Genomic DNA, 222097 nt, shown 5'->3' with positions numbered 1-222097 from the left:
AGGTTTGGATTTTGAAAATGTTAATATATCGTCAATTTTTCAGTTAACAACCAGTATATTATATATATATATATATATATATATATATATATATATATATATATATATATATATATATATATATATATATATATATTCTAAATTATAATTATTATTATTATTATTATTTTCAGCTTATCAGTATCAAAATTTTAATATTGGTGAATTCCTGCTAAGTATTGGATAATGTACAGTCAGTCGGCAGCCCTTTTTTTGTTAAATATTAGATCTTTAAATCTTTAATATTTCATAAGAACAGGGATCTAAAATGTAATCAGATGAGGACATTTAATGCTTGCATATGGCACAATAATCATAAATAATGATTGAATAAATGAGCATGCACATGCTGGGATTTTTCAGCTTCAGCTTTTAATATGAGAAGCTTTGCAGGATATCCCACAAGCCCTGCTGTGAATAAATACACACCCTGTACTCTAACTGACTGTTTTGCCTGAAACTGTTTATCAATTCACCTCTAAACTCCTAAGAGGGAGGGAGGGCCGAAAAGGAGGAGTCAGACGTTTCCTCTCTCTCTCTTTGGCCTTGTAGTCTCAACCCTCTTAAAATCTTTCGTCAGAAGCGGAGTTTAAAGGATGTGCTCCTCCACCCCCCTCTGTGGTTGTCACGGGTGATGGGTGACATGGGCGTCTTGGCGGCTGCCACCAGTTTACATAATTTCGACATGGCCGCAGGGAAAAAGAGACTACGGCTGCAACGATCTTCACTTCACACTCCTCCAATTAGAAGAAAGGCCCCTGCTCCGCTGCTTAGCACGGCTCTCGGGAAGCGGGAATATTCGAGCTTAACTTTTCAGCCCGCAGGGCAGTCACCAAAGAAAGATGCCGTGGTGGAGTTGAGAGGACGTTTAAGACAGACTAAAGATGCCCCAGTTTATCTGACAACATCTGAAATGGTGGACGTGATGTGGAATTTGGTGTCAGAAATGCTGAGAATGTTTTGTGAGCACTGAAATGTATGTCAAATTCAGAAAGTCAATTTTTGGTTTAAGTAGTACTGTATCCAAATTTAACATCTTGCTCTTCTCTAAAATTACTTTCTTTTTATAGTGACATCACCTAGACCACACGGGCCACTGGATAATGTTCACTGGTACACAGATGTAGTCCTGCCATTATTATTATTATTTTATTATTCTTGTTAAATACAGGGATGCATGATATATACAAGATATATACTTTTTAACTGTATCATCCATGTAATGGCCAATATTGCAATTATAGCAATTATAGCAATTAACTAAATTAATTCAAAATTTATTTAATTTTTCATATTGTGCATTTTAACAGTGATGCTTAAATAATAATTCAATTTAATTCATGTTTATTTTTATAGTGCTTTTTATGGTGCAAAGCAACTTCTCAGAAAATTAAGTTTCTACAATATTTAGTAGTAGCTTATCAATGTTGACTGTCAGTTTATGTACATATTGCAGAAATGTAAAATCAATTAAATCGTAGACGTAATCAAACAGATGATGAACACTATTAACCGCAATTATTATATGTTGCAATCAAACTTATAGCAAAATGTGGTAGTTTTGTATGTTGTTTCAGGGTTGGCATCATCTGAGGTCCTCTGAGGGGTTGGCATCATCTCTTCTCAGGTGTTCTGGATCCAGACTGGAGCTTGTGTAAATCCTAGTTACCACGGGATTTAAATCCCTTGGGAAAACAGAGAAACAAATAGAGACATAATTAGCGTAGCTGCTGTTCCGACCAAGTAAAATTAATTAGTTTAACCCAAGCTAAAGAATAATAATGTGCATTTGATCAGATATAACTGCAGTCCAAAATTATGAGATGCATTATTTGAATGCTTGGCCAAAGAGATGTGTTTTTAATCTAGATTTAGACAGAGAGAGTGTGTCTGAACCCCGAATGTTATCAGGAAGGCTGTTCCAGAGTTTGGGAGCCAAATGTGCAAAAGCTCTACCTCCTTTAGTGGACTTAGTTTGCTATCCTAGGTACTACCAAAAGTCCAGCGTTTTGTGACCTTAGGGAGCGTGATGGATTGTAGCGTGGTAGAAGACTAGTTAGGTACGCAGAAGCTAAGCCATTAAGGGCCTTAAGTAAGTAATAATATTTTGTAACTGATACGGAACTTTATAGGTAGCCAGTGCAAAGACTGTAGTATTGGGTTAATATGATCATATTTTCTTGACCTGGTAAGGACACTGTTAGTTTTGGGCTTTTTGTATTTGTTTATTTGTTTTTTGGGGATGAAGGACAAGCAGTGAGTTGTGGTTTACGGTAGTCCAGTCTAGAGGTCATGAATGCATGAACTAGTTTTTCTGCATCAGAAACAGGTAACATGTTTATGAAAAACAGGTAAAATATAAATAATAGTAGCCTTTTGTGTATATCATTTCTTCTTTTTTTATTTGAGCAATATATTATAGAATATATTTAACATCAACGCATAACATGAAAATAAACATTGGCTTATCTGTATTAGCCAAAATGTTATTTTTATTTCCATTTAATTTTCATTTTACATTATAGAAGTAAAATGGTCTAACACTGTCACTTTATTTCTTTTTTCTTCTTATATCTATTTCCTTTTTTGTCTGTATTTTTATTTTAAATACAATTGATCAAGCTTCTAGCATTAAATAAATGACTCTCATTACACCTAATGAATGCATATGATATTTAGTTTCATGGTTTTTGCCGTAATGCATATTTGATGGCTACATTAATTGCCTGCATACACCTGTGTAATGCTAATGCACTCCCTCCAAAACTTTTCAAGTTCCACTGCAATCAAAGTACAGAAAACTGTAGAGAATCGTATTCCCAATTGCGACGATACCACAGAGTCAAACTTTTTCTGAGAGCCTTCTCATTTGAAAGAGGCCTTTGATGTCTCTAGTCGCTGGAGTTCTGCTTAAGTGAACTGTAATCTCTGGCATTAAGACTCGCTCTATCTTTATCTCCATCCCTGAAACATGAAATGAATTACCACCAAATTTTCTCCTCTCTCAATTTGGCCCTCACCTTGCAATAGGGGTCATTTCCTTAATTGGGCCCTTGATTTGCCCAGCCATTTATAACCTTTTTGTGTCATAAGGGGAGAATAGCACAATAATCAATATTTAATTTTTTTTTCTGAACAGAGGTGAATGTAAAGTTTGACCCTGTGCACTTGTTTGTGTGACCCGGACTGAAGGAAGTACATTCTCATGTTTCTGTTTGGATTTAAGGATCCTCATCCTTACTGTGCTGCTAAAATAGCACAAAATCTGTTCCGGAGAAAGCAGAAATGCAGCACATTAGTGTAATTTTGTAGGCTGAATGGCTCTTTATTCCTTCTCAAAAAGAAAAGCTTTTTTTTTTCTTAAATGCATCTTAATGCGAGTAAAGTCGTCTTGCGTTGACAGTGCTTGTCCGACCTGCTTACCCTGACATGCCGAGATGGGTTTTCTCTTGCGCTTAAAGGGTGTATTTATAGAAACGTTGCATTAAGCCTGTGCCGTGTTTTGTTTATTTGTTGCTTTTTTAGGTACAAGCATTTCTTGAGGGACTTGACAGAGAACACCAGTCCAGACAACCCAGAGTTTCAGCAGCTTTCAAGTAAGAGGCACCGCCGTCTCGCAATTCGACAAACACTCTCTTATCCTGTTAGCGCTCTGTGACAAAAATGTTGATGGGTTTAGCCTGTCTAGATGTTTTTTTTATTATTATCTGTTTATTGTCAGGATCTGTATCAAGCTGTGGAATCACATTCACCCAAAGTCACACTTGTTATGCTTGTCAAATTTGCTTTCCACTCTAGTTTGTCACTTACAGAGCAACCTAAAAAGAGATCACTCAACGTGTTTGTGATGATGAGGTGCTTTGCGGAGATAAGCATTGCGGAGGATACCATGGCCTGTTGAAGAAGGTGCAAATGCTGAAATCGTTTCATACGGTGCCAAAACAAACCCGTGTCTTAAAGGGAAAAAAGTTTTTAAGTTGGCAGCCGAAAAGACAGCCTCCCTTGTCTTTGTTAGGGTGACAAAGAACAACTCTGGGCCCCTGTTGTAGCGCTCACGCGTTGTTATTGTCACCGGGTGGCTTTGCTCGCCGAGGATGAAAGTACGGCAAAGCTTAACGTGAGTCTAAAATCTCAATGTGGATTTTGACATAATTAATAGGGACCAGATCAGAGGATATCAACCATGCAAAATATAAATAAATAAAATCTCCGGCATCAACAGAAGCCCCGATAATGACTCATTTCTATCGTCAAATAAACAGCAAATCTGACTTAAGAGCCAGTGTACACAAGGAATTATTTATGTGTATCAATTAAAATCTCATTGGTTGCTTGCTGCTGTTGCTTACAAATTAAAACAGCCCCTGATTCTAAGATGAAGGTACATATCCAGATTTGCCCCTCCATTGCCTCTTCCTCTTCTCATTAGAGCTGCTTTTTAAGCTCACTAGCTTTTTTTTTTTTTTTTTTTTTTTTTTTTTTTGGAGAGGAAGAGAGAGAAATAGAAAAAGTTTCCTCAATCGGCCTAGGCATATTGTAAAGGGAATTATTTAAAAACAACCCCAGACAAATTATATTGTATCTGATTAAGCAAACTACTGTAGCAGTGAAACTCACAAGAGGCTTTGTTGTTGTTTTCCAGTTTTCTTTTTGTGTGTTGATTTCACCCCCCCATTTATTGCTCTTTTTATTTTTCTCATCACACGTGCTCATGTATGCAGCGAAACGCCGCTGTTTAAATTATCATAATTGCGGCATTCGTCAATCGTGTAAGATTTGGGGTGCTAACTTCTGCATTTCCCTACAGCCAAGTATCTCCTCAACTCGTTTGCGAAAATTGTCAAAGGTTAATTAAAAAAAGTTAACACTTGAGAACTCCTCGGACCGAGTTCTGTTTAAACATACTGAATGTCTGAAATAAAAAGACAGAGAGAAAGTGTTCGTAGAATGTGGAATGAGATGGTATTAATAATGCATCAGCCGTAGCTCTGTTGAAACACAATTATAGAGAGGGTTTTCTTAAAAGGGAAGGACTGAGAGACGTACAGAGAGGCCCAGGCATCTCTAAACAGTCACTTTGTTTGGTTTTGCTTGTAATTGTTCTAAAGATAAGTGACTCAATTAGGCTGTGATTATTTTACTATGAGGCAAACGCCCCGAGCGCTCTGTTCATTGTCTGAATTGTTAGAGTCAATAAGACCAAAGCTGGGTTTAAAATTAGTATCCATCTGCTTGTTTGTGTTTCTTTTTTCTTTTTAATGAGTTGATGATGTCTACATTAGTTAATCAATTCCAGGCATGGTAATTGGCAAAATGTTTTCTCTAAAATTTTAGTTGCAAACTAAAAAAGTACGATCTGAAACTCTGAGAACGAGTTCACTCTACATTATTTAGATCACGTTTTGACGCTTTTATGTTGCACAGCTTGCTTCCAATAAACCAATGAACCACAGAAATCTGGTTTGTACAGAAACCGTGTTTATCAAGCAGACAGAAATACAAAAGTTTCAGATGAAGTATGTAGGCCTTGTGCTTTTGATGGCTAGCACAACATCCTATGGCAAGGTCTTCACCCAGTCAGTGGTGTTTGGATGTGTTAATGCACCCTCATCTTCCTCCAGGGGGTTGATGGTGAAATCAAACATTGTGTGGAGGCCAAAAACAAACTGTTATTATCATATGCAATAATGCAGTCTGCATAATGCATGAACGCCTATGGGTGTGCACTTATTAGTGTGTCATGCTGTTGTATTACTCATTTGACGCCCGTAATAAGTTCAAAATTGCATAAATAGGTCACACTCTTGTTCATCTTACTGTATTGAACTCTGTGTTTTTTTTGTTTTTTTTAATGGAACCATCAAATTATACATTTATGGTAATGATTCAACAATCTACAAAGAAGTGCATATATTGTTATTATTTACAATAAATCATTAGATTAATGCCATTAGTACACACAAAAAATTATGCATTTGAACATGTTCGCTACTAAAGTGTATCTGTGAACAAATACTAGAAGTAATGCCAAACACACAATACTGAAGCTTGCCACTTTTTGATGTCAAAACATGGTTTGAAATCTGGTTTCAGGTGTCCCGACTAACCTGAGAGCTGCAGTAAGTGACAGCCAATTAATTAGCACCAAAAGAGCGAAAAAGGAGAGTGATGCATTGTGAACTGGAAGTTTTTATTTTTTCGAATGGCGCTTCCTCCAAGCACATAACAGTGATATCATAATTGATGCACCTAATCTGCAATTAGTCAAGTGAAGTGTTTGCCAACATGACAGAAAACTTAATAAACTGTATCTTTGAATGTACACAGTCTGACATGCTTCAGTCTTTCATTGTGTGCTTGGCATAAGGAGGAATTTTAGGGCCAGATTTACTAAACAGGACAAATTAGCGCTAGAGCGCAATTCCATAAAAGTGCCGATGGGAGGGGAAAATTCTGCGGGTGATTTACTGACAATGTGCACAGACACAACCTCTCATGTCCATAATGACCAGCACAATCTACCAAGAGCAGTGCAAATGAACGCCTGCTTTAATACATGCTTTTTTGGGGGCATTAAAATCATGCCGCAAATACCTGTGAATTGACAAACGCAAATCTTAGTAAACCACGTTGCATGATTCATTTAAATACTCTCCTCCCATAAATTTACTGATTGAAAGGGAAACTCCTGCAAATGCATATTTGATAAGGTGAGTTGCAAAAATAATGGTTCTAAGTGCTAATTTCCCACTGCATGTCTTTAGTAAATCCTGACAGTAGTTTTTTAATGCCAAATGAGGGTTTGCACTGGCACAAGCTGATAGTAAATCTGGCCCTTAGTGTTCTGTTTAGTTTTTTGTGCTCGTAGAGTTTGGTCATGTGTCCATTCAGTTCCTTCCACTGTTTCATGCCATGTGCCCTTTCGGTGCAGAGGCAGTGAAAACCATCTCAGAGGTCGCCCAGCGGATCCAGGACAACGCTCGCAGCCATGAGAACCACCTGCAGCTGCGCAGAGTCCAGAAACAGCTGAAGGGCCGAAAGACCAGAATCCTGACTCCAGGTTAGAGACTGTGATCTTCCATTCTTTTTATCTCCCAGAGCTCCATGGAGAGCCAGAGAGTTAAGCGGATGAAGGAGGTCAGGTGGAAGAGTGAGGAAAAGTAGTCTTGTTTAAAAGAGATCCAGCTGTTTGCCCATAATCAATAGAGGCGATAGCGGGTGGTTTTGTTTTCGCCAGCCACAATCGCAGTCTCCAATCTGAAAATTAACTGAATTTATCGACAAGTTCTCACCGCTAATTGGCAATGGAAGGGAAGTGTGCCTTATGTCAGTTCTTTCCATCTTTCTTCTCTTGTGCTACTTGTGGAGTGGAGGTCCTTTCTTCCTTCTTATTTATCCCAAGGGAGAATGCCCACGTGTGAAACAAAAGAGAAGGAGATGGAGAAGGAAGGGGGAGAGAGAGAAAAAGACAGAGAGGGCCTTGTCGTGAATGTCTTGGCCTGCCAATCTCCCCCAGGACCAATTAGCGCCTCTCCTCATCTTGTGGGCCGGCAGATAAAAAGGAAGCTGGAAGAAAGGGAGTGAGAGAGAGTGTGTGTGTGCACAAAGGTGGTTGGAAGGCTGGCGATGAATACCCAACGAGCACTGGGCTCATTTCACACAGCGCCGGATGTAGGAAGAGTGTAAAAAAAACCCTCTCATCCTGTTTTTCCAGGACTCTAGAATTCTACCGAGGTCCTTTCTCTTGTCCAATAAGGCTTCTTTTCTTCCACTTGCACTTTTTCTGACTTCAGAAGGCCGAACCAAACCAGGCCATCCCAGCTTATCTCACTCAACCCCTCCGTTTCCTCAGATGTGCCCTAACGAAAGTGATGCTTGACAGATGAGAGGCTTCGGAGCCCCTGAACAATATTAAGTGGCCGGCTTGGAGATAAGGGCAGTGTAATTCTCAGACGCAAAGCTTGAATCAATGGGACATTGATACAGCAGACAGACTGTCTGTTTCCTTGGAGTCCTCGGCAGGACGTTGCTGCCACCACAGCTTTCCAAGGGCCAAGCCGAAACTCTCTGGCCTCCAGAGCGTAATAGAAAGACGAAGAGAGAAAGATGAGACCATTCCATGCCCTTTGGATGACATACCCCCGCCCCATTGGTCAGTTAAGTGCAGATCTTTTATGCCAGAAACAAACCACCAATCAGTAAAATCATCAGCCAACATGATGAAAGGGTGCTACTCAAAGGGGGCAATAAAGTTACATTCAAATATCTGTGCCATTATAGGGATAAAAATGGTGCTATAGGGTGACGCAGAGGAGACAAATTGTTGAATAAAGTCATTATTTTTGTTTCCTTTGCGCACAAAAAGTATTCTCGTAGCTTCATAAAGTTACAGTTGAACCACTGATGTCACATTATTGTAACGATGTCCTTGCTACATTTCTGAGCCTTGATCGTGTAAGGATCCTTGCTGTCTAAGAAGGGTCAAAGAGCTCTCGGAATGCATCAAAAATATCTTAATTTGTGATGAACAAAGGTCTTACAGGTTTGGAATAACATGAGTAATTAATGACAGAATTTTAATTTTTGGGTGAACTAACCCTTTAATCCAGATGTGTTATTGTTCAGGTAACTTGTATTGCTCTGCCATACCAGTTGTTGGCCTAAAAGAGACAACTGATTTACCAATTACCATAATTACATGATTCTGACTTGAATAAAGGATTCAGATGTCAACATAAAAATTACAGCTTGTATACTCGGTATGTTCAGGCTTTACATCCCATAATTACGGTAATTCTGACATGACGTGAATGCACCGTGAATATAGAAGACTGATTATTCCTACTTGCGGCAATGAATCCAGCATTGTGTAATTGTATTGTATTGCATTGCCTGCATAGTAGAATATGTTTCAGCCTTAAAGTCACAATTTTTTTTATAATCGTGTAGTATGATTAATAAGAAAAAATCTTTAAAGAGGGCTCCTGGGCTTTGAATACTGTAGATGAACACCTCTGAATCCCCTTTTAACTGAAATGAAAGGGTAACCTATCCAACAAAGCCTTGTCAAAATTAACAATGATCTGACTTGCCATTCCATCACTTTCAAATCAAGAAATGCTTTTATGTGTCTCTGGGTCTTTGGCTTGGTCACATCAGGAGGACCCTAGCCGCTTTGTAGTGCAACCTTTAGCACCCTGCAAACCACTAGGTCCTTTGTAGCTGGGCAGAGGTGCTCTTTGACAGGGAAAGTTGAAAGCGTTCAACATGAAGAGGGGGATCTCCAAGTTCCTGCTCTTTGAACTCAGCCGATGAAGCCTTCCTTGGATATGTCAGTCCAAACCAGTGACGGGTATTTGAGGCATACAGATTCACATTAAACAGAAGCGGGGATTCTTTACTGCTATACCTGTGGACAACTCTATGTTTTTGGCACTGGGTGTCTTGTTATTGAGTTTGTACATTTGTTAACATTGTGGATGTGCAACCGAAATCGTCAGGCATGACTATCCTGCATGATCCAGATAGAACTTCACCATGTAAATGCATGTTACCAATTTAAAGAAGCCAAAGAGACCATTAAATCCAATCTGCACATGTCGCCCTAAAGTATCACAGAATGTGTCTTCGTTGTTGCCTCATATTAAACCTGTGGCACTTTTAAAAAGCAGTTTGACCCCTACTTGACCCCTCTGCTAATCATGAAGTGCTTGTCTGTCGCTCAGAGCATCCATTTTGAGCTCCACACTCTTCCTATCGCCAGAGCTGCAATCACAAGGTTCACTGGGGCAATTAAGGAATCAGTAGCAGGAATGAAATTTCATCTTATCTATCCAAATGTCAGCATCTAATTTAGTTTCCATCATGCAACTGCCAATCACTGAGAAGGGAGATTGGTTGTCTCTTTTCCTTCTAAAGTCTTGTAAACCTTCTACTTTTTATTGTCTGCTTGAAATTGATTTTTTTAGGTAGACAATAGGTAAGTCCTTCATCCATTTCCCTGTTATCTCTTCTCGTCGTAGGGAGGTGGTACATTCGGGAAGGCTGGCTAAAGACAGTGCCCCCTAAAGGCACGGAGGCAAAACCCAAGATGTTTTACCTGTTCTCTGACATCCTGCTCCAGGCCAAACCATGCAGTCCCATACATCCTACCAATCGGGATAAGTTTAACTGCCAGCGAATCTACCCATTAAAGGAGTGCACAGTGGATAAAGTCTTCGGCCACACCAAAAGCCAGGGAGGCCTTATTAGTGTAAGTTAAAACAGCTATATTTACAATTCAGAGGGATTTATTCTTGTTCATAATTCAGTTCACATATTTTGGTATGAGTCATTTTTATTTTCCTGGATATTCATAAATTTGAAGTGTGTTCCTGACCCACTAACTCCACTACAAGTCATGCTGCGCGAGTCAATGGCGTGTTGATGTTCACACTTTTCTTAGAAATCAGCTTACTATTGGCATGCTTATGATTGTTGCATTTTGAGGGATAATTGGCAAAAAATATGTTTTATTAAAAATACTAACATTTCATCTCCATTAAATGTGTCCACGCCAGAGGTAGACTGGGGATTTGGGTGAACTTAAAATGACTGAATGCACAGTACATTGGTTATTATTGTAGTAATTACAATTGATTTTTAGATTCTGTAATCGATGCGTTCAATTTTCATTGGTGGGCCAATGCATTTTTACAGCCCCAATTATTTTTTTGCCCATCTGTGGAGTATAACACACTTTTATCCATTAAAATTCCTCATAGGCAATCTTCAGGTCCATCAAATATATTTGAACCGTATGTCCCTCCCCACACTCATTGTTCTCAGAATGACTTGATCAGCAAGTTAGCAAAAATGATTTTTTTTTTAATTTATCATTCTCCTTCTAGCGCTAATTACTCGAGTTCCTCATAAGGCTTCAAGTTTTAATGTCTCCACATGGCTTGATCTCTTTCCAGGTCTCTGTGCTGCCGCTGTGTGACAAATTATGTCTAAACGATCTCCACACTCTCATGAAACATTCAGACGAATGTATCGTACACCACAAAGGCATTTATTCCACATGGTTTAGTTGGTTTTAAAATAGCATAAATCTGAGAACTAATATACAGTTATTGCATATGCATACTGAGATACATACTCATTAACTACATAAATACAACCTAAAGATGTCGTACATATTACTTTACAAGTTGTTGAGCATTTCGTAAGGTTTAAGGGAGCTAGTGGTCTCGGAACTACTAGACTATCATGTCGCAGGTATGCTTTTTAGGCACATGGAATAGACCTAAAAAGGCCACCTGCTCTAAAGATGTGTGGAAGGCGCTCGCATCACTCCATCAGATTAGATCACAGATCCATCTCTTCCGCTCAGCCGCTGAATGCATCTTCCCGAAACCCTGTCAGTGCTCCGCACTCCTCTCCTCTCCTCTCCTCCACCTGGGCCGTGGCCGAGGCTGCATATTATCTAATGGCTAGAAATGGCATTTCATTAGCCTGTTATCCCACAGAGGCCTCAAATGCATACTCAATAGCATTAGGTGTAATTTCTCATAAGGACACATTATTGATCCCGGTTCCACCCGCCTCCCACCTGGACCGAAGGGGAAAGAGGCTGTCAGCACTCTCTGGCCCCTCCCCGGCCGGGCCGTGAAGAATTAAAGTAAAATTAAATTTGACAGCTGGAAATGCCATGGCAATCTATATGCAAAGTTTGAAAATAGTAGTAGTAGAGGAAAATGCGCTATGAAAATTTTGGCTCCCTCTCCCCTGTCCATTTGTCTAGATGAGAGAGTGTTTGTATACGGATAATTTCTTCCCTCCTTTTCTCTTTCTCTCGCATTTCCCATCTTCGCATCCCCCTCCCTTTTCGTCTCTCCATCTTCCTCTCGCAGCTCCCCGTCTTTCTTCTTCCACCTCCTTGAATATTATTCTGCATCCATGACCGATTCCCTTTGATGTATAAATAATCAAGTGAAATTATGTGCGTCGAAGAGGCTCCGTGCTCCGCCGTTCGTATTATACAAAGTAATTTCTACCTAAGAGGGTCAGATTTCCTGACAAATCCCTAATTACCGCATCGCAATAGAAGTGGAATCTATTTGTGCATAAATCAGGCCACCCGTCCCCCCATGCGGCAGGCCCCTAATATCGCACTCTGCTTTGCCTCGCTCGCTGAACTTGGTAATTTGATAATACTTTTGATGATGGTACATTTGAAATCTTAATCTATTTAATACCTAATGAGAAACAAGTGCGCCAGACCCCCCCGCCTCCTTAAAATATAACTGGAGCGCCATTACTTTTTACCAGGTGTCCATTTAAGACCCAGCTCCACTCATTACTATTCCGTCCCAAGTCGTAATAAAGATTAGGGCTGATTATTGATATGCTGTTGGTAACTGCTGCTGTTTCCTCCACTCCAGCGGCCTCAGGTAAATGTGAAAGGTCATTTAATATTTTCAAGGCCCCAATTATAATCCACTCTAATGGGTCCCCGTTGTAATTATTCCAAGGATAAAGCCTCTGCCTTTGTTTGGGGTTGGATGGTTCCCGTTGTCTTGTTTGACATGTGTAATCTAGCAGTAAAGTCTCCTCAGTGTGGATGAGTGATGGTAATTGCTGTTGACTCAAGGATGAGCCATCTGACGGGAGGCGGAGAACGTGGGCCGAGCTCAGAAAACTTGTCCTCCAAGTGCAGATCATTGCCAAATTAGCAGCTGAGAGCATCAACTGGCACATCTGTGCACCTTTGGGCTCCAGTGGAGAAAGTGTTGCTTCCTCTGCAGCTCCTTCATGGTTATTTTCATGACCTATTTTGCATCAGATTGAAAATCAAATCATTAAATGCATTAAATTATCTACTTATGTTATTGACGATGTTCTTTAATGATTTGTGAGGTGGATTGTTGTCTCGCCTTCAATGCTGTGTGTTAAAATTCATCTCAAGACCAGTTAAACCTTTAAAATGTGGCTGTTCATCCTGTACATCTATAGGCTATATGCCTGAAGAACTGAAGTCAGTACTGTGAGTCATAAGATCACAAATGTTTGAGATTTTGAGACCCTGGTCCATGTAAACACTGGAGGCAATGCTAACAAACTAGTTCATGGACGCCCTCTAGTGATCCAAAGGAATTATGTGCACAACCACATATGTTGAAAGATGTTTTTACCATTTTCGAGAGACATTTCAGTAAAAGCCAATATAATTTCATTATACCTTAAATATGTGACTGTACATGGTTTAATAATTTTTTTTTTTTTTACACACACACACACACACACACACATAAATATATGTGTGTGTGTATATATATATATATATATATATATATATATATATATATATATATATATATATATATATATATATATATATATATACATATATACACTTACATACATACATACATACATACATACATAGATACATACGTATGACATATATACAAATGGTACCACCAAAATCACTGCTTTTCACACAAGTTCTATTATACATAAACTCTCAATCTCTTCCTCTAACTGAATATTTTCTCTCTTCTAGTTGACCTTCGCCAGGGCCAAACTGCTTCTAATGTCCGATGATCAGGGGGACATTAATGATTGGTACCGTAGCCTCTGTTTGGCTATTGGGTGAGTCTATCTGTCAACATGAGGATACTCAAAAATCAGCTCCTTAAAAAACCTAAACTTTTTAGGTTACCAGCCCTAAAATGTCACTCCACCCAGGTTTTGAAGTTAAAACATCAACACAGCTCATAATCATTACGCTGTAGTCAGTGTTAGCACAACATCAGTGCCCTTTACTCTCTCACAGGACCTGAGGGCAGGGCGATGGTTGACATGGGGCGAGTTTTTCACAGAGGACAGTTCCAACTCTCAAGGCTAGGTTAATTAGTTTAGCACTGTCTGAGTGATTGGGAGGGACAGATAGTCACCTCATGCCATCTTCATTTTATTAATATTCTGATGATTGTGTATTTTTGTGCAAGTCCTACCCTTTAATTATTATTATTATTATTATTATTTTAATATTAAAACATTTTAAAATGTTAAATGTTAAAAAAGTCTGTTTTCTTTGAATTCAGCTTTCTATATTATTAAGACAGCTGTATTACCTTGACATTTTTGACTGTTTGCCACCTTAAAAAAAAACTAAATTATTTTTAATTCATGTCAAATTACATAGCAGAGGTGTACTCAAGTCATTGCATCAGTAATGTGAATTGTTCTTTAAAATGCCTCATGCATTGACCGTTATGCCTAAGAGACAGATCTATGTTCAGTATACATATACAGTATACATTTTGTTTTTGTTTTATTTTTATTTTTTTCCTTGAGGTCCAGAAACCTAATTTAGGGTTTCCATAATTCTTAGGCTATTTTCCATCTTCTCTCTGACCCGTATAATTAAACAGGTAATTTTTTATTACTTTGCTGCACTCATTTATTACTTGCTTGCAGGTCCAATATAATTTTTAAGCATCCAGTACTTCAACCGGTTTAATAGAACAGGTTCACAAAACAATCTGCGCTGGCATACGGCGCATTAACTGTTAAGATTGGACTGAAAAACTCAGGGACCATCTTAAATGTAAATCTAAACTCGTGATATGCAGAGCTGTAGGTGCTACACAAGGCCTCGAACAGTCATTACTGCAGTTTAGTTTCAATAAATGCTCTTTTTGAGTTCTGAAAATTTAAACAGTATGTTTAAATAGTGTATGTTGACTCAACTGTTTAATTGAATGTTCAATAGAGTTTTATGGTATTGCTAAAATATCAAGCAAAATGTATCATTATTTGTCCCCTTTAAATTGTGGGATCCATTACTCTTGTGTCCTTTTTTAATTACCTTCATATTTGACACAAGCCATGTCACCGATCCGCATCACGTGACTTACAATTGCCTTTCTGATTCTATTCGTTCCCCTCCATGATTATCTGTAATGCAAATGTAATCGTTTCCTTTCATGAAACACTATCAGATTCCCGTTATTGATACAGTATTATGTTATTGCTATTGCTTGTGGTTGGGAAATATAATCCATGAGCTTATTTTCAGTTGTTGCATACCAGTAACCTTAATGCAACTGATTATTGACTTGAAGCAAGACCACAAACATACCGAGGCCCTTAAGGCCGTTTGAAACTTAAGAGCACATCATTCCTTTCAATTTCTTTGCCATATGCCTAGAAATCAACATCACTAAATCAGTGATTCAAGTAAGTTAGTATGATATATTTTCCATAAGTTAGTATGATATATTTTTGGTTTTAACTGTAATATTTGTGATGTTTTTTTTTTCTCACTTGAGGAAAATTGTTATACAAGATGAACATGGTTTAGGTTTCACCCACACATATGCAGATACACACCAATACTAGTTGTTGGCCAGGGGACTCAATCAGTTTGCAATCGATGGTTTCGATGACATGAGGTGAAGGCGGCTGGAGCCTTATGACAAAACTGAGCGTCTCCCATCGAGGCAGATCCGCTCAACTCTATGGTCAGATAGACGTCTCCTATACAAACCAAATACTTCCCTTTCATGTCACCAGACAAAAAAAAAACACACAAATATTCTGTGCTATAGACACAGTGTCTCCTGTGCTGGATCAAAAAGACGAAGGAAATGATCAATGAGTTTTAGAGGACTATAATTCAGAACGTTTTTGAGTTACTGTATATTCTCCTAGTTTCGATTTAGTTACTCTTTCCCGGATTCAAACACTTTGTCTCTTTCTTTCATTTTCTTTCTTTTTCTTTCTTTCTTTCTTTCTTACAATAATATTAAAAGAAAGACTAACTAATAATGATAATATGTAAATGGTGTGTTTTTTTATTCCTATTTTATATATTTCTTTCTTTTTAATAAAACATTGAACTGAATTTCCATTCTTCTTTTTTTATTCCTATTTTATATATTTCTTTCTTTTTAATAAAACATTGAACTGAATTTCCATTCTTCTACTGATTGAGTCATATTTTCACATGTTTTTTTTATGCCACTTTCTTAACCCTACAATTCATTTTGTGTCTAAATTATAATTTAAATGAAAAATTGTTTTTAGTATATTTTATATATATATAATATATATATATATATATATATATATATATATATATATATATATATATATAATATATATATAACAAGTAGTGTTATTTCGTCCTGTAATTTAACCCCCACATACTGTATACATTTTAAAAGGGGAAAATTGAGCTGCATTATATATTTTTTTTTTTTATTTGTGTTTAAAGATCATTTTAAAAAACATTTTCGGCTAAACTGTACTTCTAATGCAGCAAAGCTGCACACATTCCTACCAAAAAATAGCTAAAAATGCAAATAACATGTTCAAATTCAGTTGTCTCCATCGGTTCGTGAAAAATAGTTAATACTTTTTTGGATTTCATCTCAAAACCGCAGTCATGAGCTGGAACAATTTTTTTTTTTATACAAGGTACAATTATAACACGTCTCACAATTGTAACATGAGCTGGAGCTTGAAGAGGTGGTCTGAGTTTGTCATCTGTATTAAAATGTCAAGATTAGCATCAGGTATGACATGAAAGAGGAGCTAATGATGTAGTTTCATACTCCAGCTTCTTGATTCCTGTTTAAATGACTGATCTTAATTGTTTCCCTGGTTCAGTTGATGACTGATGGTCTTGTTTTCTATCCCAGGCAGCTGAAGTCAAAGAATACAGTGGTGCACAGGAGAGACAAGCTGCGTAGGAAGCCAATCAGATCGGATCCAGACAGTCAGAACACTCAAGAATTACAGCAAACACGTGGAATAAAAAGAACCATGGTCAGTTGTTGTTTCATGTTTAATTGCAATTAATGTTAAAAAATTATTAATAACTAATATTATTAGTTAATTAGATTATGCATAAGGTGTTTTAAAGGCTGAAGCTTTTCTTTGTTTTACCAAATTAGTAAGATGTATTTTTCTAATTTAATATGTACTGTATGTAATTTAATATTTATGTATGTTTGAAACATTTTATTTATTACCTGGTTTGAAGGGTTAAATCACCTAAAAATTTAAATTCTTTCATCATTTACTCACCCTCAAGTTGTTCCAAACCTGTAAGAGTTTCTTTGTTCTGTTGAGCACAAAGTAAGATATTTTGAAGAATGCTTGTAACCAATCAGTTGACGGTAGCCATTGACTTCCATAGTATTTTTTTCCATTCTATAGAAGTCAATGGCTGCCGTCAACTGGTTGGTTACAAGTATTCTTCAAAATATCTTATTTATTATCATTATTATTATTTTATTTTTATTTTTTGTGCTTAATAGAAGAAAGAAACTCTTACAGGTTTGAAACAACTTGAGGGTAATTAAATAATGACAGATTTTTCATTTTTGGTTGAACTATTCCTTTTAAATTAGATTTTTAAAAAAAACTGATTTTTAGCCTTTTGTACACCACTGTTCATAATTTAATTTAAATATTAAAAAAATATATTATTCTTTGGATTAGAAAAATAAACATGTTTATTAAGGAAGAAATATGTCATATTTATAAATATTGTGGGTTAAAAAGAATATTTAAATATATAACATAATACAAATGTAGAATTAATTATTTCTCAGCCACTAATCATTTTAACTAAATTGTGAAATTTTATAATGAATATAAATTCATTGCAAAAATCAGTTTTCATTGGTAATCTGATCATATAATTTATACTTTTTAAAATTGTATCATTTTTATTTGTATTAATTTATACTGTATGATTTTACTTTACATGCACTTGAACATCTGTAATCTCTAATGCAGATGTTGGATGAAGAGGTTCGGGAACACAAAGAGGGTCATAGCAGCAGTTCCATCCCTTCAACTGGGGAAAGCGGCTACAGCGCCACCAAGAGGCTGAAGCCCAGTGAAGCTCCTGCTGCAAGGTAGTTTTACAACATCACTTCATGTTATCAGACCCTGATAGAACAATACTGTTCCATCTCTGTTATCTTAACCAGTACATTATGTACCCAGCATTTGTAATACACGGCTTCTGTGACAATTCTCTTTGATGGTCTGAAGAAAAGGTCTTTTTATGCTGTGTGTATATAAAACATGTACCTGCAATAGAAATCTGAATAGCATAATAACGCTCACATTGTTAATGCAGACCACAGGAGTCTTCTGGATCGAGCTGCGTCATACTGTGAGGAGGTTCATGTTCTGAAAAGAGCTGAAAGATCTGCCCACAGATGGAAGGAGCAGAGGTGATTTAGGATGAATGCAATGCAATCTACATCTACTACACTGCTGCATTTTTTTCCATATGCCAAAAAAATATACTGCAATGCAGTCTTATTGCTTTTAAGCATGTTGACTGTTTACATTTTAAAGGTTTTTATACTGAGATGTCTTACTATTTAAAGTGTAATTCAATGCAGTATCACTCAGTTATCACCAATAATGGCCAAAATCTAACCATTCTATTAAAAATTACATAGACACAAAAACATCATGTATAGTAACAGACTATTTATCTAGTCACACCAACTCTGAATGTATATCACTATAGTGCAAAACAATGCTATTATTAGCACATTTTTAATATGAAATCATTTAGTGCAATAAGATTTTTTGGTTTGCATGAGATTTTGCTCCATTATACACTGGAACAAAAGGGCAAACTGCTTTTATATACACTGAATGTTGTTTTTATTATACTCTGCAATACTTAATGCAAATATATGTATTTTGTCTGCTTGTGTAAATTAAACTTTTACTATTAGATCCATTTAGTGGTATGATTGTTACTAACTCTGTTATTCTTGTCAATGTTATATTTTGCATGTGAATTAATAAAAACTTAGTGATTTGCTATAAAAATTGACAAGGTCTATTAAACCAGAGGTTTTAACTGTTCATGCTCTGGTCAACACTGCCCTCTTCTGGAACATTGCTGATCTCTCAAGTCTCACGTGCATTAAATCCCAATGCTAGACTCTAAGTCTGGAATTGAAATCTGTTAGAGTCCTTGTAACACCAGCCATAGGTTTTTATTGGAATACGGGTATATTTAAGTATTATTCGGTCTCTGTTTGTTAATTAACTTATTGTATTTGTTTATAGTTATTGCCTTGGTTCCCACATTCATGAAAAACCTGGAAATATAAATGAGTTTGTAAACTGATTTCCAGGTCATGGTAAAGTCAGAAATTTCTATAGGAAAGTATCTGTGTTCCTGTTGTCCTTTATGAAATATGAAAGCTCAGTTGGCCACATGGTGGCAGCACACTGCTTTTTTTATTTTTGTTGTTGTTATTATTTCATAAAGTAGGCCACCTAATGCAGGTGGTGATGAGAGCACCGACCCTGTCTGTTTAGACTAGTATGATATTACTTATATTGGATAAGAAATTCATGCATTGTTGTTTTCACCTTTATTTTGGCGTCTATCATCACTGCGTGCTAAACAGTGTCCATTTACGGTTTCAAAACAGACATTCAGATCACACAGTTGCAGCTGATGCAACAACATCTAATTTCTGAAACTGCCAGCAATTACCCAGTTGAATACTTGGCTCAATTTTCGTAATTTGCACCTCATCTTTTCACGTTTGCTCGAAGCTGATGCCAGATTCTCTGCTGATTGTTTTTTCTGCTTTATTATTTTTTTGTAGGGTGGTTGAGGATTCAGAATACCATTCATGGTCAATGTGTTTCAGTGTGTTTTTGATGGATTGTAGCAGGGTTACAGACTGAGACCATAGTGAAAAATCTGGGTTTCTTAACCTAATCTAAATTTGAAAATAATCTTAAAATAAAATTATATCAAAATAAAGTTTTTGGATTACAAAAATATGATTGTCATTAATTAACTCAGAAATATATATATATATACATGCACAGTGGGTACGGAAAGTATTCAGCCCCCCTTAAATTTTTCACTCTGTTATATTGCAGCCATTTGCTAAAATCATTTAAGTTCATTTTTTTCCTCAGTAATGTACACACAGCACCCCATATTGACAGAAAAACACAGAATTGTTGACATTTTTGCAGATTTATTAAAAAAGAAAACCTGAAATATCACATGGTCCTAAGTATTCAGACCCTTTGCTGTGACACTCATATATTTAACTCAGATGCTGTCCATTTCTTCTGATCATCCTTGAGATGGTTCTACACCTTTATTGAGTCCAGCTGTGTTTGATTATACTGATTGGACTTGATTAGGAAAGCCACACACCTGTCTATATATGACCTTACAGCTCACAGTGCCATGTCAGAGCAAATGAGAATCATGAGGTCAAAGGAACTACTGCCTGAAGAGCTCAGATGGCAAGGCACAGATCTGGCCAAGGTTACAAAAAAATTTCTGCTGCACTTAAGGTCCCTAAGAGCACAGTGGCTTCCATAAACCTTAAATGGAAGACGTTTTGGGGACACCAGAACCCTTCCTAGAGCTGGCCGTCCGGCCAAACTGAGCTATCGGGGGGAGAAGAGCCTTGGTGAGAGAGGTAAAGAAGAACCCAAAGATCACTGTGATGAGCTCCAGAGATGCAGTCAGGAGATGGGAGAAAGTTGTAGAAAGTCAGCCATAACTGCAGCCCTCCACCAGTCAGGGGCTTTATGGCAGAGTGGCCCGACGGAAGCCTCTCCTCAGTGCAAGACACATGAAAGCGTGCATGGAGTTTGCTAAAAATCAGAGAAATAAGATTCTCTGGTCTGATGAGACCAAGATAGGACATTTGGCCTTAATTCTAAGCGGTATGTGTGGAGAAAACCAGGCACTGCTCATCACCTGTCCAATACAGTCCCAACAGTTAAGCAAGGTGGTGGCAGCATCATGCTGTGGGGGTGTCTTTCAGCTGCAGGGACAATACGACTGGTTGCAATCGAGGGAAAGATGATTGCAACCAAGTACAGGGATATCCTGGACGAAAAACCTTCTCCAGAGTGCTCAGGACCTCAGACTGGGCCGAAGGTTCACCTTCCAACAAGACAATTACCCTAAGCACACAGATAAAAAAATGAAGGAGTGGCTTCACAACAACTCCGTGACTGTTCTTGAATGGCCCAGCCAGAGCCCTGACTTAAACCTAATTGAGCATCTCCTGGAGAGACCTGAAAATGGCTGTCCACCAATGTTTACCATCCAACCTGACGGACTGGAGAGGATCTGCAAGGAGGAATGGCAGAGGGTCCCCAAAAAGGTGTGAAAAACTTGTTGGACATCTTTCCCAAAAAGACTCATGGCTGTATTAGATCAAAAGGGTGCTTCTACTAAATACTGAGCAAAGGGTCTGAATACTGTACTTAGGACCATGTGATATTTCAGTTTTTCTTTTTTAATAAATGTGTAAAAATGTCAACAATTGTGTTTTTCTGTCTATATGGGGTGCTGTGTGTACTTTAATGAAAAATGAACTTAAATGATTTTAGCAAATGGATGCACTATAACAAAGAGTGAAAAATGTAATGGGGTCTGAATACTTTCCGTACCCACTATATGTGTGTGTGTATGTATATATATATATACGTTAAAATAATAATAATTAAATAATTTAAATTTTAATAAAAATGCAGAATTAAAATAATTTTATCCAATCACTAATAATAATCAAATCTGTGAAAATCTTTGCCCATTGTGCTGATCATATAATTTCTAAAGAAAACAATTGTATTAAATTATAAAAAAAAGTTCTATTTTTTGCTGTCATTACTAAGAAGGATATTTTTGTAAGTAATAAAATGTTACCCTGCACTTTTAAACCTTTTATTTTGTTGCTGATGATGGATTGTTCTTCCTCTACATGCCAGATCTCCAGGGCAAAGACGTCCATAAGCATAATGTATTTTTTTAATTCTTAAGGAGAACAGAAGCAGAAAGTGGGGGGGGAGGGGTGGCGATGAAATGCATAACATTTCCGTGTTCTCTGGCTTACCTTTTGACTGCTGAGCAGTAAATCAGGTCTTATCTGAGACTCTGGCACGCTTCCTCTGGAGGGCTGCCGTGTTTAATTGCTCTGTAACTGGAGTTAAAGGGGACGGGGGGGCTGATGCTAAGGCCAGCGAGGGCTCACTGACCTCAATGCTTTTGGTGACACAATTTGAGATCTGTCCCTGCAAGCCTGTGTGTTCGTATACGTTCATTAAATATCTTTTGTGTTTGGGGTTATGTTTTGTGCTGTCTTTTTTTGTTTGGTTTACTTTGATTTTTATTTTCTTTTGGAGTTTTTGTTTGGTTCAGTGTTTTGTTTTGAGCTGTCCTTTTTTTTATTCGTTTTTTTTGTTATGTTTTTGTTTTGTGTTTTGCTTTGCTTCTGTTTTGTTGCATGTCCCTGTTCATATAAGTGCGATAAATATCTTTTGTTTTGGGGTTTTTGGTTTCATGCTGTCCAGTTTGATTTGTTTTGCTTTGATTTTGTTTTTCTTGTGTTTTTGTTTTGTGCTGTTCTTTTTCATTTGAGCTTTTTTTTGTTTTGTTTTGTTTTTTTCTGATTCGATTTGCTTTGATTTTGTTTGCATGTGTCTGCTCAAATAAGCACAGTAAATATCATTTTTAACGTGCAGTAGGTGTTACTTCCATATGCATGGCATTAATTTAATGGCAAATGGATCACTGTTGTAAGTTTTATTGTGTGCTTTGAATATTTGATTTTTTACTTTGCTTTTAAATTGGACCAGTAAGAGTTTTGCACAGGAAAGAATCTCCAAAATCTAGTGAACAGGTTCTTGTTTAGACTTCAGCTCAGTCTGTAAGTCATTTTGCAGGAGTCTTGTCTGATATTATGTTGTGGTGACGTCACTATGATACACGATTCACACGGTTATTTGTGAAAGTCAAGAACAAGATCTGCCTGTGTCTTTTTTTTTTTTTTTTTTTGAATGAAGGAAGGTGTTTGTTACACAGTTGTGTGGTTTCTTATAATAAAGACCTTCTTTTAGCTTGTAATGTTGCTCTGGTTCATGAATCTGCACTTATGAAGGCGATTTAAGCATAAATGTTTAATACTCAAGCACTTAAGACCTTCCTTTTAGTGTCTAAGAAATGAAGGAAGCAAAATGTGTTTCAGTGACTGAATAAGTTTGAATTATGCTCAGAAATATACTGTGGCTCCATGCACGAGTAACACCTTGTGATTCTCCAGAATATCTACAAATCTGATGTCTTGCTCTTTCAGTTGATGTTGATTTAAGGTAAATTCCAACCAGACAGCATCCATTTGTGTGGTCATGCACTGTACAACCAGCATAAATGGCAAATAATTCACAAATAATATCAAGATTAAAGGCTGCATTTAAAGTGTGCGGTCCTTTTTTGTTTTGTTTTGTTTTTTGTGTTTGTTTGCAGATTTCTTACAATTTTCTTTTTTAAAAGTTTTTTTATAAAAAGTTTTTTTTTTTTTTTTTAACATAATATTTTTTGTACATTAACATGTTGCTGTGTATTTACATGCATGTCCACTTGAAATCTCAGCCTTTACTCTTTCCACTGGTGATTCACTTGTACTGTTTATGCTGTTTGTTCAGTGCACGAGCACATGTTGGATGTTGTTCGGTTGAAACTTGCATCTTACCTTAAATCAACACCAACTGAAAGAGTGGCTGAATGATTTCCTCCTTGTCAAACTCAGTCACCGGTCTCTTGTTTCTGTTTTGGAAATGGTGCGTTAACACGCTAAAACACAAGGCCCTGGCAGAACAACATGTGCTGTTGACTCTGACAATCCCTCTGCTTTTGGAACATTTCATGCGCGAGGACCGATGCATTAAACACTAGCGTGCTTACCATTCTTTTCTTGTGAAATGTGTCTGAAGAGCTCAGTGGTGATTTTGAGACTATTTAGTATAGTCTTGGAGACATGTTTGGCTTTTCAAACCGATCTTACATTACAGTTTTGGAGCTCACGTCAAAAAATGAGGGTCAGACTGTCTGGCGCTGTTTACTTGTTGAATACAAGCAGTCTTTTTTTTCTTGTCTTGAAATTGTTGTTTTAAATGTTTAAAGAGTCTTTTTGTTCTCAAAGTGATTCATTAGCATATAAATTAAGTTTTTTGTGTTGCTTTTGCTTTTCTTTACTTTGTTTTTGTTTTGTTTGTATGTCAAAGTATTATTTTTTGTTTTTGTCATTCTTTTGTTTTGCTTTGCTTTATTTTTGTCTTCCTTTTTGCTTTGTTTTTTTTTGTATTTCAAAGTATTTTGGGGGATGTAAGTTTTATACATTAAGGTTTTTTTGCTTTGCTTTGTTTTGTTTGTATGTTAAAGCATTATCTTTGTTGTTTGTGTCATTGTTTTGTTTTTTATTTAATTTATTGTTTATTTTAATTTTTTGCTTTGTTTTTGTTTTGTTTGTATGTCAAAGTATTATCTTTGTTGTTTTTGTCATTCTTTTCTTTTGTTTTGCTTTTTGTTTTTGCTTTTGCTTTTTGTTTGGATGTCAGAGTTTTATACATTAAGGTTTTTTTGTGGATTTCCTTTACTTTGACATGCAAACAAAACAAACATTACAAAGTAAAGTAAACTGTCTACATGGCAGGTGGAAAACATTTTGAGAGGTGTTATTTCTATATTTTTTTTTTTTTTCTTGTCTATGGGATGGTCTAAGTAAAAGTGGCACAGCTTACCCCTCTCTCCCATACATTGTTTGTACTGGAGAATACAAAAGCAGGACCTACTGTATCTATAACTCAACCCTTGTCTCCCCCTTTGTTCTTTGTCCTAGTTTTCAGCAAACAATATCTCCTCAAATCCAGATGTGTGATATTATTCCTGCTGGATTTTTTTCAACACTGTCATACGGTAAATCTGGTTTGTTACGTAATCTGCTTGGACGGGCCACTTCCTCGCCTGCCACAGGCTTCTCATTTAACCTTTTTTTTTTCATGTCAAAGGTACATCTTGTTTTTTTGTCACAGTTCCTCTCTATTAATAACCCAGTCCTAAGCAAAGCAACATCACTCAGATCTGCAGCCAACATCAATGCCATTTGTCTTAGTCTCAATGCATGGTCCTTTTTGTAAATGTAATATTGTAGTTATAAAACCAATGGCAGCAGCAAAATGAATTGATATTATGTATACCCACGTCAAGTAATTTCGGATTTGACCCAAGTACCCCTTTGGTCTGATGTTATTGCATGCATGACACTGCATAAAATACTTGCATCTCCCTGTAAACAAGAGCATGCTCTAAATCAATAGTGTTGAAGACAGAAATGAATTATTTTGCTTATAAAATAATATTTAGTACTATAAAGAGTGCTTAAATCTGATTGGTCATTCAGGAAATTCAGTGCTCAAATGCAACTGGTGCAACTTGCCTCCCAATTATCGATTTTATTGGAAATTAAATCAGACTTAAGTATTAATATTTCTGTAATGTTGGTTCATTTTTCATCTTGTTGCTTAACCAACTGATTTGTACATTATAATGATATTTTTTCTTAGTCGAAGCTTTAAGTTAATATGCAGGTAATATTGTAAAATAATTTTGAAATAATTTAATATTTACAAATAACTCGGATCAATATTTATTTTCCGTGTATTTATTTATTTGACTGTACATAAATGATCAAACCTATGTAACCATCCAGAGCTAACAGTTTTCTTCAGTCAGTCTTCATGTCAAAATCTAGTTCAATTTCTGTATTTATTGAATTCACATTGAATGTTTTTGTTGTATCTGATAATTTTATATGTATTTTTCCATTCATGCAAACACTTTCATATATCATGTCTAAATATTGAGGTCATGATAACTCTCAGCTTGAACCCAGTGTCTAGCCGTCTTACAGATGATCACAGTGGTTGACCTTTCCAGCATGTCTGTGATGACGTGTGCCAGTACTGCATGAACTCTGTGATCCAGATATCCCACAATGCATCGCTGGAGCATCAAAGAGTCAAAAGGTAGGTCAAGAGTCCCTTTTAGATCATAGCAAGTGTGAGTATATTGAGGTCACATCTTCAAAGTTAAATTCAAAGGTTTAAGGTTTTACTATGTTTATTTGTTCACCCAACAGCTAAACTTAAAATAGAATGTTATATACTGCAATTGTAGCATTCAGCCCTGGCCTATTCATAATTGCAACACTCAGTTGCATAATTTTGGCGTTAGACTTCAAAGTATTGATTCATGGCTGCTGGAAATACTTCATATGATAGTTTAAACATGACCAGTGTCTGTTAGTAATGTATATGTAGGCCTTGACCCATTTGATAAGGTAATCTAACATTTTCTTCTGTAATAGCAACATTTACATTTACCAGATTTTGTAGTTTAATATGGCCTACATTTTGCGTCACTGCACTGCTAAATGTATACAGAAACTATCAGTATCTGGAGCTCTTTTGCTCTGAATGCCACTGTTCTTATTCGTGCACAGTTACGCAATAATCAGTGTAAAAGTAATTGTAAATTGTTTTAATTGATTGTTTATTTATGTATTTACTTACTTTTTTAATGTTAATCCTGCACGATCTGACGTCAAATCAAATTTAATTACAATCAGTCTAAAAATGTGTGTGTTTTTGTAAATATACAAGTTATAAAACTGTAGATTATATGGTTAAAGATCGGCCTGGAGTTAATAAATGAAGCATTTTTCCCAAATGATAGCTGTAGGTTTAGCATGGCAAATTATTATTTTTCATTTAATTTAATTTTAGCTTAATTAATTTATTTATAATATTGGCAGAAAGCACAAAGAAGAAAAAATATAGTCATTGTATTATATCAAGAGGACTTTTTGTCATTTTAATACTCTTCGAAGGGACAATGAACTCACAGAAAAACTTTAAAATATATACTTTCCGAACTATCTTTTTCCCTTTTAAAATAGACACTGCCTTTCAATATGCCACATATCATCTGGGCGACGGGAGGATTGTTCTCAGCTGTAGTCTGTTGGGAGTTCTGTTTGGAGAAAGGTTTGATGAATAGCACTCAAAAATAAGATATGATGGCAAAATGCCCTGCCCTGTGCAGATAAGCACAGTTTTTATATATCAGACTCCGCATGGTCTAATTTGGGCTACTGCATTGCTACTGATGCTTTAGGCGAATTATATCAATTGGAGCCAGTAAGAAGCAACCCTGGTCTTGCAATGAAAGCCCATTCAAATATTGCAAGACCTGTCTCTCCCTTGTTTTGTTGAGTAGTCAGTGTCTAAAAACATCAGATGAGTCATGAGTGGTTTGTGAAGCTGATTACATCACAGCGCATGTTACACCTCTGTATTTTTCACTTGAGTGTGGTAATGACTGTCTAGTGCTTTGCATTATTATTGTGAAGTGTTTTTTACACAGCAAATTTATTGTAATTGCTGTGCAACCAATTGCTTGTGTTACTGGACTCTTAACAGAATCGAATCTAACTGTGAAGCTTATTGATAGCTTAATAATTATATGGTATTATGAATTATTAGGAAGCTATAATCCACTGTTCAGTCTGCTCATCTTCATAAATTGAGTTTTCTGTTTCCTTTATCATCAGAAGAGTCACTTCCCAGCATTTTTTTGGCATTCTGTGTGAGAATGGTTATATAATGTTGACATCATCAAGCATAAACACATCTTACTTTCCAGTCCTAACCCCTCATGCTATTTTTACAAGTGTTTGTAATGGTGTACAGCTTGTTTTTTCTCAAGATTAACATTCACACTTGTTAGTGTAGGCCGGCTGGGTGTATTGTTTGGGTATGAGTTGGTTTTTGTGGCTTCTGTTCAAATACAGGCTTCATTGAGTGATTTTGCAACCGTGGTTTGAGCTGTTATATGGTTGTAACAGAAAGTGGAAAAATTTTAAAAATGTTCTTCTTTTATGTTTATAAAATTACAGTTTAAATAATATAAAATGCCAAAATATTGACTATTGTGTCCACAAGATTTGATGTAATATTTTGTTTTCTTCTAGCAGTAACCTTTCTGATTCCCCATGCCGAGAGGAAAAAACAGAACCGTGACATTTGGACCAAATGGATTTTTGTGTATTACACTGGCGCTCTGTAAAGCAGGTGCACATGAGCGTCATCGTGGATTGATCTTTGAATTCAATCTCACAGGTCATTGTGTGCTGGCCTCTGTTAACACATTGGCTATGGAATTGCTATCCACCCCATAAAATGGCTTTCATTGACAGAATGTAAAAAGAAGGAACCGTTAAGGTGGGCAAAACGAGTACAATGTGTTGCATCTTTCTTTGAATGTATTTTAAATAAGTGTCTTTAATTGATTCAGCCAATTAATAGTAATTGAAGTCACATTTTAAGTTAGTATCCACATATATATTAACCATTAAATAATAATAATTACTCTATGTAGGCCTGCTTCTTTTATAATTGTCAAATCATGAAGCCTGTTTAGGAGCAATATGCAATTTCCAACTATTGGACGATTAAAAAAAAAAAAAAAAAAAAAGTTGCATTGAAGTGACATCTAGGTTCTTTAAACTAGGAGCAGTAAGCATTAAACATGCTTTTAAATAATAATAATAATAATAATAAGTGCCTACTTTATCTATTTATTAATATTTTGAATGAGCTTTTGGCATTTTAAAATATTAAAATACTATTTAGTGTTTTTATTTTAGTTTCCGTAATGTTTGTACTGCAGTGTAAACCTATGAAAAATGTAAATCAGTGAATGAAATAACTTAATTTTAATAGTTTAAGTTAACAACAACACTGATAAGAACTGCCCACAATTTATTTAGAATGTAAAAATCTAGTTACCAGTGCAGTTATAGTAATATGTAGGCTTAATATACATAACATTGTAATATATTTTTGTCACCATTCAAGTTTGCATCTTTTATTATTCCTATATTGTAGAGCTTTTAGAAAATTTTGAGCATTATATCAGTTTATTCACTTGTCTGACCGTTCAAGATCAAGCATCGCTATAAATAATTATTTCTTTTTCTTTTTTATTCTGAAGTGTGTATAGATGTCATTGGAAACTGATAAATGTTTAGAGCTGACTTTCTTCAGAAAATCTCTATTCACAGTTGTAGAATACAGAAATAAGGAACATCAGCTGAGCATAAATATTTATCTCCTCGACTCGAGCCAACCTAGATATGAAATAGGCTTGTCAGGGCTGACTGGTCAACTGGAAAATGTTACAGATATTGCTTCACTTTTGGCGAAAGTGATTCCATTTATGGCATATTAGCCTGTTGCTATGAGAGACACGCAGCCTTTGAGAATTCAGCATGTGACAGAAAGCCTGTTTTAAACATGTTCCCTAAATAAAAACGGACTTCTGTCTTCTCGCTTAACACAGGCGGAGTATTTGTCTTTTATTTCTAGTGGTGAATTGCTTTTTAATTGTCTCATATCATGTTCTTTGCTGATTGGCGTCGGTTTGGCCTTGTACGTTTTGAAAATTTTCAGACCATTTTTGCTTGTTTTGAATAGTCTGTGATAGCAACCCGTCCCTTCCTGATGGAATCTGATTCCTGTAGATCCAGAGGAAATGCACAGGATATATTCAGTCAAACTCTGCACATATATATTCACCTTAGTGAGGGAATCGCTCTGTTCTCTATAAGACACAATGGAAAGCAAAATCTTGGAAATGTAATAGAGAAATATTGATTTTATGGGGGAAGAGTAATTCCAGCTCCCAGCTAGATGAAAATGAAGTCATAGATCAGTCAGAGGGTTTCTCTCAAAAGCAATGAGACTGATCAAAAGCCAATGAAGAATACAGAAAGTGTTCAATTCCTCATCCTCCCTCTCCTTCACTTTCATGCTGTATTTCAGGCCTCCTGAGCTTCACGTTCTAGGTGGATTAGTTTGAAAAATATCCGCAGAGCTAAAATGCCTCTGCTACTATGAATTGCCATTTTTCTTCACAGATATTTTTAATTTAGAGAGGTGCTTTCAAGTTCTGGCCAAACCAAACGAAAGCCTCAGACATTCTCCGAGAGCTTCCTCACCTAGAAGTACTGCAGCTATTCTTCTCAAGTCCGGATTTGCATGGTTTGCACATTAACCTTAATTTCCTTTTTTACATTTTTTTTTATCCTTTGGTTCTGTTTGTTTAGCATTTTTAAAACAAAACATTGCTCATGTGATACATTGTTAATTCGGCGGTCTCCATCGATTCAAGCGATGATCTTGCTAGCTGAGTCTAACGTAAAGCAGGCTATATGTTGGGAATAGCATGCTGCAGTTTGTATACTTGTCCAGTATGCAAATTTTTTGTATGCAAACAATCCCCGGGTGACTATATTTTCCAAACTATGTTTTTCTTTTCTTAAGTTAGGAAAGCGGTTGGCTGGCATTTCGTACTGAATATAACCAGAATGTACAAACTAATCCTGTACATTAGTGCCTGTCAAAATAAAATGTTTTTCTGGTTAAGCCAATGTGTTGCAACACCAAAGAATCCATTGATATTTCATAGCTCAGTCGTGAAAACAGTTTTAACAAGATGTTCTATTCAAATAGCAAACAAAGCATTATAAATCACAAACTGGTCCCTATTTTATGTCCTGTATGTGCACTCTTGAAGATAAACAGCACTACTTTGCTTTGAGAGGTTTCCAGGTGGGCTTCAGCTGATTGGCTTTAAGTCATTTTCACATATTTCGATCTGAGAAGAATTGTACCAGATTCAGGTATAATCCACTTTGATTAATGCTCCACGGAAAGAACACGAGAAACTCTGGCAATCAAAGCCTTACATGCCATTTGTTTATATTTAGAAAAAAGATTGCTTTAAAAAGTGATAGTTCATAGAACAGGAAAACAGTGTAACAGCATCCATCCATTCCTTAGTTCAAGTGTGATTTTGTTAACATTTATTTATTTCAGGTTTAAGCAATGTCTTTGTAATTTGTTTCAAAGCCACAATCTAAATTACTTATATATATATATATATATATATTTCTGTTTTATCTCTTAAAGGACACCTAATATGCCCTTTTTTTATAAGATGTAATATAAGTCTCAGGTGTCTCCAGAACGTGTTTTTGAAGCTTCAGCTCAAAATACCCCATAGATCATTTATTTACTAAACTAAACCTTTCTCTCTTTCATGTCTTATTGCGCTTAAACTGTCAAATACACAAGTTTATGTTAAAAACACACATAAGTTACAAAAACAGTTATGTCTGGGAAAGATATGTTTATATTAGACCTGTGTATTAAGTGACAGCAGTGTAATATACAATACCTGCTGATGTCTACCCAGTTAATATGACCCAGACAATAAAATAAAAACAGAAAATCACTCACCGCTCTTGAATGAATAATTTCTGTATCTCTACTAAGACATTTCTTAATTGAATGCTGCTTTTAAATGCTCTTGAAGATAAAAACGGCGGATTCTGTGTTTGCGGGGTCTCTGCTAATACGGCAGTGACCGTCAGCAGTCGTGGGCGGGGCTTGTAAAATGTGATGTCACATTTGACGGATTCTGCGAACAGCTTGTTCTGAGACACTGCTTATGATTTATGGGGTTTAAAAAAGGTGCTGGTGGATCTTTACCATTATAGGGTGGTTGTGTACACATTGCCAACACAAATGTATGTCCAAACAACATGTAAAAGTGAATTTAGCATATTATGTGTCCTTTAATAATGAAGGATCTTTCTTAAGAATGAGGTTTTACAGGTACATACGACTATGTGTAGTCAACATATCATTTCCTCCTATATCATATGATAAACATAAGGAGCATTTATGAGTGTGCTTTGCTCCAATCATGAATCTGTAATCACATCCAGGCTCTGCTATCACTGATTATGTTGCTGGTATAATAGCTCTTGATAAGTGATCCACTTGGCCTTGGAGAGCCGCTCTTTCAGACATGCAACAAACAGCAGCTGTGCCAACACTGGAACTCAGATGAAATTAATATGCATTTGTTTCTCATCCCATCAGATTGGCCTGTTGATAAGCAAACTTCTGTATGAGATAATGTGACAGATATGCTTTAAACCACATTCGGCTGCTAAATGTTGTTTATTATGTGTGAGTCATTATGTGGGGGACCATCTTATGTAACAGATCCACATATACACACAATCAGTGAAGGTCCAAACAACACCCACAGACTGCACAGACCTCACAATTAGTGAAGCTGTTTGCTTCAGCCAAAGCTAGTTTGACGTTTTATCTTAGATGTAAATATTTTTGCATTCACACTTTGACCTCATATTGTTTTGCACATACTGTATTAATGGCTTATTGTGCATGATCATATTTTAGATCCCTTAATCCAACCCCATACCTAGACTTGACAACTACCTGACTAACTATTACTAAACATCAATTTAGGAGTTTATTGAGGGGAAAGTTGTAGTTAATAGTCAGTTGTGGTCCCCAAACTAAAGTGTGACCTTTTTTGTTTTATTAAATCCATTATTCAAAATGTATAAACCCCTTATTATTTGATATATATTATAGGCTATATATGTACTATAATATAAATGATTAATCTAAATCATAAGGCCTCATCTTTTGAATTTGAATATTTATTTTGATATATCTATTATTCAAAATATATAAAACACTTATTGTTTGCTATATGTTATCTATATTTATTATAATATCAATGATTCATCTGACTCTGAAATAACGCATCAACTTTTAAAATTAAATATTTATTTTATTAAATCCATTATTCTAAATGTATATATTGTTCACTATACAGTGGTGACCAAAATTATTAGAACACTAGTATTTTCACCAATTAAAAATGGTTTTAAGTCAGTTATTTCTATCTTTTGCTGTAGTGTGTCAGTAGGAAATATCAGTTTACATTTCCAAACATTCATTTGCCATTAATTGTAATAATCCAGTGAATTTTTATTTGCACAAGGAGTCTGACAGCAACCAGTGCTCCATAGATATACAGGCCTATATGATAAAACTCTTATTGTTTGTTGAGTGTGCATTCATTATTATTAAAAAGTTATTTTTTTTGTTGTTGTTGTTGTTGTCCTATATAGCCTTTTTAATGTTTATGGAGTGTTTTTTTTTTTTTTTTTTTTTTTCATAATAGTAGGCTATAGCATTATAGGTTGTCGCATATTTCAGACAAGAACAAAATGTTGATGAGTAGCTACAACCATGAATCAAATAGTACAGCAAACAAAAAAAACAAAAACAAAAACAAAAAAAAACATGGCAACAAAGCGCAGCCTCTTTCGGCCGTCCACAAACATCAGATCCTGCGATGTTTTGGCTCCAGCTGCGGTTTGCGTCACCGCGACGTCAGAATGGTGTGAATGCTCGTGCCGAGAGCAGCGTTGGAGAGGCAGAGTCTGTCTGACAAACACCTGATCAACACGGCTCTGAAAGACCAGGGGATGCATCAGTTCTTTCTTGCGTTCACTGTCCACTGTTTTTAAAAGCGTCCCGCACAGTGACTGAAATGTGGAGCGTGCGTTAAACACAGTCGACGCGTTTGAGTTTTATTCCTTCGCGAACTTTACGCGTTTCTACAAATCATAATGAATGACATAAAAGTTGCAGTTCTAGGATCCGAGGGTGTCGGGAAATCAGGTACGTCTCATGTTTATATATTATATCTAAGTGTGCGTGTGTATTATACACAATTTGCACAATGCAGTGCAAATTACAAAAAGAACATGCTTCATATTTTGTTTTCTTCTCTACGTTTACAGCACTTATTGTTCGATTTCTAACCAGACGATTCATTGGAGAATATGCATCATCATCAGGTATCCTATTTGTTATAGTGTTTTCATATTGTTGCATTTTTACTATTGTTGTTCAGAGAGGGTCTATTAATAGGCTTGGAGAAGAGTGCAGGACTGATGAGGTATATGGGGGGTGTAACCAAATGCTTGCAAAATCAGTCACTTAAAAGTTCAATAATCTGCTTTTGTGGTATTTTGTGTAATTTTGACTTTGTGTTTTTATATCTGGGTGTTTGTGAGACCATCCAGCAATGCTCTACAAGGGCAATTGCACTAATGGGTGCAGTGCCAAGTAGGCTACGCACAGCGTGCCAGTGAATCACAGCAGTTTACTGTATGTGCAGGAATCTTTTGTATCTGATGTGATCTGTTCTTGCCTTTACAGAGTGCATCTACAGAAAGCGTATGTCTATTGATGGAAGACAGCTTAATCTCGAACTGTATGACCCATGTTCTCAGGTATGTGGATAATATGCAACTGTTATTACACTACTGTAGTAGTAATCAAGGCAGTGCCTCCATAAAGCACCTTATGGTTTAGTGTGCTAAAGTGAGCATGACTAACTGTGCATATTCCAGTGATCTTTCTTTAAGATTGCTTAACCTTTGCCTGTTTATACATGTAGACTGAATTTCACTGCTTGTGTGTGTTGTATATGTATATGGATTTTACTGTAAGCAGCCCAATTCATAGACTTGACTAGTTAAGACATTTTCCAGAGACCTTGGCATCATCAAAAGCAAAAAGGGTTAACCTACTAACTATTGGTGTGTATCCAGAAGAAAGCTGGTATCGTCTGTTTTACTGGCGTTAATGAGTATTGCAGAGCTGCCTTATATAATCTTTCCACAAGCTCCAGACACAGCTAGCAGTATATAATGCACCAGTCAGCCCTGCTCAAGACTGTAAGACTATATTAGCCCTGAACACTTATATTATTATTTGGATATAACCCTTGTATAACCACACAAGAGTGAAGTAATATGAGATGAAGTGTGTATTTTAAAATATACTTTTTCCTTCCTGAACCTAATATATATTATTAATGTGGTTAAAATGAGGTAAATACAGTCTAGGAGGATGAGTGTGTTTTTCTCTTAGATAAAATCCAATTATTTTAGCAATCTGTTGCCCATTATGTGATTGGATACCATCTGTGCCTCTTGGGGGTACAGTTGATTATCCTGATTTTCTTCACAATCCCATTTAATCATACTGCTGGTTTAATATAAGCTAAGCTTAATCGACAGTATTTGTGGCATAATTGTAGATTACTAAGAAAAATGATTTGGTATTGTCCCTGGTTTTCTTTAAAAACAGCATGGGGCCAATTATAGTTTGCCCAAAATTGAACATTTGCTGAAAATGTACCCACCTTGCCATCCAAGATGTAGTTGAGTTTGTTTCTTCATTGGAACAGACTTGGAGAAATTTAGCATTACATCACTTGCCCTCCGGGAGATTCACTGCAGTGAACGGGTGCCGTCAGAATGGCAGAATGTTTATAAGAAACCAATCCATCATTAAGACTCTTTTGAACTTCAAAGTGTTGCCTCATATCTATAATATTGCAATCTCCTGTGAAAAAGTTGTCTTTTCTGAATCAGGTGAGAAATATGCACAGATCAAGTACAGTTTAAAAGCAAAAACATTCCAAAACAGTTTTAAAGAAATATACGGGGATTTTGATGTGAGAGGACAACAGGGGATTGTTTCGTTTTTTTTACTGGAGAAAGCATTATTATGGATTATAGACTATATTAGTTTTGTAAAACATATTTGGATGTGTGATTTCTTTGTGCAGCCATGCGAGGGGAAGTCCACACTCAATGAGCAGATCCACTGGGCCGATGGCTTTGTGGTCGTTTACGACATCAGCGATCGTTCCTCCTTCGTCACGGCCAAAGCCATAGTGCACCTGATCCGAGAGCTTCACCTGGGAGGATCTAAAAGGTAGTGGCCACTCTGAGTACATGCTGTTCACAACAACACCCTCAGGCAGCAGAAGATATGTCTATTTCTGTCCATATATAAGTGTTGCTCTTATGTGGGTGTCCATAATTCACCAGCTTCGGTTCACATTGAGGAGGATTGTTGAATTGAGTATGTGGGCAGTGCTGATGGGTGGATGAGCTGGTGACTCAGAGATTCAAGGAAAAACATCTATTTTTAGTTTAGCCTTGGCTATTGAGAAATTTTCAATGATCAAGTAGATGCATTTGAGGTAAATTCACTTTATAGCAGAAACAAGTGGAATATTGATATGTTTTTATTCTATTCACATTGACATTTATTTGTTTATTCATTATTTCTATGCTTTCAGGCTGTTCTTTCTGCTCCTTTTGCTTTGGTTATAGTAAATTAAGCATTACCAGACATTGCCAGTTATCTTAATCTGATCAACAGCATTCAGAGGAATTTTGATATCTGATAAAGCTATATTTTAGCAAGTAGCAAATAGTGAAACAACTTCAGTGATGTTTGTACCCTTTTGACAGCAGGGACGCAGACTCTGTGATTTTCCTGGTGGGCAATAAGCAAGACTTGTGCCACATGCGGGAAGTGGACAGGGAAGAAGGCCAGAAGTTGGCGTCTGAGGGCCGCTGTCAGTTCTATGAGTTGTCTGCTGCGGAGCACTACCAGGAGGTGGTGCTCATGTTCTCTAAGATTGTGCGCAATGCCAGTCTGGGAGGCAAGGCAAAGGAGCGCCGCCGTCGTCCTAGCGGTTCGAAATCCATGGCCAAACTCATCAATAACGTCTTCGGAAAACGACGGAAATCTGTTTAAAATGAACTTGGACAATTGCTACAGGACTGGCATTTAAGATGTCAAATTTGTTTATAAACTGTAGTTACTCGTCGCTTATTGTTGATGCCTTGTCTTGGCCAAACAGTCATTACCGGGGTGGAGCTCATGAAACACATCAAGAACAAGGACATTTTTCACCCTAAAGTCAAAAGAAAACAAAAACTTTCTTGGCTTCAAGAAAATTAACCGTTTTGCATTGCAACAATATTTTCTTGACATTTACCTCATAATTTTTCATTACCGTAATGTAAATGAGAATGGTATTGCATTGTGGAAATGAGATAATGTGTCAATTGTCAACATTTAATGTCATGGTGGCAAACATTTAAAATAGGTTTAATTTTATTAATGCAAAATACAATATCCTAATCTGTGTATAGCTGCACATCTCTGTTTTTTGCCTTAAATGTTTCTTTAATCACTTCTTAGGATGTTTAAATGTCAACTAAGGTGATATTTCAGCTTGACGATTTGAGAAACTACCATTAAAAGTCAACCCTGAGGTAGTGAAACATAGGTTAGCTTGCTATGTATGCAAAGGAAATGTTTCTTGTGTTTCACTTCAAATTTGTTTGTGCAGTATAAAGAACTTCACTCACTGTTTGATGTAATTTAATCACTTTCTATATGTATGATGTGAGCAAGGACGTGTCATCACATTTATGGGTTTTAAATATCTCCAAATTCTTGTAAAACAAAAACAGCTGTCCATTAAAATGTGACAATTTTGACCAAGCATCTTTTCATTTTTGTAGGAATGGACATCCAAAGGTATTTAAGTCAAAATTGAAAAAAAAAAAAAAAAAAAATGGCCTGACCAGAAAATTAGTGATAGGTATGCAGTACTGAATAATTTTTCTGAAATGTTCACCAGAATGGCATTATCTTCAATGTTACGCAACAGAATTGCTTCAGGTAGCAAGTTGACATTACAGTGAAGAGATAATGATGAACAGACTGAGGTTTTGGAAAGCACCAATAAAATGTACGGTGAGTCATTTAGCTGGTTCTAATTTGTTCTACAAATTACCAGATGCATAGTACATGACATATTGTACAAACTGCAAATTACTTTCTGAAATTACTTTTTTAATGGAATGCTTGCACACTACTGTTTACTTTTACTATTAAAACTATTAAAAAAAAAAAGTAGTAAATTGATGGTGTAAAATATCAGCTGATGTTGCTTCTGGTTCATTCCTCACACTGGCAATGGAAGGTCAAAACTCAACTCTTTTGTTGACCCTTTGGACGTCTGGCCAACATCCAGCACAACGGTTTCCAACAACTGCTGAGTAATATTTGAGAGCCAGACTGTGGATTGAGTCTCTCTAGTTCTCACCTGCAGAAGCTAAAACATAGGGGAGAGGAGCAGATGGCTGTTTGTACAGCATTGATTCAAAAGGAGATATGAAACACAAGGTGTTTTGCTTATGAGGGTCTTGTCATCACATATTGATTCCTGGATAAACACCCTGGAAGAGCTAAACATGCTGGGAATTTCACTTTTAGCTCATGTTTTGCAAACTCCCTCTTCTTTTGGGGAGATGAACCATGGTTCTTTCTTCCTATTAATATCTAAACATGTTTTTCAACTTACCGTTACTTTCTTCAAGCCGGACAGCTTTGTTGGGCCTGTCAAACAATCAGAATTTAGTGTTAAAGTTGGTGTTAGACTTGTAGTGTTCATCTGTTGTTCGTTTCAAAATCATTACTTTTGAAGGGCCCTTTCAATTGGCCAGCAGCTTTGGTTTGAAAGTGGCCTTCAGAGTCAAATTTATCCTGTTTGGAATACAGCAGATGGATGCCGTTGTAGCGCCTCTAGTGACGCCAAAAGGAATTGCAATCTGTTTGTTTGAGTGACTCAGTTTAGCCCAACATACAGGCAACAGTGCAAGTTGGGATGAGGGAACCTGTTTATCCAAACCAAGGTTGATGAGGGAAGTGTTTAAAATGAGTTTGTAGCCATTCTGCTACCTGTCTCTAGTTGTTGCAGATATTCCACACATTACCTTTAAATTTAACCTACACTACTTTGTCTTCTCTGTTGCCTGCTGTATGAAATTCCTGATTTTGTATATAATAGCTTAATAATATTCATTTAAATAGCTAATTTAACACTGCATATTCACTTTTTGAAGTAAGGGGTAAGGTTAGGACTATGTATGTTTGACAGGAATTATTCATTATCATAAACCGTCACATGTGATAAGAATTGCATCAACTCACCTCGGTTTTGCTTTGTTAATCGCAGCTTTCAGATCTAACTATGCAGCTCCTTTTAAGTCATCTTAATACTCTGTTTTTACTTTGTTTGTACTGTCAACAAGGAGAAAAGAAAAGAAACCTGCTGTCATAACTCAAACTTATCCTCCCATCTTAAGCTCTTTTAAATTTGTGACATTATGAATAACATTGTTTACCACGCCATGTTCTCGTATCTTCATTCACCCGGTAAAGCAGCTGGTAGGCTACAGGGGGAGGAGAGGCCATGGAGTGGATGGGTGGTGTGTGTTTACATGTGCAAACATGTGGAAGGATGAGCAGCAGAAGAATCAAAAGAAAGAGGTGTTGCTGGAAAGCAAGTGACCCATTATGAGAGATTTGCTGTTGATCCTGCTTCAGGTATTCTTGGCAAACGCTGGATCTTCAGCCGATCCTCAACACCTGACCAACACAAATTGGCACGCAGAATGACCTAACTGCAACAGACCGTATACCCATCACAGATGGAAGTACTGTCTTCTACCTCCATAGAGGACGACTCGCTGGCAGCAGGTGATTCTCACATTTCCCTCTCAGTGCTTCTAAATGAATCATCAAAGTACAATCTTAAAGGGCCGTTCATCACATGCTCTTTGGATTCTGATTGTTATAATCAGTGTAACCTTATATAGTTCGGTTGAATCAGTAAATAAAATGAGTACTCAGTATTTTTATTTATTCATTTGTTTTTCAATCACAGGAGTGTTACTGAAATAAAGTTAGCAGTATTCAGCTGCTCATGTGATCTCAAAACGGCTGCCCCCATAAGGCAACCTGCTTTAGGTAGAATAAAGCAGCTTTTATTATCCTACAAATATCTCATGACATTTTGAACAAAAAGTAACATTAATTTCTTCAACATTTTAATTAATTAGTGCACCTTAATGTTGTAGGACTATACAACACTTTTGCATGTAATCACCCATTTAACACACACTGAATTCGTAACATATTGTGTATAAAATATTGACCTGCTTATGGAGGGGGTAACTCAAATTTGTTAAAAACTTCTTTGAGATCATGACTTACTCCACAAGCAGGAGTATCAATGCGTATTTGTAGCTTTTTTAAGAATCATTTTGATGCTAATGCAAAGTAAAAATTTGAATATTGAATCAATCCTATGTTTAGTTTTCATGCACATGTAATCAGTCTCTCATTAACGTGTGTACACAAGCCATGCTAATGAAAGCTAGGACTGATTAGCCATTAATTAACAGCACATCCGCTGGAATTCAGTCTGAGGTGATTTGACTGTGGGAACCCGTACACTTCTGGACTGCTAATGTAAAGAGAGACGGGAAATTGTGTTTTCATTTCCACTGTCACTGCACCTTGCGTGTGCTCTTACAAAAACAAGACGTTGCCTGAGAAGGAGATGGAAAGAAAGTGCCATGCACACCATAAACCATAATAGCTGAAAGCTAATTCATAACTGAGCCAAGGGATTGCCTTGCAGCGGCCGGCTGGAATCTCTTTGATGAGGCCAGCGGAATAAAGGCCTAACATATGGATCTGATTAGCACAGGAGAAAATGATTCTTTGATTCATTTCTTCCCGAGGCTTGAGTTCAGTGTGTTGTGATACTGATGTTATACACTGTGTTTTTAAATGCATCCCGTTCTGTCTGGATGAATGGGGCAACAGATATTGGCCTCCACATCAAAAAGATCGGACTTTGTTGTAAACTTTTATTGACCCACATTTAATGCATTTATGTATGTTGCATTGGCGGCATGAGAAGCTGATATATGTTAAGTTCAGTGGGAGGGTGATTTGTTTAAGACATATTATCACATTAGCGCACATGTATGGAACGCAAAAGAATACACGCTCACATGACAATAAGAAGATGGAGAGCGTGGTGGGGAATACACAGCGAGATTACAGATTCTTTCACTGTATAGTGCTGTTTAATTTATAGCGTAATGATGCTAACATGCTTCAAAGTTCACATGGAAGCTGGCTTTACACGGTTTCTAGCTGGATGAAACTGGTTATTTAGGATTAGTAGCAGTGTCAAACTGGTTTAGGTGGTTGTGTATCTACTAAACTATACCTAAAAGCAGGTGAGACCCTCAGACACGAGAGGTCAAAGTTTGGCCTGTTGGCATGGCCAACTAAAATTAGCAGTGATGTAATTTTCATTTATTTATGAATTATCATTAACTCATTTTTGCATTATATTACAGTAGAATAGATTATGTTTTACCAGTGCCTAGTTTTGGAAAGCTCTTAAAAACATTAAATTATGGTATGTCTTTCCATTTTTGTGCGTGTGTTGCTTTTGACTTCACAGTGGAGGATATTTGTGACTTTGTGACTAAATATCATAGACTTTGATTAAATAAACACATAAACAAAAACAACAACAAAAAAGGAAAGTTTTTCTCTTCCCTTTTTCATATCGATATACCATTTTTATACACACACAGTAAATATAAATATGTTAAATATATATGTATTTTAACAGCATATATACATGTGTGTGTGTTTGTAGTGCATAAAATATTAAATTAATAAAAATATGATTAATGTATTTTAAATATAAAATTTAAAATATCTATTTTTGTTTTTTTCTACCTGTTGCTAATGAACAGACAAAATCTAAATCTATGACCTATTTTTCATGACCCACAAGCAGTTAAAAGTGAGTACTGACCCAGTTGAATGGCCTGAATTGTTTCTAAAAATTATTTTAAAATCTACAACATAGTTCTACAGTGCATCTTCATTTTGACTTGAAATCTTAACAGACCTGATTTTATTTACAGACACCATAAAACACTTTAACATCTTATGCCACTCATGTTTAAAGGTAAGATTTGGCACCAGCTGCGTTTCAAACTACACTGACAGGAAGCGAGCGCAGAGATGGCACAGATAAACCAGCTGCAACTGGAGCGTACTGCCACAGCCACACACACTTCCAGACTGCAGGTATGTGCGCTGAGATGATGAGCAGTGGCTCTCGCCCGGCTGCTATGCTGGGTTTAACCCAGCTCAGGTATGCTGCCTGGGAATGTAGCAGAGTATAACAGCATATAAAGAGGACGCCTGTAGATCTGAGCTGAGACATCATTGAATGCCGCTGGTGGAGAAACTAGGTCTTTGTTGAGGTCGAGGTGCATTTTGATTTCTAAATAACTTCATTTAGGTAAACCACTCATGTAAGCTGGTTATGTAAGTATGTGTGTTGAAGGGGCCAAAGAGTTATTGGAGCTAAAGTGTGCGCTGTCCTATCCAATTCTGCCATCCCTGCCAAGTCTCCTTCAGGACACAAAGTTTACTTTCAGGAGACCTTATGGAACTCCATTCTTCTCCGGGCCCTGAGCAGGGGGAGGCAACAGTACAGAGTTTATAGCAACCCACTCGTACCCATCAAGATAATATTCTGTTCCATTCCAGGCTAAAATGAGCATGCAAACAAATCGATGAGATAAAAGCTGTATTGAACTTGAGCGTTTCATAGAAAGTGTTCTTTTGGCATGCACTATTTTACATTTATGTATTCTTCATTTGTTTGGATTAAACAAATATGTGAAATATGCCTGGTTGCATAATGGAATGTAGGCTCACTGATAGAGATCTGGAGAACCTCAAAGCCTTAGTTTGTTCCTGAAGAGTCACTCAGTTTTGTCCTTCCTCGTAAACGCACAAGAGAACAAATCATTTACATAATAGTCCTCATTCCATCTCCTTTTACGCTAAAGATAAACATTACTGTGTAATAATGTAGGCTACAATTATGAACCAGCTAATTACAAAATAAATAAAAACGTAGAAATTAAATTTTGTCAATTAAAAGATGAAACTATTTTATAATTGTACCTGTATATCATCCTAAAGATTCCACTAAGAAAAAATAGTACTTGAAGTAGGCTACTTACAGTAACATTGATAACTGAAACGCAAAATAGCGCCTGTTGCGTTTGTGTGAAATATGAAATACCAGAAATATGAAAGTAGTGCCAGTTTTAGTAACACGGATAAGCGATCTGATCTAAATGTGGATGATGTTGTCCTGTTTTAAGTCATTTGATCGTTAAGTATTTTACATTTTTATGAACATTGCGATGTAGGATTATGTGAGTATAAGTTAATACAATTGCCATAAAAAGTATTAACCCAGCAAACACAGAACGTTGGTTCCCGTTTGGTTATTTTGTGGAACCCAAATACTAACTTTAGGTGAGTGTTGTTTTTAGGTTATATTTTTTGTAACCATAAAATAATGTTCCCAGAATGTTGCATGGTTGTTTTTTGTTGAATAACTTAGAAATAAGACATTAAATTGTTTGAATATCATCGCTTTAGAAACGAAAGGGTTGGCTGTGGTAAAATAAACGGTTTAATAGTTGAATATTTTGTCATCTAGTAGCCTACCTACGATGACATTCATTTTAAGTGAAGCTTAAAAAGTGTTCAGCTATGTTTTGGACCCACTGTACAGTGTAACTGTAGATCAATGACTGTTCACGCTCTGTTTTATATCATATAGACACAGATAAACTACTGGTTTAGGTTATGTTATTAATAAGCTCTTCCCAGTATTTATCATATCTATCATGCATGATAAGCCTTATCTTTCATAAATGAAAACATGGTATGTTCATTTAAAAGTGATCATAGCTGCATTTTTCAAATGAGCTACGCTTCTGAGAGGTAAAATCACTGTTGGCAGTGTTTCGAACACTTAAGGGCACTTAAGGAAGAACACTATGGCCTACTTCCATTTTGTCTGAATGCCAGTGACATCCAAGTGCACTTCTGGCATTAGGCTACCGAACACACAGATTATTAGAAGCTCAGTGGGACATCTTCCACGTAGAAAATTGTCTGCCAGTGGCCGACACATCTAATAGAAGTTAGAAAATTATATTAACATCTTGGGCCTATTCTTGTCTATTTCAGAAGATTCACCTCCAGTATGTTAGCATCTATATTTGTGCAATGTATTCGTTCAGCATACTCTTAAAAATAAAGCTTCTTCGCTGGCATTGATAGTTTCAATGACGAAATTTTAACATGGAACCTCCATTGTACTGAAATGTTCTCCATAGTTTTGATTAAGAAAAAAATGCTTATTTAAAGAACTATTCACTGAAAGGTTCTTTTGAGAACCTAAAGTAGTTCTTCGATTGTATTGCTATGAAGACCCCCTATTGGAACCTTTATTTTTAAGATAATGGCCTGAGCTAGAAATATATTTGCCATTATTGTGGAGCTTTCTTGGATTTCTTTTTAGTTTTTGTGGTTTACAACTTAGCTTTGACAAGTGTTCTCAGCTGCCCTGGTTTAATTGTGTATAAGTGTGTCAGGACCAAAGCACTACTCTCGTGGTTACGGTTAAGACCTTTTTGACACATACTGCTGGAAAAAAGTGAGTCATTGGTCGGATTCAGTTTTCTGCTGGTGTAATTTTCCAAATTGTCTTTGACCCCGACTACAATCAACAAAAAAATCTTGTTTCAAACTCATAAGAACTAAAGGATTTGGCCAGTGTGTGACATTTCTTTGCTCCATTTTCACACCAGCTTGGCATTTTCATCATGCTATTGTTTATATATCTCATTCAGTCAAAGCACAGAGTTGTCAGCCCTAATCATTATTTTCATTGGTTCACCGTTCTTCCATATATTTACTATAACAGGTGATCTCATCACAGAGAAGCGATGAATATGACATGATTGTTTTTAAAGGTGCAATTTCTGACAATGCATCCCTAGCAGACATAATAAACTATTAAATGACTGTAAAACACTCAACCTAAAGAAAGTCTCAGATTACTTGTTGGTATTCTGATAAGATTGAGCTTATATTTTTAAAATATAGTAGCCTACATACTGCACAAAGTTTAGACTAAAGATGCTTCTAGCCCTTTTTAATAGTATTGCAAAAGTTTGATTGTAACTTCTAAGGTGACAGAATGATAGATGAGATGAAAGATGGTATTTTTTTAATAAAAGTCAAAGCTTTTGTCCAACCTGCATGGAAGTATCCAAATAATTCCCTTCAAATCCCAAGATGCAACATGTTAGCTCCCTAGATTCCTCTAATCTCCGGCCAGTACTTGAAAACAGGAGTGTGCACACCTGGGCTAGGTGTGGGTAGCCCTCATTCTATGATGCCACTGTTAATCTGAGGATTTTGAGACTGGGACAGTGTGTTGTCTGTACTGTGGGTCTGGTTTATTAGTGCAGTATGCAGTACAGAGACTGACACTGTGACTGTTACAGATCACCTGAGCTGACACTCTGTCTTCATCTGCTCTGTTTCATTTCTCTTCAGCATAGTTTGTTTGAGGTCTAAAAATGAGAAGAATTCTCATTTAGTGTAAAATATTTAAAGAGCATGCGAGTGTATGTTAACAGTGCTTGGATAATATAGCTGTGCATCCATTTAGTAATATGTGGCATTTATATTTAACTTTTTTAAATATTTTTTTAAAAAAATTTTAAGTATATGTTTATTAAGAACATGCTGCCTCCGTGTGGACATGTTATAATGTGTAAAAAGATTGTAATATTTTAATTTCAGGATTTGGGCATAATAGGTAAGCAAGAGTTGTTCAGAGTTCTATGTATATTTACATACAAGTAAAAAAAAAAATCCTGGAAGAAATTACTATATTATATTATCACATTTTCAGGACTGATATCTGTATAGGCTACTAATATCTATACTTTTATTTGCTTATATTTACATACGAAAACGAGGAGCAGACTATTTTTAACAGACTGATAAACAGGCCTACATACAATGGGGAAGTCGCGCCCTCATGTGGAAAGAGAAAGTTTGGAAATGCAACGTTTAAATTAAGCTAACAAAATAAAAAGGTACCGCGGTTTAATACAAATGTCGTCCTTTCTTTTATAAAATATAAAGGGTTTTAACATTCATTCATCCATCCATCCATCCATTTAATTTTTTATCCTTTCTTTTTCTAGTTTGAAGTCGTGTTTTCACTCATCTGCCATATTTTGCTTGTTCCCTTGGCGTTGCATAATCTCTGTTTTTTTTTTTTTTTTTTGTGAATTGTACTCAATGCCACGACAACAACAACAACAACAATAACAGTAATAATATTAATAATAATAATACAAACTATCACCTTTTCGCGTCTTGCTACGACGCGACGCGACGCGACATAACCAGACAGCGTTTCCAAAGTACACAAGGTGTGAGTCACTGCTTTGCATATTACAATAATTCCAGGAAGCTTTTTTAGGTCGGCTGTTTCCTGCACCTACGCCACCTTGTTTACCCTACTCTTGGTCGTTGTCGAGCTTAGTCGTCTATTAAAACTTGTTTTAAAACGAGTATTCACCCAGCTTCAGTAAGGTTTATGTAGGTTAAACGGCGAATCATGAAGTTCTTGTACCTGAGAGGTGCTGTGTTTTTCACCTTCATACCTGTAGTACTAAATCTCAGACTCATGGATGATGGGCGCTCTCTGAACTGTACACAAGAGGTAAGATAATACATCAAAGTGTTAAATATTTATTTTTATATATTAAATTTGTTTATTTAGACACTGATATGTGGCCCTTTGGGGGGGGGTTTAAGTTTTGAATGAGGGTTATATTTCGTCTGATCCATTGCGCTCTCTCTCTCTCTCTCTCTCAATTATATATAAACAATATATAATTTAATAATGGATATAGAGACCTTTAAATACAGATGGGCCATTAATAACTGCATTTGTGAAGTTAATTGTGATGAATCTCTGAACATTCATGTTTGATAATGATTATATGATGTTTTTAATGTTTTTTGATACGAAAATATGGTGGTTCTTCTGGGTTGTCATGTTTTCAGTTTGTTGACTTTACCTATTTTTTATATCTGTATAATGTGTCTTGATTATATAAAAAAAAAAAAATCTTATTAATGATTTATGGTGATTAAAGAGATGTTAAAAAACGTCTCTCTTTCTCTCAATTCAATTCAATTCAGTTCAATTCAATTCAATTTAGGTAAGCTTTATTGGCATGACAAAAACTGTACATTTGTATTGCCAAAGCAGTTGCAGCTGGGCTGCTTAAAAATAGTGCACATATGTATTAACAGAAAGAAAAATAATAGTAATAATAATAAATTTATAAAAAAGTATTAAGCATGTAGTGCAAAATGAATTGGTGTAAGTGTATAAGTTAGAAATATAATAAAATTAGATAAAGTATTAGATTTACAGAGGCAAAATATACATCAAAGTAATAAAATACAGTAATATGGCATAATATAATCTACATGTGCTGGAGACATCAGATCAGAGCAGGTTGAGTGTTTTCTCTTCTTTCATGGCAGTAATATATTTGTCAGCAAACACACAGCAGTTTTTGTGTTCTCCTAACAGATACGGCAGTTTCTCCTGGTTTCTTAAGAGTTTTAAATGTCTGATGGATCTGCTGTATTTTATCATAGAGCACTGTCCGTATGTCTGTGTATTTGGAGCATTCTGTTAGGAAGTGCAGTTCTGTTTCCATCTGATTCAGATCACAGTGTGAACACAATCTCTGCTCCGATGGCAGCCATGTTTTTCTGTGTCTGCCCGTCTCTATCATCAGCTTGTGTCTCTCTCTCTCTTTCCAGGAAATACAGTGCACAGCAGAGTTCAGTAAGTCCTGCTTTCTTTTTTCTTCAGTATTCTTTTATTATTATTATTGTGGGTTGTATTTTGACTGCGGTTTGATTATTTTTCCTCACAGATAATTGCATGTATAAAGAATGGCTCACTCCTTCAAATTTCACTCCTAGTGGACCAGATGATTTAACAGTGTATGTTGATGTAAGAAGCAATCTGAAAGGTGATTTGGAACCAGTGATTGTGGCCGATTGGAAAGCGAAGGATGACGGTGGGTTACATATGCATTTTCAGATTAGCCTGATATGTTACTCTAAGTGAAAATCCATTTACTTGGACAATTTCTGGGAAAAATCACTTGTAATGGACAATTTTAATTTATACATGTATACCTATATTCTACTGTATTAAAAATTATGATGGAATTAATGATGAAGAAATTACATTACTAAATGTGTGCACCAATACTAAAACAGTGCCATATTTAATGGTTTCAAAAGGGGATAAAAGGACTCTTTATTTTAATTTTGTATTTCAATAAGCATTTATCTCCCAGTTAGGACCGGATTGTAGTCATCAAAGTTAAATAACCCTTTCTTTTCTTTTCTTTTTCCGCAGGAAGCATAGTTCATTTGAAAGGAACAGAGCTTGGCGTGATGAAGTCATCCACCATTGAACATCTGTGTGTTCATTACAAGTTCCTCAATGTTTTTAAGTCCATGAGGGATAGTGCCGGCAAAAAGGCAAGACTGATTTATTTATTTATTTGTTTGTTTGCATTTTTAATATCTTTATGTTCACAAATACTAATGTATGATCTATTTTATTCTAGTGGTCTTTTTCTTTGGATAAAGTTGTCGTAGATCCAGACAGCACATATGAAGTGACCGTCTCCAACCTTCCCAAGCCGAATCTACAACACACCAATTACAATATCTACAGAAAGGTTAATGTTCCAGGTAAGTGACAAATTAAACAAAATTCTTTGTTCAGATATTTCCACATGACAATTTCTATCCAGAATGATACCTCGGTTTCGATCTGTAACCATAGGTTGTGACGATCGTTTGATGCGAACGACCAAAATCTGTTTTGAAAGAGGTGAGAGAAGAGCCTATTTATATACCTAGAAATCCTGAGTGCTTAAGTTAAGTATTAAAGTATGCATGCACTTCTAATACTATGAGATTCATCTGGTTTGATTTTTCTCTTAGGGGATACATGGCGGCCCAATATTACTGTAGAAAGGGCCACAGATGTGAATGGCAAGGGTACTCTGTATGTCGCATTTGCTCCTGTAGAGAATGTAGAAAAATACCATGTTTTTCTGATGTGCAACAGGGACATCGAGATGAAGACTCTTTATAATGTAAGACATGTTATCTGTTTGTCTATTTAAATATATCCAAATGAATAAGGCTGGATAATATGACTCTGCACATAAAACTGTGCAGAACTGTTTTCAAAGGGTGTTTTTTTGTGTGTGTGTTTAGGAGAGCACGCCATTACTAAATGTGACATACGACCTGGAGAACTGGTCACGTACATGCTGTAATTTTGATGTTGAGGTGTGTAGGCTTAAAGAAACATATTACACCATAAAATAATATTATTGATTTGTGTGTCGATTTAATGGTGCTTTCTTTCCTTTTTAGATCCAGCCATTTTTCCATAAGTGTGGAAATGACTGTCGTCGAAAGAATCACACTTTTAACATATGTGGTCCTGGTGTGTATGGAAACAGCTTCACCTTTTGAATTAGTGAGAAAATAAATGTAAAAAGCATAATACAACTTTACTCATTTTATATATATGTTCAACAGTACCAACAAGCCCTCCTGAAAACAACTCAGCACTCTGGTTCATTTGTGTTGGATTATGTCTCTTAATTTGTGCCGTTTGTATTTGTGCTATTTATTTGCGCTGCAGGAAACCACCGAAAGGTAAGCAGTGACATTTACAGTAAGATGGGTATTTTTATTAGTTATTGGGTCAGCCACCCAGACAGTGCTAGGACTGAAATAATACTCTAATCTAATACTCTAATCTAATCTAATAATAAGCTAATATGCAGTAAATAATTGGTTTCAAGGAATATCTTGACCTGCTTCTAGAAGACCTGCTTCTAACTTTTTAAATGATTTTATTTCAGGTGAAGAAAAGCCAAAGATAGAAGCACCTCTAGAACCGCCAGTTTCTTCCGGTCCTCGATCTGTATTAATCATCTACTCCAGAGATCATCCCCTTTACACGGACATAGTCCTGAAGCTTTGTGCCTTCCTGCGGGCCAAATGCGGCATTGAGGTTGTGCTAGACCTACTTGACACGACTTGGCTCGGCACCATTGGCCGGCTACAGTGGCTTGAGGAAAAAAAACGACAGATTGAGCAGTCGTCCAATAAGATCTTGGTCCTTTGTTCCCGAGGAGTGCAAGCCAAGTGGGGGGCGATGTGTGGAGAGCCTCGCATCCTCCTCCGGGAAGACGTGCGCTCTCCGGTCGGTGATATGCTGACTCTCGCCCTTCAGCTGATTACACCTGATATGCAGCGCCCGGCTTCCTATGGGAAGTATTTGGTGTCTTACTTTGACGACGTAAGCAGCGAAGGCGATGTGCCTTCTATGTTTGACATTGCGGTCAAATATAAGCTGATGAAGCATTTCGAGGAGCTCTATTTCCGTATACTCGATGTGGAGAAGTATCAGCAGGGAGTGAAGCACTGTATCGAGGGTATCGGAAAGGATGAGTACTTCAACTGCCCCTCGGGCGAAGCCTTGAGGAACGCAATCGAAGCATTCCAGGCGTACCAAATGAAGAATCCAGACTGGTTTGAGGAAGAGTGCGTGACCAGCGAGGAGGAAGTGAGAGGGGAAGCTGATCGACTTCTTGAGATGCCCATGCAGCCAATATATGAATTAACACCCATGCTAAACATCGGACTCCCGATTCTTGTGAAGGAGGTAGACATCAATCAAGACTTCCAGAGCGTCTGTGCTGTAATTCCACAAATTCAAGAGAACCCTGAAGAGTCGTCCGTGGTGATTATTAATCCAAGAGTCCAGCCAGAGCTCAGTGAAGTACTTTCCTTTTATCCAGCAATGGAACATCCTCTTGAATTACCCAGCGTGACTGGTATTGGGACACCAATGGACCCACAAATTTACCCTTGTCTCCTCGCTGAACCAGGACCAGTGGAAAATACACATCCTCCTTTTGCAATTCCAATGGGGGAACCGTCAGAAAATTGTCCGATGGACAGCAGAAAGTGCTTTTTGATAGCACCTCCACCATCAATGGAGGACAGCTTCCATCTGTATCAGGAGATGGATATGTCCCAGCCAGTGGAGATGGAAGAAAGTGAAATGGAGGGTGCTTCTGAGACGAGACCATCACGAGGGTCCGATCAGGGATATGGTTCCAGGTATTCCACAGTGAGGGAGGACCCCAAGTTTCAACAAGACCTTTCCTCTCTGGCCAAGTTACAAATGGACCTCTTCTTGAACAGCCCGATCTCTTCTGGTTTCTGCACCAAACCTATGGAGATCTGAATTTCTTGTGCGTCTTTTGACTGTTATTTCATTTGCAGTGTGCCGTAACACCATGGCAGGATGTTCTTGAACAATCTGTGGTTGGTTGTCACTTGTCCTAGATAGACGAGTTCAGTAATCAGCAGTTTTACAAGTGATTACATGTTATATATTCAGCATGAATAATTAGACATAAACATCAGAGTGTGATCGGTTCACTTTTACTGTGGAGCAGAACAAGTACGTTGTTAAACAGCTTGATATAGAACAGCACATCACATGATTTTAAGCTTATGTTTAGCTACTGAACACAAGTCTAAGTAATTTGGTTGGGCTTGCAATGTTACATTTGTATTGTTTTTTCATATTAATTGCTTGTATCAAATGTTTTGTTGTATTGCACTATTTTTTAAATTGTTCATTCCAGTTTAACAGCTATAACCTTTTATGGAAGTTTGTATATAATATTGTATAAGTACATTTCTAAATTTATAAAGCAGCTTTCTTTGGTAATATTCTGTTTTGTGCTTTTTATTCTAATTTAGTTAAACAATCACTTTGCTTGCATCAAATTTCATCCAACTTTTGGACTACAAATTATTTTTTAACCAATTTAACCAGGATGCTTCCAGACCCTTACAGCGGTTGCAGTGCAAATAATGTCTTATGTAAACATAACTTAAATTGCAAACTAAAGCCCTTGTAAGAAAATTCTCTGTAAAACATTTATGTGGATAAATACAGAGAGGTGGAGTTGGAAGTCGCTTTCCTTATCAAAAAGGTTATGTACATACACTAAAACCTTTAGTTTAAAAAACATGCGTAGTATGCAGTGATATATTTGTCAGGTTAAATACTGCACAATGAGGCACAAAAATCCCATAATGCACTTTCAGCCTGCATATTTAACATGTTTAGCTCACCCTGTACCCCAATCCTCAAAGCACTAGAGTAATAATATGTTAGAATAGGATGCACATTTGTTAGTAATTACATGTTGGACTAGCAAATATAATACTCTGTTTTAAAACTAAAAGTGACAGGACAAGCTTGCTTCTCACAGTTAAAGTGACAGCTCACCGAAAAATGAATATTACTCGCACTGGTGTCACTCTAAAACTGGATGCATTTATTTCTTCAGAAGATATTTTGAAAAATGTGTTTTTGTCCTTACAATTAAGGTCAGTGGGGTCCAAACCAACAATGTTTGGACTCCATTGACTTTCATTATATGCACAAAAACATTCTTTAAAATGTCTTCTTTTCTGTTGTACAGAAGAAAGTCATTCAGGTTTGAAATGACACAAGGGTGCATAAATGATGTCAGAATTTTCAATTTTAGATGAACTGTCCTTTTAAGGTGGAGAATTGGAGTGAGAAACATGGATATTAAGCTTTGACATATTTGTTCCTGGTTTAAATATAAGTGTAACTAATGAGCTTGAAAATACACATATTTAGATTTAGACAAGGATGCACTGCGTGTAGATTAATGGATGATGTCCATTCGCAATCTGTCTGTCAGCACTATAACAATATTCATGGTTGGTCAAAATGTTATTGATTGTGATAATCATACCTTATTTAATGGCATGAATGATATATCATCTGGAATTGAGCAGATAAACTGACTGGTTTATGATTTCAACCATGAGGTTCTGTAAAGAGAGGTAGCCTTGTACAAACTGATGATGGTAATATGGCTGGTTGGGACCAGCAATGGAGTTTGGTCATTAAAGATGGATTACAGTTAGGCTATCCTCATAGACTCTATGCTTAAAGTAGCCTATTATTACATCAAGACACATTACGAATCCATATCATACACCGTTCAGCAATTTCCCATTCCTAAGTACCATTGCCACTGACAAAGTATTTCAAATAGGAAAGGGCTACATCACATGAAGTGTACACCAAGCCTAACAAGTCACAAGGCATATTTACACTTTTGACAAGTGCATTTAGGAATATCTCTTGACAAGGTGTCTGAAAACACTATAAACATGTGTCTACATTAGCCTACTGTCAATTAAGGACATTTTTACATAGAAAATAAATTATACAACATTGCACTTATAACTTCTCCTCAGTTGAATAGTCCTCACACTGAATTAAAGTGCCTCACAAAACAAGTGCAAATCAAAGATTCTCTTATCGTCATATAAGCACTGGTTGACAGTCAGGTCCCAATACATTAAGTATATACTGCAGAGGTCATGGGTGGGAATGTTTTTCATTGGCACACTGAGTGGTTTGGTTGTAGCACCTGTTGAGAGTGGAGGAGAACGACGGGGCGTTCATAAGGGGAGGTACTACAGGCATAAATCTAGGCCAATATTTTGATTAGATTTGGCTAATACTGTCATAAACATTGACTTATTATGATTTTGTATCACATACACCAAGTACATAATGGAAAATCAGCTATTTTGGGCATGTCTGACACAAATGATATTTTGGATTTAGGCCAACACCTAATAATAAACTTAATTTTTCATGTTTTGAACAGAATCCTAATGTTGCATTTGTTGGTAATTGTCAGAGTTTTGTAGTTGTTTTATTAATTTGCTAAATGAACAACCTTTTGCAAACAAGTCTGACAATTAGCAGACAATTAGTTAATCACATATACACATTATTTTGTGGAGATCACTAGTTACATTATGCACACCTGTGAAAATCTAATTACATGATAGCTAATTTTGCGCACTGCATTTCTGTCAGTAATGATCGCCCCAATTAGCAAACTGTTAAGACGTTATAAACAAATTACTTTATAATTCTAAAATACACTCTTAAAAATAAAGGAGCTTCCCAATGTCATAGAAGATTTTTTGTCTAAATGGTTACATAAAAAACCTTTAATATCTGAATATTCTTCAGATTATAAAAAAGGTAGGCTAAGAAAGAGATCAAGTTCTTTGACTGGATGGTTCTTTGTGGAACCAAAAATGGTTCTTCTATGCATGGCATCGCAATAACACCTATATTTTTAAGAGTGTAAAGCACTAAAAAGTAGGCTACACTACGTTTCATCGATTTTAACGCTCCTCATAATCTGTACTTTTACAAAGCATCGTCACAATACATTTTATTAATTGGTTTGTGTGTTTTTATCTGTATTTTGATTAAAAGGAAAGGAATGTTAGCACATGTAGTACCTCCCCTTAGAAGGGCTGATGCACACTGTGTAGTACGTGGCCTCCGGTCAACGCCAGTCCCTAAAGAGCATCTACGACTGAGTATTGACCGCCAGCGTGTTCACATAGCCGTGAGGACACATGTCGTTTTCGGAAACGCAGTGGGAGAACTGGGCTGGGTTGCCCCCGCGTCCACGTGCAAACCTGCGGACACCTCTCAAGGACATGCATTGTTCCACCAGCTCCAGGCACTTACACCCCAAGAAGAAGATGTTCTTGAACATAAAAACCGATATGGGCGTTTTGTAAACAAAGACGAGGAAACATCTGACCACCAAGAGCGGTGCGTTGAGCAGCACGCCGGTGAAGAACCTCGCCCATATCCAGCGACAGTTCATCTCTGAGGCCGTCAACTCGTACAGCCAAACAACTGGAACGCCCAGTGCGATGAAATACGCGGATATAACCGTGTACCTAAGGTATATGTTGGGGACTTCGTTTTTAAGGAGCAGTTCCACCAGCGTGAAGCTGTCCAGGATGTCTAAGCAGGTGCTCATGAAGCAGCCTTGGGAGTGAAAGCGCGTGGCGCCGTTGGGATCTTCAATGATGGAGTTGATGAGGCAGTAAAGCAAAGGCGCGCACAGCAGCATGGTTATTTTAAAACCGGTGATGCCAAATGGCACCTTCAGTGCGATCAGATCCAGGATGGACGTTTCCAGAACAAGCACCACTTTTGGGGTGGACGCGATCACGTAGATAAGCCATGCCAGGTACGCGAAGGTGAACTCCCCGAGGTTGCATCCGAAGATGGAGCTCTTCTGATGGAAACCACAAGCTCGTTCTCGCTTACTCCTGGCGTTTTTCATGAAGAAGATCGCCCATCCCGATATGACCACCAGATCCGTGGCTATCCACGAGCACCAGTAGAGATCCGTGAAGATGATGAGGTAGAAATCCAGCATGCCTCCTTGGAGAACGAGCACGAGGAAACACAAGATCTTATAAAACAGGTTCTTATTAGACCTCTGCACGAACAGAGGGGTGGACTGCATGAATTCGCCCGATGTCATGGTGTAAGACTGAGGCTGAGCTGTGGCTGAAGAGGAGACCAGGGGCTGGGAGCTGCCCTCCTCGAGGTTGGCGCTGCCGCTGGTGGTCTGCGTGTCCCTCCTGGGCGCGACGCTTCGGATGAACAACAGCTGTCCGTTTTCTGGTGCTGAGGAGACAGGTGAGTCGGGCTGGGAGATGTCTTTTATGATTTCAGCAGTCATTGTACTCGTGCCTTCTCCTCCCGAATTGTTTTGGCTCTGCTAGTGTAATGATAGCCGCTCAAGGGGGCAGAGGAGGAAATCCCGTTATGGAATCGCGGTGGAAGGGAATGCGCACTTACCATTCCCTCCAAATGAAAACTGATAAATAATGATTAAATCAACGAATCCGATATTCGTTAAAACATAAATGAATGTTTCAAACATTTCATATTCCCGTTCAAAATTAGTGCTGTGCTTTTCTTTTAACGTGGTCGTTTTTCGCATTAGCCTAATAAGAGCTGTGTTAAGTTTTCCTAATGATAGCCTACGTCGAGTTCACCAAATAACCATTTAATAGTAAAGATGTACTTAGAATATTAATAATTAAATTGGTCATGTCATTATCGATCGCATTGATTGCGTTAATTTAGTAGCCTGAACTTTGGTCCACTATTAATTTTTTGAGTGCTTGTTAGAAGTTAAAGCGTTTTTATTGCAAACAGTTAATTTTGGTCAATTTGTAGGCTACATAAAAAAAAAAAAAAAAAAAACAATAATGGAAGAAGAATATAAAAATGCTACAGTAAACTTTTTTATCTGTATAAGTTACCTTAGAATATACTGCTAAAACTGTAATTTAAAAGACAATTAAATACGATTTTAGTTTTTATTCAAATATTGAAAATTGTAATTAAATGTTGAAATGTGACAAGTTGGAAGGTATGAATTAGGCTACCTTATAATTTAGCTACTAAATAAATGAATATTATGTTTAACAAGATAATATATACGCCTAGCTACTTGTTGAAGCCGTTGTGAAAATATATATATTTTAAAAAGTTGTAATTAGTAGGCATTCTAAAAATTTATGAAAAGGGGGCAAACACAGAATAAAACCTACAAAACGTTACTTTTTTATTTTATTCAAAGATGGTTTGTTTCTGGAAAGATAATGTAGATAAAATAAGAATAATGTTGATGATGTGATGTGAATTTCACAAAACAGTTTCCATAAAAATGCAAACAATTATAATGCAAAAGGCTTCACCAAAGCAGTGCTTTTATAGACAATCACATTTGTCTTGAAGATGGTGTGCATTCAAGCATAATCACTCACAGAAGCCTGATGCAGGACATCAGAAGCCTAGCATGAACATAATGAGTATCATTATTTATCAGAGTCTGAGCATTGTTTCATTACAAAAATGCTGCAGTTTGTTACACTGTGTGTCGGCTGTGCTTAATGCGGATTTATAAAAGATTTTAAACCATCTACAGTATTTCTAAAGGTTTTTTGACAGGTATAACTCTAATTTAAAAAAAAAAAAAAAAAAAAAAAAACACACAATACCATAAATATACTTTAGGCCAGAATGAAGACTTTTTTTCTTCTTTTTTTTTTACCAATAAGCCCATGGCATAGCTGCTAAATTAAATACCATGACAGCAGGCTATTCTCCATTACACACAGAACTGCAGAGACAACCTCTAAAGCTAAATATTACCAATCTGTCAGTACCATTTACATAAAAACCCACAGACATGTAATAATTTCATAATAAACTTTAATTTCAAGTTACATTGGATGGTTCTGAACCATAGAAAACAAGCACATTTCTGTATAAACATATGCATATCAACCAAGTTCGACAAGAACCAAATAACAGTTGGGTGTTTGTGGTTTGACTACTGCCAGCTGAGCTTAATATGCAATATTCACTGAAGCAAAACAGATTTACAATTAATATACAGTTAAACTGATGAACATTCAGCTTCATATTTGAATGCATTTAAGTCGGCTTTTGGGAGTCCAGATTCACAAATCATCGGCGCACTCAGTTCGTAGGGACTTCCCATGGGATACCACAGCTAAACAGGTACAGCTAAACAGGTACAAAAAACAACTCTGTGGATAATTTAATAGTGAGGAACAAAACATTTAGGAATAAATGTTACACGAGTTGTCCATGTGAATTTTGACGAGTGCATTTGTGACATCCAGGAAGCTCCCCGCCACCACCACCACCACCTCCCACCCATTCAGAATCAGTGCATGAGAAGAGGGATATTTCAAAAATATCAGAAGCATTAACAGCCACCAATTAGTGAAGTCATACACAGTTGCTGTATCCTCACAGTCAATAATAAACATGTCAAACCCACACCTGAGATAAACTCAGTCAAGTTTGTTAGCTATATCTTTCCAATCTTATATATAACTTAGTGTCCTTTTTTGCAATTTTTTAAATTACTTTTGTTTTTGCTCTTTATACTTATTCTAGTACATTAACCAGACATGGACAGACTCACAGAATGGAGAAGGCTTACTAGAAAATATTTTTTATGTCTTTTGACGTGTGTTTTATATTCATTTATTGTATCTGAAATGAATTAATTGTTTTAATGGCCTGCTGAAAGGCACTGCCACAACACAGGGGAAAAAAGACGCTACCGCCCATCAGTCTCACAAGACAGTTCTGTCTAGTTTCTAATAGGGATAGAAATAGAGTAAATAGGGACATGGGTTAGTCTAGGAGGGCGTTAGCGAAGGACGGAAGGAGGCCTGCTATAGGTACAGCTCGTAGTAATCGTCCAGCTCTTCGTGGAACAAGTCCCACTCATCTTCGGAGTCGGTGACATCATCGTCGGTTCCGGCAGCCAGAAGCATGAGGAGCATCTCGCTGAGCTCGAACGTTACCATCTCGTCTTCGTTATCGAAGGAGTCGCTGTTCTCTCGCTCGTCGAAAAGATCCCAGAGTGGCGTCCGTCTGGAGTTCTGCAACACAGATTCCATTAATGGCTCAATCGAGTGCCAATGATCGAATTCGTTGCACATCATTAAGTAAATACGATATGCTTTCACACAATAGAATTTTCAGTTTGGCACCGACGTTGGGAGAAAATAGCCGTAAGGCTTCAGTAGAAGCTTTACCCGGTTTCTTCCGTTGGAGCCGGTCTGTCTCCTCTGAGGCTGAGGCTCTTCCAGACGCCCATCAGGAAAGGCATGTTTGTAAAAGCAGTTGGCTCCAAACGGACAGGTCCCACGGCCTTCATCAAAATATCTGCATGGTTTACCCCTGGGTATGAAGATGGACAAAACCGATTAGCTAAACAAATGGATCACAAAACTTTCACTTTAACTTTTTTTTTACTTTCATTACATGGACATTAAGAGTGGCCAGAATACTATTCAGAAAGTCACCATTTATGTTCCATTGAATGCAAATGACATTCAGGTGAGTAAATGACAGAATTTAAGTATTACTTAACCTATTTATTACTAATTATTACTATTTAACTATTACTCAATTGTGTACCCCATGCCATCCTTGTACTTCTGAATGAGTTGCAGCTTCTCCTCCTTGTCCTCCACCCAGTATTCGCTTGGTATGACAAAGTTCGATGTGATTCGACACTCTGGGCAGGACCTGATTAGGAACACATTCATTTGTTACTAAAACTATGGTTCTTCCTTTTACACCAGCACTGATTTTTAAAAGATGAGGTGGACGATTACAATTAGTGATAATAATCCTAAACTAATGATAATAGTTTTTGAAGTGATTAAAGATTATCTCCCCAGAATCCTATTCAACTTGATACATGTTTAATTATCTTAAGGACGGTCTTACTTTATGATCTTGCTCTCGAACTGCTTGGCGCTCCGCCATTTCCTGATGCACTTGAGGCAGTAACAGTGGCTGCAGTTGGAGAGGATGCCGAAACGGCGTTCGCTGGGATTGGTTTTCTCGAACACCACCTCCATGCACACGCCACACATCATATCTTTACTACGCTGGATGGCAAACGAGATTTCCATGTCCTTCTCGTGAGCCTCAATGCAGGCCTGCCGTTAACAAACGATTTGAGATTTTACTCGGAAACGTTCAGAAAATGGAAGGAGTCTGAGAACAGGATATCAACTCCAAACTCACCCTGATGTGTTGCGAGCGCTGAGAGGAGTCAGAAGGGTGGAGGACCTGTAGGCCACACATGTCGCAAACGTCTCCGTGGAGGTAGGCGCAGTTGAGGCCATAGCGACATTCGCCAACAGCGGCATACGGGCAAAGCTGTTTTTTCATTTCTTTGTTAGCTACTTCTTTCTCGTACTCCTCTTCGATGAGAGGTCCAGGCCCCTCAAACGGCACTGGGTCAGCTGCAGAGGGAACAAAAGAGGAATGATTTTAAAGGAATAGTTCACCCAGAAATGAAAATTCTGTCATTAATTACTCACCCTCATGCCATTCCAACTCCGCAAGACTTTTGTTCATCTTCTAAACACAAAGGAAGATATTTTTGAGGAAATTTGTGAGCTTTCTGGCCCTGCATAGACAGCAATGCAACTGACACGTTCAAGGCCCAGAAAGGTAGTAAGGATATTGTTTAAATAGTCCATGTGACATCAGTTTCAACCATTTTATGAAGCTACGAGAATACTTTTTGTGTGCAAAGAAAACAAAAATTAATTACTTTATTGAACAATTTCTTCTCTTCTTCGTGATACTCTCGTGAATGGTGAAGGACTGACCCGGAAGAGAAGAAATCGTTGAATAAAGACGTTGTTTTTGTATGTAGTTCCGTTGCTGTCTTTGGAGGGTCAGAAAGCTCTCGTATTTCATCAAAAATATCTTATTTTGTGTTCTTACTGGTTTGGAACGACATGAGGGTGAGTAATAAATGGCAGAATTTTCATTTTTAAGTGAATTATCCCTTTCTATGATAGGGATAGAAAAATCAACCACATTATTGTGGAGTAGGCTGAAGAATACCAATCTTTTTGCTTACAATCTAAAGTCAACACCACAAATGACAGAAATTATATTAAAAAAAAATAAGTCCTTCAGATTTTGAGACATAATTGACCTGAAAGAAATTTTAAATAAAGAAACGGCAAGATTTATTGACGTATTTAACGGTTTTGTAATGTGGTCTACCACAGTTAACGCTGGAGGAAAAGCACCTGCGCTATCACCCAAAGACTAGGAAAGAAACAGCATTGTTCCTTCAGCTCTTTGCTGATGAAGTCACCCTTTTAGATAAATGTAAGTGGGTCTAGGCCAACAAGAACATGAGAGCACACTGGTAGAGCACAGCTTGGGCTCTGCTGCGTGTGCAGGGTCAGTCCAAGTTTAGTGAGGGGGCTGATTATTTATGAATTATAAAACGGCTAGTTCTGATCGTATGTGCCACATTTGAAGTAGTCATAAAATGGCGATAAATGCACACCTGTGGCCAAATATTCTATAAGAATGTGCCGAGTTGCTACATTGCTTGGCAACTGTAAAAAGCCTACAGTTAATGAGCTACATTACGACACAGCAGTGTTATTTTAGTATTATTTATATATTATAATATTTATTTACATTTTGAATTGGCTGTAATATTTTCAGCTGTCATTTTAAAGGGATACTCCACTCCAGAATGAAAATTTTGACATTAATCACTTACCCCCATGTCGTTCCAAACCCGTAAAAGCGCAGTTCACAATTTAAGATATTAAGGATGCGCTGTTTCTACGTGTATTTAGCTTTGATTTGAAATAAAACAGTGCATCCTTGTGGTGCGGACAGACACAGAGGAGACTGTTGACAAAGGAATTATTGAATAAAGTCATTATTTTTGTTTTCTGCGCTTACAAAAAGTGTTCCCGTCGCTTTATATTACCCACATTGCACGTCTGATGGCAGATGGAGTATTCTGATGACGACTCATACCTTTTATGGACCTTGACACTGTTATTTACTTGGCAGTCTATGGGACAGTCTCAAGCCTCCAGGTTTTCATCCAAAATATCTTAAATTGTGTTTTGAAGACGAATGGAGCTTTTACGGGTTTGGAACGACATGGGAGTAAGTGATTAATGACAAAATTTAAATTTTGGGGTGGAGTATCCCTTTAAAGTCAAATTTAAGTGCTTTTGTCATTTTTTTTTATTATTTCTTATATTTGGCTTTTATTTTTATTTCAGTTTTAGTAATTTTCTAAAGATTCCCCATATAATTTTAATTGTTTAAAATCATTTTATTTAACTGAAATAAAATAGTTTGTTTTCATTTACAATAACAACATTACTACACAGAAGAATTCCTGTTTATAAATGCATTTTTTTTATTGAACAGTGGCATTTTTTTTTTCTTCATGTAGCAGTAATTTTACCACCGTTTTTAGGTTTAGCAATGGCTTCATGTTGTATGTCGGCACAGCATTCCTTGGTGTTCATCCCAAGGTCATGGTTTTGATACCCAAGGAATGCACATGCTGATAAATGTGTAACTTGAATGTACTCCCTTTGGATAAAAGCACTTGCCAAATGTATAAGTGTAACTGCAGCACACTTTCCATGTAACTTTACAATAAGATTCAATTTGTTAGCTTATGTTATACATCATGCACTAACAATAATATACGATAGTTTCACAACATTTATTCATGTTAACAAATTGAAACTTACTCTGTTACCAACAATTATTTAATTATTTACAGAAATGTATTGAAAAGTTGCAATCTAGTTCAAACCCAGTCTGCTTGGGAATCAGAGTAAGAGAATCCAGTTACATTTTGTCTAATTTATTTTCCAGGAAGTGAAAATCAGTTCCATTGGTTCTTGTATCAGTCTGCTTGTAAAAGAGCCTTCATATTGAAAACTGAATGCTTGGCTTATCGTGTTTTCACAGATTGTCTTGGCAGTGACAACTGAACATGTTTCCCTGCTACACTCACCCCTCCCACAGTAGGGCTGCCCTGGCACGAACTCGGCAGCATTGACCCAGTCCACTGCCCCCAAGCCTTGGGGCTTCTCCTGGGCATCGGTTGTACCACCTGGCCCATCAGACACGGGTTCAGCAGTGCCAGCAAGCGGAGCAGCGGTCAGCGGCACCGGCGGCTTAGAGCTAGGGACTTCGTCTTGCTTGGCAGGTTTAGTATGTTCATACCTGAGGCACAATGCAAATTTAATGAAAATACAATAAAACGTGGACTGATACAGCAGGTAAGCCATGCAATGAAAATGCACCTCTAGGCCTACGTAGTTTATCTCTAAAATGAAGCATCTAAATTAAAAACTTGTTCTCTGTAGTAGTTATGAAATGTAATTACATTTTTGCTAGTATAAATACACAGAAATAACACATTTAAGTGAGTGTTGGCTGTTATTAAAACAATGTGCTTAGATAAACTATTTTAGCCCAGCTTTAGCACCTTATAATCATTAAGCGGCTGGGTGTTTTTCTGTCTTAGGTGTCAGAGTGTTCCCCACTGGTGATATTTTTTTTTCTCAAGCTGATACAGTCACAAACTTTGAAGACTTGTGTGTGGTTACCATGGTGAGTACATGTCTTGTTCACACTCATAATGCAGCAGTTAGCCTCTTTCAGAAGTGATTCACTTAAACACGTAACATTTCTGAGTGGGTTTTATAGTGCAAACTGTCTGCAGTCTTCACCATGTTAATGAAAACACAATGGCTAAACATTTCAAGACTAAAAACAATAGAAGAAAACAAATGTAGGTAAACTAGTCAACCTTACTGGTGCACAAGAACAGGTTTTAAATGTAGTGTTGGGTTGCTTGCTTCTCAGGGAATGTTTCAGACAATATAACTGTTAGTAAGGAACAGCTAGTTTTCACATGCAATGATTGTTTAAGACAATAACCATTACATTTGAATTCCTCAAGAGGATAATGATATGAATTTAATTTGGCAATAATGGAATTACAAGGTTTTTATTAAGTATGATTAAATTACTTTTTTTTTTTAACAGTATTCATGGTACAGTGTAATGAGTTGCTCATTATTCATAAGTAATGAGTAATATAAAATTACATGTACATGCTGTGCATTCACTTTATAAAACTACTTGTACGAACACATTGCTATTCCTTTATGATTTTTTTTCCCAAACCAACTTGCATTCAAGCATCTGAAGTATGCATTTTAGTGCATTTTACCAGTATGCATATGTTCCCTGAAAATCAAACACGTGACCTTGCCATTTAATTTCTAGCTGTTTTCACTTTAGTTTGAGCTGCAGAAACAATAGTCAATTTATTAAGTAATATCAAATAAATAACAATTGAATATAAATTAATTATAAAACATTATATTAAAACAATTATTTAAATGTGAATATATCCTTAAAACAAGAATGACAATACAATTTCTCAAAAATATTACAAGAAACCAATACATAAATAAATATGCCATGCACTCATAGCATACTATTATTTACGATAGCTAACAAGCCTGATGACATTGTCATTTCACAAAGTTTAGCATCTGACCTTTATATTTCTCTTTATTCCCCATCAAACCACTCTTCAGCATCCAGAGACCTCTCCATCCTCAAACCTCTTGGGTCATTCAGCCCTATTCTAGCCCAATGCATGTTTGCCTGCGTGTGTCGGGCTATGCGTGGGGGTGGGGGTCGCATAAATAAATGACAGCGGTGGAAGCACAAGTGGCTACTGCAGAACGGCAGAATGAACCGAATGAACCTGACGGCGGTAGCAACAGCAGCAGAAGGAGACAGAGAGAGAGAGAGAGAGGGTTGCATGTTAACACACTGGGGTTATGTAATTGCCATGCAGGCTGCAGTGTGCTGCTCTATTTGGCCCCCAGATTGGTGGAGGGGGGGGCACATGGAAGGAGACAGCAAGAGACAGAGATAGACAAAGCAGCAAAGAAGAATCCATCCATAATGAAGCATACACTGAGGCCCTTTCTACACACACTTAATGAAAGCTGAACCCCCCCTTCCTCGCAAAACACACAGGAACAATAATGCGGTAAACCCCATATGGGGACAAAAGCATCACTGCACCTCCCTATACATCTGACAAAGCTGACAATACAACTCTGTCAGACATCAATCTAGCCTCCAGACATCAGATATTTAAGTTCAAGACCCTGTAACGGCAGGAAACAGTCCTCTCAAGCCGAGCAAGAGGGAGTTCTCGGTCAGATGTAATGCTGTCATAGAACAGCCTCAGCAAACAAAGACATTCCCATACTGCCGAGCTGGGGGCAGCAGTTACTATGGGGATACATTTGACCGCAAACAGATATGAGACAAACACGGTCTACACTGTCTGGCTCGCAGTCTAATTTTTATACTCTGCGTCTAGCACCAATGCATTTGACTGCAATGGATGAATTTGGTTGTGTTTGTATGAAGTTTGTTTTTTTGTTTGTAATTTTTTTTTGAGTTTTTAAAGTTATAAATGGCCTACGAACAGACCATTTGCATGTGTTGCATTAGTTTTGGTATTTGTGTGTCTACAGACAGCATTAATACAACACAAATGTAAACAGCCAGTTTGTAGGCCATTTCTTTTTGAGTGCACTTGGTGTGCTTAAGTATAAAACGCCAACATTGATGTAACACAAATGCGTAAAATGCAAGCACAACTCAACCTGTAATAGCTCTTAAAGTGACAGTTCAGGCAAAAATGAAAATTCTTGTTGCTCCAAACTTGTATGACCTAATTTTTTATATTTAAATAATGTCCATACAATGACAGTCAGTGATAGCCAGTGTTGTTTATGGGCAGACCTGCTCATCAAAATATCTTCTTTTGTGTTTTGCAGCAAAAAGATACACACACAGCTTTAGGAATTAATTAATTATGACAGAATATTCAATTTGGGTGAACTATCCCTTTAAGAAAGCGACAAACTTGACCACTTGTTTACAGAAAATTCTGCATCTCGGATATCACGGGTACGCAATGAAGCAACACACAACACTTCTCAGTATCCTTGCTTACCGCTACTACATTTAAACACACTCACGTGTTATGACCCCAAACACGGAAATACAGATTTCATTACCTTTGATGTTACGTAATATCTACACAGATCTAATCAAGACAGTCAGCGGTTGTTTTGAAGCACATTTTGTTTCAAATCTTTTTCATCATTGTATCTCTTACCTGCAACGGTCCCCAAAAGCACATGATCCCTTTTGAAAGAACTTGCAGGTCATGGTTGGCTTGCAGCTGCTGAGGTCGTGTAAATATCGACAGTTGTCGCCCTCTTTGCAAAGCCCGTGCATGAAATACCTACAAATTAAAATGTTTTTTGAGCTTGATATGACAACACTCATAGAGAATCCACTGTATAGGGTTTTACACACCGTGAACAGACTGCTTTATGGCATCCTAACATAAAATGATCAATATCCATCTCATACTAATAAGCATCAGAGCCTTAAAAAAAGACTATGGCTATGATTCATAATACACTGCCCACATCATTTACTGCATAAACAGCTTGACCCAAATAACCCTTCATATGTGCATGTTAGGACAACGGTGCTAATGTAAACATTACATATTACTTGGGTTTGAAATCTCAAAAACACCTGGGTAAATAAAAGTTATTTTGTACAATCATGACTGGACTACGATAAAGCTTGGTACATGAATTCATATACATAAATCATCGAGGCTGACACTGACACATTGGCTGCTGCCCAAACTGGTAAACTCAATGTTTTTTTAATGGCTTCCTTAAATATGATCCTCTTTACTGTCAAACTCACTGCCATGTGTGGTGGATGCAGACAGTGTCGTGTTGTTTTTCACAAACACGGATGTTGCAGCCACTGTCATACTGATCGCTGATCGCTGCGTTACAACAACAAACAAACACACTCCTCCAGTTCAGCACAAAGACAGTGGCGCTATCCGATGCCTCGCCATCGACACACAGACACGCGGTTGCGTTTTATATTTGTGACCGTTTAATATTGCGACAGTCGCGTTCCTCGACTGATTTTCACTAACCTGCAGGTTACGTGCTTCGTCCAGCCTCCGATAACTGCTGGAGCCGCTGTTGACGCTGCCGCTGCCTCCGCCATTGCTGTTTATGTTGAAGCCCTAGCACCCGGATCTTCCGGAAAGCGGCTGTTCTGCGCTCGGCCATTTTCGGAAAACCGAAGGCGTCGTACTTGATCGAGTGTAATCGGGTGTTCTCGGAAAACCGAAGACATAACACGAGTCAGGTGCCTTACTAAAACGTTCCAATAAAAGTAATTGCTAATAAAAGTAGGGGCATTATCAGCATACCCTAAAAATAACATTTAAAGTCTACCTGATGTTTTAGCTGTTAATATGCTTGTACTTTTTAGATTGTATTCAAATGTTCTTTTTCTAAATCGGGGACAGTTCGTAGTTAATTTGATCTTACAGTCCACATACTTTTTGGAGTGAATATTGAGAATAAAATATTAAAGATATAAAAATCGTAACATGTATGGTGATAATCACATTATCGAACATTATAGCATTCGATCTGCATTCTTCAAAATGAGTAAAGTGTAATTTCCAGGCCAATTACTTTAAGTGATGTCATATATTAGATTACCACTTTCAGTTTCTCTGAAAAGCAGACAGATTTCATGTTTCAAAACTTTATGGAGAGTTTTCGTAAATGCCAAAACCCACTGTTTAGTTGCCAAATATTACACACTTCAAATATAACAAAAAGAGAGAAGGTAGAAATAGCAAATAGATGTTGCAATGTTTTGCTGAGAGTTTTAAAAGCACACATTTCCCAAAGAAAACAGAAAATTTGTTGTAATTTGTTTGGAATTCCTTTAAAGAACATACCATGATTAATAACTGTCCTTAAGAGGAACCATGCATACATATTTTTTTGTATTATTTGCTCATTTATAGTTTTTTTTTTTTTTTCAATCGTTCTTGGTCATTAATAAACCTGCATACACTATGCTTTATAAGCAGCTTCTTGAGAGAAAAGATGCCTGAGCACCAAACATAATATATTCAGAAGAAATGTTTTAAAATATATATTTTTAAAACATCATCTTCTTCTTCTGTTAATCAATTAATTTCATAATATAATCAAAGGTGCTTAATCAGATGTCAGATGTAAACAGGTGTTCTTGTAAGACAGTGGTAAGGAAAGTCCCTTCACTGTTCCTTTTTACACCTGGCCTCAGAGATGTCACCACATTATCTTTGTGACTAGTGTTAAATATTTAAAAGCTCATTATTAAACAAATCCTGGCATCCTTTTTTTTTTTCCTGGATTGCAGTGGTATTTACAATGGAATCCGTTAATGCTCTTTCTCTCTCTATAAACACACCCAGTAAATAAATAGAATAGATAGCACTGATGGAAGGTGTTGCAACTACAGCTTTAACATGGGTGAATAAATATGCAAATGTGCAGTAACAAGGTAAGTCTATTAAAATGCAACCTTTCAGTAATGAAACTAAAACGAAATGTGTGGTAGATACATTTAATAAATTTTGCCCTTTTAAGGTTTTATCCCAGGGCATTTAGAGAAGTTGAGTATTGTGCATTTAGGGAAGTTCAAGTACTTCGTAAAACACCATTGTGTAATTGTTTTGTTAATATGGTTAATACCACGTGCAGGCGTGTCTTTATAAGGCCACATAATCATATGCACAGCAGAGCTCAATCTGTAAATGGACAGGAAGAAAATCTTAAAATTATTTATTGAACTACAAATATTCATGTCTCATATATAAGGTAAACAACCATTTATTTATTCTAATATTTATTCTAATAAATCATTTGTATATTATTTTTTTGTCAAAGCAAGTGTATAGCAGTCATTTAGCCTAATGTTTTAATGTTATATGTAAAAAAAAATCTACAGTACAGAAAACTGTATATTATTTTATGTTATTATATTTTATAATATTAATATTTATTATATTATTTTGTTAGATTTTTAATACATTATGTTCTTATTTTTTATTTTTATGTTTACCTATATATATAGTTAGCAAAATAAATGTATGCATATATAATGAATTCATTATTTAACACATATAAACCTTTTTATTTGCAGAGGATGTCGTCCACCATCTGGCCTGTGCTTATATCATGTCTCTTACTGATTTTGTTAAAAGCACATGGTGAAGAAGTTGGATATTGTTCCACTTTGACGGAGCACACAAAGATCTTTCCAATAATAATCTAACAAGGATGCCATCACATTTATCAAACAGCATAGAGTACTTAGATGTGTCCCACAACAACATCTCCAGCATTGTTCACGGTGACCTGTCTGGTTTAACACATCTCTGCTCCCTCAAAGTGACGCACTGTGGACTTCAATACATCTCCCCTGATGCCTTCAGCAGCAACTCTGAAATCAAAATACTGAACATCTCCTACAACCATCTGACAGTCATTCCTAATTTACATTTGCCCCAGCTAAGGATCCTAGACCTATCCACCAATCTATATCCCAGTTATGCACTTCCAGACTCGTTTGGTAACTTAAGTTACCTTTCGATCCTTGCGATCAGTAGTAAACACGCTACTTCTGTTAATGTGAAGGACTTTGTTCCTCTTCAAAACGGGCATTTAAAAAAAATCCTGTTTGGAGATGGAACGGAATTACAAAACTATGAAAATGGCTCTTTTTCGCAACTCAAATCATTACAGGAAGTTGTTCTGAAAGTGACTTTTTGCCAGCGTTTCGACATTTTCAGTGACATGATTATGGATTTTGACCAAACCCAAACAAAAAAAATTCAGCTTGTAAAGTTATTTCCAGACCAATGTACCATCAAGACCGATCCTTTCAAGGCTTTTAAAGATTTGCGTGTCCTCAGTAACTTAAGCATCGTAGACACCTGGCTAAACAGCTCTGTGATGGTGAAACTGTTCAAAAATGTTTGGAAATCATCTTTTGAGGAAACTGAGTTTTTAAACATCACTTACAATGAGGACACTCCTTATGGCTTCTGGCTTCCAAAGCAGAATCACACCACGAATCTACGATCCTTTGTACTTGATGGTGTAAACCACCGTCAGTACCACTACCCCACTTTTAATGTGAGTATGGAACTAGTCAACAAACTAACCTATCTGAAGTTCTCCGGTACCGGAATGAATATTCTTCCATGCAATCTAATTTCAGCCATAAAGTCTCTACAAGTCTTGGATCTGTCAAACAACCTCTTAGAGGAAAGTGGCTTCTGGTGGATTGGATGCTCATCACACAAAGTGTTTCCAGCCTTGAGGAAACTCTCGCTAAGCCATAACCGTTTCAAAGACCTCGCTGAGATTGCCAAAAACGTCAATAATATGAAGTTCTTAGAGTCTCTTGACTTGAGTTTCAACTCTATTACCACTGGCAAACCATGTTTTTGGCCGCCCCACCTGATTGAGTTGAGTCTCAGCCACAACAATCTAGGAAACAATGTGTTTCACTACCTATCTCCATACTTCCAAAAGATAGACCTTTCAAAGACAGGCATTAGTGTTATTCCTTTAAATATTATGTCATTGTTTCCCAGACTAACATACCTCTATCTGAGTTTTAACAGCATACAGGTCATCCCGGCAGATCTTCGGGCTCCTATGTTAGTAAGCCTGCACATTGACCAGAACGCTATTACTTTCATTAGCCAGAAATCAATGGAAGGTTTCCCCAAGCTGAGGACTTTGAAAGCTGGCCACAATCCATTTAGCTGTGACTGCGATTCCTTTTGGTTCATGACGGTGTATAATAAATCACTTCTCTCAGATTGGCCCCTGGATTACTCTTGCAGCACCCCGCCATCGTTTTCCGGCCGGCGTTTGGAGACATATGAGCGTGGATGGCTGTCCTGTCAACCGGGCTTGCAGGCTGCTGTGGTTCTGTCGGTGTTATCTGTGGTGGGAGTTGCTCTAGCCATCATTGTTTATGCTTGTGATGGTATTTGGTACACCAAAATGCTTTGGGTTTGGATCCGAGTGAAAAGGAGAGGCTACAAGAGGGCTGATCGACTGCTAAATGCCACCTTTCGCTACCATGCCTTTATTTCCTACAGCCAGCATGACTCAACCTGGGTGGGATCTCAGCTGGTACCTGAATTAGAAAGGTCAGGCCTGTCTCTTTGCGTCCATGAGAGAGATTTTGAACCTGGGAAGTGGATTGTGGATAATATAATCCATTGTGTGGAGGACAGCTACAAGAGCCTCTTCATCCTGTCCAAACACTTTGTGCAAAGCGAGTGGTGCAACTATGAACTGTTCTTTGCCCAGCACAGGGCGATCAGTGTGAACGACGACTCTCTGGTCTTCGTTCTGTTGGAGCCCATACCAGCAGACTCTCTGCCCAAAAAGTTTCTAAAGTTAAGAACACTGCTGAGGCGGAAAACGTACCTGGAGTGGCCGGCAGATGAACGCAAGCAGAGAGTATTCTGGTGCAATCTTAAAGCTATTCTGCAGACTGTAGACCAGAGCAAGATTTTAAAGGATGTGGCCACAGACATTGCTGAAATGTGTCCTCTGGTGTCTGTTAAAGAATGAAATTCTGTTTGTATTTTTAAAATATCACAATACTGTAAACAAAATTGTGATTAAACAAAAAAAAGAGAACGTTTCTGGCTTGCGTGAACCGATAGTGCAGAACAAAAGTTATGTTCTATTCATTTTTTGGATATTTTCATTTCTTTTTAAACTATGAATGTGTTCTTTGTTTAGACTCAGATAGCCAGCCCATATAATGTAAACATGAAATGTATTCTTTCTAAAAACCTTGGCCTATGTCTCCACCTACTGTTGAACTTCAGAAGTGGCGCAAACTTGTATTTTTAAACTTCACAAGTTCAAGTTTTTAGTAGTATTTCAGTACTAATACTAATACTTCACCAATTTCTTGAACATTTGTTCAGTGAATTAATAAAAAAGATAATAAAAATAAAAATACTGATATAGGGTAAACTGGGGCAAACTGTCATTCACCCTTTTACTCATTATTATTGTTATTAGTAAATAAATTATTTTTAGTTATTATTATTATTTATTTATTATTAAATGAAATTAAATATTAAAGAAAGAAAGAAAAAGAAAAATACTGATATTTAATTTACTGGGGCTGTCACACTTTTTTCCCCAGTTATTATTACTACAAGTAGTAATAGTAGAATTCTGGCTTTAGTGATGTATAGCTGTATGTCTAGCTAATGCATGTAACTTTGACACAATTTTGAAACGTAATTCGTGAAACCGTGCAATTGTAAATCAAATGCTGAAATGAATGCCGCAAATGTATAAAATTCACAACATGAAAATATGTAGCAAAGTTAACTAGTAAAACAATTATATAATTATATAAGATAATTCATGCAACTGCAACATCAAGCTATTTAATTGGCCAATATGTATTGTAATTTATAAATTGTACGTAGTCTGCAATAAATTAAGATTAGTCTACAATTTAAAACACGTGACAACTTGCTCTAACAAAACAGTAACATTAAGCAATAAAACATTTATGAAACACTTCATGAAAAATGTAACAGGTAAATGGACAAATAGCATAGGCTATATTACGCCATTTATTTGCCAACAATCATTCATTTCCGGTGCCACTGTATATTGCACACTACATTACCCACATATGCCCAAGCCCATCATCAACTGCGCATGCGCGGAAAAGTCACTACTTGACGCCCCCCACCCCTCCACCCCCCTCCCTATTTCAATGGTGGTTAGGAGGCACTACCGCTCTACAGAGAGGCTATAAGAAACTAGGATTGGTGTTTTCGCATCAAATCACACAGGAGCAGGGACAAACCATCCGGGAAATTATATTGTGACCTGTTGTGCTAGACCTGGAACGTTCAGATAGAGATTTTATTTGCTGTGAATCTGTCTGTACAGATAGACAGGGTGAGTATCCCACCAAGGCCTCTCTTGTCCACCGCCTCCACATTCAGCTGCTTTCCTCTCTCAGTTCACCTCTTTATAACATACCTCATTCCCCTTTCTCCCTCAAACGTCCATTTCTCGTGGAAATGCCTGTGTTTTGTGTGTGTTTCATCAGTCTGGCAGACTAACGTTAAGTCGTACTGTTAGCCGAGTAGCCGCTAGCCGCACCTTTTGACCGGCTTTTAATAAAATACACGAATATCAATCCTCGCTTCGCCAAACACTGACTTATTTTTTGTCATTCGTACACTTAAACAGTACATAGGAAATGCTGACTGATTTTAGTATGTGTTTAGCTTGTTGAATAACTTCCATATGTGCTAGCTTCGCTGGTTTACTCAAAGGCATTAACAAGGAAACATATTTCATTTCTGTACATACATATGTACTTTGACAGAGGGAATTTCCTTGGTATTTGAGTAGGAAGTTGCAGTTTTTTCTGAGCAAAAACCATTTTAAAGGTGAGACGTCTAATATTTCTGTGATATTGACATTGCTTCGTTGCTGCAGGTTATTTTATTATTTTTGTCCACACCCTTTATTATTGTGTGTGGCGCCCGTTTGTATAGACAGCCCACTGACAGGAGGTGCTTCCTACAGGTTTTCATGGACCAAAAGCACCCGTCATTCTTTCCACAAGAAATAATATGAAGTCAGAGTCTCTCAGAAGAGGATTTTTTTTGTTGTTTGGTTTTTTTTTTGTTTTTGTTTGGTGTGTTTTTTTTGTTGTGTTTTTATTAGTGGGCCTTTTGAGCTTACCATCTGCATTTTGTCTTTCAGATGTTTGCATATTTTTAAAGGAATAAACAAGCCAGAAATGAAAACACAATCACGTTATTTCAGACCCATATTTCTTTCTTCTGTGGAACACAAAATGAGATTTGGCTGAGACTGTCCATACGGTTCCATTCAGTTTTGGGGTGAACCTTTTCCTTAAACGCTTTACTTTGTTGCATGACAGCTAAGATTTAATATAACTGAAGGTTTGCCAGTTATATTTATGCAGGTAGGTGCATATTAAAGATCCTTGTAAAGGGTAACGTGGGAGAGTTTTGCTTGTATAGTGCTTTGGGAGCGATAACAGGCGGGTTTTAAGTGGACTGTCTAGGCCCAGTTCCAGTGCATCGTCAGGCATTGTTTGTGCTAGACACAATGTTTGAGAGACAATTTTCTGGCGAGGGTCACCGGTGCTATATGATCCCGTTCTGAATGGACATCTGCCTAGGTGTTCTGTTGCATAGAAATGGTGATCTGTGTTTTTATAGATGGTTGAAAAAGTTCATTTGCACCTTTACATTCAGTCTGAACGGGTCAGCTGCAATCCTGGCAGTACAGGAAAAAAGTCTTTTAATTGCAGCTTTAATAAGATATGGATAGATTGGCTGTTTTTTGATTAAAGCTGTTTAGTTGTGTTAGATAACCATGCTTTTTTTCTCGGCTGTGGGCTATTGCAGATATGTTCGAAAATGGATACCTTTTGTGTTGCATTTATTGTTTTTAGTGCCTTTATTCTGTTTGCCCAGAATAGTTTTTCTTTCATTCCTTGCCTATGCCTCTTCCATCTGCTCATGAAGAGCAGCCCACAAATGGACATGAATCCCACTCAGATAATAATTTCAGCTACGCTCTTCTGTGACATTAGAATGATGCCAGCTGAGACAACTGTCCATCTTTTTGCTAATTGTCACCGTATTGCATACATTTGTCAGAGCAAAAGGCAGCTTTTAGTGCCTGTGGCTATAAATTCACCATCATGATGTTTTGAATTCAGTCTGTCTTAATGTGTAGTGGTGTGTAGTTGACATTTGTTTGTGATTGTGTAATAGGATGCTTATTTGAAATTAGTGTGTACTAGAGGTGCTGACTTGACTTGATGTAACTGCACGTTCTTTAGGATTTTTATTTGAAATTAGTTTGTTGTTGAGGTGATGATTTGAGTTTGGTGCCAAAGACCTTCTAAGTCCATCTTTAAGCCTTAAGCTTGTGATTTTTGTTTTAAGTTGCAGTTTTGTCATAAAGTGTTATGAAGCCCCTCAATTTTGTTTGTAGATGGCAGTGTGTTCTTGAGATTTGCGCTGTTTTTGTGGTTTCAAATGTTGACTTTCCATTAAAGGTAATGGCATTTTGACCAAATTTTCAAAGCCCATTTAAAAAAAAACACAGACCTTCGATCTGACTCGCATATAAAATTAACTACCTGTTACAGAAACACTTTCAAAATTCAAAAGTCTGCCTTCAAGATGAATCTTGTGATTATTCTTTTTTTTTTTTTTTTTTTTTAAGTTGCTGTATTCAATGTTGCACATCTGTTAATCTCATCCTTTGGTGTGGTTATTGATGTTTTGTCATAAAATGTTGTGAAAGCCTTCTATTTTTGTTTGTAGATGGCACAGTGTTCTTGAGATTTACATTGTTTTTGTATTTGCAGCAGATGTTGGCTTTCTATTTAAGGTTATTTCGAAAGCTTTCTGAATCAAACATGCATACTCAAAGTTATTAGTACTGTAAGATAGCTATCAGAAATGTTCACTTTATTCAGTTTTTATGCTTTAAATGGGTCTGCCGTAGCATCTCAGTGAGGTGTGGAGAAACCAAAAGCCAGATGAGCCTGCGATTAGCAGTTTGAATGTTTTCCCAAGGATTTCGGTAATGCTTTAAAGAAAGGTCATTCCATGTTGACCCCTGCACACAGGATTGAGGGCCCTTCAGGCCATCCTTTCATCGTTCAGCTCCCACGGCACTCTGGATTTATGTATACACAAAAACATGTACCGTCGCCAAAACTCAAACATTGGAGGTTTAGATTATCATTTGTTCCTACGCTTTCTCAGCACCTTAGTCACATTGCAAACATGTTTGTTACAGTGTCTGCTCCAAAGAGATTTATGGGTGATTCTGGCTTAATTACTCAATGTAAACATAACGATTTCAGTTTAGTTTAATCCAGATTTGCATTTACATTGGAAGTCAAATCAGGATTTGTGCTCTTAGAACTGTTAATCGGAAATGTGACCTTTTGCTCAACATTTATGTCTTAATGTTAAAGGTCATCCTGTGGCTTTTATTGCCCTGTTTCATTCCATATTAAGTGTCTTTCTTTCACAACATGTGCATGTGATGTTAGATGCCAGAGGGAATCAAACCCCACACAGCTGGAGTGTGTCTTGGGGGTTTATTATTATTGTGTTGGAATCAAATCTTTCTTTTACAAGAGTGATGGTTAAATGTTTGTTATGCATCGTCCCCACAGGGGCCAGCGGAAAGCTTTCATTACCCAGAGCTAATATCCGCCTCTGCTGGAAAGGAATCCCATCCTCACCAACAGTGGGAATTCCTTTTCCATACAGTCCTGGCCCCGGGGCTGGCAAAAAAACCCTCACACTCTGTTTCTAATTCCATATCGGCATGTTAAGGAGACTGTGCTTTGCAGTTTCCCCACTGCCCACCCCTTACTAGCTGGTGTTAGACCTTGTCAATCCGAGGAACTGCTGATTACCCTACATGTAGTGCAGACCGCCCCCTGTGTTCAATCTGCATTTCCCTTTTAAAGGGAGATTCAAGGGACTGACTCCTCCTGCTGTACACTGCCTGGCCAGGATGGGATATTTTTAGACAGCTCCTGGTGCTACCGCTACTGACAGTGACCATAAGACCCCATGAAATGACAATTGGAGCTTTGTTGGCTTTTAGTCTGCATGTGTTAGCTGTGAGGCTGTATACATACAACACTGTTTGAAAGTTTGGGCCAGTAAGATTTAAAAAAAAATAAAAAGTCCTTGAAGTCTCTTCTCTTGCTCAACAAGGCTGCATTTATTTAATAAGAAATGCAGTAAAATAGTAATTTTGCTATTGCTATTTAGAATTTTTTGTAATGGCAAAGCAGAATACATTTACACTTCAGCGTGAATTGATCTTTCTGAAAGACTTGGGCTTCTTTGATGAATAGAAAGTTCAAAAGAGCAGCGTTTATTTAAAATATAAATCTTTTATAACATTGTTCATGTGCATATAGCTAAATTTTCCTGGGAAAACATACTAACAATTTTAAAGACCTATCCTGCACTGTGCAGGTTTTTGGCCAGTCAAATGCTCTCTAGAATGTCCCTCCCCCAGCTTAAAACAGGAACTACAAATATGAGGCTAATATCATAAAATCTGGTTGTTTCCCTCACTTTTATAAGATATTGCAGGTTCTGCAATGTTGTTTTTTTACCATTTGTTTAATGTGACAAAGATGAATCACTCCATGGAAGCTTCATATTCTGGTTCGTTTGTTAATGCACACTAGGCTGTCCTGTATTTGTCCCCATTTGGGAGCTTCGTTCAGACCATTGTTTGATAAATTAACCTCGTGGGGAAGTGCCACCAGGGAGCGGAACTGTCTCGGACAAACTGTTGTATTTGTGCTCGCCCATGTTGTTTGTTCAGATGGGTTTCAGTACTACTGCAGAAGTCATTAAATCAGAACGTGACAACACACATGGACCAAAAGAAAACTGATTGCTACTAAGATATAAATTAGCTTGTATTAGCCCTGTTATCTCGCCCCCTGCTAAATTAAATAAAATAAAATAAAAAAATTTTTGTCAACATTATTTTTCAGTAGGCTTTTAAATGAAGAGGCTAGCAGTAACATTTCTTCCCAATAACTCCACAGGGACATCATATTGCTTTTCAACCAATGCATCCTACATTCAAGATGCAAACCTTGTCTTGAGCCCACGGATCTGTGTTCCATATGAGGGTCCAAAACCTCATTTTCTGTAATTGTTGAATATGCACCTACACATTTAGACAACCAGTTCACTGGATGATCCCTAGAGGATGCGCATACTTGTTATTGAAACTGTTGCAATTGCTTGTGTGGGTGTTTGGGCTTGTCGATTCCAATTATGCCTTCAATTCCTCTCTTGACTCTTGAGTTTTTAACTCTTCCCACACACACAAACACACTCTTACTAGTAGCAGTCTCATTATTGGCTCTCTGTTGCAACCTCTAGTGTGCTTTGAGACTATTTGAATGATATGAGCCTAATTCTGTCTTGCATCTGAAGATTTGGCACTGTTGGAAAGAAACCAGATTTTTGTAGATATTGGCTGCATTTCTAAACCCAGAAGCTTTGTTTGACAATTTTTGGCATTTAAAAACAAATACAATATTATAACAAATACACAATTATATAAGAAATGTTTAAAAACTTTGATGTTCATATTAAAAGGTTTTGTAAAAATAGCATTTAAAAAAAATTGAAACGTATTAAAAAAATATATATTTTTCTTTTCTCATCAGCTCTGCCTCTAAACTGTGAGAACACCCCGCTTTTTTCTCCGCGCCGTGCCATAGGATGTCCTGCAGCCCTGAGGTGAAGGAGGACCCCATGGAGTGCCCACTGTGCTTGGAACCATTGGAAATTGATGACGTCAACTTTTTCCCTTGCACCTGCGGCTATCAGATCTGCCGCTTCTGCTGGCATCGCATACGCACAGATGAGAACGGCCTCTGCCCGGCCTGCAGAAAGGTAACCAACGAGCCAGTACAGCACACAAACCAATTGGTTAGAATCATCCTTGATTAGTTATATTAAACAATGCCAGTTATTAGGCCTGTAAACTGAAATGAGATCTAGTTTTACATGTTGCAATCTGGGCTTTACCACTTGATTGCATTTATACAGTCTTAACTCAAGGAACCTTTGACACTTTGATTTATTTCTGAGAAACTGCTTTATTGGGGAGCTCCAGGAGATAAGTTTTAATGGCTAGCTTTCAGCATCCCAGGGAGCTTTGTTGGAATAATTCACGCTCCTCTTGTTGCCTCAGGGTCAGTGTGATTTTTATCGTTGCTGTACAGCTGTGTGGAGGGAACAAGTGCAGCACAACAGGCCTCCAGTTCTTGTGTTCTTTTTCTAAATGCATGCAGACAATCACTTAAATCCATGTAGTGTCCAGTTTACTGTAGCTCCTTAGCCTTAATTTGCAGGATGCATGTTATTATTTCCTGTTTGATTGCAGCATATGTCATACAATATCATGCTCTTCATTCCAGTTGTTTATCTTTAAGATAATCCCAGGCCATCCTTAATCAGTGTCATATTAAAATAATTTTTTAAAATGAAAAGCTTTAGATTCATAAATAGCATATAAAAACATTTTATTAAATGTGGAAATTTTGGTGAATGCATTTGATTTGACAACTCTTTGTGAATTTTGGTGTATTTGTGTTTAAATATTGCTGTTTATTAAAATGCATCCATTTATTGTATAAACATTATTCAACTGGGAAAATGATTTGCATTGCTGTAAAATATTAAACGAAAAGATTTTGCTTCAAAATTTGAATATTTTATTAATTTATATATTTGTATTATTTGAATATTTATACCATTTGATGCTGATATGGTCAAACTATTTAAATATCATTTTGTTATTAATCATTTAGTGAACACAATCTTCAAGAATGATTGCATGTAACATTTAGGATCTTATGTTTGGTTTAGCCCTATCCAGAAGACCCTGCGGTCTACAAACCTCTCTCTCAAGAGGAACTTCAGAGGATAAAGAATGAGAAGAAGCAGAAGCAGAATGAGCGGAAGCAGAAGATCACAGAGAACCGCAAGCACCTCTCCAGTGTGCGAGTCGTCCAGAGAAACCTGGTGTTTGTGGTGGGCCTTTCACAAAGACTCGCCGATCCCGAGGTGATTCAGCAAAACACACCGACCTCTGTGTAACTGATATTCCTCTCACTCAAGATAAATGACTCCATTGCACTAAAGCTTGATATTCATCTTGGTGGTATTTGGTAGTGAGCCCTCAAAATTCACCCACACTTGGTTTCTGTGGTTTATAAAAGTTCCAGTGCAAGCAAGATATGAAAAAGTTACCATTTTTCTTTCCCATTAAGGTCTTATCCTTTATTTAACTGTTAAAAAAGGATGGTTTAGGTAAGGAGCATTTGTCCCAGCTGCTAAAACATTCCTGATCAGTTGAAAAGAACATTAAAGTACTTTTTTGAGTTCGTATCCTTTTGTAACTCTCAGGATTTATAATTTTATTCTGACTCTAAGCAAGTAGTTACTAGTGGTTGACCCATATAGGTATCATAATTTCATTTAAAGTTAGTAAATAACTCAACCATCAAGCTTTTTGTAATTAAAACTACATTTTACATAATATCCAAAATAAATAATTTGTAAAGGAATCAATTAGAAAGAATAATTTGAACTAAATAAACATTTATACATTTTTTGGTTTCGTAATCCTGTTATACTATTTTTTCAATATAAAGAAATTGTGAGTTTGTGTGCACTGGTAATCATATTAACGACAATTCATTGCAGATTTTACATCTAGTGAATATGGCGAATAAATGCATATTTTATGATTGCTGACGGTATATTAAGAAGCATTATAGCCTTTCTATTATTGACAGAACTGAAACTAATGAAGACAAAGAGGAGCTCCTGTGCTCTCAGTCCTGCTTATGACACTTATTGATTTATGCTGATAAGAGATAAATGGTATATACCGGCTGCTATATTGGCGATATATTGGTAAACTACTTGTAGTTACTGGTGTCAATGTAAAAATATACATTGTGTTATCTCACGGACTACATTGTTTTTCAGATATGAAAAAGCATACTTTTTGATGCTACTATTCTTCATTACTATGGTATTTCTTTTGGGATATTGTACAGGATCACTTACATCTGGCTGCATGAAACTCCTTGAAGATGTGTAGATTTGATTTTATGCCACATATCATTAAATGTAAAAAAGAGACCATAAATGGTTTCCTGGGAAATGAAAGCTACCTGCCCACCAGCTGCACTTAGCCTGCATAACCAGCCCACGAAAACAGCTTTCACTCTCTTTTCGCTCCCTTCTCTCTGATGCTCTTTCTCTCCCTCTATTTGCCATCACAGCTGACGTCATGTACCCTGAATAGTCTCAGCAGAGAACAAATTATTCAGTGTGAAAAACCGAGAGAGCGAGAACATGCCTTCTAATTTCAAGAGCGTTCGAATGAGATAAGGAGCACGAAGCTTTAAAAACATCAAATCTACATTGTGACAATGTTTTTATGCGGTTCGTCTGCCTGAATGTTCTTTCTATACCGATCATCCCTTCACTTTTTAGTCTCTGTGCCTTCATTTATTTCACACTGAGGGTGTGAAAAAGAACAAAAAACTGAAAGAGAGTGAGGCCGCTTCCCTCGAACAAAGACCGCAAAGAAACATCCGGGCTGCTTTCACAGTTCAAGAGTGACCAGAATCTCAAAAGCACCATGCCGTCAAGACGAAGCTCTCCGCCAATGAACTGTCAGTCACCCGCCAGAGACCTACTTGTGTGCCAGACTTCGTTTTCACTGTGGATTTGGCTGAACATTGTGGACATCCTGTTGATAGTGTTTAGGTCATCAGTTCTCAATACAGTACGTCATTCACGCAAATCCTGTTTTTTATTTCATTCTCAAAAGCCTTGCGCAAAATGATTTATGTAAGGTTTTATGAGTAGAAACTATCTTTGGTGGTATAAAAACGGAGTTGAAATTGTTAAATGATATTTGCCACAGTGCTGGTAGGGTATATTTAGTTCCTAACCTAAATTACATATGCCTTTCTCATATGATAAATGGTGATTGAGTCATATCCTTCCGATGAATCATGATAATCAGGTGTGCTCTCTTCCTGTGTGACTCAACTAAACAAACTGCATTGCTGATCTGCAAATAGCAATCAGGTGTTTTTAAATATATAATTGATGTCTGATTGCAGGTCTTAAAAAGGCCAGAGTACTTTGGGAAATTTGGGAAGATCCATAAAGTGGTCATCAATAACAGCACTTCTTATGCTGGCTCACAGGTGAGCTTCGTTTTCTTCCCAGCTAGCCTCGTGTCTGCTCAAATGATTTAAACAAGCAAACATTTTGCATACAGGGCCTGCCATTTGTACTGATTTGCTCATTCTGATTTAGTCATCTAATATGCTTTAATATTTGTCCCCAGGGTCCTAGCGCCAGTGCCTACGTCACTTACATTCGATCAGAAGATGCCCTCAGAGCAATACAGTGTGTTAACAATGTTGTAGTAGATGGCAGAACACTTAAGGTAATAAAAACTTGGGACAAAAACAGTCTAATGTTATATGAGGAATGAGTTACTTCCAGTGTGCATAATATCTTAATATGCCTTTCTCATGCAGGCTTCTTTAGGTACAACAAAATACTGCAGTTATTTTCTAAAAAGCATGCAGTGCCCCAAACCAGACTGTATGTATCTTCACGAGCTGGGAGACGAAGCTGCTAGTTTCACAAAAGAAGAAATGCAGGTAACGTTGCTGTTTCCTGCTTTTTAACCTCTTTACTGATATTGACAGTCTTTTATCTGAGCTCATAACATTTGACAATGCAGGCAGGGAAACATCAGGAATATGAACAGAAACTCTTACAGGAGCTCTACAAAACAAACCCCAACTTCCTGCAGAGCTCGACAGGGGAGAAGACAAAGGGCAAATCAGGCACATCACAGAGGTTTGTAATGAATCATACCTTTCACACAGCTCCAATTAAAAACCTAACACATGGAAATATGGTAGTTATTTGATATTTTTGATGACTTTATTATTTAGAGTTGTACAGAAAACTATAATTATGAGTTGTGAAGTTTTAATTAAAATGAATTCATTATAATTTGTTAATTTATACTTTCATTAAGCATTAAAATGTTAGTAATGTTTTGTTGGTATCTTCCTCCTTTACATATATAATGTTTCTATCATATTTAAAGTTTCATATCATATTCCCCAGTTCCAGCAGTAACAACAAAGAAGCTTGGCCTTCATTACAAACCACAGGAAAGATGCCCAATGGGCTTCCAGAACACCATAAGACCCCACCCCTAGATGGCGGCTCCGACTCTGAAAACATGACTTCAGACGGTCTGGACACAGAGCTCGGCCTTGGCTCCATCACTGGCCTGCCTCCCTTCACATCAAACTGTGACTCTGGCAGGTAGGCAGCCTGTGAACTTCTGCCTAGTGCCATATTCTCTCAGCCTTTTTTTCTTTGCCAAATTATTTGAAAAAAATCATAATAATTTCTCTTAAGGGCACCAAGGGTTCAAGGTATTGTTGGGTGGTAATAATATAAACTGAAACTGCACTAGGTATTGTTGGGTGGTAATAATATAAACTGAAACTGCACTACAGTAAATTAATTTGTGAAATTACATTTGTTTTCTTGTGACAATTAAAGACATTTTCTTCTAAACATTAGCTTAATGCTGTCAGACATGTTTTCATCTTTCTTAATTGATTCGGGTTTGTATTATTTTCCTGCAGCCCAAATAACAAACCTTCAGATTCCATCGGTATAAGTAACGGAGAAACATCACAACAAGTAAGTTCAGGATCACACTGCTGATCATTATTTACCTTTCCGAATGGAAAGCTGTACACTTATCTAAATCACTTTTCTTTAAATAGAGCAGGTAATGTTTTAACACAAGATAAAAACACACATCCTGCCTCCCTTACTAAATCCTCCAGATTTCCGGCAATGACTCTCCATCGCCGCCTCCAGGCCTGTCCAAGCCATCTCTAGTGGTGCCTATCTGTGTAGCAGGGCTGACAGTACGGTCGCCTTTCGAAGGAGCAGCAGCCGAGTCACAATCGCTCTTTTCAGACAACAGCAACTTCCGACACCCCAATCCCATCCCCAGCGGCCTGTCCGGCTTTTCCAGTTCCCTTCACAGCAACTCCGATTGGCCCACTGCCCCAGAACCACAGAGCCTCTTCACATCAGGTACCTGGACCCATTTAGACTTTACATCTTAAGGGCCAAATATTATTTGCACCACATTACACACATAAAATGTACAATTCTCCTTCTTCATTCTGACAGATACCATACCAGTGTCGTCCTCTACAGACTGGCAAGCGGCCTTCGGTTTTGGTTCTTCGGCCAAGCAACAGGATGACGACCTCGGCTTTGACCCATTTGACGTCACCCGTAAGGCACTGGCTGACCTTATAGAGAAAGAGCTCTCAGTGCAAGACAAATCCTCCTTACCCATGACGGGCACAAAATCAGTGCCAGTCTTCCCCCACGGGCCTTTACTCAGCCCACTCCACAACTCCCCTTCCATGAAAGGCCCACTTCAGCCCCCCACTTCCTCACACTTCACCCCAAACTCCAGCTTGCCCTCACGGGGCTTCTCCCAGCTCCCACACCGCACTGTCTACAACTCCTTTAGCTTTCCCGGGCAGACGCAGACCTCTCGCCACAGTTGGATGGGCATGCCCATGCGCAATAACCTCCCGCACTTGAATCACACTGGAGCCCCTTCTTCTGCTGCACAGCACAGAAGCTTTTTGGACTTGAACTTGGCACCACAACAGCATCATCACAATACAGGGTTCGGAGGTATTCATATGACAGGTAAGTCTAAACCTGTGCTGGGGACCTGTGTGTGTATATCAATACATTATTATTATTTTTTTTTTTTTAGACAGATAACTAGACAGATAGGTGTGTGTGTGTGTGTGTGTGTGTGTGTGTGTGTGTGTGTGTGTGTGTATATATCAGTATTAAAGTTCCTTTCAACCCTCACAATATTACAAATTTTTGTCTTTGTCATATCATAAATAGTAGACACTCAAGTACTATAGAAACATATTAGCTGAGCTCCCACACATTTTTTTTTTTTTAATACAAAGGGGCCGTTATTCGAAGCATAAACCATAAGATATGTCCATATTACTTTTTTAAATATGTTTTCATTGCAAAATTAAGATGCAAATTATATTTTCTGAAAGGTACTGTATGATGTCCCTTTCCTAAACAGGGTTATTTGTTTGCTTTCAAATTATAAATACATTTAAAAAAATTATGTAAACCATGTGTTTTAAAAAAAAACTCATAATTCACACATGTATTTTTTCCCCCCCTTTTTTTCATTACCCCCTTTTTTTTTGTTTTTTGGTTTTTTTTTTTTTGTTTTATTGTTATTGCCCCCACATCTAGCTATTGAACACACTGGATTACATAGATATGATTGAGTTATCATTCAAAATATTATTGTAAAATATCAAGATGACAGGGTGGACATAATGCAGAACACACAAAGCATGACAAAATATGAGAATGAAACATTTATTCAACTTCTAAAATTATAATATAATAATGCTTTCAAATTATAAATACATACATAAAAAATTAATAATGATAAACAATATTAACTGCAAATGAATGCTATGTCCACCCTGTCATGTGTATGTCTGCTCTATCTGGTCGGACATTTTGGAATAAGACAGGGTGGACATTTTGAGCTTCAATTAGCATTTTAGCTTACAACCAACTGTGACTAGCTAAATATTTAGTCTGGTTGTTGAAGAGAATTTGGTATATTTAAACTTACTTATTTTTGAAATACTGTATTCTGATCACTTCTGGCATATTTTATGCCGACAGGGTGGACATGTTAAGCTTTGGCAAAGCAAGTAAGCAAACATATACAAAGAAAATGTCAATTAAAAAGTCACCAACTTGCTCACATCAGCCACTGAAGAGACAAAAAATCTGTTGTCCTGGTGTCACTAAAGGGGATGGCCTTTTCTTAAAGGGGCAGATTCCCCAATACAATAGGGTGGACAACCATTCAAGGGACATGGACAAACTTCTTTTTTTATTAGATAAAAATATAGTTTTTATTACCACATGATCAATAGCCTCAAACTGAGTAATCTCTTATTTAACAAATTATTAATAGAACAAAATGTTTTAAATTTTGTTTGACAATATTCTACTTTCATTCAAATGTAATGAGCAGTGCATAGGACATAGCAAAATAGCACACATCCTCTTACACCAAACTAAAAGAAAATCTAGAAAATGTATCTACAGAGCCAAGTAATGCTCTTGTTATGAATGTAAAAACTTAGCCTAATATAACACCCTTTCATAGTCATTTTTATGTTACGTTATCATGGCAAATGAGTTATGTACAGGATACCAAAAGGCACCCTACAGTGATCTTGACCCATATATATGTGTGTGTGTGTGTGTGTGTATATATATGTATATATGTATGTGTATATATTTGTTTGTTGTGTGTCTTTCTATTTATATATCTCTAATCTATATTTCTCTCTCTGTGTCTATGTATATATATATACAATATATATATATATATATATAGATAAATATATATGTGTGTGTGTGTGTGTATGTATATGTACATACGTGCGTGTCTCTCTCTCTCTCTATATATATATATATGTATGTATGTGTGCGTGTGTGTGTATATATATATTTATATGTATGTACATACATACGTGCGTGTCTGTGTCTTTTTTTTTTTTTTTTTTCTCTCTCTATATATATGTGTGTGTATGTGTATATATGTATGGTGCTACAGTCTCATACGTGCGTGTCTCTTCTCTCTCTCTATCTCTCTATATATATATAATCTCTCTCTCTCTCTCTCTCTCTATATATATGTGTGTGTGTGTGTATATGTATATGTATGTACATACATATGTGCGTGTCTCTCTCTTTCTCTCTCTATATATATGTGTGTGAGTGTGTATATGTATATATGAACATTACGAATAAATTGCTTAAATTGAAATATACATTTTTTTTATTTAATAAAAATATGACAATATATTCTTTATTAATATTGTTATGTAATTAATAAAAAGTGAATAAAATATTTTTCAATGGAATTCCAAAGTTGCAGTACATGTAATTTACAGCATATGTGTTTGCATTAGGGTAACTTTCATTGCAAACTCAGTCACTGGAGGGCAGTGTGGTGCTGTTTTGTTAGCATTCAGAAACGTACATCATCAGAGCTCCATCATAGAAGATTCTGGTTATTACCGAGGGCTCTCTCATGGAATGAAACCTCATGATTTGAAGTATAGCAGTGAGATCGTTGTCACATTTAGTGCTGATACAAATCGTACAGCATATAATCATCATCCCCTGAGGACATCTTCGTGACAGAACTGCAATTTTGCGTAATGCATGATGGGCCAGCCCACTTTTTTTTTTAATGTTTCTGTTATTTATGTGGTGGACCTCCGAGTGTGGGTGTCCACCTCGGGCAGTAAACACTTTTATTTAAAGTCAGTCTAGCCTAATTCAGTTTGACTTGAAAAGACAGATGGCTTTCCTGACCTGAACTCTGAGCTTAAACTTAAACAAAGATTAATGTTTACAAAGATTCATCTTTGTGCTCTGGATGTAAGAAAAGCCTGTAACTCTCAAGAAAATATCAAATATACTGGTATTATCCATCTGAAGAGAAAGTACTCAGACGGGGAAGAGGCTACAGTTTGACATTTCACTTAGGCCCATACCTGTACTCGTCAGCGAAGAGCCAAGCTGAAAAACAATCCAGATATCAAATATCATAAAGCAGCCGCAGTTTAGTTTGATACCATGACAACATAGACAAATAAATGTTGGTACTGAATATGTATTCAGAGCAGCTGAGCTGCTGTCAAGCAACTGAAAAAATGTATTTAAGGCAGTAGCGTCAGTTAGTTACTCCCCAAGCACGTCCTGAATTGATCTTTCAGAAATTCAGTTCATTTAAATAGAAAGTGTTTGCTTGCGGTCTAGCTTTAGGGCTTTTTATGTGAAACAATCTAATCTGCTGACACTGCTGTGGAAGTGTAGCATTTGCTAACAGGCTGTTTGTTTCTCTGTGCCTCCCACTTTTTTTAAGATTAGATTAACTTGGATTTCAGATGGTGCAAAAATAAGGGGAGGGGAATTGGAAGTGACCTGAGGGCTCATTAGTCATAAAAACAATGAATAAGTGGCATGACTTATTTTTCTGAATACTACTGGCTCCATTTTTGGCTCTGTTGTGCTATGCCGTGTGTTTTATATTTGTTTCTTAAATCCATGGGTCTCAGTGAGAGAAATGGTCTTCCCTGTTTGCAGTGGTGTCCTCCAGAGGATGCAGCTGCCCAGGACCTGGGAGGGGGATGTTGCATTATTTACGAAGAAGAGTCGAGAAACCAAAATAGGCTGGAGGGGCCAACACATGCAGTCTCATAACTTGATAGATGTGTTGTTTGAGTGAGAGATCGATTTCTTCTATATTGAAAATGTAGAAATTAGATGTAATTTAGCATTATCTGAAGGAAGCACATGAAAAATAAGCAGATTGGTTGACTTTTTGTTTTTTCTTTGGCTTGTTTTTTGCTCATGCCTGATTTTTGTGACAACACCACATTTGACCAAACTTTTAATTTTAAGCAAAAATACAGTAAAAATGTTTTAATAAAAAATAAATCAAGAATATAAATATTAACTAATGAATATAAATATAACTAAAGAATATAAATATATAACTAAAATCATGAATTTAAAAAAAAAAAACTAACTGATCTATTGTTCATCACAAAACTGAAAGCTAAATGATGCAAATAGACCTACTTTACACCCTCTACAGCCCTGCAAGACAAATTTAGTTTCCTCACTCTGCTGATGTGATTCTGAGTTTAGCTTTTGTCCCATCCACATAAATAAAACATGACGACACTTGTTTATCTGCGTATGCTAATGCAAACATGGGTGATTGTGTTAATGCCTGCAACACTTGGCTAGACGAGCAATTTCTAATCAGAAGTAAGAACTGTGGAGAGGTTTAAAAAGAATACCTCATTCACGTTATTCAACACCTCATTCATCTCCTCCCCTCCTTCAGAGGTGTTTTATTGAAGCCCAGTCCCCCTCAAGTGTTGATATTGAGTGTCTGGATTCTCATATTGGCTCGTTCTCACACTTGACTTGTTTTTCTGCACAGGTTTGACGGTATTGACTGCAGAACCAATTCAGCGTTTCCCAAGTGAACGTGTCACTTCCTCTGTGTTTGAGGCCTGATCGCTGTTATTTTGGTGGCTGAGAAAAAGAAACGGTCACTGGGAAAACATCTACTGTAATATAATGAAATACGGTAGAATTTTATATTCCATGCAGAACATTAATTTTGCATCGAGATGATGTATTTTGTACATCTCCCAACAGGGGCTACCTGGCCCCTGCTAACCAGCCAAACTTCGATCCCTTAGTTGAGATCCATTATGTTTTAACTGACTAATGGAGTAATAAACACATCGCTGACTTTGCAGCATCCATAGTTTTGACCCTTGCCCACGCTCAGGAGAAACTCCTGTCAAATGGTGTCAGAGGGGAGCTCCGTCTGCTCCTTAAATTCCCATGTTGCCAAATAATTAAATTACAAGCATGACCTGTTTGATAGTATCAGTGCGTCTGGTGTCTTGGCCGGATGCACCTTTATTGTCTGAAGACCTTTTAACAGCAGGCTGTCCCAGTAGACTTTCATCTTGCTGATGGTAGTACACTTGCACTTGTTAGTACAGTTACAGTCTGGGACAAAGTTCGACTGTAATACTAAAAACATTTGCTTAACACTTAAAGCCTTTTTGTATAATGCATTATAAAGGGTTATTAAAGGGTATAATGCATTATAATTATTCATAATGTGTATTGTTATACATTATATCTTTGATAATTGATAAGTGTTATAATGTATTAAATGTGGATGTTAAGGTGCGTTACAAGGCATAATTAATGCATTAAAACTGTTTTTATAATGCACTATACATAAAGGCTTAAAGTGTTACCAAAATTTCATAAATATTTTTTGTTTATTTTTAGATATTTTGAGATTCTATTCTGTTTGTTTTAGTTTTTTCAGATATAGGTGTTTGCTCTGGTCTTCTGAAATTTTATTTTCTGACAATTTTATTTTTAAAAAAAATCTCAAATTATTTAATGCAATTAGACCGTATTTATTAAAATATTCAAATAGAAAAGTACCATGTTTATTCCAAATGTTTATTGCAAGAAATGTAATTTAATTGAAAATTTTTAAATAACTAAATAAACAGGAAAAATGAAATTAAAAAAATAAATTAATTTTTAATGAATACTTCAATATGGTGAAACAAAATGCATATTTGTAAGTTACCTAACTGTAATTCTGCTAAAATATTTGTATTGCCAACTGTAATGCCTTGCAAGGACTTAGAAATTTGGGTGATGCAAACAAAGTGTTGAATCAATGTTTTTAACCGATGAAAAGGACAATTTATAAATTTGTGAAAATGAACCCATCTTTACAACCTCTCTGCTTTATTCTAATGAGGTCATAATCACAGATTATATAAAAATGAATATTTGTCTTAGTAGACAACTTTCTGGAATGCCTGGTTCTGATTAATTGTATATTGTTTTATGATGACTGCAAAAATTGACAGCTGTGTCAGGTAATCAGTTTCCTTTATTGCTGTGCTAGTTTCACATCTGTCACAGTACTCTGCAATCCATTTCTTCTCGCATATTAAATTAATTTGCACTCAAATGAATACAACAGTCAGTATTAAATCTATCAGCCAATTTTAATATCGGTGGGTTTTTTTGCGCGTGTCTCAAACCCTACCACTATCCCTGTGTTTTCACCTCCTTCTACAAGTCCAGGCTTTGAGGGAAGCTGATGTTGGAGGAAGCTGCCCAGAGAAGTTTCCTTAGTCTTAAGTCAAACTCAGAGGCTAAAGACTTGTTTTTTCCCTGCCAGGGTTGTTATCTCGTTCACTCCATTCCCCTGTCTTTGCAATTCTTCCTTGTTTGTCCCTCTCTCTCTTTCTCTCCATTCCCTCCTTCATCATCTTTGCTGCCTGGTTTCTCCCTCCCTGTGGGCAGAAGCAAACCTTAGGAGAATACTGGCCTGATTAGAGAAGAAAATGTTTATTTTGGCCTGAGTCCAGCCAAAAGAAGCTCTGCATTATTGAAGCTGCACGTCTCTCCTGCAGTGTGACATAGAGAAAATATAAATGAGAAACTAATTGAATAATAACGGGACCGTAAAAAGCTTTATAATGATTGTTCCTCCATTAGTAAGGGCAAGTAGACTCCGAAGGGAGCCAGAGATCACCTGTTGTTTTTGCTGAATCAAGTATAAATCATCATTACTGTAGTTGCTATTAATCTGCAGTCCAGCTTTGATTAATGCTGTTTCTTGATGTGATATCCTGAATGAAAATTCAATTTTTAGGGAATTCAATTAAATTGTGTTTTTGTTATGGATGTCAATCGATCTTCAGCCATTATATGGTAAATAATATATCATATCATTAATCGCTTGGTTTGATTGAGTCACATTGCGTCATTTTCACCATAAAGCGTTGCATTTTTAAGACCGTATCGGACTAAAAGTTGTCCTACGTTTCTGTTACACTTTGAACTGCTTTTGAATGTTTGTTTGGTTTTGTCACAAATATAAAATTAATCATACCATATTAACACTCAAAATAGGCAGTTTTTTGTGTTGTGCAAGTAAAATGTTGAAACTGATCATTGCTTTTTCTCTCTCTCTTTCTCCATCCCCATCATCTTTTGCGGTGTATTTGTGCACATGGGTGTTTGGATACCCCACCATCACCTTCCCAAACAGAAAACAGCACCTCAGTAGAAAGTCTAAATGTGAAGGAGTGGCAAGATGGGCTCAGAGCGCTTTTACCCAACATCAACATCAACTTTGGTGGACTGCCCAACTCCTCATCCTCATCTTCATCCTCCTCCTCCTCATCCAGCGTGAACCACACAGGCGGCATCTCACACAGCCTTAGCTGGGACGGCACAGCCAGCTGGATGGACCCTGCCATCATCACAGGTACAGCCTGAATTACTTTGTTAAAAAATTACCTTGTTAAAAACTTCCCTTTTCTCCTGTTTTTCTCATTGGACCCACTTTTAAGTGTCTATACTACTATGTCCTTGCATCTAAATGAATCAATGGATATGATGTACGTATTGTACACATACATGGTTTTTAGATTGTAATAATATAAAAAAAATACATTCATGTAGTTATGTATGTAACTAATGTCTGTAGTTACATCTCTACAATTACACTGTCAACCCTACCTCAACCACTTAAACCTAACCAAACCACCAAACCTATCCCTAATATTAACCGTATCCTAAAAACCTAAAAGTAAAAAATTTATCTATATCATGTATGTAAAAATACAAAAATATTAAATTTGAACATTTATAATACATTAATAATATTTATTATTAAGTAAATGTTAATATTAACTTTATTAATATTGAATAACTTTTCTCAGTCATTTTGGTTTTGTGAAAATACAATATAATAACATGCTCGGTTCTGATGGGCTTAAAATTACAAAATGCATCTGTGAAACAAATTTACCTGACCTTAGGAAAAACCAAGCACGTTCAAATTGTGCCTTTGGGAGCTAAAATGAATAATGCATTTAGTCTTTTTAAACATTTATTCTGTAACCTTTTCACTAAAAATGTCAGCGATGTAAAGCCATTTTAAGGGCCATAGAAGAGGGCACACATTTCAGATCAATTTGATCTCCTGCACTTTCAGACAGTCTAAAGCATCCATGTGGACTAAATCAGATATCATGCAAGAATACTACACAACGCCAACAATCAGTATACAAACTGGTTAAATATGCAGTGAACATTTACAGCATTCTTATTGTTAGTGCTACATTTCTGTCTAATGTTTGATAGACAAAAACTAAATTGTGTGGCTATTTTTGTAATCAATACTTCAAGCAAAGTTTAGCCAGTTTTCTCCCCCGGGTTGAAGGGAAATAGCACTGTCTTATCTGTTGCTCCCTAAGGTTGAAGTTGCAATCTGTATGGATGTCACGGATCTTGTCTGGGTGCTCTCAGCAGCTGCCTGCAGCATCCATCATCCACAGGGGGGTTTGGAATTAATAGCTCGCAGCAGGCCAGCATGTTTTAAGTGGTGCAAAAGCATCCAAAATGCCCTGTTTCCTTGTGTAATTAATCCCATTATTGCAAATTATTTACAAATGTCCTTAATAATGTTGCCTACATGATAAATACATTCCTACATGGCGTCAAGAGCAGTGGATTTGTTGACAAAGAAAACTGTTGCTCGGTTAGTACAGTATGCGGTTATGTTTAAAGTGATTTAATTCCATCTGTTGATGGATATTTACTAATAATTTTTTCATAACTTTGAAACTGTTTGAATCACTTGATGCTTCTTTAATGTGGTTCATACCTATAATGACTTAATATACTTGATAACTTTGATAATCACGTCTTTAACTTATGACATAATATTAATTTTATTTTTATTTTTTCCTCCATGGCTGAACATAAAAATATCAGGGTGTCCATATATCATAATGAAGGCAAAAAATATTCATTAAAAGAAAAAGTCTTAAAATAAGCAGGGAAGCGGTTTTGTTAATGTAAATTTTGTTAGAAAAATCACACTGAAAATTATATTGTAGAGTTGACTGTCAAGCTCTAAATTATGTAAATTAAAAATATTAGATAATTTGATCTTTTTATAAATAACATGGCAATGTTAGTCCATATTGTAAAATGTTATGCATTGTTTCTCCCTAAAAACATATATATTGTTTAATCATCATTCATAAATATTTAGATGTGCACACTCAAAGGAAATTATTTTCGAATTAAAATTTAATTTTAAAATTTTTAAAACCATATGGATCCACCATTAATAAAAAATAATAACTAAGAACCTGGCACATGAATTTTAAAGTAGAACATATCTATATTTTACATATTTAAAATTTTAAATCAAATCAAAGTTGATCATTTTTTCCCTATCACTTTCAGGTATCCCAGCATCCTCAGGCAACAGTCTGGACTCTCTGCAAGATGACAATCCTCCCCACTGGCTCAAATCCTTGCAGGCGCTCACAGAGATGGATGTCCCTACTGGCTCCACAGTGCCCCCTCAGCCCCCACACAGTGGCCCCTTCGGAGCCCAGTTCCCCCACAGAGCCGGCTGGACCCCTTATCCAACCACAGCCACGTCCAACCCCGCCACCCAGTTCCACTCACCTCCCCCAGGCTTCCAGACCGCCTTCAGAGCCTCAGCCCAGGCCTCCACAGATCTGCTACAGAGTGCCGGCATGGACCGACTTTAGGAACTGTGAAATCCTATTCCCCTTATCCGAAGAACAGCCGACAAACACGGCAGACGAATCAGTACAAAGCTATTAACAAAATAACAAGATTATGTATTGTTTTCTCTCTTCATCTTGCGCTCATTTTTATCCCGGATTTGTGTTTCTCTTGGTTTAGTCCTTTTTTTTTTTCTTGTTGCCCAAGTGCTCTGTTCTAGCTTTCCCAATTCAAACGGTTGCATAAATAAGCCAGTTCTTGCAGAAAACAGGTATGAGGCCTAAACAAGCTCCCTAGTAAAAACGTAACATTAACGTCACTGCATAATTTTTGGAACTCTACACACCAGTAGGCATCATCAATGATGTGTGTTCTTGAAATTCCATTGGAACCAAATGGAAAGAATCAAACGAAAAGTGTCTTGATTTAGAAACGAGTCTGCCTTCAAAGCTAAACCAAAAAGAACAGCACCTGTTCATCCATCTGCACAACAGAGTAGCTACTTCCTGTGAGAGTCCTTAAAGCCATGCAGCTAAGCAATCAAGTAGATGTCCAAAATCAAAACAGGGCTTCAGTTTTTGTGTTTGATCAAAAGGGTACTTGGCTTCCATTATTCTGACGGATCAAAGGCATAATGATGGCGAAGCAAAAAGCACTTTTACCGAGGATCTTTGGCCTTTAACTTTGTTCTACCTTTCTGTGCCCTTGTTTAAAGGGAGATGCATTTTTAGGGGTCAAAAATGTGGTGCCCGTTCTCGACGTGGCATTTAGTTGTAGATGGATGCAGGCCTTTGCCTTTGACCCTTCCGCCAAATTGTCTGGTTGGTCGGGGGGTTTTCCACTTTCGATCGCAACACCGCGGTTAACCTCTGTATCAGAGGGCGGCGTGTTGTGAAATAAAGAGGAATCGAGAGCTGGGTACCATCGACCTCTTTCAAGCGCAGGGCTCGTGTAGCACAAGGGACGCCACCATGTGGCGTCTCTCATAGCTGCCTCGGCGTACGTGGCCTAATCAGTGTTTACGCTCTGACTATGCTCCCTGAAAAAACTTGAAGGTATGTGAGGTGTACAGAGTTTTAGGACCTAGATCTAGAGTCGGAGTACAGTGACGTGCATGGCGTAAAACTTGCGATTGGTGGGTGCATGAAGAAACCGATTCCAGCGGAGGGAAATTCACTAGGATGTGATCATAACGTTTATGTCTGTAGCAGTTACTTTGCACTTTTTTTTTTTTCTTCACAAAAGGGAAAGCTGGGATAGTGGCGCTACTGGGCAACTAATGTTTTGGCAATACACAGGGGGCTCGTCCGGGATGGTTAACACTGTTCGTCACTCCTACTCGCCCCCTTCTCAGTTTTGTTTTAACAGTCTTAATCCTGTATCAGCTATGTAGGTTCCTGCCGACAGTTCGGTATTCAACAGTATTCAAAAGGAATGAATAAATTAAATCTCGACGACAACATAACCAGTACAGTTTAACTTGGGTTTTACACAGTGGTAAAATGTAAGAAAAATGAAGAGCTGAAGGAAATTGTACCTCTCTAAAGGTCTGGAGGAAAATAAAAACTAAATCTTAAATAAAAGACGAAATGTCATGCTTGAGTCAAAGTGATCTTTCTCGTTTTTTGTCTCTCAACCTTCAACTTTCTTTCAGCGCCTCGAGATGTGATGAAAGGCGTTGATGGGCTCACGTTCGCACATTCTTGCTCAGCGATCGGACACGTCGTCCTCATTTGCGTCAGCACTCGTCGACAATTGCTTCTTTGAGAGATCAGGTCTGGAGGAGGGTTTGTGGCACTTAATTTTTTTTTTTTTTCGTTCTAGTGGGTGTCAATACCAACCTCTGGTGCACGAGCCTTCAAATACTTTCGGTGCGGCCCAATTAACTTTATCTCAGTAAAGAGGCAGCGGCTCCCAGATAATGTCAAGAGTGCATTAGACGTTCGCAGTGAGCTTACCGAGCGCCCAGCTTTCAAACGCTCAGCAGAGCCACTCTGTCATGCTCTCGTGCTTAAATTACTGCAGTGCTGATCTAATTGGCAGTGGAAGTTGCCAGCAAATATGCAATACTGAAACTGCAGTGACTGGGCATGTTTTCTCCAGGGCCTCAGTTATAATGACCCAAAAACATAATGTATTCCTTCATAGAGTGGTTGAGTCAATATATATAGAGACTGAATGATCGAGTGCCTCATTTCTGTTTTATCACCTAAAGTGATTTGTATATGTATAACAGTGTTATTTAATGGTGTAATTAGTTCAATGAGGCAGGACCTGAAATCGCTCTTGTTTAGGTCAGTGATTCTCAGCTTTTTTTTTTTTTTTTAATTCTGGAAACCTGCAGATGAAATGTTGTGCTGAAATGCCCTGTCAGAGTTTCCTGCACTACTTATTCGGCGGCACAATACTAAATCTTCAGCACTTAACTGACAGCATGACCAGTGTAGTCCAAATTCCAAATGAATGATTAGGTTCGAATGAGTCTGTTCTTTTTATTGAAAGCCATACAGCTTGTAGCTGACTTTGACACTTGAATGTAGTTAGTTGCTAGTTGAACTTCATGACAGTGTGTTTTTACAGATCATGCCTTTGGTCAATAATATTTGATAAAAATCAGTGAAATATGCTTAAATGTTATTTGTTACGTAATATATATTATAATATATGTAATATTATTATAATTATTCAGCTGCATTTGTGCTGCCTCTAAAAAGACATCAAATTTCATCCTTTGGCAATAGAATGGTATTTTTTCCTGATAATTTTCTGAATACTCTACTTTCAAAAATACTAAATAATTTGGAGAACTGTTAAGTTCTAAATCTGTGTTATTGATAGCTAAAGCTAAATCTATTTAAAAAAATTTCATTAATTTAAAATATAGCTTAAATAAAATAAAAATATTAGATGGAAAAAGGAAAAATAGGAACTATTAAAGATTGTAAATTCAAGCAAATAGAAAACATAAACAAACATTTAAGTAAATTACAATTTAGAATTTGACCAATTAGAATTTAGTTTTAGTTATGTTAAAATGAAAACTGAAAATATAAAATGAAAGATAATTAAAAATCTTAATAAAGAGGAATCTCTATCATAATCATTTATAGACATCCAACACAGTAGTGTTTTTTTTTTTCTTTTTTCTTTAGTGTTTTTTTTTTTATTTTCTGAACACTCTTAATACTTTAAGTAGTCTGTTTATTTAATTTTATTTTTTTAGGTTTTTTTTGGATGGTTTCATGCTCCCGGCATCCAATTACAGACTTCACTGTACATGTTTATCTTTATCTTTGGACTGTGTGGATCTCAAACGGTCCATGCTGTCGTGAACTGACGAGTTCACCTGGACTTTTATGCAGTCAGTAAACGATATGGGAAGTGTTTCCTCTTCACAGAAGCCTGTTTATTTTTATATGGTTAGTTGCATTTCATAATTTTAATTTTGCATTGTTTTTCCCCTTCAGAACAGGCCCGTGACCCATTTTCGGGTCTCTCCCCGTCAGTTGAGAATCATTGGTCTGGGCGTCTCGGAGCAGTGATCTAAATGCTCTCAAGTTAAAGCGCTTGTGTTTCTGTCGCCCGTCATCAACAGCAGGGTCAATACTCATTGTCTCAAGAGGCCTGATGGAGAACACACAGACCCATCCTAATCAGAGGTGGATATTCATAGCAGCGCACTCACTCTAAATGCATTCATGAAGTATTCATCAAGCCTCAAACACAGGCTTTTCATCTCTTTAAATCAGGCTGGAAGTGTTTTTGTTTTGTACTTTTTTTTTTTTTTTTTTTGCCAACATATCTAGTACGAGAGCTAGTTAGTAATTGCCTCTGTCATGTCGGCTTCCCTCAGACTCGGCTCGCTGTTATCATGTTTGATTAGTTTGCCCTCTATTTTTCATCCTTGTACTTTTCTCTCTCCACTTTCTCTGGATCCGTTTCAGCGCTTTGCACAGTTGATCAGATAATTTCCTCGTCATATTTGTTGCCATGGTGATTTTACTTGCCTTAAATGTCAGCAAGTGAACTTCACTGATCTTTATGTCTCGCTAGACTGCCGTCCTGTCATTTTCTTTTCCTTTTTATCCTAGATAAACATTTTTATTAAATTTTTTTGCGAACCCTTTCTTAAGGTTCAATTTGGTAACATTAGTTAATGCATTAGGTATCAGGAATTAAAACCAAACAATACTTTTGTAGAATTTGTTAATCTAGTTTAAATAAAATAGTATAAATTAACATTATGTACAAAAATGAATAAATAAACAATAGTGCATTTATAAATAACCATTAAAATTCTATATAATTTTTCATGATACCTAATGCTTTAATGTTATTATTATTTTTTAATTTAAATGCCTGGAAGTAAGGACAGTACAATACAAAGGTAAACACAACAATGAGATTTTATTTTGTAATGATATTACATTCCACAGTTTTAACATTTTTTCCAGAATTTTTCTTTTCTTTTTTTTATTCTTAAACATTTTTTACAGCTTTATTCTTTCTTTTTTTTCAGGTACTCAACAGACACATTACTGATGAAAAAAGATCTGAAAAAAATTTTAGGCTTTAGTGTCCCATTAAAAAGCTGCAGTTTCATCGATTCTGCTACTTTTTTCATTTTTATTTTTACATTTTGAAGACAAAAATATTCCCGCTCAAGTTTCCCATCCCACCCTGCTCAACAAATAACTGAACAAATGCTGACAACTGTTGGCTGTGATGTAAACACATTTGTGTGAATATAATGTGTAGATTGTGTAAAGGAATCTGTGATCCTGAGCCCATATTACCTACATGCCCAACGCTTCATGATCTTCCTTTGAGAAGAGTCCTAAAAATGGCCACTAAGTGACAGTTAGGCTGTTAGTTTTTATTCATTACCACTGATTCTATAAGACCGACTGAAGTCTTTCACTATAAGCATCACAATGATCCATTGTTCCATCAAAACTTATGAAATGGAGTTCACTACCTGCTTTCAGTCTGGGACTCTCTGTCTAGGACGGTTGCCAATTAAGCTGTAATTGAAAGTGTTTGTTCTTGGCGTCTGATGCGAGCATCTGCCCTTCAGTGCTCTTTGATGTCTTTATACTCTGTGATTGAACACCCCTCTTTGCCTTGTTGAAGGAAGGAGGAGTGAATTTAAGTGCATTTCTAAATATTCTTACATGTTTTTCTCAAATAGGACTGTGGAGCTGGTTTTATTTGAGAAGTGTACAACTAGCGACTGACCCCATTTATGTCTTCACCTAGGAGCGTAATCCATGGACTGAAATACATATTTTCCTCCTAAGTGTGTCAAGGAACACTATCTTATATAAGGCCAGATGGGCTTGTTGCAAGATGCCCCTAAAACAGATTGTTTATTGTGTATTTATGCAGGTTTTCTGTTGCATGCACATTGTAATCTAGCACTGTGGAGTTTGTGGGCTGTGTTTGGTCGATTTGTTGCTTCTGGAAAGTGTGAAGAAATCTTCTGGAGTTCTGGATGTTTATGTAATTTCATGGCCAATTGCATTGTCAGCATGCAACAAAGTCTTTTTACTTGAATGCTGCCACACAAATCACGCAAAGAGCCCATAAATATGTCAGAAACCTCTTCTGAATGCTTCCCATGAAGACTGCTGGACCCATATTTCATCAATGCAGAGTTGAGGAGACTTTTGCTAGTGAACTGTTGGCTGTGTTTATGGTGAAAGATCCCATGAAATGGGTTTGGAAGTAATGTTGGGATGGATCCTTTTGAAATGGCTTTTAGGAACTGGCTTTAGTTTGTCACAGCTCTGCAAAACTTCACTTGGCAGCTTGTTTTATAAACCAATGCAATGAAAACTCTCAAAATGAATGAACTTTATGAACCAATTAATGGTTGTTAAAGAACTAAAGTATGAAAATCAGCGCAACCAATGATGCTTTGTGTGAATAGCTGAATAGCTCTTGCTATTGATATTTGGAAGCAGGTGATTTTTTTTTCTCCCTTCTAGAAATCTGTAAACATGGTCTTGCTGCAAAGCTAAATCTCCTAGTGTAGGTTTTTGGCATGGATGAATGAGTGTGCTGATTCGCCAGTGACCCTTGACCGGTGTGTCCCTTCATAGCATGCTGTTTTATGGCTTGCCAAGTGTTTTTTTTTAATGCATCTATAGCTTGTGAAATGGAGAATAAAAAGTTTAAGATTGTGAAATGAATGCGTGAGAAGAGAAATTATGAAAACAGCTTGAGGGAACCAATCACATGTCGGCTTAGAGATTGTATTAAGCTTGTGCTTGCCGCTGTCCTACATTTCGAGGTCACGATTCCACAGATGTACCTCTTTTGTGCACCGCTGCTGTCTCACGAGGCACTTACATACCACATCCTGTTTTGGGAGTTCCCTTTAAGTAAAGAGACACATGGTTAAACAGAATAGGAAGTTGGATTCAAATGAGGATTTGTTTTGTTAGCCCATAGATGCTTTCAGAAGTGAAGTCAGCATGCGTTCCCTTCAAATGGCATAAATGCCTCCTTCCAGACAAGCTTAAGGCAGTAACAGTGTGATGTTGAGTTGTCTTTCTGTCTGCGTCAGTCGTATGTACAGGGACTAAGTGTTCGCTGTCTAAAACAGGATATGGCATCTTTCCTTTCCAGTAATTCTTGGTTCAACAAAAGCCTACCTGATTTCCCCCAAGGCAGGTTTTTTTTTATTTTATGCATTATTATTCTTTTTATGTTTCCTTTTTTTTTCTTTTTTTCATATGGAGACCACAAAACTCTCTCACACAGATACTATATTGATAGTAGCTAAAGAATTTGCACACTTCCTACACACTCATTCACACTCATGATGACTGTAATTACTAAAAAACAAAGGAAGAAGCACATAATAAAATCGAAAGCAAGTTAGAAATGTCCGTTGATACCATGTGGACAGGAATAAGAAATGAAACATGGAAAATGCTCCAAAAAATGTCCTTCCCGTTAGGATGTGTTTGTTTTCTCTTCTGGAATATTATAGGTATTATTTTTCTCTTTACAATTTGCTGTACAGCAATAGCAACATAACGTCAAAAGCAGGCATCTCCAATTCCTGAAATCTTCCTCGTTTATGCACGAGCGGATCATTTAGCCGCATCCCAAGAGGCATTTCGATAGTCTCCAGGGTCCGAGACAAATCGGCGGATTTAGCCACAACAGATCCAAATCGCATCAGAGTTGTTGTCCTCTCATGTGAAAGCCACGTGGTCTTGGTGCTCTTGATTTGTCCGAACTCCTGGGCTTTAAACATTGGCACTGGACCTCCATACTTGTCCAGATACAAATACCATAGTCTCCAGGTTTGACAGTTTTTTTTTTAACAGACATGTCAATATCCATCCTTGCAGCGTCAGAATGAGCAATACTGTCTGTTTTTCACTTCATTCGTCACCATTTTCTTGTGCTCACCAAAGTCACAACTTTGAAAGGTTTTCCTGTGTAGGATCTTGATGATGGAATGTCTCGTTGATATTATCTTTACAATATTTTTGCTTTGTTTTCTTTTAAACGATCAGGACACTCAGTTGTAGATTCACACACGTGGTTAAAAAATTGCCTGGTTGATGAGATTAGAAATGATTCTAAATGAACATGATTTTATTCTTCAGGTATGGTCTTTTTTTTTATGTGTTTTGTCCCCCATTGTCCAGCTGCACATGTAGGCTTGGGGATTTTCAGAGGCCATCCCTTAACACACGGTGCCATTTTCTTGGCGGGATTTGGGGCACGTGGAGCGAGGGATCGGCTGTACAGAGGGCGCCAGCGTGCAGAAGAAACCGGCGATGAGGGACAGGCCCAAACCGCCCCAGGCACAGAACATTGACCAGCCGTAACCGTGACTGATGTCGTCTGGGAGGCCGTATATGTAGCGAGGGTAACGGGACAGCTCGAAGTTGATGCCTGCTACACAGGTGCACAAGGAAATGATGCAAAATGTGCCTGAAAAAGAGCAAGAAAATCATCAGAATATTCATCCAGCTGAAGTCTCATACTTTTACTGTGCTGATTTTGAGTTCCAGTTCAGTGGAAATCTGCCGATATTTCTGGAGAGGTCTACATTAGAAGTGAATCATACAAATAGTGGTCTTTGCGCAAAGTAAACCCACACTTGACCCTTCGCAAAGACCCGCCCCCCTTAGTTACTGTTGCTATGTCCGACAAGCTATGGTGCTCTCACGCCACACCATGTTCTCACTCAGTGAAGAATACAGGAAACTGACAACATGCCGACAGACAAGACAGTGCAGGTTACTTTAGGTATGAAACAGTCTCAACAAATTTGGTCAATTTTTAAGTAATTCAAACAATAAATACTGTTTTGTGGCTCTTCAGTGTGTCGCTGTAGTGCCTCAGTTCAAGCATGTATATCCTGGGACTGCATATACATGCAAATAAATATGACTGATATTAGAGGACTGGAGAACCAAAAAAATCACAAGCGGGCTTTGATGAGATGGTCAGAAGTTATTTAAATATAGCTACCAAACCAAATAATCATTTTAGAATGATTTCCAAAAAGGAATCTATAGAAAGTTGTAAAGGATTTTGCAGTGGCAGCTTTCTGTCTATACACTGTCATTAATTGCAATTAATTGTATTTTCAATGTGCCGCATTGGCTGTGTTACAGGCCTACGACAAGCTGCGGTTATGTTATTACATAACATGACAGTGACATTCCATCAAGCAGTTGCAGACTCGGCATATTCACAACTCCTCTTTCACAAGCCTTGTTTCATATATAACAAGCTTTATCTGCAAGTGCTGCCCTGTATAGATGACGCTGTCGTAACATGCTAGTTGATAAAGAGCTCTAACGAACTGATTTTCATTTTCCCACACCATGTGACCGAGCGAACATTCAGAGGGGATTCATCCCGCCATAATCTGACCCTCAGCGCTCCTTCTGCCTTTATAATTTAGAATCTTAATTGGCTTTATAATTGCCATTTCATTATTCAGGTGCAGGGCATCACATTAATCCAGAGAGTGAGTGAGTGTGTGAGAGAGTGACGCAAAACAAGTCCGCCGCTTCCTCCGCTCGACGGGCGTTAACAGAATATCAAAATGCTCAGTAACGAGGACACAGGCTGTGTTGATTGGTGTGGGCATCTGTGTTGTGAGGGGATGAGCTCGTGGGTGCGTTCAAAAAAACAGCGATGGTCACCGTCGAGAGCCTCAATATTAGTTGGCGTAAAGTGAGATAAGAGATCAGGAGATAATTAATATTACGTAATTTCTTTAATGCCAGCTTCCTGGCTGTCCTGGCTGTGTATATGTTTTATATGTGTGTGTGAGATTTTGAATTTTATATGATATTTATACATGTGGTTTTATTATTAAATTATCTGTAATAAATTCACAATTTATTCTTATAATGTAATTTTCTTTCCTTTTTAAATTATTATACTAAATATAATACTGTATATAATATAATAAAATATACGTATATAACTACATATGTGTATTTACATATAATAGATTTATATACGTGATTTTATTATTAAATGACTCTTAAATTAAAATTATATTTAATTTTCTTTTATTTATGGTTTTCTTTCATTTATATTATTTTTTATTTATATTATTATATATGATATGATATGATATGATATGATATATATTGTATTATATTATATTCACGGAAACACATTTTGGAGAAATGTTTGCAAAATGACTCTTTGTAAGTTTTTTACCCATTCAGGTAAATTAGCACAGTGTTTCCCAACCCTTTTCCTGGAGCAAGACAATTTTTTTTTTTTTTTTTTTTTTTTTAATAAATCTTCCTAATCAAACACACCTGATTCCACACATCAGCAGCTCGTTAATAGAGACTCCAAGACCTAAGTGAATGGGTGAGATAAGTCAGACATCCAAAATGTGTGCCTTCAGGAACACGGTTGGGAAACCTAGCAAAAATGCAGGCATTGTATACATTTTTTATTTATTTATTTATTTTATTTTTTAAAGTAATGTAGCAAATCAATGAATACAGATGTTTTAATAATAATAATAATATCAAATGTATTTAAACATTCATTTATTATCCAAAAACAAAACCACTTATCGTACATTTCAAATTACCTTATATTATGGTTTTATAAAATGTGCCAAAATAAGCTAAGTAATTAAGTTGAAGTTTGACCAAATTTCATTCATTCGGGAAGCATAATTTATAATAATTAGGTCATCAGGGAAAATGTTAACATCCTCACATTATTTATACTTGCATAGATTTTATTTATTCTTATTCTTATTCTTATATCGATATATATACTTATACAGATAATGCTATATATCTTGACTTAACTATAATTTAATCTGTGTACATATTGTAAACAGCCTATATCGTCCATGTAGGCTTGTTTTGATTTGACTTACCGCCCATGAGGAAGAGCAGACCTGCCACATACTGCATGAGGCCACGGTCCCAGCAACATCCCAGCATCCCAATGATCCAGCCGAAGAGGATTATGGCCACCGCCATTCCCATAAATCCTGCCGTCATCCTCCGCAGATCTGTGGGTGGCGGGAAATAAGGCAAGTCAAACACATGACTCAGAGCTGATAAAGGCACAGCGTGGACACGCTCCGCAAAATGACGCATTTTAATGAGCGCTTCTATAAGAACTGTACTATGTTCTATATTATTACGGTTTATTCTTATATATTCATAGTTGTTGTTTTTTTTTAAACCAGCTTCATCAGGCAATCCATGAGATAGCAGAATTCAGAATTGAAATTGAAAATGAATATAACTGCATATACTGTACAGAGTTCATAAACATTATAAATCCTGCAGTAATGCACTGCACTTGCCCTGCTGTGTTAGAGTTTGAGTGTGCGGCCACACGCTGAGTGTGTGACAGGGTTGACCCTGTGTTAGCTAGAGGGTAGGACACAACATTTGTGTTCGTTAGCTCTTTTTAATCTCACAGTTGAATTCTCGCATCACAGAAAAGGTGGCAGGCCCAAAACACTGGGCACGGTGGCTAATGCCAGCCAACTGTGAAAGGGTCACAGAGTTCACCTCCGGGGCAGAAGTGCCACTAGATGAGAATGCTGTAAGAGAGCTTTTATTACTTTTCTAATAGGTATGATGTTTTAAAAGCTTTTTTTTTTTTGATCATAGTCATATCAAAACGAAAATGTCAGATATTTATGAAACAGCAATTCATCATTCCCACATCTCTATGACAGGATATTCAGCAGATGCTTGTTTGTTATTGCTTAAATTGAAAGTGCCAGATTTCATGAATGTATGGAAGCCTGTTTCATCCTCTAAGAATAAATGGTAATTGCGATGTTTGCTTTTGGCACTTGTGACTTAATATTCTTAACTTTCCTTAATTTGCAACTTTAAATCTCAGAGTAATTTTATTCGTTTCAATTGCAACCATTTCAGTTAACTTTTTTTTTTCCACAATATGATTTCATATGGGACATTAGTGTAGTTTTATTTCTAGTAACTGCAACTTTTATCTTTAACTGCAACTACAACGTGTCTTCATTTCTCACAACTGCAACTGTTTTCAGTAACTGTAACTTCAAAATGTGACATTGTGACTTTCTTGTATTTGCAGCTTCATCACAATGCAACTAATTCTTGCAGTTACAACTTTGCTTCTCATAATTGACTTTATCTTACAACGTGACTTTATTTCTCACAGTTGCCATTCATTTTGGTAATTGTGGCTTTATATCTCACTATGTGAGGTTTTTTTTCCTTTAGTTGCAAATGTTTTCTTCATAACTGACTTAATCTCATAATGCGACTCTCACAATTGCAACTGCTTTGGTGTAACTGTGACTTTACTGTAAATCTCGCAATGTGGTTTTACAACTTTTTTCGCAATACAACTTTATTTCTTGTAGTTGCAACGTGTTTCTTGTAATTGCGATTTAATATTACACTGTGAATAATACACACTGTGAATTTTTGTAGTATTTGCAACTGAATTTTTTTTTACAATCCAACTGTATTTATTGTAGTTGCAACTTTGTTTCTTGTAACTGTGACTTAATTTTACACTGACTTTCACAATGAAACAATTTTTGGGGAAATTGCAACTCTACATCTCACAATGTGACTTTCTAGTATCTCCAACTTAATTTTTCACAGTGCAATCTTCTTTTTCTTGTAGTTGCAACTTAATCTTACCCTGTGACTCTAGCAGTTTACTCTGAGGTGGAAAAAACCATAGAAGTACCATTTGTGTCTCATAAATCTCTTCACGGAATGTTTGATAGACCTGTGCCATCTGAAATTTCATGTTTGGATTTATTTCTCTCCTTATAAGTTGTCTTGGAACTGTTTTACTTTGCTGTCCTTTGAGAGAGCTCAGTTATGACCCTTAGATATGGTTTACTGCAATATTGCTTCAATAAAATAAAGCAGAGCCTTCACAACACTGGAACAGTTGGTGTGAAATAAGCAAGGTTACGTTATAAATTGGTCCTTTTTCTTAAAAAGAGTTTAAAGAGAAGTTTGCCAAGTCATGTACATTGTGGTTTAAAAAAGCTCAAAAGAGTGTTTTTTTAAACATTGAGTCAGACTACAAACACTTTACCACACATCTCATGGAAAGCTTACTTGGGAACAGCCTTCTTTTAGTTTCTTACGTTGGAGCCCACATAATTTTTGTTACATAATAATGTAGACTTTGTTGTGAAAATGGGTAGTGTCAGTCAGCATGTAGGCAACAGCATGTATTATGAAACAGTAGGTGTTCAGGTATAGTCATATAAATTGCTATGGATTTGACAAGAGTTATATCCATGCAATGTTTTCACTTTGTGGTCGTCTGTGACTTTATATGTCAACAGAAATGCAAGAGAATAGGCGGTTTACATGAGGCTGGGAGCCTTTCTCAGTTAGGAGCAAATTATAAAACACTGTTTGCTACCTGAATGGCAGCTTTGGTCTCTCATGTTGAGAGAAACATGTTATGCCTCAGGGAGCAAAGTATTGAATTTCTGAATGTTTTTAGTGAGCCACTGGTTATGAAAACCATGTTTATGCAGTTTTTCATGAGTATTGCACAACTTCATTCTGTAATAAGTGCAGCATACCAGTATGGTTTGATTTTAGTTAACAATTTTATTTCTATTTATTATACTTAATGGGCTCTGCTGTATGAATATTTACTAAAAATCTTAATTGCTTTAAACGTGTTGCTGTTTCGCAACAGTGGTTTTCTTCCTTTCATACTGAGTGTAACTTTCCATTGTAATTTTTCAGAAAAATGTATCTACCTAGCGGATGTGAAAGAATGAGTGATTGTGTGGAGATTGTGGAAGGGTTTTTTAAAGGTTCTTATGCAATCTGCACACTGATACTAAACCAGACTGTCAGCATCGTTCAAAATGTATGTTAACTAGAAGAGGACGTCAAAGAGAGTACAAGAGCGCAGAACACTAGACAGGCAGCTCTTCTGGAAACAGGCCAGGAGAAGTCTCTGTAGTTGGCCCTCTTTTTTTGTTTGATATTCTTGTCGTTTTTGTATCTCTGTGTTTCGTAACCTGCTGGGCTTCCAGATGTGTCAGGTTCTGCCAGATCTTTGTTCCCTTTGCTCTTGAGCGCTAAATGAGAAAGCAGACCGTAAATGCTGTACTGCAAGTAAATGTGTGCTTTCAAAGTCTCTAAAGGGAAGGGTGTTTAATTATGTGTGGCACAAGATCTTTGCCAATTAGATACTTTTTAATCAAAGAGAGGGAAATATATAGACTGTATGTAGTATGAAGTATGTAATTTTGGATGCAGCCTGAGACTTTCATTTTTTGATTTTTGTTTTGTTTGTGTAGTTTTGTTTTTTTGGGTTAAATGATTTTTTTTGTGTGAAACCCTTTAAATCATACCAAATCACCAAAATACCATTATAGTCTACACAAGATGGCTTTCGCACCACATTATTTCTATAATGTGACATGATTTGAGTGAAATGGATTTGAATAACAGAGTATTAAACAAAAATACTCATATGAAAAGTTTCATATCAGAATGAAGCCAGGAATTGTTTCAGAGTTATTACAATTTGATGAAAGCTTATTAAAACAAACATTTTTCCCCCTCTTTGTATAACTGTGCATTGATGAATTGTGCACATAAAGACTGAGGCAGTGCATAAAGTAAGTAAATAGAGTTGATTATGATTTAATGTCAAATTTAAGCCTTAATTTATGATTCAAATATTGCTGAGGTTATTATTCAACACAAATATTTCACTTGGGATCACCTTGAAAATTAAGTTTCTTTCTTTCCCACTCCTTTCCCAATTTGAGCTCTGCTAGCAGTGAGATTCTTGTTCAAATTTGTACACAATTCCCTGAATGATCCACAGACCTCATGCATAATTGCACATCCCTTCCGACATCCAGATCAGACTCCCAGGCTGCCTGTAAACATCCTGGGATAAATCACATAGCCTTCTTGACTTCAACTTTATAACCCCTCTAACAGAAGTAAATATAGACTAACCGCATGATCTAACCACATAATGGCCGTACCATCGAAAGCTAATGGGAAACGTGATTGATGCAAGACGGTTTATGGTGGATGACAGCATAATCGAATTGGGAATCAAATTGTGATATAATCAACTTAGGATTATGCAGCACTCGAAGCCTTGTAGTCCAGTATGTACAAACCCGGAGTCTTACAAACATATGCTAACTGAATGATAGTAAATGAAGGTCCACCTTATGAACAGGAGGTCGAGTAGAAAACGGCCATGTGCTCCTCCTGACAGGAAACTAATGGCTGCACCTGCTCAGAAGAAACTGATTTGCATCCCAACCATCTATAGTGTCTCACATGACAGAAAGGCTAAATATGTGTTTTTCTTAGCCAATCTAGGCCCGAAAATTCCTCGTCGGCATCCCATTCAGATGATGTCAAACGTGTCTCGATTCATACAGCAACACTGTTTACAGGCAATCGAATCAGAGTGGGAAACACAAGCCTCTTTTCATCTCTGACCTTTTCAAGAGGGTGCTTCAGAGAGTTGCATCATTGTTAAAGGAAGGCCTCTGTCTGAAAATGAGACATGTTACAGGGAGCACATGCAAATTTGAGTGCTGAGGAACAAATGAAATGATAGCGAGGATATTGCTTGAGGCATAATGTGCATCAGCTTTATTTGCACTGCTTTGACAGCGTCCTTTTTTCCCCTAGAGATTCATCTAATGAAAATACAGAAACTGATTAGTACATAATGTACATAATTCGAACCTGCAATTCTCACATGAGCACCATGGCTTAATGATCTACGCAAGCTACTAAGCCAAAGTACCGTCTCTGATTTTCTTTTTCCCTTCAGTAGCTTATTAGAAATGGCCAAAACTATCATTTTGGCAACAGCTGCACAGAATGACATTGAGACATGTTGCTTGTGTTCACTTTTACAATAACAAAAAAGTAGTCAAGTTTTGCCGTCAGACACAATCTTTGTGGCTCTGTTTTTGTACCTCATCTTTCTGGACAGGATTTCCCCTCCAGTATCTATTGGAAATAAGCTTCTGTTATACTCAAGAGTGGTTGTATTTTGCTGAATCTTATGTCAAAATGATCCCTAAAGTCTATAAAAGCATGTCATGTTCTTCATTGAAATGAGTCAGCATGTTATAGTGCAGCATGTGGTCATTTTTCTCTCCTGGCTTTGGGAAAGGATGACACTTTTTTTTTTTTTTTTTTTTTTTTTTTTTTTTGCTTGTCTGTGTGGAATGGCCCCTGAAGGTAATAGAGCTTAATTTCATTACCATGTGTCAACCACCACTGGGGAGAAAACAATTGCAAACTAAAATTAGATTACAGAAGATGCGATGGGAGAAGCTGGAGGAACATCATACTTGTATGCTCAAGAGAAGCATGCGTGTGACGGTTTACAAGGTAAAGGTGATGTAACACTGCATGTAGTTGGCATGACTTACAAGTGTTGGACTATGTTGGGAATAGCATGTTAACATACAGTATGTACTATTTCTGTATGTGCACTATGAATTTAAAATATGCAGTATACACATTTTGTGCTGGGATATTGTAACTTTTAATGCAATGCACATAATTTACTTTTGATTTTCTGTTTTATGAAAGTGAAAGTGACGTGACGTGGTCAAGTATGGTGACCCATACTCGGAATTAGTGCTCTGCATTTATCCCATCCAAAGTGTACACACACAGCATTGAGTGAATGAATGAACCAGAAGTAATCGGAGCCCTGTTTTTAGGTTTGATTAATTCATTACCAATATGTTTTTATGTGTGTGTGCAAAATTTGATTGAAAAGGCAAAATAACCATTTCATTTTTAAGAGAACTGGGTCAACTGAATAAAAAATGCTATATAATGAGGTCATGTGACAACATTGAATGCTACTTGAAACATTTGATATGTATTTTCACATACTTTTTTTTTTAAGGCAGTCAACAAAAAAATGTATACTACACAGTATTATCAGTATTATTGAATTTAAAGTATAATTTAATTTAATTCAGTTTATAATTTCCTCTTAAAACTTTCATATTTAAGGCTCAGCAGGACAGCTTGTTTTAAATGGTTATCTTTGTATAATACATATTTTCACATACTATTTGTTAAAAACAGGCAACATACACTTAAATTTTTTTTTTAAAAAATTCAAAGTTGAAAAAAACGATTGTTAGGGTGTATTTTACAATAAAGTACTATGTCAGTCTTTCTTCTTAAATTTTCACATTTAATTTAATGTTACTTGCTGTTTCTTTGTAACCATTTGTTAAATGTATTATCAATTTCTGAGTAAAAATTATTTCTACTCCAATTTATCTCAGTGTACAGTATAGAGTATTTCTTTATTTATTTATTTTGCCTTATGCCTAATTTAATTGTAATTTAATTTAATTTATCCTCCTTTAATTTAATTCATCTCCAAAAACCTTCATATTTAAAAGTGGAACAGCTTGTTTGAAACATTTATCTTTGAGCAATACATAGGCAAAAGTTGTCAAAGATTGATGGGGCATATTTTATAAGAAAATACTATTTCAGTCTTTGTATTTTAAAATTTCACATTCAATTTAATGTTACTTGCTGTTTTTTTAACTATTTATAAAGTTTACTAGCAATTTCGGAGTTACTTTCTAAATTTTGTCTTATACCTTAAATTCATTAAATGTAATATATAAATATTGATGGTGGTAGTAGTGAGAATTGGTCCCTATACTCAAGTTTCACCCAATTTTTTATTTTTTTTCTCCAGTATCTCATAAAACTTATTTAAAGCTCATCAGGACAGCTTGTTTGTGAAAAAGTGCACTTGCAAAGAGCTGACTAACGTTGTCTTTCTGCTCCCCAGTGGCCAGAGTCGCTGTCAATCCTGTGGGATCTGCCAATCCGGCCGTGTAAAGTGATCGTGTCAGTGATAGGGGATAGACTGGAGGCTGTATAGGTTGAGGCAGGTTACAGCTGGACATGGCAATGTCAATAAGAGCTCACTTAGTGACCCACTGAGGGAATTGTTGAGTGACGGACAGCTGGCACTTCAGTCAAGCACTGCGCTGATGTGACGCTATCGACTGGCCATCAGCAGCATTGCCATGCTGAGCACAAGTCAACATGTCCTTGCGGACAACGGCTTGTGTCCGGGTATTTTGGAGTCAGATAAGTGCAAATAAAATGTTGACATTTATTGACAAGTTCAGAAACCGATATCAATACTTTTTAGTTTTCAGGTAGCAGGCATCATATTTTATGTTAAGTGCAGAGTTTTCATGCGTTTTTAATAATGTGTGTATTTCCTGAAGTAGAAATGGATCACAACCATTAGCAGTGCACCATTATAACAGATGATCAATTCCAGCTGAGGGCAAGTTCTGCATTTAATGATACGCTAATGCTTCCTGAAGCTTTACGTGATGCTTTAGCTCAGTGTTTACAAGACTGCACAAGTGTGAAGAATCTGTTATTCTTACTATGCCATCCATAGCCCTTTCTTACAGTTAAAGGAGCCCATTTCTATTTATATGCAATATGCAAGTTTTATACAATTTATGATTATATTGTTGTCAGACTTTAATTCTGCTTTGGAAAATGTTATTGGAATGTATTTTCGATTAAATAAAGTAGATAATAGTTACAAATATGGCTGCAAAGTGTGTTGACTTCCCTTACTTTACTTTGGTAAAGTTCAAGTACCCTTCAATGATACCAGAGTTTTGGTGCAAAATCATTAATTTTACAACAATTTGTGTGTAAATTGTTACATTTAAAATAGCATTTTCAAATAAATTTTTTCAAAGAACAGTTTACAGAGAAATTCCGCTTGTTTTCATTTTTAAGGCCCATTATTATTATTTTTCTTTTAAAAAAAGCACTGAAAAATCTTGAATTTATTAATTTAATCTAATCTATTGACAGTCTGAATATTTAGTCATAGTTTAATTGAAGTAATCAAATATAATGGTTAAATAATGAATGAAAAAAAAATTAATTACATTTAAATACGCTGCCTTGGGAATCATATGGAAGCTTGTTTGTGCCATAAAAAATAAAAAGGGTAGTTGCAACTTTTTCTCTCAATTATGACTTCTCAGAATTGAGATATAAAGAATCCTTACGATAAGAAAAGTAAATTACCTTTACTTTTTTATTTGTGGTAGAAACAAACAAAATAGGATTGCAATATGTAAGAATTCAGAAGAACTCAGAATTTAGATGAAAGAAGTCAGAATTGTGAAACAAGTCACAATTACCTTTTTTATATTTTTATTCCACAGTGGAAACAAGCTTCTATAGAGTTACCTTGAAGCTTAGTGTGTTTGAACACACACTGTACAAAAAAATATTGAATTGCACTGTAAATCACTTTAGATGAACACATCTGCCCAATGAATCAATGTGAATGGCAAAAGACATTGTTTTGATTAATTTCCAGCCTAGAAAATAAGGTTAGTTAACGTTATGCTCCAGTATGCTGTATAATCTCCTTCTCTTTGGCTCAGAGATAAAGATGGTATCAGCAAAGAAAATCAGTTTGTTTCAGAGAAGAAAGCAGCATCTGAATTTATGCATGCTGGCGGTGTACTTTGATAAATCAGGGGTCAAATCTAACAGACCAGAAGGTTAAACTAAACAACCACAAACAAGCCGTTCTGGGAGTGCTGTAAAATGATCTATCTAAATCCATATCTCCGCCATCATAAAGTGTGCATATACGGTCACCGCCAGAATAAGTAGGCATAAAAATTCTGTCTGGACTTAATGTCCTTTCTGACCTCAGGACTTTATGCTGCTTAAAAAGAAAGTGATAATGTAGGAAAAGCGTTATAGGGATGTACGATTAGATGAGTCATCTGTTCAAACTAGCCTTGTGAATAACTCCCGCCAATCACCGTTCGCAGAAAGTATTGAAAGCGCGACTGAAAAAATAAAAATATTTTTTAATGAAGTGTCAAGGTTGAGTGGTTTTATGGAGTCTATAGCAGTGCTGATGGCGGGAGCTCGATGACAGCCTATCGTTCAGGCTGCGCCGCAGTCCTGTGCATTACATCAATAAAATGTCGATTTGCGTGACGCCGCATGAAAGCTCTGGTGAGGAAGCATCACGGGTGCTGACGGGCATCGAACATGAGGAGAGGCATGTAACTCAGCACTTCTGTGGCAGACCCTTTGATTTAATTTCCTATGCTTTGAATAACTCAAAAGATGCGCTGTGGGGGTTTTTAATGCACTGGCTGCTTTCAGCATAGCTTGAATTTCAATCTGATTAAGGATGCCGCTTCATAAATCATGCACGACTGATTTAAAAGCAACATCTGGAGCATCAACTTTTTACTCCTGTCACACAGCATGATTTTTGACGCTCACAGTCCCATGCACAAACATACTCTATTTTTAATTACACAACAGTTAGTGCTGGTTCCAAGAGTGCAACTGCACTGGGACCTTTTTTTTTTTCTCTTGTGGGTTTTCAGACTAGAAAACGGAACCAAATTTTTTCTGGTGCTGGTTTTTCCAAATCTGTCACCTTTCTCTCTTTCCTGAAGCATTTACAGCTGGTTTCTCATGGTAAAATGTAAAACCTAAATTCGAGCTTCAGCAAAATGAGTACATAGAGCTTTCTGTTTCAGACCAGCTTAAACTTTTCATTATAAGATGAAAAATATATTGCTAAAAATTTTGAAAGCCAAAAAACAAAACAAAAAAAACAAACAAACAAACAAAAAAAAAAATTTCTTCATGAAACTGTCAATCACACTCACAATCAGGGTTATTATAGTTCTGAATTTAATTATTTTTCTTTTCTGTTGTTTATAATGAAGTGTAATGGAAAGGTTTTAATCCAATTTTAGTCTTAAAATGTGTAGGTAAAATGGGTCTTAAATATCTAATTTAGAAATATTTAAATAGTATAGTTTTCATTGGTTTTAATGTATATTATTATTTATTTTTTTCTAATTTTCTAGTTTCACTTTCATTTTTTTATTTTTTTTATTTTATTGGTGTAATGTACAAATGTGTAATTATAGTTTAGTTTAGTTTTTTAATTCAGGTGAGTTTTTATGGCATCTTATTTTATAATATACAATATATCCAAAACAAAAATTTATTTCTGTTCAATTTAATATATTTTTTGGTTCATTTTGGAGTATAAAAATGGCATAAAACTGCATTTCAGTTAAGGTTCAGTTCCAAATTATGTTAGTTATTTTAACTTTTAGTTTTCTGCTTAGTTTGTTTTCAGTTAGAATAATAACACAATTGTGATTTTATTCAAAATGTTAATTTTAACTGATTTTACCTATGTGCTTGAACCACAGCCATGCTGTTATTCAGTACAACAGCACTCTTGCTTATGTGGCATTGCTTAATCATCCAAACCCCATCATGAGTGAGTCTGACAGCAGAATGGCACAGCTATGGAAAATGCTGAGTGAAACGGAGAAGCCTCTGCCAGCTGTCAATCACCGCATCTGTCCCTCATGTGCTTTTTCCTCACAGTCATCACAAAATCAACAACAGGGGACAGAACAGGCAAACGTACAGCTATTTGATGTGACAGCCGTTTGACATTGTTTATGTAGATATGAAAGCGCTGCCGTGCTCGCGTGAGCAAGGCTACGTGCTGTGATGTGCTCACAACCACAAACGTATTTGCCGTTAGGGGCTTAAAGGCAAATGCATCCTGGTCAGTCACCTTTCCTCCTCTTTAATGCCACTCATTCCCGTTTGTGTCCCATGAGGACGGGTGAGGGAGCTGTGTCCTCTTTGTTTCATGTTAGGATTAAGGGACAACACATTTGCATGCTGTTGTTAACTGGACGGACGCGTGAGTGCTCGCACACGGCAGTGGATTTGCATACTGAACATCAGGCTAAGCCGAAAGAAATGATGGGTGGGAGAAAATTCTGGCGACAGAGAGATTGCTAATATCTGCACTGCTTCTTTAACCCTACATAGTGCACTATGTTACTTTCTGTAATAAATACCAGCTTTTTAAAAAAAAAAAAGACACCAGTGACTGTTCTGATGCTTCTTCATAAGATTGTGAGTCAAGATAGTCTAGTGGTGTAATTTATAGTATGCATGGTGCCGTTACATATCCTGGTATAATACACAGTAAAAAATTATAATGAACCGAGCAAAATTGCAACTGAATTTGACTGCTTAAGCTAAAATTGAAGCGATTTCTGTGCATCCATCAACACCGGGATTGTAACCAGAATTACTGAAATGGGTACTATGGATGCAAAGCCACTAGAAAATTATTTATGAAATATTTTTTTATATGGTTATCCATTATTGACTGTCCATGTAAGATATTGTTATAAGATATTATTTTTCTGTTTTAAATGTAGTTATTATAGGGCCAGGTAGGTTTGGACAGCTTTTCTCCCCTAATAAATCAAAACATCATTTAAAAACTGCATTTTTAAAAAAATTAATAAATAAATAAAAAACGGAAAAAAAACCTTTTCACGGCAATGTATATTATATTATATTATATTATATTTTTACCATGGTCTGTCTGAATATCCTACTCAATTCAATTCAAAATCTTCAATACTTATCTTGCTGGATCTGTCTGCTGATTTTGACACGGTTACACCAGATCCTCCTGTCAACCCTACTGGCAAAGGGCATCTCAGGAACCGCACTCCAGTGGTTTGAGTCTTATCTGTCAGATACGTCCTTCAAGGTATCTTGAAGAGGTGAGGTGTCCAAGTCGCAACATCTAACTACTGGGGTGCCTGAGGGCTTTGTTCTTGGACCACTTTTCTTCTCTGTCTACATGGCATCACTAGGTTCTGTCATTCAGAAACATGGCTTTTCATATCACTGCTATGTTGATGACACTCAACTCTACCGCTCATTCCATCCTGTTGATCCGACAATAACTGCTCACATCTCAGCTTGTCTAACAGACATTTCTTGCTGGATGAAGAGCCATCACCTTCAACTCAACCTTGCCAAGATAGAACTGCTTGTGGTTCCATCAAACCCATAGTTTCATCACAATTTCACCATCCAGTTAGGCACATCAACCATAACACCTTCAAAACCAGCCAGAAACCTTGGAAACCTTTTCTCAGACCACCTTGCTAAAACTGCCCGGTCCTGCAAATTTGCTTTATTTAACATTAAGAAGATCAGCCTCTTCTTTGGGAACATGCTTCACAACTCCTTGTTCAAGCTCTTGTTCTGTCCAGGCTGGACTATTGCAGTGCTCTCTAGGCCAGTCTTTTAGCCAGTTCTGTCAAACCTTTACAATAAATCCAAAACGTGGCAGCAAGACAAATTTTTTACGAGCTGCAAAGAATGCACGTCACACCTCTGTTTATCAATTTGCACTGGCTACTAATAGCTGCTTGCATAAAATTCAAGGCATAAATGTATGCCTACAAAACCACCACTGGCTCTGCATCCCTTTACCTATATTCATTACTTCAGACTTATGTGCCCTCTAGAAGCTTGCGTTTTGCAAGTGAATGTCGTTTTATTGTGCCATTCCAAAGAGGCAAAAAAATCACTTTCACAGACTTTTAAATTAAATGTTCCCTTCTGGTGGAATGACTTGCCCAACTTAATCCGAGCAGCTGAGTCCTTCAAGAATCGGCTAAAAACACATCTTTTCCCTCTTTATCTGACCCTCTAACTCTAGCACTCTTTATTCTAATTATATTCTTTAAAACAAACATGCCCCTTTTAGACTTGCACTCTATTTATTTACTAACCACTAATATTTTTGTATTATATCTGTTTGTTTCCTTTTTATTTCTTATTCAATTAACAAAAAAGTCTCTAAAACTAGCCTGTCTAGTATTTTCCTATTCTGTTTTTATTATTATTTTTTTTTCATTTTATTTGTATTTATTATATGACTTTAAAAAACCTTGCTACATGTACTGCATTAAGCTAACTGAGACTTGATATAGCACTTGCATACCATTGCTCTTTTGTTGATTTTGATTGCTTCCATTGTCGTCATTTGTAATTCGCTTTGGATAAAACCATCTGTGAAATGACTAAATGTAAATGTAAAAAAGGCCAGATCTAAAGTGAGAGAAACATACATTAAGCTTTTACAGGTCATCTAGTCTGATCCATGAGGATTAATGTCATGACGTTGGACAGCAGACTCTGTATTCACCATCTGTGGTGTTTCTTTTTCTCTGCAGATATGAATGGGGTTAAGCATCATGCTTAGATTTAAATCCTGTTGTAGGTATTTACTTTACTTCATGCTAAACACTTGTTTAGCTCACAGATCTTGTCTTGTGTGCACTGAAGCTCTGCAGTATCCGAACGTGCAAATCTAAAGCAACTGACTGTGCATTTGTTTACTAATCATCCCAGAGTAATTGTTAGATTAAGATGTCTGAGATATTCACATGTGATTTTAAACGCAATGTGTCAAGCTGTCAATGCAGAAAGCTCACCAAGCTCATGCAAAAACAATTTCTAGGTACAAACAATGTAATGCTTTGAAACTAGATAGGCTTTATCTGTCATTCAGGCAAATGGCAGATGAACACGCACACTCTCACATTGTAAATGAGCGAAAAGCCCAAAGGACGATCTGCCCTGCGGTGTGTTTGGATGGCTTTGTCCCTCTCCTGTCTGTGTGCTAAACTGTCACCTCTTCTCTCAGTCAGCATCCCCCATAGTGCAGTCTGGCTCCATACACATCACAGCACAGCTTTGGAGCAGGATGGCCAAAGCCCACAGGACCGACAGACACGAAAGGAGCGAGATGGGAGGGAGGGAGGGAAGGTGGATTCAGAGAGACAGAGCAGCTTTTACATTCAAACTCTTGCATGAATTAGCATGGCGCCTTGGTTTTTACGAGCACAGTGTAGCTGTTGACCATTTGAGGGAATCTGGTTGAGAGCCGGATGGTTTCATGCATTCACAGCTGTCAGGTGGCTTGTCTCCTTTTCTTGGGTGATCTTTTAAAACAAAAACTGATTGAACCTGCATTCCCTGAGGAACATTTTGTTTGCATACAAACTCCTCTTTCATAGCTCAGGAGACTTAAAGATTAGTTCACCCAAAAATGAGACTAAAAGTCTTTTAGTCACACTCCTGCCACTCTTCACTTTGTCTTTTTCAGAACAGATCCTAAAATGTTGTTTTTGTGATTGTATGCATTTTTTTTTTTCTTTTTTTTTTTAGGAATCCTATTAAGAATCAATTACTGTATGAATCTTAATGCAGTTCAATCCATACAACACCAGTTCATGGTTACAAGGAAGGGAGGTTATCTTTCGTTTTTCGTTTTGTTTTTTGTTTAGTTTAGTTTTGTTTAGTTTTTTGTTTTGTTCAGAACCATTGCACAGTTCTTTCCATGCAGTTCACGATGACCTGGGGCCTGTTTCATAAAATAAGTTTACCATATACAGTAAGCCAGATTTATTTAAGTTAGACTGACTTATTGTCAAAATAAGTCAGACTAACTGAAATAAGCCTAGCTTGTTTGGTAAACTTGTTTTTTAAAACAGACTGCAGGGGTTGTTTTTTGTTTTGTGTTTTGTTTAGTTTAGTTAATTTTTATTTTATTTTATCTTGTTTTGTTTTTGTTTGTTTGTTTGTTTTAGTTTTTTAGTTTTGTTCAGAGCCATTACGCAGTTCTTTCCATGCGACACCAGTTCATGGTGACCAGGGTTTATTTTGTTCAATTTTGCATTTATTCACTGCTATTTTTTAACTTTTATTTTATTCATTCCTGTTTTGATAGCAGTGAAATCACATGCAAATTCTCCTGACAAAATACCTTGGCTGTTTGATTAATGGATGACCACTTACATGGGAACCTCTTTGTCACCCCTCTCACCTCTTAACACTTACTCTGAACCATCTCCAAAAACCACTTGACTTAAGGGCCTTCTGCACTGCTTTAGTTCCAGAACTAAATGTACAGTACTAAAGTACTGGGACGATTTTGCATGAACTATTTCCCAGTACCATCTAAAGGGTTGCATTCGCATCGACAGTGTGTACTAGGAAGTGACGTACGCTGGTCAACAGCGACGTCATATGTGCACGGCGTTCAACAATGAAAACAAAGAACAACAACATTAACAACAGGAGGATGGAAGCTGTGATCGGAGCTGTGATTTTGTTGTGTTTTGAGGGTTCCACAATAATGGACATGGAATGTCGATGTATACATAAAGTGATTGAAAGAACGGAAAGGAGGACTAAGAATCTCCAATCTTAGTCAACTATTCACCTTTAGCTAATCTTCAAAAGACCTGTGTGTCCATTGAGGTCTTTGATGCTATTTTATTAGTTTACTTGGCTTTGCAAATGGATTCAGGTCATGACAGATAGAGATGGAAACAGAGAAAGAGAAAGTAATTACATCTTAAGTTTTATAAAAAAGATTAATGGAACCAAAGTCAAAGAATTCGTCTCTCTGCATTCATGTGGTCTAGATGTTTACAAAAAATTGCTAGACCACATGAGTTATTGGTTTTGATTGTCATTAAAGGAAATGGTTAAAGGGGTCATATGATGCAATTTCAAGTTTTCCTTTCTCTTTGGAGTGTTACAAGCAATTTTGTGCATAGAAAAGATCCCTAAAGTTGCAAAGACTAAAGTCTCAAATCCAAAGAGATATTCTTTATAAAAGTTAAGACTCTTCCACACCCTCCTGAAAGACCTCGTTTAAACACGCCCCCACATGTAAAAGTGAACCTACTTTGTTTGGTCTTCCAAAAGAGGACACAACTAGAAATCAGTGGTTAAGTTGTATTTACAACACTGTTCCAGAACAGTTCAACCCAAATATTCAGATATGTGCAGTGCATTTTATGGAGGACTGTTTCCTGAACCTGGGAGAGTACCCAATGCCGGCTGTGCACAAAGGCTATTTCTATAAAGTGGGGCAATTCCAACTTTGCAAAGACAGTCTGGTGCTTCTGACTCACAGCCTGCAAGTACGTATTCATATTTAAAGAATTTGCCACTGATGATTCAAACTCGTCGTGCCAGGACAATGCATCACAGTATGGTAAGGGGCGTAACATTTCGGTCATACACTTGAGGTATTCAGCCATATATGATACGATATGAGAGAGAAAACAGATTCACACTCTTTTCCTGACATAGACTCTATTATGATGTAATTTTGATATTGTGATGCATTGCATTGTATTGAATTATGACATTTATTGTTTCGGAATATTTATCGTATCATATAACAAATAGTTGGTGGTACCCAGTCCTAATTTTGAATAAAATTTGTGTTATTCAGCAACAGGCCACATACACTTACTATGTACTATATCCAAAATATTCCTTTAAATTCCCTTGTTAAATTCCATTTAAATATCCATCTGTACCTCTTATTCCTCATATCTGTATTATTTTAACTTGCCTGTGCCTTATCTAACCACATTTTCCTTGGGCACTGCTTTACCTGTTTGGCTAAACCATGCAATGGTTGTAATGCTGAGGATCTGTGGGTTGCTATTGTACTGTGTTTTGATGCAGAGAGAGGAACTGCTTGAAGAGTGCAGGGGGCAGTGTCACTCCACTTGTCATATGTCAAAACAGAGGTGAAAGACACTGACACTGGTGCGAAAGATTTGTCACCGGCTGCAATGGTGTGAAAACCCACCAGCGTCCCATGACAAAAGCTGTATGGAGAAACGTCCCTCAACTCTGTAACCAAATGGTTCTGAATTGCTAGCAATAAGACGAGACTCATTACACTATGCTTGTGGGTAGGCCTAGTCATAGGACTCCGCCCACAAGCAGTGACGTCATGCACTAGTGTTTATATAAAATAGTGGAACAAGATTTCTGATGAAGATGGGCAGTGATTTTATTTTCGCTGTTCTAATCATTACTTAAACACTTTCATTTATTACATTTTATCTATGATTTTGTTGAAGTTATGTGTAGGGAATGCTATGTATCGCATAAACATCTTGCAAGCAACACCTTTATATTGATAAACAAGCAAAGAAAATAACCAAAGAAAGTTGGGTTGAATTTTAAGCGGAAACTTAAAACTCATTCCCCAAGTGACAGTGGTGCTATCAATAAAAGAAAAGGAGCATCCAAAACGCAGTTTTCTGCTGTTTTCTGTTCTTTCTGAGATGTGAGGCAGCGGTGACCTTGGGCGTTCCAGACTGTCCCTCGACTGTGTGCACTGAGCTGATAAGACGCCAACCGCTGATGCTCGTGCCTCCAAAAATCAGCTACAAGCTCCGGTAGAGTGAGGATATTTCCATCTCAGAAGGAAAAAGCAAGAGAGAGATGATGAAGCTGTAAGACTTCTCAACGAGATGCCAGTGGAGGCCAGACAGCCGTGTCCAGCCGAAATGACTTTGTTTGGTGTCTTGCTGTTTTAACTAGGAAACTGTTCCTTATCTTCGGCTCACTACATTGACTTTATGATTGAAACAACCTCTGTCCGGATCTAGGAGGTCTATAATACCTGGTAAAAGAGATCTGTTAAGATAACCGCACCCCCTAAAAAAAAAATTTGATACCAATTTACTCCCTATGTTTTGCTTGCACAAATTATGCAACTTCACATTTGAATGGATTTAAATAGAGAAAGATGAAAGCAAAATTGCGTAGTTACGATATCTATCAGCAGGGGTTCACTTGGCTATGCGAGCCAGCCTAACCTTAACCTTTTGATCAGGACATACAATAATATCTGTGATTAGAATTTCCATTGTTTTTGTTGGGGGTAGAAAAGGATGTTTTTTTTCAGTTGTCCAAATGTGTGTTCCCTGTTGAATTCATCCGGTAATGACATGTAGGTCAGAAAGCCTGCAGGCTTTGTCGTCTGTGTCATCTGTGATTCCGTAGTGGTATTCTCCAAGCTTAAGTCTAATAAAGACTGTGGTTTTACCATATACTGATTACCAGGAGGGATGAACCTGTAACATGGAGACATGTCCTTATTATTGTCTCCTATATAGCCTCAGAAACCCTCATCATCTACCAAACGTAATCTGATTAAAATCAGACAAGTCTGTATCTACTATACTAATGCAAAACACTGATGCTTTGTGTAAAATCTTGAGCATCTGCGGCCTAAATCAAGCAGTATTAATAATCCCTAATCCTGAGATCGCTTTCTGCCAGCTGTATGGGCAAAGGGGTTTGATGACTCATGTGGTCCAAGTGTGTTTGTAGAAATAGGCACAGAGGACAAACTCTAAATACACAACACGTGCACCATGTTTAGCGTTTGAAAGTTAAACAGAGTTTTTTGTTTGTGTTTTTGTTGGCACGTTTTGTCTGTTAAGGGCTATTCAAACAGAGCAAGTTCTTTGCTGTCTCAAAAACAACACACGGCACACTCAAGACCATGAAAAACATCATCAAAGGCATCAGTTTTGCATCTTTACATAGACCTTCAATTAAAGAAATGCAAAGAACGCATCCTTTGTGAATGACTCTTTATTTTTGTTTCAGTTTGTTTGAATATATTGCTGTGTTTGTACTGCACTGGGGTGTTTTGAAACACCAAAGAACTGAAGTTTGAACACAGATGCTCGGTTCCAACTCTTGAAGAATAGTTTTTTTTGTTTGTTTGTTTCTAAACCAGCCAACTAGAGTCTCTTGGGGTTTAGGTGCGTATTTCTTTTTGAAACTGCATCATAATATTTGTCTACTAAACGTGTTGTCTTCAGTAAAATGCTTGCATGCAGATTTGCAGACACAAGCTCCTGTCAAATTGGGTTTGTCTGACTAATGCTTAGTGACCCATTTCCGTTTCAGTGCTGTTCAATAGACATTATGTGGGGAGGGGTGTGAAATATAAAAACTTTAATATTGAAAAATATAAAATTTTGGGATAACTGTTGTGGTAAATCCTCTCTCTTGTCAGCTCTTTACTGAATTAGTCTGCTGCAGTCTCACCTCAATGGCTGCAGTGAGTTCCTGTTACAAGCTTTTAGTGGCAGGGGGCCAGAAGGTGGTCTCACACAATGACCTTTGACAAGTAGGAAAAGGTGGTAGAAATCAGCTACCATGACAATATTTCCAAGCCTGGAGGTTGTTAAGCTGAATAGCCTTTTTAAGCTGCTTATGGAATGTTTGTTTCCGTCACAGGATTAAAAAAAAAGGTTATTGGGACTTTTTGTTTCACAATTATTAATTTTTTTTGTTCACAATTTATTTATTTTTTAATCTCACAATTCTAACTTTTTTATTTCTTTGGATTTTTCTCAGAGATTTAAACTCGCAATTCTGAAAAAAAAAAAAGTCAGATTTGCGGGATATAAAATTCGGACTTTCTTGCAATTCAGCATTTCGTTCAATTCATTACATTTCACAATTTTTATTACGGAAACAAGCTTTCTGCTTCCACTGCTGTTTGATTATATTTGATTAAAATAATTTAATTTTATAATTTTAAAAAACATTTTTTTATTATTATTATTTTACAACCCCTGGGGGGTAAATAGTCAATTTCCAGATTAATTCAACTGAATCATTTCATAACAACAATAGTAATAGACCAGCACTGATTTGTTTTACTGTTTGCATTACTTTGCTTGTCTGTTTGCGATGTTCCAGACCAGAATATGTGAGTGGTACAAAGTTAATTTTGTGAATTTATTTCTTTATTAATTCATGCCTTTCCATGATTACATGTATTTACAGTAATAGAGAAATCTTTTTTACTGATGTTCAAAACCGAACTCTTGCTTGTTATATATTTTAATTAAAGAACCTCTTTCCCTACATAGTTGTCTCAGCAGATATTTTTCAAATTAAGAAAGTCACAGCAGACACTTGAACAATGCAGTTTAGTTAAATACAACACATTGAAATATTGGTAAACCAACTCCGAGTATTCATGTTTAACAAAGCTTTTCATCTATATATTCATTGCATCATATGATTATGACAGCCTTTGCTCCTAGGCTAAAGGTTGTTGAATTTTAACGAGAATTAATGTCAGATTAAGTAGGGTGATGAAATGGGTGTTTTGCACCCAGCATAAACCTTTCAACACCGTGTCGAGTCTCCGGCAGGCGCAAGCTAGCGACGGGATTTGATCTAATGACAGTAAACAGTGAAGCATCACAAAACACACTGGTGTGAAATTCTATGTGGCAGCCAGTCACGGCGACATAAACCACCACCTCTTCTTTTAAGTCTAAATTACTTTGGGATTTGCAGGCAGTGGACAGAGAGTCTGTGCAATGTGACTAACCAGATTACTGCTGCACTTTATGGGGGAAGATGGCGCCGCTGGTATTGCTGGAGAAAGCACTAAGTGAGAGTCAGTATTGAGAGTTGGGTCATAATAAGGCAGGAAGGGAATTCATGTTCACTTTTGGGAAAGAAACCAAGCTTTATTAGGCATTCCAGGGATGTGTTAGTCCACACAGTCAGTGAATCCTTGAAGCCAAATATCATATTTGTGAAAGATGTTTATTTTTCTTATATATACTGTATATACACTCACCTGCCACTTCATTAGGTACAACTCTTCAATTGCTTGGTAACACAAATTGATAATCAGCCAGTCACATGGTAGCAACTCATTTAGGCATCTAGATGTGGTGAAGACAACTTGCTGAAGTTCAAACCGAGCATCAGAATGGGGAAGAAAGGGGATTTAAGTGACTTTGAACGTGGAATGGTTGTTGGTGCCAGAGGGGCTGGTCTGAGTATTTCAAAAACTGCTGATCTACTGGGATTTTCACACACAACCATCTCTAGGGTTTACAGAGAATGGTCCGAAAAAGAGAAAATATCCAGTGCGCAGCAGTTGTGTGGACGAAAATGCCTTTTGATGTTAGAGGTCAGAGGAGAATGGGCAGACTGGTTAGAGATGATAGAAAGGCAACAGTAACTCAAATAACCACTCGTTACAACCAAGGTATGCAGAATACCATCTCTGAACGCACAACACGTCGAACCCTGAAGCAGATGGACTACAGCAGCAGTAGACCACACCGGGTGCCGCTCCAGTCAGCTAAGAACAGGAAACAGAGGCTACAATTCGCATAGGCTCACCAAAATTGGACAGTAGAAGACTGGAAAAACGTTGCCTGGTCTGATAAGTCTCGATTTCTGCTGCAACATTCAGATGGTAGGGTCAGAATGTGGCGTAAAGAACATGAAAGCATGTATCCATCTTGCCTTGTCTCAACGGTTCAGGCTGGTGGTGGTGGTGTAATTGTGTGGGGGATATTTTCTTGGCACACTTTGGGCCCCTAAGTACCAATTGAGCATCGTTTAAAACGCCACAGTCTACCTGAGTATTGTTGCTGAGCATGTCCATCCCTTTATGACTACAGTGTACCCATCTTCTGATGGCTACTTCCAGCAGGATAATGCACCATGTCACAAAGCTCAAATCATCTCAGACTGGTTTCTTAAACATGAAAATGAGTTTACTTTACTCAAACGGCCTCCACAGTCACCAGATCTCAATCCAATAGAGCAGCTTCGGGATGTGGTGGAATGGGAGATTCACATCATGGATGTGCAGCTGACAAATCTGCAGCAACTGCGTGATGCTATGTCAATATGGACCAAAATCTCGGAGGAATGTTTCCAACACCTTGTTGAATCTATGCCATGAAGAGTTATGGCAGTTCTGAAGGCAAAAGGGGGTCCAACCCGGTACTAGCAAGGTTTATCTAATAAAGTGGCCAGTGGACTGCTTTACTGTTTGTTGTGATCAGATACATGTGTGTGTGTGTGTGTGTGTGTATATATATATATTTTTTTTCATTCATTCATTCATTCATTCATTCATTCATTCATTCATTCATTCATTCATTTATTCATTCACCAACCTATCTACCTGAGAACATAAACTTCCCTGTGATTCTTGCTGTTTTCCAGTTGGAGAGGTTATACTTTTATATTGTTTCATGTCCTATTAGCTGAAAGTGAAAGTCTGTAATTTTTATAGAAATCTGCTTAAGTGTAATAGGGGAGCATATTAAAGCATCATTTTTTTTTATTATACTTTTATATTGTTTCATGTCCTATTAGCTGAAAAAAAAAAAATATATATATATATATATATATATATATATATATATATATACTGTTAAGTGTAATCTCATGAAATAATATGTGTGTGTGTGTGTATATACTTATTCTTTACATATTAAAATGATATATACTATTATATAATACACCGATCCACATTGTTTGTAATGGTGTTTAATTAAACTTAATTTTCATGCTATGGCCAATATTGAAATTCTGTTATGTTTTAGGTAAATTGTATATATTTTATATTATTTTTTATGATATGGCGTATATTGAAATTCTGTTATGTTTTAGGTATGTTGTATTTGTATAGTTGTCTTCCATCAAACGCTTGAGCTTGAACCTTAAAACTTTTATGAATAGATAAACATTTAAAATCAAGAGTTTTTAATAGCCAATAGAAAGCAGTGGGGTCGTTTAGAAGGACTCTGTGACAAGTGCAACACATTTATTGATGAAGATGATCAATAAGCGGAGATGGCCATAGCAGGATCACAACAACTGCCATCAGATATCTCACACACAGTGTCACATTTCTCCAAAGAGCTCCTTCACAGCCTGGACACTGTGTTCTGCCAGCCGTATTCATCTCTTGAATGAAAGTCATGAAGTTCAACGAGTGAAACGGTCACATTTTGAGAGTTGGGGCTGATTCTCATAATTACCATGACAGCGTAATGGCCCTCATCTATGCTCAGTTTATAATATATTCCTATATACTATAATCAGCCTCAGTCTCAGTACTGAAATGCATCATTAGCACCTATTTCTGTGATGGTTTACCCACAGCGTCCACACCCCGTCATGATGAAAATTCAGATATTATCAATTAAAACCCCTTTATAGTACACACTACTGCTCTTGTGCAAACACACATCTCATTTCTAGAAAGCAAACGCTCTAGAGTTGTGAGAGTGCATGAACTCTTGCTATGCCATTAGAGATAATGCCAGCCATGAGAGCACTGTTTGCTTTACATACATTTACATTCATAGCATCAATGAACTACAGTGCTCGATGGCATTTTTATTAACCCTGTTGATGGTGCGCTGAATACTGAATGTGTTTTTACAAGGCAATTTTTAGAATTTTTTTTAACCATTTAATTGAAATAAGAACTTGTTTTTTTCTTTTATGAAGAAAACATATGTGGTGGTTTCAAGGATGTTTTGAGTGATTGCTTACCAACCCAAGTCCTTGGTTTTTTGGTATTTTGATACGGCTTGGATCCCTCCTTCTGTTTTTCCTGTTTTTTGTTTGTTTGTTTGTTTTTTATTTATTTGTTTGTTTGTTTGTTTGTTTGTTTGTTTTTTCACCTGCCATGCATACATGTTAAAACATTTAGGAAAATTACTTGAGGTCATTAGGTCTGTACTAATTTGAGGATGGGTTACATGCCAAAGTTTGATATTAAGGCTTGTGGGTTTGTTCACTACACTAAATAACATTTATATTATTATTTTAGATAAGTTAAGTGTACATTCATATAGTATCTGCAGCAAACATTTAGTTGCACCATGCAGGGTTATGACAGTTAACTAAAACTAAAAACATTACTTTTGATAAAATAAACTTTAACTGAAATAAAATAAAATATAAAATACAAATTAAACTTTTTTTTGAGTTAGTTGCCAAGCTGAAACATTTGTCATTTTTATTAAGTTTATCTTGATGTACTACTTAACCAAAACTAAAACCAAAATAAAAATTACTAATATAGTGTAATTTTTATTACTGTTGTACTTATTACTAAGTATACAGACATATTAAAAAAAGAACAATACCTAAGAAAAACACCAAAAACTATATTAAAACTGAGAAAGAAAAAAAAATCATGATATATATTTGCTTATTTATTTATTTACTATAAAATAATTATTTATTTTTATTTCCTTTTTATACTTAAAAGTGATATTATGAAATAATTTGATGACCTTGCTTTCTTTCTGTCTTTCTTTCTTTCTTTACTCTCATTTTAAATATACTATAAATATAATTATTAACATTTTTAGCATGCACACAGTTTTATTATTTTTATTTATTTATTTATTTATTTATTATAATTTTAAATATTCTACTTAATCTAATTAAATCTAAAAGCTGATAAATCTAAAACCTAATTAGTTATATACATTTTTCAGAGATAATTTATGAAATAATCAGCTTACTATTGATTTATTGATTTATTTATATAAATAGATATTTATTTTAAATGTACTCTAATTATATAATTTCTTAATTTTTTTACTTTTTATACATATGTACAGTATAATTATATATATAATAATAATAATTTTGTAATTAAATGTATTAATAATTTGATGACTATATTTTTTCTTAAAAAAATACTATAAATAGAATTATTTCTTTATTTTAATTGCTTTTTTATGCATAAATACAGTGTGGTTTAAAAGACCAAACTGCACGATTTCAAAAACAAATTTACACCTGGAGATATTTGGGAATAAAACCCATTTTAATTGTTTTATGGTGGAAAATGCTGGTAACTGATTAATAATAATATTGTTTAGTTAAAATAATTTTTCATTAAACAAAAACACAAACAAATCGATATTGTCTTTCTCTTTTGGCAGTATATAGTATTTCTTCCAAGTAATGTTTGAGAGAATTTTATTTATGTTTTAGTTACTGTTTTTTATGTAAAAATACAAATCCCTTAAAGATAGTTATTATAAAGTTCAAGTTATTGTAAAGTTGAAGTCAGGATAATTGCTAATAATATTTAATAACTTTGAAGATTTCAAATAAAGCATTAAAGTTGATTAATGATGTATATAAAATGGCATTAGTATTCACTGGCCTGCAGGCATCTCTGTGCTGTGTGTTGTTTGGTGAGTACAGAAATGTTTGTACAGTATATCTTCTCTCTCTCTCTCTCTCTCTCTCTCTCTCTCTCTCTCTCTCTCTCTCTCTCTCTCTCTCTCGCTCTCTCTCTCTCTCTCTCTTTTCAGTGCTTTAAGAGAACAAGCAGTGTGGGGGTTGCAGAGCCAACACATGACACACCTCCAGCTCCCTTCTCTTACTCAGACAGTTTCAGGCAATGTACACACACACACACACACACACACACACAAAATAAACATGCCTCTTTCTCGTCCTGCCTTTCCCAGGAACATTCACATGTATGCTGCTTTCTTACAAAGGAACTAATCTTGTGCGGCTCTGAAAAATTCAGCTTAAACTTTTTTACATTTTTTAACTAAATTAATACGGCATGTCAAAATAAATAGGAGCATTCCTGATGTAGTTTCATCTGGGATGGAGTTATTTACAAAGCAGTCTGGTCCTCTGTGTCACATGTAATGGATCTTTATTTATCCTGCTTTGTCTTCATGTTTTAACACAACCTTCCATGTGTCAGACCTACACTTGATCAATGCCAGGCTCCAAGGTGACTAAGGACATGATGCTAGACTATAAACCACCTTGATTTGTTTGCGTTCAATATTCTGTTTAAAATCTATAACCAGCAGATGTTAAAATGAGGATAGTGCTGTTGCTAATGTTCTCAAAATTATTTGGTCACCATGATTATATTTATTTGATTGTATATTTTATTGTTATTTATTTTATGCTTATATGCAGTATATTAAATAATCTGATGACTATTTATTTATATACTATAAAATAATGATCTTTTTTATTTCCTTTTTATACTTGGTGTAATTATGAAATAATTAATTAAATAGTTTCATAATTACACTCCAAGTATAAAAACGAAATAAAAAAGATCATTATTTTATAGTATATAAATAAATATCATTTAAATAAATATAATTTCTTTCTTTCTTTCTTTCTTTTTCTTTTTTTCTTTCTTTCTTTCTTTCTTTCTTTCTTTCTTTCTTTCTTTCTTTCTTTCTTTCTTTCTTTCTTTCTTTCTTTCTTTATTATTATTCTTATTTCAAATAAGAAAGAAAAATACTTTTTTTACATGCATACAGTGTACTTTATTATACTTTTTATGCATTTATGTATTTTTATATTATATTTATACTCTTAATTTATTACTTATTGTTACTTTATTATTTATTAGATACAATCAATTTTGTTCATTATTTTTTATTTACTTTTTATTTATGGATTTTATATAATTTACTACTAATTAATTTGATAACCTTTTATTTATTTATTTATTTAGTTAGTTAGTTAGTTAGTTAAAATATTTATTTATTTTAAATATACTATAATTATATAATTTATTTTTATTGACTTTTTATGCATACATTCAGTGTAATTCTTTAAATTGTAATAATATTTCAGAATTAAATTTATTATTAATAAGTTGATGCTTTTTATGTTACCTTTTTAAAATATACTATAAATATAATTATTTCTTTATTTTTATTTACCTTTTTATGCATAAATACAGTTGTGGTTTAAAAGACCAAACCATACTATTTTAAAAACAAATTTATCCCTGACAAATAGTTTAGGATTTCCAAAAATTTAATATGTAAAATAAAGAAAAATTATAACATAACAAGACTAAGAAATGCCAGATTGAATACAACTGTCATTAATGCAAAAACTGGACTTTCCAAATACTAAAATAATCAAATTCACATTTCAGTTTTCTTCATCTTTTCACTCATACTTATTATTTGTTATTATTAGCCTCATGTTAGTGTAATCTATTAACACAGGTATCATAAACACATATTTTTAAGCAAGTACCAGATATGTGTGTATTTAACTTGATCACAATTTAATAAACACCTTGTAAGTTAATAATTGTAGCAGTTATTCAAACAGGAAATAAATTGTATAGAGAAAATTTAGCTGTCTTTGACATTTGGACCCTTCTATGGCGTGCTCAGTTCTGAATTATGAATTTAGGTGACTGGGCGCCCCATAGTTACTTACTCATGCTTACTAATATGTTGTTTGTGACAGACAGTGTTGCTCCAGGGAGAACAGCTTTTACTTTAATGCAGTGCTGTAAGCCATTGTGAGTTTGCCTGGCAAAATGGGGTCGAAATGTAATTCTAATGTCGCAATGTAAAGTATGGATTGGCTTTCCAAGGAACTGTTTGCAAAAGGGATCTGTAAGGGCTGGATTCTAGGGCTAGTTAGTCATCGTCACTACATGCTGGGAGAAATGTTGGTTTCTTACTCAGTCCCTCCGAGGTATAGCTGTAGAGAAAGAAGCTATTTTTGAGGCAGAGAGAAACGTTCATGCATGGCAAAAAGACGGATTATCCATACAGACAAATATAGAGATGTATCAGGTGGATTAACGACAGTGATTATGCTGAAAATGCGCTGCCAAGCACGCTGATTTGGTGAAACACATTTTTCAATCACTGCTTTCTATTTAACAAGCAGCTCTCTTTTAGTCTTTTGAATATTCTGTATTTTCAGCTTTGTTTGTTTACTTGATGTATTTGGTCCCTGGAATAATAATGGCTACAAAACTGTGAAGGATGTAGCTGAAGAAAACTGTCAAGAACATACTTCACCACAAAATAAAATAAAAAGTACATTTTGACTGAAAGCAGCCATTACGTTTTTTTATATTTTCTTTATTCATTGTGATTAGATTTCTATGACAATTAAGCATTAAATAGTTACTGTTTTTGATCATTCCAGTAATTCCGGTTAAAAATGGAATTAAAACAATTTACAGTAATATTTTTATTACACTGGAATTTTTATGTATGTATGTATTGCCTTAAAATAATGAGAATTTGGAAGGAAAATGTGCTTAATTGTCATGAAATGTCATGCAAAATTAATCTTAATAGCACTAAACAAAAGTTTAATCTTTACAGAAATAAAATAAAATTAAAATTATTTTGATGTGTGTGAAATATGACCTGGACATCAAAAATTGGATGACAATTTATTTATCTTACAAATTTATAACATTATTTTGTAATTAAATTTAATATTAAAACTTTAACTTTATTTAAGTATATTCTTTTTTAAAATATACTATAAATACAATTATTTCTTTTTTATTTATCTTTTTATCCATCCATGTCATTAAAGCAAAAGCTGGAATTTACTAATTCCAAAAACTAATGAATAATGAAATTCACATTTCAGTTTTCTTAATTCATCTTTTCACATTATGTGTTTTTCACAAGATTCACTTAGAAATAAAAATCTGAACAAATTTTACCAAAATGCCGTGTGCTTAAATTCAAAGTACAACCATATGCCAAGAATTTGGGAAAACAGTGCTGAAATGCACTGAAATATGTGAATGGATTTTAATCAAAGCCCTTAATGCTGTTTACGTGCACACCTATTTTTAGGGAGAAAATATTCTCTTAGGCCTCTGAAGTGCTCGATACATCCCTTGCTTTCCACTGCGTCAGTTATGGAAGGACCATTAGAGCGTTTGTCATTAAATTTCTCCCAGTGAAGCGCTTAATGAACTGAGAGCTGCAGCTCCAGTCCAGCAGTTCAACTAATCCAGGAGAGTCTCTATGGATGCCATCACCTACAGCAACAAAGCCAGAGGCTGTTCTCTTGTGGGACAGAGTAGGCATATTCATGCTCGGTTATAATGTCCTCACCCATCCCTCCTCTTTTTTAATTGGCTACGGTCCTCTGTTCTCCTAGAGGACAGGAAGTTCTGTGTAGAACAAGGGGGATTCGGAGACTGTTCCTGGTTCAGTTAAGGACATCATAGCAGATGTAGAGCCAGTAGAGTTTAACAGTGATCACCCAATATACAATTTGTTCCGGATGTATTTTTCCCACTAATTTTTTTTTTATTCCACTAGGAGTACCACAACCAAACCAACCAGCTGTTAGATGAATCACAATATTACAGCATTTAATTTAAATCTAAAAAAGTATTTCCAAATTTTGAGAAATAAAACGCTTTTATGAGCTAATGACTTATGAATGGCAATCAAACTAAAATGTCATTGTTCATTTTTTAGTCATTTGTATATAATCAAGGATATACTATATAATGCAATATTTAAGTTTTTGAGTTTTTTGAGAGTGTGGTAAATGCATTTTATTACATCACTCAGTGCTGCTTCGTAGTTGTTTCTTCTGTGGAAACTGATTTCTCTGATTGGCTGATTCATTTTTCACATAGGGGTTTTTAAAAAAAGTCTTTGTTAAAGCATTATAAGCCATGAACTAAACCAATCATCTACAAGGATAATCATAACATTGTACATTTTGATTTAAAGCAAAAGATTATTTGAAAATTGGACAAAGGTACAAGGATGTACTTAATAGCTTTAATGAGGAAAATAACTACAATTCCATTAAAGCTAATAATTTAAAGTTTTTAGTTGTATCAATAGAAAATCTTTTAAAAGATAAAATTGTATCTTTAAGTTTGTTGTTTAATATTTAAGTATTTTGAGAGTATATTGAGACTGGCTTTATTGCATAATTTGCAGCGCTTCGTTGAAATTGGTGGAGCTTAAGATCTCTTGGTGGAATTTTCAGTACAGCATCATGGGTAGTTTTCACAACAAATTCCGCTATTAACGCAATTACTTTAAAAGTAAAAGTAAGTTGAATTAGCGTGAACAAAAGGGTGCAACAAAAGCATACACAATTGATTAGTCCAAAACATACCTTTAAAATATTGACACTTTTAGTTTTTAAATAATCTTTGTCGTCTTGGAAATGGACAAATTATATTGATGAATCGTTCTGCACCTCAGATTTTTAGTCCAATCAAATGTTCATAAAATCTCCCTTTATTATGGCTATGATGTACTTAAAGCCAATGGGCTTTTTCAAACAACATAAAATATCTTGACATTTCATGGCAACTTATAACACTAACTTGTGGCTTATACAGAAGCACATATCATCTCAAATCTCATGGCAAGTCTTTCAAGTTTTAAATATTGTTAAAAATCAATTTATTTATCTAGATAACTACTGTAACCCCACCGTGGGGATGTATTGTTGAAGGAATGGGAATCTCAAGGATACAGCTTTTGTTTACATTTGAGCTGAAAAGCAGTATGTTGCAAAAGAAACACATGGCCACCAAGACACTGTGCAGAGTTCAAATTCTTGACCTTGACAGCCTACTCCTACTCTGCAAAAGAGAAACCGACATGGTCTGCAGTGTGACCATGTTTTTATCTCATCACTTTTTTTGTGCCAAAGGCCTTTGTGATGAATTCATGGCCTAATTTAATCTGCAAGTACTAAACGCTACAGCTTAGAGCAGCCAGAGAGTGATTCAGTGGCCTCTGTATGACTGAAAGGGAAAAAAGAGCTCAATTTATTTGAAAATACTGTAATCTGGCCAACATTTTTTCACTGAAATAGACAGTAGCTTTATGTGTCTGGAACATGCAACCATTGTATACATTATGCAAGCTTAGTGCATAGAGAGTTAAATGGTGAAGTGTGCCATTTTTAATGCTACTATTTAGGTTAGAAATTCTGTATTTGTTTTATTCTTTATATGAATTGCATGATAAAATTTTGAGCAGTACAAGCATATTACCTATACTTCAGTATGGAGATTATTCTCTGTTTTTAAACCATGTTATTGATCTGATTCTGCACCATATTTTGGCACAGCAAGTGTAAACAGCACTTGCAATAATATGATAGTTTTCTCTCCTTCTGAGCTCTGAGATCAAAGTAAGCCGCTGATTCGTGGCCACTGGGCAACTTCCGCTCGGCCATCCGCAGACTAATCACTAGGCGGCCGTCTGACAGATTACAGCCCTTCTGGATGTGGCAGTCACAGCCAAACCCCCAGGGAACTCTGGCTAATCTGAAATGCCCTGTGAGCATATGTGTAAAGTCCATCGATCTGGAGCTCTAAGCTTTGCACTTGTTATATTTTCCTGTTCATTTATAGTCTGTTGATTGTATTACCCATCAATCATCCAGAAATGGGTTGTTGATGCGGCGCTTTCTGCCATTCAGTTGTCTGCTGAGGATGTGGTGCGTGAGTGTGGATAATTGCAAGTCAAAATGGTGCAATCTATAAACTGCCGGGACAAAGAACTCGCAGTTTGTAATTAATAGCAAAGGGATTAGCAAACTCGTGCTACATAAATGGGCTTGTGGATTTCTCAGCTGAATTGTTAATTTTTAGGAGGCAGTTTTGTCTTGTTGGTGATAAAAATAAACTGCATTGTTCAGGTTTCTATAAACAACTCCAAAATGACCAAGGTCTTTACACATGTTTATGCAGACACGGTTATCTGGTATAGAGAGGATTATGGTTGTAAATAAGGCTTTGAATAATGTGAATAGTACGATGGGATGTTTGGTGCCTGATAAATGCCACATTTATTTACCGCTTTCTCACATGTCTGTTTTCATCCATAAAAAAACGTCTTCAAGTTTGCAAGGTGACATTTGCACTACTAATGGACTTCTTATTCTCATTAGCCAAGGATTTAGGTATTATTTTGTTTCAGGTGGAATTAGGAACCAATTCTCATTCTACAACCTTTACAATTATGTTTCATGTACCAATCTCATTTTGCAAGTTTTTTTTTATTTTTTTTTTTCATTTGTTATCAGGATCTTTTATTATTACAGTAGGGTTTAGTGTTGGTCAGCCACACTATGTACAGGTTTACATAAAACTGATAATTTCCACTCCCTGAACATTTCACTTTGTTGCAAACTGTGAAAAAGGAGTGCAATTCATTTTACAGAAATGTCTCCACAGGTACATATTTCCAATGACCCTAGGATTGACCCTAGACTTAAGTAAACATGAAATCAGAATTTAACCTATTTGCTTTTGTGTACATGCTCCTGGTCTTAAAAGAAAAACATCTGAAACTCTCTTTCATTTCAAGCCCTCTTGTCATATAGAGACCACTTTTCACAATCTTAATTCCTGATGGACAAAAAGTCCTGCCCCACATTTTTTTTCCACTGAACATCTTGTTTACAACACACTACAGAAGTGAAATATGTCACAAATTCTGTTTCACCCTCTGCTCTGTCAACATGCAATTACATATACTGTCATTTAGTGTATCTTAGCTCCTTGACTGCTGAATGAAAGAGGTCAACAAAAGATCAGAGTCTCTAAATGTCAGAATGGCTATTGATGGCTCACCTACCATGGAGGAAAAGGTCTCTCAGTTTTGAAAGAAAATATAATGATCATGGATGTCAAAATGCCAAATCGCAGTTGAGAGATTTCTCAGCTGCTCCCTCTGCTCCTGTAATGGTGTCCTTGTTCATGTCAGACCCAGATAGTTTGCATGACACCATTTCCAATTTCCACGCAATTTGAATGCTGTGTTGTGGTCGCATTCAAAGTCCACTTAGTACAATAAACACAATGAAGGTTAATACTCAAGCAGTTTAAATGTAAGTACAGAGATGATACAAATTGCTCCATCCCACTTTAATAGTGTCTGATTACAGAAGTGACAGTTAATTACCATTAGTTAACAATTCATTTCCTCTGCGTATCCTACTCTGGGGTAAAGACTAAATTACCGCTTAGGATGTTAGTATGTCATCACAGGTCCTGTTTTTAGCAGGGTCCCAAGATAACAATCATCAAACCAACGTTTTGCATAAGAAACAACTTCAGTAAAATATGTAGCTTTAAAAGGATAATTCACCCAAAAAAGAAAATTCTGTCATTAATTACTCGCCCTCATGTCATTCCAAACCCTTAAGATCTTCGTTCATCTTGGGTACACAAATTAAGATATTTTTGATGAAATCCGAGAGCTTTCTGGCACTGAAGACTGACATGGAAGAGAAGAGATGGCTGAATAAAGTTCTTTTTGTTTTCTTTGCACACAAAAACTAGTCTTTTAGCTTCATAAAGTTAAGTTTGAACCACTGATGTCACATGGACCAATTTAAAGATGTCCATACTGCCTTTCTGGGCCTTGTAAATGTCAGTTGTTTTGCAGTCTATGCAAGGTCAGAAAGCTCTCGGATTTCATTGAAAATATCTTAATTTGTGCTCCGAAGATGAACGATGGTCTTACGGATTTGGAACGACATGAGATTTTTGGATGAACTGTCCCTTTAAAGTAATATGAGCTGTCAAGTTTTAAAACACTTTTGCCACTATAATATAATGCCATTGTTTAATCTTCATTTGGGGCTTTTCTCAACTAATGATACCAATATATGTGATTTTTGGCAAATTATTATTTATCAAATGAACTGCAATATCAATAAATTGACTGCATTTCATTTAATCAATTTTATAGTTTTTTAATGAATGTTATTTAAATTAAATACAATTTGATCTGATTTATGTGTTTATGTGATATGTGACTTATTGTGTTTAAATTAATAAACTTGCATGTAATGTAATTACAATTCAACTACAATCATATTTTGATTCATGTTTTCATTTTTGTTTAAAAGTATTGATGTGATTAATTGAAAATTAAATTGATATGTAAATATTTTAAATACATGAATACATTTTTAATTTTAATTTAATTTAGAATTTTTGATATTTTTTTAGTTGATTGATATTGAATTCTCATTTAAACCTTTTTAATGAATACATTAATTTACTCATGTAATTAAAATCAATTATTGATATATGTGATTATTTGCATGATGAAAATATTGATATGTGATTAATTGCATGATGTGTGTTTGATTGCAATTAATTTGATAAAGCATATCATATTAAGTATATCATGTAATTGATTGGATTACATGAATATATTTAATGGATTGACCATAATAATAGACTAGTTCTATAAAATCCTTTCGATTTATTTATTTTCTTTTCTTTTCTTTTCTTTTCTTTTCTTTTCTTTTCTTTTCTTTTCTTTTCTTTTCTTTTCTTTTCTTTTGCTTTTTAAATCCAATGCTTGACTCTCTTTGGTCTCTGAAGCACTAAGCAGTTTCCAAGTTGAGTGCACTGAGATCTAGAGGATTTGGAAACCAAGATCATAATTCAGCTCTTTGGGCACCTTTACGCATCACGGCAGATTATTTCCTGTCATGTTCATTGACAGCTTCCCGCTGCTCATTTTTGGTGCTTCCTTTTGATCTTACAAAATCCCTAAGCTGCTAAAGTTACTGAACCAGGCCGTCTTCATCCAAAGCCGAAACGCCAAAAGCATTTTCAGTTTTGAGCTGAATATGCCGTCCTTGGCTAAAAACAAGTGATTTTGGCTTCGGCAGAGTCTCAACTTTTGCTTTCATATTCCATATAATAGAAGTTGCTTTTGTGAATTTATTTTTGGTTTATTGGTTTTATTGTTGTTTTGATTGTGTGTTACAAATGAGTGTTGTGTATATCCCACAGCCTTCTGATGTCTTGCTGATGTCACTCGCAAGGCAGATAAGCATTATGAGAGCGCAGGAAATGTTCTAACCTCCCTTTGTTCAATTTCACACACTTTATGAAATGTGAGGTCTCGGTTCTCATCCGAGCAAGACACAAGCAAAAACAACACAAGCTGCCATGACGCTTGAGCGTTACCTGTTCTGTTGATTCTAGACATCACAAAACACAAGCTTTGATCTCACACCTTCACCAGTGGCCGGTTGAGACATCTAAGAATTCTTTTTGAGCCTTTTTTGGCAGTGTTACCCAGGTTCAGACACATTTCCCAGACAATACTAGAGTAATTTACTTCTCAGTGTCCACTAATGGAGAGTTCATGATCTCCTGACCTCTCTTGGCATCCCCAAAATCAATATGGCACTCAATGGAGTCAAAGCCTTAAAGGCCCGGTGTTCAGTTAATTCTTTTTTCTGTTTTACATTTAAGGTTCTCTCATTACACATCTCAGCCTGACCTTAACCGAGAAATTTACCCTTCTATGTCTTTTCTTTGTATATGTCAGAATGCTTAGATCAAATGACAGACATACTGGGAGACTCTAAATACCATGTGAACATGTTGTTATCTAAGCTCAAGTGTGTATGAGAAGTATTTTAACTAGAGATAGACATTATATCAGAATCGTATTGGTTATCAGTCAATATTAGGTGTCTCTTTATTGGATATTTAATTGTGCATGCTTATTTACTTTAATTTAAACATTGACTACCTTAAATATTATTATTATATAATTTACAAGGTGTATGTAAAGTTTTTGGCCACTGGCCAGTCAAATTTCAATACTTTTCTTTAGTAAGGATGCATTAAATTGGTCAAAAATTACAGAAAAGACATGCACAAAATTACATGTTTTTTCATCTTTAAGCGACATTTCAAATAAATGCTGTTTTTTGAACTTTCTCAAGAATCCTGAAAAAAAAAAACATTTCCTATATTGCATGAAAACATTAAGCAGCACAACTGTTTTCAAATTTAATAATAATAGGAAATGTCTCTTGAGCACCAAATCAGGATATTAGAAACGTGTGATCATCACTGTGGTAAATTACATTTTAAAATACATTAAAATAGACTACAGTTATTTTAAAGCATAAAAATATTTCACAATGTTACTGTTTTTACTTTTTTTATCACATAAATGCTGCCATGATGAGCAAAAAAAAACATCTTTAAAATAAATAATTAAAATAAATACAAATCTAACCAACCCCAAACTTTTGAACTGTAGTGTATATTCATTAATTCAAAATTAAAACAACTGATTTTGTCTTTTTAGTATTTTATTTTCAGTTAATTTGGAGAAAATATATATATATTTTTTTTTACATCAGGTATTTATAAATTATATTATGGCTCATAACTGTTAAATGGCTCATTTAATATTCTGTTGGCTCAGATTTGAACTTTTGACATAAACTGTAACTCCATCAGCAAGATTTCTTTGCTGGGGCCAGGGGTCAATTTTTGATATCAAAAAGTAAATTACAGGATTACAGGTTCACTTAAACCAGATAGTGTGAACAAAATAGAAAGTGTAAGAAATGTTGGGTGCCACAGAGATCTGTTGCACTCAACTGCACTGAGAGCTGTCTCTTTCTTGCAGTGTCATTTATGCATCTCTGCTTTCATAACCCTCCATGTTGAAGCTTTGGAAAATGAGGAAAAAGAGAGATGGAGGTGTAGATTCTGGTTGGTTTTGGGGTTAAAGGAGAGGTGTCTCTTCAGTCACCCGACAGGCTGATCTCCGCAGCGCATTGAAGTGTGACCACATGACAGTTTGAGGGCATGCTGAATCCTGTTCTTTCTTCTGTCAATGATACACAGCAGCTCCAAACCACAATCTCATCCCTTAAGAGGGTTTCAAACAAACCAGTACCCTCCAAGGAGAAGGCCTTTTGTGTAGATTTACACGCTCCCCACTCAGTGTAAATTTTGTAAACTGTAGTGAAAACCAGTGTCATAACTGCGGATGTCAGCCTGAAAGGAGAAGCTCTGTTGTTGTGCGCTTCATGCCAAAGAGCCATATTTAGACAACCTTGTTGTATTGCATGCTTCCTCAGTCCTGTTTTTAATGAAAATTTGTTCCCCAAGCTAAACTGTAATTTGCTTTTATTCAGCAAGGACAATAATGTAAACTAATCTGAATGTACCAAAGATGAAAGTAAAGACATTATACTGTGACAAAATATCTCTATTTTAAATACATGCCATTCTTTTGAACTTTGTTCATCAGGGAAAACGGTTGCCACACAGATACTAAGCAGCACAATAATTTTCAACGTTGCTAATATTAAGAAATGTTTCTTCACCAAATCAGTATATTACAACGATTTCTGAAGCATCATATGACACTGAATCAGTCTGAATCAGATGAATGCAAAATAAAACTAAAGTAAATGCCTAAAAAATTACCATGCATTGCATTTAATGCATGTAATGTGTAAATAATATTTGTTCATGTTCACTTTATTTTATTTTTACCAGCAAAATGGATTTATTAATGGTAGATATAGCATATGTAATAAATAAACCCTCAAGAGGAGGCATGTGTAAAAATGTGTGAATAATGGGCTTTACAGTTTTGCTGAGCTTTTTGCAGGTCAGGTTGTGCACTAATGCTCCACTCTCTGTATTCACGCATTTTTTCCACCACTTTTCTATAAGCATCTTCATAATTTCCTTTTTATATCGGGAGGGTGGGAACCAAGCAAAAGTGGGTCAACAAGGTACATCTGACTTTGAGATATGTACCCTAGTTCCTCCTTCCACAAACCAACAACAAATCAGCTCATCTTTAGGTCTACTGAGAGCTAGCCCAAAATAAATGAATGAAATTACAATACGTTGCGCTCCCACTTCCATATCTGGTTTTGACTTGACCTTAGCAAGTAATATGTCTGAGTAAATTAGATCACTAGGTCAGACATGATTACTGTTTGTACGGTTTTCAAAGTGCTTGTCTCAGCACTAAAGGTTAAAATATACACTGATTCGTACTATAAATGTAATTTAGTCAAGCTAGCATGGCAGTTTGAGATATTAATGATTTAGTTGTTTAAAGCAAGGAATGCTGAGGTCCCACTTTATTATTATGAATGAAAGTTACTCACGCAGAGAGTGCCACTCATCCTGACGAATGGTCTTGGTGATGTTGTAAGAGAGATTCTTGGGTATTGTGGCCGAGGAGTAGTGGTACTTGATATAGGAGCATCTTGCAATGGATCCTGCAAGTAGAGAAGGAAAAAAACATTTTACAGTCGTACTAGTAAAACCAGAAATGTGTTAAAAATGCAATGTTAAAGGAATAATTCACCCAAAAGTTTTCATACCCTCAGATCATCCAAGAGATTAGTTTTCTTAAATTTAGAGAAATTTAGCATTATATCACTTGCTAACCAATGGATCCTCTGCGGTGAATGGGTACCATCAGAATGAGAGATGAACAGCTGATAAATGCACAGTAATCCAAAAATAATCAACATGACTCCAATCCATCAGTTAACCTCTCATTTAGTGTAAGGCTCAGTATTTGAAAGAAACAAATCTATAATTTAAACGTTTTTTTTTTTTCTGGCCAAAATACAAGAATAATGCTTCCTTCAGAGAAAAAGTCCATCCCATGTTGTCCCATAAATCAAAATCCTGATATATATTTGTCATTTGGATGGCCTGAGGGTGAGTCAATTTTCAGTAAATTTTCATTTTTGGGTGAACTATTCTTTTACATGAATCATGTCTATAATGCTAACAAATGTAATGATCTATCAGTTTATTGAATTGACATGTGCAACAACAGTCTTGATTTAAATGGAGATTAATTTTCTTCATTTTCTAGGCATATATTCCACTACACGCTCCTGCTAGAGATTTTCACTTCACTGTATTTAGCACGATCAGAATACAAATCTTCACACCTTCGAGTTTCTTCTTTCCTTCTCTTTGAGAAAGTATATATCTCATTTTTAGCATCCCGGGAGACTTTTTCAACATTTACAAAGTAGTGCGATTGTGTTTCTCTTTGTTTCTAATCAAACGGTGGTTTCCTGTAGCTTGTGACACATTTGAAATCCTTTTTCTGCAGTGTACTTTGAGGCTTTCTGGTCGACTTGTACAGCATATCTCTCAAGCTTTGGGGAATGAGATATGTCACATAGTGTCTGAAATGATTTAATATGGGAGCACTGTGAAGTGCGTTTGTGAATGATATGGCCTTTAGAATGAGGCCTGCACACATCCTCCCCTTTAGACAGGAATGATGTGCTCATGTGTCTTCAGAGCTCACGCATATGCACTGATCAGCAGTGAAAAACGGCTGACAAAGATAATGATACGTATTTCTGAGTCCTAACGGTACACGCCAGCAATCATTCCAGCTTGCACTATTGTCCAGGATATCATTTCCTGTTGATTATGAAACTCTGCAGATAGAAAATGGCAGCCTATATCATCCAGAAAAGAGAATTATAGTCCCAATGCTCGACTCTGTCTTCCATTATCTCTTTCTTCCAGGAACCGCTAGACCAGCTAAAATCTATGTTGTGTTACCAGGGGAAGGTCTAGTGTCATATTGATTAACAAATCATTAGTGTCACAAGTTGAAAATGGATGCGATAGCAGTGGATCTTTACTAGTGCGACTGCAACCAGATTTACTTTACAAAAATGTGTGTACATATGGTAATTCTTTATCTTAGGGTCCAGTTCTCACTAACTAGTTGCTTATTAGCATGCATATTACTAGGATTTTTTTAGTACTTACAAAGCACATAATAATGCCTTATTCTGCGTGACCATATTTTAGATCCATTAATCTTACCACATTCCTAAACCTAACTTAACATCTTCAAGGGGTCATATGATGCTTTTTTAAAGATAATTATTTGGAGTATTTGGTGTAACAGAATATGTCGACATGCTTTAATGTTCAAAAAACACATTATTTTTCAAATGCTGGACATTATTGTATGTCCTCTATGCCCCGCCTCTCTCAAATGCGTAATTTTCTACAAAGTCCCTCCTTCTGACAAGCGCAGTGTGCTCTGATTGACCAGCTGACCCAGTGCATTGTGATTGGCCGAACACCGCAAGCACTCGCTGGAAATGTAACGCCCCTTTCCTTGATCGTGAGCTTCATCTTTCTAAATAAATGTAAAGACAGTTGTCCTTAGTTTTACCATCAGTTCAAGCCTGAAAGGGGAGCAGAGCCACGTGACAGACACAGTGATGAAGTGCCTATGTGTTTGCAGTACACAAGCCACAGACGGTTAAGACAGCTGACTCCACTGTGTGACCCTGTCTCTCTCTCTCACACACACACGCGCGTGTGTGACACGCAAAACTCCGCATTTGAACAGTCAATAGCAAATACTTGAACTAATAACAAAACATAGGTACAGTAGCTGTTTCAGAAGCGCCAGATTGTTGTAGCAAAGTCAGAATGACCTCTTCTCCTAGGTTCACGAAACGGTCGTCCATAAAATGCATTGCTGTTCTGTTGTAAGTAATCCTAAAGATTCCTAAATGCATCTACTTTCGGTTGGCAAAATAAAGTGCTTTTGCTTTCGCCTAGATACACACAGCATCTCCCTAACATGGCTGCTTCAACACTAACTGCGGTTACTGAAACCATGACTTCTTTCTTTGTGTGAACATTTGGACAGCATTACGCAAATATTTCCACATAGTGATGTAGAGATGTTGGGTGATGTTAATGGAGGCTTTTCTTCTTTCTTTGTGTAGTATTAACTTCGATAAAGAATATCTCTTTGGATTTAAGACTTTTATCTTTGCAACTTTACAGATCTTCTTCGTGCACCAAGAGCTTGTAACACTCAAGAGAGAAAGGAAAAATTTAAATTGCATCATATGACCCCTTTAATAACTATTATATATACATACATTTACAGCATATATATAGAGAGAGAGAGAGAAAGAGAGAGAGAGATTACATTCTAATTATGAATGTACAATATTACATTCTACTAATTAGGGCCCAAGCCACTAGGGGTGCAGGGCCCTATTGTTTTGTGACTATCTGGCCTTTTTAGGATCCTTAACATGCTTTTGTGAAAAACGCTTCGGAATTTGCGACACTCCTCCTAGGGTTTTCATCCAATTGCCACCAAAGAGTTTTTTGATATCTTGGATGGTCTGGCTGTGGCGAGGTGATGCATTTATGAAGAAAAATAAGAAAGAGGAAGTGACTAATAACTTTTGCATACATTGTCTTGTTTATTTATCAAACTTCAGGATTTCGTCTGCTGTGCACTTTTTTCCCAATGCCACAAGGGTGGCGATTGTGCTGATAGCTTGGGCCCGTCATCGCTGCTTGCGGCTCTACTCACATGTACATTCATTTGAAATAAATTATGGCAACATTTTCTGTGTGTAGTGCCACAATATTTAAACTTTTTGGATTTTACAATATCTACTATTTAATTGCTTTCAACTGCTTGTAGTCTCTGCATGTTAAGCTGGTACAGAAGATTGTTGTTTCAACATCAAAACAAAATTACAAATTTCATCATCAAACATGGCTCATGCTGAGTTTAACGAGCAACTCTGCAAACTTCTCCCGATACACTGGCTTGTAAGATAGATTGTTCTTGGCCCTGTGTATCCCTGTGGAGCAGAAGCTGATCGGGTCAGCGACCGAGTGTAAACTAAAACCATCTTTCTTCCAGGCTGACCAGACAGCAGTGTTCCTGGGTATAGATTTTTTGATGCCTGGGAGAGTAGAATAGATTTTAAATACGCCAAAGAAAGCTAAAGGCATCACAGGTTTTTAAGTGTCACTGGGACCATGGCACTTACTTTAGTTTGAATGTGTGACTCAAATACAGAGCTGTTCAGTTCAGTTAGGGCCATTGACTTTCATATCATTTTAACACTGCAATGCTTGTGTCAAGTTGTTTTTATATGGCTTAACTGGCATAAAATATCTATTTACAGAACAATCTGCATTAATGTTGCCAAGCTACACTCACAGGATTCTCTGCAGTCCTGATATGAGCCAGTCAATGAAAGGTCACTTGGCTTCCCTTGATGCCTTGTGCTGTTAGCACAGGGACTGGTTTTGATCATTTTTGAGTGAGTTATTGTATTATTTGTTTTTTAGTTTTTTGACAGCCTGCCTGATTTAATTTTTTCCTCTTGCTTATCAAAGAGTACTTGCTGTCTCATTTCCTCTCTCTCTCTCTCTCTCTCTCTCTCTCTCTCTCTCTCTCTCTCTCTACTGTATATATATGGTAGTCAACATTTGAAGTGGTTTAAAAAAGTTAATCAAAGTTGTCCTAAGACAAGAACGGTTATTGTTTTGGTTTTAGGACAACTTTGATGAAAGGTTTTGAGTCCACTTCAAATGTTGACTACCGTATATATATATATATATATATACATAGATAGATAGATAGATAGATAGATAAATTACTAAAAAACATAATAAATAATAGTGTATATATTTTATTACCATGTGCTGTACTAATTAATTTTCCTAATTTAACATTAAATGGCCAGGCATAATATGTATTTATATATACACTCACCAGCCACTTTATTAAGTACACCTGTTCTTCTGATTTGCTTTTTAATTATTTTATTTGCATATGACATTGTAGTGGTTGAGTTCATTTAGGCTTGTAGACATGGTCAAGACAATCAGCTGAAGTTCACACCCGGCATCAGAATGAAGAAGAAAAGTGATTTAAATGACTTTAAACATGACGGCTGGTCTGAGTATTTCAGAAACTGCTGATCTACTGCAATTTTTTGTGCAACCATCTCTAGGGTTTACAGAGAATGGTCTGAAAAAGAGAAAATATCCAGTGAGTGGCAGTTCAGTGGGTGAAAATGCATTGTTGATGCCAGAGGTCAGAGGAGAATGGACAGACTAGTTCAAACTGATAGAAAGGCAAGAGTAACCCAACAACTTGTTACAACCGAGGCATGCAGAAGAGCATCTCTGAACACACAACATGTCAAACCTTGAAATAGATGGGCTACAGCAACAGAACAGGCGCCACTCCAGTCAGATAAGAACAGAAAACTGAGGCTACAGTTTGCCAGGGCTCACTAAAATTGAACAATAGAACATTGGAAAAAGGTTGCCTGGTCTGATGAGTCTGGTTTCTGCTGAGACATTCAGGTGGTAGGGTCAGAATTTGGCATAAATAACATGAAAGCATGGATCCATCCTGCCATGATGCTTTCATGTTAATATGGACCAAAATGTCTGATTAAACATGAAAGCATGGATCCATTATATAAAGAGAAACTCCGCAAGTACTATTTCTTTGGCAGACTCTCCTGTGCTGTCTGCTTTTCTGCTCATTGTGCTTATTGTACTAAAGTCTGTAGAAAGGGATTTGGCAGACTGGAAGAGTCTTTTACTTATTTATGAATCTCCAGCCTGTCTTACTTTGCTTTAACTATCACAGAGTGAGAAAGGACATTTTAGATTTCATTTTTTTTTTCCTGAAGGTTGGATTAGATTTTTTTACTTTTTTCGCAAGGGCATTTTCAGCTGTTTACTCCAGGATTAATCACTGCCATTATCTGCAGCTAATGTGTCTGCTCAGCCGAATTTCAAAATAAATAAATAAGTGCGTTTTAAATAATCCATTTGCGACACGTTACACACATTGCCAACTGAGGTGCGAAGGAACTGTCACAAAATTAATCACCCTTGAACCTCATCTTTGAATTTCCTCTAGATTCACTGAAATGTCACTTTACCATTTTTCCAATGTCTTTGTCAATAATTCATGAGCCCTTCGCTTAATTTTTCCCCTCCTCTGGTCTAGTAATGAGTGATACCTTTCTAAGAAAAACCTATATCGACAACAACAGCACTGCTCAACTTGAAGAAGGACTGCATGTCAATAAGGTAACAGATTACAAATACTATAGCCTGATTTCTGCTTTTGGCCTGGATCAATATGTGTCCAGTGTCCTCATTACATGTAATCTGGATCAATGTTATGTGATGTACTGTATAATAGCATTGACGTATATGCAAAGTCACCACTGTTGCCGCTTTAATATTGCAAAGGGGATTAACTTTATCTCCTCTTCTCTCTGCAAAATATACCTATTTGAAAGTGGCACAGAGAGATTAATGTAACCCGTTAATTTTGAGATAATATAAGAGCAGAAGTTAATATCCTCTAACAGGTCATTTTAAAATAATAACAGTCGCAACAGTAAACAACACAACCATGTCTTATAATTAGCACAATTGTTTATATATTTAATAACTCTGGATCCTTGTAGATAATCCCCTTTGGAGGCTATAAAATTAACAAAATTGTTTTTTTATGAATATTCAAGACTGTTTTATTTAAATTGATTTGCAATAATGGTTGGCTACTAACCAAATAACTAAGTGCATGAAATTATTATTTGGGAAGACTTTATTACTGCAGGAGACATCCTTCACTTAAGCAATCACTATACAAAAATATTCAACCATAAAAAGCAACATTTGACAAGCCAAAACTAAGTTTTTTTTTTTTTTAACTGAGATGTTTTATTTGATTTTATTTACATATTCAAGACTGTTTAAATGTATTTAATTATATAATAATGTATTATAATTGTAATGATGGCAAATTCTGTAAAAAATATATTTGATGTAATTTTCACATTTTAACAGTTTTCTCTTCAAGTGGTTTGGTTTTCTTTTCTTTTAATTACATGGTGTCTTAAATGTTGCAGTTCATTCATTTATTTTTTATTTAATTATTTTATTTTATTATTATTTTATTTACATAATCAAGACTCGTTAAATGTATTTTTTTTTTTTTTTTTTTTTTATTATTTTTTTTTATTATTTTTTTTTTATTATATTTAATTGTTGTATTATTGTAGCGTTTTATGTATGTGTATAAAGTATTCCACAGATCTGTGTAACAAGTAATTGTACATCCCCTTAACATGTAGGGCAGTGCAAGAATTACTTAAAGACCACTTTATTAGAGGTCAGCCCTTCAGAGAGTCCAAATGTTTTATACAAAGCAAAGTGGATTAATGCTGACCTCTCTGTCAGGAGATATCTGGCATCATTGCCACTGACTCCAGCAGGACTGTACTGAACCGAGGGCTGTATCTGTTCTAGTGATGTAGTTGTTTGCTAAGCAGTAACGCAGTTGTGGAGGCGAGAGCGATCAGGTGCCGGGGCTGATGTGATGCTTTTCGTATTTATTTTCATTAATCATAAACTCCCTCCTGTGCTACAGGCCTGTAGCCGCACTGCTGCCATGTGCTGCAATTCCCTTTGTTCAGTGGCGAGCATTAGTCATCATTACGCTTTTCCTGTTGCCTTAGTGTTCGAGTCAAGTACACTGCTGAAGCTGCTTCACAGAAGAATGACAGATAGATTTGGTGTTTCTTTCTAATGATAGCCTATGTGATCTTCCTTTGTTTGGTGATACACTAAACAAATGCTTTTCAAACTTCATGATGCTTCATGAATGCCGAAATCTCATTGTGTGTGATCCCCTTCCTTAAATATAAAGGCATATATATATGTGTGTGTGTGTGTGTGTGTGTGTGTGTGTGTGTGTGTGGTGTGTGTGTGTGTGTGTGTGTATTATGTCTATATATATATATATATATATATACACTGTAGCTGTACAGAGAATATTGTCTTATAAACTGCAATGAGCAAGATAAAGTTTATGAGAACAGATACAACAGAAAAGAGAAAACACTAGCTATTTGGGAAGATATTAACTATTTAATAATTGTGATTGACATAATTTACAACCAGTCTTTAGAAACATAATTGTAATGATAGTCAATCCTGAGTTTAATAATTCAGTCTATCTAATAGGCTATTTAAATAATTTTAATTTTATTTTTATTTTTTGCATTTTAACAATTTTCCCCACTAGTAGTTAAGTTTTATTTCTTCTAATTATATGGTGTTTTAAAAAATTGTGCAATTCCTAAGACATTGTGCTTGTGCAGACCTTTATGACATCGCAAATGCTCAACAGAAGGCATGATATGAGTACTTTATCAAAGCTGGAGTAAGCCATGCTTGACGCTAACAGTCCCAGAGCGGCATTATCATCTAGCTGACTCATAGTATTTGACCCGACACTCCACAATCTAATTATAAATGTGCCTCATGGTGGTCTCTGTCCTTATGATGAAGATAAAAGCTTGTGATAAAGACTGAGAGAGGCTTTTGGCATAACTCTGTCTATGAGTCAAGATTCTGCTCCACTCCACTCTGTGCAGTCACCCACATGCATATGGACATCAAAGATTCCTGTCATCATACAACCTGTTTTTTTATTCCCTTTGCCCCAGGGAGCAATGGCTGACATAATGCATGTGTGGCTTTATTATTTTTCAGTTGGGAACGTTGCTTGAGAAGCACAGTGCTAATGGCTGTGTACATTTGAGTTAATTTCCATTTGTTATTTATTTTTTATTGCAGTTTCTGTGCAAGCTAAGCGGCACATTCAGTGCACGATCTTCTAACAATAAAACCAGTGCATAAAAGTGTATTAAAAGTGTATAAAGAGAAATATGGATGTTTAATATTTTATTATGTCCACAAAAGAAAAAAAAAAAGAATTTTATAGAATGTGATAAATTACACAAATGCCATAATGCATTAACCATGCAGAATTAAAAATATATTTGGCATTTCAATATCTGTTGGTCATAGATTAATCTATTGATCTATGATTTAACTAAAAATGATCTGAAATTCAGTCATGAAATCCTGAAAATTATGATATATAAATATCTACTTTCCTTCTTTTTCTTGAAATTAAATATTCAATATTGTCATGATTTATTTGTATTATTAAAATGGTTGTTTTTCCTTTCTTGGACAAATGGAAAAATTAATAAAGATATACAGAGTGAAAAAGAGAGATGTACTGTATATGTATTGGATAAGTGGATATATGTACACACACACATATACACATATGTAGAGAGGATAAGAAAAAATATTATTTTGATATATACAAAATACATTTTATTTGTAATTTTTTTGTTTTTAAATAAAAAGAATATTTATTTATTTATTTATTTATAAATATATATTTAATTATTATTTAAAAGTCTATTTTAATTAATTTTATGATTTATTTAAATTATTAATAATTTATTTAAAATCAATCACAAGTACAGAGGTTAGAAAAAATATTATTTTAATATGTATTTGTATGTACAAAATCTATTTTTTTAATTTTTAATTTTTAATTTTTTTATTTATTTAAGTAATTGTTTTTTTACTAATGAAACTGACCTCAAGCACTGAGGTTAGAAATTTTTTTATAATAATATGTATATGTATGTGCAATATATATATATATAGTATAATTTTTTATTTATTTAAGTAATTGTTTTTTTACTAATGAAACTGACCTCAAGCACTGAGGTTAGAAAAAAATATTATACTTATAGCAGTGCAAAAAATAAATAAATAAATAAATCTAAAATAATTAAGTGTCTGCCATCTCAAGGGTAAGTCAAAGAAATGATTTTATATGTAAATTCCAAAACCAAACAGGTTCTCACACACTTCAGTCCAGAGCCAGGTAACACGTCTCTAGTTTGTGTGCTCACTCTGTATATTCCTCCAGACCTGCGTATCGCAGGCAGAGACCGGCACATGGGGCTGCCAGATGGACGCTGCGGTGCAGTACTCGCCCTGGCCTCATTATTTGGTGACCCAGATTGCGGTTCATCCCTCGCCGAACCCAAACCAAGCTGGATTAACGACGAGATACACCAGTTAAGTGCATTGGTTGGTTGTAAGAGGGGGGATGTTATAACGGTCATGTATTCACTGACCCAGCTGATGTGTTTCATTGTCTTCATAATTACAACACAGCACATGAGCGGTGGGTTTGTGCAGGTAGATCAGTCTGTTGCTGCAAGGAACATGAGGATAGATCGTCTCTGCTTTACAAGTGAAGTCAAATTAATTTAGAAATGCTTCGTGCAGCCGCTGAGCATGACATGATGATGAATGGAATGTGCAGTTCATTTTACCAATGCACAGATGTCACTGAGGACAATCTTGCTTACAGTTAACAGTGGATGCTGGAGACCTACGCATGTCCTTTAAACTTACATTAAGCTTGAATATAGTTGATTGTGAAGGTTTTGTGGCTAGAACATAAAGATATTTTGTCTTCCATGAGCAAATGATTAATGAATATATGCACTGTTAATATCTTTCAGACAAGTGAAAATAAATTAAAATAAAGTGAACCTAGCAAAAGTATAAGTTTAGACAAAATTAGACAACCTTGGATTAAGTTCATCTTTTTTGTCAGAATTGGTAAGTCTGGTTTGTTTAGGTGACTTAGTTCATTCTATTTATTTCAATGATTCATCACTCAGTTTATAATTTTTGGAATAAAATACATTTTATTAGGCTTGTTTCTGACAAAATACTGTCATGATTAATTAAGTAATGTTTTACAAACACTGTAAGAATCTTTACAAATGTTTTTGTTCTTTTGTGTTTCATTTTTATAGATTTTAGGTGAATAAGTTCATTCGAATCAGTTTAATTTCAACAATTCCTTTGAGTCATCACTCAGAAGTGCCACAAGAAGTGCTTATGCTGCACTTTATGTATAGGATTTTAGAATCCACCAAATCAGCATATATTAAAATTGTAAACAATTGCAATAATATCATTGTTTTAACTGTATCTTCAATCAAATGAATGTAGCCTTGGTGAAAATAAAAGACTTCTTTCAAAAACACACAAAAAAATAAAAAACAATGAACGATAGTGAATATATGCCAAAGTACCACCATAATGAATGAAAAAATAGTTGTTGAAACATTGTGAGAACATTTGAGACAATTTGATCCTTTTATTTAATTGTGTAGTATCAATAACTTTGGTAAACTATAGTTGTGATGGTGCATTTTTTGTGGCCCACAGTTTCAAACAGTCTCTACATATACAGTTAAGTGAATCGATTTGAACGAATCATTAAAAAAAATCAGTTTATCAGAATTACTCATTTGCATAGGACATCTCTAGCGGTTGTGCTGTAGCAGTATTAATGCTAAGCCCATATTCACATTGAGTGCCCAATTATCTCCTTCTATACTTTTAATATTCAACTTTTGCGATCGAAGATCTGTCAGAAAACAGTGTGGCATGCCTTCAGGAAGTGATGACAGGGAACACTAAGCTTGGTTTGCTATATTTTAGCACTCTGCAGCATCACACTGTCTTTGAAGGGCCAGGAAGACTTCCCTCTGGAGTGGCTTGCCTCTTGTAATTCACCAGAATCAGTACGTGGTAGAAGCCCTCAAGCCACTGTTTTAGAGAATGAAGATGGATGAATCCGGGCGGGTGTGTGGTCTGTTCGGCTCAAGCTTGCAGAGGGTGGCGGATCTCACCCTGATCCAGTAGAAAAATAAATAAATAGCCTATCAAAGCTCTCTTCAAATCTGTGAGTGTGCAAAAGCCCTAAACAGTCATACATAATAAGCCAGAGCAGCATTCTTCTTGTAATGGAATTCATTTTATAACCAGGCTACAACCTTGTTTTTTTAGTTAATTACTACTCTTTTAAAGTTGATTTTTGGTCTTTGACAAACTGTCAGAGAGTGCCAGCCATTGTGTTTGTCTGCCGTAAAGAATGAGCTGATTATAAAGCAGCATTAGCATTATCTGTTGTGTGCAGGAGATGGAAGTATAGGCAGACGTTACTGACTGATAGTATCTGGACACTGGCGCAGAGCTCTTTAATTAAAGCCCTTAAAATGGCTGCCAACATGCTGTCCTTCACTCCTGTAGGAGAAAACCTCGCATTGCCATTAAATTTTGCTGACCTGCACAGTAAATGGATAATGGCAGTCGCAATGCTAACTTCAGGCTCCCGTGGGATGCATTTGGTTTGAGAAGCCTTTGTCCAGAGGTTGAATGTAAAAAGTTGTCACCTCTCTTCTCTACATCTCATTTGTAGAGTTAAATATACACTGAATGCATTTTGAGGGTCCAGGTAGTGTTTAAAACAGACAAAAATGAATAAAATTGGATGTTAATGATGCTAACAGATAATAGCATTAGTTACATAAAGTTTACAAATTGTATTTCAAGTAGCATTAGTTACATAAAGTTTACAAATTGTATTTCACAATGTTTTATCACTTTTATGTTCTTTGCATAAAAATGTTACTTTTAGTGTGGTTATTTTTGGAGATGTGTTTAAAATGGTGAACACAAGAACTTAGGCCTCCAGAGTTATTAGTAGCTTAATAAAAGCTGTTTTATTTTACATAGACCGGGTCTCCTCATGGAGGCCACCCTCTTGAGATCACATGACCAGTCGATTTATGTTTCTTGCTATATCCTGGTACTGAAAAATTTTGATTGTGACACAAATTAATCATGTACTACAATGTTATCAAAGATTTTAACTGAAAATTTTTGTTTTGTGTGGTGCCGCATCTACAGTATAAAGTCCTGGAAGTGCGATATTAAAAGTCATTACCGAGTGCATCTTTGAGATTTACACCATGTAGTAATTTCCAATTTATGTACTAGCCAAATGGCCAGATTGTATTTACTCACCAAAGCCAATTTTAGCTCTCTGGAGATGCTTGATGAGTGTTAAATTTGTGTCCTGTTTACACGTTATTAAAGGATAAAACTATGGAGCATATAAAAATTCTCGAGTAGTTAGATTTGTAATCTTTCACATGAAGTAACCTTTTGACTGGAAACCCTTTATTATTGTTGGGATAGGATAATTAATGGGTCCAAAAATGGGATTGTTTGGGCAGAAAATTGTATTTTTTTACCCCCACAGAAAAGCAAACAGAAAAGCAGCATATTGCCTGTAAATAATAAATGAGAATGTACACTATAGCTAAAGATTGGCATCAGCCTAAATGAAATGACAGTGAAAGTTTTTATAAGACAGTTGCTTGGCTTTCTGCCACAGAAACAGAGGCATGATCTGCCATCGGCCTCAGAATCTATATGTTAAGTAGTCTATTGATGAAGCACTTTACATGGGATCTAATGATAACGCCATTTTCAGAATTGCTGAGCTTTGGGTTGAGAATCAAGAGGTGAGGGGGCAGTGTTTTGTTTTTCTGCTATCTACTACTAATTAGACAGTTATCCCTGTGAGACTTGTCCTGTGGAGCTTTTATTGTTGGTTTGAATGAACTCAATGTTTGTATTTCAGGTTATGTTTGTGGTGTCACTAACAGATAGTCACTTAGTCTCATAGATTCCTGACATCAGTGTATCTACATGCAAGTTTGTATGTGGTGCCTAGTTGGTTTGTTGTAAAGATGGATTTTAGCTATAGCTCATGGTAATGTGGTTTCATGTAGCCTTGGACTAAACAGCATAAGGTTTGGTCTACATTGCAGCCAGAACAGCCATATTCTGGCAAGAACAGCCCACTTAAAGATAAGATGCTATGATTAACATGTATCATGAACAACCACATTTCATATTGTTTCTTAGCAGTAGGATTATCTGAAACATAAGTATTTTTATTATAATTATTTTCTGTGAAATTGCAGTGTATTGTTTCATAAATATGGCTTGTGTTAATGAGCTCATATAATTGAATATTTAAACTAAAATATTAAAATGTAAATTAAATGTACACATTTTATAGTAAAAAATGGTAAAAATATTTTTATTAAAGAGATAAGTGTTAGTCAGCATAATTTTATTTGTTTCATTTTATTTCATTTTGGATTGCTGATATCTTGTTATCTTAATTAGTGCCTCAAACTAAACTCTAAATATCTTTTAAAGGGTTCGATGCCAGTAACTGGACAACTTTGTATATACTTTATTTAAGTTGTCCAGTACCTTGTTAACATGACTTTGCTTCCAGATAAACTAATAAAAATTCATCTGTGCCATTCATCCTGACAGTTATGTAAAGTTCCAAATTGCGAAAGCGCTTTCCGTGTACATGTGGCAGTCTTAGGCGGGACTAATCCTGAGACTGCAGGTGATGTTCTGCCTGTCTTTTTGGTAAGACAGTGCTCTTGAATTTCAGCTTAAACTTTGAAAATCCCTGCCAGGGGTGCACATTTGATTTTCCGCAAATTGTTTGACCGAGAGCAGTCCCGTATTTGGCAGTGTGTATAGATAAAACAGGCTCACAGGAAGTCAAATCTAATTCTAGGCAAAACCTTTCATCTCAGCTGGTCATAATAGACTTCAGGATTGCAGGACATTGAGCAGACAGAAGTGGGATATTTCCTGTATTTTTGGGATGAAAATGTCAAACCTGGCCCTCAGGTAGAGACAACCTTTACTGTATCAAACCTCAACACCACATAAATGTAGGATTTGTGTGAGTGAAGTGTATGGGAATAGGCAAGAGACTGCACTTTTGACCTTCTTTGGTGAGGTGTGCATCAAGAGCCAAATCATTCTGAGGTGTTTCCTTCCCGTAACTTTCACTACTACTTTCCCAAACACCCACATTTTTTTCGTACTGTCTCCGTAAATCTGTAGAATTTACTATGAGAGCGATCAAGAGAGAATGCAGACATTAGTTCGGTCTTTTGGGATTTTGGTGCAGGCTCAGATCCAAGAGGGTTATGAAGCTGCAGAGTCAATAAACAAATATCTTCCATTCACTAAGCAAACACAGATGTCATCTGGAGCTGGAAGAGAGCTGTAGGTGTGTGTGGAGCAGCTGGGCAGGTGGGGGTGGATGCAATCACGATAGATTTGCAAGGTTGCTGAGCTGAAATCCTGCCAGAGCATATCTCTTTGACCAAGTCGGTCTTGAAGTTATACCGTTACTAAAGTGACGTGTCTAGAAGCCACACTTGATCTGTGCCATTGTAAGGCTGTGCCAATTTGGGAGAAATAAACACTACTGAGATCACTGAAGTGTAAACTCTCACAAAAGGCTGACATATAAGAGATCTGACACATTATGACTCAAACATGAGCACAGCACACCTAAATAAGCCAGTGTAATGAAAATCTGGGTCAGGGAAACTCAAAGGCCTCAGGATCCCTTACTATGGATGCCGCAAAGACAGAAATACAACTCAGCTGCTCACCCTATGCTTCCATTTCATTAGCCATCTAGAAGAATGTGTCACCATCTTGAGTATATTGAAAGGCCGCTCTCTGCTCCAGGCAATAACTAGTCTCTTTCCCCTATTTTTGGGGGAGTAACTTAAAATAATGACAAATGGTTTTCTGCATTTTGCAGTAGCATGAAAATAGTGCTTATATAATGGCATAGACTTTTAAAGGGGTGGTTCAGTGTTTTTTTTTTTTTTTTTAGGCTTGATTGTGTTTATGGAGTGCAGTCTAACATGAAGTTAAAAAACACATTATTTTTCACATAATTTACCTTTATTCCATACTGCCCTGTCCCTTCTCTGAGAAACGGGCTGATCATTTTCTTATTTTATGAAGCCCCTCCCTCAGAAATAGGCAATGGGCTCTGTTTGGTTAGCTAGCCCAGTGTGTTGTGATTGGCTAAACGCCTGTAGCGCACATCTAAACGCCCCGCCCCTCACCTCAGCGGCATGTGCTCCGGTTGTATTGTAAACAATGGGGTCGTTAATATCGCTTATCAGTTTGAGCCCTATTGAGAAGCAGAGGATATTATTGAAGAGGATCGTGCAGAACCTGAGCAAGCACGGCTTTTAATGGTAGGCCTATGTTTTTTGTTTGTTGTTGTCTCATCCTTTTTTTGATACGCTGTTATTTGTAAACGCTACTGCTCATGTTAGCTTTAAATATACGGTTTTATCCTGATTAAAGCTTTGACATAGTACGGCAACTGCACACCCATCCATGTTTAACGCTTCTCATAACTATGTGAAAATAAGTGTATAATTGTTACAGATCATTGCTGGAGCTGAGCTGAGAGAGAGATGCAGAGCAGGGGAACGTGTGGAACAGTATTAAGAACCACTGCTTTAGAACATTGATTTTGAAACTTGTGAATCCATTAGAATTGTTAGAAAACAAAATTGCGATTCATATCTGAACAGATTTTTACTTGCACCTCTAGTTTTCTCTTCTTCTTCTCTAAAGCAGCACAGCATGGCCTCGCCCCCTTTGCTGCCTTTTTCCGAGGGTGGGGTTTATCTGGGTTTGTGATGTCACAAACCCGGGAAGTAACTCGTTGTAGTCCCTACCAGCCGTTTTTGTAGGCATTTAACTGCCAGAATTTTAAAAGACTATATCTCCGTTTGCATTGAACTTTCAGCTTCATAACTTTGCAGATATTGTTTATGCTCAAACAGCAACATTACACACTAACGTTAAAAGTGAAATCGTAATGAACCACCCTTTAATTTAAAGCTACTTTTCTAAAATAGTGCAACAAAATTGTACATAAAGCTTTTTTATATATATTATATAGCCTAGTTTTATATATATAATTGAAAAATATAGATATTAAAATTACATTTTTAAACTAAAGTATTAAAATGTAAATTAAATGGAAAATGATTTAAATATTTAATTTAAATGTTTCAATAATTAAACTTTTTTTATATAAATGAAAAGTAAAGTATTTTTAAAAAATATTATTTTTATTAAAGAGATAAGCCAGTATTAGTTAGCATAAAATAGTACAAAATTAAAATCATATATATATATATATATATATATATATATATATATATATATATATATATATATATATATATATATATATATATATATATATATATATAATTTTAATTTTGTACTATTTTATGCTGACTAACATTTATCTCTTTAATAAAAATATTTTTATTTTTTAATAATATACTATTACATTATTATATTATTACTATATAATTTTAATTTTGTAAAATTATATTAATATAAATAATATTTTACTAATAAACTACAGTATCTCACTGATTTCAGTCCCTGTATAACAATTTTTTGCTATTCTTTAAAATGCAGTTATATAGATTTATATTATATTATTATATTATTCTTATATATTATTTCTTATATCAGTTCATCGGGAATCTAGATCCTATTTTTAGGCGGTCTTTATAGGGTCTAACAACACCTATATTATCAGTATGTTTTCACTGCATAGACTAATAAATTTTTATTTGCATCAAATACAGTTGATGATATGACCCACACATGAACTGACTGAAAGGGAATAAGGAGCAGCATTGGGTCAAGTCTTGTCAACATGTTCTTTTAGCACGGCATCTTAGCCCCTTAGTCCCACAGACAGTTTCTTGGCATCCTTCCTAAGTACTAATGCATGCCTAACAACATGGGCTGCCTCTGCACAGCGTGCCATGCTGGTGTGCCAATATAATTGCAGAAATACCATCATGCCAGAGAGAGTTAGCCACAGGGGCCAAAATTAACTTTTTGCCATAACTGCCAAATGGTGGGTGAATTAAAAATATTTACCACCCATAAATACATTTTTAACATCCATGAAACTGTATTTTGCATGATTTTTGTTTTGTCCAAATGACAATTAAATTTTAGACCAGTTAAAATAACCCCTTGTACATTTCCTTTCATCGGGAGTGATGCCTTAAAAATGCTGTTTATGGAGGAAACTACTAGATTTAGAAACTGTGTAAATCTTGTCTCTTCCAGAAAGTATGTGACCTTAGTCTACATCTGCTAGATACAAGGAGCATTTAGAGTCATTTGAGTTTGGTATGCCAGAAAGAAATGAAGCTATCCCATATAAATCTTTTTCAGATGTGTTAAAAAGAGCTTTAAGCCCACCGTGCTAAGCTAAGGATGCATATACACGTTTTCCGAACAAGGCCCATTGACCCACAGAGATCTTTTTAATTGATTGATTGGCTTGCAAATTTCCAGGACAAGAGACTCGGGGAGGCCACTCGATCAATTCCTCTGCTAGAGTCATGTTACTACAAGATGTGATGGCCAAGCTTCTCTCCTGGGAGGATCTGTCTCTAACTTTCTGGGTCTGATTACTTGTCAAGGAATGAGTATTATTTTTTATTATTATTATTATTTTTATATATATTAATGCAAACTATTTACTAAAATATTATTGCATTATTCAATTTTAGAATTTTTTTATATGTATATAAATTATGAATAAATATAATTTTATTTTAAAAATGTTTTCAATTGTTCTTTTTTATCAACTTTTTGGTTTATTTTTCAATACATATAAATGAGCTCATGTAATTTAAAAGAAACATTAAACAAAATTATATTAAAATACTGGTCAAATGAAAAATATTTTATTTTCTAATATTTAATTATTTTTGTAAAGTTTAAATATTTATATAAATTAAAAGCATGTTTATGATTAATATTTTAACAAATGTTTAGGTTTTTACAAATGTTTATTTATTAATTTATTTTATCTTATATACATATATATATATATATATATATATATATATATATATATATATATATAATTCCATTAGTTTGAATTTTTGTTGGCATATTTGTCATGCTGTGCTAAATACCCACTTGTCCACAGCAAAAATAGATTCAATTTGATCAAAACATCTCATTTGCAGTATACAAAGTGTACTTTGTCCAGTGGTTTTATCCGTGCGGTTTATTTGGAGCGTTTCACTTCCGAATATCTCATAAATTTACTTTGGGCTTTGTGATGACAAGCAAGGATTACACCAAGTAGTGTGGCATAGCAAGAGAATTGAAGATTTAAAACAAATACATTTAATATTAATCTCTACATCTTATTGTTCAATGCCAGTGATTTCTTAACGAGTGTTTAAGGTTGCAGACACTTACAACATACGGACTAAATTATGCAAAACAAAAAGCTGTTTGAGAGTCGATAAGTATATGCATAAACCCGCCCTGAGCCTTTTTGCCCCACTTGCTGGAGCTTGAAAGCTTGTGTTCCCTCCTTTTTGATCTGCTCCTTTCTCACTATTTTAGTGAGGCTGGCTCGGCCAGCCGTTTAATTAATGTGAACAGAACGTTACTCTCTCCATCCGTCTTTCTCTGTGTGCTGCTCTCCGACTTTGAGTGGTATGTTATCTTTCACTTTCCCAGAGCAAACCTCGTTGTTAATTAAAAGCTGCCAAGTCCTTCTTACGGTGCAGCCATTTGAAATGAAGCCTTTCTGGGAACTACAGCCGCACGCTTTTCTCCCTGAAGAGGACGAATAAATCCTCAGCACATCCATCTCTATCAGAGCGCGTGTTAGTCACTGTAATGTAAAATAACAGCTTTAAAATGGCAAAACGTCCCATAGATTATCTTTTTCCACCTAGGACATTAAACTCTTGTATATTATTTTCCATTTTTGCCTTATACAGACACATTTATATTTATTCCTATCATGGAAAACACTAAAACTAAAGATGATTTTCAAGATTTCTGCTTCTGCACAACTGATTATGTGTCGTTCAAACCAAATGAATGTCTAAAAATGAAGATTCTCCTTTTTTCTATACAGAATCCAGGACTGTGTCTTATAATTTTTGATGACAAATCCTTTAAATTCATAATCTGAACATGCACCTCACATATTAAATTGAGCTTAGCAAGCATTAAATTCATAATTCTCATTTCATTCGTGCAAAATTGTCATATGATGGGGTTGGAGGTTTGTAATAGTGTTGAAAGGACACATCAGCATTCATATTTGCAAACTTCAGCAAATTCTCGCTTTGAGATGTATCATGTTAAAGCCAAGAAAGTCATTCAATTTATGGAGATTTGTTATATTAATCTATTGACAGGCGTAGTTGTTACACATGCAGCAATATGTTCATGTTTTCTCACTCGGTCTTGGGTTTTCTGAGCAAGCAGGAAAGTGTAGGAATAGCAGACAGAAAAATGATCCATAAATACAGAGACTTTGTAGGCTGGCACCATGGTGCGTGCCATCTTTCTCCACAATCTGGTATGACTGCTTCCTTCCTGTATGTCACCTCACAGATGGGGCGATTACTACGGTGCTGTCAGTCCATTTGTACACTGTAACTACTTCACGGATTACCATCTCACCGAAGGCACAAGCTGCCTGCTTGTCAAATGAACATACTTTTGGCTGTGCGTCTACAAATTTGTACTTTCAGTATAGGTAGCAAATACTGCAGGATATTGTGTAATGGTGTTTCCAAATACGTTTACACAGGTTTACAGTTTTGCATTGCATTCAAGTTTTTTAAATTCATGTTTTTGTCTTTCAAACTCTTTGATTTGTATTTTAGATTACATTACATTTTACAATTCTGCTGATTTGTTACCAAGACAAAGTGTTATCTAGCTGGCTAACATGGATGAGGTTTTTTTTAAAGTGCAAACTTGACTCGTTATGTTCTTGAAAGCATCAGGAAGACAAATCATTCTGCATTATATGCCATCATTTTGCAAAAGTGGAGTTATATTACAGCTGTATAATTTCCACACTGAAAAAAACTTTTACATGCTAGTATTTTACAAAAATAATTGAAATTTTAAAGTGCAAAAACTGAAATTGTATTCTTGTAAAATGTATTCTAATCATTTTCACTTCAGAAAAGTTTTTAATTTTGAAAAAAACACTTTTTACAGTGCATATGTAGCTGTTTCATATAGCTGTTTTTGTGGAAAGAAAAAAATCATTTTAGTGTCATGACAATTTTTAATTGAAATGTAATGAATGTTTATAAATAAAAATACATTACAAAAAATATATATATATTTATTTTGTAGTGAGGCCAGTGAAAACAGTTGGCCTCAATTATTATAACATTATAAATAATTTCACTAAATGTTTGGGATGTGTATGACTTATATAAAAAGTATATTACATAAATATATTTATGTTTATATTATATATATATATATATATATATATTATGCTCATCAATAGTTAAAAACAACGTTAAAAACAAATTTCTATTTTAAAACAATCTATATTATATTTCTGTTTTAAATGTAATTTATTACTTTTTCCAAGATTCTATGAATAGACAAGTAAAAAGAACAGCATTTATTTGCAATAGAAATCTTTTGAAACAATAAGTGTCCCTAATACCTGTGTACTTACATAGTAACTATGTGTACATAGTATGTAACCACAGTGTAAGTACACATTGGTACATAGTATCTACAGCTCTAATGTTTGTGTAACTACACACATGTAACAACCCACTGAATGGTATGTGTAAGTACAAATGTGTAACAGTACTAACAGCACTTTTTGTTAAAGAAAGTGTTACACTTTATATAAGATTTATCATGTAATTACTCTGAGGTTACACAGCAGTGGCCAGTAAGTTTAGGCTTTACATATAAATTGTGGTTGGTGTCCACAATGTTACACTTTATATTAAGTGGACAGCTCCTGAGGAGTTACCATGTAAGTACACTGGTATAACTGTGGAGCACCAACTCCAACTCGAGATCCAATTCCTCCCACTTTACATATCCTAAATGTGGAGATCCCCACCGACAGCTCCTGAGGAGTTACCATGTACCCATACTAACCACCGCCTAGATCCAATTTCCAAACCTAAACCTACCCATCTCCACCGCCTAGATCCCATTCCAACTAACCATAACCATCCTAGATCCCATTTCACTTCCTAAACCTACCATCTCCACCACCATTTCCCCTAAACCTACCCCTCTCCACCTCCTAGATCCCATTTCCACTCCTAAACCTACCCATCTCCACCAGCTAGAGATCCCATTTTCCAAACCTAAACCTACCCATCTCCACCTCCTGAGCCCATTTCCAAACCTAAACCTACCCCTCTCCACCGCCTAGATCCAGAGCAACCTAAACAACAATCTCCAACCTAGATCCATTTTCCTCCTAAACCATCCCATCTCCACCCGATCCCATTTCCAAACCTAAACCAACCCATCTCCACCTCCTAGATCCCATTTCCAAACCTAAACCTACCAATCTCCACCTCCTAGATCCCATTTCCAAACCTAAAACTCCACCAACTCGAGATCCAATTCCTCCCACTTTACATATCCTAAACCTACCCATCCCCACCCCCTGGATCCCATTTCCAAACCTAAACCAACATATCTACATCTTATATATCATTTCCAAACCTAAACCCCAACCCATTACCCACCCTCCCCTCCAAACCTACTCCTAGATCCCATTTCCAAACCTAAACCTACCAATCTCCACCTCCTAGATCCCATTTCCACCCCTAAACCTACCCATCTCCACCCCTGGATCAAATGGTTAAAATTTATTTTTTTATTTTTTTTTTTTTAATTTTTTGTTATTACAAAAAATTTTGGGGGTTTTTTTATGTGTGTGTTTTTAGAGATATTTTAGCTGTAGATATAATGTACCAATGTGTACTTACACTGTGGTTACATATTACGTACACATGTAGTTACTTTAAATACACAGGTATTAGGGACACTTAATATAAAGTGGGAACCAAAGGGGTCTCTTTAAGGGCACTGCCCTAGTGATAATTTGCAGACATTAACAATAGTCTAAATCAGGGTGTTTCTGTGATCTACCTTCCTGCAAAGTTCAGCTCCAACCTTAATCAAATGCACCTTAATCAAGAGCAGCTAATTAAGAACTTCAGGGCAGGATAAACAGGTATTGGTCATTTTTATTTCATGAATGCATTCATTAATGTTAACAGTGGATCTGGATTCAGATCGTTTAATATGTCTTTTTCACAAACTCCTGATTGAAAACTCTAGACAGAAACCTCTAATGACTGAGCTTTCAATAGATGACGACAATCTTCAGATAGTTAGAAACGAAGGTACAGTGCACATGAAACCTTGTGTGATGTTCTGTAAAAATGTAAGAATGCTTTTCCATCAAAAACCATGCCAAAAAAAGAACAAGCCATCCTCCTGTGAAGTTAATTATCTGCAATCATTCTGTACCAGATCTTTGAATTTGTACCCCACTGAAGAAAAGAAGACCATATTCTTTGCTCCTCTGTATCCGTCATATGGTGTCAGTTCTGTGCTCTTCCATAACACATCTTGCACACTCCAGTGTGCTTCAGTTCACAGCACACACCACATTAACACACCCCTGTACCCGCTGTTAGAAGCAGGAATTCAATTACAGACCCAATGTGGAGATGGAGAAAAAGCAGCGACCGGCTGACTGAGACTCTCTCCAATACTTCATACTGGGCACAAATTAATGAATCTCATTCCCGGGGAAACTCAGAGGTGGAAAGAAGCATTAAACACTCAACTTTTTCAGCAAGATCAGGAAAAGTATGCAGCTCCTAATGACTGGAGTGCCGACGGTGGCTTCCGACAGGATGTCGAATGTGTATTCTATTTCAGTTGCTGTTGGAAACTGTGCCAGGCTCAAGTAACCTAAAAATTTATCAAGTCTGTTTTGCTGCTAGTCTAGGTCATTAACAGCAGGAACTGAGGTTGGAAATAGAAAACTGAACAAGGAATGTATAGGCTGTGCATGAAAAAGTTGGTTATGGGGGCTTCAGAAGGCTTCAGCTCTCTGAATATGTTGTCTGACAACTAAATAAGGTTGTTTGCTGATCATATAACTCTTTTAATGGAACACAGTCTGCTTACTTAAGTGAACATTTTAGTGAATTGGTTCATTTAAGAAAACGATTAATTCTAGTTCCAACATAAAATGTGTGCAATTTTAAGTAAAAAAAAAAACAACAAAAAAAATCTTTCTTTATTTTAAATAATAATAAATAAATAATTTAAATGAAATGAATAATATATTTCATAAAAATAATTATAAATATTATTCTTTATTTTAAATAATTATATGAATATGGCTAATGCAATCAACCCCAAATAAGATCCTCATTTTGTATCAGATAAATAGTCTTAAGGTTATGATTATTACTCTGTATAAATCATAGAATGTGTACAATTATAAATAATTGCTACTATGTTGCTGCTATATACTATATAGTATAATATATATATATATAATCTATATATATATATACACACCACCACACACACAATACACGCACACACATATATATCATATATAATATATATATATATATATATATATATATATATATATATATATATATATATGAATCATAGCAGCAAATAGTAGCATTTATTTAAATTTCTTTTATATAAATTGGTACTTTTATATATAAATTGGTACAACAACAACAACAATAATAATAAAAATAATATTTTTTATTACAGTTATTTATATTACATTTAAAGATCCTCACTTAGTTTGTTTATTACTCTTTATTAATCATAGAATGTGTGCATGTTCACGTTAAATATAAATTTAAATAAATGCTACAATTTGCTGATATGATTATATCATGAAATTGGTACAACAGCAATAATACAAATAATAATTTGTGTTCATTTATTTTGTATTATTCTTTCATTCATTCATTCATTTTGGGCTGATGTAGAAATAGAGATCCTCATTTTGTACCAGATAAATAGTTTCATAACTTTATTAGTGAAAAATTATAAATAAACTCCTGAGTGCAAATATATTAAACTATCTGATTCATTTTATTTTGCTTTATTTATCAATTTATTTTGCTTTAAATCTTCTTTTATCCTCTAAAACAGCTTCAGTGTAGTTAGCTTGTTTTAGCTAATTAAGGATAGCTTGACTATAGTTCAACTGGGGGAAGTGGCCTAGTGGTTAGAGAGTTTGACTCCTAACCCTAAGGTTGTGGGTTCTAGTTTTGGGCCAGCAATACCACGACTGAGGTGCCCTTGAGCAATTCACCGAACCCCCAACTGCTCCCCGGGCGCCGCAGCATAAATGGCTGCCCACCGCTTCCCCATGCTGTGTGTTCACGTGTGTGTGTGTGTGTTCACTGCTGTGTGTGTGCACTTTGGATGGGTTAAATGCAGAGCACAAATTCTGAGTATGGGTCACCATACTTGGCTGTATGTCACGTCACTTTTCTTTTCTGTTAAATTAGGACACTTTCAAAGTCACTTCTTCAATGGCGAGGGCTTGATTTATGTGCATCAGGTGGCCATTCAGATCACGTTCATCTCCTGCTGGCAAAAGAGAAAAGAGTTGAGGAAAAAAAAATCAATGGACTGTGTCCATCAGGGACCATCATCAAAATTTTGATCAACTCTCAAGTCCCTCCTCTTCAAACCTGCAGATAATTGTGTTCCCTGTCTTCCTTTGTCCAAGCCAATGTGACTTTAATAGCGTTAATCAGGTTTGTAATGTATCATTAGTGGAGTGAGGGACCTTGTCTGGTTTAAAGCCCAGTCGCTGATTGACTGAATTGACAGAAACCCAAACTGTCATCAACAATTGCCAATTACATGTGAAGTTTATGCCACAAAACTCTTAATGGCCGTCCATAAATAATATCCAGATTAGACAAGCAATTGTAATCTTTGACTGTTGATAATTATGGGCCTGGCACTCAGAGGGAGAGTTTGCTCATAACACGCGAGAGGTTTCCTAATGTGTTTGTGTTTTGAGTGCCTTTGCAAAATGCACTCGATGAAAGCAAAACACACAATCAGACCAAATTAGCCAAGTGCTGGCAGTCTGTCGTTTCCGTCGGGCTCCACCTTAGACCGAGCCGAGCATGTGAATTTTTGCAGATTGGATCCAAATTCATCCTATTGAAAACAACCAGTGGGCTGCTTTCCGATTTCATCTGCGCTTTGATTTTCCTGGGTTTCCGCCTACGCTGTCTCTAGATTGAATTGTCTGATTTTTCAAGTTTCCGACAGCGTTTTGTAAGCTGTAATTCTTGTTGTGAACCTCATTAACATTGCGCCTATCACCCTCTGCCTTTGTTAGTTTTTGTTACTTGTCCTTGGTCTGCTCAGTATTATATTAAAACTATGAATAATGCTGCTGTTACAAGTGGCTGTGTGTCTGTTTATGCAAGTGTGTTTTTGCACACATATATATGCATGGAGAGCCGCAGAGCCATTATAGAGAGCCCAGGGGAAAGGCAATTACCCAGAGGGCACCCTGCTGCAGCCAGTCTCAGAGCAATACAAGCAGTCAGACAGTTTTCAGCTTCTCCCCTCAAACTGCCACTGTGGCAACCAGCAAAACTTCTCCACCCTCTCTCTCTCTCGTATGACTCTCTCCTTTTCACTCCCTGATTTCACAGTTAGATTTACAGCTGTCACAGCGGAGGTCGAAGAGAAATGACATAAAAATCAGTTTCTATATCCGCCGCTTCTGGTTGATCTCGCTGGTGGTGTAATGACAGAGTGAAAGCTGCTGGTTCATTGGTGCAGTGCTGATTTTGTAGATGGCAGTGAGGGGAATGGTTAAATTACTAAAGCAGAGAGCCAATGGTGCTAGTAGACTTGACACATTAACACTCAAATTACAACTGTTTTTGTGTGTGTGTGTGTGTGTGTGTGTGTGTGTGTGTGTGCACTTTGATGTTGCTATTGCAGTGCAGAAAATATAGTCAAAATTTTTTTTATATTTTATATTTAGTCTTTATAATCCAATTGTATTTTCTTTAATAATAATAATAATAATAATAATAATAATACAATATTTTGCTATTATTATTATTATTAATGCAGTATATAGTTGTAATTTTATATTCATATATATGAATATAATTTGCAAAAACATAACAGATAGGTTTTATACATTTTCAAAAATCATGTTTTTGTCATGTCTCAAACTGCAGTTGGGTTATTTTGATTAGGTTAAAAAATAACTAAAAGATTTAGTTAGTTAGATTTTTTTTTTTTTTTTTTTTTTTTTTTTTTTTTTTGAAAATTATATGCAAAGTTATATGCAAATATAAATTTATTATAATGATGTATTAGTGCTGTCAAGTGATTAATTATGATTAATCACATCCAAAATAAAAGTTTTCATTTACTTAATGTTTACCAACCCTAACCTGTACTGGTTATATTTACGTATATATATATATATATCTATATATAATATATATATATATATATCTATATATATATATATATATATATATATATATATATGCACACATACAGTGGTTGCCGTGATTTTGCAAAGTAATCTTTTGATGATCCTAAATCAACATTGTGGTCCAAAAATATAGATTTAACCCAGTCCCTACCCTCAAACTTAACCCTACCCATAATTTATTCCTAAAATCAGTGGGAAATGATAGCTGATATACAAGGGTGTAGAAGCACCTAACCCTGGTTTTAAGTCTAAAACAGATATTTCCTGAAAAGTTATATCTCAATTCTGATTGGTTGATTGGAATGTTGTTCCAGGATCAACAAGGATGTTGATCCAGGAACATGCTGTACTTGTTGTACTTGTTGAAATCACACTCACTCACATACAGTATGTATTTACATGTATATATTTTTAGTTTAAATGAATTTATATTATATAAAAATATATTTAATATATAAACGTAACATTTTTTCTTTAAATATATACATGAATGATTGTATTTATATAGTCATAATAAATATACATAGTACACACATATATAGTATATATATACATATATATGTAAATAAAAACTTTTATTTTGGATGTGATTTAATATCGATTAATCGTTTGACAGTTGGACACTGTTAACATGAACAATTTTTTACTTTATGTCTGGTATTTGGTTATGGTATTTATTCTTTAGTTTATGTGTTTGTGATGTGCTTACAGCAGTAATATCCCTAAGGTGTTAACTGTAGGTTGACTGATAAGCAGTGATAAGGAGACTGCCGGCCCTCTGAGACTTCAGTATTGGGTGTGTGGATGTCACTGTTTGCCCTTCTCATGAACTTCGTTATCGTTTATTCAATTATGTATCAGCTGGGGACCCACAGAGCAAATGAGAAAGAGAGTGAGGACACCATTTTCACTCATAATGAGGCAACAGGAAAAGCTTGTGTGTATGTGTGCAGTATGCAAGTGTGTGCATACACTAAAATTTGTTGCCAATCTATGGAAATGCATCACTTTGCATTCAGATTACCTGCTGAGAGACAATGAGGTAAACAATAAATCTTATGAGATGTTTTTTTTCTTGAAATATGGATTAAGCTATTCAAACAATGTCAAATAATGTGCATTTTATTTAAACTATATTTTTTCTATAGTTAAACGGTTTAATTTATAAAAACTACATTTAAAAAACTAAAAATTATTTATGATATTTTTGTTTTATATATGACATTTCTAAAGAAAAAAACCCACCTCCAAGATATTTCATAAAATGCCTCAGTGTTTTCGGCTCATTAAAAGTCAGTCAGGTGCAATGTTGGTTTGGACACCATTGTCTTTCATAAGCTGCTAAAACATTCTTTAAAATATCTTCTTATGTCTTTCACAGAAGCAATCAGTCATACAGGTTTTTTAACCCCCTGAAGGTGAGTACATGATAAAAGACATTTCATTTTTGTGACTTCTAGTTAGAACTAGAAGTTTTGAATAATCATAAACCAAGCTCCACAAACTAGGAAATCTGTATGTCTGCTTCTACTAGAACATGATTTTACCCTATTTGTGGATTTTAGTGGACCGATGGAGCCGGGGGTTTGGTTTGCTCTATCTGAGTGGGGGTGAGTGAGTAGCTAGAGAAGGATGGATGGCTGCCTGTTTATTACAGCCCAGCGAGTTAATGGCAGTTCCCTGAGGCAAGAGAGAATTCCATCTCCCTTCTCCACGTGAGTATTCTCATTTTCCTCCTCCATCTCTCCGGGTAAAAATGGCAACATGATGCTGTGGTCTTGAATTTTATTTAGTCCACACCTTCTACGATCCTCAACCTCTGCACAGACATCTATCCCTCGCCGCATACATAGTGTTGTTATTTGTGATGCCAATATCGATCCTCTGCTGTTTTCTTGTTCTCTGCTTGTCAGTTTGCCCTCTGGACAGCAGACCTTTGGGAATGTGAAAAAAAGCTGGATGCTGAGCGTTTCACATCCCTCAATCCTCTGCTCATCTGAGTGATCCGCTCGTCGCCTGAGGCTGTGCCAAGACATCAACTCTCCACTGACTCTCCACTGTCTCCATGCTCCAGAAGTTCATCACATATTTGTCACTGCCCTCATTTCTCTGAATGGACACATAGACATTTGCAGAGAACCTGAAATTATTATATAAGGGCTCTACAAAAATATTAGTCACTAGGTAAAAATTATCATATATTATTTTTAAATCATGTTCAAAATTATTTTAAAGTACCCTCATTTCTCTGACTGGACACACATTTTTGCAGAGAACCTGAAATTATTATATAAGAGTCCTCCAAAAAAATTGTCACTATGTCATGATACTCTGCCGGAAGGAATGAAGAAGCCATGGATAAATTAAACTGTGACATTACTCCCCCCTTCTGGAAGGCGCATCCCTCACCGTAACAACAACAGGAGGGACGTATGGGAACTTGGGAGGAGGAAGGACACCCTGGAGGGGGGGGGCAGACAGAGTCCAGGGAGGTGACGATGGAGGGAGGAGCCAAGGAGCAAACAGGAGGAGCCAGGAAGGAACAGATGGAGGAAGGAGCCAGGGAGATGACAGGAGGGACTTGGAGCATGCGGAACCAGGTGGAACCCAGGCCACAGCCATAATGCGACCCACGGTGGAGCCAACTGAAAGAGGAGACATGGAGGAGGAAGGGCTGACAACTCCAAGGGGCCAACCGACTGCAGTGGAGCAGGTGGCGGAGACAGAGCCGATGAGCCAGGGCAATGGGGAGGATCCGGAGGGCTGAGGCGGAGCAGATGGCTCCGGTGACCGAGTCAGAGGCAGGGATCCAGAAGGCTGCGGTGAAGCCAGAGCAACAGAGGATCGAGGAGAAGTCGAAGGGATGGAGGGATGAAGGGATGAGGCACAGCCGGAGGAGTGGAGTCCCAAAGTGACGGATGGTCGACGACAGACCAAGGTGGAGCCGGAGGGACTAGGGAGCCCGGTGGACCCATTGGACTGATGGGCCACGGCGACGAGGAGGGAGCTAGGAGCCATGGTGGAGCCTCTGGGTCGACTGGCCAAGGTGGAGTCTGGGTCTCAGAGGCTGGAGGTGGAGACCAGGGATTCTGCAGGCACTGTGACGATGGTGGATGGCTGACCCGCGGAGTTCGCACTATATTGATGGTGGGCTGAGGGCAAGCAGAGGGGCTGCCAGACCACAGCGGTGGAGGAGGCAGGAAAGGGTGGGTGGGCAGGCATTTGTGAGCCTCCGGACTTAACGGGACCAGGGGCCCTCTCAGGGCTGGATGTGGGAACAGGAGCCTTCTCTGGGCTAGACATGGGAACAGGAACTTTCTCTGGGCTAGACATGGGGACTGGAGCCCTCCTTGGGATGGATGTGAGAACTGGAGCCCTCCTTGTGCTGGACGTGGGGACTGGAGCCCTCTTTGGGCAGAACGTGGGAACAGAAGCCCTATCTGGGCTGGACATGGGAACAGAAGACCTCTATGGGCTGGACGTGGGAACAGGAGCCCTCTCTGGAATGGACGTGGGAACCGGAGCCCTCTCTCCTTTAGAGTTGCACAGTCCCAGATCCGTAATTAGCACACCCTCGGCCACGGTGCAGGGGGAGGAGCTCCTCTCTGCGCTCTCATTGTCTGCGGCTTTCTCCCTCACGGACAAGCATTGTAGCTGACTCTCACAGCTGGTCTGACGATCCCAGAGGCTCTGGCTCCGTGGCGATCCAGTCGCACTCCTTGGCGATGAATCGTCGGTCACGATGGGCTCAGGCTCTCCATCATCAGTGGCCTTGGGCTTATGCTCTGCGGATAATAGCTTCCCTCCAGCTCAGTCCAGAGGTATCTGGGAGGTCGACGGGATGATAGTAATTTGCCCTGATCCAGAACAGTGAGTTCAGCACAGTGCCGTCGAACGCAGTTAAAATGCCGAGCTGGCTGAACTCAACCGCATGCTCCAATAGGGTTCTTTGCAGGCAAGGTAGGTGAAATTTGCGGCAAGGGAATCCATGGGGAAGGAAACACTACTGAAACGAAAAAACACTGAATGGAAAACAGAACAGAGGGGAACAGAGGGGAAAACACGCAGAATTAACTGTTTTGGTTCAGTCTTCTGTCACGATTCACTGGCGAAAGGAATAAAGGAGCCATGGATAAATGAATTTATTAAATCCAACACACAGGGTAAATCCACACTTGGAAGGGAAGCAAAACACACGTACACAACTAGTAGACCCGACAAACACAGACTGAACAGACTGGGGCTTACATACACAGGATAACGCGGGAATTGGGATGAAGATGGGTTTGGGTAATGATTGGTTTTGGAGGGGAGAAGGTGGGTAGTGTGGCTCATGGGGAGGGAAAACACAACAAAGACAGTCCAGGGGTGTGACACACTAGGCAAAAATTATCATATTATTTTAAAATCTTTTTCAAAATGACTGTAAAGTGTTTTTCACGAAGAAGAGAAGGGAAGAAAATAGAAGAGAATTAAAAAATATATTTATTTAAAATTTCTTTAAAAAACAGGTTATTTTCTTTTTTAATAAAACAAATGTATGGCTGCTAATAATAATAATAATACTATAATATATAATATTATATTATATTATATTATATTATATTATATTATATTATATTATATTATATTATATTATATTATAAGCTCACAAAGGCTGCATTTATTTGGTTAAAAAGTACAGCAAGTTATAAAAAAGTAACAGTAATATTGTATATTATTATTTAATTTTAAAGTAGTTTTGTTTTGTGAAATTAAAATAATTTATTTTATTTTCTATTTTAATATATTTTGAAAAGTTTAAAAATGTATTCTTTTGATGGCATGGCTAAATTTTCAGCAGCCATTACTCTCCAGTGTCTCATGATGCTTCAAAAATCATTCTAATATGCTGATTTGCTGCTTAAGAAATACTAAAAACATGTAAACATGGTCTTTTATAAGACATTACATTATATGACTTTTTTGCCATGTTATTTCCGAATTCCGAATGGCTGTCAATGGAGAGAGAAAAAAGCTTTTTTTGCCCCCTGATGATTTTGTTACAACATCTATCAGTAGAAGCTAACTAGGTCATGCTACCTAGCTAAACCTTGACCCCTTAATAAAAGGTTTAAGTGAATTCTCTGCTCTTTAAATGCACATATCTCGATTTGAGACAGTACTAGAGAAGAATCATGCTGCTTCATTTAGACACGAGCGTTGAATTACAGCACTACTGCAGTCAATCAATATAATTTCTTGCACATTTCCTCTTTCAAGTAGTCCGTTAGCACTGTTGATAATGTGTCATTCATGACACAGTCACTTCTGGCCTTGGAGGGTGGATATGAGAGGCTGACAACATGCTGAATTTTACAGCTTATTTAGGTTACAGTAGCAGAAAGGGTTTGAGACCGGATTTTGGGCGCTCTATAGCTTTGCTTAGAAGATCAAAGCCCCTCTGATCCTTAATAGTTAGCTATCAGGCGCTTGCTTGCATTTAAAGGGGATAGCGTGTTCTTGGCCACATTATTTTATAAAGAAGTTTGAAATGCTAATGCTCCTATTGCTAATGCTTTTGTTATAAAGAAAGAGGTGGTAAGATGGTTTTTTTAGTTATCCAGCTTCCTGGTGTTGATTACATAGGCCTTTTCAGACAGTGAGGAGAGAAGCTTAAATGCACCCAAGTGAATAGCATAGACGGTTTGTTGGCAAGCTTGCCCTCTGTTGACTCTTTTATGCTTTGACATTGACCTAAAAGGTCTGTGGCAAATTCCAGACTCAGAGTAGGAAACAAATGAATTCTTATGATTGCAACTGGCTAACAGTGTTTTGATCTGAAAGTTGTTAGATTTTGATTGACGAATACAAAGACATTTTTTTTTTCTTTGGAAAAATGTCAGCTAATGAATGAGAGCAGGAACATGTATTAAGAAAGTTAATAGGTTCAATTTTGATTTCCCGTTGACTTCAAAGTGAGAGCCGATAATTAGAAAACTCAAAGTTGTATGGATGCATTTATAAGTGCCGGACTATAGCACCAGGTGCTGCAGTGGCTAAAAGAGCGTGAAAATGTGCTTACAAAGTCAAAATGAAAGTAAATGAATTATAAAGGAATGTTTAAACGGTGACATGGGTGGAAAAGGTTTGAGCTCTAGTTTGTCAACACAGCATATTAATTTGTCTGGGAGGATTTCCCACAATGCTTAATTTTAACACCTTGTGAGCATGTGGTAACCCAATAACTATAAAGAAGCAGTCATGGATGGAGGGTGTGTATGAATAGCTTATGTAGATTGTTCAGTTTCACATCATAGGAGTGTAGAGATAATTGTTATGGTTTGTAATCAACTATCAATTGATTATTTAAGCAGTGTGTTGTGCTTTAGCTAGCGTATATATATATATATGTGTATATATATAAATATATGTGTGTGTATGTGTGTGTGTGTGTGTGTACTGTGTATGTTAATTATGTATATATAAATATACACACACGCATTTATATATTTCAGAAAAATATGTTATATTTGTATATTAAATATGTTTATAATATTAATTATATAAATATAAATATAAACATGCAAATACATGTAAATATTTTCAAAATATACTGTATGTGTGTGTATTTATTTATATATAATAAATATACACAGTACACACACATATATTACATAAACAAAAACACTAACTTTTATTTTGGATGTGATTAATCATTTGACAGCACTAATATTGTCATGGGTTGCCAGGGCGAGAAGCATGAAAGAGTCTTTTAATAAATCCACTTATGACAATCAGGAGAACACAACCACTTAAATGACATTAGGACAAAGAAACTGTGGAAAGACAGGGCTATAAATACTAAACCAAACGATGGACTAATAAGATAATTCATCTGAACTGTCCCCTCTGTGGGACACCTAAGTTTACTTCACTATATTACAATTAAATCCTAATCTAATCATGACAAACTATATATCGTTGGAAAGGTCTAAGACTCCTAAATAGATATTTTACCACTGTTTTTTGTTAAAAAATTATATAGGAAAAGTAATAGATTAATTTATGACAAAAGTGCGCCTCACAAATCTACATCATAACTGGAGTTCTGACCTTTGCCACAAAGGGTCTTCTTCGTTGCCTTTTTCTTTATCACACTTTAGAAATCATCAGAAATTATATATAAATTGAAAACTTAAAGTCTCTAAATTCATCCTTTGAAAACCATTTTAAAACCAGACATTGCATTACCATGAAAATGGTACATCAAAATCATGTTACAAAATGTTTTCATTCATGAATTACTAAAAATTTAAGTTTGGATAATGCACTTTTTTTTTACTGGTTTGTCATGACTTTTAAAGTTTAAAGTTTATTCACACATATCCAAACATTCGAGTAAAGTGAAACTCACAAAAACATGTAATGGCCACATTTAACCAGGACAAAATTTACTATATTTTGAATAAAGAAAATAGAGATACTTTATTTATTTAGTTATTTATTTCGATATTTGAAGATATTATCAATAGTCCTGCACTGCAGTACATGAATTTATTTATTTCTATTTTTTTTCTTGTTTTTTAGTGTTTTTCTCTTAACAAAATCTCATTACCATTATGTATTTGTTTTTATTTAATGTTATAATGTTTGTCATTCTCAATAGAGATTATCTCTGCTCTAATATTAAATTGCATTTAATTTATTAAAATATATTTATCAACTGATTGCATTACAGCAAAATACTGTAATATATATTTTTTTATTTAAATAAGCATTAAATGCTATAAAACCAATACTGTTTTGTATAAATAAATGTTAAACTTTACACACACCGCTGGTCAAATGTTTGGAATCATTAAGATTTTTTAACGTTTTTGAAAGTCTCTTATGCTCACCAAGGCAGCATTCATTTGATCAAAATAAAGAAGAAAAAAAAACAGAAATATTGTAAAATATAATTTAAAATAACGGTTTTCTATTCTTATGTGTCATATAATGTAATGTATTCATGTAATGCAAAGCTGATTTTTCAGCAGCCATTACTCTAGTCTTCAGTGCCACATGATCCTTTAGAAACCATTCTAATATTTAATATTTAATTCAAACACTTAATTCTAAAAGGATTCAAATCTTGCAAAAATATCATAATGGTCCTAAAATAGGCTTCATTTCCTTTTAATATGACCCAGACATGTTCTTGACAGGTTTCATGAGATTCACCCACACAGTGAAAACATAGTAGGCGGTATGTATCATCTTGTAAGAAATGTTGGACAGTAGTTGGCGGTATGACTTCCCATTTCTGATGTAATGCCCTGATAGTGCAACAATCAAAGTCATGCATTCAGGAAGATATTTGGCCTTTCATGAGAAAATGAAACACACACACATCTCCCTTCTCTCCAGGCCCATTCTGCAAATACCAAAGCAATTAGAAAAGGTTCTGCAAATACCAAAGAAATTAGAAAGACAGCAGAATAGCATTTGTCAGGTGTCTTCACGTTGCCACGACAACAGAAGCAAGAGAATTATTCCACACATCTTGACAGATGACGTCACTCAACCTTCTGCCTGTGCCTTATCTGTCGGCTTCAGCAAAGAAAGAAAAACAAACAACTGCCTCAGTCTGTCAATCACAGCATAAAACACCTGAACACGGCTCACACGGTCCGAGCAGAGAAACCTCGCACGCCCTTCACACGCTCGACCCGAGAGGCAGAAGCAGCTGTGCGATTCCTCCGTGTGCCATAATTCTTGCTTTGTCGGTTTCCTGAAAGCTCTCATTCAGGCCGGCAGCTGCGGTGGACGTGGTTCTTTTAACAAGCGTCTTGTCTTTCTCAGGACTGAATGGATTGCTGATTGGTGTCATTGCACCGTGAGCTGAACCCTACTGAAGTCCAGCCCTTCTGATGAACCATTGATCAAACGAGAGGATGTGAGGAAGAGGGATGAGAAAGAGGAAGGGCGTCCACCAGGAGGAGGGAGAGCTTATACATCAGAGATCAGGTCTGGATTCCAGTTTTCGCTCAATCGACCCTATTGAAACTCATATCCAGTAACAGGATGTTAAGACTGAGCGGTGCAAAAATACTTTTAAATCTGTTTAAATCCTTAAAACAAGATCAATTTACTGAAGAATTAAAACTGCATGAGATATTAAGCTCCGTTGGCAAGTAGTTTTTTCTTGTTTTAAATGTAACAAGATTTACTGAAGTTTGTGCTGAAAATACTTCGCCAGCAGGGTACGAAAAATACAATCAAGATCCTTTGAAGACAAACAAGTCTTATTATCCTATTATTTTTAAAAGTATTGCTTCTCAAGTAAATTTGTCTTGTTTTTATGATGTTTTAAGGACATTTTTACTGGTAAATAACAAAATACTTGAAAATGATGAAAAAATTTGTTGATGATAAATTGTGTGTGCATTGAGATTATCTAATGATAATTATACTGTAGTTATCTCTGCATATTAAGTTAGAAAAAAAAATTAACTTTTAACTGACTGCTTAGTGACAGATGTACTGCACTAGTCGATTCTAACAGTTTATTTTACAAAGTCTTAGCCTTGCCATCATAAGAATATATTTTCAAACATTTCAAAATATATTAAAATAGAAATCATTTTAAATTGTTTTTCAAAACTTTTGTATCTTTTAAATTATAATAATATTACTGTTACTTTTTAATAACTTAGTGTACTTTTTAATCAAATAAATGCAGCCTTTCTGAGCTTATATATAATATAATATAATATAATATAATATAATATAATATAATATAATATAATATAATATAATATAATATTTTTTTAAATAAAGATTACTTGGTTCTTTGAAATTAATTGTGAAATTTATATTGAATTTTCAATGTATTTGTGGTACTTGAAGCTGCCTATTTTTATTAATTAATTTGTTTTCTTATTACTCAATGGTTATTCTGCTAGTTACTTGGAAAAAACTACCAAGTATTTTTATTTTTTATTATTTTTTTTATTTTTTATTTTTTGGAAAATATCTGATTAAATAAATACTAAATTGAAATATATTGTAAAATATAAATATATTATATATTAAATATATTTTAATCTTAATATTTTAATAGAGGAGTGTGTTCAATAGTTTATTTAAAATTAATAGAATTAAAAAAAATGTTTTGCACTTCCAAAAACCCAAATTGGGCATCAATAAAAGTGTATAAATAAAAATGTTGTCTGCACACTGAAGATACAGCTACAAAAATGTATTTACCAAACAGCTCAATGTTTTAACCAGTCAGGTCTTCTTCTGGCATGATTCTTTATTCTTGAAAACCGATAAAAGCATAACATTTCACTAGTATTGGCTGAAATGTAGGCATCTTGACAACCCTGCTGCTGGTAAGTTATGGTGTGGATTACCACAGCTTTGTTAATCATATTCGAGTGAAATATTTTGCATTGCCATGGCAGGTACATTGAGAACAGCCAAAATTGTATTTGCAATTTACTTTTCATATCATATATCCAAATGCATGAGATTAGCCTAGACTTTTTCAGGCCTTAAAATGCACCGAGGATTTTGGCTTTGGCATTGACCCACTCATATTGAGTGAAGATCATCCGGTGTTTATCACACTCTCCCAAATTCAATGCCAAACTAATGAGCAACTGAACGGATCAATGTCTGTCTTAGCATTTCAAATGCATTACTTTTCTTTTAGCTCCGCTTACAAAGATTCTCTATGATTGATCTGCTCCAAAAAAAAAACATTTCCCACAGACACCAAAACTAGCAACTAAACACCACAGAGATGCTACGATTTGGAGGAGAAATAGCAGTGGGAAAAGTGTTTGGAAAAATTGAGCCATTCTTGATGACTTCTGTGAAAAGAAACTCCAAATAATGAGGAGGGAGTAAAACACAATCTTTCCACTCGTTCTATCCTTCACTTCACTGCAATGTGCAGTTCTTTGGTGGTGAAATCATCCACACTCCATTTTCAGGAGACTAATCTACGTGCCAGAATATAAATTGGGCTGTGAGAAGGAGGGAGAGGAATCGAGCATAGGGGGAGGGGCTAGGGGAGACAGAGTGTCATTTCCTCTTGACTAATAGCCCTCGCCATCTATTCTTTATCCCTCCACTTCTGCTTGTAATTGCACAAAGCAGCCGCATTCATCTGACTGGACGTTTTACCCACAGTTCCACTGCAGTTCTCTTACAGCTGTTCTCTGTCTTTCAGGTGCAGCATTACTTCTGGTATTTCTTCAGTCTTTCAGCTGCCTCCAACCTTCCTCTTCCACTTCCCTGCGCGGCAACCCCCACGCCTCCGCTTTGTTCACCTCGCAGGGCTGATTGCGAGTGGAGACCTGTGCCAGGTTTCATCAGGGAAAACAGAAAGACAAACAACGTGGCTCACAATAACTCCGGGTCACGCAACATTCTACAATTTCAATTCTGCGGCGTGGTGCCACATGAAACGCCGACATTTATCAGTCCCGTGGAAACACAGACGGCTGTCAGCTGAATATTATAAGCAGGGCTTGTGCTTTCTAGCATTCAGGGACAAATTATAACAGCCCTAGAGCAGTGTGACAGGAAAATAATTATACGTTTTAATTAGGAAGAAGTATTCTGGTGGCTTATTTTCAGAGCGATTTTCCAAGCATGGTTCTGAAATTACAGCTTTATCAAGGAATTGTTTTTAAGTCAGGCTAAAATGACATTAACAACTCTTTCTATTTTCATAATGTGACATTTTTGGGTCAACTGAAGTAGATTTTTTTTTTTTTTTTTCGGTTGTTTTGTTGGTAGTAAAGTGTGTGTTTTATATTATAATGTTGTGTGATATTTTTGTGTGGGAATGAAAGGGTTTGGCGACATTACCTAAAGAGAAAAGTTGTGTTTTGGTAAAAGACAAACATTATTTCATATAGAATAATGAGCACCAAGGAATTTTGCATAATAAGACTAAGAACGTGCATTAACAAATGAAAAAAGTACATTTCAGTAGTAACACTTTAGATTAGGGGACACTATTCACTATTAAGTAATTGCTTAGCATGCATATTACTAGCATGTTGGCTGTTTATAAGTATTTATAACACGCATATTAAAGCATATTCACCCAAAAATGAAAATTAGCCCATTAATTACGCCACTAGCGGGTTTTTGCATGGATCAATCCAAAAGAAGTTAAATAAAAAGCGCCCATCCTGTCGGAGGATCTAGATATAAGCCAAGAGGAGACTGGTTTTCCTTTCCTAAAGTAAGGAAACTTTGCTTCCTTTGCTCATGTTAACAAATGTTGGTTAATAGTGAATATGTTCTCTAATCTAAAGAGTTACCAAAAGAGTAATAATGCTGTAAAAGTGCACATTTTTATATTTTTTCTCACATAATGTTTGCCACATTTTTAGCAACAGTTTGTTTTAAGTAAAATTGTTAAATGGTTGTCATGACATGCACTTTTTGTCTCATATTTATCACTGACAAAATTAAAAAAAAAAAACCTCATCAACTTTTTTTTTAATAAAATTAACTCTGCTCTTTGGAATCACCCTTCAGCTTATAGTTATCTTTGTATATTAACCTATAAAAACATATTAAATATTACCTTGAAACTTAAATTACTTTCTAGATGCCACTGACCTCCATCAAGTCCTTAATGTTCCCATTTTTCTGATATAATTTCAAGAAGTTAATAATTTTGTTGCCGTCATAACACATATCAATCAATCTAGATTGTGTTTTCACAGTACATTACCCAGAATGTTGCATTTTGGAATGTTAAAATGTTTTAAAAAATAGCCTTGAATAGAAAAAGTTGCACTATTTACTCCAAAAACCAGACCAGAAATAAATCCCAAAATGGTTCCGATTAGAGCACACGCTCCACACAAAACGTCAGGAAAGGCACTGAAGAACCACGTGACCTCCCCAGCCAGAGAGCTTTCATTGTGTGATGAAAATAACGATATCTTCCGACATGGTAGCCAATGATCATATTAGCATAATTTCCAACAGGAGGGGAAAAGTGATATAACTCAAGCTGTTATCAAGCAGGGTGCTAATTTCAAGTCTGTCATATTCTTAAATGCACAATCAGATGTCTTATTTGAACTAAGCGAGAAATATTCTTCCCGCACTAATGAGGGTGCTTTACACACTCTGAGGCCAAATCATAATCTGCTGGTCGTGGGCTGAGTCCAGGCACTCTGTCAAGTCACATTTCGCTATATGGATATTTGTTGTAAATGAAAGGCGTAACAGAAAATGAAAAGGAAGGTTATTGGATACCTCATTTATTTCGGCATCATTCCTCCAAGGATCTTAAATGCCTCCTGGCCTTGAAAATTACTGAAAGCTTTTCCTTTTCTCTACACTTTATTGAAAGTCACACCCAATTTCTGTGATATTATATGCCTTGGAATAAAATCATTGTAAGAGGAAATTCAAAGCAATAAAACCTCTACTGCACAGTCTATTCCTTGTTCCCAAGAGATGTACCCAGCATCCCATCTCAACACCTGTGTATTTGATTAGGGCCAGCGCCCGAGTCCCATTGCGGCTTACTTTTTGAACCATGAAGGTGTGGCTTCTTCCTTTCATGGCATCCGATTTAAACACTGAAAACAAGGGATCCCAAGTACAATCCAATCCTTGTCTTCACTCACTGAGAATGGATTTGGTGGGCCCTTCTTATAATAAGTTGAGATTTAACATCCGGATAACATTGTGAATATGCGAAATGAGATCCAAAGGTAACACTGAAATCTGTCATTGATGTAAACTGCATACATGTTGTGTTTTCTCTCGATGTCCATTTGTATTTGCTCTCTTTAACTCCCTCGCATCCCCAATGCCACGGTAACCTCCTAATGTTAGGTTTGCCTGTTTTAACGGTGGGAGGTTGAGTATCTCTCTCATCCCTTTTTTTTTGTGTTCTAGGTCTAAAATGTCTTCATCATCCCTGATGGGTGTCCCGCTGGGAGGCAGGGACAGATGGTGGACAATGAGATGGGTTGGCTGTTTTTGCATGATCTCACCCTCCTCTTACACTCTCACTCAGATAGACTTTCTCAATTTTCCACAAAATCCAGATGCCGCCATCTTTCGCATCATTTCCTATATCTGGTTGCCCTTTTCGTTGCGCATATATTTGTCTTGCAAACTACTAACATAAATCATTTCCTCTGTGTTGTAATATGTTGCTATATTGTGGAACATTTAAGAGTGATACCACTAAAAGGAATATACTAGTATGGTGCTAATCAACTGGTAAAGGTGAAGTCATTTTGACACCAACTGACACAAATCGCAAATTTCCGGAGGTCCTGCAACAGCTGAGCAACTGCTATTGAGCTGCTGTGAGAATAGGAATGCTAGTCCTTTTTTTTCCTTCACTTTATTATTCTTTTTTTTTAAAGAAGAAGAAAATATTCTTAATTTTGCATGTCATACCCATTTATGTTAGTCACTTTTATGCAGTCTGATCTAATTTCAGTTGTCAAAAATGATATTTTAGTTGATGAAATGTAAACTAAATATTTAAACAATTTGTACGTTACTTAATTTTAAGTCACAGTTTTACACTAAAATATATAATTTCAGTGAACAAAAATAATATTTTAGTTGACCAGGTATTCAAACATTTGTTGGATTAATTTCAAATTTAAAAAATGCAACAATATATGTGAAAACTGTTTTTAAAAAAACAGTTGTACATTTTACATGTAAAAATAGTTGTACATGTGTTCTTTAATATATTAAATATTTTTTATTTTATAATATTTTTGTCATATTTTTGGAAAACAGTTCAATTATTGTCTAGATGTGCATTTTTTGTTGGTTGTTGTTTTCTACAAAAATCAAAAAAAAAAAAAAATTTTAATCATCCTTCGAATGGCTTACCCAAGACATGTAACTCGTACATGTCACTCGCTCAATCACAGGAAGCCCCGCCTTCAGAATGAAGGAGCCAATCGCTAATTGTTAAACTCAGAAATAAAAAAATAGAAGCGTCCGGTTGCTATAGAAACAGTCAGCGTTATGAGACGTGCGCTCAGGACTGTGCATGCGCACCGGCTGATCTAGCCTGAAAAAATAAGCTTTTTATAACGCTATTTGAGCAAAATAAACAACATTTATGACACAGTTGTTATCAGATTTCTTTGGTGATTTAAAATATGAAATTTAATTGCAAGCCTAGTGAACATTTTATTCATAGAATTTGATGTTTCCCCATTCAAAGAGATAGGAGTTGCCCTTGGATGCCCGAGAGGCGTTTCAAAGATGGCCGCCAACTGACATGACTTGTCTTAAAAGGACTTTGCTTATAGTTATCATTGCTCATTAAGCTGTAGTCAAAGAAAGTATTTTAATTTAAATTCCAAAACATAGAATAGTGAGATTAAATGGAGCATGTTTCATTTCCAATGAATGACTTCTTTTGCTCTCTCATACATCATTCTATTCCTCCCTCTCTCTTTCCCAAGAGAAGATCCTTGGAAGAGACCGAGAATAAGCTTCCTCTGAGAGATGGGCGATGCCATTATAAGCACAGTCAGCACATTTTATAAAACGATGTGCTTGCATCCCAGATAATGATATAAATTATCATAAAAAAGATATGTAACGGTACGATTCACACATTCATGGCTATTGACTAATATTTACCAAACAAAGTATGTGCAGATAAAGAAACAGCTGTTTATCTGAGCAGTACAGGTTGGCTAATGACAAATTGTTTTTTATGTTTCATTATATCTCAAACACACAGGCAAAATGTGACTTGCATCGTCACCCCTTGCCCAAGGTGAATGGCAGAGATGGTGTAGAATAACACTGCATTATTCTATCAATGCAACCCCCATCCCAAATCAGCACGCAGTATGTGGCTGGCAGGTGCCCCAGAGAGTTAAATAAGCTTTTGCTGATGGTACAACACACATTCGGCTGCTACTGCACACATTCATGTAACACACAGCACTACAGGGGCGCCTCTTCACCACAAAATCCCTCTTACGTAATCGCACACACATTAGGCACAGGTACCAGAGGAGGTGACACAATTCAAATAAGCTTGTTTTTATTTCAGAGGGCATTTTGTGCTGCTGCTTTGTCAGAACATGCACACATTTGCAGACAGAGGTTTTGCGTGTAACTGGAGAGTGTGTGATTCTCAGCAACTCTGGGCCAATTGTGACTGAAACACAGCCTTCGGTGTTTGGGCTAGCACAGTTTGGGGCTTAGGAACTATTTATAGACATCCTTGTGTGTAGCTATTAATATATTCATCGCATTTGCCTCTAACCAGTGAGGAGTAAATTAACCTAGTTTGGTGGAAGATAATAAAGCCCAGAGTGTGAAACTAGCCATAGGGCTTTGCACCTTATATGCAGGGGATTCGTCACTCCTGCTAACACATGAGTGTTGAACTTGCTATTTTATTCATTGTCCATTTTTCATGTCGGTGCACATGAATGGGGCTGTAATGTCTATCGCAGGCCTCCAGTTGTGAATGCTAATGTTAGTTTGTGTATGTCTGGAGTTTATGCATGAAAATGTTCCAGTGGTTTACTAAATACTGCACTGGAATATTGCACTGGATATGCTGTTCCTGATGATAATATAAGTGCTTGAAGGGTAGCAAAAGAATAGTGCTAAGATTTCAGACTTTTAGGCTGCCTGTTTATATTTGTTGGCTATAGATGGTTAAAAAGATGACAAGGCCGAAAACAATTTAGTATGCAATTATTACAATGGCACCATCGCTGCTGTTGCATTTTAAATGAATATTCAGTTATATTTGATTAACTTGGTGTACATAAGTGGCAGATTTTAAACATTTTAACTCAAAATTGCTTGAAAAAAAAAGGGATCAGCTGATAATTTTTCATAAATTTTCTAAGTGACCATTAACCAGTCAACAAAACCAATTTAAATTTTGTTTTTGCTTTTAAAGAAATGACAATAATAATATGTATTTTCAGACTTTAGTGGAATACATAATGAATATATTAACCAGTATAATAATAATAATAATAATAATAATAATAATAATAATAATATAGATTCTTTGGGTCAAGCAATAATTTATAAACAACATTTTTATGTAACAGAAACAGGACACGCTTTCTTTGAAGATTTCTTCAAAGATTTATTGCTTAAGGCTTTAGTTTATGTACCCTTCATAAACAAACAGAGGAGTAATACCCCATATGATTTTCATCCAGTAGAATTAAGGAATCAAAAACAGTCCAAGGGTATTTGCTGTTTTGCACATATCACAGTTGCACAAATATTTACGTGAAGGAGCAAAGTTACAGAGTACAGCCATCAAGCTAAGTGGCAAATATTTAAGTTAATAATAAAATAAATAAATAAATATATTTATTATTATTGTTGTTGTGCCATTAAATGTTGTTGTTAACAACTCAAGTATGAAAGACTGTTACATAAATTGTTAAATAATTATATCTATGATATTTCTATCTATATATATCTGAAATAGGCCTACAATATGTAGAAAATTGTGAATCTCTGAAAAAATATCGGTGAAACAGACTATTGGTTTAGCCTATCTCTATTTACAGTCTATAAATAAATAGATAACATAACTAAGGTAGATTAAATAGTGGTTTGGGCTGAATTAATTGAAGGAGCTTAAAGTTCAGAGTCACCCTAAACCAGATGTTTTGAGGAATACCAATACTCTTCTGACATAAAAGCACTATAATCTGCATTGCACACTGATAGAAACAGCACATCTCTGTCCTACCTTTTCGAATGAGGTCCTCGATATCTTGATCAAATCCAAGCCGATGGCATTTGCTCCACAGCCCCATGTTGGTGGAGTTATACTGCCTGCTGCACTCATCGGCGGCGCTCATGGCGAACAGCTGCCGTCTGTTCCGCGCCAGCAGCAGCTTTTCCTCCCAGCGGTCCAGGCGCGAGCGGCTCGCCCGCAAAGGGAGGCTATTGTTGGGGATGTAAATAAAGCCCGGGTCTTTCCGGCGGCTGGAGAAACTTCGGCACCGCTCTCGGTACCTCCGGGCGTCCGTCTCGTACCAGTGGTCGGAGCAGATAGCCACGGCCAGCATCCCGAGCGCGCAGAGGGACAGAGACAGACCGGCGTAGAGCAGCAACTTCCCCGCAGCCATGCTCGCGTCGCATTCGCTCAGAGCCGCGTCAGCACCACAACAGCTTGGAGAGCTCCTCGACGCGCAGCCGCATCCCGCCGGGCGCGCGGACAGAGAGAACGGGTGTCAGTCGGTGCAGTGGAATTTGTTTTGGAGAGCTCGACCGAAAATATTTAAGCCTTTATTTAACGTCCATCCGTAGCCCTTCCCATCCAATACCACTGAATGAAACCAGACGAGACGATTCAGTCCAGTCCTCGAACCAATGAAGCCTTTCAAAAAAAGGCAGAGGAAGATTTTTTTAACCAATGTTTATATTAAAGCTGATACAACACTCTTTAAATGGGGTTTCAGTCGAAACAGTTCTACAAAATAGCCCAGGCGTAGCCTACCATTGCGTCACCCAGAGTTCGTGCGTCTATCTTGCTGTAGGCTATTAAAGACAGGACGCGATTCACGGGGGATTATTAATGTTTGAACCTCCCAGAAAATTTATGTGGGGGTACAAACTATTCTAACGTAGCCTACGTTTCAGCTGTGTTTGCAAACACGTCAGTAACCAAAAGTAAGATTGTTCACAAGATAAAGTTGAGGCATGTTCACACCAAGGACGTTAACTATGATAAAGATATAGCTCTAAAAATCGTTCTCACTATTAAAGAATAGCAGAGTCCACACCACAACTATAACGATAAAGGCAGAGAGAAATAATATCATTGTACTTTAAGAAAAAAAATAATTCCAGCTGATTAACGATTAAAAAAAAAATAAGTTTTTTATTTTTTATTGCATCAACTTTACAATCAAACAAAGTCCAAAATCATATATTTCATTTCCAACATTCATCTTTGGGTGAGCATGTACAAGAACAGAAAAAATATTAAGCATCAAAATAAACCAAACTAAACCAGAAAGAAAAATACAAAGAAAAGAAGCTTTAAAATAAAATACAACAAAATTGGCTTTTTAAATTAAATTAGATACAAATCCAAGAGAGAAGTCAACTTAAGGCCTTCTTGTTCTTAACAAATTTTAAAGATTTGTATACGATTTTTACCTACACTTACCTGCACTTGTGAATAAAAAAAACTAACAATAGGAAATTAATAACAAATTCAAAATCTCAATAAAAACATTGACAGTCAATCAGAATCAATCCTGCTATAACGAGCTCGAGAATTTAGGCAGATGAGCGTGCGCTCATAGAACAGAATAGACTATAGCCTATCGTTCGCTGGTGTGGACGCTATAGTCTTTATCGTTCGTGATGTGAACGGGACTTTAGTCAGAGCGTGAATTTTTCAGCTGTGGCGAAATCACGTTCTGCGCTTTCTGTTGCGATCACTGGGCGACAGGGGAGAGCATGGGCGAAAGTAACAATGTGAAATTTATGTATCCCTTACATTCACAAAAAAATTACAAATACTGCCAGGCTAGTAGCCTATTTATCGTCATTATAAATTCACAACACAAATATATAGCACAAAACGTAATAGTTTTCGTAGTTTGTTGCATAATTACGATCAGTTTACTGCGCTAGGCCAAATGACAATGTTGCTTAAGACAACCTCAAAAATGGGCTACCTATAAAAAAAAAATATTTAAGAAACAGACCAATGATTCTAAATAGCTTTTGATTAATTTAAAATGAACAGAGTCAATTATTCAGGAATCGGATTAGTTATATTGAAAAGAGTTATGAATTTCGCGCGCGCGATATTCGCCGACGTTTAAACGCCTCGTGACTAAACAAAGGGCGCCAATGTGAGTGTGCACACACCGACGCGAAAAAACGCCACGCGTAAAAGCGTCATTTTTTAAAAACGCCTCGGGTTCGTTTTTTTGGTTTGACGCACCGCGTCCAAAAACTATACGACCAATGAGAATGGCGCTTTTGCACACGTGTCTGGAGCTTCTGAAGTTACAGTAAAAACACAACTTGGGGGCGCTCAAACACAAAACTGTCTTGCTGAGCACACATACGTAACGGCGAAGAAGATATACGCCAAGTCGCGTCTACACTGCCGGGAAGAAATAGACGAAGAAGATGCAAGGCAAGATGAATGTAGAGTTGCTGGTCTCGTTGGTGTCGGAACACAAAGAACTATATGACAAACGCGACAGCGATTACAAAAATCTTGATAAAAGAGAACTAGTATTTCTAGTATTTCTGTTTTTACATTAAGCGCCATCTAATGTCAGGGAATAGCTTTTGCATAATTTAAAATGAACTCATCGTCAGCGACGAAAATCGCTTGGGTGTGAACACAAAAAAACGCGTTGAAAAACGCTGGAAAAAACGCGCGCCGATATTCGTCCCGGTGTGTACGGCCCTGGATTAGACTGATTACCAATTCACTTAAAAGAACCAGCTAAGAGTCATTTGTTCGGGAGTTGGACTACGCTGCGTTTCTCGATAACGATTGATCTTAGAGTTTAAGAGCGTTTTCTATGAGTCATTTTACGATTGTTCGTTATTGTTCCACGTGCGTTTCCCAAAAATGCACTTAAAGGCACAATATGTAAATTTTCGCCACTAGGGTGCGCATATTCAAAACAAAGAAACAAAGGCGTAATTTGATAACGACTAAGTGTGGAATCATGGGAGTTGTGGTCTTCACCCCCACAGCCGATGCAACCCGACAGGACTTGGGCAGAAATCATGGATGAACTAATGATTTAATAACATTGTAGTATGAAGCAGGATGAGGCTGAAAGCTGTCGAAGCGAAACGAGGCCGCTGAACGAGTGTGACACGGCTCGAAAGCAGCGGAGCTTTTATTATGCCACAGTCGACTGCTTCCGGTCCTTAAAGTCATGAGAATGTAAATCAGCGCTGTTTTATCATACTAGATACATTTGAAAGTTCTGTTACAACGCTACTATGTGCGGTTGTCACCTGTCTGATAAAACGCATAACATATTAAAGAGTCTTTGGTGTTTCCATGTTTTCTACAAAACAAATGAGGGTGTATGCCGTCATTGGCAAGCGACACAATATGGACACGGTCCGTGTCACTAGTTAAAATTGCTTATTTCTCTGGATTTAAACATTATTCAAAACATTTGGGATAATGTAAGTACACTGTTCTAGTGGTTTTTGGATATTTAAATAAAAAAACGTACATATTGTGCCTTTAACGCAATCGCACGTAGCCGTGCTTTTAGTGCTACTTAGAGGAGTCGCTGTCCGTCTGTCAAGTGCTGAAATGTCACCTTACAGAATGGCTCGTAATCACGCTCGTTTATTGAAATGTTAACCTGATGCTGTGTTCCAGACAACTCTTATATTACATTATATTATATTATTTGATATTATAACATTTATACATATAATATTTTACTTAAGAATATATATATTAGCGCTGTCAAATGATTAATCGCGATTAATCGCATCCAAAATAAAAGTTTTTGTTTACATAATATATGTGTGTACTGTGTATATTTACTATGTATCTATAAATACAAACACATGCATGTATATATTTAAGAAAAATATGTTTTGTTTTTATATTAAATATATTTATATATAATATAAAATATAATATATATATATATATATATGTAAATATATATATATACTGTATATGTGTATATATATATTAATAAACAAACACAGTACACATATTATGTAAACAAAAACTTTTATTTTAGATGCGATTAATCATGATTAATCATTTGACAGCACTAATATATATATATATATATATATATATATATATATATATATATATATATATATATATATTCTTAAACTCTAAGATCAATACATATATATATATATATATATATATATATATATATATATTTATATATATATATATATATATATATATATATATATATATATATATTAGTATATTAGTTTATATTTTTTTTTTTGTGTTTTTTTATGTTTATGTTTATCCCACCCCCCAGTCTACTTCTTTTATATATATATATATTTTTTTTTTTTTTTGCTCAGTCATTCAATTTAGATGTGCATTTCTATTTTTTCTGCCCTTTTTAATTATTTCATTTATAAATTAATACAAAAAAAAACGATTAATAAAGTGTAACATAAAGTACAATCAAAACTTGATATTATAATCACATGAATAAAGCACACTTTAATAAAGTTAAAGGTGTAATCTGCCGATTGTCCCGCAGGTGACCGCATAAATCTGTCTTCTTACGATGCACTTAGGACTTTGCGATTACTCCAGAGCACTCGTAGATCTACGATGATTTCCAAGTGCTACTTAGGTTACTATGCTTTTGGGAAACAGACCGTAATATTAAGATCAGTCGTACGATCGTTTTTACAAACTTCTCAGGTTTATCAAGCTATTGGGAAACGCAGCCCTGAACGTTTTTTAATTCACTAAAAAGAACCGGCTCATAAGAGTCGTTCTCAGACTACGTTGGTCGCGCTGTAGATTCGGTAAAAATAGCGAATGCCAGTAATGCTGGAAACTGTCGGAATTGGCTGTTTAATTTCTGTTCGCATTAGCGGAAGAATAATTCATATTTTGGTGGAGTTATTGAAGGATCGTTTAATTTAATGGGGTTTGTTGAGAATGGTTAGGTTATGGTGTTTTGATGAAAATGACTCGGTTCTGGTATTGAATAAATGAAAACGGTTCCGATCAGATTTAGCCTACCTGGCGCTGTCAGACTATAGATTTTTGCTTTCCGGTTTGTTAAATATCTGTTTCATAGAAATTCACAATCGCAGTCAGGTTTATTTTCTCATACACTCTCTTTAGAGGATGCATGAACATTTATCAAATTGCTGACTGTTCAAGAGAAAATGTAGCCTATTAAGATGACTCGACATCTGTTCTTTCAACCAATTCAATTCAGTTTAAATTGCGTTAGCCTATCAAAACAGTAAATCATTCCTGTGAAGGAATGTGAAAAATAATAATGTAGGCTACAGCTATGCTCTTATAGCATCCATTGTTGGAAAACCCGCGGGCCCCGTTTCTAACTGGTCTGATAAAGTAAATTAAATTCTGTACTCACCCCAATTAAAGCAAATAAAACGGGTTCACTCCACTCCAGTAATGCACATACAGCCCATTTTGTGTCTGCAGTCACTGTACGTTTGCCTATACAGGATAAGCACTGCCAAATAATCCTATTTAACACACAGCGATACACATTTATAAACGCTATACGCTGGAAATATCAAACCGTTCAACGACGCCGCACCTCATACGCTTCACGTTTAAATGAGTGTATTGCTATTAGAACATTTGGCGGATGGTGCATCCTCCTCGGACAATATGGTCCCAGCATCCTCCGTGCATGGTGCCTCTGTCTGGGAAAAACAGCGGTGATGTCATGCTGTCAATATGAGATGTTCATTGTTTATTAAAGCGGCTTCTTAAAGGAGTCGCACTACTGTTCTTGGTTCCGTGTCGAACTGTAACTGGAGTTGCCTTGCTGGCATTCTCTCTCAGATTTACACATACTGAAGGAAACCGGTGTCTTTCATGAATAAATAATCAAAGCTTTCAGAATCCTTCATTTTGTCATTCTGCATTATCAGAGCTATAAAATGATACCACATCAGACCCAAAACAAACCTTCTTACTCATAAAGGTTTGTTATTTCAAACCACTATGCACTGTCCAGAACCAACAGCAGTCAGGTATATTGTTGAATAATGAATGAGAGCTGTGGCATATGTGTGAGTGAGACCATTGTAAGCCTTTTCTGTTTTACTGGGTTGCCCACACAGCCTTCAGATAATGTAGGGATACTCATGTAGGCTACTTCACATATTTGTGTGTGTGTGTGTGTGTGTGTATGAGACTGATGTATATGAGGTTACACATTATTAAAGATTCAGTTCAGTATAATGAAACAGCAACAATCAGCAGCCCATTTCTTAAATGTAAATGTTTTTACCAGACTCTTTTCTTACTAAATATGAAAAATGCAATAAGCAATAGAGAATATAGCATTATTTGCACTGCAGAGTGATAAATAATTATATATGAAACAATATTTTATAAGTTTTATTTAAAAGTCAGTATCCAAGTGAAAATAATGTCAGGTAGGCCTATTTGTCTCATAGTTGATCAGAATTGAGGAACAGTGGAAATAAAGTGGATCTTTATGCCATATTTTAGGCAAAGGCTACTACTGACAAACTGAAATCTTGAATGTGACATAATTTGACTGAAACCGCATAATATTGACTTGGATGCATTGGATTGACTCTTATGGCGCATTCCGAGATGTCTTTTCTTTATTGAATTTTGTTGGACTGTTATTGTCTTTGGGACAGTATGAATGACAGCTTGACAGCTAAATTTTAATTACATTTTAAAGGGAAGCAAAGTTTGTTTGAAACTTATTTGCAGCTAACAGTGAAAATGAACAATGTAATCTAAAAATGCAGCCGATATACACAAGGCAATTTGTCTTGTGCTTTTCGAGGATGTGTTATCTTGTTCCTTTTTTGTCCTCAGAATTGTGTTAATAGATACATCCTCTGGAAGGAAAAGAAAAACGTGATTGTCGTGCTAATCCAGAGAGCTGTCCATCAATTTATTTATATCATAGGCTATGTGTGCGTTCCTCCTTTTTACAATTTCTTTAATGCATATATCGCCATCTAGTGTACAAAGATATCAGAACAAATCTAATGTTCGTCACGCAGCCCTTATAGGGCTGTTTTAAAACGTTTTATATGAGAATAAATAGAAGAAGAAGAATAGCGCTCAAAGAAGTCTTTTTTTTTTACTGAATTGTCCAATAATCACATGCTCAATACCTGGGTTTTCGGTTTAATTAAGAAATTTAATAACGAAACTGTTAACATTAATGTTCAATTTAAATAAATAGGTATACATTATTATATAAAGTTATCCACCAAGTTATTCTAATGATTAAATCATTACAGCACACACAGACTTAGACAGAACTCTAATCTTGGCAAATACTCGCACACGGAATGATTACACAGGCGTACGACTTCCTGTGATGCACTGTTTGCAAATGCTCGCACAGGGAGTTGAAGTCGGCCGCGTGCCGCCATCTTGTAGCAGAACTTCACTTGCGTTAGCATCCCATTGACTCCCATTCATTTTTGCGTCACTTTGACAGCGAATAACTTTACATATGAGGCGTTTTAAAGACTCCATTTGTCCATTATTTATTTCTAAAGATACACGAATAAAGGGCTCCATTACCTTCTATGTTACATTATGGCCCCGTAGAGAAACAGTTTTTTGTAAAAATAGGCTAACGATTTCATAACCACTCGACTCTCTGTCGCACAATAGAGAAATTACCGTACAGACAGGAGGAGAAGCTCGGAGACAATCGGGGAGACGTCAAGAGATATGGCGTACTGGCGTTACATTTTAAAATACTATACAAAATAATTAATCAGAATACTTACTCCTGCTCACTCACGCCAAAGAACTCCCCGCTCAGGCTCGCCATCTCTGCAAGATTAACGATGGCAGTTTGCACGCACAGCTACTAGAAGGTTTACATCTGTCAGACAGGTTGCTGACGTCATCAAGCTTAGTTTGAGTCTGCGCGTCAGAAACGGAAGTTCTAAAAATCGCTAAAAAACGGGCTTCACTTGTCTCAATTGAGTTTCAATGGGGTCGCTGTGTCCATTTCTTTTACTGTCTATGGTGTATGAGTTGGGTTTCATTGGGGTCGCTGTGTCCATTTCTTTTACTGTCTATGGTGAGGATATATCACAATATCAGATTTTTAACGCTGTAAAGCTTAAGTCACAAATAACTGACTGCCTACACGAAATCCTTTTTATTTTATAATTGAGAATTGTAGTCTATGGCCAGGTCCTTTAAGCAGTAGTGTGTACAAAAAAGAAAGAAATCTGTAGCACAAGTAAGTCGTATTATAACAAAAGGCTCTTCTCGTTAATTTTTTTCATCAAATTTAACCTTGAGAAATTTGAAGTGTGAAAAACGCACAGTGCTTGACCTATTAAACATCACTTTACTGTTATTTTAAGGACCTGAGAGACTGATAGGGGAAGCGCTTGACCCGCTACGCGCATGCGCGCCATTCACGTTCTCCAGTGTGTGTGTTTGAACGTATGAAGGTTGAACTGTCAGCTAACCATAAACGAATATTCAGAATAGTTACTGAATATATTTTGTCAGTACTTCATGTCTGTCCACATGCCTTTATAATAAAGAATCGACTGCTTCTTTCGGGATTTTTGAAAGGGTAAGAATACAAGTTTTAGACCTATTATCTGCTAACATAGATATATACACAAAGCAACTGCAGATTCTTTAATACAATGCTCAACTGTCTTTTAAAGATATTAAAGTAGTATATTTTTAAATATTTTTATTTCTATTATTTCCATTAAAGCATTCATAGACATAAGACATTATCATTCTGTGCATTCTGCTGTATGTATCTGTGTATACTCTGTTAGATGGCTGGTCTGTCTAGCTATGCCCTACGCATGGCCCGCCTGAGCGCCCGGATATTTGGAGATGTGGCCCGTCACACAGACTCCAAATCTATGAAAGTGGTAGAGTTGTTTAAAGAACCCCCGCTGGCCCAGAGAAAAGAAGTGTATGACTGGTATCCCCCACACAAGATCTACTATTCAATGACTCAGAAGCTCAGATTCATGGGGCTTTTCAGGTAAGCTCTGCTGCTTATAGTTACCTGTGAACATCTGATCTTCAAATTCTTCTGTTTTTACAGTTAAGGGTTTTTTGGTATTGTTTTAGGGATGAGCACCAGGATTTCAAAGAGGAAATGAGGCGCTTGAGGAAACTGCGGGGTAAAGGAAAACCCAAGAAGGGAGAAGGGAAGAGAGCTGCGAAGAAGAAGTAGACCAGCACATTTCATCTACTATTTATGAAAGGACATTATGAATGGAGAATCCGATGAAGAAGCTCTGTACACAAGTAGTACCTGTATGGACAATAGGACATGGTTATGACTGTGGTGATATGTTCTTTTAGCAGAGATGATGGTGAAACAAAAACACAAATGCTGAATTCACCTTTGGTGTCTGTGATGGAAATTAAATGTTCATTTTTGTACATTTTGCATCTTCATTTGGCAATACCTTGACATGGTTTGACATGATTCTCATTATGATTTTCTGAAGTATTTAGCCAGTTTACAATGCTAGGACATCCTCAGAATACCTCACCAACACCTCTTAGATTTGTTTTCCTAAGAATACACTGAAAGAGCACATAAACCCTTAGGCCAAAGCTTGGTATACATTCAAGAAATAATTCACATTGTTACATTTGTGCCAACAAATCAATACACATCATATTGTAATGGAGTCATAATGGAAATAAGTCAGTCAGGATACATCATGTAAGAAATTATGCATTTATGTAGCAACAATTTTGATTGTGGGAGACATACTATTCCATAAACCTACCCATATCCGGTCAGTTTTTCCCTAATATGATAAAAAGGCATCTTAAATATGTTCCAATGATAGGTGCAAGAGGGTCTATAATTTCTTGTGCGCCAGATTGGGCTCCTCTTCCACGGTCTATTTTGCAGAATTGTCTAACTTATTAAATTTTTTTTTTGTTTTTGTTTTTTGAGCATCAGTCGTCTGCAAGAGTGTAAAGTTCTTGAATAACTGTACTGGATTACTAAAGTATTTTGAGAAATTTATGCTTTATTCTAGCAATATTGAAAGAGAACACTCTTTATTCTTAGTTTTGTATTACATTTTTGAAGTCATCGTGATTTGCATCTTTTCTCTCTTTGTACCTTTTACAGCCAGTAACATAATTTTTAAGTGTTAACTACATTTGCACACAATTATGGTCATAAAAACGACTGCAGCATTTACAAGTTAACAATTCCATGTAAAAGTTGAACATCTGGTGTGACTTACAGCCTTATGTAGTCGGGACATTGACCACTTTAACAGCCAAATCATCTTCTGAGTAATGTTCATATCCTGGTCCTTTATTCGGAAGAAATTTATTTGCATGCTCCACAGCTATAAATAAATAATTTTTTGCATATATATGACTTTTCTGCCTAATGCAGGTATATGCCAGCTGCTGTATTCCTATCTACATTTGGGTAGTAATCAGAATTTTCATATGTATTTTGAAGAAGAAAAAAAAAAGAAAGAATGAAAGAAACAGTTACTATGCTTTTGGCTAGACACTTAAAAAAGTGTGTATGTGCTTTGTTATCATATTTGATACATCAGACTTTTATGGCCCATATAGTATAAATATAGTGAGAATATGGAGCATCTCAACATTATTACTTTATTGAAAAGATGCAATGGGGGGGGGGGGGTGGGGGGAGGCAATACTGTTTCATGCATTAAAAGTTGTTTACACTGTTAAAAAGTTGGATTCTCATGGACAGATTTTCAAAAAACAATTTGGATGTATGACGGAGTATTTATGTGTCAAAAAACTTACTTCCGGGTTTGTACAAGATTCTGAGAGTTTTTTCGACCGTGGCTCTTCATGACGTAGACGAGGGTGGAACTCCTTATTTGGGCATTATATGGCTTATATGGCCATCAACAAGCTTCATCAGGCGCCGGCAGCACTGCATGGGACTTGCTCGGGAAGAATGTCTCCAATCCAAAGAAGTGTGTTTTTGGTTGTAAGGGAAAGATAACTGTTCAGCTTCCTGAAGAACCCAGCGTTATGTAAACAGTGGATACAGCTTGTTTTTCCTGGGTTTCACAAGTGTGTTTGTTGACGAACGTTTTATAAACAAGGCCCAGTTCGATGCTGGATTTGCACATCATTGGATACTGAAAGGTCCCAGCTTTAAAAGATCCCGGTCATGATTCGGAACTGCAGATGGTAAGTGAAACCGCATCAAATGTCTGTGTTTTGTTGGCAATCAGTGCTCAAGTGCTTGTCATTCTTTAGCTCCGCCCACGGCATGCTTCCAGGAGCTTCGCTTTTTCTGGAGTGAATTGTAAAGCTGTATCTTTCTTTATATGATAAAATTAAAGACTTTTTGGAAATATGAAGGATGCAGTACTACTCAAGATTAACATGAGATTGGGTGAAACCGTGTCTGTTATGCCCCCTATAAATGAGTTGCAATTATGAAATTCTAATAGATATCGTAAACGATTTTTATGCAGTATAGTAGACTACTTACATAACAAATATCTGTTGTCATTCTTTATCTCCTTATAATACTTCTTAGTATTTACTTCTTTTTTAAATCAATGGTTTATGGGTCAATACCAACATAGAGTGCCTTTCAACCCTCACAATACTCAAAAATTTTGGTTTTAATTTCCCTTTCGCTTTGTCATATATCATAAATAGTAGACACTCAAGTACTATAGAAACATATTAGCTGAGCTCCCACACATTTTTTAGATAATTATGGGCCATTATTCGAAGCATAAACCATAAGATATGTTCATCCCGTCACGGACACATATATTAGTGTTAAATACGTTTTCATTGCAAAATTAAAGATGCAGATCATATTTTCTGATTTTATTTATTTTTTGTTGCAGAAAATAAATACATTTCAGTTTATTTTATTTCAGTTTTTAGCAATATTAACTACAAATGAATGCTGTGTCCACCCTGTCATGTTTATGTCTGCTCTATCGAGTCTAAGTGGCCGACAGGGTGGACATTTTGAGCTTCAATTAGCATATTAGCTTACAACCAACTGTGACTAGCTAAATATTTAGTCTGGTTGTTGAAGAGAATTTGGTAAATTTAAACTTACATATTTTGAAAATACTGTATTCAAATCACTTTTGGCATGTTTTATGCCGACAGGGTGGACATGTTAAGTTTTAGCAAAGCAAGTAAGCAAACTTATACGAAGAAAATGTCAATTGAAAAGACACCAACTTCAGCCGGTAAAATTCCTGCCACTGAAGAGACAAAAAAAAAAAAAATTAAAAAAAAAATCTGTTGTCCTGATGTCACTAAAGGGGAGGGCATTTTCTTTAAGGGGCAGACTGCCCAAAACAACAGGGTGGATACCCATTCAAGGGACATGGACAAACTCTTCTTTTTTTATTAGATAAAAATATAGTTTTTATTACATGATCAATACACTTAAATTGAGTAATCTCTTATTTAACAAATTATTAATAGATTTATTTTTTAATTGTATGTTTTGACAATTTTCTACTATCATTCAAATGTAATGAGCAGTGCATGAGACAGCAAAATAACATGTATCCTCTTACACAAAACTAAAAAAAAAAAAAAAATCTAGAAAATGTATATAAAGAGCCAAGTAATGCTTTTGTTATGAATAAAAAAACTTAGCCTAATATATCACACCCTTTCATGGTAATTTTTATGTCATCGTGGCAAATGGGTTATTTATGTACAGGACACCAAAACGCACCCTACAGTGATATTGACCCTTATAGTTGTAATTATGGAGGGCAAAACATAATTAAGTAATCCTAAGTTATTTCCAGCCACTAAATGTTCATCATATATATATATATATATATATATATATATATATATATATATATATATATATATATATATATATATATATATATATGCGCTAAAAGGCATTTTACTTACTAAAAAGGATGAACTATCAGAAGGCACATAGGAAAATGTTTTCAGCTAAGTTTTGATAATGCTGATAATTAGAGGCCTTAGAAATGCAGACACTAAATATGATACAGTAGACTTTATAGGGTGAATTAATATTTCATCAGAAAATTGTACACCTGGCCACCTGATAGTGATGGGAGATGTTGGATTGATTCTGCTTAGTACTTAGTCAGGTGATATAAAAAATATTAATGTTTATATGCAGAGCTTATGGGTTAAAATCAAGCTTTTGGGAGTCATTAGATAAAACAGTTACCTTTAGATGGTCAACCTGATAGGCTAGTAACATAAGAAGAGTAAATGTAAGGTAACACATGGCTGAAACAAATTTGTGACTTGTTCGTTTTTATCATTTACACTTTAATATTAGCGCACTGGTCGGCGTCCAGTATCCCCATTTACCCCTCTACGGGTTTACATTTGGTGAATCTGTCTCCCCCTCCTGTCACGTTCTCTGTTTCTTTCCTCTATTATTTTCCACTCAGTTTCTCGTGGTTTAAAATGGCGGCGTTGAGCAGCGCCGAGTCCCCACCGCCCGTCTTCAACGGAGACACCATGAACCGCGATCCGGAGCGGGACCCGGGACTGCACGAGCTGGGCGCGGGGCTCGAACCCGACCGTCCCGGAGGAGCGACGATCTCCGAGTGTCAACAGGACATTCCCGAGGAGGTACAATGGGGGAGTCAGGGTTGAAAGAGAGCTCGGGTGTTGAGCGGAGCTGGGCTGGATGGAGATGTTCAGGAAACACCGGCTGTAATACGGATCGTGTGGGGATGCAATGCATTGCAGGGGGCGAGATGATGCATCTCAAATATATATGTACATATATAGTACAGCAAATCTTATGTCGTGCGCGTATGCATTTTCGCAAGGTGCATTTCCGAATGACGCCATTTATAATTCTCTCATTGCAGTTCTCTGAGCCAATGTTTATCAGAAGGCCTGTTCGTGTTTCATTGGCTTTATTTCCCCCCGCTGCATAGCATGCATGCTACACATCTCACCTTGCGATGCATTTTATTAATGGGAAACTACAGATGCAACGGGAAATGTTAACGGCTCGCATGCATTGTTTTATCTCCTTTGTGTCACCAGCTGGCGCGAGTCTGCGTTCGAATGCATTTACATTTACATTTAAATCTGCAGTGCCGTCATTGTGCTTGTGCATTTGGCCCTGCTAACGTTCTACATTTATTTTTGATCCCGTGCAAATGTATTGCATTGTGCATCTTTCTTCTAAGCTGTCAGCTGACTGTCTGCACAAATCACCCATGCTGCTATAGGGGGCCTTTGCTGTTCGATGTACACACTGGGGTATTTCGTGGGTACATTCTGCACCCAGCAGGAACGTCCAGTTTAAGTTAGTAACTTCAGCTGTATTTTGGAGCCTGGTTGACCAGGTTGGAGCATCTACAATGTTCCAGAAACCACCTATTACTTGCTGGTTAGTTGATGCTCTACACACAAGCTTTAAACCAGCTACAATAATCCAAAAACAGCTTTACCAAAAGGTAGCTGTGTTTCTGGAACATTACAGCTGGTTTCTTTCTTCTCAAGCTATCTAGAAACCATCTACCATTTTTCTAAACTCTCTTACCAACTTAACATGGGTTTTCCTGCAGAGCATTTATTTGGAAAGTAAAGAAAGTTTATGGAACAGGTCACAAACCTGGTTATTCAGGAAACAGTTTACCTATTTTGCTGGCAGTCTAGTTGGATTAAAGAGCAGCTTGTGCAAGTTATCATTGTAGGAGTGCTTAGTGGTAATTAGATTAATTTTACTGCTGGCTGCTGTAACAGGGCTATACTGTCCGATTATTCACAGGACTTGTCTTGCTTCTTTTTAAAAGAACATCTATATTTAGTTTATTACCTTTTTTTACTCATACTTGAAGTGAAAATACAGTATTGTTTAAGAATGGAGCATGATTTCATCCGACTGAACAATGCATGAACTTAGTCATTTTATTGATGGTCACTGCCATAACCCCATTAGACTTTGAAGAGTTTACAATTCACATATCTTCCCAATAAAGAATAGTTTGATGGCGTTTGCAGTGGGAGATCCTAAACTTTTACATTGACCCAGAATCTTAAATATTTGGCATAAGTGAGTTTTCACATTGCTGCATTACTGACGTGAATGTTGAAGGAACACAAACTTCTCATCATGTAGTTATACAACTGTATGATTTATATAAGGATAGATTTGGAAGAATGTAATGATCTTTTGTTCTGATACAATTACACTGGAGCTTTTATGGTTGAAAAGAGATTTAAAAGCATCATAAAAGTATTATATTCCAGTGGGTTGATAACAGGTTTGAACTAAACTTGGGAATTGGTTCAGTCCAATTCATTAACAAATCGTTCAAACATTTTCAGGTTGTTCTTTAAAGTGATATTGTATGACTTCACAAGTCAAATGCAATCATATGGACTACTTTTTTGGGGGTGTTTGCATATTTTTTCAAGTGTAAAATTCCAGTTCCTTTTTTTGTTGTTATTTTTTTAAAGGGGGAAAAAATGATATTCTTCCAAATTTCTGCTGCTGTGTTGTACATATAAAAAAGAAAGTCATAAGGTTTGAAATGGTATGAGGATGAGTAAATGATGGCAGAATTTTCATTGCTGGGCCTCTTTGTAGTGAAGTTGTAGATGGCTGCAATTATTTCACATGTATTGAGCTATTTTAAACTGTCTCAGTTATGTTGCATCATGTTTGAAACACGTAGTCTATTACCACATGGGGTTTGCTTTAAAAGAAAGGCTTGTAACAAATGTCTGTTTAAGAAACTGTCAGCAATCTTTGTCTGTCAAGCGTTTATACTGGCAAGTCTACTGAGAAAGTCCTTTGTCACAGAAGCCTTTTTTCGCACTAATTTGACTAGTGGAGCCAGTTTAACTGCACCGGTGATTAGGAATCAAGTGGCAGCTTGACTCTCGGAATGCAGGATTTTAAATCAGAACTAAAGTTAGATGCACTTAAATGTGCTATTTCAAGGGGGCGTAGAGGCATTCCAAGTTTCTTGACAGTCTGCTGGAAAATTGTTTCTCCAAATGGTGATCATAATAAAGTTTACTTGTAAAGCTTTGTAGCTGTAAGATTGTGTTTACTTGGCTGGAACATTTTCCAGTGAACTTGGAGTATTTTATGATGCTGCTTGTATTGCTTGGCAAAATGTAAAAATGTTTATTAGCTATTTGGAACAAGTGCATTGCTTGCATGTTTCCCTGAGCAAATGCTTGGCTATAATTTTGTAGTACTTTAAATTAAGAGAGAAAAGTTTATAATATTGAATGTGGTGGTACCTTTTTTTCCAAAATTGCAGTTGCCCTCAGTCATGATCTCAGGCACACCAATGGTTTTAAAATTAAAATCTTCAACGACTAAAATTTTTAGATCAATCATCTCCTGATAAATAACCTCAAATGTTTAAAAGTAATAATATTAGTAGGGATGCACGATAAATATCGGCACGATATTAATGCACATCTCGTCAGTAAGGCCGGTTCTGTAATCAGCGGTAAATCTCTACACGTGCGTGCTTTCACGTGGAGCAGCATTTACTACACAAAGCCGTTGTTCATCGTATCGTGCCGATATTTATCGTGCATCCCTAAATATTAGGGTTGTAAATATCAGATTTTTGTACATTAAAGTTTCATAAAATGTACATTTAGGATATCAGAACTAACTGTTAAAGGTGATGATTGTCATTTTTATGGCTTTAGTGACAAACAGAATTGCCCCTTCGCAGTGAATTTGATTGACAGAAGATTTAACGAAGATTAACGTCGGTGGACATGAACTTGAAAAATGGTGTATTGACGTCTTTTCTCCTTTGAAACAAGATACCTTCTGATGTTCATTGATGTTTATTTCCTGCTATAGCTAGTAAAGAGGAAGAGTTGATCGGTTCACATGGTGCTTAAACTGAGGTGCTACCGCAATCTGTCATCATGACACATTAAAGAGCCACAAAACGGTGTTTATTGTTTGAATTTCTCTGAAGCCCCTTTCACACTGCGATTCCGGAAAATACACGGGTAATGTGTCCCGGCAATTGTTCCCGGGTCGCTAGATTTTGCCCCTTTCACACTGCCAGTGATTACCTGGAATATGTGCGTGCGTTCACACACAACCCGTAAAGGTCCTGTAAAGCCACGTGACATCAGGATGTTACGTGTAATGTACGAGTCCAAAACGCTAGGCACGTTACCTTTCACTTAAGCTGACCAACGATCTCAGGTTCAGCGTGGATAATGAGGAGCTAACTGATCTCTTCTTCATTACAGTTTGCACATATATTTTTTTGTCGCGAACGCTGATCTGCCTTCAAAACACCTGGTAAAAGAGTCGCGCAATAACGTGTGTCATCACTACGACACACCCTTTACGGCATTAGTTCTGGCTTTTGTTCACACAGAGCTCGTTCCGGGACTGAACCCGGCAATGTTACTAGGTCCCCAACCCGGGATCAATCCTGCAATCAATCCCGGGACGCGTTTGCGTTCACACAGAAGGCGACCCGGCAATGTTCCGCCAATTTTCCAGGTCCAACGTGCAGTGTGAAAGGCACTTAAGAAGGGTTGATTGCCAAAAAAAAGGTTTACTGAGGATCTCCTGTTTCCATTGGTCAGACACAAGGATAGTCCCGCCCCCAACATACACACACAAGGTTTACTGACGATTTGCTGTTTCAATCCTGTGTCAGGTTTTGAAAGTCCCAGAGTGTTGGCGTAATTGTGGAATCGAAAATTGTTACTATGAAATTTTTGTTTTTGACTGGACAAAGTATTAACAAAAAAAAAAAAAATACACTTCAGTTTAAGTTGAAGCATTTTGCAGTGGTTTCTTTGCTAATACTCACTGTCTGTTTACTTCACACCTCAGATTTAATCACTATATCACAGTTTCTGTGGGCTGGGCTAGAGACAGCCGTCAGTGTCAGATTTTACAGCTTAGTGAAGACAAGCAAATGATTCTGTTTATTAGATTTAGCCTGGACTTGAGGTCCTTACTCATGTATAGTGAAGTTCAAATATCTCTGATCGATCTAGGAATCAGCTAGTAAAGGAAGCTGGGAAAATTGGTTTGCTAACTCTAATTTTCTTTGCAGATATGGAACATCAAACAGATGATTAAGTTAACCCAAGAGCACCTAGAAGCCCTTTTAGATAAGTTTGGAGGAGAACACAATCCGCCATCTATATACCTGGAGGTGAGTTGGCCTGACAACGAGTTGCTGTCATGAGTGTAATGTGAAAGTAATATAAAGATGTTTTACTATACCAAGAAAGTTAATTTTGAAAGATACATGATGTTATAAATGAAGAATATCATGAATAAAGTAACTGGAATTTTTAACAGCATCTGTACAATTAACTTTTGGGCTTTGTTCCAAAATCTAGTAAACCGCCTACGTAGTTGGTATTTTAAGGCATCATAAACACATTCAAAAAACACAGAAAGTTAGTCTAAATGCTTTTTTAGTCAAATTCTATGGGGGCATCCTAAGTATCCATCCCATAATGCATTGCAACAAGCATAGTGTTAAAATCTATATATAAGCAGGTGGGAGAAATTAATTGAAATATAATTAATTTAATATTTATAGAAGTATTTAGAATTAGTAAAATCTAGTTAAATTTAGTGTCTTTTCTAAATATGAATGTGTTAATATGCTTTTATACTAATTGTTGTTAGCTTAGCAACATGATACCTATCTAGGGATTCTGACAAATAATTTCTCTAATGTTTGAAATGAATAAATTCAAATGAACTAATAAGGCCTTTAGTTTCTGTGTATGCGATATTGGCTAATGCATAACCTCAGATCTTTATCCTTCAGCAGGTTCAAAACATGAGCATTTAAGTGAAATATGTTCGTAAAGTATTCATGATTTATTTCCTCCATGCCACAGGCCTATGAAGAGTACACTAGTAAGCTGGATGCATTACAGCAGCGGGAACAGCAGCTTTTGGAGGCCATTGGGAACGGAACAGAGTTCTGCTCCTCGCCCACACCCCCCCTGCTGGATGTGAAGGGACCGGGTGTCCAGAGCGCCCCCGCCGCCCCAAACACCTTAGCTGTCCTGCAGACTCCCACAGACTTGACACGAGGAAATCCTCGCTCGCCCCAAAAACCCATCGTAAGGGTTTTCCTGCCCAACAAACAGAGGACAGTGGTAGGTTGCTGTTGTTGGTTATTGCTTGTTGTTTGGTACTCTTTCACTTTTATATGTAGTTAATTTAGTGTGAATGATGAACATAATTCAAATAATTTGCATGATGTAAGTAATTTACATAACAATCAATAATGTGTTACAGTTCTAGTGAAAACCTAAAAGACTAAAAAAGCATTCTAAAAAAACATTCTGCGGAATGTCCAGTCTTCTCTCTGCCATAGAAAACGAAAAAGTAGGAAGGAAAAGTCCATACAACTATATAACAAGAACTCTGAAGTTATACAATAGCTTTATGTGATGTACAGATTAAAAATATAGTTGTTTTTGACTAAAATTATGTCTAATGAAGTGTTGTTTTTGTTAACTAAAACTAAAGCAAGCAAACTAAAGAAATCTTTAAACTAATAAAGATGACAAAAACCGATTAAAATAAATATTAAAAATATATTTAAAAAAAGCTAATTCAAAATATTTCTAAATACTATGTAAATAATACTAATATTATATAAAAATGAATGAAAACTATAGAAAGCTTAAAAAACAAAAAATTATAAATGATTGGTGAAAATTATGTAGGGATTTTAGAAATATAAATTTTAAAGCTAAATCAAAATATTATAAAACTATGTAAATAAATAATAAATCTAGTATAGAAATGATTAATCGCGATTAATCGCATCCAAAATAAAAATGACTATATGTATGTGTACTGTGTATATGACAAAAGCATATACATGTAAAACATTATATAGTTAATTCTTAAGGATATTAAATAAATATATTTAATATATATAACATAAAAATAAATGCTAAATGTAAAATATACAGTAAAATATACATATATATGTAAATAGTTGTGATTAAAAACTTTTATTTTGGATGTGATTAATCGTGATTAATCATTTGACAGCCCTAATATAATCTAAACAAAAGCTATAGCAATCTTAAAAAAACTAATAAAAATGAGAAAAGCATGACATTAATAAAATTTAACTTAAAAATATTACTAAATACAATAATAGTGTTTAAATAATACTAATATAAAAATAAATTAAAACTATATAAATCTATAGCTAAAACATACTATAATATAATATAAAAATAAATTAATTCAAACTACTAATAGTATTTAAATAATACTAGTAAAATATATGCAAAAATAAATTGTATCAAAAAAATAGTTAGCAATCATCAACTAATAAAATGACAAGCATGTGACAAAATTCAATTGAAAACTGAAAATCTAAAATAAAAGAGAATTCAAAATATTATTATAAGTAAACACTATAATGTAAATGCTGCATACTACTAATATGATACTGACCTGATGACAGAGCATTAGGTGGGGGATCTGATGAAAAAAAAGAGGAGGTGTATTATGTCTGTAATATTTTGCCCACGTCTGGATTTGAGAATTTTTGTCATGAACAGAGATGGTAGGATATTTCGACCATACTTCACAGTAATGTTACAGACAGGGTATATATTTTTATAAATATATTATATATAATATATATAATATATTTTTATATAATTTCCACTCTAACCAGATTGTAGAGCGGCGGGACTCCATGGGAAATGAGCAAATGTAGGTGACCCCCTTTATTTTGATTACGTGCTCAGCTTGTCTCTGTGGGTTTAGCAAAGAGAAGCGGCAATATGAGTCGGAGCCAAGAAATCAAACACACCCAGACACAACCACAGTCTCACTGTAAGACATGAAAGTGACTTGAGTAAGTGGTTTACGTGTGTGTTTCAGGTTCCAGCTCGTTGTGGGATGACGGTGAGAGACTCCTTAAAGAAGGCTCTGATGATGCGAGGCCTGATCCCAGAATGCTGTGCGGTTTACAGGGTTCAGGATGGGTAAGAACTGTATTCTGAATGCACACAATACCATCATTACTGCAAAAACAAGCCAAGGCTGTCACACTGCGAGCAGTACTTCTTATTTAATGACTGTCCCGCCCACATTAGGGAGAAGAAGCCTATTGGCTGGGACACAGACATTTCCTGGTTGACAGGGGAGGAGCTTCATGTCGAGGTTTTAGAGAATGTGCCACTGACGACCCATAACTTTGTGAGTATGATGAAACTGACCACAAACTGTGACTTAAAATCAATCTAAAATGACAAAAAGGAAGAAATTAGAGCTGACAGTTGACGTGGTCCTTTCTATTCTTGATTTTACTCTTCTTAAATTCACTTTGACACATTGAAGACATGTTGAGCTCTTTCTCATCCACCTTGACCGTAATATATATTGTTTTTTGGAAGCATTCAGATTCTTTGTAATGACTGTAAGTGTTATTTGGTGACTCAACAGGTGCGAAAGACCTTCTTCACGCTGGCCTTCTGTGACTTTTGCCGGAAGCTGCTGTTTCAGGGCTTCCGCTGCCAGACGTGCGGCTACAAGTTCCACCAGCGCTGCAGCACAGAGGTCCCGCTCATGTGTGTCAACTACGATCAGCTAGAGTGAGTGTTCATGGGAGATTTTTCACTTCTGCATTATGCATAAAAGGGTGAAATTTGCTCCATGCATGATGCACAGAAAAATAAAGCATGCGAATGTGTAAAATAATGTTTATTTCTTACATATTAGTATTCACCATATTTGAAATAGTTTACATATCTTGTGTATTGTTTGTACAATTGGAAATAGTCCAATGTGCTTTGGGTTTGCATAATTTATTTGTACTGATGTTATCTTTTTTTGTTTGTAATTTTATTTAGTTTATTGTTGGCATCAAAATTTCTGGTGCACCACCCCTTTACCCAGGAGGAGGCGTCATCAGAGGGCACGACACCCCTGTCAGAGATGTGTCCATCCCTCCCTCCATCCGAGTCCACTGGGTAAGATTTTAGTTACATCTGCACTTCAGTGACCATGTAGTATATCTCGATAATAAATATAAATCAATTTATAAATTGAAATCTATATTTATATATTTGATTTAATAATCATATCTATTTTATATTACATTTTTATTGCACTACTGTTCAAAAGTTTGGGGTTGGTAAGTTCATCAAAGAAGTCTCTTATGCTCGCAAAGGCTGCATTAATTTAATCAAAAAATACATTGAAATCAGTAATATTGTTAAATGTTATTACAATTCAGAATAACTGTTTTCAATTTTAGTATGTTCCTGTGATGAAAAAAGCAGCGGAAAATGTTACATTTTCAGAAGTCATTACTACAGTCTTCAGTGTCACATGATCCTTCAGAAATCATTCTAATATACTGATTTGGTGCTCAAGAAACATTTCTGATTATTATCAATGTTAAAAAAAGAGTTTTGCTTAATATTTATTCAGAATCCTCAATAAATAGAGTTAAAAGGGAAAGTAGTTGTCTTTTGTAACATTATAAATTTCTTTACTCTCAATTTTGATCAATTTTAATGGATCCTTGCTGAATAAAAGTGTTAATTTTTTCAGAAAAAAAACCCCAAAAACTTGCTGACCCCAAAGTTTTAAATGGTAGTGTGTATGTATAATGTATCTGCTATGTATATTTTAATTGAGAAACTTTCACATTAAGGGTCACATCAAGTATATACTGTAGTGTGTAGGTGGCTTTTAATCATGTATTGTGCAGAATTACATTGTCTCTGTTTTCTCCAGGTCTCTTTGCCATCCTACTGTGTCCCCATCCAAATCCATCCCTATCCCGCAGTCCTTTAGACCTGGAGAGGAGGACCACCGTAACCAGTTTGGCCAAAGGGATCGCTCTTCCTCAGCCCCTAACGTCCATATCAACACCATCGAGCCGGTCAACATTGATGTGAGAGTTGGACAGCTAACCAATATATTTTAGTCAAAAGGATTTAATCCATTTTAATGTTATAGGCCCTACTTAAAAATGTCTTTACTCTGCACTTCCTGAATCTCAAAAATTAGCATCCAGTAATATTAATAGATATTAATATTGATAATATTTGAAGTGTTCTTTTATTTTAGATACATTATATTATTACTTGATTATACTGAAAAGTGTTTTTCCTGGTTTCCACATCAGTGGCGTTTGTTCTGACATCTGTAGCTTTAACAGAATTATGTGCCGAATTTGAATGCTTCTCACAAGATTTGACAGAGATGTTATTGATTCTGCGAGCTCTTGCGAAAATTGCGGGGTTTGCTTGATTTTGTGATAAATTCAGCGATTGCAGAATCGCTAAATCCTGGAGGGACTGCAAAATGTTACAATTGCCCTGGTCTCCCCAAGTCCCTGTCTAATCAGTGTTATTTCTGTACAGGATTTGATCCGTGATCAAGGCTTACAGAGGTCAGATGGAGGTAAGTGTTGTCCGAAACATGCACTAAGACGCACTGAATTCAAATGGCTTTCCGTCATCCCATGTCTTTGTGCTATCTCTGTGTCATTGGCCTTAGAAGTTTGGGATAGCTGATCCATTTCACTCTAGGAAATTTCACTCTGCCAGCTAGATAAAGCTGACAGAACAGGACTTTCTCTCCCCTGCCTGCTTGTGAATTGCTTCAGCCCTTTTCTTTATCACTAGTGGCCTGCTGTAAACTACTAATTCCTAATCTGTGATCTCAAAACCCGCCCCTGTCCTTCCTGCTTCTTCAAAACATGTCCCAGAACTAAGTTTAAAGAGACAGTTCACCCAAAAATGACTCTCTTTTTTCTGTGGAAGGTAAGAGAAGATGCTTAGAAGAATGTTCGAGCTGCTCTTTTCCATAAAACAAAGGGCGAGTAATTGATAACAGAATTCTCATTTTAGGGTGAACTGTTCCTTTAAGGACAGACTGTATACAGAAATAATGAAAAACTGGCTCTGTGTCACCTATAATTCACTTGATCTTCTCTAAACAACCGAGAGTAGACACAGGACTTTGGTAGTGGGTGACAGGAAGTGCACCTGAGCTTCAGGGGCCAGTGATCCCGTGTCTGTCTCTCTCCCCCCTGCAGCCCCCTCTCAACACCCAGCCCGCTGCTTGAGGAAGAACCGAACACGGACCTCAAGCCCCCTTCTGTCCTCTCACCCCAATGACATTGTCTTTGATTTTGAGCCTGAGCCAGTGTTCAGAGGTAGCTAGGCCTTCGTGCGTGGCTGTGTCCCACACCTTGTCTCGTCTTTTGCTTGTCTGTCTGTCTATGTTTGTCTCCCATCTTGTGTGTTTTCAAGTTCACACCTCCTCCTCCTTTAAATTCATTCTAAACACTTTCTCTGCCACTTCTCTCGCACAAACGCTTTCACTGACGTTTGATGGGCTGCAGTCACATTTCCTCAACTCAATACACTTGACTCACTTAGTAAAGCAAAGAATGACACATGTGTCACTCAGACATTTCAGAAGTACAGACCCCCTTTTAAATAATAATAAATCGGTCATTATTAAATATATAATTTATATTTTATTTAGGTCACATGTGCCATTATCTAACACTCGGTTATTCTTTAGAAACACAAATAACAATTAAATTTAATCTCAAATCTCAAAATGAATTTCCAGTACAGTATAGTAATATGTATTTTTATACTGTAAACTCTGTTGTGATGCCTGAATTGACTTGATTGAATCTTTTTTTTTTTTAAATTTAATTTAGCATTTAGAATTGTTTTTTATTATTTTTTTTTTAGAAATAGTATTGTTTTTTTTTATTATTTGTTGTTTTTTTTTTTTAAATTTTTATTGGCTTATTGTATGAGACAGTGTTATTTTAAATAGTATTTATTAATATTTTGAATTAGGTTTTATTTTCATATGTTTTGTATTTGTTTTAGTAAGTTTTAGTAATTATATATGCTTATAAAATTTATATTTATATTTCTAATTGGCCTTTTAAATTCAGTTTTAGTAATTTTAGTCTTTAAATTTAAATGTATTTAATATCAGCTACTTGCCAAAGCAACATAACTGAAATTCTTTTTTCTCTCTCTCTATCTTTATTTAAATTTCATGTATTTCATCTTACAGTTTTTTATTTAACAGTATTTTATTTTAACAAATGAAAAAATACATTTTAGTTTTAATTACCAATAAGAACACTAGTACCTGCCAGAATTGTTTGTTTTAATCCCTACTTGCAGTACTTTTGCGTACAGATCTCTGTGACACATTTTTGGGGATACTTTTTGGTTTTCCATTGGGAAAGAGATATGGGGTGTGGCTCAGGATTTGATAGTATACTTCCGACGAGGCATATATCGCTCACAGCCCCTTATTTCACACTGCATGGGCTGTGACGTGATCCTTTCCTCTCTTTTCCCCCCCATGTGACTCTCTAAGATTTTATTCCTTTCCTTCTGTCTCCTTCCCCTCTTACTCTGTCTCTCTCTTCTTTGGCTCTCATATTTCCTGTTAAAGAACTTTACTTTGTTTCTCGACCTCTCGTAATGCCAGGCTCCACAACAGGCCTGTCGGCCACACCTCCTGCCTCCCTGCCTGGTTCCCTGCCCAGTGTGAAGGTGTCCAAATCACCCTGCCAGCCGAGAGAACGGAAGCCATCGTCTTCGTCTGAGGACCGCAATAAAATGGTGAAGATTTCTTGACCTTACTTGACACATCTAGTCCAGTTCAAAGGACATCCGAGATGGTTTTTGGCATTTATTTTGTCTAATATTTAGAAAACCCTGGGTCGACGGGACTCAAGCGATGATTGGGAGATCCCAGAAGGTCAGATCACCCTGGGACAGCGGATAGGATCTGGCTCTTTTGGAACCGTCTACAAGGGGAAGTGGCATGGTAGGTCCTCTGAGAACAGTTTTGGTCTAAAGATGATAAAGGAATGTACAGGAAAGGCTAAATGTGTGTCTTCCTCTTCCTCAGGTGATGTGGCGGTAAAGATGTTGAATGTCACAGCTCCCACTCCACAGCAGCTACAGGCCTTTAAGAATGAAGTGGGTGTCCTCAGGTAAGAGCTTAAAATTACTCAGCATTTTAAAACGGGGATGGTTTCTGTCCAAATTGTAGGTTTTAGGCAGTGGTTAACCAATATAGTTTTTAAATGTAATTTTATTGGAAGAAAATAATAAAAAGGTTTTAAACTCAACTATTGGTAACAGGGTTGCAAGAAATTAAATTAAACAATTACATTAAGTGTAAAATTGATATAAAATAATAAAATAAATCGCATAATATTTTATTTGACTTCATTGTTTATTTTTGAAAACATTTGTATTTATTTATTTATATTTTATTAGAAGAAAATCGTCAAAATCATAATTTAAGCTATCCCAATTGTTGGTAACGGTTGCAAAAAATGTAACTAAATTAAAATAAACAATTTAATTAAATGTAATGTAATATAAAATAATTTGACCTCATTGTTTTGATAGAAATTTGTATTTATTTTTTATTAGAAGAAAATAACCAAAAGGGGTTTAAACTATACCAATTGTTGGTAACAGGGTTGCAAAAAAAAAAAGATTAAATTTAATTAATTATATTAAATATAAACAATTAAATGAACTAAATAAAATAAAATCTCATAATATTTATTTGACTGAAATTCTCTAAAATTGACGTAACATAAGGGTTAAGCACTTTCTTTCACTGACTATTGACTTTTCTGTCCTTTAGTGTCGTCTCATTCTTTTGGGAATTGAGCAATGGAACTTAAAAAAGGCAATATTGTAACATAATTGTTCATTCATCATAAAATACATGGCTTAAGTAGCAGCATAAATCTTTAAACTTAAAAAAAATATTCAATTACATTGTTTCATTAAATGTTAGTCTCACATTTTTGAGATTATGTGCTACCAAAACATTGTTCTGCCAAAGCATATTGAAAATTCTTTATCTCCTGCAGGAAAACCCGCCATGTGAACATCCTGCTCTTCATGGGCTACACCACCAAACCCCAGCTGGCTATTGTTACACAGTGGTGTGAAGGCTCGAGTCTCTACCACCACCTGCACATCATCGAGACCAAGTTTGAGATGATCAAACTGATTGACATTGCCCGTCAGACGGCTCAGGGCATGGAGTGAGTGACACAAAAGTTTTTAGATCAATGTAATGTTTAAAAATAAAGAATCCATTAGGTCTGGAATAGAAAGCGGGAAACCTGCTGGCATCAGATACTCAACTGCTCAGGTCATGACGCATTAATTTAACACTTGTAAATCATTTTATCCACAGTTATCTCCACGCCAAGTCCATCATCCATAGAGATCTGAAGAGTAACAGTATCCTTTGTAAAATAATAATTGTTATAGAAATATAAAATCCATAAATCTATCTTTTAAATTCATTATTGGTAGGTATATATGTGTCTACATGCTCTTAGCCTTAACACCACCTCCCTAGATATCTTTCTGCATGAGGACCTAACAGTAAAGATTGGTGATTTCGGTCTGGCTACAGTGAAATCCCGCTGGAGTGGCTCGCATCAGTTTGAGCAGCTTTCCGGCTCTATCTTGTGGATGGTGAGTGAAGGAACATGTCTTAACGATGTCTCAAGTGTTTCTTCTGTACTGACATCAGCATCCTGGCTGATCTGCTTCAGGCTCCAGAGGTGATCAGACTGCAGGATAAAAACCCATACAGTTTCCAGTCGGATGTCTACGCATTTGGCATTGTGCTCTATGAGCTCATGTCAGGGGCTCTGCCTTACTCTAACATCAACAACAGAGACCAGGTGAACCTCTTAGCAGTGTATTTTGGGTGAACTATCCCTTCAAAGCAGTTCATATGATGACTAGGTGGATTTTTTTTTTTTAATGATTACATAAGCACCAATACTATTTATGCTTTTTTTTTTTTTATCATCAATTCAATTTTGAATGTTAAAGTACTTGTAAGTGGATGTACATGACTTAAATCAAGTCTTCACCCTGAGAAATTTCTGTTAGTATCTGAAAATTGCAGAAATTAATGTGCATATCACTCCTCATCCAGATTATCTTCATGGTTGGCCGGGGTTACCTTTCTCCTGACCTGAGCAAAGTGCGCAGCAATTGCCCCAAGGCCATGAAGAGACTTATGGCAGATTGTCTGAAGAAAAAGCGAGAGGAGAGACCTCTTTTCCCTCAGGTAATGTTGTGAACACCTGTCAAACTTCTGCTTTCTCCAATTTGGCTGCCGTCTGTCAAGGGCATGCAGATTTATGTCAAGGTGTGTTGAGCGGCATTTAATAGACAGAGCCGTAGATCACTGACAAGCAATATCAATATTGCAGATGAATCGCCTTCGATAATGTACGTGATATTGCGTAGCTTGTCAGTGAACTAAGGCTCTGTATATTAAATGCCCCTCCATTTGAAAGCAGGTGATGGCGATTTAGCGGTAATCAGGGAACCAGATTTACTGACAAAATGCACGTGACAATCGCATGCGATATATATCGCCCAGCCCTAATATATATATATATATATATATATATATATATATATATATATATATATAATATCATATAATATCATATAACTAGGCTGAAAATTCATATAAAAATACAAAACTAAAAAAAGAATAAAAAATTTAAATATAAGCAGTGTATTTTTGTACACTGCTTAAATTTTATAAGTACTATAAAATAATTGTATTTTTATTTAATCTTTTTTTATTTTAAAATATAATAGCATTATCACACTTTATATAATATTTTTATTATTATTTTTAAAATAACTAAATAAAGTGCAATAATACTCTTATTACTACTACTAATTTTTTTTATAGTTATATTTTATGGGTCACACTGCAGTATGTGCAGTGTGAGCACCAAACACATGTGCTCTCATGATTTTTATTTTAATATGTATTATTTATTTATGGCAGATCCTGGCCTCTATAGAGTTATTGGCACGCTCTTTGCCCAAGATCCACCGCAGCGCTTCTGAACCGTCCCTTAACCGCGCTGGATTCCAGACAGAGGACTTCAGCCTGTACGCCTGCGCTTCCCCCAAGACGCCCATCCAGGCTGGTGGCTATGGCAAGTTCACGTACACAAACATTGTTGTACCTTTTCTACTTGTATTGCTAAAATTAGTATGAAACTGACAGAAATCTGTCATTTGTGTCCCATTTTAGGTGAATTCTCAGCGTTTAAATAGTGCTGCAAATCCTAAAACTCCATCCCTTGTCAGTTTTTACGACGTCTTGTGTTCCTACGGTGGGTTCATCCATAACACAGAAAAGGACTAGTTTTCAAAGAATGTGCTGTTTTTCTTCCTCTTTACCCGAAGAGCTACGGCCTCAACGAAATTGCTTTAAAATAAAATGATCTCTGCAGGGTGTCATTGCTGATTTTGCAAAAATGTCATAAACATCACATAGGACAACTCGATAATGCAGCGTACAACAAAAACAACTGATGTGAGAAACCAGCAGCTGCTTACTAGAAAGAAAATGGCAAACAAACCCAAACAGATTTTGGCAGGGGATGAAAACCTTTCCCCAAGAAGGAAGATAAATGGGTTTGGGATGAATGATATTGGGAGCGCAGGCCCCGCCTTTGCTCTGCCCCTGGAGTGGAACAACACACAGCACTGGCCAATCAGAAAACAGGGCCCAGTGGCATGGAATGATGGGAAAATTGGCATAAAAGAGAGGACGTCAAGTCGCAGTCATGGAAAGGTGCTGAATGTCAGGAGATAATCTGAATGATATTTAGAAACGTTTTTTCTCTTGCAATGAGTTTGTTACGAGATGTCGCCCGTGTCTGGAGTGACTAATAATACAGATTTCTTTGGTCTTTACCATTTTTTTCCCCCTCAAGTGTCATATGTTGTAGATAAACAGACCATTTTTCAGTTACAGATATAGTTTGTGAACAGTGGTAAATGAAGCAACCATTGAAAGACCTCTTTTTTTGAATATATACATATATATTCTAGAATACTCTAGGTTCTTTTGCTTTTAGTTCTTTGTTAAGGACAAATTTATTTTGCATTTCACATGTCCCATGCAAAGAAGCCGGGGGAAATGTTTTAAGCCTCTCTTGGATCGGCACCAATACCATCAGACATGTCTGAGGTGGGCAAAATCAAAGAATGTGATTTAGTTTGATTTAGTTTCGCCTCCTTATAGTAGCTGACGTCATGTTTCTGAACAAGTCAAAGGTTATATTATTTAAAGTTTCTTGTAGAAAAACCCACTGTATAAAGCAAACACGAAGCCTTGCTATGGAGTAACAATGTGGGTGTATTTCAGATGTATTTCTGTACTTTTCACTACAACTTTAAGCTTAACTGTTGTTTTTAGAAGCCATTCTTTTGAGGCCATAACGGTTAACAGATTTTGTTTTATTTTATTTGGACCTTGCACCGCTGGATTCATTCCGATATATTTGTTCACGGGTCATAGCTTTTTTTTTAAGTTTAAGTTTCATATAGTTTTTCTTGTGTTATAGACAGGCAGGCCTGCAAAGTTACATTAATTTATATTGCTTTAATTTTATTACTTTTTGTTCGGTGTTGTTTTGAACTCTCAGAGAGGTGTGTGTGTGTATAATACATATATACACACACACATGTATATTGTCTCTCACTCATTCTGTGATTTGCTAAAATGGACATTACGCAGTGTGTATGTGCACTTTGTATAAATGACTGATGCAGATAAGCAATTTTGCCTTTTTAAAGACTTAATATATTTTGTCATATGAAGAGGTTAAAGCATGGTTACCGGATTGCAAAATGAATGAAAATCTATTTCAAAAGCAGTCAGGGCCATGGGACACTAAAAACCAAAGCTTAATCCAACCTCCTAACGCCATCTGTGTCCACCTTCACCATTGCCGGAGAACGGTTATCTGGATCTTCGACCAAATAACTCGAAAAGATGACAAAGCGGTGACTCTTCGTTTCAAGTTGGTCCAAAGACTTATGCGTCAACCTTCTAGCATAGCTTTGGGCTGTAGTGACACTAGCTCTGTGTAGCCCTGTCTAGTTCACCTAGACATTGTGGACAGTGGAAGTGCCCTCGTTAGGATGCTTTTTGTTATTTTGGCCTCTTCGTAGTGAAATAAGTGGCTCCGCCTTCTTTTTTCTCGTAGGAAATGACGCATTTTTGCTTTCGGCTCCACAAAATGCTTGATGTTGCACAGATAACCGAGGCTCTGCGCTTGGTTCTCCACTCGTGCTCTGCTACAAAAGCGAGGACATGCGCCCCATCTTCTTGCTTCTGTTGAGATGGATTGAATTATTTTGGTCCTCTTTTTTTTTATTATTATTTTTATAAAGACGATACTCTGTGAATTGGTTCTGCCACTTAAACTTGCCATTAAGGAGAGAGGAGCTCCAGGGATCCTTTGGGATGTAACGGTGGTCAGTGTTTTCACATGTATTGTTTTTGACGAGACGTTTGAATGAACTTGTTACCAGATTAAGCTGACAAACCTAACGTAGGTTGCGTATGGAGACGGTAGAGGTGTATTTTAAGAATGCTGTATTTATTTTCTAATGGAATGTTACTGAAGAGGTCTGACTTGTGAAGGATTGATCCTTCTTGACTGGAATATTTTGGGACCTGCTTAGTTACAGCTCGGAGATAAACATATATATATATATTTAGATTCTTTATAACCATTTTACTTTAACTACCCAATCCCCCATTTTATTTGCTTTTTTAAAGCCTTCACCAAAAATGTCCATATCACATTCCTTTCTGTTGCCTTGCCTGCACTTTAAACATACCACCCCCCCCCCAGTGCAAGTTCATTCAAGTGAGAACTATCATACAAATGTTTGGGAGACTCTTTTCATCTGTAAATAGCTGTACAAAGGAAGTACTGTCCGTTTGCTAGAAGGCATGGAGATAAAAACAATGAAATGACTTCAAACGTTTCAACCTAAGAAATAAAGGTTAAGAAAAGTCATTTTGATAGATGAAATTCTGAGAAAATATTTCTGTGTAAAAATATTTAAGACTGTATTATATAAAAGGAAAAGAGCTTAATGTATTTGTTGTGAATATGAAAAACTGATATATTAAAGAAGTGCATGAAAACTGGCTAATGTTTTTTGTGCATTTTATTTGAAATTCAATGTGAAGCACAGTTTGCTTTAAAAAGGCTGTCACATTTACCACTGGTTTTAAAGCTATACTATATATATACTAGTTTTTTGGCTTGCAAAGTAGATTTTTTTTTTCTGTATTATTTTGTTAAGTTGAAGAGGAGTTGCCTTTCTCTCACTAGTTCTGCCCACTCTTTTCTTACTTGGCCCCTCCAAATCCTTTGTTTCCGTCCTTCAGAAGAGATGCTGTCGCTTTATAAATGTTAGGTTACCTAACAGACTTTCTCACTATCAGAAGCCTTTTTTTAGATTGAAAAAGAGAGGAAAAGTTTGTGTATTCACAAAAATCGTCTTGGTGGGATATTATATTTGGATGCTTCTAGACAGTAAATGCTTGTTGCAACATCCACGGGTGAGTAAATGCATTAATGTATTATTTTCTTGTTAACAATTTTCCAACATTTCCATATTAGTGTGTGAACTAGTGTGAGCTCTCAACTTTTCAGGAATTGTCACTGGATCCTGCTATCTTCATCTCTTCCAGACGAGCGTGGCATGTCCAATTTCATCTCTCTGTCAAGAAGGAAAAGACACAATGAACGAGGTATCAATAAAAATAACAAATTAATCAATCACTGCATTATTTTCAATTTCCAATAAGTCCAATAAGGGCTAGTTTATTCAAACCCGTTTGTTGATATTTCATGTCAATCTCAGAGCGTTCCCTGGCTAACGCTCAGAGGCGTCAGAGCCTGCAGCTTGAAAGGACCCTACATGCGCTGGATGTGCAGTATCAGCGTGAGCTGGCTGGGGTACAAGGTGCACAGCAACAGTTGAGACAATCCTTGGACCGGCTTGGAGAACGAAGTGCCACCAAAAGACCTACTTTGGCCCTGCCTACAACCTCCAAAAACCATTCCTCTTCAAATCAACCCAAGAAGACTGCCTCGCAGTCCTGCTGCCCAAACCACATAGTGTGCTCGAGCTGCAACCTGCGCTTAAGGTTGGCCGACGCACTGACCCGTCGTTTTACCCCCAGCCTGTGGACAATGTACACCTGCCCTTTGACCTCCTTCCACTCTGGAGAAATCTATTATATGCCCAGATTTGTACAGCAACGTAATCTCTCAGTATCAGACAACTCTCTCAGATATCTGCCATTTATGTAGACAATACGTTTCTGCACTGCATGTGAATCTAAATTTTAGCCTTGCTGAAGTCATCCATGCTTTTAAAGAGGGCGGTAACCTGACAGCAGGATTGAAAAATGGTGTACAGACACAAAAAGACTGAAGGAACATTTCCAGAGGGTGATTTTTATAACCCTTGAAGACGTGTATTGTTCCATCTGAAAGCTTTTCTTAAACTTTTACTGCAGCACACATTCCAGTGCCCTAGAAAGTGTTTCTACGGTCTCAGCTATGCAGTACTAACCAGATACTTGCAATGATCTTGACATTTACTAAAAACAAACTGCATTTTGTAACCCAGAAGCACATCTTTGTTGTATATGCTGAATAAATCTGTGGCACATTCATATTAGGACTGAAAAAGAATCAGATGGGTGGATACTAGTTTTATGGTTAGAAGCAATAATTAGAGTTTCATGTTATAAAATGCTACTCAATACTGAGAAATTTTCTGACCTGACACAGCTGCAAATTCAATGGCTCCTCCCACTTGCAAAAGAGGCAGGTCACCTGATGAATTATGAATTACAATCAAATAAGCATGATTTAGTTACAAAAAAATAGCAGATGGATTAAACAAAATGTTTATAGGAAATTGAAGTTACTGTAATACATTAAGTGTTCTCTATTTAAATTATTTGCATTGTGATATTTTGCATACAAATATACCACTATCTAAATTATGCTTTCAGAGAGGGGGTTGATTAATTTTTAACTTTTTCTCTGTTGTACAAAATTAAAAATTAAAATAAAAATCTCAAAGTTGTCATTCATGTTAATTTGATACTTTTATTTTGGTATGACTATGATTTTATAAACTGGTTAGAAAAATACTTTTATCACTTGTGCCATAGCAATTTATTTAATACTATATATACCACTCATGACTCAACTGATATAAGCGTCTTTCCCTGTAAAATCTCATAAACACAACTTTCTAGTCCTGCTATAGGGTTCAAGCTTAGAATGAGTTGATCAAGTTGAGATGAGCATTGATGAATCCCATGGGATCCTCCAGCTGTGAATAAATTACTTTTTTTTTTTTTTAGCTGAAAGGATGCAAATTTAGCATGTAAAAATCATGAGCACATGCATTAGTGCATTTTTTTGGAGAGAGCTGTGTGTGTATCTTTAATACATTTATAAGAGCTGTTGGCTCATGGAGACAGGTTTTGACAGTCCAATGTCAATAAATGTCCAAAAAGTCCCGTACATCATTATTCTGCTAGAAATTAAATGATTTATGTTAGTAAAACTGGCAAAGCTTGAAAAACAAAAGTCTAAGCTCATATTATTGAAAATAAACATAGCAATTCCCCATTATCAAAAGCTCTGGTTCAGAGACAAAATTTCTGCTTTTCAGATTTTTTGCTATTAAGTCTGGCATCAAATGCTACATTTCTTAATATTTCCATGTAACAAATATTACAACAACAAATCATGCCGTTTTACATGCAAGCCATGATGCCGTTTTTTTAAATGCATTTCCTTAAAGAACAAATCGATAGAAGAGACCTGTTGAAATCACAAAAGCGCAGTAATTATTTACCTGTCATAACCTATCTAAAAGAAGCCTTGCATCATTGCGAACTCTGTGGAACAGAGGATAAGCATTTGCCTTCAAATATAAAAGCCTGGGTTCAAATCCCACAGTTGCTTAAGTATTGTGTCAAATACAAGCTCTTAATGAAACCCCATCCAAAATACTCCTCAAGACAACAGGCTCAGGAGATAAAGCATTGGGCTTTTACATAGCAACCTGAGTTTGAACCCCACTGTTTGTTATGTCTTGTTGTTATGTTCAAAGAAGTGCCCCAAACGCCCAGTGATCAGCGTAAAAGCAATGGTGGCGCAAGTGGCTGAACACACGTTTGTTGTGGATGCGGTTGTGCTGGAGATGTGGGTTCAAGCCCCACCTCAACATGTTGGGATGATGCTGTCATTATCTGGTTTATTGTTAAATCCCATGTCCCATACAGATGAACAGTGAATTATGCGTTCCTGCACATGTTTGAACAAGAGATCTGTGGCTCACAGGTAAGAGCGCTGCCTCATGGTTCAGAGGTTGCTGGTTTGATCCCAGCCAGATCTCTGCGATATGAGTGAGTGTTGTGTGAATGAAGGGGTGGGGATGATTTGGGTCCCCCCCGAGTCCCAGAACCATGTTCACCAGCGGTTATGCTTTTTGATATTAAAAAAAAAAAAAATTAGCTGCATAAAATTTTTTTCACCGCCGTCCCTTCCCCACCCATTTAGGTTACCATCATTTGCTCTCTATTGGGGTGTTGCTATAGTTAGATAATGGTGGTATCTTTTATTTCAAGTACACAATAAAACACAAACACACGTAATAAGTCTCACCTGTCCATGAGGAGATGTCCATCATCACAGTGAATGTCTGTCCACACGTCCCAGAGCTCTGTCTGGTCCAAACACATAAAAATAAGACAGTAATGCAATAATGACAGACATTGTCTACATATGAAATTAAAGCTATATAATGTGAAAAGCATAATGCAAAGCATATTAATCTTAAATACTGCTGTATCACTAATCATTTTGGTTCAATCTACTGTTCTCTTTTCAGTTTAGTTCTGATGACAGAATTAATTTCTATGTCACAAAATTCTAAGAACACTGAATAGAAAACTCTCCTTCAGTATGACTGTAACAAAACAAAACAAATGTTTGTTGGTTCTCTGGAATATTTACATTATTTTGATCTTGAAAGGTTATGCTCAGCTTTTAATTCACCATAAATAATTAATAAAATAAAACAAGAACAATAACAGGTCAGTAGTTAACAGCAGATTATTGCCTAGAGCAAGACTATAACAACACAGAATAATACAAGATTCCTATTTCACAATATGAATATTAGAAGACTATTTATTCGTTAGTTTAATGGTCTAACAGAGAGTTCAGCAAGAGAGCAGCATTTAAACAAAGACTGATAAACTTTCATAGAAGATTCATAAACCTTCATAAGCAAGTAGTCATTTTAAACATTAGATTTTATTTTTAAGATAAACAGTAGATTTTCAGTTAAAGACACCCTCGAAATAATGACTTACAAATAAAAAAGGACTAAAAGAGAATACTGCAAGAGAAGAGAGTAAGAAGTACTTACAGGTGAGTCGAGTGACGCTCTTCATCGCATTACGCGTCGGTTTTATTTGTCGAAGAGCTGAAATATGTGTTGTTTAGTGACATTAAGATATTGTCACTGAGCTGTCATCTGCAGAATCTGCACGTGTTGTCTGAACAACCGTCATGTTGTCAAGCAAACTGTCACACTGACCGTAAAGCCGCTTACGCCGCTTTGTGGCGCGGATGAAAAATGACATTTCAGTTTCTAGTTTAGAGCTCTGTCTGTGATTTATACTTCATTTATTTTATAACAAAACATGATTTTATAATTGTCTCGACGAGCAGCTTAACATGGATTTACTAGTTTAGATAACCCAGATCAAGCTCTCAACTGATGGGGTAAGACAGATGAAGTGTTGTGTTGAACTCAAAAGCA

At 36.3% G+C, this 222097-nt stretch overlaps 10 protein-coding genes across 15 annotated transcripts in view; 7 read left to right on the top strand and 3 right to left on the bottom strand.

Moving 5' to 3' along the window:
- The window catches only part of LOC109056884 (Rho guanine nucleotide exchange factor (GEF) 39), a 135504-nt gene extending 116696 nt beyond the window's left edge, over window positions 1-18808 (top strand). For all 3 annotated transcript variants that reach the window (XM_042721902.1, XM_042721903.1, XM_042721901.1), the window contains 7 exons: window positions 3565-3635; window positions 6971-7099; window positions 10062-10291; window positions 13586-13674; window positions 16734-16860; window positions 17839-17960; window positions 18188-18808. In XM_042721902.1, the coding sequence (XP_042577836.1) occupies window positions 3565-3635; window positions 6971-7099; window positions 10062-10291; window positions 13586-13674; window positions 16734-16860; window positions 17839-17960; window positions 18188-18227 (808 nt within the window). In that variant the 3' untranslated portion in view covers window positions 18228-18808. The remainder of the gene's footprint in view (window positions 1-3564; window positions 3636-6970; window positions 7100-10061; window positions 10292-13585; window positions 13675-16733; window positions 16861-17838; window positions 17961-18187) is intronic.
- A 14409-nt stretch (window positions 18809-33217) lies between these two features.
- Window positions 33218-37238, top strand: LOC109066650 (ras-related and estrogen-regulated growth inhibitor-like protein). Of its 2 annotated transcripts, none has more exons than XM_019083699.2 (5): window positions 33218-33540; window positions 33663-33719; window positions 34084-34157; window positions 35504-35652; window positions 36201-37238. In XM_019083699.2, the coding sequence occupies exons 1-5, from the start codon at window positions 33489-33491 to the stop codon at window positions 36484-36486; spliced, it is 618 nt and encodes a 205-aa protein (XP_018939244.1). In that variant the 5' UTR covers window positions 33218-33488; the 3' UTR covers window positions 36487-37238. The 2 variants fall into 2 exon arrangements, with proteins under 2 accessions (XP_018939244.1, XP_018939238.1); XM_019083693.2 differs by having other exon boundaries at window positions 33233-33540; window positions 36198-37238.
- An 8678-nt stretch (window positions 37239-45916) lies between these two features.
- On the top strand, window positions 45917-51397 carry LOC109066639 (interleukin-17 receptor A-like). The gene is made up of 11 exons (XM_042721898.1): window positions 45917-46246; window positions 47368-47392; window positions 47484-47630; window positions 47978-48102; window positions 48192-48318; window positions 48413-48460; window positions 48574-48728; window positions 48853-48927; window positions 49015-49087; window positions 49183-49302; window positions 49512-51397. Exons 1-11 carry the CDS (start codon window positions 46142-46144, stop codon window positions 50903-50905), a joined length of 2394 nt encoding a protein of 797 aa, XP_042577832.1. The 5' UTR covers window positions 45917-46141; the 3' UTR covers window positions 50906-51397.
- Window positions 51398-51399: 2 nt separating this feature from the next.
- LOC109064250 (transmembrane protein 121B-like) lies at window positions 51400-55405 on the bottom strand. The gene has a single exon (XM_042721899.1). It carries the CDS (start codon window positions 55293-55295, stop codon window positions 54117-54119), a length of 1179 nt encoding a protein of 392 aa, XP_042577833.1. The 5' UTR covers window positions 55296-55405; the 3' UTR covers window positions 51400-54116.
- Window positions 55406-56822: 1417 nt separating this feature from the next.
- LOC109066628 (probable E3 ubiquitin-protein ligase makorin-1) lies at window positions 56823-66195 on the bottom strand. The gene is made up of 8 exons (XM_019083676.2): window positions 66060-66195; window positions 65205-65333; window positions 61995-62206; window positions 59210-59430; window positions 58907-59121; window positions 58592-58702; window positions 58207-58351; window positions 56823-58050 (listed from the first exon to the last, which is right to left on the bottom strand). The coding sequence occupies exons 1-8, from the start codon at window positions 66131-66133 to the stop codon at window positions 57841-57843; spliced, it is 1317 nt and encodes a 438-aa protein (XP_018939221.1). The 5' UTR covers window positions 66134-66195; the 3' UTR covers window positions 56823-57840.
- Window positions 62122-70905, top strand: LOC109066604 (toll-like receptor 1). Its single transcript, XM_042721897.1, is given in 4 exon segments — window positions 62122-62262; window positions 62511-62596; window positions 68120-68222; window positions 68225-70905. Coding segments are annotated over 3 exon segments (2457 nt in total). The 5' UTR covers window positions 62122-62262; window positions 62511-62593; the 3' UTR covers window positions 70576-70905.
- Window positions 70906-71731: 826 nt separating this feature from the next.
- On the top strand, window positions 71732-94586 carry LOC109066617 (CCR4-NOT transcription complex subunit 4-like). The gene is made up of 13 exons (XM_019083667.2): window positions 71732-71940; window positions 77270-77498; window positions 78477-78674; window positions 80756-80842; window positions 80986-81087; window positions 81182-81307; window positions 81391-81509; window positions 81786-81989; window positions 82319-82376; window positions 82526-82781; window positions 82881-83417; window positions 90475-90693; window positions 92688-94586. The coding sequence occupies exons 2-13, from the start codon at window positions 77325-77327 to the stop codon at window positions 92999-93001; spliced, it is 2394 nt and encodes a 797-aa protein (XP_018939212.1). The 5' UTR covers window positions 71732-71940; window positions 77270-77324; the 3' UTR covers window positions 93002-94586.
- Window positions 94587-97445: 2859 nt separating this feature from the next.
- On the bottom strand, window positions 97446-191016 carry LOC109064259 (transmembrane protein 178B). 2 transcript variants are annotated; one of them, XM_042721894.1, is made up of 5 exons: window positions 190695-191016; window positions 185327-185959; window positions 140858-140971; window positions 103378-103515; window positions 97446-100937 (listed from the first exon to the last, which is right to left on the bottom strand). In XM_042721894.1, exons 2-5 carry the CDS (start codon window positions 185706-185708, stop codon window positions 100687-100689), a joined length of 885 nt encoding a protein of 294 aa, XP_042577828.1. In that variant the 5' UTR covers window positions 185709-185959; window positions 190695-191016; the 3' UTR covers window positions 97446-100686. The 2 variants fall into 2 exon arrangements, with proteins under 2 accessions (XP_042577828.1, XP_042577830.1); XM_042721896.1 differs by lacking the exon at window positions 190695-191016 and having other exon boundaries at window positions 185327-186201.
- A 2698-nt stretch (window positions 191017-193714) lies between these two features.
- LOC109065263 (28S ribosomal protein S33, mitochondrial-like) lies at window positions 193715-194734 on the top strand. The gene is made up of 3 exons (XM_019082261.2): window positions 193715-193895; window positions 194113-194327; window positions 194417-194734. Exons 2-3 carry the CDS (start codon window positions 194113-194115, stop codon window positions 194520-194522), a joined length of 321 nt encoding a protein of 106 aa, XP_018937806.1. The 5' UTR covers window positions 193715-193895; the 3' UTR covers window positions 194523-194734.
- A 3970-nt stretch (window positions 194735-198704) lies between these two features.
- Window positions 198705-217377, top strand: LOC109079739 (serine/threonine-protein kinase B-raf-like). 2 transcript variants are annotated; one of them, XM_042721892.1, is made up of 20 exons: window positions 198705-198934; window positions 203389-203490; window positions 204194-204457; window positions 206217-206320; window positions 206432-206534; window positions 206781-206929; window positions 207188-207307; window positions 208080-208239; window positions 208712-208751; window positions 209389-209508; window positions 210825-210958; window positions 211049-211166; window positions 211251-211335; window positions 212236-212412; window positions 212568-212614; window positions 212736-212854; window positions 212935-213066; window positions 213327-213461; window positions 214203-214356; window positions 214455-217377. In XM_042721892.1, the coding sequence occupies exons 1-20, from the start codon at window positions 198767-198769 to the stop codon at window positions 214475-214477; spliced, it is 2454 nt and encodes an 817-aa protein (XP_042577826.1). In that variant the 5' UTR covers window positions 198705-198766; the 3' UTR covers window positions 214478-217377. The 2 variants fall into 2 exon arrangements, with proteins under 2 accessions (XP_042577826.1, XP_042577827.1); XM_042721893.1 differs by lacking the exon at window positions 209389-209508 and having other exon boundaries at window positions 198706-198934.
- The last annotated feature ends 4720 nt before the right edge of the window (window positions 217378-222097 follow it).

Source organism: Cyprinus carpio, chromosome B4 (genome assembly GCF_018340385.1).
Source record: "Cyprinus carpio isolate SPL01 chromosome B4, ASM1834038v1, whole genome shotgun sequence".
NCBI lineage: Eukaryota > Metazoa > Chordata > Actinopteri > Cypriniformes > Cyprinidae > Cyprinus > Cyprinus carpio.
The sequence above is the reverse complement of the archived record's forward strand: the minus strand, read 5'-3'. Positions and strand labels throughout refer to the sequence as shown.

Excerpts from the sequence above, each read along its gene's own strand:
- LOC109065263 (XM_019082261.2), top strand. The coding sequence starts at position 194,113 with ATGGCTGGTCTGTCTAGCTATGCCCTACGCATGGCCCGCCTGAGCGCC. Across the intron at positions 194,328-194,416 it reads AGATTCATGGGGCTTTTCAG|GGATGAGCACCAGGATTTCA; the intron begins GTAAGCTCTGCT and ends GTATTGTTTTAG.
- LOC109066617 (XM_019083667.2), top strand. The coding sequence starts at position 77,325 with ATGTCCTGCAGCCCTGAGGTGAAGGAGGACCCCATGGAGTGCCCACTG. Across the intron at positions 80,843-80,985 it reads CTTCTTATGCTGGCTCACAG|GGTCCTAGCGCCAGTGCCTA; the intron begins GTGAGCTTCGTT and ends ATTTGTCCCCAG. Across the intron at positions 81,088-81,181 it reads TAGATGGCAGAACACTTAAG|GCTTCTTTAGGTACAACAAA; the intron begins GTAATAAAAACT and ends TTTCTCATGCAG.
- LOC109066639 (XM_042721898.1), top strand. The coding sequence starts at position 46,142 with ATGAAGTTCTTGTACCTGAGAGGTGCTGTGTTTTTCACCTTCATACCT. Across the intron at positions 46,247-47,367 it reads CTCTGAACTGTACACAAGAG|GAAATACAGTGCACAGCAGA; the intron begins GTAAGATAATAC and ends CTCTCTTTCCAG. Across the intron at positions 49,088-49,182 it reads TTTTAACATATGTGGTCCTG|TACCAACAAGCCCTCCTGAA; the intron begins GTGTGTATGGAA and ends TATGTTCAACAG.
- LOC109064250 (XM_042721899.1), bottom strand. The coding sequence starts at position 55,295 with ATGACTGCTGAAATCATAAAAGACATCTCCCAGCCCGACTCACCTGTC.
- LOC109066650 (XM_019083693.2), top strand. The coding sequence starts at position 33,489 with ATGAATGACATAAAAGTTGCAGTTCTAGGATCCGAGGGTGTCGGGAAA. Across the intron at positions 33,541-33,662 it reads CGAGGGTGTCGGGAAATCAG|CACTTATTGTTCGATTTCTA; the intron begins GTACGTCTCATG and ends CTACGTTTACAG. Across the intron at positions 34,158-35,503 it reads TGTATGACCCATGTTCTCAG|CCATGCGAGGGGAAGTCCAC; the intron begins GTATGTGGATAA and ends TTCTTTGTGCAG.
- LOC109064259 (XM_042721894.1), bottom strand. The coding sequence starts at position 185,708 with ATGGCTGCGGGGAAGTTGCTGCTCTACGCCGGTCTGTCTCTGTCCCTC. Across the intron at positions 140,972-185,326 it reads CGAGGACCTCATTCGAAAAG|GATCCATTGCAAGATGCTCC; the intron begins GTAGGACAGAGA and ends CTCTACTTGCAG. Across the intron at positions 103,516-140,857 it reads GGATGAGTGGCACTCTCTGC|ATCTGCGGAGGATGACGGCA; the intron begins GTGAGTAACTTT and ends CGCCACCCACAG.
- LOC109066628 (XM_019083676.2), bottom strand. The coding sequence starts at position 66,133 with ATGGCGGAGGCAGCGGCAGCGTCAACAGCGGCTCCAGCAGTTATCGGA. Across the intron at positions 62,207-65,204 it reads GCTTTTGGGGACCGTTGCAG|GTATGAACATACTAAACCTG; the intron begins GTAAGAGATACA and ends ATTGTGCCTCAG. Across the intron at positions 59,122-59,209 it reads AGCGCTCGCAACACATCAGG|GCCTGCATTGAGGCTCACGA; the intron begins GTGAGTTTGGAG and ends TGTTAACGGCAG.
- LOC109079739 (XM_042721892.1), top strand. The coding sequence starts at position 198,767 with ATGGCGGCGTTGAGCAGCGCCGAGTCCCCACCGCCCGTCTTCAACGGA. Across the intron at positions 206,535-206,780 it reads CACTGACGACCCATAACTTT|GTGCGAAAGACCTTCTTCAC; the intron begins GTGAGTATGATG and ends GTGACTCAACAG. Across the intron at positions 206,930-207,187 it reads GTCAACTACGATCAGCTAGA|TTTATTGTTGGCATCAAAAT; the intron begins GTGAGTGTTCAT and ends AATTTTATTTAG.